The sequence below is a fragment of the Labrus bergylta genome, chromosome 4 (assembly GCF_963930695.1).
Source record: "Labrus bergylta chromosome 4, fLabBer1.1, whole genome shotgun sequence".
Classification (NCBI taxonomy): domain Eukaryota; kingdom Metazoa; phylum Chordata; class Actinopteri; order Labriformes; family Labridae; genus Labrus; species Labrus bergylta.
This window is the reverse complement of record NC_089198.1, coordinates 26,580,866-26,792,099: the sequence shown is the minus strand read 5'-3', so window position 1 is coordinate 26,792,099 and position 211,234 is coordinate 26,580,866. Positions and strand designations below refer to the sequence as shown.

The 211,234-nt window shown below is 39.7% G+C and overlaps 7 protein-coding genes, 14 long non-coding RNA genes and 4 other non-coding genes across 27 annotated transcripts in view; 1 reads left to right on the top strand and 24 right to left on the bottom strand.

Moving 5' to 3' along the window:
* Positions 1-12,528: 12,528 nt before the first annotated feature.
* LOC136179084 (uncharacterized) lies at positions 12,529-16,936 on the bottom strand. The gene is made up of 2 exons (XR_010666363.1): positions 16,711-16,936; positions 12,529-16,052 (listed from the first exon to the last, which is right to left on the bottom strand). It is a non-coding gene; the product is annotated as an uncharacterized lncRNA (long non-coding RNA).
* Positions 16,937-18,497: 1,561 nt separating this feature from the next.
* LOC136179082 (uncharacterized) lies at positions 18,498-20,233 on the bottom strand. The gene is made up of 2 exons (XR_010666361.1): positions 19,699-20,233; positions 18,498-19,040 (listed from the first exon to the last, which is right to left on the bottom strand). It is a non-coding gene; the product is annotated as an uncharacterized lncRNA (long non-coding RNA).
* Positions 20,234-21,478: 1,245 nt separating this feature from the next.
* On the bottom strand, positions 21,479-22,905 carry LOC136179083 (uncharacterized). The gene is made up of 2 exons (XR_010666362.1): positions 22,680-22,905; positions 21,479-22,021 (listed from the first exon to the last, which is right to left on the bottom strand). It is a non-coding gene; the product is annotated as an uncharacterized lncRNA (long non-coding RNA).
* Positions 22,906-24,468: 1,563 nt separating this feature from the next.
* Positions 24,469-25,895, bottom strand: LOC136178899 (uncharacterized). Its single transcript, XR_010666202.1, has 2 exons — positions 25,670-25,895; positions 24,469-25,011 (listed from the first exon to the last, which is right to left on the bottom strand). It is a non-coding gene; the product is annotated as an uncharacterized lncRNA (long non-coding RNA).
* Positions 25,896-27,458: 1,563 nt separating this feature from the next.
* Positions 27,459-29,193, bottom strand: LOC136179080 (uncharacterized). The gene is made up of 2 exons (XR_010666359.1): positions 28,659-29,193; positions 27,459-28,001 (listed from the first exon to the last, which is right to left on the bottom strand). It is a non-coding gene; the product is annotated as an uncharacterized lncRNA (long non-coding RNA).
* Positions 29,194-30,438: 1,245 nt separating this feature from the next.
* LOC136179081 (uncharacterized) lies at positions 30,439-31,865 on the bottom strand. Its single transcript, XR_010666360.1, has 2 exons — positions 31,640-31,865; positions 30,439-30,981 (listed from the first exon to the last, which is right to left on the bottom strand). It is a non-coding gene; the product is annotated as an uncharacterized lncRNA (long non-coding RNA).
* A 1,565-nt stretch (positions 31,866-33,430) lies between these two features.
* LOC136178898 (uncharacterized) lies at positions 33,431-34,684 on the bottom strand. Its single transcript, XR_010666201.1, has 2 exons — positions 34,632-34,684; positions 33,431-33,973 (listed from the first exon to the last, which is right to left on the bottom strand). It is a non-coding gene; the product is annotated as an uncharacterized lncRNA (long non-coding RNA).
* A 1,722-nt stretch (positions 34,685-36,406) lies between these two features.
* Positions 36,407-40,814, bottom strand: LOC136179079 (uncharacterized). Its single transcript, XR_010666358.1, has 2 exons — positions 37,607-40,814; positions 36,407-36,949 (listed from the first exon to the last, which is right to left on the bottom strand). It is a non-coding gene; the product is annotated as an uncharacterized lncRNA (long non-coding RNA).
* Positions 40,815-42,361: 1,547 nt separating this feature from the next.
* LOC136179078 (uncharacterized) lies at positions 42,362-44,697 on the bottom strand. The gene is made up of 2 exons (XR_010666357.1): positions 43,576-44,697; positions 42,362-42,915 (listed from the first exon to the last, which is right to left on the bottom strand). It is a non-coding gene; the product is annotated as an uncharacterized lncRNA (long non-coding RNA).
* A 1,173-nt stretch (positions 44,698-45,870) lies between these two features.
* On the bottom strand, positions 45,871-47,272 carry LOC136178897 (uncharacterized). Its single transcript, XR_010666200.1, has 2 exons — positions 47,086-47,272; positions 45,871-46,424 (listed from the first exon to the last, which is right to left on the bottom strand). It is a non-coding gene; the product is annotated as an uncharacterized lncRNA (long non-coding RNA).
* A 1,599-nt stretch (positions 47,273-48,871) lies between these two features.
* On the bottom strand, positions 48,872-50,270 carry LOC136178896 (uncharacterized). Its single transcript, XR_010666199.1, has 2 exons — positions 50,084-50,270; positions 48,872-49,422 (listed from the first exon to the last, which is right to left on the bottom strand). It is a non-coding gene; the product is annotated as an uncharacterized lncRNA (long non-coding RNA).
* Positions 50,271-51,866: 1,596 nt separating this feature from the next.
* On the bottom strand, positions 51,867-53,319 carry LOC136178895 (uncharacterized). Its single transcript, XR_010666198.1, has 2 exons — positions 53,082-53,319; positions 51,867-52,420 (listed from the first exon to the last, which is right to left on the bottom strand). It is a non-coding gene; the product is annotated as an uncharacterized lncRNA (long non-coding RNA).
* A 1,541-nt stretch (positions 53,320-54,860) lies between these two features.
* Positions 54,861-56,313, bottom strand: LOC136178894 (uncharacterized). Its single transcript, XR_010666197.1, has 2 exons — positions 56,076-56,313; positions 54,861-55,414 (listed from the first exon to the last, which is right to left on the bottom strand). It is a non-coding gene; the product is annotated as an uncharacterized lncRNA (long non-coding RNA).
* A 2,236-nt stretch (positions 56,314-58,549) lies between these two features.
* rabggtb (Rab geranylgeranyltransferase subunit beta) lies at positions 58,550-65,439 on the bottom strand. Its single transcript, XM_020656274.3, has 9 exons — positions 65,378-65,439; positions 65,038-65,145; positions 63,699-63,896; positions 62,926-63,031; positions 62,335-62,387; positions 62,132-62,242; positions 61,550-61,675; positions 60,975-61,124; positions 58,550-60,178 (listed from the first exon to the last, which is right to left on the bottom strand). Exons 1-9 carry the CDS (start codon positions 65,381-65,383, stop codon positions 60,038-60,040), a joined length of 999 nt encoding a protein of 332 aa, XP_020511930.1. The 5' UTR covers positions 65,384-65,439; the 3' UTR covers positions 58,550-60,037.
* A 1,077-nt stretch (positions 65,440-66,516) lies between these two features.
* acadm (acyl-CoA dehydrogenase medium chain) lies at positions 66,517-76,494 on the bottom strand. Its single transcript, XM_020656270.2, has 12 exons — positions 76,353-76,494; positions 75,424-75,535; positions 74,742-74,839; positions 73,791-73,860; positions 71,912-72,012; positions 71,588-71,668; positions 71,280-71,410; positions 70,264-70,372; positions 69,532-69,672; positions 69,345-69,440; positions 67,960-68,208; positions 66,517-67,864 (listed from the first exon to the last, which is right to left on the bottom strand). The coding sequence occupies exons 1-12, from the start codon at positions 76,365-76,367 to the stop codon at positions 67,793-67,795; spliced, it is 1,275 nt and encodes a 424-aa protein (XP_020511926.1). The 5' UTR covers positions 76,368-76,494; the 3' UTR covers positions 66,517-67,792.
* Positions 76,495-80,817: 4,323 nt separating this feature from the next.
* rps8a (ribosomal protein S8a) lies at positions 80,818-84,958 on the bottom strand. The gene is made up of 6 exons (XM_020656272.3): positions 84,907-84,958; positions 83,648-83,754; positions 83,306-83,405; positions 82,932-83,107; positions 82,363-82,492; positions 80,818-80,976 (listed from the first exon to the last, which is right to left on the bottom strand). The coding sequence occupies exons 1-6, from the start codon at positions 84,908-84,910 to the stop codon at positions 80,867-80,869; spliced, it is 627 nt and encodes a 208-aa protein (XP_020511928.1). The 5' UTR covers positions 84,911-84,958; the 3' UTR covers positions 80,818-80,866.
* LOC114921518 (small nucleolar RNA SNORD38) lies at positions 81,276-81,344 on the bottom strand. The gene has a single exon (XR_003809811.1). It is a non-coding gene; the product is annotated as a small nucleolar RNA SNORD38 (small nucleolar RNA).
* On the bottom strand, positions 82,617-82,685 carry LOC114921517 (small nucleolar RNA SNORD38). The gene has a single exon (XR_003809810.1). It is a non-coding gene; the product is annotated as a small nucleolar RNA SNORD38 (small nucleolar RNA).
* On the bottom strand, positions 83,490-83,600 carry LOC114921519 (small nucleolar RNA SNORD46). The gene has a single exon (XR_003809812.2). It is a non-coding gene; the product is annotated as a small nucleolar RNA SNORD46 (small nucleolar RNA).
* On the bottom strand, positions 83,839-83,914 carry LOC114921516 (small nucleolar RNA SNORD55/SNORD39). The gene has a single exon (XR_003809809.1). It is a non-coding gene; the product is annotated as a small nucleolar RNA SNORD55/SNORD39 (small nucleolar RNA).
* Positions 84,959-86,077: 1,119 nt separating the features above from the next.
* hectd3 (HECT domain containing 3) lies at positions 86,078-92,948 on the bottom strand. Of its 2 annotated transcripts, none has more exons than XM_020656275.3 (20): positions 92,813-92,948; positions 92,031-92,479; positions 91,695-91,948; positions 91,449-91,584; positions 91,091-91,212; positions 90,653-90,766; positions 90,188-90,270; positions 89,871-90,036; positions 89,702-89,783; positions 89,118-89,300; positions 88,495-88,547; positions 88,229-88,397; positions 88,018-88,131; positions 87,823-87,912; positions 87,366-87,572; positions 87,141-87,270; positions 86,925-86,999; positions 86,748-86,829; positions 86,546-86,617; positions 86,078-86,296 (listed from the first exon to the last, which is right to left on the bottom strand). In XM_020656275.3, the coding sequence occupies exons 2-20, from the start codon at positions 92,382-92,384 to the stop codon at positions 86,212-86,214; spliced, it is 2,571 nt and encodes an 856-aa protein (XP_020511931.2). In that variant the 5' UTR covers positions 92,385-92,479; positions 92,813-92,948; the 3' UTR covers positions 86,078-86,211. The 2 variants fall into 2 exon arrangements, with proteins under 2 accessions (XP_020511931.2, XP_065810326.1); XM_065954254.1 differs by having other exon boundaries at positions 89,871-90,046; positions 90,189-90,270.
* A 1,582-nt stretch (positions 92,949-94,530) lies between these two features.
* best4 (bestrophin 4) lies at positions 94,531-98,228 on the bottom strand. The gene is made up of 10 exons (XM_020656271.3): positions 98,133-98,228; positions 97,850-98,031; positions 97,672-97,772; positions 97,363-97,596; positions 96,477-96,631; positions 96,245-96,322; positions 95,994-96,146; positions 95,822-95,902; positions 95,133-95,287; positions 94,531-95,014 (listed from the first exon to the last, which is right to left on the bottom strand). Exons 2-10 carry the CDS (start codon positions 97,999-98,001, stop codon positions 94,738-94,740), a joined length of 1,386 nt encoding a protein of 461 aa, XP_020511927.2. The 5' UTR covers positions 98,002-98,031; positions 98,133-98,228; the 3' UTR covers positions 94,531-94,737.
* A 2,564-nt stretch (positions 98,229-100,792) lies between these two features.
* On the bottom strand, positions 100,793-111,750 carry si:ch211-106k21.5 (leucine-rich repeat-containing protein 26). 2 transcript variants are annotated; one of them, XM_020656269.3, is made up of 3 exons: positions 111,573-111,747; positions 106,496-106,632; positions 100,793-106,413 (listed from the first exon to the last, which is right to left on the bottom strand). In XM_020656269.3, the coding sequence occupies exon 3, from the start codon at positions 106,409-106,411 to the stop codon at positions 105,188-105,190; it is 1,224 nt and encodes a 407-aa protein (XP_020511925.1). In that variant the 5' UTR covers positions 106,412-106,413; positions 106,496-106,632; positions 111,573-111,747; the 3' UTR covers positions 100,793-105,187. The 2 variants fall into 2 exon arrangements, with proteins under 2 accessions (XP_020511925.1, XP_020511924.1); XM_020656268.3 differs by lacking the exon at positions 106,496-106,632 and having other exon boundaries at positions 111,573-111,750.
* A 1,404-nt stretch (positions 111,751-113,154) lies between these two features.
* On the bottom strand, positions 113,155-165,587 carry LOC110000894 (zinc finger protein GLIS1). The gene is made up of 9 exons (XM_020656265.3): positions 165,460-165,587; positions 145,789-146,914; positions 139,999-140,160; positions 135,412-135,525; positions 122,578-122,704; positions 120,761-120,917; positions 115,579-115,733; positions 115,398-115,493; positions 113,155-114,809 (listed from the first exon to the last, which is right to left on the bottom strand). Exons 2-9 carry the CDS (start codon positions 146,698-146,700, stop codon positions 114,667-114,669), a joined length of 1,866 nt encoding a protein of 621 aa, XP_020511921.1. The 5' UTR covers positions 146,701-146,914; positions 165,460-165,587; the 3' UTR covers positions 113,155-114,666.
* Positions 165,588-180,962: 15,375 nt separating this feature from the next.
* LOC136179077 (uncharacterized) overlaps positions 180,963-211,234 on the top strand; it is a 54,904-nt gene continuing 24,632 nt past the window's right edge. Inside the window, exon 1 of the long non-coding RNA XR_010666356.1 lies at positions 180,963-181,200. This is a non-coding gene — a long non-coding RNA (uncharacterized lncRNA). The remainder of the gene's footprint in view (positions 181,201-211,234) is intronic.

Here is a 211,234-nt window from a genome sequence, read left to right as displayed (position 1 = left end):
GCTCAGGGTCACAGCAGGACTACAGAGGCTGCCACAGCATGACCTGGATAAGAAGTGGGTCATGTTGCTGCCCATCAAACATTGAAAAAAACAAACACATTCACACTGCTGCTGAATTTCCCAGTCCATGCTTTCTACATGTCTCTAGACTGTGAGAGGAAACCAGAGCACATAGAGGAAACATGAGCCAGCACAGTGAGAGCATGCAAACGCCACACAGGAAGAAGTCAGCTGGTTGGATCAGCTGTTTTTGTAGGCCTTATTTCCTGTCCAGAGGAAGTGATGTTTTACTCATGACAACTTAAGTTATTTCCCTATCATTGTTCTGGGCTCATCTTTTGAGGAGGAGAAGAGTCTAGCTAGAGACTTCACCCCTAAAGTCCAGTTCATTTGACTAGTGTGACGGCTCCGTGCCATGCTCAAGCACGGTACACTTCCTTGGCCGTGACACACTTCGGAGAGGTGTGCTTCGGCACGGTACAGTTCATGAAAGCACAAGGATGCGGGTACACAACGTTGACAGCATTTATTATGAAGAAAGTTTTCTGTTTGTATCTAATTAAAATGACTCAAAGCAAGGACACAATCGTGTTCTCCGATGCGTGGACATGGACTCCGCCGCGCGTCTCTTTTATTTTTTAAGTTTATTTATGGCTGTATCAGATTAAAATAAGCCATAAAGTCAGTAAAGTAGCTGTCATGTTCTCTGTGTTGTTCTCCGATGTGCAGACGCAGACTCAACTGCACGTCCCTTTTTGTCTTTTTCTGGAGTCAGTGTGTTTGTAAACGCGTTACATTAAAACATAAAGCATGCAGGTAACTGTGCTTAGGCCCGGTTTGACTTGCAGCAGTGTGACCGCAGGCCGTGAAGGCCAGCGGGGGAGTGGGGAAGAGGGGGGGGCAATTGTGCTTCAGTGTGGCACGGTACGGATTGCCAGTGTGACCGCGACCTTAAGGTGCACTCACACTAGCCAAGTTGTCCCGTACTGTGCTTGAGCAAGCCCCCCCCTCCCCATTCCCTCGCTGGCCTGCACTCACACTGCTCCAGGACTAACCGGGACTGAGCACGGTTACCTCTCGTACATATATGGTCGTAATACAACACATGCATGCCTTTACGTAATTATGAAGCCTCCTTAGTTTACAAGACAGGAGGAAAGACGAGCTGACAGGTCCGCGTCTGTACATCAGAGAATAACACAGAAACCATAACAGCTACTTTATTGACTTTGTGGCTTATTTTGAGTAATTTTAGTCAGGTACAGCCATAAAACTCTCAGTAATGAAGGCTGTCAGCGTGGCACCCTGGGTATTTTAGTAGCTAAGACTATGCCTGTGATTATTGGTTATCAGTTATATGATTACATTGGTGTCCCCCTATTATTTTTCTGGTTAAATGTAATATATTTAGATGAGTTGTGCAACTTAAAATAGGACAGATCCACCTGCTTAGGCTTGCCATATTTGATCAGGTTCTTGGCTACACCTATCTTATTACATGTATTATTTTATGTTGCTTTCAGTATGTTTTTGTATATATTAAGTGTAAAAGACAAGGGGAGAAATGGCAATCTCAGAGTAAATCTCTTTTTCCTCCTCTTCTCTGAATAATGCAAGTATTGCTTAATATTAGTGAGAGTCCAGCAGTGTGATTCAGACAAACAGGAAATATATACTATTACATCATAACTGAACCAGCAACCTCAAGAGTCATGAGAAGTTCAGATATTGTTCAAGAAACCATGTGTTGACTCAATATTGAGAATGAAACAGTACATTTTTGTAATTAATTATATATATATATATATAAATATGAAAGATTACATTGGATGGGCGATTTAACCAGTAAGGTTTGTGTAATACCTGTCTCATGGATCGAGAAAACTAAGAGGAGGACCCAGATGCAGAATTAACAAAAAATATTTAATTAAACAAAAAGGCAAACAAAAACTCACTTCAAAAATCCAATCAGGAGAAAACAAGGAGCCACGGGTAAACTGACATACAACAACCGCCACCGAAAAACACATACAATGAACTGACACAGAAAGGAAGAAACACAGAGACTAAATAGACACAGGGGTAATCAAACACAGGTGAGACTAATGACACAGGTGAAGACAATGAGGGCAATCACAATGCAGGGAAACACTGAGGACAACTACAAAATAAATACATGAAACACTGAAGACACACAGAACTCAAGAATGAACAAAACACACTAGAACATACAGAAACACTAGACACTGAAAAACAAAACTAAAAAAGACCAAATCATGACAACCTGGGGATTGCCCAGAAACAATAAGATTGGTAAACAATGTTAATTTGGTAACAAACCTTTAAAAATGTCTTATTCTACATCAATTACACACCCGTAATCTAAAACATATCGTACATTAATCGCAAAGCTCTGTCAGTTCTTCTCAAGTTGAGTATATTCTCATTATGTTCTATTTAACGTAAAATACTCAAACAAATTGCTATATGGAGATCACAGTGGTTTGGATGGTTGTTGTTTTAAACTCACATTAAATTTTTTCAACACACCCAGTCTGATATTTTTTTAAAGCAAATTGAGTCAACTTATTGCAGATAGAACTTCTCGTTGGATCATTTGGCTTATCCATTTTGTGAAATCTGTTTGTGTTAAGGTTTGTTCAACCTTGGTACCTGATTTTCATTGCCTATTCATGTTTAATGTAAAATAAAATAAAATCTGTTTTTTTTTTTTTTAATGGAAGACTACTTTAGTCGACCCTGATCTCTTGACTTTACATGTTCTCAACAGTTCGACTTTATGAAAGCAGAGAGGAGGGGTGTGGGTGAAAGAAAGGTTCAAATCATGCTAGAATTTTCTTAACAGCATTAACCTTGAAAAGGTTTGAATTCATTGTATAACCCAATCTAAAGACACAAAGAACATAAACTAAAGGTTGTAGCGCCTGCAGAGTCAGAATCCCCTTTCTACACACCTCCATTATCCTCTGTCATCCACCCACAGTCATCTCACACTCCAATGAAAAACAGCCACAGTGCCCGCGAAGTCTGAATCCGTCCTCCAGGAAGGGCATTTGTATAGGTGCAAGTCACCGGTGATCGGGCGGAGAGTCATTGAAAGACAGTCAGTGAAGGAGAAGTGTTACCTCGGCATAGTCCGTGTTATATCTGTTTTGTGTGACATCTTCGTCGCTGGAGGTCCAATGCTGTCAGGCCAGATTCCCTGTCGGATTTGTGTGTTCCTCTGTTTGGATCAGCTGTTCGTAGGTATCAGGAGATGTCGGTTCAGATGGATCAAAGACCGACTTTAACCTACTACTGACTGACTTAAAAACTTCGGTACCGTGAGTACCTGGAGTTTTTGTTTTGTAGTTTGAACATAGAACTGAAATGGACTGAACTGTGGGTTGTGGGTACACCGGAGCAGAGTTTTGGCGGAAGGGAGTGAACTTTACTTACAAACAGAGGCTGTGAAACGCGCACACACATTGCGCACATTCATTTTGTTTGCAGAGTGGTTGATAAAAATAGTGAAAATATATTTTATTGAAACTGTCTTGCTGTTTTGTTTGATTGTTTTGTGGCTCTTGCTTATGTCATATTTTGTGCAGGTTGACTATTTATTGTTTGCATTTCATTTTTATTTGTCAGACTTGACTCTGACTGGCACTCCAAATTTAAACTTTGTCAAACCCGCTACAAGGTCTCAACTAACAAAAACCACATAACCTTTACCATTTTTAAGATTTGTTTAGAAAGTAACTATGTGTATCTCTACACTTAAAAACTGCTGAAAGAAAGTGATACAAATCTGAAGAGCATCCTGTCTGTTTCCTCCAACACGACATTCAGATGCTGCCTGTTTTACATTGCTGTCTTTAGGGCTGTAATTAAGTTCAGTTGCCCTCTTCCTTCCTGTTAGATGACATGACAAGTTCAAGGATGTCAGTCTTGTTTGCAAATGAAATCATCCAACAAGAATTTTTACATTATTTTTAGCAGAAAAAATGTGATGTGCACTGTTAGTAATTACTGAGACAGAAAAGACCGTGTGTCCTGGTACAAATAGCTGCTGCTGGAAAGAAGAACTAACACGCACTAGCAGATAACCACAGGCTGTTGGTACACATCACATCTTTTGATTAGCTGTCTGCACATTGATTCAACTTCTCGCCTGGTCTTCTCACCAAATCAATAGTTCTATCGAGGTTATCACCAAATCTCCCTCTCTCTGCCTCTCCTCTTTTAAAGCTTCCAAACAGAGCATGACAAAAGTAATCCTCAAACTCTTAATCACGGATTAAATCCTCATGAGTGCTCACCCCGCTCAAAAAGAGAAAGTCAAGGGCATCTGCAGTCTGTGCATCTGAAATTACCTCTGGATGATTAAGAGACTGTGGATGATAGCGCGTCATTCTTTTCAGATGTGATAAGCAGCTTTCAGGGCTCGAGAGAGCTGAGGGACGTAACGCAGAGTGGGTCTAAGAGGTCTGAGGTGACTGTTGACAGTAGATCTACTGACAGACAGCAAAGTTTAGCCTTCATCCAGATGCACGTGGACACTGAAGTTTACTTACAAGACTCATCTGACAGGAAAGCTGTGGCCCACATTCAAGATACTAGTCAGATTGAATATAAACAATTTACTTAATTTATCATTGTTCTGATTTTGAAATTAGTTTACAAAATGTACCTTTACAATGTCAGGCTGTTTTTGCAGTTGAAGTTGAACTTTTCATGAATAGATAAAACATTCACAGATTGGACTCACTTTGTATTTCACACTCCTTCTAAACATTTGCTTTGGATCCCTTACTTGATTTAAATGTTTGAAATGAAAGATAAAAAGCTCAAACCATGATGCATCAACATCCCCAATGCTTTCATTTTGCTAAAAGTCCACTGTCTGAAGAGTGAGCACTGTTCAACCTAGTGTGAAGCTGAGCTTTGATTTCAGTTTCAGAATACCTGGGTTCATTTCCTTGATGAGAGCTGTCTTCGTGGGTCTGGTTCCCAGGCTTTAGTACTGTGAGGGCAGTAAGAGGACGCCTGAGTGATGATGCTCTCAACTGCCTCGTGAAACCGTCCTCCTTTGCTGACAGACACAATAAAGAGACCAGTGGAGATTCCCAGCTGAGTGTGGATGAGACTGGTCTGCACTGTGGACAAAGAGATGTAGAGAGAGGGAAGAGAGGATGAGAAACTGTCCCCTAAACTGTTAGTGATAATGTTACTACATCAAACTACTACACTGTACACGCTTAGCTGCATTTCACCAAAAGAAAAGCATCACAAGCTTTGTCATCTTCAGTTTAAAAATTACATAATGTAATCCTCATCCTCATGTAATCTTTGTTTTAACAGGAATATTCCAATTGGGATACAAAAGAAATCTCTTTTGCAAGAGAATCCTAGCAGCAAAAACCCAGACCAATAACAAAAGATTTTGTATCAGGAAAAAAATCAAGACATCTGCATACACGGGTCAAATGATCCTTCGTCTAAGCTAATAAAATGCAGGTGAACCTGTAGCTCAGACCATGATGAGAGAGACAGAGCAAACAGACAGATCAAGTTCGTGGAACAACATGCATGATGTGCCCATGACATCAGAGGTTCTAGCTTTTCAGGAGTCATCACAGATTATCAATAAGAAGGCTGTTTCTGTAGTATTGCCTCATGAAGACAAATGTACTGATGTCTCATCCTTCTACCGTATAAGGGAGACAATCCTACTTTCTCATACGGGAAGCAATGTGGCTCATGGCTGTATCCAATACTTTTAGTCATCATGAGGTGTCATGCATTTAAAGAATATCACTATAGGTGTACTAAGAGCCTAGTGGCTAGGTCACGCCCCATGTACGGAGGCTTTAGCTCTCCAATCGGGCACCCCAGGTCAGAGATTTTGACAGTTTGAGAGAAGTCCTCAATCTATATGTTCCATTTTCTGTGCAATAACCATTCTAGTCCTATCTAAATAAGCAAAAAGTGCTTTGTGTTCATAGTTTTTCCAATGAGTATTATTGCTAATATTAATATATCTTCATTTCTCTTTCCTTTACCCTGACTCTTTAGCAGCTGTTACAAGAACATTTCCTCCACTGAGGATCATTAAGGTTTATCTTATCTTCTAGTTGCTTTCTCTATCAGCTCTACTCTCACTGTGACCTGAATAAAGTTTAACTCAAGCGCACAAGTCAAGCATTTCAGACTACAAATCTGTACAGGGGATGAACTCACTCATCAGACTGCCTCCAGCTACAGAAACAGCGGATAAGCTCCAGTCCCCTATTCCTCTCTACTTCCAAGAGGCCTCACTGGGATGACTTTCCTCCAATGATATGATCCTGGAAAGACTTACAAATTTACATCAACTGATAAAAATGGTAAGTAGATGTTTTGAAAATGTAACCAAATGATAAAAAGAGGAGATGAACAGTTTACACGGCAAAGGCAGTTGCAAGTTAAGTAAGTCCTAGCTACAGTTAAACTAATACAGTAATATGACAATCCCCCTCTAACGTCAATGTTCAGTTTTTCTTAAACTTGTTTTGGATTGTGTTGACTTAATTAAACCTGACCTTATCTGTTACGGCTAATAGAAACATTAGATTTAAATTACAGCTTTTTGTCTTCTAGCATCTCTTTCACACTAATTTATCTGGTTGTCGTTTCTTTCTTTTTTGCTTGATTTCACATTATCTCAATCAGTTTAGCCAAAATATAAATTATCATGGCTATACGAGCTTACCTGGATAATGACTATGATCATTCAACTATTACTTCAAAAAAGTATTGACTATGAATGGCAATCCTTCTAGCTGAAAGTAAATGGTAAGTGGACTAGAGGTATATTGTGCATTTCTAGATTACTCAAAGCACGGATACACCTGCATGTCAGGGCTACCCACTCATACACAAATCAATAAATCAAAACAATCAAAACATATTTGTATAGCATATTTTACATTTGTAAAAGAATGTGCAATATATTAATCATAAAACAAACACTTCTGCCTTGTGTAGAAGGTGAATAGGTGAATAGAAGCTCAATAAAGTATCATGGCAATGGCAATCCTTCTGGTTGTAGAAAAAGCTGGTTGTAAAGATGATAGGTGGGACGTTACTTATATAGCGCTGTTCTAGTCTTCTCATGTCACACCCATTCATGCACATACACACGGGCAATGCCGGGTTAGGTGCCTTGCCCAAGACTTAAAATGTGAAAACGCGATAAAATAGATAAATATTTAGAAGTCGTTGCTAAATATTTAGTTTATATTCTATATATTTTTGCCAACTATTTAGCTTTTATTATAAATATTTACAATCTTAGCTAAATATATAGGATCAAAGCTAAATATTTAGAATGTAAACTAAATGTTTAGGACATGTATTTTTACCATTTATATATAACATTTAGATAAAACATTCAACATTTAGATATTATATTTAACATTTATATTTGCCAATGAAATTATCTTACATTTTTATTCACAAAAGTAAATATGACAAAGTTCACAAATATTTCTCTAAGTGTGAATAAAAAGTGACGTTTTAGGGCTAAATGTGGAGAAATGTTGTTGTTATTTGTAGTGTACCTGAGGGAGGGGATTTAGGTGGGCCGGTCCTTTTTAGGGTGGGGGGATTAACATCTTGCTGCCATTTATGCAACCGATAATTATATGTACCGGTACATAAAATGCATGAAATCATTGCTTTGCTGTGATTCATACATTTTAATGACTATGCTCTATGGTTTTAGTAATACATTTCGTTATTTTACAACACTTCCCATTTCCTTATTTGAGCATTTGTTCCGGTTTAATTCGAATGTAAGATAGACTGGTGACATGTTCTTTCCTTGCTCAAATTACTCTGTCTCAAAGTGAAAGTGACTAGTGCACACATCAGTATAACTTTTACATGAGATTAGCTTTGCTTGATCTGTATTGTAAAGTAATAAGGTGTAATTTTTCATTTAAACTTACATTCAACTAAAGAAAGTGCTAAATGTGTGTTATTAAATCTTGGACTATCCCATTAATTACTATATCACAACCAGTGCCTCAGCAGATCCCCCCTGTTCAGTTTGCTTGGTGGGCAGTTTAGAGTCTTGTTTGGTTTGTTTTAAAACCTCAGAAAGACTTTTTCTAGTGATTTGACTGTCCTTAATGACATCAGCCTGGCATCTGGCACCACTGTTAGGGATCTAGGAGTTCTATTTGATCAAGATATGACCTTTAGCTCTCGCATCAAATTTCAAGAACAGCCTATTTTCACCTTCGTAATATATCCAAGATCAGGAATATCCTGTCGCAAAATGATGCAGAAAAACTAGTTCATGCATTTGTTACCTCCAGATTGGATTATTGTAATTCTCTTTTGTCAGGGTGCTCTGGTAAGTCTCTAAAGACTCTTCAACTAGTCCAGAACGCTGCAGCTCATGTACTGACTAGAACTAGGAAAAGGGACCACATCACTCCTGTGTTGGCTTCTCTGCACTGGCTCCCTATACAGTCTAGAACAGAATTCAAGATCCTTCTTCTCACTTACAAAGCTCTAAATGGCCAGGCACCATCTTATCTTAAGGAGCTACTAGTGCTGTACTGCCCCTCGAGAACATTACGGTTCCAGAATGCAGGCCTACTAGTGGTACCTACAGTCTCTGAGTGTACTATGGGAGGTAAAGCCTTCAGTTATCGGGCTCCTCTCCTCTGGAATCGCCTTCCAGCCGGGGTCCGGGAGGCAGACACAGTCTGTATTTTTAAGAATAGACTTAAAACTTTCCTTTTTGATAAATCTTATAGTTGGTGCTGGTGCAGACCAGCTCTTAGTTATGCTGCTATAGGCTTAGACTACCGGGGGAACTGGCACCTTGAGCTCCTCTCTCTCTGTGCATATACAGTACATCATATTACTGCATCATGTATCTATCTGTAAATCTCAGTCACTAACCACCTACTTTCCTGGGAGCTCTAGAGCTCTCTTAGGCTCCTCAAGATCGTTGGTTGACGGCCTGCCAGAACGAAGATTTCTGCCTTTTAATAAGGCAGTTTTTTTCTTACCACTGTAACTTTTGCTGCTTTGCTAAAAGTGCTCATGATGGATAGGCCGGATCTTTGTAACATAACAATGAGTAAGGTCTTTTTACCTGCTTTTTGTAATGTTAACAGACAAAGAGTAAGGTATTTTACCTGCTTTTTGTAAAGTGTCTTGAGATAACACTTGTTATGAGTTGACGCTATACAAATAAAAATTGATTGATTGATTGATTTAGCTGTGGTATCTTCTTTTATTCTTTGAACATCTGTATTTAGCCTTGAATGTGTGACAAATGTGTCAGAGGACAGCAGAACTTTGACCAAAGTATTCACACTAACAACAACTGAATGTGAACAGAAATTGCAGTAAGATGATGGATAGAAACAAACAAACTCATGACAAAAATCTAAGTCCATGGAAGGAGTATAACTCTCCAATGCTGTTTGTGGGAAAATATTAAGGAACATGTCACACTATAACCACAACAAGGTTAAGAGTTTAACACAGTACAATTGTGTAGACATTTTTAAAGCCTCTGATCGATTTTTAAATTCGCTTACAAGACTGCAGCAGTTTAATTAAACATTTATTAAGTGATTGTCTGCTGTGGTTTCAGCAGCATTTGGTTGCAGCCCCTGTGGCCTGCACTAATCCTCTGTATTTTGTGCTAAGAGATAACAAGAGGGTGACAGGACTGAGAGGAGGAGAGGGAGGAGAAACGGGCTGCGGCTTTCCCTGCAAACAAACAAGACTAAGTGCTGAAAGCTTTGATCCATCCTTCTGTCTTTTTGCTTTTTTTTCTCTCTCTCCAGTTTCATCACTCCCTGCCTCTGTCTCTCATCCAAACTTCTTTATTTCTCTCCCAAACCTTGTGTCTTTCTCCTCTTCTCTCTCCCTCGCTAATGAGAGCCGATGGGGTTTCTCAGTAGCCGAACATCCAGCATGCTTGTCTCTGCCCAGACTCCAGAGGCCCACAGCTTACTGCTCCCACATCGACTAAATAAATACACAAATAAATAGTAAACTCAAAGGGCTGCCATTGTATTTTCTGCAGGTCCACGCTGCACTGAGAGTATCACATGATAAAAAATGCATTCTGCAGGAAAAGGGCTACAGCTGGAGGGATGACACGGTCCCCACTCCCTGGGAACTTATTGGCCCCCTGTTGCCTGAGCTAACAAGTTTGGTGATAGGAAGTTGGCCTGTTGGTATCATGGATAGATTCTTGCAGGTTCAGGCTGAATATAACCTCAACCGGCGCCTCTGTATGGAGTGATAAATATTTCTTGATGGAAAATCCATTATATGACTACAAGACGACAAAAAAAACAAGAGCCAACAGATTCAAACAAGCCACGAAGAGACCCAAAACAAGACATAGAGATGCCAAATGACCATAATGATACACTGAAAGGAAGCAGATCTATTGATGAAGAGAAACAGACATGTAAATGACAACAGCAATCCAAAACCACCAAAAAGAGACACTACTGACAGTTTAAAACAAAGCAGAGGGAAATAACTGAAAAGCACAAAAAGAACACAGACGCAAAATGACCACACAGAGAATGATCAAAGAAATTTGAAAACGCATGAAAGGCCTACTAAATCAATACAAAATGATGTGAAAAACAACAGAGAGGAAAAAGATCCAAAAAGAATACGTGAGAGACAAAATTACTCAAAATAAAGAAGAGACAACAAAAGGAGATGTATTAAACAATCACAACTTTTCTTTTTGTAAAGCGTCTTGAGATAACACGTGTTATGAATTGGAGCTATGATTAATTTATTGATTGATAATGACATGCAAAACAACTACAGAATGAAAGAGATAAAATTCCCTTAAAGGCATGCAATAAACACTAAAGATGTGAAAAATGCATAAAAAACATGGAATAATGACAGCGGGGGGACACAACAAGAGACACAAATATACAAAAATGTATGCAAAGTAACTACTCAAAAGAAAAAGATTCATCCCAAGTAACCCTTCCCTCCGAAATGTCTCGTCCTGGATTTAAATATCTAAATTATACACGGCCCACATAATCATGCTGCAGCAATTAGTGCAAGGGGGTACTAATGTTCCAGTGTTATTCTTATCAGTTAATCATTATTCTGACATCATATATATATAAGCTATTGTTCCATCTTTAATGTAAATTTCTCTTCACTCGGTGTTGTAGGGAAAGTCCTTCTCATTATGACATGGAAGGTGGAGCGAATCAGCCGCCTCTAGCTACTCAGGTGAAGTGCATCAATCTCTAAGCTGCCCCTTTATTACAATCTGCCACTTCCACAAAATCTCATATGAGATGAGATGTGGCATTTATGGCATGCTAGAGTTATTAATGCAGCCTCCTTTGCATGGACTACAACAGATGTGATGCGGGACTTAAAATGCATGGTCCAAAGTGTTAAATGTCAGTATGTTACATTTTGAGCGTCACTGTATTGTTATTTTTTCAAGAGAAAGTCATTTCAGACACTTGCGATTCCATTTGAGCTTTCATTGAAATCACAATGAGCTCTTCATGAGGACAGTTCTTTAAACTGTATGTTTGCTGACATAGGATGCGTGAAGTCAGCAGCAACAAAAAAATGATTTTGAATGGTAAGGTCTCCATCTACTGGTATTCCTTTGAACAGCAACAGAGACACATTTAGTCAAGTCCAGTTTATTTATATAGTACGTTTGAAACCGCTTCACCAAGTGCTTTACAGAAAATGAATGAAAACACCAACAAAGAAAGACATTTAAGATGAGGGAAAACAATAATAAAAAACCTGTGTACATATATATATATAAATAGAGAGAGAGAGAGATGTATGTTTGCTGAGATAGGATGCATGAAGTCAGCAGCAACAAAAATGTGATTTTGAATGGTAAGGTCTCCATCTACTGGTATTCCTTTGAACAGCAACAAAGGAATTCTTCTGATTTGAGTGATCTCACATGAAGTAGTGCCAACTTAATCGGTGTATCTGGGATGGAAGAGGTGTTTGGGGGGTTAGAGTCGTCAGGGGAGGTGGGGGTGTGAAGAGAGGTGCTGGGGGGGGGGGGGGCAGACACTAGCTGCAGTGGCCTGCTGGTCAAAGCTGTTAAAAAAAACAGGTTGAGCTGGTTTGCTCTCACAGGGTCCCCATCTTCTGTGTTGTTACCTTTCTTCTTGCAGCCTGTTTTGGTCTTTTTATCTTGTAGCATGTCTTTCACATTGGCTCTTTATTCATCTGGTGCTGATTCTGTTTTTGCTCATTCATATTATCTCCATCAGTTTAGCCAAATTAGAAATGATCTTGTGTCACCTTACCTGGATACTGACTATGACCATTCCACTGGAGCCTCCTATGGTACAGTAAATGGGGTGAAATGTGGTCTTTAAAAAGAGTAAAGAATTGATGAATATGGACACGTTTGCTTTGGCCTGTCGGGGTGAGAGACAGTAGGCCTAGTCAAAAAGATGTAAAACAATGATGTGCTGGTGCGACACACATTTATTGATAGTCACATTGCATCACATTAAACCCCACTTGAAAAGAAATGAAAGAATAAAGCTGTCCCAAAACAAAACGTCTATGCTAAAAGAGAGGAATACAAGTCAGATAAAACATGGGAGAGTTAAAAGTGCAGCACTTAAAACGTATGAGCCTAAAAGTCAGTTCCAACAAACTAAAAGAGTGAGGGAATTGTCCCGATCGCCTGCTGCTTCCCTCGCAGAGTCTCCTCTAGTGGCTCGACACGTACACACGCTGCAGGACGGGCACTGCCGAAACAAGAAAATACCGGCAGTATTGTGCCTACACACACAGCAACGCCGTACTCCTAAAAGCAGAGTGTTACTACTGTCCCAAAGGGATAGGCTACTTACGCGGCTTGCGGAGCTCCTCACTCTGCCGCTGCGTGTATTGCGCGTCGTAACACTCTCTCTTCGGTGTCGACTGGCTGGCTCTCTGTCTCGGCGTCTCTGTGTTCACCCTCCCCTTGGCCGCTGATTGGACATCGCGGCTCTGCTCTTGCTCCTCATTGAGCAGAAAAAGTGTCAATGAAATAAAAGAAAGCTGCACATGAGCAGCTAATCTGTCATCACTCACACGCACCAAGGCACAAAGTGAACTCATTGTAAAAACATGCACATCGGGCAATCGATAAGAAAATCCTAAATATCACAACATGAATTAAAGGCAAAATATATATTAAAAAAAAAAGAAACATGCGGAAAAGATTGTCAATATATGAATGATAAAAGCAAAAACAAATAAAAAATCACGCAGTGCCGAGTGAGGTGTCTTGCTGAGGGACACTACGGCTGTCGATCTCTCAACCTTGATGTTGAGAGTCGAGCGCCCTACCTACCCAGCCACGGCCGCCCCGGCGAAATTGACAACGTCGACAATAAATTTATCTTTTCAATTTGTACTATTTGACAAAAACGCCAAGAATTACAGTCAACGTTGCCACAAAAAACATTTGTATACTAAAACAAACACTTGAGCTGTGAACAAATGCAAATAACCTCAGCATTCATTGAAAATAACTCCTTTTCAGTTTCTACGGAAACAGCCATAGGCTACATGAAGCTAGCCTGCTAGCAGTTAGCCTACATTCTAGGAAGCCTTTGTCCACACAGCTAACAGCAAAACAGAAGTAGCTCACTTAAAAGTGAAAAAGCTTACTTACAATATTAATGCAGCTAGTCCAGACAGTCCTGTTCATCGTCCTCATTAACTCCCATAAAAAAAAAAAGTTTTTAAAAAAGGTGTCCCGATCGTCCAATAGGCCTTAGTCCTGACATGAGACCTCCACCAATCAAACGCAGGAAAACATCAAAGTTCAACCATCATCTTGAAATAAGATATAAAGAGATATAAAGATATAAAGAGAAACTCATTTCAGACACTTGCGATTCCATTTGAGCTTCATTGAAATCACAATGAGCTCTTCATGAGGACAGTTCTTTAAACTGTATGTTTGCTGACATAGGATGCGTGAAGTCAGCAGCAACAAAAAAATGATTTTGAATGGTAAGGTCTCCATCTACTAGTATTCCTTTGAACAGCAACAGAGACACATTTAGTCAAGTCCAGTTTATTTATATAGTACGTTTGAAACCGCTTCACCAAGTGCTTTACAGAAAATGAATGAAAACACCAACAAAGAAAGACATTTAAGATGAGGGAAAACAATAATAAAAACCTGTGTACATATATATATATAAATAGAGAGAGAGAGAGAGAAATGTATGTTTGCTGAGATAGGATGCATGAAGTCAGCAGCAACAAAAATGTGATTTTGAATGGTAAGGTCTCCATCTACTGGTATTCCTTTGAACAGCAACAAAGGAATTCTTCTGATTTGAGTGATCTCACATGAAGTAGTGCCAACTTAATCGGTGTATCTGGGATGGAAGAGGTGTTTGGGGGGTTAGAGTCGTCAGGGGAGGTGGGGGTGTGAAGAGAGGTGCTGGGGGGGGGCAGACACTAGCTGCAGTGGCCTGCTGGTCAAAGCTGTTAAAAAAACAGGTTGAGCTGGTTTGCTCTCACAGGGTCCCCATCTTCTGTGTTGTTACCTTTCTTCTTGCAGCCTGTGATGGTTTTCACGCCCTCCCAGACCTCTCTCGTGTTGTTGTTCCGCAGCTTCTTCTCCACCTTCCTTCTGTACTCCTCCTTTGCCTCTCTGAGCCGGACCTTGAGTTCCCCCTGCACGCGCTTCAGCTCTGCCTGCTCTCCTTCCTTGAATGCCCTCGACATTAATCCAGGGCTCGTTGTTCGGGAAGCAGCGCACAGTTTTTGTGGGAACTACAACATCCATACAGAAGTTCATGTAGTCAGTTGTGCAGTGTGTGAGACCCCCTCAATGTCCTCACCGTGTGGCTCTTGCAGGGTGCTCCAGTCAGTCCACTCAAAACACTCTCTTAGTGTCTCCACTGCCTCAGGAGACCACTTTGTGAAGGTGCCTCTGAATCTGTGGCTTGTACTTTGGGTTAAGAAGGAGCAGGTTGTGATCAGACTTCCCTAGTGGTGGTCGAGGGACGGCAGTGTAAGCTTCCAAGTCCTAGTTAAACTAATACAGCCTAACATGACAATCCCCCTCCAACTCCTTGTAGGCTGCAATGGTCACTTTTTCTTACACTTGTTTAGGGAGAGAAACGCTATAGCTGTAAAATACAGCTTTTTATCTTGTAGCATGTCTTTCACATTGGCTCTTTATTCATCTGGTGCTGATTCTGTTTTTGCTCATTCATATTATCTCCATCAGTTTAGCCAAATTAGAAATGATCTTGTGTCACCTTACCTGGATACTGACTATGACCATTCCACTGGAGCCTCCTATGGTACAGTAAATGGGGTGAAATGTGGTCTTTAAAAAGAGTAAAGAATTGATGAATATGGACACGTTTGCTTTGGCCTGTCGGGGTGAGAGACAGTAGGCCTAGTCAAAAAGATGTAAAACAATGATGTGCTGGTGCGACACACATTTATTGATAGTCACATTGCATCACATTAAACCCCACTTGAAAAGAAATGAAAGAATAAAGCTGTCCCAAAACAAAACGTCTATGCTAAAAGAGAGGAATACAAGTCAGATAAAACATGGGAGAGTTAAAAGTGCAGCACTTAAAACGTATGAGCCTAAAAGTCAGTTCCAACAAACTAAAAGAGTGAGGGAATTGTCCCGATCGCCTGCTGCTTCCCTCGCAGAGTCTCCTCTAGTGGCTCGACACGTACACACGCTGCAGGACGGGCACTGCCGAAACAAGAAAATACCGGCAGTATTGTGCCTACACACACAGCAACGCCGTACTCCTAAAAGCAGAGTGTTACTACTGTCCCAAAGGGATAGGCTACTTACGCGGCTTGCGGAGCTCCTCACTCTGCCGCTGCGTGTATTGCGCGTCGTAACACTCTCTCTTCGGTGTCGACTGGCTGGCTCTCTGTCTCGGCGTCTCTGTGTTCACCCTCCCCTTGGCCGCTGATTGGACATCGCGGCTCTGCTCTTGCTCCTCATTGAGCAGAAAAAGTGTCAATGAAATAAAAGAAAGCTGCACATGAGCAGCTAATCTGTCATCACTCACACGCACCAAGGCACAAAGTGAACTCATTGTAAAAACATGCACATCGGGCAATCGATAAGAAAATCCTAAATATCACAACATGAATTAAAGGCAAAATATATATTAAAAAAAAAAGAAACATGCGGAAAAGATTGTCAATATATGAATGATAAAAGCAAAAACAAATAAAAAATCACGCAGTGCCGAGTGAGGTGTCTTGCTGAGGGACACTACGGCTGTCGAGCTCTCAACCTTGATGTTGAGAGTCGAGCGCCCTACCTACCCAGCCACGGCCGCCCCGGCGAAATTGACAACGTCGACAATAAATTTATCTTTTCAATTTGTACTATTTGACAAAAACGCCAAGAATTACAGTCAACGTTGCCACAAAAAACATTTGTATACTAAAACAAACACTTGAGCTGTGAACAAATGCAAATAACCTCAGCATTCATTGAAAATAACTCCTTTTCAGTTTCTACGGAAACAGCCATAGGCTACATGAAGCTAGCCTGCTAGCAGTTAGCCTACATTCTAGGAAGCCTTTGTCCACACAGCTAACAGCAAAACAGAAGTAGCTCACTTAAAAGTGAAAAAGCTTACTTACAATATTAATGCAGCTAGTCCAGACAGTCCTGTTCATCGTCCTCATTAACTCCCATAAAAAAAAAAAGTTTTTAAAAAAGGTGTCCCGATCGTCCAATAGGCCTTAGTCCTGACATGAGACCTCCACCAATCAAACGCAGGAAAACATCAAAGTTCAACCATCATCTTGAAATAAGATATAAAGAGATATAAAGATATAAAGAGAAACTCATTTCAGACACTTGCGATTCCATTTGAGCTTTCATTGAAATCACAATGAGCTCTTCATGAGGACAGTTCTTTAAACTGTATGTTTGCTGAGATAGGATGCGTGAAGTCAGCAGCAACAAAAAAATGATTTTGAATGGTAAGGTCTCCATCTACTAGTATTCCTTTGAACAGCAACAGAGACACATTTAGTCATGTCCAGTTTATTTATATAGTACGTTTGAAACCGCTTCACCAAGTGCTTTACAGAAAATGAATGAAAACACCAACAAAGAAAGACATTTAAGATGAGGGAAAACAATAATAAAAAACCTGTGTACATATATATATATAAATAGAGAGAGAGAGAGAGAGAGAAATGTATGTTTGCTGAGATAGGATGCATGAAGTCAGCAGCAACAAAAATGTGATTTTGAATGGTAAGGTCTCCATCTACTGGTATTCCTTTGAACAGCAACAAAGGAATTCTTCTGATTTGAGTGATCTCACATGAAGTAGTGCCAACTTAATCGGTGTATCTGGGATGGAAGAGGTGTTTGGGGGGTTAGAGTCGTCAGGGGAGGTGGGGGTGTGAAGAGAGGTGCTGGGGGGGGGGCAGACACTAGCTGCAGTGGCCTGCTGGTCAAAGCTGTTAAAAAAACAGGTTGAGCTGGTTTGCTCTCACAGGGTCCCCATCTTCTGTGTTGTTACCTTTCTTCTTGCAGCCTGTGATGGTTTTCACGCCCTCCCAGACCTCTCTCGTGTTGTTGTTCCGCAGCTTCTTCTCCACCTTCCTTCTGTACTCCTCCTTTGCCTCTCTGAGCCGGACCTTGAGTTCCCCCTGCACGCGCTTCAGCTCTGCCTGCTCTCCTTCCTTGAATGCCCTCGACATTAATCCAGGGCTCGTTGTTCGGGAAGCAGCGCACAGTTTTTGTGGGAACTACAACATCCATACAGAAGTTCATGTAGTCAGTTGTGCAGTGTGTGAGACCCCCTCAATGTCCTCACCGTGTGGCTCTTGCAGGGTGCTCCAGTCAGTCCACTCAAAACACTCTCTTAGTGTCTCCACTGCCTCAGGAGACCACTTTGTGAAGGTGCCTCTGAATCTGTGGCTTGTACTTTGGGTTAAGAAGGAGCAGGTTGTGATCAGACTTCCCTAGTGGTGGTCGAGGGACGGCAGTGTAAGCTTCCAAGTCCTAGTTAAACTAATACAGCCTAACATGACAATCCCCCTCCAACTCCTTGTAGGCTGCAATGGTCACTTTTTCTTACACTTGTTTAGGGAGAGAAACGCTATAGCTGTAAAATACAGCTTTTTATCTTGTAGCATGTCTTTCACATTGGCTCTTTATTCATCTGGTGCTGATTCTGTTTTTGCTCATTCATATTATCTCCATCAGTTTAGCCAAATTAGAAATGATCTTGTGTCACCTTACCTGGATACTGACTATGACCATTCCACTGGAGCCTCCTATGGTACAGTAAATGGGGTGAAATGTGGTCTTTAAAAAGAGTAAAGAATTGATGAATATGGACACGTTTGCTTTGGCCTGTCGGGGTGAGAGACAGTAGGCCTAGTCAAAAAGATGTAAAACAATGATGTGCTGGTGCGACACACATTTATTGATAGTCACATTGCATCACATTAAACCCCACTTGAAAAGAAATGAAAGAATAAAGCTGTCCCAAAACAAAACGTCTATGCTAAAAGAGAGGAATACAAGTCAGATAAAACATGGGAGAGTTAAAAGTGCAGCACTTAAAACGTATGAGCCTAAAAGTCAGTTCCAACAAACTAAAAGAGTGAGGGAATTGTCCCGATCGCCTGCTGCTTCCCTCGCAGAGTCTCCTCTAGTGGCTCGACACGTACACACGCTGCAGGACGGGCACTGCCGAAACAAGAAAATACCGGCAGTATTGTGCCTACACACACAGCAACGCCGTACTCCTAAAAGCAGAGTGTTACTACTGTCCCAAAGGGATAGGCTACTTACGCGGCTTGCGGAGCTCCTCACTCTGCCGCTGCGTGTATTGCGCGTCGTAACACTCTCTCTTCGGTGTCGACTGGCTGGCTCTCTGTCTCGGCGTCTCTGTGTTCACCCTCCCCTTGGCCGCTGATTGGACATCGCGGCTCTGCTCTTGCTCCTCATTGAGCAGAAAAAGTGTCAATGAAATAAAAGAAAGCTGCACATGAGCAGCTAATCTGTCATCACTCACACGCACCAAGGCACAAAGTGAACTCATTGTAAAAACATGCACATCGGGCAATCGATAAGAAAATCCTAAATATCACAACATGAATTAAAGGCAAAATATATATTAAAAAAAAAAGAAACATGCGGAAAAGATTGTCAATATATGAATGATAAAAGCAAAAACAAATAAAAAATCACGCAGTGCCGAGTGAGGTGTCTTGCTGAGGGACACTACGGCTGTCGATCTCTCAACCTTGATGTTGAGAGTCGAGCGCCCTACCTACCCAGCCACGGCCGCCCCGGCGAAATTGACAACGTCGACAATAAATTTATCTTTTCAATTTGTACTATTTGACAAAAACGCCAAGAATTACAGTCAACGTTGCCACAAAAAACATTTGTATACTAAAACAAACACTTGAGCTGTGAACAAATGCAAATAACCTCAGCATTCATTGAAAATAACTCCTTTTCAGTTTCTACGGAAACAGCCATAGGCTACATGAAGCTAGCCTGCTAGCAGTTAGCCTACATTCTAGGAAGCCTTTGTCCACACAGCTAACAGCAAAACAGAAGTAGCTCACTTAAAAGTGAAAAAGCTTACTTACAATATTAATGCAGCTAGTCCAGACAGTCCTGTTCATCGTCCTCATTAACTCCCATAAAAAAAAAAAGTTTTTAAAAAAGGTGTCCCGATCGTCCAATAGGCCTTAGTCCTGACATGAGACCTCCACCAATCAAACGCAGGAAAACATCAAAGTTCAACCATCATCTTGAAATAAGATATAAAGAGATATAAAGATATAAAGAGAAACTCATTTCAGACACTTGCGATTCCATTTGAGCTTCATTGAAATCACAATGAGCTCTTCATGAGGACAGTTCTTTAAACTGTATGTTTGCTGACATAGGATGCGTGAAGTCAGCAGCAACAAAAAAATGATTTTGAATGGTAAGGTCTCCATCTACTAGTATTCCTTTGAACAGCAACAGAGACACATTTAGTCAAGTCCAGTTTATTTATATAGTACGTTTGAAACCGCTTCACCAAGTGCTTTACAGAAAATGAATGAAAACACCAACAAAGAAAGACATTTAAGATGAGGGAAAACAATAATAAAAACCTGTGTACATATATATATATAAATAGAGAGAGAGAGAGAGAAATGTATGTTTGCTGAGATAGGATGCATGAAGTCAGCAGCAACAAAAATGTGATTTTGAATGGTAAGGTCTCCATCTACTGGTATTCCTTTGAACAGCAACAAAGGAATTCTTCTGATTTGAGTGATCTCACATGAAGTAGTGCCAACTTAATCGGTGTATCTGGGATGGAAGAGGTGTTTGGGGGGTTAGAGTCGTCAGGGGAGGTGGGGGTGTGAAGAGAGGTGCTGGGGGGGGGCAGACACTAGCTGCAGTGGCCTGCTGGTCAAAGCTGTTAAAAAAACAGGTTGAGCTGGTTTGCTCTCACAGGGTCCCCATCTTCTGTGTTGTTACCTTTCTTCTTGCAGCCTGTGATGGTTTTCACGCCCTCCCAGACCTCTCTCGTGTTGTTGTTCCGCAGCTTCTTCTCCACCTTCCTTCTGTACTCCTCCTTTGCCTCTCTGAGCCGGACCTTGAGTTCCCCCTGCACGCGCTTCAGCTCTGCCTGCTCTCCTTCCTTGAATGCCCTCGACATTAATCCAGGGCTCGTTGTTCGGGAAGCAGCGCACAGTTTTTGTGGGAACTACAACATCCATACAGAAGTTCATGTAGTCAGTTGTGCAGTGTGTGAGACCCCCTCAATGTCCTCACCGTGTGGCTCTTGCAGGGTGCTCCAGTCAGTCCACTCAAAACACTCTCTTAGTGTCTCCACTGCCTCAGGAGACCACTTTGTGAAGGTGCCTCTGAATCTGTGGCTTGTACTTTGGGTTAAGAAGGAGCAGGTTGTGATCAGACTTCCCTAGTGGTGGTCGAGGGACGGCAGTGTAAGCTTCCAAGTCCTAGTTAAACTAATACAGCCTAACATGACAATCCCCCTCCAACTCCTTGTAGGCTGCAATGGTCACTTTTTCTTACACTTGTTTAGGGAGAGAAACGCTATAGCTGTAAAATACAGCTTTTTATCTTGTAGCATGTCTTTCACATTGGCTCTTTATTCATCTGGTGCTGATTCTGTTTTTGCTCATTCATATTATCTCCATCAGTTTAGCCAAATTAGAAATGATCTTGTGTCACCTTACCTGGATACTGACTATGACCATTCCACTGGAGCCTCCTATGGTACAGTAAATGGGGTGAAATGTGGTCTTTAAAAAGAGTAAAGAATTGATGAATATGGACACGTTTGCTTTGGCCTGTCGGGGTGAGAGACAGTAGGCCTAGTCAAAAAGATGTAAAACAATGATGTGCTGGTGCGACACACATTTATTGATAGTCACATTGCATCACATTAAACCCCACTTGAAAAGAAATGAAAGAATAAAGCTGTCCCAAAACAAAACGTCTATGCTAAAAGAGAGGAATACAAGTCAGATAAAACATGGGAGAGTTAAAAGTGCAGCACTTAAAACGTATGAGCCGAAAAGTCAGTTCCAACAAACTAAAAGAGTGAGGGAATTGTCCCGATCGCCTGCTGCTTCCCTCGCAGAGTCTCCTCTAGTGGCTCGACACGTACACACGCTGCAGGACGGGCACTGCCGAAACAAGAAAATACCGGCAGTATTGTGCCTACACACACAGCAACGCCGTACTCCTAAAAGCAGAGTGTTACTACTGTCCCAAAGGGATAGGCTACTTACGCGGCTTGCGGAGCTCCTCACTCTGCCGCTGCGTGTATTGCGCGTCGTAACACTCTCTCTTCGGTGTCGACTGGCTGGCTCTCTGTCTCGGCGTCTCTGTGTTCACCCTCCCCTTGGCCGCTGATTGGACATCGCGGCTCTGCTCTTGCTCCTCATTGAGCAGAAAAAGTGTCAATGAAATAAAAGAAAGCTGCACATGAGCAGCTAATCTGTCATCACTCACACGCACCAAGGCACAAAGTGAACTCATTGTAAAAACATGCACATCGGGCAATCGATAAGAAAATCCTAAATATCACAACATGAATTAAAGGCAAAATATATATTAAAAAAAAAAGAAACATGCGGAAAAGATTGTCAATATATGAATGATAAAAGCAAAAACAAATAAAAAATCACGCAGTGCCGAGTGAGGTGTCTTGCTGAGGGACACTACGGCTGTCGAGCTCTCAACCTTGATGTTGAGAGTCGAGCGCCCTACCTACCCAGCCACGGCCGCCCCGGCGAAATTGACAACGTCGACAATAAATTTATCTTTTCAATTTGTACTATTTGACAAAAACGCCAAGAATTACAGTCAACGTTGCCACAAAAAACATTTGTATACTAAAACAAACACTTGAGCTGTGAACAAATGCAAATAACCTCAGCATTCATTGAAAATAACTCCTTTTCAGTTTCTACGGAAACAGCCATAGGCTACATGAAGCTAGCCTGCTAGCAGTTAGCCTACATTCTAGGAAGCCTTTGTCCACACAGCTAACAGCAAAACAGAAGTAGCTCACTTAAAAGTGAAAAAGCTTACTTACAATATTAATGCAGCTAGTCCAGACAGTCCTGTTCATCGTCCTCATTAACTCCCATAAAAAAAAAAAGTTTTTAAAAAAGGTGTCCCGATCGTCCAATAGGCCTTAGTCCTGACATGAGACCTCCACCAATCAAACGCAGGAAAACATCAAAGTTCAACCATCATCTTGAAATAAGATATAAAGAGATATAAAGATATAAAGAGAAACTCATTTCAGACACTTGCGATTCCATTTGAGCTTTCATTGAAATCACAATGAGCTCTTCATGAGGACAGTTCTTTAAACTGTATGTTTGCTGAGATAGGATGCGTGAAGTCAGCAGCAACAAAAAAATGATTTTGAATGGTAAGGTCTCCATCTACTAGTATTCCTTTGAACAGCAACAGAGACACATTTAGTCATGTCCAGTTTATTTATATAGTACGTTTGAAACCGCTTCACCAAGTGCTTTACAGAAAATGAATGAAAACACCAACAAAGAAAGACATTTAAGATGAGGGAAAACAATAATAAAAAACCTGTGTACATATATATATATAAATAGAGAGAGAGAGAGAGAGAGAGAAATGTATGTTTGCTGAGATAGGATGCATGAAGTCAGCAGCAACAAAAATGTGATTTTGAATGGTAAGGTCTCCATCTACTGGTATTCCTTTGAACAGCAACAAAGGAATTCTTCTGATTTGAGTGATCTCACATGAAGTAGTGCCAACTTAATCGGTGTATCTGGGATGGAAGAGGTGTTTGGGGGGTTAGAGTCGTCAGGGGAGGTGGGGGTGTGAAGAGAGGTGCTGGGGGGGGGGCAGACACTAGCTGCAGTGGCCTGCTGGTCAAAGCTGTTAAAAAAACAGGTTGAGCTGGTTTGCTCTCACAGGGTCCCCATCTTCTGTGTTGTTACCTTTCTTCTTGCAGCCTGTGATGGTTTTCACGCCCTCCCAGACCTCTCTCGTGTTGTTGTTCCGCAGCTTCTTCTCCACCTTCCTTCTGTACTCCTCCTTTGCCTCTCTGAGCCGGACCTTGAGTTCCCCCTGCACGCGCTTCAGCTCTGCCTGCTCTCCTTCCTTGAATGCCCTCGACATTAATCCAGGGCTCGTTGTTCGGGAAGCAGCGCACAGTTTTTGTGGGAACTACAACATCCATACAGAAGTTCATGTAGTCAGTTGTGCAGTGTGTGAGACCCCCTCAATGTCCTCACCGTGTGGCTCTTGCAGGGTGCTCCAGTCAGTCCACTCAAAACACTCTCTTAGTGTCTCCACTGCCTCAGGAGACCACTTTGTGAAGGTGCCTCTGAATCTGTGGCTTGTACTTTGGGTTAAGAAGGAGCAGGTTGTGATCAGACTTCCCTAGTGGTGGTCGAGGGACGGCAGTGTAAGCTTCCAAGTCCTAGTTAAACTAATACAGCCTAACATGACAATCCCCCTCCAACTCCTTGTAGGCTGCAATGGTCACTTTTTCTTACACTTGTTTAGGGAGAGAAACGCTATAGCTGTAAAATACAGCTTTTTATCTTGTAGCATGTCTTTCACATTGGCTCTTTATTCATCTGGTGCTGATTCTGTTTTTGCTCATTCATATTATCTCCATCAGTTTAGCCAAATTAGAAATGATCTTGTGTCACCTTACCTGGATACTGACTATGACCATTCCACTGGAGCCTCCTATGGTACAGTAAATGGGGTGAAATGTGGTCTTTAAAAAGAGTAAAGAATTGATGAATATGGACACGTTTGCTTTGGCCTGTCGGGGTGAGAGACAGTAGGCCTAGTCAAAAAGATGTAAAACAATGATGTGCTGGTGCGACACACATTTATTGATAGTCACATTGCATCACATTAAACCCCACTTGAAAAGAAATGAAAGAATAAAGCTGTCCCAAAACAAAACGTCTATGCTAAAAGAGAGGAATACAAGTCAGATAAAACATGGGAGAGTTAAAAGTGCAGCACTTAAAACGTATGAGCCGAAAAGTCAGTTCCAACAAACTAAAAGAGTGAGGGAATTGTCCCGATCGCCTGCTGCTTCCCTCGCAGAGTCTCCTCTAGTGGCTCGACACGTACACACGCTGCAGGACGGGCACTGCCGAAACAAGAAAATACCGGCAGTATTGTGCCTACACACACAGCAACGCCGTACTCCTAAAAGCAGAGTGTTACTACTGTCCCAAAGGGATAGGCTACTTACGCGGCTTGCGGAGCTCCTCACTCTGCCGCTGCGTGTATTGCGCGTCGTAACACTCTCTCTTCGGTGTCGACTGGCTGGCTCTCTGTCTCGGCGTCTCTGTGTTCACCCTCCCCTTGGCCGCTGATTGGACATCGCGGCTCTGCTCTTGCTCCTCATTGAGCAGAAAAAGTGTCAATGAAATAAAAGAAAGCTGCACATGAGCAGCTAATCTGTCATCACTCACACGCACCAAGGCACAAAGTGAACTCATTGTAAAAACATGCACATCGGGCAATCGATAAGAAAATCCTAAATATCACAACATGAATTAAAGGCAAAATATATATTAAAAAAAAAAGAAACATGCGGAAAAGATTGTCAATATATGAATGATAAAAGCAAAAACAAATAAAAAATCACGCAGTGCCGAGTGAGGTGTCTTGCTGAGGGACACTACGGCTGTCGAGCTCTCAACCTTGATGTTGAGAGTCGAGCGCCCTACCTACCCAGCCACGGCCGCCCCGGCGAAATTGACAACGTCGACAATAAATTTATCTTTTCAATTTGTACTATTTGACAAAAACGCCAAGAATTACAGTCAACGTTGCCACAAAAAACATTTGTATACTAAAACAAACACTTGAGCTGTGAACAAATGCAAATAACCTCAGCATTCATTGAAAATAACTCCTTTTCAGTTTCTACGGAAACAGCCATAGGCTACATGAAGCTAGCCTGCTAGCAGTTAGCCTACATTCTAGGAAGCCTTTGTCCACACAGCTAACAGCAAAACAGAAGTAGCTCACTTAAAAGTGAAAAAGCTTACTTACAATATTAATGCAGCTAGTCCAGACAGTCCTGTTCATCGTCCTCATTAACTCCCATAAAAAAAAAAAGTTTTTAAAAAAGGTGTCCCGATCGTCCAATAGGCCTTAGTCCTGACATGAGACCTCCACCAATCAAACGCAGGAAAACATCAAAGTTCAACCATCATCTTGAAATAAGATATAAAGAGATATAAAGATATAAAGAGAAACTCATTTCAGACACTTGCGATTCCATTTGAGCTTTCATTGAAATCACAATGAGCTCTTCATGAGGACAGTTCTTTAAACTGTATGTTTGCTGAGATAGGATGCGTGAAGTCAGCAGCAACAAAAAAATGATTTTGAATGGTAAGGTCTCCATCTACTAGTATTCCTTTGAACAGCAACAGAGACACATTTAGTCATGTCCAGTTTATTTATATAGTACGTTTGAAACCGCTTCACCAAGTGCTTTACAGAAAATGAATGAAAACACCAACAAAGAAAGACATTTAAGATGAGGGAAAACAATAATAAAAAACCTGTGTACATATATATATATAAATAGAGAGAGAGAGAGAGAGAGAGAAATGTATGTTTGCTGAGATAGGATGCATGAAGTCAGCAGCAACAAAAATGTGATTTTGAATGGTAAGGTCTCCATCTACTGGTATTCCTTTGAACAGCAACAAAGGAATTCTTCTGATTTGAGTGATCTCACATGAAGTAGTGCCAACTTAATCGGTGTATCTGGGATGGAAGAGGTGTTTGGGGGGTTAGAGTCGTCAGGGGAGGTGGGGGTGTGAAGAGAGGTGCTGGGGGGGGGGCAGACACTAGCTGCAGTGGCCTGCTGGTCAAAGCTGTTAAAAAAACAGGTTGAGCTGGTTTGCTCTCACAGGGTCCCCATCTTCTGTGTTGTTACCTTTCTTCTTGCAGCCTGTGATGGTTTTCACGCCCTCCCAGACCTCTCTCGTGTTGTTGTTCCGCAGCTTCTTCTCCACCTTCCTTCTGTACTCCTCCTTTGCCTCTCTGAGCCGGACCTTGAGTTCCCCCTGCACGCGCTTCAGCTCTGCCTGCTCTCCTTCCTTGAATGCCCTCGACATTAATCCAGGGCTCGTTGTTCGGGAAGCAGCGCACAGTTTTTGTGGGAACTACAACATCCATACAGAAGTTCATGTAGTCAGTTGTGCAGTGTGTGAGACCCCCTCAATGTCCTCACCGTGTGGCTCTTGCAGGGTGCTCCAGTCAGTCCACTCAAAACACTCTCTTAGTGTCTCCACTGCCTCAGGAGACCACTTTGTGAAGGTGCCTCTGAATCTGTGGCTTGTACTTTGGGTTAAGAAGGAGCAGGTTGTGATCAGACTTCCCTAGTGGTGGTCGAGGGACGGCAGTGTAAGCTTCCAAGTCCTAGTTAAACTAATACAGCCTAACATGACAATCCCCCTCCAACTCCTTGTAGGCTGCAATGGTCACTTTTTCTTACACTTGTTTAGGGAGAGAAACGCTATAGCTGTAAAATACAGCTTTTTATCTTGTAGCATGTCTTTCACATTGGCTCTTTATTCATCTGGTGCTGATTCTGTTTTTGCTCATTCATATTATCTCCATCAGTTTAGCCAAATTAGAAATGATCTTGTGTCACCTTACCTGGATACTGACTATGACCATTCCACTGGAGCCTCCTATGGTACAGTAAATGGGGTGAAATGTGGTCTTTAAAAAGAGTAAAGAATTGATGAATATGGACACGTTTGCTTTGGCCTGTCGGGGTGAGAGACAGTAGGCCTAGTCAAAAAGATGTAAAACAATGATGTGCTGGTGCGACACACATTTATTGATAGTCACATTGCATCACATTAAACCCCACTTGAAAAGAAATGAAAGAATAAAGCTGTCCCAAAACAAAACGTCTATGCTAAAAGAGAGGAATACAAGTCAGATAAAACATGGGAGAGTTAAAAGTGCAGCACTTAAAACGTATGAGCCTAAAAGTCAGTTCCAACAAACTAAAAGAGTGAGGGAATTGTCCCGATCGCCTGCTGCTTCCCTCGCAGAGTCTCCTCTAGTGGCTCGACACGTACACACGCTGCAGGACGGGCACTGCCGAAACAAGAAAATACCGGCAGTATTGTGCCTACACACACAGCAACGCCGTACTCCTAAAAGCAGAGTGTTACTACTGTCCCAAAGGGATAGGCTACTTACGCGGCTTGCGGAGCTCCTCACTCTGCCGCTGCGTGTATTGCGCGTCGTAACACTCTCTCTTCGGTGTCGACTGGCTGGCTCTCTGTCTCGGCGTCTCTGTGTTCACCCTCCCCTTGGCCGCTGATTGGACATCGCGGCTCTGCTCTTGCTCCTCATTGAGCAGAAAAAGTGTCAATGAAATAAAAGAAAGCTGCACATGAGCAGCTAATCTGTCATCACTCACACGCACCAAGGCACAAAGTGAACTCATTGTAAAAACATGCACATCGGGCAATCGATAAGAAAATCCTAAATATCACAACATGAATTAAAGGCAAAATATATATTAAAAAAAAAGAAACATGCGGAAAAGATTGTCAATATATGAATGATAAAAGCAAAAACAAATAAAAAATCACGCAGTGCCGAGTGAGGTGTCTTGCTGAGGGACACTACGGCTGTCGATCTCTCAACCTTGATGTTGAGAGTCGAGCGCCCTACCTACCCAGCCACGGCCGCCCCGGCGAAATTGACAACGTCGACAATAAATTTATCTTTTCAATTTGTACTATTTGACAAAAACGCCAAGAATTACAGTCAACGTTGCCACAAAAAACATTTGTATACTAAAACAAACACTTGAGCTGTGAACAAATGCAAATAACCTCAGCATTCATTGAAAATAACTCCTTTTCAGTTTCTACGGAAACAGCCATAGGCTACATGAAGCTAGCCTGCTAGCAGTTAGCCTACATTCTAGGAAGCCTTTGTCCACACAGCTAACAGCAAAACAGAAGTAGCTCACTTAAAAGTGAAAAAGCTTACTTACAATATTAATGCAGCTAGTCCAGACAGTCCTGTTCATCGTCCTCATTAACTCCCATAAAAAAAAAAAGTTTTTAAAAAAGGTGTCCCGATCGTCCAATAGGCCTTAGTCCTGACATGAGACCTCCACCAATCAAACGCAGGAAAACATCAAAGTTCAACCATCATCTTGAAATAAGATATAAAGAGATATAAAGATATAAAGAGAAACTCATTTCAGACACTTGCGATTCCATTTGAGCTTCATTGAAATCACAATGAGCTCTTCATGAGGACAGTTCTTTAAACTGTATGTTTGCTGACATAGGATGCGTGAAGTCAGCAGCAACAAAAAAATGATTTTGAATGGTAAGGTCTCCATCTACTAGTATTCCTTTGAACAGCAACAGAGACACATTTAGTCAAGTCCAGTTTATTTATATAGTACGTTTGAAACCGCTTCACCAAGTGCTTTACAGAAAATGAATGAAAACACCAACAAAGAAAGACATTTAAGATGAGGGAAAACAATAATAAAAACCTGTGTACATATATATATATAAATAGAGAGAGAGAGAGAGAAATGTATGTTTGCTGAGATAGGATGCATGAAGTCAGCAGCAACAAAAATGTGATTTTGAATGGTAAGGTCTCCATCTACTGGTATTCCTTTGAACAGCAACAAAGGAATTCTTCTGATTTGAGTGATCTCACATGAAGTAGTGCCAACTTAATCGGTGTATCTGGGATGGAAGAGGTGTTTGGGGGGTTAGAGTCGTCAGGGGAGGTGGGGGTGTGAAGAGAGGTGCTGGGGGGGGGCAGACACTAGCTGCAGTGGCCTGCTGGTCAAAGCTGTTAAAAAAACAGGTTGAGCTGGTTTGCTCTCACAGGGTCCCCATCTTCTGTGTTGTTACCTTTCTTCTTGCAGCCTGTGATGGTTTTCACGCCCTCCCAGACCTCTCTCGTGTTGTTGTTCCGCAGCTTCTTCTCCACCTTCCTTCTGTACTCCTCCTTTGCCTCTCTGAGCCGGACCTTGAGTTCCCCCTGCACGCGCTTCAGCTCTGCCTGCTCTCCTTCCTTGAATGCCCTCGACATTAATCCAGGGCTCGTTGTTCGGGAAGCAGCGCACAGTTTTTGTGGGAACTACAACATCCATACAGAAGTTCATGTAGTCAGTTGTGCAGTGTGTGAGACCCCCTCAATGTCCTCACCGTGTGGCTCTTGCAGGGTGCTCCAGTCAGTCCACTCAAAACACTCTCTTAGTGTCTCCACTGCCTCAGGAGACCACTTTGTGAAGGTGCCTCTGAATCTGTGGCTTGTACTTTGGGTTAAGAAGGAGCAGGTTGTGATCAGACTTCCCTAGTGGTGGTCGAGGGACGGCAGTGTAAGCTTCCAAGTCCTAGTTAAACTAATACAGCCTAACATGACAATCCCCCTCCAACTCCTTGTAGGCTGCAATGGTCACTTTTTCTTACACTTGTTTAGGGAGAGAAACGCTATAGCTGTAAAATACAGCTTTTTATCTTGTAGCATGTCTTTCACATTGGCTCTTTATTCATCTGGTGCTGATTCTGTTTTTGCTCATTCATATTATCTCCATCAGTTTAGCCAAATTAGAAATGATCTTGTGTCACCTTACCTGGATACTGACTATGACCATTCCACTGGAGCCTCCTATGGTACAGTAAATGGGGTGAAATGTGGTCTTTAAAAAGAGTAAAGAATTGATGAATATGGACACGTTTGCTTTGGCCTGTCGGGGTGAGAGACAGTAGGCCTAGTCAAAAAGATGTAAAACAATGATGTGCTGGTGCGACACACATTTATTGATAGTCACATTGCATCACATTAAACCCCACTTGAAAAGAAATGAAAGAATAAAGCTGTCCCAAAACAAAACGTCTATGCTAAAAGAGAGGAATACAAGTCAGATAAAACATGGGAGAGTTAAAAGTGCAGCACTTAAAACGTATGAGCCGAAAAGTCAGTTCCAACAAACTAAAAGAGTGAGGGAATTGTCCCGATCGCCTGCTGCTTCCCTCGCAGAGTCTCCTCTAGTGGCTCGACACGTACACACGCTGCAGGACGGGCACTGCCGAAACAAGAAAATACCGGCAGTATTGTGCCTACACACACAGCAACGCCGTACTCCTAAAAGCAGAGTGTTACTACTGTCCCAAAGGGATAGGCTACTTACGCGGCTTGCGGAGCTCCTCACTCTGCCGCTGCGTGTATTGCGCGTCGTAACACTCTCTCTTCGGTGTCGACTGGCTGGCTCTCTGTCTCGGCGTCTCTGTGTTCACCCTCCCCTTGGCCGCTGATTGGACATCGCGGCTCTGCTCTTGCTCCTCATTGAGCAGAAAAAGTGTCAATGAAATAAAAGAAAGCTGCACATGAGCAGCTAATCTGTCATCACTCACACGCACCAAGGCACAAAGTGAACTCATTGTAAAAACATGCACATCGGGCAATCGATAAGAAAATCCTAAATATCACAACATGAATTAAAGGCAAAATATATATTAAAAAAAAAAGAAACATGCGGAAAAGATTGTCAATATATGAATGATAAAAGCAAAAACAAATAAAAAATCACGCAGTGCCGAGTGAGGTGTCTTGCTGAGGGACACTACGGCTGTCGAGCTCTCAACCTTGATGTTGAGAGTCGAGCGCCCTACCTACCCAGCCACGGCCGCCCCGGCGAAATTGACAACGTCGACAATAAATTTATCTTTTCAATTTGTACTATTTGACAAAAACGCCAAGAATTACAGTCAACGTTGCCACAAAAAACATTTGTATACTAAAACAAACACTTGAGCTGTGAACAAATGCAAATAACCTCAGCATTCATTGAAAATAACTCCTTTTCAGTTTCTACGGAAACAGCCATAGGCTACATGAAGCTAGCCTGCTAGCAGTTAGCCTACATTCTAGGAAGCCTTTGTCCACACAGCTAACAGCAAAACAGAAGTAGCTCACTTAAAAGTGAAAAAGCTTACTTACAATATTAATGCAGCTAGTCCAGACAGTCCTGTTCATCGTCCTCATTAACTCCCATAAAAAAAAAAAGTTTTTAAAAAAGGTGTCCCGATCGTCCAATAGGCCTTAGTCCTGACATGAGACCTCCACCAATCAAACGCAGGAAAACATCAAAGTTCAACCATCATCTTGAAATAAGATATAAAGAGATATAAAGATATAAAGAGAAACTCATTTCAGACACTTGCGATTCCATTTGAGCTTTCATTGAAATCACAATGAGCTCTTCATGAGGACAGTTCTTTAAACTGTATGTTTGCTGAGATAGGATGCGTGAAGTCAGCAGCAACAAAAAAATGATTTTGAATGGTAAGGTCTCCATCTACTGGTATTCCTTTGAACAGCAACAGAGACACATTTAGTCATGTCCAGTTTATTTATATAGTACGTTTGAAACCGCTTCACCAAGTGCTTTACAGAAAATGAATGAAAACACCAACAAAGAAAGACATTTAAGATGAGGGAAAACAATAATAAAAAACCTGTGTACATATATATATATAAATAGAGAGAGAGAGAGAGAGAGAGAGAAATGTATGTTTGCTGAGATAGGATGCATGAAGTCAGCAGCAACAAAAATGTGATTTTGAATGGTAAGGTCTCCATCTACTGGTATTCCTTTGAACAGCAACAAAGGAATTCTTCTGATTTGAGTGATCTCACATGAAGTAGTGCCAACTTAATCGGTGTATCTGGGATGGAAGAGGTGTTTGGGGGGTTAGAGTCGTCAGGGGAGGTGGGGGTGTGAAGAGAGGTGCTGGGGGGGGGGCAGACACTAGCTGCAGTGGCCTGCTGGTCAAAGCTGTTAAAAAAACAGGTTGAGCTGGTTTGCTCTCACAGGGTCCCCATCTTCTGTGTTGTTACCTTTCTTCTTGCAGCCTGTGATGGTTTTCACGCCCTCCCAGACCTCTCTCGTGTTGTTGTTCCGCAGCTTCTTCTCCACCTTCCTTCTGTACTCCTCCTTTGCCTCTCTGAGCCGGACCTTGAGTTCCCCCTGCACGCGCTTCAGCTCTGCCTGCTCTCCTTCCTTGAATGCCCTCGACATTAATCCAGGGCTCGTTGTTCGGGAAGCAGCGCACAGTTTTTGTGGGAACTACAACATCCATACAGAAGTTCATGTAGTCAGTTGTGCAGTGTGTGAGACCCCCTCAATGTCCTCACCGTGTGGCTCTTGCAGGGTGCTCCAGTCAGTCCACTCAAAACACTCTCTTAGTGTCTCCACTGCCTCAGGAGACCACTTTGTGAAGGTGCCTCTGAATCTGTGGCTTGTACTTTGGGTTAAGAAGGAGCAGGTTGTGATCAGACTTCCCTAGTGGTGGTCGAGGGACGGCAGTGTAAGCTTCCAAGTCCTAGTTAAACTAATACAGCCTAACATGACAATCCCCCTCCAACTCCTTGTAGGCTGCAATGGTCACTTTTTCTTACACTTGTTTAGGGAGAGAAACGCTATAGCTGTAAAATACAGCTTTTTATCTTGTAGCATGTCTTTCACATTGGCTCTTTATTCATCTGGTGCTGATTCTGTTTTTGCTCATTCATATTATCTCCATCAGTTTAGCCAAATTAGAAATGATCTTGTGTCACCTTACCTGGATACTGACTATGACCATTCCACTGGAGCCTCCTATGGTACAGTAAATGGGGTGAAATGTGGTCTTTAAAAAGAGTAAAGAATTGATGAATATGGACACGTTTGCTTTGGCCTGTCGGGGTGAGAGACAGTAGGCCTAGTCAAAAAGATGTAAAACAATGATGTGCTGGTGCGACACACATTTATTGATAGTCACATTGCATCACATTAAACCCCACTTGAAAAGAAATGAAAGAATAAAGCTGTCCCAAAACAAAACGTCTATGCTAAAAGAGAGGAATACAAGTCAGATAAAACATGGGAGAGTTAAAAGTGCAGCACTTAAAACGTATGAGCCGAAAAGTCAGTTCCAACAAACTAAAAGAGTGAGGGAATTGTCCCGATCGCCTGCTGCTTCCCTCGCAGAGTCTCCTCTAGTGGCTCGACACGTACACACGCTGCAGGACGGGCACTGCCGAAACAAGAAAATACCGGCAGTATTGTGCCTACACACACAGCAACGCCGTACTCCTAAAAGCAGAGTGTTACTACTGTCCCAAAGGGATAGGCTACTTACGCGGCTTGCGGAGCTCCTCACTCTGCCGCTGCGTGTATTGCGCGTCGTAACACTCTCTCTTCGGTGTCGACTGGCTGGCTCTCTGTCTCGGCGTCTCTGTGTTCACCCTCCCCTTGGCCGCTGATTGGACATCGCGGCTCTGCTCTTGCTCCTCATTGAGCAGAAAAAGTGTCAATGAAATAAAAGAAAGCTGCACATGAGCAGCTAATCTGTCATCACTCACACGCACCAAGGCACAAAGTGAACTCATTGTAAAAACATGCACATCGGGCAATCGATAAGAAAATCCTAAATATCACAACATGAATTAAAGGCAAAATATATATTAAAAAAAAAAGAAACATGCGGAAAAGATTGTCAATATATGAATGATAAAAGCAAAAACAAATAAAAAATCACGCAGTGCCGAGTGAGGTGTCTTGCTGAGGGACACTACGGCTGTCGATCTCTCAACCTTGATGTTGAGGGTCGAGCGCCCTACCTACCCAGCCACGGCCGCCCCGGCGAAATTGACAACGTCGACAATAAATTTATCTTTTCAATTTGTACTATTTGACAAAAACGCCAAGAATTACAGTCAACGTTGCCACAAAAAACATTTGTATACTAAAACAAACACTTGAGCTGTGAACAAATGCAAATAACCTCAGCATTCATTGAAAATAACTCCTTTTCAGTTTCTACGGAAACAGCCATAGGCTACATGAAGCTAGCCTGCTAGCAGTTAGCCTACATTCTAGGAAGCCTTTGTCCACACAGCTAACAGCAAAACAGAAGTAGCTCACTTAAAAGTGAAAAAGCTTACTTACAATATTAATGCAGCTAGTCCAGACAGTCCTGTTCATCGTCCTCATTAACTCCCATAAAAAAAAAAGTTTTTAAAAAAGGTGTCCCGATCGTCCAATAGGCCTTAGTCCTGACATGAGACCTCCACCAATCAAACGCAGGAACACATCAAAGTTCAACCATCATCTTGAAATAAGATATAAAGAGATATAAAGATATAAAGAGAAACTCATTTCAGACACTTGCGATTCCATTTGAGCTTCATTGAAATCACAATGAGCTCTTCATGAGGACAGTTCTTTAAACTGTATGTTTGCTGACATAGGATGCGTGAAGTCAGCAGCAACAAAAAAATGATTTTGAATGGTAAGGTCTCCATCTACTAGTATTCCTTTGAACAGCAACAGAGACACATTTAGTCAAGTCCAGTTTATTTATATAGTACGTTTGAAACCGCTTCACCAAGTGCTTTACAGAAAATGAATGAAAACACCAACAAAGAAAGACATTTAAGATGAGGGAAAACAATAATAAAAACCTGTGTACATATATATATATAAATAGAGAGAGAGAGAGATGTATGTTTGCTGAGATAGGATGCATGAAGTCAGCAGCAACAAAAATGTGATTTTGAATGGTAAGGTCTCCATCTACTGGTATTCCTTTGAACAGCAACAAAGGAATTCTTCTGATTTGAGTGATCTCACATGAAGTAGTGCCAACTTAATCGGTGTATCTGGGATGGAAGAGGTGTTTGGGGGGTTAGAGTCGTCAGGGGAGGTGGGGGTGTGAAGAGAGGTGCTGGGGGGGGGCAGACACTAGCTGCAGTGGCCTGCTGGTCAAAGCTGTTAAAAAAACAGGTTGAGCTGGTTTGCTCTCACAGGGTCCCCATCTTCTGTGTTGTTACCTTTCTTCTTGCAGCCTGTGATGGTTTTCACGCCCTCCCAGACCTCTCTCGTGTTGTTGTTCCGCAGCTTCTTCTCCACCTTCCTTCTGTACTCCTCCTTTGCCTCTCTGAGCCGGACCTTGAGTTCCCCCTGCACGCGCTTCAGCTCTGCCTGCTCTCCTTCCTTGAATGCCCTCGACATTAATCCAGGGCTCGTTGTTCGGGAAGCAGCGCACAGTTTTTGTGGGAACTACAACATCCATACAGAAGTTCATGTAGTCAGTTGTGCAGTGTGTGAGACCCCCTCAATGTCCTCACCGTGTGGCTCTTGCAGGGTGCTCCAGTCAGTCCACTCAAAACACTCTCTTAGTGTCTCCACTGCCTCAGGAGACCACTTTGTGAAGGTGCCTCTGAATCTGTGGCTTGTACTTTGGGTTAAGAAGGAGCAGGTTGTGATCAGACTTCCCTAGTGGTGGTCGAGGGACGGCAGTGTAAGCTTCCAAGTCCTAGTTAAACTAATACAGCCTAACATGACAATCCCCCTCCAACTCCTTGTAGGCTGCAATGGTCACTTTTTCTTACACTTGTTTAGGGAGAGAAACGCTATAGCTGTAAAATACAGCTTTTTATCTTGTAGCATGTCTTTCACATTGGCTCTTTATTCATCTGGTGCTGATTCTGTTTTTGCTCATTCATATTATCTCCATCAGTTTAGCCAAATTAGAAATGATCTTGTGTCACCTTACCTGGATACTGACTATGACCATTCCACTGGAGCCTCCTATGGTACAGTAAATGGGGTGAAATGTGGTCTTTAAAAAGAGTAAAGAATTGATGAATATGGACACGTTTGCTTTGGCCTGTCGGGGTGAGAGACAGTAGGCCTAGTCAAAAAGATGTAAAACAATGATGTGCTGGTGCGACACACATTTATTGATAGTCACATTGCATCACATTAAACCCCACTTGAAAAGAAATGAAAGAATAAAGCTGTCCCAAAACAAAACGTCTATGCTAAAAGAGAGGAATACAAGTCAGATAAAACATGGGAGAGTTAAAAGTGCAGCACTTAAAACGTATGAGCCTAAAAGTCAGTTCCAACAAACTAAAAGAGTGAGGGAATTGTCCCGATCGCCTGCTGCTTCCCTCGCAGAGTCTCCTCTAGTGGCTCGACACGTACACACGCTGCAGGACGGGCACTGCCGAAACAAGAAAATACCGGCAGTATTGTGCCTACACACACAGCAACGCCGTACTCCTAAAAGCAGAGTGTTACTACTGTCCCAAAGGGATAGGCTACTTACGCGGCTTGCGGAGCTCCTCACTCTGCCGCTGCGTGTATTGCGCGTCGTAACACTCTCTCTTCGGTGTCGACTGGCTGGCTCTCTGTCTCGGCGTCTCTGTGTTCACCCTCCCCTTGGCCGCTGATTGGACATCGCGGCTCTGCTCTTGCTCCTCATTGAGCAGAAAAAGTGTCAATGAAATAAAAGAAAGCTGCACATGAGCAGCTAATCTGTCATCACTCACACGCACCAAGGCACAAAGTGAACTCATTGTAAAAACATGCACATCGGGCAATCGATAAGAAAATCCTAAATATCACAACATGAATTAAAGGCAAAATATATATAAAAAAAAAAGAAACATGCGGAAAAGATTGTCAATATATGAATGATAAAAGCAAAAACAAATAAAAAATCACGCAGTGCCGAGTGAGGTGTCTTGCTGAGGGACACTACGGCTGTCGATCTCTCAACCTTGATGTTGAGAGTCGAGCGCCCTACCTACCCAGCCACGGCCGCCCCGGCGAAATTGACAACGTCGACAATAAATTTATCTTTTCAATTTGTACTATTTGACAAAAACGCCAAGAATTACAGTCAACGTTGCCACAAAAAGCATTTGTATACTAAAACAAACACTTGAGCTGTGAACAAATGCAAATAACCTCAGCATTCATTGAAAATAACTCCTTTTCAGTTTCTACGGAAACAGCCATAGGCTACATGAAGCTAGCCTGCTAGCAGTTAGCCTACATTCTAGGAAGCCTTTGTCCACACAGCTAACAGCAAAACAGAAGTAGCTCACTTAAAAGTGAAAAAGCTTACTTACAATATTAATGCAGCTAGTCCAGACAGTCCTGTTCATCGTCCTCATTAACTCCCATAAAAAAAAAAAGTTTTTAAAAAAGGTGTCCCGATCGTCCAATAGGCCTTAGTCCTGACATGAGACCTCCACCAATCAAACGCAGGAAAACATCAAAGTTCAACCATCATCTTGAAATAAGATATAAAGAGATATAAAGATATAAAGAGAAACTCATTTCAGACACTTGCGATTCCATTTGAGCTTCATTGAAATCACAATGAGCTCTTCATGAGGACAGTTCTTTAAACTGTATGTTTGCTGACATAGGATGCGTGAAGTCAGCAGCAACAAAAAAATGATTTTGAATGGTAAGGTCTCCATCTACTAGTATTCCTTTGAACAGCAACAGAGACACATTTAGTCAAGTCCAGTTTATTTATATAGTACGTTTGAAACCGCTTCACCAAGTGCTTTACAGAAAATGAATGAAAACACCAACAAAGAAAGACATTTAAGATGAGGGAAAACAATAATAAAAACCTGTGTACATATATATATATAAATAGAGAGAGAGAGAGAGAAATGTATGTTTGCTGAGATAGGATGCATGAAGTCAGCAGCAACAAAAATGTGATTTTGAATGGTAAGGTCTCCATCTACTGGTATTCCTTTGAACAGCAACAAAGGAATTCTTCTGATTTGAGTGATCTCACATGAAGTAGTGCCAACTTAATCGGTGTATCTGGGATGGAAGAGGTGTTTGGGGGGTTAGAGTCGTCAGGGGAGGTGGGGGTGTGAAGAGAGGTGCTGGGGGGGGGCAGACACTAGCTGCAGTGGCCTGCTGGTCAAAGCTGTTAAAAAAACAGGTTGAGCTGGTTTGCTCTCACAGGGTCCCCATCTTCTGTGTTGTTACCTTTCTTCTTGCAGCCTGTGATGGTTTTCACGCCCTCCCAGACCTCTCTCGTGTTGTTGTTCCGCAGCTTCTTCTCCACCTTCCTTCTGTACTCCTCCTTTGCCTCTCTGAGCCGGACCTTGAGTTCCCCCTGCACGCGCTTCAGCTCTGCCTGCTCTCCTTCCTTGAATGCCCTCGACATTAATCCAGGGCTCGTTGTTCGGGAAGCAGCGCACAGTTTTTGTGGGAACTACAACATCCATACAGAAGTTCATGTAGTCAGTTGTGCAGTGTGTGAGACCCCCTCAATGTCCTCACCGTGTGGCTCTTGCAGGGTGCTCCAGTCAGTCCACTCAAAACACTCTCTTAGTGTCTCCACTGCCTCAGGAGACCACTTTGTGAAGGTGCCTCTGAATCTGTGGCTTGTACTTTGGGTTAAGAAGGAGCAGGTTGTGATCAGACTTCCCTAGTGGTGGTCGAGGGACGGCAGTGTAAGCTTCCAAGTCCTAGTTAAACTAATACAGCCTAACATGACAATCCCCCTCCAACTCCTTGTAGGCTGCAATGGTCACTTTTTCTTACACTTGTTTAGGGAGAGAAACGCTATAGCTGTAAAATACAGCTTTTTATCTTGTAGCATGTCTTTCACATTGGCTCTTTATTCATCTGGTGCTGATTCTGTTTTTGCTCATTCATATTATCTCCATCAGTTTAGCCAAATTAGAAATGATCTTGTGTCACCTTACCTGGATACTGACTATGACCATTCCACTGGAGCCTCCTATGGTACAGTAAATGGGGTGAAATGTGGTCTTTAAAAAGAGTAAAGAATTGATGAATATGGACACGTTTGCTTTGGCCTGTCGGGGTGAGAGACAGTAGGCCTAGTCAAAAAGATGTAAAACAATGATGTGCTGGTGCGACACACATTTATTGATAGTCACATTGCATCACATTAAACCCCACTTGAAAAGAAATGAAAGAATAAAGCTGTCCCAAAACAAAACGTCTATGCTAAAAGAGAGGAATACAAGTCAGATAAAACATGGGAGAGTTAAAAGTGCAGCACTTAAAACGTATGAGCCTAAAAGTCAGTTCCAACAAACTAAAAGAGTGAGGGAATTGTCCCGATCGCCTGCTGCTTCCCTCGCAGAGTCTCCTCTAGTGGCTCGACACGTACACACGCTGCAGGACGGGCACTGCCGAAACAAGAAAATACCGGCAGTATTGTGCCTACACACACAGCAACGCCGTACTCCTAAAAGCAGAGTGTTACTACTGTCCCAAAGGGATAGGCTACTTACGCGGCTTGCGGAGCTCCTCACTCTGCCGCTGCGTGTATTGCGCGTCGTAACACTCTCTCTTCGGTGTCGACTGGCTGGCTCTCTGTCTCGGCGTCTCTGTGTTCACCCTCCCCTTGGCCGCTGATTGGACATCGCGGCTCTGCTCTTGCTCCTCATTGAGCAGAAAAAGTGTCAATGAAATAAAAGAAAGCTGCACATGAGCAGCTAATCTGTCATCACTCACACGCACCAAGGCACAAAGTGAACTCATTGTAAAAACATGCACATCGGGCAATCGATAAGAAAATCCTAAATATCACAACATGAATTAAAGGCAAAATATATATAAAAAAAAAAGAAACATGCGGAAAAGATTGTCAATATATGAATGATAAAAGCAAAAACAAATAAAAAATCACGCAGTGCCGAGTGAGGTGTCTTGCTGAGGGACACTACGGCTGTCGATCTCTCAACCTTGATGTTGAGAGTCGAGCGCCCTACCTACCCAGCCACGGCCGCCCCGGCGAAATTGACAACGTCGACAATAAATTTATCTTTTCAATTTGTACTATTTGACAAAAACGCCAAGAATTACAGTCAACGTTGCCACAAAAAACATTTGTATACTAAAACAAACACTTGAGCTGTGAACAAATGCAAATAACCTCAGCATTCATTGAAAATAACTCCTTTTCAGTTTCTACGGAAACAGCCATAGGCTACATGAAGCTAGCCTGCTAGCAGTTAGCCTACATTCTAGGAAGCCTTTGTCCACACAGCTAACAGCAAAACAGAAGTAGCTCACTTAAAAGTGAAAAAGCTTACTTACAATATTAATGCAGCTAGTCCAGACAGTCCTGTTCATCGTCCTCATTAACTCCCATAAAAAAAAAAAAGTTTTTAAAAAAGGTGTCCCGATCGTCCAATAGGCCTTAGTCCTGACATGAGACCTCCACCAATCAAACGCAGGAAAACATCAAAGTTCAACCATCATCTTGAAATAAGATATAAAGAGATATAAAGATATAAAGAGAAACTCATTTCAGACACTTGCGATTCCATTTGAGCTTCATTGAAATCACAATGAGCTCTTCATGAGGACAGTTCTTTAAACTGTATGTTTGCTGAGATAGGATGCGTGAAGTCAGCAGCAACAAAAAAATGATTTTGAATGGTAAGGTCTCCATCTACTAGTATTCCTTTGAACAGCAACAGAGACACATTTAGTCAAGTCCAGTTTATTTATATAGTACGTTTGAAACCGCTTCACCAAGTGCTTTACAGAAAATGAATGAAAACACCAACAAAGAAAGACATTTAAGATGAGGGAAAACAATAATAAAAACCTGTGTACATATATATATATAAATAGAGAGAGAGAGAGATGTATGTTTGCTGAGATAGGATGCATGAAGTCAGCAGCAACAAAAATGTGATTTTGAATGGTAAGGTCTCCATCTACTGGTATTCCTTTGAACAGCAACAAAGGAATTCTTCTGATTTGAGTGATCTCACATGAAGTAGTGCCAACTTAATCGGTGTATCTGGGATGGAAGAGGTGTTTGGGGGGTTAGAGTCGTCAGGGGAGGTGGGGGTGTGAAGAGAGGTGCTGGGGGGGGGGCAGACACTAGCTGCAGTGGCCTGCTGGTCAAAGCTGTTAAAAAAACAGGTTGAGCTGGTTTGCTCTCACAGGGTCCCCATCTTCTGTGTTGTTACCTTTCTTCTTGCAGCCTGTGATGGTTTTCACGCCCTCCCAGACCTCTCTCGTGTTGTTGTTCCGCAGCTTCTTCTCCACCTTCCTTCTGTACTCCTCCTTTGCCTCTCTGAGCCGGACCTTGAGTTCCCCCTGCACGCGCTTCAGCTCTGCCTGCTCTCCTTCCTTGAATGCCCTCGACATTAATCCAGGGCTCGTTGTTCGGGAAGCAGCGCACAGTTTTTGTGGGAACTACAACATCCATACAGAAGTTCATGTAGTCAGTTGTGCAGTGTGTGAGACCCCCTCAATGTCCTCACCGTGTGGCTCTTGCAGGGTGCTCCAGTCAGTCCACTCAAAACACTCTCTTAGTGTCTCCACTGCCTCAGGAGACCACTTTGTGAAGGTGCCTCTGAATCTGTGGCTTGTACTTTGGGTTAAGAAGGAGCAGGTTGTGATCAGACTTCCCTAGTGGTGGTCGAGGGACGGCAGTGTAAGCTTCCAAGTCCTAGTTAAACTAATACAGCCTAACATGACAATCCCCCTCCAACTCCTTGTAGGCTGCAATGGTCACTTTTTCTTACACTTGTTTAGGGAGAGAAACGCTATAGCTGTAAAATACAGCTTTTTATCTTGTAGCATGTCTTTCACATTGGCTCTTTATTCATCTGGTGCTGATTCTGTTTTTGCTCATTCATATTATCTCCATCAGTTTAGCCAAATTAGAAATGATCTTGTGTCACCTTACCTGGATACTGACTATGACCATTCCACTGGAGCCTCCTATGGTACAGTAAATGGGGTGAAATGTGGTCTTTAAAAAGAGTAAAGAATTGATGAATATGGACACGTTTGCTTTGGCCTGTCGGGGTGAGAGACAGTAGGCCTAGTCAAAAAGATGTAAAACAATGATGTGCTGGTGCGACACACATTTATTGATAGTTACATTGCATCACATTAAACCCCACTTGAAAAGAAATGAAAGAATAAAGCTGTCCCAAAACAAAACGTCTATGCTAAAAGAGAGGAATACAAGTCAGATAAAACATGGGAGAGTTAAAAGTGCAGCACTTAAAACGTATGAGCCTAAAAGTCACTCAGTCAGTTCCAACAAACTAAAAGAGTGAGGGAATTGTCCCGATCGCCTGCTGCTTCCCTCGCAGAGTCTCCTCTAGTGGCTCGACACGTACACACGCTGCAGGACGGGCACTGCCGAAACAAGAAAATACCGGCAGTATTGTGCCTACACACACAGCAACGCCGTACTCCTAAAAGCAGAGTGTTACTACTGTCCCAAAGGGATAGGCTACTTACGCGGCTTGCGGAGCTCCTCACTCTGCCGCTGCGTGTATTGCGCGTCGTAACACTCTCTCTTCGGTGTCGACTGGCTGGCTCTCTGTCTCGGCGTCTCTGTGTTCACCCTCCCCTTGGCCGCTGATTGGACATCGCGGCTCTGCTCTTGCTCCTCATTGAGCAGAAAAAGTGTCAATGAAATAAAAGAAAGCTGCACATGAGCAGCTAATCTGTCATCACTCACACGCACCAAGGCACAAAGTGAACTCATTGTAAAAACATGCACATCGGCAATCGATAAGAAAATCCTAAATATCACAACATGAATTAAAGGCAAAATATATTAAAAAAAAAAAAAAAGAAACATGCGGAAAAGATTGTCAATATATGAATGATAAAAGCAAAAACAAATAAAAAATCACGCAGTGCCGAGTGAGGTGTCTTGCTGAGGGACACTACGGCTGTCGATCTCTCAACCTTGATGTTGAGAGTCGAGCGCCCTACCTACCCAGCCACGGCCGCCCCGGCGAAATTGGCAACATCGACAATAAATTTATCTTTTCAATTTGTACTATTTGACAAAAACGCCAAGAATTACAGTCAACGTTGCCACAAAAAGCATTTGTAAACTAAAACAAACACTTGAGCTGTGAACAAATGCAAATAACCTCAGCATTCATTGAAAATAACTCCTTTTCAGTTTCTACGGAAACAGCCATAGGCTACATGAAGCTAGCCTGCTAGCAGTTAGCCTACATTCTAGGAAGCCTTTGTCCACACAGCTAACAGCAAAACAGAAGTAGCTCACTTAAAAGTGAAAAAGCTTACTTACAATATTAATGCAGCTAGTCCAGACAGTCCTGTTCATCGTCCTCATTAACTCCCATAAAAAAAAAAAAAAGTTTTTAAAAAAGGTGTCCCGATCGTCCAATAGGCCTTAGTCCTGACATGAGACCTCCACCAATCAAACGCAGGAACACATCCAAGTTCAACCATCATCTTGAAATAAAAGTAACAAAAAAAAAGAGTCCATAAAAGGCATGCAATAAACACTAAAGATGTGAAAAATGAATGAATAAAACGTGTAATAATGACAGTAAAGAGGGGGAGGGGGGCACATCATGATAAAAAATGTGCAGGAGACACAAAATGAACCCATAGATGCCAAACCAGCACAAAGACAGAATATGAACTTCAAAGTGACACAAAGCCGCTTCATTATGTTAGCCTGTGGAAAATGTATGTGCCTACTGGAAGTGACTGTTAGTGTTGCATACTAAGATGGTAATTAGCCTACAGAAAGTGATGTTTTGTAACACAAAAGGACCTTGACACTTGGTGAAACTGTCTTCACGGATGGAATTGTCCGTACCAGGTGTTTCCATTTTATCTGAGCATAGCCACATTGGGTGCGTCATCACTTGGTAACTATTAGTGTATAGAGTAGGCTACAGAGAGGGACGGTCCTTCTCTGAGATTTGCTGTCACTCGCACTCTGCAGCTCTGATCCTTCTACTTGCAAGGGAATAGTAAAGGACAAAATGTGACTGAATGACTCAAAGATCTCTTGTTCAAACTCTCTTTTTGATACTAAACAAAAAGTGATGCAAAACGACTACTCAAGACAAAAAGATTCATCCTAACTAACCTTTCCCTCCGAAGTTTCTGAACCTTGTTGTGAATATTCAAGCGAAAATCATGCTGCAGCAACTAGTTCATGGGGATAATAATAATGTTCCAGTGTTATTCTTATCAGTTAATCATTATTCTGACATCATATATATATATAAGCTATTGTTCCATGTGTAATGTAAATTTCTCTTCACTCGGTGTTGTAGGGAAAGTCCTTCTCATTATGACATGGAAGGTGGAGCGAATCAGCCGCCTCTAGCTACTCAGGTGAAGTGCATCAATCTCTAAGCTGCCCCTTTATTACAATCTGCCACTTCCACAAAATCTCATATGAGATGAGATGTGGCATTTATGGCATGCTAGAGTTATTAATGCAGCCTCCTTTGCATGGACTACAACAGATGTGATGCGGGACTTAAAATGCATGGTCCAAAGTGTTAAATGTCAGTATGTTACATTTTGAGCGTCACTGTATTGTTATTTTTTTCAAGAGAAAGTCATTTCAGACACTTGCGATTCCATTTGAGCTTTCATTGAAATCACAATGAGCTCTTCATGAGGACAGTTCTTTAAACTGTATGTTTGCTGACATAGGATGCGTGAAGTCAGCAGCAACAAAAAAATGATTTTGAATGGTAAGGTCTCCATCTACTGGTATTCCTTTGAACAGCAACAGAGACACATTTAGTCAAGTCCAGTTTATTTATATAGTACGTTTGAAACCGCTTCACCAAGTGCTTTACAGAAAATGAATGAAAACACCAACAAAGAAAGACATTTAAGATGAGGGAAAACAATAATAAAAAACCTGTGTACATATATATATATAAATAGAGAGAGAGAGAGATGTATGTTTGCTGAGATAGGATGCATGAAGTCAGCAGCAACAAAAATGTGATTTTGAATGGTAAGGTCTCCATCTACTGGTATTCCTTTGAACAGCAACAAAGGAATTCTTCTGATTTGAGTGATCTCACATGAAGTAGTGCCAACTTAATCGGTGTATCTGGGATGGAAGAGGTGTTTGGGGGGTTAGAGTCGTCAGGGGAGGTGGGGGTGTGAAGAGAGGTGCTGGGGGGGGGGGGGGCAGACACTAGCTGCAGTGGCCTGCTGGTCAAAGCTGTTAAAAAAAACAGGTTGAGCTGGTTTGCTCTCACAGGGTCCCCATCTTCTGTGTTGTTACCTTTCTTCTTGCAGCCTGTTTTGGTCTTTTTATCTTGTAGCATGTCTTTCACATTGGCTCTTTATTCATCTGGTGCTGATTCTGTTTTTGCTCATTCATATTATCTCCATCAGTTTAGCCAAATTAGAAATGATCTTGTGTCACCTTACCTGGATACTGACTATGACCATTCCACTGGAGCCTCCTATGGTACAGTAAATGGGGTGAAATGTGGTCTTTAAAAAGAGTAAAGAATTGATGAATATGGACACGTTTGCTTTGGCCTGTCGGGGTGAGAGACAGTAGGCCTAGTCAAAAAGATGTAAAACAATGATGTGCTGGTGCGACACACATTTATTGATAGTTACATTGCATCACATTAAACCCCACTTGAAAAGAAATGAAAGAATAAAGCTGTCCCAAAACAAAACGTCTATGCTAAAAGAGAGGAATACAAGTCAGATAAAACATGGGAGAGTTAAAAGTGCAGCACTTAAAACGTATGAGCCTAAAAGTCACTCAGTCAGTTCCAACAAACTAAAAGAGTGAGGGAATTGTCCCGATCGCCTGCTGCTTCCCTCGCAGAGTCTCCTCTAGTGGCTCGACACGTACACACGCTGCAGGACGGGCACTGCCGAAACAAGAAAATACCGGCAGTATTGTGCCTACACACACAGCAACGCCGTACTCCTAAAAGCAGAGTGTTACTACTGTCCCAAAGGGATAGGCTACTTACGCGGCTTGCGGAGCTCCTCACTCTGCCGCTGCGTGTATTGCGCGTCGTAACACTCTCTCTTCGGTGTCGACTGGCTGGCTCTCTGTCTCGGCGTCTCTGTGTTCACCCTCCCCTTGGCCGCTGATTGGACATCGCGGCTCTGCTCTTGCTCCTCATTGAGCAGAAAAAGTGTCAATGAAATAAAAGAAAGCTGCACATGAGCAGCTAATCTGTCATCACTCACACGCACCAAGGCACAAAGTGAACTCATTGTAAAAACATGCACATCGGCAATCGATAAGAAAATCCTAAATATCACAACATGAATTAAAGGCAAAATATATTAAAAAAAAAAAAAAAAGAAACATGCGGAAAAGATTGTCAATATATGAATGATAAAAGCAAAAACAAATAAAAAATCACGCAGTGCCGAGTGAGGTGTCTTGCTGAGGGACACTACGGCTGTCGATCTCTCAACCTTGATGTTGAGAGTCGAGCGCCCTACCTACCCAGCCACGGCCGCCCCGGCGAAATTGGCAACGTCGACAATAAATTTATCTTTTCAATTTGTACTATTTGACAAAAACGCCAAGAATTACAGTCAACGTTGCCACAAAAAGCATTTGTAAACTAAAACAAACACTTGAGCTGTGAACAAATGCAAATAACCTCAGCATTCATTGAAAATAACTCCTTTTCAGTTTCTACGGAAACAGCCATAGGCTACATGAAGCTAGCCTGCTAGCAGTTAGCCTACATTCTAGGAAGCCTTTGTCCACACAGCTAACAGCAAAACAGAAGTAGCTCACTTAAAAGTGAAAAAGCTTACTTACAATATTAATGCAGCTAGTCCAGACAGTCCTGTTCATCGTCCTCATTAACTCCCATAAAAAAAAAAAAGTTTTTAAAAAAGGTGTCCCGATCGTCCAATAGGCCTTAGTCCTGACATGAGACCTCCACCAATCAAACGCAGGAAAACATCCAAGTTCAACCATCATCTTGAAATAAGATATAAAGAGATATAAAGATATAAAGAGAAACTCATTTCAGACACTTGCGATTCCATTTGAGCTTCATTGAAATCACAATGAGCTCTTCATGAGGACAGTTCTTTAAACTGTATGTTTGCTGACATAGGATGCGTGAAGTCAGCAGCAACAAAAAAATGATTTTGAATGGTAAGGTCTCCATCTACTGGTATTCCTTTGAACAGCAACAGAGACACATTTAGTCAAGTCCAGTTTATTTATATAGTACGTTTGAAACCGCTTCACCAAGTGCTTTACAGAAAATGAATGAAAACACCAACAAAGAAAGACATTTAAGATGAGGGAAAACAATAATAAAAAACCTGTGTACATATATATATATAAATAGAGAGAGAGAGAGAGAGAGAAATGTATGTTTGCTGAGATAGGATGCATGAAGTCAGCAGCAACAAAAATGTGATTTTGAATGGTAAGGTCTCCATCTACTGGTATTCCTTTGAACAGCAACAAAGGAATTCTTCTGATTTGAGTGATCTCACATGAAGTAGTGCCAACTTAATCGGTGTATCTGGGATGGAAGAGGTGTTTGGGGGGTTAGAGTCGTCAGGGGAGGTGGGGGTGTGAAGAGAGGTGCTGGGGGGGGGCAGACACTAGCTGCAGTGGCCTGCTGGTCAAAGCTGTTAAAAAAACAGGTTGAGCTGGTTTGCTCTCACAGGGTCCCCATCTTCTGTGTTGTTACCTTTCTTCTTGCAGCCTGTGATGGTTTTCACGCCCTCCCAGACCTCTCTCGTGTTGTTGTTCTGCAGCTTCTTCTCCACCTTCCTTCTGTACTCCTCCTTTGCCTCTCTGAGCCGGACCTTGAGTTCCCCCTGCACGCGCTTCAGCTCTGCCTGCTCTCCTTCCTTGAATGCCCTCGACATTAATCCAGGGCTCGTTGTTCGGGAAGCAGCGCACAGTTTTTGTGGGAACTACAACATCCATACAGAAGTTCATGTAGTCAGTTGTGCAGTGTGTGAGACCCCCTCAATGTCCTCACCGTGTGGCTCTTGCAGGGTGCTCCAGTCAGTCCACTCAAAACACTCTCTTAGTGTCTCCACTGCCTCAGGAGACCACTTTGTGAAGGTGCCTCTGAATCTGTGGCTTGTACTTTGGGTTAAGAAGGAGCAGGTTGTGATCAGACTTCCCTAGTGGTGGTCGAGGGACGGCAGTGTAAGCTTCCAAGTCCTAGTTAAACTAATACAGCCTAACATGACAATCCCCCTCCAACTCCTTGTAGGCTGCAATGGTCACTTTTTCTTACACTTGTTTAGGGAGAGAAACGCTATAGCTGTAAAATACAGCTTTTTATCTTGTAGCATGTCTTTCACATTGGCTCTTTATTCATCTGGTGCTGATTCTGTTTTTGCTCATTCATATTATCTCCATCAGTTTAGCCAAATTAGAAATGATCTTGTGTCACCTTACCTGGATACTGACTATGACCATTCCACTGGAGCCTCCTATGGTACAGTAAATGGGGTGAAATGTGGTCTTTAAAAAGAGTAAAGAATTGATGAATATGGACACGTTTGCTTTGGCCTGTCGGGGTGAGAGACAGTAGGCCTAGTCAAAAAGATGTAAAACAATGATGTGCTGGTGCGACACACATTTATTGATAGTCACATTGCATCACATTAAACCCCACTTGAAAAGAAATGAAAGAATAAAGCTGTCCCAAAACAAAACGTCTATGCTAAAAGAGAGGAATACAAGTCAGATAAAACATGGGAGAGTTAAAAGTGCAGCACTTAAAACGTATGAGCCTAAAAGTCACTCAGTCAGTTCCAACAAACTAAAAGAGTGAGGGAATTGTCCCGATCGCCTGCTGCTTCCCTCGCAGAGTCTCCTCTAGTGGCTCGACACGTACACACGCTGCAGGACGGGCACTGCCGAAACAAGAAAATACCGGCAGTATTGTGCCTACACACACAGCAACGCCGTACTCCTAAAAGCAGAGTGTTACTACTGTCCCAAAGGGATAGGCTACTTACGCGGCTTGCGGAGCTCCTCACTCTGCCGCTGCGTGTATTGCGCGTCGTAACACTCTCTCTTCGGTGTCGACTGGCTGGCTCTCTGTCTCGGCGTCTCTGTGTTCACCCTCCCCTTGGCCGCTGATTGGACATCGCGGCTCTGCTCTTGCTCCTCATTGAGCAGAAAAAGTGTCAATGAAATAAAAGAAAGCTGCACATGAGCAGCTAATCTGTCATCACTCACACGCACCAAGGCACAAAGTGAACTCATTGTAAAAACATGCACATCGGCAATCGATAAGAAAATCCTAAATATCACAACATGAATTAAAGGCAAAATATATTAAAAAAAAAAAAAAAAGAAACATGCGGAAAAGATTGTCAATATATGAATGATAAAAGCAAAAACAAATAAAAAATCACGCAGTGCCGAGTGAGGTGTCTTGCTGAGGGACACTACGGCTGTCGATCTCTCAACCTTGATGTTGAGAGTCGAGCGCCCTACCTACCCAGCCACGGCCGCCCCGGCGAAATTGGCAACGTCGACAATAAATTTATCTTTTCAATTTGTACTATTTGACAAAAACGCCAAGAATTACAGTCAACGTTGCCACAAAAAGCATTTGTAAACTAAAACAAACACTTGAGCTGTGAACAAATGCAAATAACCTCAGCATTCATTGAAAATAACTCCTTTTCAGTTTCTACGGAAACAGCCATAGGCTACATGAAGCTAGCCTGCTAGCAGTTAGCCTACATTCTAGGAAGCCTTTGTCCACACAGCTAACAGCAAAACAGAAGTAGCTCACTTAAAAGTGAAAAAGCTTACTTACAATATTAATGCAGCTAGTCCAGACAGTCCTGTTCATCGTCCTCATTAACTCCCATAAAAAAAAAAAAGTTTTTAAAAAAGGTGTCCCGATCGTCCAATAGGCCTTAGTCCTGACATGAGACCTCCACCAATCAAACGCAGGAAAACATCCAAGTTCAACCATCATCTTGAAATAAGATATAAAGAGATATAAAGATATAAAGAGAAACTCATTTCAGACACTTGCGATTCCATTTGAGCTTCATTGAAATCACAATGAGCTCTTCATGAGGACAGTTCTTTAAACTGTATGTTTGCTGACATAGGATGCGTGAAGTCAGCAGCAACAAAAAAATGATTTTGAATGGTAAGGTCTCCATCTACTGGTATTCCTTTGAACAGCAACAGAGACACATTTAGTCAAGTCCAGTTTATTTATATAGTACGTTTGAAACCGCTTCACCAAGTGCTTTACAGAAAATGAATGAAAACACCAACAAAGAAAGACATTTAAGATGAGGGAAAACAATAATAAAAAACCTGTGTACATATATATATATAAATATAGAGAGAGAGAGAGAGAGAAATGTATGTTTGCTGAGATAGGATGCATGAAGTCAGCAGCAACAAAAATGTGATTTTGAATGGTAAGGTCTCCATCTACTGGTATTCCTTTGAACAGCAACAAAGGAATTCTTCTGATTTGAGTGATCTCACATGAAGTAGTGCCAACTTAATCGGTGTATCTGGGATGGAAGAGGTGTTTGGGGGGTTAGAGTCGTCAGGGGAGGTGGGGGTGTGAAGAGAGGTGCTGGGGGGGGGCAGACACTAGCTGCAGTGGCCTGCTGGTCAAAGCTGTTAAAAAAACAGGTTGAGCTGGTTTGCTCTCACAGGGTCCCCATCTTCTGTGTTGTTACCTTTCTTCTTGCAGCCTGTGATGGTTTTCACGCCCTCCCAGACCTCTCTCGTGTTGTTGTTCTGCAGCTTCTTCTCCACCTTCCTTCTGTACTCCTCCTTTGCCTCTCTGAGCCGGACCTTGAGTTCCCCCTGCACGCGCTTCAGCTCTGCCTGCTCTCCTTCCTTGAATGCCCTCGACATTAATCCAGGGCTCGTTGTTCGGGAAGCAGCGCACAGTTTTTGTGGGAACTACAACATCCATACAGAAGTTCATGTAGTCAGTTGTGCAGTGTGTGAGACCCCCTCAATGTCCTCACCGTGTGGCTCTTGCAGGGTGCTCCAGTCAGTCCACTCAAAACACTCTCTTAGTGTCTCCACTGCCTCAGGAGACCACTTTGTGAAGGTGCCTCTGAATCTGTGGCTTGTACTTTGGGTTAAGAAGGAGCAGGTTGTGATCAGACTTCCCTAGTGGTGGTCGAGGGACGGCAGTGTAAGCTTCCAAGTCCTAGTTAAACTAATACAGCCTAACATGACAATCCCCCTCCAACTCCTTGTAGGCTGCAATGGTCACTTTTTCTTACACTTGTTTAGGGAGAGAAACGCTATAGCTGTAAAATACAGCTTTTTATCTTGTAGCATGTCTTTCACATTGGCTCTTTATTCATCTGGTGCTGATTCTGTTTTTGCTCATTCATATTATCTCCATCAGTTTAGCCAAATTAGAAATGATCTTGTGTCACCTTACCTGGATACTGACTATGACCATTCCACTGGAGCCTCCTATGGTACAGTAAATGGGGTGAAATGTGGTCTTTAAAAAGAGTAAAGAATTGATGAATATGGACACGTTTGCTTTGGCCTGTCGGGGTGAGAGACAGTAGGCCTAGTCAAAAAGATGTAAAACAATGATGTGCTGGTGCGACACACATTTATTGATAGTTACATTGCATCACATTAAACCCCACTTGAAAAGAAATGAAAGAATAAAGCTGTCCCAAAACAAAACGTCTATGCTAAAAGAGAGGAATACAAGTCAGATAAAACATGGGAGAGTTAAAAGTGCAGCACTTAAAACGTATGAGCCTAAAAGTCACTCAGTCAGTTCCAACAAACTAAAAGAGTGAGGGAATTGTCCCGATCGCCTGCTGCTTCCCTCGCAGAGTCTCCTCTAGTGGCTCGACACGTACACACGCTGCAGGACGGGCACTGCCGAAACAAGAAAATACCGGCAGTATTGTGCCTACACACACAGCAACGCCGTACTCCTAAAAGCAGAGTGTTACTACTGTCCCAAAGGGATAGGCTACTTACGCGGCTTGCGGAGCTCCTCACTCTGCCGCTGCGTGTATTGCGCGTCGTAACACTCTCTCTTCGGTGTCGACTGGCTGGCTCTCTGTCTCGGCGTCTCTGTGTTCACCCTCCCCTTGGCCGCTGATTGGACATCGCGGCTCTGCTCTTGCTCCTCATTGAGCAGAAAAAGTGTCAATGAAATAAAAGAAAGCTGCACATGAGCAGCTAATCTGTCATCACTCACACGCACCAAGGCACAAAGTGAACTCATTGTAAAAACATGCACATCGGCAATCGATAAGAAAATCCTAAATATCACAACATGAATTAAAGGCAAAATATATTAAAAAAAAAAAAAAAAGAAACATGCGGAAAAGATTGTCAATATATGAATGATAAAAGCAAAAACAAATAAAAAATCACGCAGTGCCGAGTGAGGTGTCTTGCTGAGGGACACTACGGCTGTCGATCTCTCAACCTTGATGTTGAGGGTCGAGCGCCCTACCTACCCAGCCACGGCCGCCCCGGCGAAATTGGCAACGTCGACAATAAATTTATCTTTTCAATTTGTACTATTTGACAAAAACGCCAAGAATTACAGTCAACGTTGCCACAAAAAACATTTGTATACTAAAACAAACACTTGAGCTGTGAACAAATGCAAATAACCTCAGCATTCATTGAAAATAACTCCTTTTCAGTTTCTACGGAAACAGCCATAGGCTACATGAAGCTAGCCTGCTAGCAGTTAGCCTACATTCTAGGAAGCCTTTGTCCACACAGCTAACAGCAAAACAGAAGTAGCTCACTTAAAAGTGAAAAAGCTTACTTACAATATTAATGCAGCTAGTCCAGACAGTCCTGTTCATCGTCCTCATTAACTCCCATAAAAAAAAAAAAAGTTTTTAAAAAAGGTGTCCCGATCGTCCAATAGGCCTTAGTCCTGACATGAGACCTCCACCAATCAAACGCAGGAAAACATCAAAGTTCAACCATCATCTTGAAATAAGATATAAAGAGATATAAAGATATAAAGAGAAACTCATTTCAGACACTTGCGATTCCATTTGAGCTTCATTGAAATCACAATGAGCTCTTCATGAGGACAGTTCTTTAAACTGTATGTTTGCTGACATAGGATGCGTGAAGTCAGCAGCAACAAAAAAATGATTTTGAATGGTCTCCATCTACTAGTATTCCTTTGAACAGCAACAGAGACACATTTAGTCAAGTCCAGTTTATTTATATAGTACGTTTGAAACCGCTTCACCAAGTGCTTTACAGAAAATGAATGAAAACACCAACAAAGAAAGACATTTAAGATGAGGGAAAACAATAATAAAAAACCTGTGTACATATATATATATAAATATAGAGAGAGAGAGAGAGAGAAATGTATGTTTGCTGAGATAGGATGCATGAAGTCAGCAGCAACAAAAATGTGATTTTGAATGGTAAGGTCTCCATCTACTGGTATTCCTTTGAACAGCAACAAAGGAATTCTTCTGATTTGAGTGATCTCACATGAAGTAGTGCCAACTTAATCGGTGTATCTGGGATGGAAGAGGTGTTTGGGGGGTTAGAGTCGTCAGGGGAGGTGGGGGTGTGAAGAGAGGTGCTGGGGGGGGGCAGACACTAGCTGCAGTGGCCTGCTGGTCAAAGCTGTTAAAAAAACAGGTTGAGCTGGTTTGCTCTCACAGGGTCCCCATCTTCTGTGTTGTTACCTTTCTTCTTGCAGCCTGTGATGGTTTTCACGCCCTCCCAGACCTCTCTCGTGTTGTTGTTCTGCAGCTTCTTCTCCACCTTCCTTCTGTACTCCTCCTTTGCCTCTCTGAGCCGGACCTTGAGTTCCCCCTGCACGCGCTTCAGCTCTGCCTGCTCTCCTTCCTTGAATGCCCTCGACATTAATCCAGGGCTCGTTGTTCGGGAAGCAGCGCACAGTTTTTGTGGGAACTACAACATCCATACAGAAGTTCATGTAGTCAGTTGTGCAGTGTGTGAGACCCCCTCAATGTCCTCACCGTGTGGCTCTTGCAGGGTGCTCCAGTCAGTCCACTCAAAACACTCTCTTAGTGTCTCCACTGCCTCAGGAGACCACTTTGTGAAGGTGCCTCTGAATCTGTGGCTTGTACTTTGGGTTAAGAAGGAGCAGGTTGTGATCAGACTTCCCTAGTGGTGGTCGAGGGACGGCAGTGTAAGCTTCCAAGTCCTAGTTAAACTAATACAGCCTAACATGACAATCCCCCTCCAACTCCTTGTAGGCTGCAATGGTCACTTTTTCTTACACTTGTTTAGGGAGAGAAACGCTATAGCTGTAAAATACAGCTTTTTATCTTGTAGCATGTCTTTCACATTGGCTCTTTATTCATCTGGTGCTGATTCTGTTTTTGCTCATTCATATTATCTCCATCAGTTTAGCCAAATTAGAAATGATCTTGTGTCACCTTACCTGGATACTGACTATGACCATTCCACTGGAGCCTCCTATGGTACAGTAAATGGGGTGAAATGTGGTCTTTAAAAAGAGTAAAGAATTGATGAATATGGACACGTTTGCTTTGGCCTGTCGGGGTGAGAGACAGTAGGCCTAGTCAAAAAGATGTAAAACAATGATGTGCTGGTGCGACACACATTTATTGATAGTTACATTGCATCACATTAAACCCCACTTGAAAAGAAATGAAAGAATAAAGCTGTCCCAAAACAAAACGTCTATGCTAAAAGAGAGGAATACAAGTCAGATAAAACATGGGAGAGTTAAAAGTGCAGCACTTAAAACGTATGAGCCTAAAAGTCACTCAGTCAGTTCCAACAAACTAAAAGAGTGAGGGAATTGTCCCGATCGCCTGCTGCTTCCCTCGCAGAGTCTCCTCTAGTGGCTCGACACGTACACACGCTGCAGGACGGGCACTGCCGAAACAAGAAAATACCGGCAGTATTGTGCCTACACACACAGCAACGCCGTACTCCTAAAAGCAGAGTGTTACTACTGTCCCAAAGGGATAGGCTACTTACGCGGCTTGCGGAGCTCCTCACTCTGCCGCTGCGTGTATTGCGCGTCGTAACACTCTCTCTTCGGTGTCGACTGGCTGGCTCTCTGTCTCGGCGTCTCTGTGTTCACCCTCCCCTTGGCCGCTGATTGGACATCGCGGCTCTGCTCTTGCTCCTCATTGAGCAGAAAAAGTGTCAATGAAATAAAAGAAAGCTGCACATGAGCAGCTAATCTGTCATCACTCACACGCACCAAGGCACAAAGTGAACTCATTGTAAAAACATGCACATCGGCAATCGATAAGAAAATCCTAAATATCACAACATGAATTAAAGGCAAAATATATTAAAAAAAAAAAAAAAAGAAACATGCGGAAAAGATTGTCAATATATGAATGATAAAAGCAAAAACAAATAAAAAATCACGCAGTGCCGAGTGAGGTGTCTTGCTGAGGGACACTACGGCTGTCGATCTCTCAACCTTGATGTTGAGGGTCGAGCGCCCTACCTACCCAGCCACGGCCGCCCCGGCGAAATTGGCAACGTCGACAATAAATTTATCTTTTCAATTTGTACTATTTGACAAAAACGCCAAGAATTACAGTCAACGTTGCCACAAAAAACATTTGTATACTAAAACAAACACTTGAGCTGTGAACAAATGCAAATAACCTCAGCATTCATTGAAAATAACTCCTTTTCAGTTTCTACGGAAACAGCCATAGGCTACATGAAGCTAGCCTGCTAGCAGTTAGCCTACATTCTAGGAAGCCTTTGTCCACACAGCTAACAGCAAAACAGAAGTAGCTCACTTAAAAGTGAAAAAGCTTACTTACAATATTAATGCAGCTAGTCCAGACAGTCCTGTTCATCGTCCTCATTAACTCCCATAAAAAAAAAAAAAGTTTTTAAAAAAGGTGTCCCGATCGTCCAATAGGCCTTAGTCCTGACATGAGACCTCCACCAATCAAACGCAGGAAAACATCAAAGTTCAACCATCATCTTGAAATAAGATATAAAGAGATATAAAGATATAAAGAGAAACTCATTTCAGACACTTGCGATTCCATTTGAGCTTCATTGAAATCACAATGAGCTCTTCATGAGGACAGTTCTTTAAACTGTATGTTTGCTGACATAGGATGCGTGAAGTCAGCAGCAACAAAAAAATGATTTTGAATGGTCTCCATCTACTAGTATTCCTTTGAACAGCAACAGAGACACATTTAGTCAAGTCCAGTTTATTTATATAGTACGTTTGAAACCGCTTCACCAAGTGCTTTACAGAAAATGAATGAAAACACCAACAAAGAAAGACATTTAAGATGAGGGAAAACAATAATAAAAAACCTGTGTACATATATATATATAAATAGAGAGAGAGAGAGAGAGATGTATGTTTTTCTGAGATAGGATGCATGAAGTCAGCAGCAACAAAAATGTGATTTTGAATGGTAAGGTCTCCATCTACTGGTATTCCTTTGAACAGCAACAAAGGAATTCTTCTGATTTGAGTGATCTCACATGAAGTAGTGCCAACTTAATCGGTGTATCTGGGATGGAAGAGGTGTTTGGGGGGTTAGAGTCGTCAGAGGAGGTGGGGGTGTGAAGAGAGGTGCTGCGGGGGGGGCAGACACTAGCTGCAGTGGCCTGCTGGTCAAAGCTGTTAAAAAAACAGGTTGAGGGTCCCCATCTTCTGTGTTGTTACCTTTCTTCTTGCAGCCTGTGATGGTTTTCACGCCCTCCCAGACCTCTCTCGTGTTGTTGTTCTGCAGCTTCTTCTCCACCTTCCTTCTGTACTCCTCCTTTGCCTCTCTGAGCCGGACCTTGAGTTCCCCCTGCACGCGCTTCAGCTCTGCCTGCTCTCCTTCCTTGAATGCCCTCGACATTAATCCAGGGCTCGTTGTTCGGGAAGCAGCGCACAGTTTTTGTGGGAACTACAACATCCATACAGAAGTTCATGTAGTCAGTTGTGCAGTGTGTGAGACCCCCTCAATGTCCTCACCGTGTGGCTCTTGCAGGGTGCTCCAGTCAGTCCACTCAAAACACTCTCTTAGTGTCTCCACTGCCTCAGGAGACCACTTTGTGAAGGTGCCTCTGAATCTGTGGCTTGTACTTTGGGTTAAGAAGGAGCAGGTTGTGATCAGACTTCCCTAGTGGTGGTCGAGGGACGGCAGTGTAAGCTTCCAAGTCCTAGTTAAACTAATACAGCCTAACATGACAATCCCCCTCCAACTCCTTGTAGGCTGCAATGGTCACTTTTTCTTACACTTGTTTAGGGAGAGAAACGCTATAGCTGTAAAATACAGCTTTTTATCTTGTAGCATGTCTTTCACATTGGCTCTTTATTCATCTGGTGCTGATTCTGTTTTTGCTCATTCATATTATCTCCATCAGTTTAGCCAAATTAGAAATGATCTTGTGTCACCTTACCTGGATACTGACTATGACCATTCCACTGGAGCCTCCTATGGTACAGTAAATGGGGTGAAATGTGGTCTTTAAAAAGAGTAAAGAATTGATGAATATGGACACGTTTGCTTTGGCCTGTCGGGGTGAGAGACAGTAGGTTTGAAACCGCTTCACCAAGTGCTTTACAGAAAATGAATGAAAACACCAACAAAGAAAGACATTTAAGATGAGGGAAAACAATAATAAAAAACCTGTGTACATATATATATATATATATATAAATAGAGAGAGAGAGAGAGATGTATGTTTGCTGAGATAGGATGCATGAAGTCAGCAGCAACAAAAATGTGATTTTGAATGGTAAGGTCTCCATCTACTGGTATTCCTTTGAACAGCAACAAAGACTCGTTTCATTTATATATAGATATATAATTGAGATAAGATATACTCTTATGATTTCCTATACGGGTAAGCAATTGTCTTAAATTAATAAACTTGTAAATTGTCTTTATCTGACTTCCATTCTGTGTGTGTGAAGAACTCAGCTATTAAAAACAACAGATTCCCAACTCAGTGTTTTCTTTCCATGTTGCAGACAGATCATCAGCCAAAGAAGTTTGTAATCAGTGTTATTAGTTATTAGCATTGTATTAATGTCCATGAGCCCCAGTGACATGTTTATTTTCTCTGATTTTGTAAAAAAAAAAATCTTGTCCTGTTAACAGATCAGTCCAAGATACATTAAAACCAATAAGTTCAGCTTGAATTTCTCAGGCTGGTTTTAATTTTTGCGATAATGCCTTTGACAAAAAAGAACAATACTTCTAAAGAAATCCTGACAGCTTGATTGTTTACGTTCCTTTCTCTTATTGCTGATTTAGAGTGAATACTGAATTGATTGACAGTAGAAGAGAAACATTTATTGCCAGGCAAAAAAACAAATAAGTTACATTTTTATACACCAACAGGTTTGCAACATTGGGTATCTTTCTGGAATAGAGCTGCTCCCAAAACACAAAGACAAGACCTTTTAATGTTACAAGTTGACCAACTTAAAGCAGCTTGAGCTCTTTGATCACAATACAGGCTTTGAGCTAGAAGTGATGACTGCCTTCATTTGACATTAAAAAAGGTGAATTAATGAATTTCTCAGTTATCTACCGCTGAACCTTTGTACAAATTGAGAGCTCATAGATTCAACATGTGATTTATAAATTCCTCTTCGGCAACAATGTGAGCACTGAAAAGTCAGCTAAGGAAAGATAAAAGTTGAATTCAGCAGTTAGTTCTGACAGAAAAAAAAAGACTTTACAAAACTGGTCGGACATTTAAGACTGGAAAGGTTTCATTATTTGACACTCAGTAGAGGGGCAGACCAAACCCCTCTGCCCACAGCTACATCACAACACTGGACTGACTAACATGGATACGTTAGTGGAGCTGAGATTGTGCATAAGGAGTAAAATATTCATCGCACCAGACGGAAATGCTGCTATGTGTTCCTGTGTGTCTCTGCATTTCATGCAAGAAACATTGCATCCTTTGTCTGCTCCTACCTCTAATTCAGGCCCCAACAAATAGTTTCTTTGTACTTCAAACTGACTTCATTACCTGTGTGAAGTATTCAAGCTTGATTTAAAATAAGTTCTGCACTGCATCTCCATTTGTGAGGCCTGTTAGAATCCAGTTCTAACAACTTGTCTCGTGTAACGTCTACTTTTACCGTCAAAATATGAAAGTACTTTTGATTTAAAACGACAAAGAGATGGTGTCTTATAGCCATATGACTGTCAAACCCTCAAGTGTCTTAGGCCGGAAAATGTGATCATGCATGTGTGTCATTGTTCTTCTGTTGAGTTAAACAGAATATTCCTTTCCCTGTCACTAAGGGAATGAAGAGACAATCTGTTCCTCTGTCTCCATCTCTGGCTTATAATTCATAACAGTGATAACCTCCTTTCCTAGTTGAAAACTAAAAGGTAATAAGTGAGAGAAAGATAAACCTCAGTTAAATAATTAACACAATATTTTTCTGCACAGTTGCATTTTTTCCCAAAAGTTGAGAGAAGTTGTTTAATGATTTCTAAGCTTTTGCAATGATGAAACATCTCTTCCTTCTAAACTATTGTTTTCTAGTAAAACCAACAAGGACGCCTTTGTGACAAAGGGCTCGGTTGAAGGTTTAAACAAGAGGAGGCTCAGAGGAATCAGAACAATGGGACTCTAAGTTTCCTTAATGAACGGAGAGCAATATGTCTGTCAGCTAACACTAACACATGTGTGGTGGTCCTCTCTCTGCTCCCAACATCCAGCTTTAGTAGTGAACTATATGTGTGGCTGACGAAAAGCAGTGTTGTGCCAGTGACTGCGTGGGGTTGTCACAGGGCTAGCTAAGGAGGTCAGGCTGCAGGTTGACCCTCTGCAGGACGTCCTCAGGCATGCACAGAACAGGATTCACCGGCTTTATCTGTTCGTCTCCAAGAAGAGAGAGACCTGCTACTCCAAACAGAGTGTGGAAAGGATCAACCTGCAGAGAAGAAGGGAGCAGCGGGGTAAAACACAAATTCCAACTTGGGTTGTAATCAAGCGCTGTAACTACACTGAAGTCGGTGGAAACAGCACGTTGAAAGGGCTGACAGTGGGAATGCTCCAAATAGGCTCGGCTTATTTCTCTGAGCTCAGCTTGTATTTGGATATGGAAAAAAAATCACCCCTCTGTAGAATTTTAAGCGATTGAGAAATTAGCTGTTGACTGAATTTTTTTTAAAAATTTTAACCAGGCTATAAACATGTTTATTTCTGCTGTAAAAATTGCATTTTAATATGGGCTTGATATGCATTCCTTTGATCTTGCGGACAGCTCCAAGTGGACAATGGAGGAACTGCAGTCCGGCATTGGATTCATTTTTCAACATCAGAGGTTGTTGCTTTGTTCTGTCTCACTCCTTCATAATCTCTGACGTTCATGTAAAACTAGGAAATAGTAAACCAGAAATATCATTTGCATATTTAATGCATAACCTTTATTTTTTTAGGTACATGTTTGAAACTATGAATTAATAAATAAATAAATTAGAAAATGGTCAAATCCACTCTCAACTTCTACTTCTTAATCTTTTCCTACTTAGCTTCTGCAAGGCTGTCTCAACCTGATACCTTCAACTGGATGATATGAGGAGAGAGACAGTTGATAGGATCAGTGAGATGCTGTTAAAATTACATAAGATAAATCAGGAAGCTGGATTTGCAGAAAAAAAAACAGTTAATAAAGGTTTCCTCTTTGATTTTATGCGTGCTGCAATTATCTGTGTTTGACAGCTCACCATGTCTCCTGGTCTGTCAGCAAAACCTCCTGTCTCCTCATCCTGACAGGCCAGAATAAACATCCGCAGCTTTGCCTTGTCGATCCAGTGGATCCTGCCGATGATTTTCAGCGACGCCAAAACCCACCACGAGTAGCAAACATCTGGAAGCTGAGAGAGACAGAGGCAAACAAAGCATAGTTGATATTGTGACAAAGTCATGGATTTCACTGGACAAGTTAGTCAATGATTGTTGTCATTTTGAGGTACCGATCAGAACCAGAACACTTGATTTATCACTGGGGGGAAACTCAGGCAGTGCTCTTATACAGTATAATATAGGAAATAGTGAATAGAAATTTGAATAAAATAAGAAATATGTATTAGAAATGAAGAGTAATGTACAGTGGAAATATTGCACAGAGTATTGCAGATTAATACAAAGTGCTCAGCAGCAAACAGCAGACAGACACAGTTAGCAAAGAGCCAGTCAAAACTGTTTTCAGAACTTTATATTGTTCAAGTAGATTTGCTGCAGTTCAAACTTTAAGCAGCTGAAATAAGTGTCATTGTTTCACTTCTGTGAAAGCACAAACCTTCTCTGGTCGTCCATTGAGGCCTCCAGACGGCAGCTGCCTCTCACAGAGCCACCAGCCCAGCAGGTCAGCGTTCACCTGGTGCAGCTGACCAGTGAGCGACAGGAAACCGGTGCAACAGTAAATCTGACAGAGAGAAGGGAGAAAACCATGCAATTGGAGAAAAAGGATTCTTACAGGTGCCTCTGCTTAGGAGGAGTGTAAATGTGATAACCTGCACCTTGAGGAGAGAGAATCTGTCAGTGTAGGGGATCGACAGTTATGTGTCAGTTATGAGTCAGATTCCATCCTTACACCGCCTTATAGCTTTGACGTGGAACACTTAACACCTGAATTCTTTCATTTGATATTCAATTTAAGGACAAAATATTGTTATGAAAAATGAGTGTAATAATAATAACAAACTTTATTTGTATAGCACCTTTTATACAAGTACTGCAGCTCAAGGTGCTCTACATCAGAAGACATAAAATGGGCATCACATGATAAAATAGCATGAAATAAATAAAATAGTATGAAATAATAATAGTAAGACAAAATACAACAGGGATTGTCATTTTATAAGTATGTTAGTGCACTCACCTGACCAGCATGAGACTCTGAACCCGGTCTGCAGCCAAAACCTCCATCAAAATTCATACAGGACAAGACGAACTCTACAGCTTTGTCAACATTTATTGTGTCCATCTTGCCCTTTGGAGGGAATGAAGACAAAGTCATCATCAAATGATAGAGTGTAGACTATGAATGTGACTGTATGAGTAGAGACACAATAATAAACATACCAGTAATGCAAGTGTAGCGACAGCACAGAAGGAAAATCTTGTATCTATTTCTCCTGTCAGGACAAACAACATTTTTTTTTATAACAAGACATTGTTGCAGGGTGAGTAGAATGCAGCTTTTATTTCTGATATCCCCATCACACTTGGTATCAGCTGACTTTTCAAACTGAACTATTGAAATAATTATTGGAAAGAAAAATAATTGATGTGTGAATATTTCTACATGTATCATCCAACACACATTCCAAAAATCACTATTTTCTGCACAGCCTGTGCAAAAGTATTAACATTTGCTTACAGCAGTTTAAAGAAAAGTATTTACATGTAAACCTTTGATTTCAAATGAAAACTATTTTTTGCTAAATTCAAGTGTATCAGTCCTTTCTTTTTTAAATACCATACCTGGGCTTGAAGAGCTGCTCTAAATTTCTAATCACCAGATGTCACTGCATGCTTGCATGTTTCAAGACTCTAATCTTTTTTGTATGAATGAACATATGCAGAAATTAAGTCACAATAACTCAGTCTTCACTCGCCTAAACGTACAGCCATCAATCTAAATAAATCTAGTCTTAAGTCAATACTGCTCACCCCATTTGTCCCCTGCAAATGAACCGTCTTCCTGCTGTAGTCCTTTAATGTATTCCACCACTTTGTCCACATCGATCTCATCCACACTGTCGTACAAGCACAGAATCTGAGGACGAGAATTCAAAAGCCCAGATAAGCCTAAATGTATGAGCTAAAGAGTGATCGAGCTCACCCAAAAAGGCACTTATTTAGAAGTTCCACTATCAGTTTAATGACAACATCTTTAAATCATAAAGGCCCTTTAAGAGAATTAAATACTGAAAAAAAGGCTACTTAATAAAAATGATCAACCACACAGGTGTTAAGGGACAAAATAGTCAAAACAGATTTGATCAAATTTTGAAATAAATCCAATAAGCCCAACATTTATTCTATATTTATATTTGACTTTCTGGCTCACGTTATAACAACGTTAGAACGTTATATAGATTGTAATATACTTTCCATTTTAAATAAAATAGCATTTAATCAATCTTAAATCACAGAAAGTATTTGTAACAATTCAACAACAATTTCAACATTTCACAGCCCAGACGATGAAGAGAAAACAGAATGAAGTTTGTCAAGTCCTGCTGACTGTTTAATGGACTTGAGTTTTCCATAGCACCTAATTAGACCTAAGTCTACTCAAAAAATGTTTTCCACTCCATGTAACATTCACCCATACACACCCCAATCACACAATGATGGCAGAGCCTGCTATGTAATGAAGGCCCTGACACACCAAGCAGTGTCCTACAGTATTAACTAATGCCCCAGGTCTAAGGAGTCACCTGAACGGCGCTGAGGGTGTAAAGCAGGTGGGGGTCGTGTCCGATGCTAGCACTGACGCCTCCACATTCATGCTGACAGGCTTTGATGAAGTCTATGATCTCCTGCCGGTTCATCCGGGGCAGCTGCGCCATCAGGTCCATCACTGTCAGACCCCAGTAGATGCCGCTCATCCTCAGGTACTCGGACAGCGTATATTCCTGAACAAAAACACAATCAGGACGTTTTCTAAAAGGAGAGCAGGACATGCTAAATCTACAGTTCGTGGATGGTTTTTACTACCAGTTTCTTTTCTATAAAGAATTAAAAAGTTTGTGAAGGATGCATAAAGGTGTACATAAAGGCTTTGCGTAATCTTTCTTATTGGTGGACAAATGATATGCAAAATCTACTCAAACTCAAGAAAATAATTGAGACTAGTGTGTGGCAGTAAAATATTATTAATGGGAAAAAAAACAAAAATTGAATAAATTGTGTTTTTTTTTTTCCTTAGGTGTACTCGGGGTGAAAGGGCAGCGTTTCCATCTCGCTTTAGGGATTTGAAACCTTTCAGCTACATGAACTCCAGTGAGGTTAGATACTGATGTTGGGGGATAATGCATTCTTACATCAGCTTTTCTTACTCATCAAAGCTGTTAAATAGGATTTAAGTCAAGCTGCTCAACACAATACTGGTCGAACCAAACCACGGACATGAGTATGAGTCAGTCTCAATATTCAGAAATGCACACAGACGGATTCACAAATGTATTTCAACGCACAAATACATTTCATTCTATATAAATGTGAAACAAATCCACAAATTAAAAAATAAGACAAATGTATTTCTGATTCACACTCAAATATTTGTAGTTTTGTATACATGTAATAGAAATCCAGAAATATATAAACGGTTCAGTCTGCTTTTAAAATAATAAGATAAGATAAGATAAGATAAGATATACTTTATTCATCCCAGCAGGGAAATGTAGGTGTTCCAGCAGCCAGCATACATACAAAACACACAACACAACACATATATACATACAAACACACAACACAACACATATATACATACAAACACACAACACAACACATATATACATACAAACACACAACACAACACATATATACATACAAACACACAACACAACACATATATACATACAAACACACAACACAACACATATATACATACATATCCCACCCATACAAAAAAAACATGAGCCGACAATACAGTTTGATACATGAATATATGCAACTCAGGCTAAAGTTTAAAAGTTTAAATTTTACAAACTGTTTGTCATTTGTGAACCTCATTGCAATCACAGAGACATAAGAATATTGTTTGTCTTTACTCACATAGTCGTCCTTTTTGGAGCCGTAGGCAGCGATGTAGTCTGCATGTTTGTCCAGCAGCAGTGAGTTGGGAGCGTCTGGTTTTACGATGACATCTTTCACTTGGGTGCCCTGTCATTAAACACATCAAATTATCACATTGTGCTGACAGTGAGCTACATGCTAACACCGGTGACAGCTACAGTTCAGCCATTCTTTTATCTTCTTTAACAGATTAGAGGTCAAAGTTAAGCTACATTTGGACACAGCAGGGACAGGCGGATATTTGCAATCACTTCGGCTTTAATGTTATCTTAAAATACATTGACTAACTGTAAAATAAAAAAAACAAGACTCCAGTTACCATCATGAGTACTTTCGCATGATAATTCCTTTTTCCTTCTTCTTCTTCTTTGTAAGATTCTTCTGAGCGCATACCGCCCCCTTCTGCTCCGGGGTGGGAAATAGTTTACTGAACCTTCAGCCATATAAAGCTGAAGAAAGTTTTTAGGAAAATAAAATAAAATAAACTTATGTTATGCTGCTTGATTATAATTCTAAGATATTTCTCTTCATTTGTATTTTCTGCTACTTCTACTGAACTCTTTACTCTAATGAGGATGGCTTCAACGTCCTCTTCCCCTTTCCATCTTCTGACTCTGCAACCTGCAAGTCATAACTGAGACTTTTACAATCAATGGAAAATCAAACCTGCCCTGTTTATGATATTTAGACAAAAGGGCTGAGGAGTACAAATAAAACAGAGATGCTTTTCCAACAACTCTTGAATCAGAAAAGAAAAAAACATTTTTGGTAAATTACCTCAACCCACCACTGCCCACCAATATAAGTGGGCCTTCTTTTACGCAAGTTCTGTATTCTGTTCCAGAACAAGTTCGGAGTACTTGTTGTTCTTTCCCCATATATTTTACTTTTCTATATTTTACTACTATATTTGTCTGAGGGCTTTTTTAGCTATACTTATCCACTAAAAGTGTTTCTTGGGAGGCGGCCTTTACCAATGGAAAGTCATGAACTGTTAATAACCATACAGTTTGGGTGGGATTGCAATCTATCATTATTGTATATTCAATAAAATATTCAGAGTAATTCCAAAATCAAATAGTTAAAAGGCGGTACATGCTCCTAAATATCTCACCCATACCCATGCAGTCCCTTAAAAATAATGAGTTAAAATATCTTAATCTAATCTTAATCTGGGGAATTGGTGGGATACTGAACAATATTCTTCCATTGGGTCCTGTTCCCCTCCTTCTGCTACAACTCCTATGGCCATCACAAACACATTAAAGACTCTTGTAGGGTTTTCTTTCACAAGTCAACAGGGGTAAAATAAAAGAGTTACAGATGGAGGTAAGCTTCCCTAATGGCAAGCTAATCAAATCTGCAACATGAGCATTTCAGCAGACAATTGTCAACAGAATCAAAAAATCCTTCATATCCTCAAAATGCACAAAAAAAAAAACCCAATCAGTTCTAGCATGAATTGAACCTTTTATTTTATATGGCTGGAATACATAAAAGCAGAAGTTTCTTTCTGTTACTGTGACAGCTTGAACATATTGGCCTACATATTACATCCAAAGTCCAGTCAAGTGGTTGAGAGGTGAAGTGTAACGCTTGCACCTCTCTATGTTGGATGGTGACAGTAACGTCTTAGGACCTAATTGCAAACCAGGCAGAAAACAATCTTCAGACAACATGCAATTTTACACTTATGAAACATACCGTTCCACACACGTTCCCTTTTTTTCCCCCCAAACATAGTCCAGAGATAAATGTTTTAGTCTCATGTAATAATTAAAACTGCATTCATGGTTTGATGTAGGAACTCAGTTACATTTTTCAAAGCATGTGTGGTAAGTCCTTAATGACAGCCAACAAAGTGTGATTTACGCCATGTTAGAGACAGATATGACAGTCTAAACGATATGTGCAGAAAAAAAAAAACGAACAACAATCCTTGCTAACTTTGAGTTTACTGAAATCAGATTGAAGACCAAAACACATTCTCAAACATTTAATATCATCAACTCACTTCATTACAAACCAATTTATTGTGAGATACAGTTTGATTTATCATGGACAACTGACAAGTAGTGTACCAGGTTGATGCTTAATAAATACACTATATATTTCATTGACATTAAACACTATACCCAGAGTGCTATCATAAGCTCAGGAGACCAGTCTGACTGCTATGTGCAACAAGCAGCAGCTGGAAGCAAGCAGATCATGGTCAATTTATTTAGTCAGAAAACACAAGGCCTCAGTTGAGCTTCATTAAACAGGTTTTCAAATTCTGTTGACTGGTGGACTGCCGTCTACAAAATCTGGGTCTGATTTAAAAAGAAAGGCAGGATGAATTGATGTTAAGGCAAGCAATATTGAACAACTTTGTACTGCGTTAAAAGACCTTTGTGTAGGATTCAGAGGCATCTACTCCCCCTTTCCAATTATGTAGATGAGCTCCGTAACCGTAGAAACATGGAGGGCTATGTAAGAGGACATACTCTATGTAGCTAAAAGAAGCTCATTTGAAGACATACAAAAAAAAAATAACATTTATTATGTTAAGTTGATTATAAACTGATGAAAACACATGTTTGAATATTTCACACCGATTTCTGTTCAAAGATACCCCTGAATCTTACAAACAAGTCCTTTAAGTTCTCAGATCTATTTCCATGGACACCCCTATGTGTACAAAAGTTACAACAAAGTACATTTCAATGAGGACAAGTCAGGTGAGCAGAGTTCATTTCTTGTGTCTTCCAAAGTGTTCTCGGGCGATGATGAGTCTTTGGATTTGAGCTGTGCCCTCGTAGATCTATGAAGGGGGAATGAGAAAGTACACATTAGAACATGAACGTATCCCAAAAACCTTTACAGAACAGAGATTGAGTGCACAATATCATCCCCCACCTGGTAGATCTTGGCGTCTCTCATCAGTTTCTCTACCGGATAGTCGCTGTTGAAGCCGTTGCCACCAAACACCTGGACGGCGTCAGTGGCCACCTGGTTGGCGATATCTCCAGCGAATGCCTTGGCGATGGAGGCGTAGTAGGTGTTTCTGCGGCCCTGATCCACTTCCCAGGCAGACCTCTGGTATGCCATCCTGGCCAGCTCCACCTTCATGGCCATCTCAGCCAGGAGGAAGGACACAGCCTGATGCTGTAGAACAGGAAGAGACAGAGGAACCTAATGAGTTGGGCCATATTTTGTACTTTTTACACTGTACAGCTGGCGTGTCACCCGATTATAAGCCAATTGCCCTTTAAAGAAAGCATCCCACAGTAAACTCTGTAATTCAGAGAAATAAAAAAGGACAGTTGATCAGTTTATAAAGATCAGGTAAATGGACTTCAGTTCATATACTGCTTTTCTAGCCCTTGAGCAAGGCACTGAACGTTGCAGAATGTAGCCGCCCAAATGCATGTCCAGAGGTCCTATTTGTGCACGAGTCGTGTGTGATGACACCGCATTGCCCACCTAACCATTCACTCACTAAATCCAGAAGCGGCTATGTAATGTGACCATCAGAAGTAACTAATCCCATTCATACGCTGCTGAAGAAGCACGGGGAGCAATTCTGGGTTAAGAGTCTTGCCCAAGGACACATTAGACATGTTGCTGCAGGAGCTGGGGATCGAACCCTCCCAACCTTCCGGTTGAGAGATGACCAACTCCACCAATTGAGCCACAGCTGTCGAGCAAAGATAGTTGCAACTTGCATTTTCAATGCACCGGTCTACAACAATCTTTCCCTTGCCAGTTTACACTAAAGAGACTTGGCGTGACATGGTCTGTTTTCTATACTTTTCATGGTTGAAGCTTTGACCACAGAGCTGAAGGTCTGCCTGCTTGAAAGAGCGAGTCAGAGTTGTGCATACACACACAGAGCAGAGGCCAGAGGGGCAGCTTCAAGCCTGCTCTAACGCAGACTTTTGGTGAATCTTTGTTTTTACTCTGTGTGTGCTAGAATGTAGAGTTTGAATGGCGTGTTGTTGGTTTACTCTTGTGCTGTGAAAGTTTGTGTGTAAACAATCAAGTTGATTAACAACAGGGTGTGCCGAGGTGAACGCTTGTTTGTGCTCTGGGATATAACTAACTATAACCAGAAATACCAGAACTTGACAAGATGAGTTGCAAGCAGGGAAACCAGAACACATCAAGTGCAGCGCACACTCATCTGGTCACATGCCTGGAAAGTTTGCAAACCGTTTTGTCTCTTCAACAAAACTTTGGCATATAGTCTTGAGAGAAAATAAAATTTGAAGTAGATAAAATGTTTTGCAGTGAAATCATACCTCAGCAATAACCTTTCCAAATGTCTTTCTCTCCAGGGAATAGTTGGTAGCTTCATCAAGTGCCCTCTGTGCCAGGCCCGTTGCTCCTGCTGCCACCTGCATTTCATTATAGCAACACATATTATGATAAACAAGTTCACATGTTTCTTTGTAACAGAATTTCTGTGTTATCAGTTTGAAGACTTACGGGTGGCCTCGTGCTGTCGAAGGCTCCCATCGCAATTTTGAAGCCTGATCCCTCTGCGATCAGGACGTTCTCCTTCGGTATCCTCACATCCTCAAAGGTAATGCCTCTGGTATCGGAGCACCTCTGGCCCATGTTCAGCTCCTACAAGCACAAACAATCACAAGGACATGATGGCATTAGGGCAGGTTTCTTTCCCTGAGTCATATGCCTTCTTTGTAAGATTTGAAATGTATAGAAACATCCAAACGGTAACAGATTTTACAGCTTTAAATTATTACCAGTTTAGATAAAACACAAAAAGCCTTTTTCCATAAAACTTTTCCATGGAGCTTAAAGATCCCAGATTATACTCAAATACACCTTTCGTGATGCCAGTCTGGGAAACCTAGTTGCTTTGCAGCCCCCCCCAAAAAAAAAAAAAAACTCATTCATCTTATATTGGCATCTGTAAATCCCCTTATTTCAGCCTCTGTCTGTAACAGTTTGTTTCAGCTGCTGTCCCTTTAAAACTCCCTTCCCATTGTGTCCAATTTATTATGTTTACCTCATGGGCTGAAACTATCCAACCACTTGATTTCCCTTTTAATTGAAATTTGATTTATTTGTCTTTTGACAGTTACACTTCATGATGTTTATAGGGAGCATGGGCTTTATAAAGAAAAAAAATGCTCTACTCAGGCTGAGGGAATATTTTGAACCACAAAAACAAAACCACATCAACTTTCAACACACCTTCCTTCCGACCATTACTCCCGGGGTGTCAGCGTCCAGAATGAATCCTGTAAAGGCTTTACCAGCAGGACACTTGGGATCCGGGTTAGTGCGGGCCAGGAGGAAGTACCTGGACATGTGAAAGACAGATAAAAGGTCAATCAGTACAAGATAGAGACCCAACTATTAATTATCAGTTTCCATTTTATTTGGCGTGTATAGTAAGAACTAATCGGTCGTATTCTCTCCTATAAAAACGTAAGTCTCTAGCTTAACACAAATAAAAGAAAGTATTAGATGTTGGAATAAAAACGGACAGACAGATTCTGGACTACTAACAAGACATGTAAACAAATGTCCATGTTTTTTGGGGGATTTTTATGCCTCTAGCTAGAGACAGGATAGGGGATAGAGTCAAAAACCTGGGAAAGAGAGAGGACTGACTGGGGGGAAAGGAGGTCAGATTCATACAATCTGCTTTAAGGACAATGGCCTCCATACAGGGGTCATGTGCACTAACCACTAAGCTACAGGTGCCCATTAAATACCCATATTTTTAGTACATTACATTTGAAATGCAGTATTACTGTCCTGTTTCAGTCACTGCATTTTGTCACAACTGACCAGTGATACAAAATGGGAGTAACTACATGTTAGGTTTAAAAAATAAATAAAAAGTAAGTTTGAATTAAAAGAGTAACATTAAGGAAAGCTTGAGCAGATCAGAAAACATGGTAAATGACCCTTATCAAACAAGTGGAATTAGAAATAAAGGCCTCCCTCAGATAAACAGTTAGTCTGCTTCAAACAAAAGACTGAGCCTATTTGATGGAGACACTATAATGTAGCTTATAAGATGATACATTAAATCATTTATTCCATCAACTATTTCTAATGTTCAGATTGTGTTCAAACTAAGGTGTTGTATCCGATGTTTAAGGAGTTGTTGAGCCAACTCTACAATGACTCCACAACAACCTGCAGCCTCCACACAAGTGTGTATAATATCATTGTACACATTAATAGTGAGTACATACCAGTTAGCTTTCCCTCCGTTAGTGATCCACATCTTCTGACCATTTACAACATACTCATCCCCCACTTTCACCGCTTTGGTCTTGATGCCGGCCACGTCAGAGCCTGCGCCGGGCTCTGTGACACAGTACGCCTGCCGAAAGAAGAAGTACACAGAGTGTTGTGATAGAAGCTGGAGCATCTTTGATTCTTTTTGCTGTGATAGTATCCAGCAGTAAAGTAATACTATGAACCATCAGGGCTAATAATCATTTACATTTCAGCAAACGTGTATGTATGTACAATTTCATTTAAAAAAGGAAACACTTACACACATGAGCGGCTCATCAACCAGCCTTCCCAGGTATTTCTTCTTCTGTGCGTCATTGCCTGCTAAAATGATGGGCATGGCCTTTGGGAGAAAAAGATAACGTGTTTATAACTAAGCTACAACCACTGCTATTAATCAGTGTTAGAACTCAGGCTGATGTGATGTTGACATCAGGTAATGTCCTGTATGAGGTACAGCCCAGTTACAACAAAATAGCATTTATAGCCTTACAGGTTCACTGAAGAGCTGTATTTTCTGCTTTTCTAGTCATACATATAATAGGATTTAAAAGATGCAACATGTTTCTTGACATGTGGGACTTACCCCCAGAGAATTTGCTTCGATAGCAGTCTGTACTCCTGTGCAGCCATAAGCCAACTCTTCTGTGATGAGGCAGTTTTCAAAGCTTGACAGGCCCATTCCACCTAAATACAAGAAGGGACAAACATTGAAAATACACTGCTCAAGAAAAAATAAAGGGAACACTAAAATAACACATGCTAGATCTGAATGAATGACATATTCTTATTAAATACTTTGTTCTTTACATAGTTGAATGTGCTGACAACAAAAATTATCAATGGAAATCAAATTAATTAACCCATGGAGGTCTGGATTTGGAGTCACACTCAAAATTAAAGTGGAAAAACACACTACAGGCTGATCCAACTTTGATTTAATGTCCTTAAAACAAGTCAAAATGAGGCTCAGTAGTGTGTGTGGTCTCCACATGCCTGTATAACCTCCCTACAACACCTGGGCATGCTCCTGATGAGGTGGCAGATGGTCTCCTGAGGGATCTCCTCCCAGACCTGGACTAAAGCATCCGCCAACTCCTGGACAGTCTGTGGTGCAACGTGGCGTTGGTGGATGGAGCGAGACATGATGTCCCAGATGTGCTCAATTGGATTCAGGTCTGGGGAATAGGCGGGCCAGTCCATAGCATCAATGCCTTCGTCTTGCAGGAACTGCTGACACACTCCAGCCACGAGGTCTAGCATTGTCTTGCATTGGGAGGAACCCAGGGCCAACCGCACCAGCATGTGTTCTCACAAGGGGTCTGAGGATCTCATCTCTGTACCTAATGGCAGTCACGCTACCTCTGGCGAGCACATAGAGGACTGTGCGGCCCCCCAAAGAAATGCCACCCCACACCATTACTGACCCACTGCCAAACCGGTCATGCTGGAGGATGTTGCAGGCAGCAGAACATTCTCCACAGCGTCTCCAGACTCTGTCACAGGTGCTCAGTGTGAACCTGCTTTCATCTGTGAAGAGCACAGGGTGCCAGTGATGAATTTGCCAATCTTTGTGTTCTCTGGCAATTGCCAAACATCCTGCACGGTGTTGGGCTGTAAGCACAACCCCCACCTGTGGACGTCGGGCCCTCATACCACCCTCATGGAGTCTGTTTCTGACCGTTTGAGCAGACACATTTGTGGCCTGCTGGAGGTCATTTTGCAGGGCTCTGGCAGTGCTCCTCCTGTTCCTCCTTGCACAAAGGCAGAGGTAGCAGTCCTGCTGCTGGGTTGTTGCCCTCCTACGGCCTCCTCCACGTCTCCTGATGTACTGGCCTGTCTCCTGGTAGCACCTCCACGCTCTGGACACTACGCTGACAGACACAGCAAACCTTCTTGCCACAGCTCGCATTCATTTGCCATCCTGGATGAGCTGCACTACCTGAGCCACTTGTGTGGATTGTAGACTCCGTCTCATGCTACCACTAGAGTGAAAGCACCGCCAGCATTCAAAAGTGACCAAAACATCAGCCAGAAAGCATAGGAACTGAGAAGTGGTCACCACCTGCAGAACCACTCCTTTATTGGGGGTGTCTTGCTAATTGCTAATAATGTAATTTCCACCTGTTGTCTATTCCATTTGCACAACAGCATGTGAAATTGATTGTCAGTGTTGCTTTGTAAGTGGACAGTTTGATTTCACAGAAGTGTGATTGACTTGGAGTTACATTGTGTTGTTTAAGTGTTCCCTTTACTTTTTTGAGCAGTGTATATTCACATTTAGAAGAAATGATTATTTCACATAAGATTTTTAGAGATTAATATTAAGCCTAGCTATTGTTTTTTTCATCATCTACAAGCCTGTGGGACAAGAGGTTAGCATGTCTTCCCACAATGGGGAAACTCAGGAGAGAAACTCTGATCATGGTGGATAACTCAAAAATTAAAAAGACAGAATTACGCACCGTACTCTTGTGGAATGTGACCATTCATCAGCCCGAGCTCCCATGCCTTCGTGATTAGAGGGACAGGATACTGCAAAATGATGGGAAGATTAACTGACTGTTATTCAAACTTTTTTTAAATAAAAAAAATGTTTGCTTAAAAAAAAGAAAAGACATTGAACACTAACATGTTCCAGCAGCAGAGAGTAAACAGATAAACACAAAAAAAAAACTCTATATGACGTAAATGAAATAAGATTTAAAAAAGGTGACATTGATGCACATTACGAGAGCCTTTGAAAAAAGTTAATAATAATACATTTTATTTATAAGAGCATGTCAAAAACACTTTTAACAATTGTTAAAAAGTAAAGAACAGCAGAGTAAGGACAGACTAACAGACATTGCAACATTACACAAATCATAAAGATAACAATAAAAGGTCAAACTACAGAAAATACATCACAATCATACATTAAAAGCTTGTTTAAAGAGGGGGGTTTGGTAAGTGATTTGAAAGTAGGAGGAAAGTAAAATATTTGGTTAATATAATATTAATGGTTCAAATATTTGTGCTAAAGATGTCCAGAGGTGTTATGCTGACAGCCATGATGTGTAAGCTCTATGGAGTATTCACACATGTGCTGAAGCACACCTTATTGCTCTGGGGAGGGATAAGTCTTAAAACTACAAAGTAAAAGGTTTCTAGTTTTTTGGATGACCCAATCTGCTTTGGTTCTAGTTGTTTTCACAAGTTCTTTATTTAAAAAGGTTTATTTTTTTTATTTCTTAATTCTTTGAAAAATTGAGACTAGGCAAGGGGGGGGGGGGGTGAAGCATGTGCAGGCACGGTAGCAAACACATTTCCTAGCGCGATTACTTTTCATAGCGCCTATATGATTTGACTGTTAAATCCAGCTTTATTTCACCTTTGATTTACACTTCCTGTTACTAATCTCTAGGCATTCTCACCTCACCACTTCTGTCATAAGCAGGCGCAGCAGGAACAATCTCCTCACGTGCAAACTTCCTCGCCAGCTGCTGGAACTCCTTTTGCTGCTCTGACATCTCTGTAGTTTAAAAAAAAAAAAGAAGAAAAAAAAAAAAAAGAGACAAAGCGATGAGTAACTTAAACACACTTTATATAGTCGTAACTTTTTTACATTGAATACTGTTTGTGTATTAAAAGAATTATTTGGAGCGGTTATAATTTCTTCCACTCGATCAAGTGTGAAGAAATTGTTTCCCAACTAAAGTTGGATGTAAATGATGAAGAACAAAACACACAGACCTGCTTCTGTGTTCAGCCCACAGTTTTATTAGGCTTCAGCAGTCAAATCAAGTTGGTATTTTCTTTCTATTTTTGTCAAATATCCTCAAAGGAAAGATTATTCCATAATGCAGGTATGGTTTTACCCTACAAAAGATTAAAGTTGCAATATAAAAGGCACTTGATTGGCAGCACCTTTTTTCCCCCCTTTGTTAATAATCACACTTTCAGTAGGAGGACATCTCTTACACCTAGTTAAGTTCAGAACATTACAATGAGGTAGAAGTCTTATTAGGTGCTGGGCTTGTGTTGATGTTATGAGGCAGATATAACAGAATGAACAGATCTTTTCAAAATAAAGTAAAGTGTTTACATCCTACTCACCAAATGAGAAGCCTTGGGATGCTGCATGGCCGCCGTGAGGGGCTGCAACACTGGCTGCAGCAGCATTGGAGCTCTGAAGCCGGATTCCAGAGCGCACACTGGCTCTGAGCACCTGAGCAGGTAGCGGGAAGATCAGCACAAACATTCAAAATAGGCCCAACAGAACATGGTAAAACCTTTTTAACCAAAGTTAAAAAAAAAAAAAAAAGGTTATGCTGGCTCTACTGCCACAGATACAGGTTCTAACAAGCTGCGAGGTGATTACACACACACCTGTCCTTGCATTGACTTTTAACTACACACAATCACGCAATTACTACACCCACTTTATAAAACATGAGACAGCTTCACAAAAGCAAGCAAAGGTTCAGTGGACTATTAAACCACATCTGTGTCACACAAGAGCCCTGCCATAACATCCAGACCATCAACAATAACACAAAGCTCTCCAATATCATCTTGTTCAATCCAATAACACCAACACAAACAATTACCTTAATGCAAACCCATCAACCTGAATAACATGCTCATGTAAAACGTAACACTGCAGGTTATGGTTGGTCTCATGACACAACAGTCTTGACTGCAGCTTTTACAATATTATTATGTTTAATAGGCTGCACATGTTTAATTTCAAGTTAGGGGTGAAATGTGTAAAACGACCTGCTTAGCTAGTTGTTTTTCAGGGAGACAGCACACACACACACACACGAGTAAAACACAAGATATTGCACACTTTCCGTCTTGAGGTGTTAAAATGTGCAGGTATCGTTGAACTTGCGTCAGCTACCGTTAGCCGCTGACGCAGCTACCAAAGCTTTCACACTCGATCAGACGGCCAACACAATCTGCCACGAACCATACAAATCACCTTAAACTACAGAGATACGCCGGTGAATAACGTTTTAATGTCCAATAAATGCGCTTACCTTGTTGAACAGCATTGTTTTCTTTCTTACAGCAGTGCGAACACAGACTTCACCGCAATCTTTGTCCCAGATCTTAATATACGCCTCTTCAGCCAATCACAGCTGCGGGATTTGATCACGTGTCACGTCTCGGGGTCCGGAAAATGACTTTTCCCCTAGTTTGTTACCCAATGTAACCTTTGTTTCATAATAGAGTTTTTACCTTACAGTCTCTGGTTTTTACACTCAAAACTTCCACCAATAAGAGACAAGTAGTGTACGACAGGTAAACTTCTGTTCATCTGTTAATGCCCAGTAGTTTGATAACAGACTATAACTAACTTTAACTATATTAAAAATACAAACATGGAATACATTCAGATGAGTAAAGGTAGAAATGCAAACAGAAATGCACTATACTCATTAATGCAACAACAATATTGGTCAAACACGGTTTTGTAGTAAAAAATATTACAATAACTTATTATATGGAAAAAATGATCACAATGTCATGATACAGCTCATCACCAGCAGGTGGCGTTACATACATTCAGTTTGTAGAACTACAGATCTGTGATGATGCTGTTGAAACAGAGCTGAACTCATGTGTAAGAGATGTATGCTGTTGGCATTTTACTCTTCTCCATTTCTATTCTTTATAAGAAAGGAAGAAAGACATTATTATGAAGCATTCTCAGAATACTACACAAATATATACCATGATTCAGACTCTGATAACATAGAAGGCAAAACACAGATATTCCTTTTAAAAACTACAACTGCCAACTTTGTCAAATGAAGAAGCCACTGACATGACACGGCCAATTTCATGTCAAGAAATATCCGACACTATAAAAAAAACTAAAAAATAATAAATCCTCTGGCACAGACGGGTTCCCAGGGGAATTTTTTTTATAAATGTCTCATAAATGAAGTCACGCCAGTATTATTTAAAGTCTTTAATTTTGCTCTAGCATCAGGTAACCCACCAACAACGTGGTCAAAAGCCTTCATTTCTGTCTTACATAAGGAGGGGAAGGACCCAACTTTATGTGCAAACTATAGGCCTGTTAGCTTACTATGTAAAAGATATTGACAGATATTTTAGAATGCAGAAAAAACATAAAGAAAATAATCAAACTGGACCAAACAGGGTTTATTCCTGAGAGGCAAAGTGCTAACAATATTAGGCGAACACTGAATGTTATAACATATACTAAGAATAACAGACAGAATACCATGTTACTCAGTCTAGACGCCCAAAAAGCTTTCAACCGGGTGAAGTGGAGTTTTTTATACAAAACTCTGGCAGAGTTTGGGTTTAACACAACATTTATAGATTGGGTAAAAATAGTTTACAATAACCCTAAGTCAAGAATCAGAGTAAATGGATGCTGCTCAGACTTCTTTTTCCTTAAAAGAGGGGTCAGGCAGGGAGATTGTCTTAGTCCATTACTGTTTGCTGTTAGTGTTGAACCCCTGGCAGAGTCAATAAGAATGAACAAATACATTACAGACAAAGACAAATTAAAGATGAGGGGGGTTTGGAACACAAAATATTGTTATTTGCAGACGACATATTAACCTGTATAAGTGAACCTTCCTCATCTATTCGAGCTCTATCAAATAACTTGGCTGAATATGGAGAAATATCAGGATATTTAATTAATGAGTCTAAATCCGTAGCTATGATGCTCTCAGGCAAATATTCAGCAGAACTAGAGAAGAAGGTGCATTTCAAATGGTCTAACAATGGGTTTAGATACTTAGGTATCATCACTGCCCCTATCATATCACAGCTTTTTGAAGCAAACTATGGAAAATTGATTGGAGAAATCAAAAGGGATATAGCTAGATGGGAAATCCTGCCTCTGATAGGGAGAATAGAAACAGTGAGAATGAATATCTTACCAAGATTATTATTTTTGTTCCAGTCGCTGCCTATAAGAGTTCCCAATTACATATTTAAAACACTAGACAAGATCATATGAAAATTTATTTGGCAAAATAAAAAAGCTAGAATTAAGTATACTGTTCTTCTTTGCTCGAAGGAGAAAGGAGATTTAAATTTACCAAACTTAAAAAAGTATCACTGGGCAGCACAGCTCAGGGATAATATTATGTGGATAACTAATGACACAGATTCTATTTGGGTAGGAATGGAACAGAACTCATGTCCAAGGTTACCTTTAGCTGCTCTTTCCTTTGTGTCAGAAAAGTCTCAGAGGGGAGTTAAGATTATTAATGAATGCACTAGAGAAACGTTGAAAATATGGTTGATTGTATGAAAGAAATTAGGACTGTCAAACTCCACTTGTAGAGCGACTAAAATAGCATTAAATCCAGATTTTGTACCCTCCACTATGGATACAGGATACAACAAATGGGCAAACAAAGGTTTGGTTTATATAGCACGAGTGTATAAAGGACAAAACATGAAGTCTTTTGAACAACTTAGAAAGGAGTTTAGTCTACCTGCATATAAATTTCTACAATTAAGGAGTTATCTTCAGAACCATAAGGAATGGGATAAAATTAGCAGGGCACCCTCTGAAATAGAGGAAGTATTTATGTCACTTACAGAAAAAGATACAAAGAAAGGTGTTATTTCAAAAATGTATAAAGCATTACAACATGAATCTGAAGATAACAACATGAGGGTTAAAGAAAAATGGGAACTAGAAACAAATATTATAATAAGAGATGAACAATAGGAGGAATCATTCAAAGAGGGACATAAATTAACAAACAGTCCAATGTGGAGGGAGTTCGACTGGAAAGTCAAAATGCGATACTTTAACACTCCATCCATCACCTCAAAATACAGCAGAACTTCTGAGTTGTGCTGAAGGGGATGTGGACTAGTGGGGGATTTTAGAACATTTTTTGGGACTGCCCAAAAGTTGTAGACTTTTGGAAAAATGTACAAAAAGAAATAAATCAGATTCTGGGTATCAATCTAATCTTTGATCCTTCACTCTTTATTTTCGGTATAGCGCCTGATATCAACATGGACAGAGACTTGATTTCCTTGCTTTGAATTTTACTGTGGCTGTGGCTCAGTTGGTAGAGTTGCTGCCTCTCAACTGGAAGGTCAAGGGTTTGATCCCCAGCTGGGCAACATGTCCAATGTGTCCTTGGGCAAGACACTTAACCCAGAATTGCTCCCACTGCTTCAGTGGTGGTGTATGAATGGCATTAGTTACTTCTGATGGATGATACTACATAGTACACACTACCATCAGTGTGTGAAAGGGTGTGAATGGGTAGGTGTGACATGGTGTAAAAGTGCTTTGAGTAGTCAGAAGACTAGAAAAGCACTATATAAGCTCAAGTCCATTTATTAATAGCAAAGAAAACAATAACTGCATCCTGGCTGAAACCACAGCCTCCCAACATAAATCAGTGGAGACAAAGATTGAGAAATGTTTTCATCATGGAAAAAATCACAACCAGATTACAGCTGAAAACAAATAGATTTGATGTAAAATGGGCCCCAGTGATGCAGGTAATGCCTGAGCTCTAGTCACCTCTTAATATTTTTATTTTAAATGTTATTTTATTTATTTATTTTACTTACTTTTACTTAGTCGTTAGTCAATCAAGGAAAAAGGATTGAAAAACAATGTGAAGGCTGCCATATGTGTAATTATATTAAGTTTGTAAGTTTATGTCTATCTAATGTAGGTATGAAGGAAAGGGTGTGTATATAATAAATGTATGGATATGGATGTGTTGAGTTGTTTGGTAAAATGACACGTTCAGATTTCATGAGAAAATGGACAAGTGTAACTGAAAAGCATCTCCTGAAGTTGTGTTTTATCTGTGTACTAATTAAAAAAGATATTAAAAAGAAAGCCAATATTATTCAACCTACAAGATGTATATCAAGGGATCGAAAAGGGTAACTGTTAATGAAGCCATTTATAAAACAAGTAAGAAATTGGCAAAGATCCCTACATTTAGTAATGAAGTGCTGCTTTAAATTCTACCTTTTAGGTGTTCTTTCCTGTCTTCCAAGTAGAGGGAGAAAATCATACACTAGACTAAACAATCTTATTTTATATTGTCGGAAACCTCTATTATTTGTTAAATTCAGATTTATTTGAAGTCATTGTATAGTGAACAAGGCTGTTGAGTTTATGTATGAGAATGGCAGGTTTATTGATCTAAAGTTGAACTACTTTCCTCAGTTCAATATTATTTGACCATCACGTCCTACTGCTTTCAACAAAAAGAAAACACTGATTGGAAGTTGCTCTTGAATTGGGACAAAGATATCTTATCAAGTAGCTAAACAGCTTTTTCCACTTCCAAATGTTTTTGAGTTTATCCTACTTTATAAAATGACCCTTTATCTTAAGGTATAGGGTCAATTGCTCTGATGTAGTGCGTTTCATTCACTATCAGTGGTCATTTAAACCAAGTGACGAGGACTCTACATTCAGTTCATATCAAACTGACAAAAAGTAAAGCAGACAGCATACAGTTTTGGGACGATCGGGATTTTATTGACGTATCAAACCGCTGTACATCTATTTGCCTTTCTTGGCCTTGATCTTCCTCAAGTAGAACTCGAGCTCCTTTCCCTCCAGGACGTAGCCGTCGGCTCTGCCACACTGGCCGGGTCTGGAGGCGATGCAAGCTGAGAGGGGAAGAGGACAGAAGTCAGTGAAAAATATAGATAAAATATAAAACTGTCTAAGAACCTCCTGAAATAGCCGAGGTTTAATCACTCATTTCCAGATAGATTCTCTCAAGTCTTTAAGACGTGTCATGTTTGTGCAACGATGAATGAACATTAAATGTCTCAGACATCCTCATCAAAAGAGATAGGTGATGTCGCTTTAAACTTCTAGACATCAAGTCCAAAAAAAAATGACTAATTTATGTTTGGATTGTTTGAGTTGACACTTTAGTAGACATCAGTGTGGGTACCAGGTCTTTCTCAGAGTCACGATTATCATCACTTTCATTCAGTAGCAGAACTGGACAAAGTTATCTTCATTGAAAGATGTACACCACACTACAATATGAATTAGTGACATGAAAATAAAAGCTTTTTCACTGGAGTAAATTAACATGTACCTAAAGCAGGATTTGCTATTTGAATGTATAAGAGCATAAAAACCTATTTGTGAGAATCTACAGATAAATGCATTAAGAAAATAAATATTGGTACCCCCCTTAAAATGTACTCTTCTTTCAAGAGAATACATAAACAAGTAGAAATGTCTAATAAATTGGGAGTGACTCAAACTCCTAACTATCCCAAAGGAATATATTTATTTATTACATCTAAAATGTCATTATTTTTTCAAATATTAATCTCACAAAAAACCATTCAATTGTGGTATAAGAAATCTTACTGGAGCTCGTCTGTATTCGTTGTTAATGAATGAGCAGACTTTCTCTAAAATGTATTCTGATTACATTACAGGTTTGCACCAATTTGTTTTTCTTCTGTTTAATATTCACTTGAGCTCTCTGGCTCATAAACTGGAGTGTGAGATCAATACTAAAATATAGAAGCTACACAGGTTTAGTTGCAATGTGGAATCCAAGCAAACAATGGCCTGCTGCAGAAATACTGCAGTGTGATCTTTCGTAGTTATTCCGATATACACGCCCTATAACAGCATGTTTAAATTAGTCACAGCTGAGGTTTTGAACTTCTGTGGTTCAATGCCTTAAATGTTTTCATTAATAAAATCAGAACTTAATATTTTAAAACCTAACCTGGCCAAGTTCAAACTCACAGCTGACTTTCAGGTACCAGCCAAGCAGTGGCCAAGTACATCTACCTCTATTAATGCATTTATTTTATTGGACAATGGAATTAATATGAAATCGAGGAGTCGGGAATGACGTGCAAAAAAGCCACAGGTCGGACCAGAACCTGGAGTGCCTTCTTGGAGGATTGTCCTCCGTACAGGGGAGACGCCCTAACAACTAGGCCAAATGCACGCCTCTGACCATGTCATTGAAGAGCTGCACATCAAACTTCAAGCCTTTACATGTTTAGACTCACCTAGCAGTTTTCCCTGCTGGAACTGCTCCTCTAAGAGGGTGCTGATCTTGGCAGTCTTTTTACGCTCATCGTACTTCTTCTGAGTCCTCTTTGACCTCTTCTTGTTCAGGACTTCTTCCTCCTCAGGAGTCTACAGAGAGAGGAGAGAATGTTATTCTTCAGAGATACTGAACACTTCAGTTCACAAAAAAAGAAAAAGTTAATTTGTATTTCAAAGTAACTGTGAAGTCAACATCAGTGTGGGTAACAAGGTCTTTCTCAGAGTCACGATTATCATCACTTTCATTCAGTAGCAGAACTGGACAAAGTTATCTTCACTGAAAGACATACACCACACCAATCCTCAAGGCCATCAATTTAGAATATAAATATCCTTGAGAGGATTCTCAAACTTGGTTCAGTTTGCTCGGATCCTGACTTAATTTTAACGTTTAAGCCTTTTGGCAGCAACTATCCTAGCACCAGAGTATATAAACAGATTGCAAAATGAACTTCGTGTGCTTCGGTGATACCGATCACATCTCAAGAAAATAAAGCTTAGAGGGAAATACAATTGCCCCACAACGTACCAGCTTGGCTCCCTTCTTGCGTCCCAGAGGAGTGGCGTAGTGAGCCTCGTACCACTGCCTGTAAGGAAGGCTGTCTACGAGGACTATGCAGTTCTTCACCAGGGTCTTGGTTCTGACCAGCTCGTTGTTGGAGGCATTGTAGACCACATCAATGATCCTGGTCTTGCGGGTGCAGCCTGTGCACAGAATGTAAAGTGTCATTAGTTAAAGAAAATTGAATTTCATTCAACCAGTAACATTGTTTTTATGAATCTGGAAAAGTATGCTGTGTATCAGTACATGTATTAAGTCTGTCACCACTTGCATTCACAGGCAAAAGGACAAATTAACCCCAATGCACTGCTCATTTAAGAGAGTTAAAAAATAAAACTCACACTCAGAGCCCCATGAGAAGTTACCAACATCCAGCCTCAGAGCACGGTACTTCTTGTTCCCACCGCGGACCCTCACTGTGTGGATGCGGCGAGGTCCAATCTAATGAAAGGAGTTACATTTTAGTTCTAATATTAGGCATGTTTAAGGTTCAGGTTAATTAAGAGTAAATTAACATTTAGAAAAAGCGTGTCAGAGTAACTATGACAAGTCCTAACATTGGCAAGTCCCAAGCATTTGAACCAAAACAGTCCAAAAAAAAGACCTACCTAAGGTCGAGTTTTCATCACTCACGCTAAATCATAGGAAGTCCAGCTAGAGTCAGAAACCAATGTTTTATTTACCTTTGTGTTTGCGGGAGGACGTCCGAGCTCATACTTCCTCTTCTTGTGGTAGGGCTTGCGTTTACCGCCGGTCTTGCGGCGTTTATGCCAGTTATCCCGTGAGATACCTGAATGAATGAAGGAGCACAAACAAAAGGACTTAGAACATCACTTAACACACACAGATCATCACTGTGAAATGAGTTAATGCTTGAGTAATCAGTTCTCCAAGGTTGGTTTCCGCAATGTAATTTGGATTCCGCTATAAGAGTTTCATCATTTCACTCAAGCACAGTTAGATGTCTTCAGAGCCATGTGGTCTAAACTTTAACATAATCTCACCTAAACACTTCAGAGCCATGTGGTCTAAACTTTAACATAATCTCACCTAAACACTTCAGAGCCATGTGGTCTAAACTTTAACATAATCTCACCTAAACACTTCAGAGCCATGTGGTCTAAACTTTAACATAATCTCACCTAAACACTTCAGAGCCATGTGGTCTAAACTTTAACATAATCTCAAACACCATAAATGACTTGATTTACAACCAAATTCTCAAATATATTAAACGACTTAGTCAAATGCTGAGATGAGGAAAACTATTCTTGTTTAAACGCCAGTTTCAGAAAATAACCTCACAACTTGTGTAGTAGAATAAACTGAAATGGGCAGACTGGTCTGAAGCTTCATGTAATACCACAGAGGCCCAGCATGGAGCCAGCAGCATGCACCTCAGCGGGGCAGAAATCTGCAAATTAACTCGTTTTCACCCACTTTAAGCATGTTACAGTCTGTGTGTACAGCTACACACACACACAACCTAGTATTAAAATCACAGAATTTCCGTTTTAGTGCTCCAGTGCAGCAGCGTGCATCGACCACTACCACCTGACTGCTAATGCTAATGCTAACACAACCCAACTCTCCTGCAAACTCGATTAACTTCCACTAATCTTCTTTAACATAACGCAACATTAGGACGAAGCCACATATCACAAAGAACAAGGAAATCTGCTTGTTTTAAAGCACATTTCAGCTTTCAGCAGGTAACTCCATGAGCAATAAAGAGCAGCCATCTTGGGAGCACATCAGACATCTTTTTTTCCAAATTACTTCTTTAAAGATAAATAATCTAGCTGTAGACCGAAAAGTTAACCCTGCATACAATCAAGAAGCATTAAGCTACAATTTGTCAAACCATTTTTTGGAATATATCTTCTTTAAAACACCAGATGGACAAGGATTCTCCCTCCAACCCGAGCATGAAAACACGTACCCATTCTCAGGCGCCGGCTAGAAAGAGGAATCGCAAAGGCTCATGGGGAGGTTTGAACCCATTTGCTCTCGCGAGAATTCACTACTAGACAAACGGGACTTTGTTCAAGTAAGTCCCTGACAGTGAATTTGTTGTTAGGAAACCCACAATAATAAATTAATCGAATACTGTATATAATGTTCTTCTTCAATTGGCACTGGATGGTACATAACATGAATAAACCCCATTTAATAAATTAAAATATTTTAATGTACATCATCGTAACAGAAGATAATCAATATAAATCAATCATTATTTACCAATCGCCAGACAAAAGCAAAAACAAAATCAACTTCACTAATACAATTAGCTTTAACCGATTCAATTATGCTTTTTTAAGTTTTAAAGATAACTTTCGTTTCTGTATTTTTAGGCTTATGTGAACAAGGAAATATAAAATGTAAATTTTATTTGTGCTATATTTTATTTCATATTCCTCCTGTATTCTACTATTATTTTTGTTATAATTGTTTTTTTTAATTTATTTTTTTATCCTTGGTTTAAGCAAGTGCAACCGACTTTTTTCAAGATCTCTTCTTTAGGGTTTTCCAGCAGCAGTTCAAGTAAAAAAGGAAAAGAAAACAACACCTGTTAATACAGAAACAGTTACACATCCTTTCATAATTACACTCTTTCAATTGTAAGTGCTTCTTTTTGAAGTTCAGACCATAGTCTTTTAGAATCACCATATGATACCTAGTGGGACAACTTAGCTGTCATTTGAAATATTATTATTAAAAAATAATATATTAGGTGCAGCAGTAATATTTATTGACATTATTGAAATGCACATTCATTACATATTTGGATTAGCTATTTATTCAAAAGATATTGAAACATAAGGCAAACATTATCAGAAGAATTAAAACCTGTTTATCAATTACATTTCATGTAAATAGCTATTGAAAGGTAATTCAATTCACTTTGTTATCCGCTATTTCAAAGTCATTAAGCTCTTGGGTCATCTTTAGAATTATTTTATTATTTATTATCCAGTTTAATAATTAATGTAAACATTTCTCTTAATGGTGTAGCTTTAAATCTTTTCAGTAAGTCAATGCCACTGATTCGTTCAACACAGTCTCTAATATGAAGTTTCATAGCAGTATTTAATAAACAACAAACAACAATATCCTCTTTCCATATAGTTCTTTATTATATACAGCTAGGATTAATTGGCAGTTGTGCAGATATCGTGATAAACTTGGCAAGCTTTCTCCATTCAACAGTGATTTGCAGGGTTTGTTCTGTGAAGCAGCAGAGAAATCACTCTTCCCACGGGCTCATGTCTGTGTCAATGGCTACACAGTTGTACGCGGCATAACGAAGCTTCTCCTCACAAACCTTTGCACTGCAGAGGAGAAAAAAACAAGAAGAAATGAAGGGATTTAAGTTGATTCATGCAACATGTCACTAAGAAGAAAAATATACTTCATAGGAGTTAAAAAGATTATATTTTTTGGCTTTCACATCATGAAACCAAAATCAGATGTGTGTGGCTCTATAAACAGTACATTTACAAACAACTATATTTCACATGTAAACCATTATTATCACACAGTAACAGATTCTGCATATATACAACAGAACAGTAGCGTACCTTGGGTAGTTAGGTAAATAAAGAGTACTGGAACATGTGGAGGACTGTGGAAGTGCATCTGTCGTTTCAGAGCTAAATCAAGAAAAAGACATTTAAACCAAAAGACAAGAAGTGCTTTGTGAGTTTTGTGAATGAGGTATTTTTCTACATTTCAAAAGTACTTTTATTCTGTGATCATTTCCATTTTTAGGGACGCACTCACCCTTGTTTGTCAGGGAAGACATATATAGGAGCGGGAAGACGACTTCTACCAGTTACAAACCTCAGAAACCTGCTGCGATCCTCTGAAAACAAAATTCATCGTCTTTGTTAGTAACTTGGTGCTCTCTATTAAAATCAGAATTACGTAGATTGGATATGTTGTATTTAGTAGACTGACCATTGGTGAAGTTCGTCAGTGCCTCCCATAGGTATTGCACTCTCACATCACTTTGTTCAAGGTCCTCATAGCGTGCTGGTAGAAGACGAGAACGATATTAATGCCATTTAACGACAATCAAGCTCCTCTGACAGCTTTACCTCTCACCACTTAGCTTCTTAAAAGGCTACCTTCTTCATATTGGAAAAAATGGCAATACACAAGTGGGACACTCACTGAGTCGTTTCAGGGCTTCCACAGTGATCTCAGGATCTCCACACACTTTCTTCTCCACTTCCTGCCAGGTGAGAAGATCCAGCACCGCCTGAGGGACCACCTTCAGCAGCCCCGCCTGCATGGCTGCAATCTGTAGCACACCATCAGATAATCAGGCACCATAATAACCTGATATGTTTATACTAAAGAATGAAAAAGCTGGAGTGAAAGAAGTTCTAGTCTCACCTGCTGCCTGCTCTCCTCCAGCCGAGCCTTCTGCACCAGACGGACGAACTCGCTGCGGTCCTCGTAGCGGACGGCCACATTACTACCACCGGGGATAAGCTCCACCATCTGGCCATCGCTCAGCAGGGTGGTGTACACCAGCTCCTCGCCAAACCTGAAATCAAATGTCTCCTGGTCCATGTTCTCCATGGCCTCCAGCAGGTTTACCTAAAGACACATCCAAGTTTGACTTGAGAAATGAGGAGGTTAAGCAAATATTGGGGCTGACGTGCAGTAAATGACTCAACTATTTAAGCGCCAAACAGAGACATTTTAAAATACCAATAGTAAAAAAGAATGGCATTATTTTAAGAAAGATTGTGTAGATTCAAAGTGCTGTACATGTTTGCAATTCTCTGCAGTCAGAGGAGAGGTTAGATATAGTTTACTCTTGGTTTCATAATTTGAATATCCTCACCAGCACAGAGTCTACAGCATGGAAATCTTTACTCCAGCTGACTGCCTCTCCTGTCAGCTGCTTCCACACCAGCCCAGGCAGAGCCAAAACCTGCACAGCATAAAGTCAGAAATTCAGGTTTCTAAATCCACTTAATCTCACTCAATAGAAAGGTTAACATTAATCAAGAGCTGTTGGGAGGCAAGCATCCCTCACCAAGAAGTCTTTTCCTCTGAGAGCAGCTCCCATGAGCTGACCGATCCACTCGTACTTGTGGAACTCTTTACAGGACGGGTTAGGGACGTAATAATCTCTGGCCTCTAAGGAGCCCTGAGACACCGACATAAGACAGATGAAGATAAACAGATGAGAAAGATGAACAGCAGTCTACTTCTGACTGTGTGCAGGCAGTGCTTGGGGTGTTTACCTGGTTGGACGTACGACTGAAAAATGGCAGAGGCATGGGACACTCAGCTGAGCTGGGGCAGAGCTCCTCAGACATGTCTGCCAGGCTGTCCCGAAATCCCCCTCCCTGGTCAATGATTCCCTCTGCAATGAACTTACATTCCCACCACTGGTCATACCGAGCCGGCCACCTGAAGGAAAGATGGAGGATTTAAAGTTTAATGTCCATCATAATCACGTAACAACTATCCGGCATAAGAGCCTGAGACACAATCTAATATTACACACCTGTAATCCAAAGTCTTCTCGAATTTGTCAGATGGCTTAAGACCTTCATAAACCTGAAAGAGGAAAAATGTATTTTTTATAAAGAAACAGTAACAGCATCCAAAAGGCATCAGAGCCTGTTGGATGGACAAACAGATTGAATCTGACTCATGTCTGTCCAAAATGTAACTTTCTTGTCATATGGAAGTTTTTTTTTTTTGTGAATTTTGCGTGTTATATCAGAAATAGAATCATCAGGACTAGCAGTAGTACCAGAAGAAGAGATTTTTTTATTTCAGAATAATGCTTGTAGAATTATTGGATAATAGACCTTATACTCATTTTGCTTTTGTGTGTCTTACATGTAACACTTACATGATATCACAGAAATATTCATAGTTGTATTAATACCCTGAATCTGTACAGCAAATAATAATTTAAAATACAAAGACATGAAGTAAAATAGAAGTGCAGTATTTGTAGTAAAATAAACGTCTGGCGAAACACAAAATGTAAAACGAAGGTAGCCGCTAACTTGTACTCATACAGTAATATACTCGGTTTCTTTCAAGCACTGCTAGTAAATAAAAAATATTAAAATAGTGTCCCACTTCCATGTAAGAGCAGGAGTTTGGTTGTTGTACCTGATTTAAGACTGCATTCTTGCAGCTGGGGTCCAGAGACGGGTTGTCTCTGTGCTCCATGGCCAGACGTCGGTTGATGTAGAGTCGGGGCATGAAGTTGGGCTTACTGGTCTCAGAGTCCTTCAGGCACTGTGTGATGAGGGCTGAGCGGCGTTTGGACAGCAGGAGGAACTGCTTAATGCTCTACACGACACCAAAAGACAAGTCAAATACTGTGCACTCCAGAGCACTGAAACAATTCAATTTCACTCGGCTGTATACTGACCACTGAATATAGAGAGAATGGAAATGATTCTACTTTGACTTGAGGGTTTGGAAAAGAGCAGAATAAAGTTTTCTGAGGCTCTGATTTTAAACCAACAAGCACTTTTCCAAACACTGTATTTTAAAAAAAGCCCCTAACTGTTCAAAAATCTTGTAAGGGCGGGACATATTTAACATCAGTAAATAATTTGCCTTGTTTAGCCTTTTAGTGCTGTGCTTGATAGATATAGAACAATTCTTAGAAATATGATATATACATACACAAATACATGTTGACTTTTAACCGATATTCAATGCCACTATTGTATCCTTGGACTCACTTTGATCTGGTTGAAGGTGCCCAGACTGTAATCCCAGGCAGGTACCAAGTGAGGAAGCACAGAGTCCAGGAGACAGATGAACCTGCAGGTGAACAGTAGAGCTGATTGGTTTGGGAAATTGTAAAAGTTGAAGTAGTAGACTGTTAGAATGCAGTGAGATGAAACCCACCTCTGGATGACCAGCGCTCTGCGGTACAGGACGTCAGGCGTGTTTCCCTGTAGACGGGGGTACCGCACCAAGTTAGTGGACTGGAAAACATCAGCGTTCAGACCCAGGTCTCTCTCACAGGACGACTTGATCTTCAAACCTCGGATCCTGACGTCTATGCCCTCATCTTTAGAGCCAAAAAACGAGAAAAATAAAAAAGTTTTTAAAGTTCACTTTGAAAGATTTGGCAGCCAAAGAATTTACTTACATGTTAAAACCCACAAGAAATATCCACTTATATATGGAAAAATATGGAAACACATGCTAAAAAGCCTCACCCCTACATTCTTCGATCCGGACCTCAATCACAGACAGATGAGATGTCATATCCTCCAGCACACACACCTCTCCAATCAGGTTGCTGATAACAGGAAAAAAAAATTGTGTCACGTAAAATACTTCAATCTGTGGTATGTGGAGACTCAATAGAGACGATATGAGTGTTATATGATATGAGATATGAGAAGGGGATTGTAGTTGATAACAATATGAAGGGATATCTTGGATAAAAGGAACTTGAGTTAGGATCATATATTTTCTCTTATTGAAGAGAGTTTTAGTCACTCAGCCTTGATGAGCGGCTTCAAACATTAAACATTGAGAATGAACTGTTCCTGATGACAGCTTTAATACAACACCAGTTGTATGATCTCAAATTCTACAAACTGAAGCTTAACTGTGACACTCTGGGACTTTTTTTTTTTTTTATTGGAAAATGTTGACAAAAAATAAAAGAAGCCCACTCATCAATGGTGACATCACTGAGCTTCTTCAGGTTGTCTCCCTCTCCTCCAAACACAGTGACCCTCTTGGGCATGTAGTTGTCGTCTGTGGAGTCCACCGTCAATATCAGCTTACTGCAGAGCAAAGAGAAGCATTATAATAAAAGACCTATCTTCTATAAATGTTTAATCTTTTTACACAAGATACTTTGAATAACCAAAGTTGGATGATTGATTTTTCTTTTTCACGGTATGTAGTTCTAAGTTTTCTCGATCACAGAGAACCGACATCGTGATCAGCATCTAAGTTATATTTAAAATCCCAAACAGCTGAAACATGTTGCTGATGCCTGAAAATGATGAGGAAATAAAAGTATTGGTTTCCAATTGTATGTTCCAAAACATACAAAATGACATGTTTGTTTTTTTAATTCACATTGTCTCTCTGCAGCTCCTTACTTGACCACAGTGCCTCTCTTCATGTGCAGGCGGATCCAGTGCTGCCCCTGCATGCCGTCACTCTCCCAGTAAGTTTCAGTGTCGCCGTCAGTCAGACAGCTCGCCCCTCCACTGGGATCCTCCTATCAGCAAATATATACATAATTCAACCACTGACAAATGTAATTAGTTTAGATTTAGTTAAGTGTTAACTGAGAACTTTATTGCCTCCACTAAAAACAAACATTTATACTTACAAATCTGACTAGACAAAAACATGGAAACAGAAGCATATTTCAAATCGCTAATCACAAACAAAATCTTTTCACACCATGATGAAAAGTTAAAGCAAAGACCTACAACGAACCATGTGACTCACCGAACATGAAGAAACATCAATGCTTGTCACACATTGCTTGACACTCCCCAGGTTTTCATCCTCTTTCCCTATGTGGTCGTAGAAGTAGTGCACCAGGTCCTCGTCACATTCATATGTCCAGGTGGGAGGAACAAACCTCGAAGATTTAAGGGGCAGAAACTTCTTTTAATAACTTACTGCTGTCCAAAGCACAACTGCAAAGAGTTATCTGGCTCACTTTTATTGCGTCGATACAAGCACGCTCACCTCAGCTTCTGGACGGCGGCGTCATCGCACTCAGCCACTTTGGGTTTGGAGCCGATGTAAAGGGCGTTCTCCACGTTCACCACCTGCTCCCACCTGTTGCAGGGCTTGTGGTCGTAGCCGAAGAGCTGCTGTTGTCTGCTCACCGTCTCTGGAGACTCTACCGGCACCAGCCTGTCACCTCCCTCTGTGTGTTTGCACACCAGGATCCAGCCCTCCTGCAAGTCCAGACCCGGACGGTGCTCCTCCAGCTGATCCTGGAAAACAGACGTGATTCATTTCGGCAACATGACTTTTCCTGAACAAACAAGTCATGCAACAGGAGGAGAACCACCGTACCTTATTGATTTTGACCCACAGGCCCTGACTGTTACAATATTCCTCCCCTGTTGTCCGGATGCAAGTCCCTTTCTTTGGTTCAATATTGTACTTGCATAATTTCTTAACGTGTGGGGTCTGGTGCGGGCTTTCAAACACGGAGACGAGCGTTTTCCCGACAGTGGAGCCTCCTGTAGTGGCTCCGGAGGATGCGGATGATGAGGACGAGGAATCCTTGCAGATTTTGTAGCACACCTCTTTAGAGACGTAACAGAGGCACTCCGGCACCGACTCGCTTCTCTTGAAACACTCAATGCACCGGTTCAGGAAGCGGATCCGACCGAGCAGCAGGTGAGGGTTGTCGCCCACAGACATGATGATGATGATGATGATGATGATGATGATCGGGGTGAGTCAGCAGCTAAAGAGGGGCGTCAGACATTACAGGGTCTCCCTTTGTTTTCCTGGTCCTGTCAAAACAACACAAACAATGCAGAATATTCTTCATTGTCACATTATTCAACACAAACCCCCTGAATTAAATGTTATTCCAACTCACTCTCACAAGCTGCATGCCGATTTTAAAAGGTTAAAGAGTCCGCTTATCAAGGACCAAAGTTCACAGACTAAAGTATGGACAGGCTATAAACCACAAGTGAGCTAAAGTTAGCATGCTAACTAACCTGTTTATGTGAACAACAGAAACAGGTTTCAAGTTAATTATATTACCTAGTTAAAGACAGCAATGTTTTCTTTTTGTTATAAGACAGAGGGACACATACACACAGGTGGTGTTAACGTACCGTTTCTGCCAACAATTATTTTCAAACGTGAAATTCGCCTATCGGTGAGGATTTCTTTCCATTTCTGACAACGCGGAAGTGATAAAAAAAAAAAAATCACTTTTGACCCTTCCGAACATCCGTCGCATGTGCTTCAAAATAAAAGTCTTACAAATGGACGCCTTTGTTTATTTGACTTTATTATAGGCTACTGTACATGTTAAAAGCAAAGCAGCGCACTGTTTTAACATATTTACCAGTTGTTATGATTCTTGATGTTGAAAGTCTCCCTGAGCTGAACACTGAGGTTAAAGGGGCTAAATGAGGATTTATTGTCATATTATTATAAAACTGATTTTCTCTTGAGTGATCTATATTTACCAAAAGACGCTATCATATGTTCAAGTGTAAACTGTAATGATACATCTCATGGGAAATCCCTCTGTTCCTTGTATGATGGAATTATAGGAGCTATGCATGAGGCCAGTAGATCATACCTTACTTGCTCTAAGAAGGCATTCAACATCAAACCAGGCTGGAATAAACATGTGCCTATAGCCTACATCATGCAGCAGCAAAGGAGGCTTTCAAGGCTTGGAATCAGGCAGCTCGACCCAGACAGGGGCCTGTCCTGGATCACAAAAAGCTCACTAATGCTAGATTTAAATATGCTGTCCATTTTGTGTGTAAAAATGAGCAGCTAACGAGAGTAGACTCATTGCTGGCAAGGTTGAGAGCCTGGATAACTACCGGCCTATTGCTTTAGCCAGTGTGGTATCTAAGGACAGACAGTGTTAGGAAAAATCTCTTCAGAGCACATTGTACTCCTCTTTATACTGCCCCCCTGTGGGCCAGGTTTTAAAAAGGCAAGCTTACAAAAGCTTAAAGTTGCATATAATGACTCCCTGAGAATGCTGTTAAAAAACCTCAATGGACTAGTGCAAGTGAGTTATGTTGTAATGCAGGAGTTAACACTTGTGAGAAACTTAATGTACAAATGTATATGCCGATTGAAGGATTCTCAGCATTCCATCATTATGCTGTTGACCAATCCCAGTCATAGTTCTGTGCGATACCAGTCATCCTTGTGGCGACACTGGTACAGTTGTCTTTTATGATATTGGTGATGTTTTATCTGTCTGTGTTTTTACCCTGTGTTTTTATTTTGCTTGTTTTTTTATATGTTTTCTAATGGACTCCTGAGTCTGGCAATAAAGATGATGATGATGATGATAGGTTCTGTGTATCAGGGATCTCGTATTTAACCAGAAGAACATCGTTGTAATCCTAGAATACGATATAATAACAGTTTTACACTTGCTATAATCAGTTTTTCAGTGTCCTTTTTGGTATAAAGGAACTATGAGTCTACAAGTAAAATACCCTCCTGCAAGTGTTCAATGTTTCCTAAATGCTGTAGGCTACTTTCTTATTATACAAAGGCAGTAGATAACATGAAACAACACGTTATTTAGTTCAGTTCAGAGTACAACTGTTGAGTAAGTTATTTTTTACTTCAATATTTATTTCTGTTTGCACAAAAACGACAATAACTTCATTATTTGACAGGCAAAGTTGCGTAGTTAGCCTAGGCTACTTGCAGATATTTATTAAATGTATGATTATGAAGTGTTATTAAATTCAAAGGGGATATAGCCTAATTGTTGTTTCTGCACACCTTGTTTTTGAATAAACAAGTATGTTTCGAAGATAAAACTTTTTCAAATAGAAAAACTGAACTCATTACAACTACTTTTATTTGTATTGAAACAAAAAAACATGTAACAGAATAATCAGAAAACCTTTGAACACAATATGTATTTTCATCATTTTCATAGGTTTTGTTCCACCACATCCGTAGGTGAACCTGCGGAAGGATCATTACCGGTTGAGATCCCCGCACCCGAAGGCCGCGTGGCCCCTCGGTGCTGGCGGCGGATCGTCACTCAGAAAACTCTCCCTTTTAGCCTCAATGGCTTTTCTTGTTCTTTGTGTTTGTTGGCTTCAACGTTACTCTCAGTTGGAGCCTCATCATCGTCATATTCCTCATGTGTGTGAAATGAGACATCAATCAGAGATGGGAGGCTCCCACCTTGCAGGATTCCTCTGCCTCGCTGTAGAAGACTGTTGAGACCATCACCCAGAGAGCCGTTAAGAGATAAAAACTGTTTCTTTCCAGAAGTGTCTGAAGGCTGGTGAATCTCAAGATCCTCTGCACTCATCCTGCAAATATGGCAGACAATTTAAAATCAAGTCTCGGCAGTGGGTGGGATTCTACTGGACTGTTCTGAAGCAACAAAAGGCATTGAAACACTTAATGGGAATTCAGCTTATACTTTACCTCATGTCAAAGGTGGAACCTTTGAATGTGGGGTTGAGAGTCTCTGCTGCTGTTGACAGAGTGTAGGGGATGGAGAAATTACTCTGTGCCCAGTTCTTGTCTTTAATGATTGGAGCCAGGTTCTGGTACATCTCATCTACAGCCAGCATTGAAACCTACAGGACAGAGAAACAGAACTAAAAACTTCAATATGTATGAAAGGGGATTCTAGGCGCCCTTTCAGTGGAAAAAAGGTAATCAGTTGTACACCTGTTTTCAATGTAAAGACCCAATGACCCTTCTATGTTTGTTCCCCCTGCCCCTCATTGGTGGAACGAGCTGCCAAACTCCATTCCCTTTGCACCTTTAAGAAAAAGCTAAAGACCAAGCTCTTCCATGAGCACCTATGCTGCATGATTTTGATAATGATGATGATTTTGTTTGGTAATGAAGATGACAATATTTAGGATGGTTTTGATTCAGATTAGAACTCTGAAGAACAGCTGTCGATGTTGTGCTCTGCCTCTGTGCACTTCCTGTCAGTACCTGTGTGTCCGATCAGACTTAAGGCTGTTTGTTTGGATTAAGTGATGTTGTTGCTCCTCTCTAGATCCTTGCTTGTGTTGTACTTGCTCTCTGATCTACATCGTTTTTGATAAAAGCCTGAATTGAATTGTGGTTGTTTTTATGTGAAGCCTCGAGGCCACAACCTGAATGTTTCTGTCGATCAGCTGGTTGGTTTCAAAGTCATCATCGTCCTCGCCAAATGGATTGATGATCAGCTCCCCCACCTACAAACAGAAAAATTAACATTATTCCTTACTGAAAAATGTAAAACAGTTTTTTTTCTTCTATGAGAGATAGAAGAATATGTCCGCTTACTTTGAGCCAGCCAGTGTAGAAGAAGAACTGCAGCAGGGTGAAAACTGGTACATACAGGTCCAGCTTGTGATCCTTGTATCCCTTCTCAGGGTTCAGAAATTGGCGACCAATCACACAGAAGGCAAAAAAAGAGTAAACTGCTAACGTAACTACCTGCACAGACAGAAAAAACAAGGATGTGATCAAATTATATTTGTATTGAAATAGCCTTTACATTTTATTGATGATAGTTTATCTTGTTTTAATTGTACCTGAGTGTAGACCAGAGGGATGCTTATCCAGTCATAGTGGAACAAGAGGCTGCACTTGGCTCTGTATTTGTTCAGCTCCTATATAATATAAATGTATGAATATACCAGTTCTACAATATCTGCAAACACAGCACTTAACTGAACTTTCACATTTCTTATCTCAACATGATGTATGAAGTAATTGTAAAGTTGTTCTGTTTTAGCAAATGTTGGGGGGAAAGGACCCACTCACATCCATTAGCAGTCTCAGAGCGATGTCGTCCCTTACTCGACCCTCCTCTCTCGCTTTGGCTGCCAGGTTGGAGAACCAGGTCAGCGGAATCCAGTACTTGTTGAAATCCGAGTGAAGAGACTCGTACTTTTTCAGCTCGTGTGTCGTAATAAAGCCTGCACAGAAATGAGAGAGTCTGGTTTCACATTGATCTGAGAAGTTTTATTGTAAATTTATAGATAATAAAAAAAGGTAGACTATCTTTTAAAAGGCTCTTTATTAATGACAGCAAACCATTTTGTTAATAGCATTATTTTTTTTCTCTTGTTACTTTAAGTTTGATCATAAATTACAGTTTGTTCCAGCTTACGTTTGTGTCATTCAACCAAAAGATGTAAATCACTTATTATTATATTACATCCAAGCACCAGTAAAGCAGGTTATAAATAAACTCCTCTAACATCACTTAACTCAGTGTGTTACCAGTAGAGGAAGAAAAATTAAAATATTTTACAAATAAAAAAAGTAACATCTTAATATAGTGATAAATACTCAATAAATACTTCTGTTTTTCTCCTCTATTTATGTCTGGAAACTAAATATCAACAGGTGATCTAACTGAGTCTAATAACAACATTTAAAACTGTCTCTGATTTAAAAAGCATGTGGTAACTGTTTCATCTTTTTGCTTGATAACTCAAATTTCTACAATATTCCCTTCAATAGCTTTTCATATGATAACTTATTTCTAAAACACATCCAGAGACAATGCAATTAAAAGAGCCTTATTTAAGTTTAAATTGTGTGAAGTAAAATACAAATCCTCAAGTTCATATTATCAAGTAAAGTGTGTTTTTAGTATAATTCATTGAAAAATGTGTTTTAGTCTCTTCCCTGATGTTCTTACCAGCCTCCACTAAGTGCTCCAAAGTTGGGAAACGCTTGTGAACTCTTGTGCTGATGGAGCGCAGAATAAGAACTGAGGATAAATTAGCATATCTCATGAGAGTTCTTCTCAGCAGACGGCCATTCTCGTCTGCCCCGTGGACGTTTCCCGACACCACCATCATCAGGTTATCAGGCAGCGGGAAGCTGGTGTACTGACCCCACCAGCGGTTAAAGGCCAGGGTCACATAGAAACCTGGGGCAAAAAAAATGAATGATATAACTTCAGATTTGATGTGTGTACAACATAAACCAGTTCAATCTGACTTACCCAGTACAAATAGAACTGGGATGAAGTTGGTGTTGGTGAATTGATCACAGTAAAGGACAACACGCTCAAACAGGTCCTGCTGCCTCGCTGTAAGGAAGAACCTGTGAGGGAAATCAAACTTGTGACCTTTCATTGTCCAGCAACCAGCAGAATCAAAAGTTACAATAAATGGATGTACCTGTATAACATGCTGAAAAACAGATACACTCCACAGAACACCAGCAGCTCTTTGTACAGCAGCTTGTAGATACTTCCCTTCCACCTGAACAGAAGCTTAGAGAAGCCTCCAAATTTGGCATCAGCCACTTCAAAACTGTAAGAAACTGTCATCTCTTGGTCTGTTCTGATCCGAGACAAATCCTGTAAATGAAAAAAAATAAATGTTGTAATCTGAAGAAACTTCTCAATCATTGTATATACATTTAAATATCACCATTCCCTTATCTAAAGATGAGTCTTACCTGTGAACGCAGGTGTATCACCTAATCCTCTCTGCTGTCCTGAGAAAGAAACGCTCTTCCTCTGGTCCTGAATTTAAACCTCTCGGTTGTGCTGTCATAAATTAACATTTTGAATTTATAACCTGGGAACTTGGAGTCCATGAGACGTATACACCAAAAGTGATGCAGTGACAGAAACTGTCAATAAAGTGAGCAGTAATTTTTCCGGAAATGACAACAGTTATAAACTTCAGTTGTCTTTTTATTCAACATTGCTTGTAATATTTAACACTCACGCTAATAATATATTGTTGTTGATTACTGAAAATACTTCAACTCTTAAGTAACTCTAGTGTTGACAAAAAGTAGATTACGTAGTAGACCTGGTTAGATAAAGTTTAAATAGTAATAATTTCAAAAACAGTTACTTGATTTGTATCTGTTCATAGATCTTACGTGCTCTGTGAATAACTAAGTTAACCCTGCTGCGTGTTGACATGTTGGAATGTTTATTCTTCTTCTTATGAATTTCTGCAGATTTATAATTTGATCAGAAAATGTGTTTAAATATCAGAAAATGCTAAAATTGCTAAAATATAATGATAAGTCTGACCTAAGTATCAGATAATATAAGCTAATAGTAATTAAACTAAAGAAAATAAGTAATTACATTACATTACATTTATCTATCATAAACAAACCAACCTTTACATACAGCTAGATACACATAAAGGCAAATTAAAAGGTTTGTAAGTTTAGGCATTTTGTTAAGTTTTTAAGTTTTTAACATAAGTTTTTGATTAAAATATAATCAACCAATCTTTATTTGTGTCGCGTCAATTACAAAAAGTTTCTCAAAAGACATAACAAAAGGAGCAGGTCTAGATGGTAGTCTTTGTCATAAAGTGAACTACATTTCTGTTGATTAAATAATTGATTATTAACTTCATTATTATTACATACATGTCCAAGTTAACGTCATTAAGCAGAAAATCACAAGATGCCTTCTATGTATCCTGAAATGCAATTTCTACAAATAGAATGAATGCAACCCATAAATATGAAAAATAAATACACTGTCTTCAGAGGCCATAATAAAACATTTACTGGTTTTTAGACAGGCGTAAAGTCTAAGAACCACATTGAACTTAATATATTTATATACCGATCCAGCAGCTATTATCTTTGGAGAAAAGTCAATCTAGCTGACAGTGTTTCAAATCATTTATTTGAAGTTATTGTGATTTATTCCTGATACTTAATCTTATGACACCCTTTGGAGCTTTTATAAATCTATATATTTATCTAATTTGTTCTAAGCTTGTTTTGAAATGTCTACAAAGAAATGAACACCTTCATATTAAAGGTTTCTAAAAATCCACATGATTTCTATTAACATGACTCTGTGAGATGCAAAATAAATCAAAGAACTTTGGACCTGTTATCAGAATGAAACTAATGCTAACTTTAAGTTACATAACACACAAAGATTGATTGCACAGAACAGGCTTTTCTCTGTAATTTACTGCTCTGTCCATCAGCAGCAAACATCTTTACAGTGTGATGCAGACAGCCCATCCGATAGGTCCATCCCTCCTGTCTCTCTGCCCTTTTCATTGGCTGCTGTACTCTCTCTGCTGTTTGCTTTTCACATCGTTACAGCTGCTCATTGTAAATCAGAGTGTCTTGTCCAGCCGTGTTTAATCCTCTGACTGTGTTTGCTCTCCTCTGACCGGATGTTTATGAGGCCATCAATTCTCCATCACAGCCTGGACAAGTGATCAACTTTAACTTCCCTTTTCTTTGTCTGAATTATTACAACTCCCTCAGCTGCAGCCAAAGGATGAGATAGACTTTCTATGTACTTTGGTAGTATTACAAACAAAATTTGCTTTTGGTGTGTACACAGCTTTAGTGTTATAAATTGATAAATTGATTCATCACAATAGTTTTCACAGTGTGTTAGTTTCCATTCCTGTCACTAGGTGGCACTCTTGTAATACATTGGGTCTGCAGCCACAGCCCTGAGGCCTCGCTTTCTGTATTTAGCTCTTGAACTAAGACATCCAAATTATCTTTTATTGACACAAAATAATAAAATAACTTTTGATATATGTAATACCTTGTATAGGTCCATTAGTAATATTTAGAAAGGACAGATGTGTGGTATTGCTGCACACTTAAACTTCTTTTCTGTTGTTTATGCTTGTATTTTTCATTTTATTTCATTTCAGCTCTTTGGTTCAATCATTTGTTTTTAATTTCATAAGAAATTAGTTAAGTTAGTATATCGTCCAATGTAAATCTAGTTAATCTGTGTTTAGATTAGATTAACATCCCAGTCATTTCCTGGCTCCATAGCTACTGGAGCCACTGGTCGGGGCTAAGACCTCTGAGAACAGGACAGAGAGAGCAGGCTCAGAGCTGATCGTTTGAGTAACCCAATGCGGTAATTACAACTTCCCACGGTGAGTGAAATTAGAGCTCAAAAGAAAAGAGGGATTTCAGGTGGCTGAGGCCACACTGGGTCATTGTCGGGGCAGAAAGAGCTGAAGGGGGCTGCAAAAAAACCTTGAATGAAAAGATCTAGAGCAAGTTGTCCAAAAATACAGAGAGCTAATGACATAGTTTAAGTTTTGTTTGTCATCAAATCATCATTGAACACAATCTTGAGGCAGACATATCAATCAAACACATTTATTGTTGTTCAACAATTATCATATTTTTGTATAAAAAACAATTGAATAGTGCACCTGTCTGTATAAACATGTTGAAATCAGTGCTTTGAGAGGTACAACACTTTATACCCATTTTGTTTCACAAAGAAGTAATATTTATGCTAATACCTAGGGTGAATTCGCCTAATGTTGGACAATTTTTGCATTTAAGACTTCTAGGATGTATTGCAACATGAAGCTATACATTAAATCCACACCCAGTACCACTCTGAAATCCCCTGGATGTCCCCTAATCAAACCCAAAGAGAAAATCCAGTTAGCACACTCATTAAAGAAATAGTATACACATCAGTAGTCTTTGTGTGTCGTGCCAAATTGTCTCGGACAATCTGCATTTCCTAATGTGGGACAGTGCTGTTCTAAATGTGGGACACTGAAAAGTCTATGTTAAAAGGCCTAAATCACCTTATTTCAAGTATGAAAACCTCTCAAGTCTGTCACACTCAAGTCTAAAATGTGCAATCCAGTGTTCTGTAATTTTACCACTTACAATGATATTGGTGTTACAAAACACTAAAAAAGGACAATAATAGTTTTGATGCATTTAGTAGAAAGACAATAGGCTATTATATCACCATATCTGACATACAGAGAAAGCAGAATGTAATGAACATTTTATGCATTAATTTATTTAAAGAATTGCAATGTTACTATGTTAAAATGTTAAAATATTTTCTATTCCATACGTTTGTCCTGAATAAAATAAATTCTTAGCCAACTAACACCAATACTATTTTGTTGACTAGTTGATTAATTGATCGACAAGTCTTCAAAACTGGGTTTTTCCACATAGAAATATGCAACATAACCAATTTAATCATATCTTCACCAGAGATGTACTAAGGTTTCTTAAAAATATGTCATTCAGCAGGGAAAAACGACCAATAAGTCAACAAATAGCTCCACTAAACAGGAAACGCATACAATCATAATAAGCATATTTGAATGCAAAAAACTGTCCCACATTAGGCAAGTCATACTGTCCCACTTTAGGAAACATGTTTCCTAAAGTGGGACAAAGGGAATTTTAATTGAAAATAACAATTATAGAATTTATTTAAAACAAAATATAATATTTTTTGATGAACAAGCATATCATAAAAACATCCAGATAATAAAAAGTAGGATTGTTTTATTTATAAGAAATGTATATCCTTAACATTAAGTTTGTCTAAACAGTATGTCCCTGACCTTTGGGTGGTCTTTATGCTGTGTACTTCATATTTGAAGCTTGTATCATTCTAATCTCTGATTGGACATTTGAGAAGTCATGTTATTTTGATCACATGATATCACAACTTGTGTTAACCCTTAGTTTTATTGACTTTCATTTGTTGTAGGAAGACCTACACCCACCTGAGCTTAGGTGTCCCACATTAGGCAGTGTCCCACATTTGGCTAATTCACCCTACTATGTTACAGCAGTAGTCTGAACTTTTGGTCTGAAATGTATAAAACTCATTGGATGATTATTCTATTTTTAACCATTGACACAACCAGTTACAACTTTTTAAATTTGAATAGTTCCTAATTTCTAAAATTTGTTTCACAGCCGTTTTCATACTATATATCAACTTTTAATCAATGTAAAATTAATGTTGAAGTAAAGAGGAAGAATGTATTATGCCCGCTTAAAAAGCCTTAGCTCAACCCATTTTGGAGTCAAGTATTTTTTTTCCAAATGTATTTGATGCTAAAGAAGGAGAAATATTTTGTATCTAAAGATTTTGTAGGATGGTTTCTTTTTTCTTTGGCCTTTTTTAAACCAAAAACACAAACAAAAGTAAAACTGCTTTAAAGGCGTTCTTCTGGCATTAGCATTTTCTGCTAACTAGCTTAAACAGCTAGAGTAGAATTTCTCCCTCAAAAGTGTATCGACAACTTCATACATTAGTGTGTGGGGTTACAGCTAAGCTTGTTAGCAGTTCTTATGGCTTATGTTTCTGGAAAACATTAGGCTACTAATAAAAGCCTCTGTATTGGTTTAAGTAAAATATAGGCTACACTATAGATATCAACATGTAGGCCTAATGTACGTATAAGCTAACATAACATAGCATACTTTTTTAGCTGTATGTTATAGCTAGCTAACAATTCATCTTAATTAAAAAATATATTTTTCAATGTTGAAAAGCCAGCCTGAGAAAGTGTTTTCAGCTAACTTAGCCTGCACAGCTCATGAAATCTGCCAGTAATTTAAGCATATGTGACTGAGTAGAAACAAGAAGCTTGCTTTAGTTGCCTCTTCTTTGCCATATAAAAAATATAAATGTTACTGTTTTCATTGTAAACTGCTCATGTGGTGAGCAAAACAGGGAATCTCAGTTGTAACAACAACAATTAAACATCAGAGCCTATATAATGTAGCTAGAGATACACAAATGAAGCAAACATGCTTTTAATAATACAATGTGAGTGCAGGAGTTGTACAAAATACAACTTGTTGTATTTGTTTGTGGCCTCAGGGTTTTTTTTGTTTGTATTGTGGCCTCAGGGTTTTTTTTTTTGCATTTGGAAAGTAGTGAACTTTACAAGATAAATGAATAAAGCTTTGATGGAAAGTATGTGAAACTCTTGTCTGGAAACAACACCTCAGTTATTTAAACTCACAGGAAGGTCCCCACCCTCAAAGCTGCACCCTCTCTCACTGAACACAAACAACTTAACATTCAGAGCCAGCAAGAGGGAGATGTTAAGTCTCTTTTCATTGTCTTAGATAATGATCAAGTGTCTACAACTTGCATCTCCTCTATGGCCTTTAGTGCATTGTCCTTTCTGTCTGCTGAACAAGCAGAGATTTTCTTTATCTGACATCTGCATTCACCAGCATTAGTCTGACCACGCTGGTATTTTCAAACCTATGCACAATTAAGCATGTGATGTAGTGCACTAACAAGCATATGTCCTTAACCCTTGTTTAACAATGACATCATTTGATACTTCTCATCTTGGTTTTACTATCCACATTTCATGTTGAATTAACAACAAGCATGGCAATGGGATTAGTCATTGTTTCAGCACTTACATTTCTGGATGTGCAGCATAAGGTGAGTTTGATCCAGAGCATCCTGTTTTTAGCATAATAAGTAACACGTCAAACTGGAATGCATTTAACAATTGCACTTGGGTGAGGTAAACGAGCAGATACAAAAGCTTGCTTGACCTAAAACAGGTAGTCATTAAAATGTGTGGTTCATGGTTATGGACGTGAAAACATTGTTGAGAGTACATTTGCACTGAGTGCAGCATAAATAGAAAAAAATGCCCTTTTTGCATTTGTCTTTAAAATAGCTTTTCCAGAGAGAGAAAAAGAAGTGCCTCCCTTTCAAGCCGTCACTGCGTTCCTCAGGTCCCACAGGAAAAGCTCCGTATTAAATCACTTCCTCTTACATTGTGATACTACAGTGGTTGGACCATGCTATCCTTGTATCAGTAGATAACACATACACACAAACACACCACTAACACACACACTTAAACACACAGTGTCTCCCTTTGGTCCATTTAAGGGAATCATTTGATATTTGGGGAAACATGCTTTTAAGGTTCTTACTGAGAATAAGATAACAAGATAAGTACACCGCTTTTGTGAGTTAAGGATAAAGTTGGAGCCAAGAGATAGTAAACTTATCCTAGCATAAGGGTTAGTGCAGGGATAATGTGCAAGTCTGGTCATATTCAAAGTTGAATACCTGCCTTATACAGTAAAAGGCCAATGTGATTTAGCTAGCTGCTGCTGCGGTGCTAACCTATAAGGAAAAGGGAGTTCAATAGAGGACAACATCCTAGCTAATTAGCTTGTTCAACTTCTTTATCTCTACTGTCAGAATAGGCTCCAAGAGATGGTTTACAGGCAGTTTATGAGACAAGACTTGATTTTACAAATTCATTTCAAACACATGATGTCCCACCTGCTGAGTTAGCCTGATGCTACCTTAGGAGTAAGCTATGTAGCTCAGCTGAATGCCCCCCCTTTTTGATGAGTGAAATGAATCGACAGATGGTGAATGACTCAAAATGTCAGGCGGAAGTAAACAAGACATTTAAAAAAAGGTTAGACAACTGTTGTCACTGACAAGTGTTACAGTTAGCAGTTATCTCACAAGCTTTAAATATTCAGGCCTCGCTCAGGCCAGTGAGAAATGCATGGATGAAAATACAAAGTCTTTTACTACTTATTAACAAATAACAACTGACTCCGTCAGAAAAATGGTTGTGTTCATGTAAAACCTGTTCATCCCCTTGTGGTGGATTCAAACGAACAAAATTGGTCCATATGTTCTTATCTAATTCTCATCCAAAAAACAAAACAAAAAAACGAATTCCCTTAAGATGGTGTCATGAGAGACTGACGTTCTCATACTCCCCGTGATCCGAGTCCTCCAGTTCAATGCCCGGCACCAGGCTGTAGTATTCAGTTGACTGAGTCATGTAAGCCTTCTCTCTGTCTGCTGAGTCTTTCATCACCTCCGTCACACTGACTGTGTCCAGCTCTGTCTTACTGACCCCATCAGGCTCCTGTGGACCCTGCTTCCCCTCTGTGGAGGAACAACATGAGCGTTCTTTGTGAAGAGACTCCACTGAGCCTAGTTTAATCACCACCTCTTCGTAAATGTCCCTGGTGCTTCCCAAGAGGGTGGATGCCGGGCGTAGCAGCAGCTGGTTCTTCAGGATCCCCTCATTTCTGCAGAGTCCATCTTTACTCTGCACTGTAACCACAGGTTGTTGCTTTTTGTGATGCTTTTGGCCATTGCTACTTGAACTGGAAGCTCTCTTTTTGGAGTTGCTTATAGGTGTCGCTTTTTTCTTCCTCTTCCTCCCACAGCACCAGCAAAGAATCAGAGCGGAGAGGATGAGAAGAGGGAGCACGATGAAGAGCGCGGTGAGACCAGCTGGCCGGCACACGTCAGCTAGTTTTACAGACAAGACAGTCATGCCAGCAAGATGTCTCGGAGACACGCAGGTCAAGTTCCCCACTAGATCTTCAAACTTAGTGGTCCTGTTAACCTTCCTGCCTTCCTCCAAGCCTTCGAGTAACAGGCAGGAGCAGTCCCAGGGGTTCCCATCCAGAACAAGTGTCTGCAGGCTGGGCTTCTGCAGCATGGAGCCTGGGAGGTGGTGGAGCTGGTTTCCTTGCAGATACAGCTTCTGGAGATTCTCTGAGTTCTGGAGAAAACCTTCAGGAAGCTGCCGAATCAAGTTCCCACTCAGATCCAGCTTCGTCAGGTATGGCTGATTGGCAAGAAACTCCCTTGGTAAGTCTTTTAGTTTATTATGACCTAAGTATACCTTCTGCAAAGATGAGGTATCCCTGCCAGTAGTATTAACAGAACTGATATTACAGGAGGAGAGATCCAGTGTCTGTATGTTTGTATCATTTGTAAACACAGTCCAGTGCACGTGGCTGAAAGTGGAGCCAGAGAAGTTCAAGCAACAGACGTCAGCGGGAACCTCAGAGGGAAACTGGGACAAAATGGTGGCTGCTGGACACACACATCCACCCACAAGTCCCATCCTCAACAGCAACATGGAAATCAGAAGGGGGACCCACTGGCTAACCATCTCTGAAACAGAAAAACACAAATATAAAGCTTCATCATATTACTACAATGGTTTTCTCACTTCTTCCTCAAGAGCCTTACCCACCTGCTAACTGAGCGTATCCCTCACAGATGTTAATGTGCTCGTAAACCTAACAACTTCTCAAAGGACTCAGGTTGCTGTGAGGATTGTGAGAGTTGGCATGGTAACAGGTCAGTAGGGATCAGGAGTTCAGTGTTTGGCTGTTGGAGAGGAAACAGATGCTAGTAAGACTTTCATCTAAAGGCTAACAGACAGATGGGAGGTATAAACAAACACTATTCAAAGATAAAGCTAAGGCCTTTTTCACAAGTCTACATTGTATCCTCCCAATAAATGTGATGTACAGACGTCAATATAATAAAAAACCTGCTAATTGGAAAAAGTCATTGAAAAAAAATTAACATTATGCTAACTGTATTTTGAAAAGGGACTAAAAGATTCAATCATACCCCTGATAATCTCAATAACCTGATTTCAATCTTTCTTTTCTGGTTAAAAAGTAAATAAAATATTTATTTCAGAATTAAAAAGTAGGATGCTTCACTATTATTAATTTATATATATATATATATATATATATATAACAGCTCAGTACACTTTAACAAAGTATTTGCACTGCAGTTCCTATAACACTTATCAAGCCAGTTGTACAAATGTGATAAACAATGCTGTTGTACATTAACAAAACAATCCTGAAGCCCATTCTGTCATATTCATGCCAAAGTGCATTTTATAAGTAGGGGTTCAGAGATTTCTCCAATATTCTTTTAAAAAACCAGTATACAGTATCTCCACTTATGTCGCTTCAAGGGGTTGGGTATAGTTCCTAGTTGGCATAAGAGTGGGCCTGTCTTATCATCATGCTTATTTCTCCAAATATTGCCTTCCAAAATGATTGAATTTTTCCCAACACTCCCAAAGACAATGTATTGGAGCTCCAGTAATTGCATTGCATTTGGGACAAATATATTTTTGCCTCAATGTACATAAACATTGAGGCAAAAATATAGCATTTTATCATATTATAAAGCTAATTTGGCTAAGTCTATTGCACAAATGTCACAACAAGCACAATTTGTCCCTTTCAGTATTTTTATGTTTTTATATGTGGTGCCAGATTTAGCAACCAAGATGCTTTAACATGATACAACACAACAAACAGCAGACAGCATAAACACACAAGTGAATATAGAATAAATGATCCTGACAAGGTTTAACAAGGTCCATAAAAATAATGTGCAGCTATGAAATTTCCCTGTAATTTTTAGTTGTAGAAATTACCCCTCTATGACTAAGTCTAGTTGGGAGTTCGTGACACGACAAAATTTGGAGAATCCTCCTCTTTATGACTTAAAAGAAGTAATTGCTGGTCCATACCTTAAACTCCTGTATACTTTGTGTTGCTGCTCGAAAATCAAAGCATGTGTGGTCGACAAAAACGAGGGATGTGTTTAAACAATAACAAAGTCTGACATGTGAAACAGGCAGGAAGAGACAGGGCAAGAGGGATAGGGAGCGTGTTTGGCTATGAAGTCAGACTTCCTCACCCACCACAATAGAGCTCAAAGCTGCTCTTATAGGAGGGGCAATGTGCTTACTTCCCAACAACCACAGTTCATCACCAGTGGAGGGTTTAAACTGGACCAGTGTTACTAACTGGAGCTCAAATGTTATAATCCAAAAGTCCCAATAAAACAATAAAACCTCCCTTCACCCTCTCATTAAAACAGGGCACTTTCTAACCACAGCTGAAGCAACAGCGTACCGAGTCCAGCAGAGATGGGCAGCAAAATATCATATTCTTGAACAAAGTTTGACAAGACGTCGTCAAAACCAAAGAGCTAAAAAACATTGTTCCTTATTCTAAAAAGTTTTTTTTTTTCATAACCATATGCAAAAACTGGATATCTTTAGTTTTTAGACTTTTGATACAGATGAAATAAAGCAACAAAATAGCTGTATTTGTATCTGGACCTAAAAAAGAATCAATGGAGACATTAAAAATAGAAGAAATCAATATAGGAAAAAAATATTATGTGCAACATAAACAACATAGAAGTACCTGAGTGTGGTTAAGTCGCTGTAGGACATTAAATGGGACTGAAAAAATAGAAAATGTCTAATTGTGTTTCTTCTGCTAAATTTCCATATCGTTCTTTTTTTTTGGTATGAAAAAGTGACTAAACCATATCTTGTTGTTGTAAAATGAACCTGTGTTTAGTTGACAACCTCAACTACAGCCTTCTGTTCTTTAATGTCTTGAGCTTAGCTTTACTTGAAATGTTAAATATGAATCTGCTAACAGCTAGGCTGCACTATTTCTGTACTTTTGGCTACATGCTAACATGAGCATGCTAACGAAACGATGACACTAAGATGCTGTTTTTCTTTTTTTGGTAAGCCTAGTTAATAAAAATCTCAAGTTTTAAGCTTTTTCTTTTAATGTTACATTATAGATTAACCCGCTAGCAGCTCTGTCAGGCTTGCTGATAACATTTGCATGCTAACTAGACAAGTTTTAAAAAAAAAATGTCCATGAGTGAGTTGTAAAGGGTGAAAGTTTGAGGTCTCCACTGAGGGATGAAACAGAGAGTTTCAGCTTTCATGCTAGTAAAAGGTAACCAAGGGTAACTGCTCTTAAACCAGCTATTACTTTTTCTTTTTTTTGCCTAAAGGGGGCAGCAGAGACAAGTTACAAACACAACAATGACATATTGTCAACTTTTCTGTTGATATCACTCATAATAATTCCAACAAGATTAAATGAAGCTCTAGCGTAAGTTCAGTAAGGAAGACTCTATAACTGTCTTTTCTCATTCATCTTTTTTTTATTGCACGCTTACTCTCGTTTCCGCTGTCATTCTTGATCTGTCATCTTCTGGGGGCTGTCATTGGTTAATCAGCTGTCTCGTCAGCGGTACTCATCTAACCAATGGCATGGTGTTCCGCCCTTATTTTCAACCTATCATCGTACTGCTCCCCTTTTAAATATGGTTATTTCTCTCCCTTAGTCCCTTCATGCTGATGTTTCGTGCACCCCTCCACCTCCCCAACACCGCCATCTCGCAGAATCATCATCCATCATTTCTTATCCCATCTGGTCTCATCAAGTCATCAGCTTCACCACCACCAGTGTCTGGACTCCATGGGGGGGATCTATTCTGACGTTGCTAAGAATTGTCATTCTACACATCGCCCACCCCATAGAGTCCAAGCGCCAAAATTATTTCTGTCAAGGAACATTTCTCTCCTGAATGAACTATAATAGGCCAACTCTGCTATTGACTTTATTGTATCTTTATTGCCTCTAACCACTGTCTCAAGGTAGGTGTCAGACAAGATAAAGCATGCTGAAAAAAAGGCATTTTTTACATTTTACACAGGAAATACTCACAATTATTGATATATTTGACCATTAAAAAAGCTGGATAAAATTACTTTTCAGCAAACACTACCCATATGCATGGGAAGGATAGGATCAGCAAAGAAATAAGATGTAACTGCTGATTCTGATTCTGATTCTAACGCCTGGCATAAGCCAAAATCGACACAGATGTGAAGTTTCTCAAAGGACCTTTAATTTTAAGAGCTTTTTTTTCAATGTAAAACAGCTTTGACCTGCATGAGATGTAGCTTGCATCATGAATTTGCACGAGGAGTCTCAACAACAGCCACAACATAATGCTTAATTCGACATTATTGACGAATATAACATTAAATATATTTTCCAGATAAGGAGGTGCAGCTAACTTCTGTTAAAGTGGTCTCATATTCTATCACATGAATTAACCCTTTGTAATGCTCTCCGTTTATTTGTAGTACATAGCCCCTTTCCTTTGATTATTTGCATGCTGCAGTAAAAAAGCTTTTGTTCTAACTGATCACTATCAACAGGACATCAATTCAAAGCTCCATCAATCTGAAGAGGAAAAGGGAAATTGCATGGTCGCATGAAGGTTATAATTTGCTTAAATTTGGATGCAGTAGTCCAAATTCTTCACACTGTTGTAGGGGCAAAGTTTGGATGAGGTAAGTCTGCTTATTCCACACAGTCACCAGTTAAGATAAAATGATGCCTGAGAAGGCAAATTCCCATCTCAGTCTGATAAAAGAAGGAGTCTAAAGGTTAGAGAAGACTGATTGTTAGGTTAAAGAACCTCACATCCGGAGGTCTGCACTCTTAATATTGACCCAGAAGTTGATCTTTGGATCTTAAGGTGACACAAAACACAAGAGACACTGGCTGACTTTCACAGGGAATGAAATGTGTGAGTGAAGGCCCTTTAACCAAACAGGAGGATTTTTCCTGGACCCTCTCCTCTCTGGGTGTGAGTGGCCATTGAGAGGAGGGAGGTTTAAATCTGGGGATGGTGGATGATCTCACTCGCTAACAATGTGAGCAGCTACATCCTCTCTGGCAGCGAAGCTTCCTCTGAAATAAGGGTCTCCATTCTCCCTATCATAAAATATTCCTACATTAAACAGAGACTGCAGCTGAAGTTACTCAGAGGGGGAATCTTACAGGGACAAGAATTCAAGGATCTTGATGATTTAAAGGCAGATTCTCTTAATTTTGATAGTTTAAATTTGAAAGAATTTTACTTTGTACTGCATAGTTCAGGTGTGTAGAGGTCTTTTTTTTAAAGAATAGTAAATCATCTTAAAAGAACTTAATCTTACAGTTGACTGATTTTCTGTGAATTTGAGGTTCTAATTGTCATCGAAATGGTCAAAGGCAGATTCATTTTTAAAGTTTTTATCTCTAAAAATTGCTAATTCAAGGTAGAAATAATAAAAAAAAAAACAAGACTCAGTTTGCTATTGTTTTCTGTGTAGAAACATTACTTATTACTACAAATGTATTGTTCATTTATTGATAATTCATTACAAAAAAAAATCCATACATTCCATAACTGTACTTTTGGGGTTCTATGTGGGGTCTTAGGCTCATTACCTTAAGATACAGTGTCTGTCTAATGATGAGCAAAAACACCATAAGAGTATCACTTCAAGTAAAAGCATAACTGCACGACACTATTAAGATAATCAAGACTATTTAAATGTGCCCTAATGACACCTTCTTGTGAGTGAGATGAAGGATACCCAGATGTAAATAATCTGTAAAAATGTGTTTACTTACCTCTGTGTTTCATGTCAGCTACAGCCCTGTGTGTCTACTAGAAAGCTCTTCAGACCTGCTGAGGATCCAAACATCAGCAGCAGCGTCTTTCTCTCCTCTCTGCATCCCATCAAGTGTCCCGCGTGAACACACCTCTCCTCCTCCTCCTCCTCCTCCTCCTCCTGCGGGTCAGAGGGTGTGTCTACCTCCGAGCGGAATGTGGAAAAACTTCCTTCTGCCAGTAAGCGCGTGTGTGTGTGTGTGTGTGTGTGTGTGTGTGTGTGTGTGTGTGTGTGTGTGTGTTAATTAAGTTTATCCATACAGATTGTTGAGTTTAAATAGGCTACGTTCACCTGCGACTTCAGGTCACGGATTGACCCTCACTAACTTTAGTGCAATGCCGCAGCGCCCTCTGGTGGCTGATTCATGGACCTGCGTGCTTTTCAATGCACTGTTCTTCAAACAGTGATGTTTTGCTTTGGTATTTCAATGTCATGCTCCTGCTTGGCTTACTTTTTAGTTAAAAAAAACAAGTTATCAAATTCTGATTTTGTTCCAGTTAACTAGAGTTAAATAGAGTGCACTATTATGATTTGAAATTCTGTTGCTTCTTTGGCTTAATGAAAAAAAAACTTGTCAAAGACAGAAATGTATGGAGCCCCTGAAGTCCTAAAAAGTAAAACACAAAATCTTGTGTGCACATGTTAAATATATTTTCGGTAAAAATAGGCATAATAGTATAATTAGGTATAATATCTTGTTTTTTCCCCTCCTTTTTGGGACTTCAGGGGCTCCGTAGAAATGAGATCTCTTTCTCTAAGCTACTGACAGGAGGCCTTTTCAGAGATATTCAGGCTACATAAATGAAAGTCCATCCCCATTTGAAAAAAAAGAGTGATTCTGCACAAATGTCAAAGCCCCAGTTATTGCGTTTGGTTGGTACTCTATTCTACTCAAGAGGAGAAAAATGCACATGTTGCTTTTTACTGCATAGCAGAACTATGATTATGAAGTTAGGAAGTTGTTGCATTTGAATTTTGACCTTAATCTGATTTGCTCAGTATGGCCCTTATAAGGTAGGTAGCAAAATCATATTAAGATCATAATTCATGTACAACAACTTCCTAACTTCCTTATTAGGAGGATATTAAGGACAATCTCTTAAATTAATGGCCTATTAGCTATAGACTATGGTCACTTAGAATAAGGTACTAATAAGCATTAAATGATGACTAATAGGCAGCCAGAATGCTGCTAATTATCGTGCTAATGAGCAACTAGTTATTGGTGAATATTGTGACCTTAATTTCAAGTGTTACCAAGATTTTATATTTTTTAATGGGATATAAAATATAAAATACAATCTTTAATTAACCGTTCTTAGAGGGTTAAAATATGATCTTTTAACTTTGAAATCAAACGAGAAACAATTTAACATCAGAAGAAGTCAACACTCTGTGCTTTTTCACCCGGATTAATGTACTGCTTTTTCATTTAGGGATACAATGAACAAAAAGGCATCGGTCAATCTATTCCTGCATATTTTAGAATGATTTAGATTTATCCAGGAAGCCGGAGGCCCTGAAAACAAGCAACACAAACATACACAAACAGATTTTTTTATTCAGATATAAAAAAGACAGGTATACTTTCATACAGTCTATATACACTGTTAAAAAAACATTTATAAGAAATCTCTGGATTGCTACAAAAATCAGTGTAAACATTTTCTGGTTGGTCATTTTCTTAAAGTCTCTGTGACGAGACAGAAAAGAGTGCACAGAACGTATTGTAAACAATGCACACCTCCCTCTCACTGAATATAACACTGATAAAAAAACTATACAAAAACACTGATAGACACATATAGAAAAATGTAAAGGCATTGTGATGAAATGACAAAAGACAGTATTAAAAAATGAGATTATGCTACTGTCACTGTTTGATTACACATATTGAAACATATTTGTTGGCAGAAAAGGTACATACTACATGTTTTAGTTCAGTCTTATGTGTCAGTTTGTTTGTCCCAAGAGTATTACAATAGCACACACTGCATACCCAAGTGTACTGTACCGTTCAATACAGTCCTTCAGACACTTGGTGGCAGCACTGCTACAGTTTACTTGACGTTCCACCTTCCTGCAGCTGCACACGACCAAAGGAGTCATGAACAAGCTGTTGGTGATTTTTCAAAGGCACTTTGGTTAGAAGGTCAGTTTCCTGCTGATAAACACACAACTTTGACATAAACCTTTGACAATACAAACTTATTTAAAATTAATACCATGCAGGAGCTGAGTCCAGATGATCCAGACTAAGGCACTCGTCTTAAGTCATCAGGTTTAAGCGTCCTTGCACTGGTTATTCATTTATTTTTTAATTTAAAATGTCCCACTTTTTAACTACAATGCACAAAATCATGAGGCACATCAGTGAAGTCATTTGCTTTTTTTGAAACAACAATGTCTTCCTTGATTACTTGGACTTCTTTATACAATATTCTAACCATAATAACATAATTATTCAGAACGTTTCCCTTTGTAACACCTTAAAATGAAGTTGCTTGCCAAAGAAAATGAAAAAAAAAGTTAGAGACGATTGAAACAAAAATGATCATAATTTCTGTTCACCAAAATATTTCTTCTTTAAAAAAAAAATAAATTACTTGTAGGCCCCCGTAGGGAAATACCACATTTGAGTTTGTCATTCTGACGAATATAGATTTTTAAATCTTAAGGGGACTTGAGGCTTAGAGTTGAGCACACTGGAGCAAGAGAAAAAGCTTCTTGACTTTTCAATAGATCAAACATTGAAAAAAGTTCATCGCTCATTCTATCCAGGTCATAAATGCTGGTCATCTCTGAATAAAATAAATCACTGCTATTAACAATAATACACTGACCAGAAGTCTTCTTTGACCGTCCATGTTCACAGCTAAGCCTTTGGCCAATTTTGCACCTCGTTCTGTAAGGACTCCCTTTTTTTAAGTTTTTTTTAAAAATTCTGACAACTTCAGCCCAGGATAAAAAGTATAGTGTGATAGTCTGCAGCCACAACATACACATGCTGCCTTTTGGTCTTCAGAGTAATTCTAATGCACTTCTTTGGTTTTTCAGGAGTCCAGGTAGATGGAGTAGATCTGGTTGAGGCAGCGGTCGACACCTCCTGTCTGAAAGAGGAAGCTGTCATCTGAGCAGGGAGACATGAAGTAACCGCCCCCGGCCTGGCCCTGCAGGTCCTGCAACAAGTCAAACCCTGAAGACAGGAAACATAGAATTTATATATATATACCTCAGTTAAAGAGCCAAAAGTAATATCCACCTTGTTACATCAAACATTGAACTTTTTTACTGTTCTTTTTTAGCTGTTTTCATTTCCTTGGTTAAGTTTATATCGTAACCTTTGATCTACCAGAAGGGCTTTACATTTTTTCAAAATAAAAGCTGGGTTGAATTCAAACAACACGTAAAGAACCCTCAGCTTAAGACAATACACAAATTCAAAATAAAAGCCCAACTATTTTTATTTTTAATGCAAAATAAAGGAATTTCAAACATGCAGTTAAAAATGTGATTAACTTTTGAAATTTGAGAGTAATCGTGATCAATATTTGAAATCCTTTGACAGCCCTAACGTATATTCGACAGCACTCTTCTTTTCATGCAACACAAAAACAAGTTTCATTCAGAAGACATTTAGCTATTGTTGTAATCATTGTAAATCAGGTTTGTACCATACATGAACACAACAAGCTTCTTTTAATATTTGCTTTGCAGTAGTGGATGGAAAAGCAAATACATTGCAATGATCTCTTACAGATACAGTATGAAGGTCATGTCTTACCTATAGAGTGAGAGGAGGAGTTTGTGAAGTAACTGGTGGGTTCAAAGCCTCCGTCACTGGCTGGTTGAACCACCTTTCCCTCTCCATACACACATCCTTGGAGAACCACAGAGTGAACAATGGATTTCAAGGACAAAACCAAAGTAAGAAGTAAATGCCGTGCTTGTAACAGTAAACTTACTTGTGTTGTCAGAACATTGCTGCTGTGAGAGTACTTGTTGGTGGCTATAGATTTTGTCATAGATTTTGTCGTAGCCCTGCAGCTGGACGTTTGCTTGGTCTGACGTGGAGCTCACCGGGCTGACATCAGACATGAACAACGATGCTGGTCTGTTCCTGTTGACGACATACAGTCAATTATTCAGTACCCCAAAACTGACACTGACACTGAACCCCAAATTGCTCCCACTGCTGCGTGGTGTGTCTAAATACTTGTCTGGAAATTCACATTTTCTATTTTTCGATCATGCTACATACACACGTCAGGAATACACACACAGATGAACAAACAGGATCCTACAGACGAGCATTAACGGATGACAGAGTGAGGGGCTGCACATGAACGATTGCCTGAACAATTAGGGGTTAAGTGCCTTGCTCAAAGGGCATCTCGACTGTGCTCAGGAAGTGAACCGGCACTTTCAAGCTACCAGACAAATCTTTATACTTTGGTCCGTCCTGGGACTTGATCAGGCAACCAATCACTTCCCATCCCCAAAGAATAGGCTACTGCCACCCCCCACATTTACCTTTTACCTTATAGCTTCTAAAGGTGAAACAGACACTAAGATTGAACAAGAGAAGATGTTCTGTTAGCATGCTCGGCTAACTAGCTTAGTAATTACCTTTTCGTGTGTCACTTTTCACACCAGCTCTTCATATTGTGGCTTAACGAGTCACTTTTAAAATGAAGCAGTTCACAATAGCATAGCAACAGCATATTGTTTCCTTGCATTATCAGAGTTGCTGCTCTTTTTTCCGTTATGTATTATTAATCTTTGAAAGATCTTTCTGTTCACCATCTGCTGTTTATCTTTTTTCTTTAACCCCTTAATAACTTCTATCTGAATTAATTTGTTGACCATTTGTTGCATTTTGTTTTTGGATTTGTTGAAATTTTTAGACTACTCGCTGTTTGGCTGAACTATTTTATGTTTATTCTGTTAACCTCCCAAGTTCCTGCCTTTGCTTAGTCTTTCAAATCACCTTTTAAACATCTTTATATAAGTTATTATTATTATTATTTATTTATAAAGGTTGGTGAAAGACAATGAAAGCTCCATGAGGATTCATATGTGACTAGTCGCATTATTATAAAAATACCTGTGTTATTATTACTTGCATTTAATCGTTTAACACTGTTTCCAATCTACTGTAGGTATTTAATCGAGCTGTCACTGAAGTATTTTGCAGTCATTCATGCTGATAACTGTCTGACATTGTTGCAGCAGCTGTGTTATCACACACAAACTACTTAAACCCGTGCACAAACAGAGCAGTTTAAACATGGAAGTGTTTCTGTCTCATGGGGGTAATGTAGGCGGGCTTTATGTGGAGCTGTAACCATCGTTACGCTGAAAGAATGTGCTGACTGTGCAAACAGACTGACTCAATGTGGAAACGAATGAGTCAGTGGAGCCAAGTCGACAAGAAGAAAGAAAGGCAGCTGAATATCTCTCCAAGGATATGCAGCTGAAATCCCCCCAATACAGTATTTAACCCCCCTCGTCCTCCATCAAAGAGCTTGCTCTCAGCATTTCATGCGCCCTGAGAACTCTCCTGGATGATGTACCGGAGAATATTGGTCCCCCGAGAGCCAAATGGCCTTGGTTTCTGCTGGACGGGTTTTACTGGGCTTCATAAACAAGCCAGGCCTTGTCACAGACACTGATGGCTGCCGGCCCGAGCGCCTTCTATATTTGCATCTGACAGCTATAAAAAAAGGAAATGTTTGGAGATTTCTTTACATATCTATCATTTATCATCCCCAGGTCTCTTTATTACCCATTTCCCATGTCAAATGCTATTATATTTAATTTAACAGTCTCTGCTTTCAGAGGAGAAATACAATAAAAGCCAAAATTAATCAAAAGGACTTTTTTGAAACCCAAACTGATATAACTTACAGATGGCTGTGGCTTCCCAAGGTAATAAAATCCAGGCTTTGTATAAGATTATGTAAACATGGTAGGCTTTGATATAGTACGACTGTTGAAATGAATGTGCCGCGATGACTGCGAGCCCCAAGAATTCAGCAGTTCTCTGGATTCCCCCTCATTGGCCCCAGAATCATCAGAGCTGACCTTAACTATAAACAACCGCGTCTGTTCCACGGCTTACATTCTTGCGACAGTGCAACAACATAGCTGAGATGTTTGAGTCGATCTGTCGTTTTGTGGGCCCGGTATGCCCAAAAGTTCCCTGATGCATGAGCTTAACAGAGGGCCCGCGCATGAGGGAGAGGCTGTCAGCACCACCTCAGGAAACTGTTCCTCTGATCATATTTTATCGTCTAAACCCCTCCATCGCTCACTGATTTTTTTCTCGTACTTAATACTAGCTTACCACAGCCAGCTGCCCTTCTCGTATCTGGAATGAAAAGAATCCTGCACGCAGAATATGAGCTCTCTTATTTATATGCATATTATACATCATGGAACCTTGCTTTAAATCCATGGCTGCTTTTTAATAGCAGCAAACTCTGACTGGATCAGAGGAGGGGATGAGTGGGTTTTCCAAAGGTGCCAGCCTGCGCACACTAAACTGATCTGCTTTCAGTTTTGGCAGAGGAAAGACGCCAGAGTACTTCTGTGATAAAGATCACAGGGGATCATGTTAAATGTATGTAACACATATGGAGATTTAATGTGATCTAAGCACTACCAATCAACTACTTAAAGAAACTTAAGTACACTTATTGCATGTTAGGGATACAGTAAAAACAAAAATGTGTGGCCATGCCAAACATTTCAGTTAAACTGGCTCTTTGGATCCGGTGTCACTGGGAGCTTCTGAAAAGTAAACTTCATTTCTTCTCTTTCCTTCAAATTGAATAAAGTGTTTCTGTGTGAGAGTCATCATAGTTTCTGAGAGACAGGCGGCTCCAAAAGCCAATCCATCTTCCCAACACCCCTCTACCGCAAAATACACAAACACTGCACATCACAAATACTCGCTGATGGACATGCCTGAGCGCGGGCCTCTGAATCCCTCAAGTATTAAATAATTAAAAGACGTTGAAATGGCTCGTCTCGGCCAGAGTAAACACCCGCCTGGCTATGAGGTCAGAGCTTGATGCCTGCTCTGCTGTGGAGCAAAGATAATTGACTTTCACGTGTTTAACGTCTCGCTAAGTCGTTTGGGGGAAAAACAAGTGCTCGTCTGGTATTGGCTTTGGCTGGCCGTCTGTACTGCGGGCACCCGTGGGATTCTATGACATCCTCAGTCGCTATAAAGAGACGTCAATGGACGGATTGTGCAGAACTTTATGGAAGCTCAGGCTGAAAACTCGGAGGAGATGGAGGCTTTGAAATGCTGCAAACTGTAAAAGTGACTCATTATTTACCTAAATAAGAACCTTATAATGGTTAGTTTTGCATTGTTATCATCTTTGAAATGTCAAAAAAAGTCCAGATGCATTAGTCCTTGAGATATTTTATTAAATTTATAACACTTTACTAATCCGGGAAATTAAAACTTTTCACTCTGACTTTGTGACACATGCTAAACACACAGGCCGGAAAGTGCAAACATGTTGTTTAGACATGCACTAATGACGAGACGTCAGAGTGAGAGAGAGTGAGAGGAATCAATTATTATTATTTTTTCTTCATGAGCAGTTTACGGCAAAAAACTCATCTCAAACCAAGATATACTACTGACTATCCACCAACTTCCAAAAATGATAAAGGAATGTTTGACAACTTACCCATAAAGTGTTATATTGAATAACAGAATGTACATTTTCAATATAAGGTCACAATGCCACTTATACACCTTAGCAAAAAAAGTCATGAGCACAAAGTTAACTTACTGGAAATGTGTCCACTGCATGAATACCATAGGATGAGGCTTAAAGCTTTAAAAGTCAGGCGATATCTGCTTTTCCAGTCAGTGGACCCTGTGCTGAGAAAAAACCTTCAAACTTAAACCTATAAGTTTGAGGTTGAACCCATCTTAACATCTCTGCCAAAATCCAAAGCCCATTTGAAAATAAATTGTGGAAACGCTGGACAATGTCATGTGAAACTATGTACAGTATACACAATGTGAAGATTCTATATCATGTATTAAACCACAGAAATGTTATGTTGGCCCTTATCAGCTCTCTTTTACTGGACAGACGGCCTTTGTTGTTTCTTTTGTGCCAATAAAATCTGGTTTACGGGCAGTTCTTTAGTGACCAATGATTTGAGGCAATATTATCCAAAGACTGCAGGCCTAGAGGCTGTCAGCTGTATCTTTTTAGTCTCACATCTACTTTTACACTGGGCTAGACAACATTTGTCTCAGTTTACAGAACACTAAGTTCTGTGGCCACCAAGTCCCCAATCACTGCAACCACGAAGCCAAAACTCCATCACTGGTGATAATGTCTCTGGTCCATTCCAGCAAGCATAAGCTGCCAATTCTTATGCGTGTGCTTTCCAGACAAGAGGAGCAACAAAGGTTCTAGCAGTTTAAAAAATACTAATAATACAAAATCCATCAAATGAAGAATGATTTTTGAGTGAATGACCAATAGATCAGTTTTCGCCAAGAGGAGCAGAAATCTGTGGTCAGTTCTTGCTATTTTTATCTTTCGTAGAAAACTTCTCTGGATGAAAACTGCCAAATACAAACAAATTCTCATTCAGGTCCATTGTATTGTGTTGGCAGGAAAAGCCCAAGCAGCAGATAACTCAAAACTCTGCCAAACACACAAGTGGTAAGTGGGAAAATATGTTTTTGTACTGGATGAAATGACCATTTAGGTTTGCCTGTGGGCACATTGTTAAGTAAAATACCCTGACTTCCAAGAAATAAAGGCAAAGCCATTTTTAAATGATTGTTGAACAGCGTTATCCCTTTTTTTTTTATTGTGAACTTACTCCATGAAACAAGAGCAATTCCCTGAAGCAGAGTGAAAAAGGGGAAAAAGCTGTACCAACTGCTGTGTTGCCCATGAACACGGCACTTAACAACTCACAGTCCGTTTTATAAATCTGTTTGAAGGAGTGAACGTGTTCAACTGCAGGATTGCTCAAGAAGCCCATGTGTTTACAGTAATGTTTCCCTGCATGGATAAATAAAAAGCCTAATTGACTTTTTGGATGCAACACGTTTAACTTCATTGATCTGCTTACATTACATCGTACACTCACCCTTCTCTGATGCTCCCCGGGCTTGCAAGTGAAGACATCGGACTGTTGGCGTCAAAGTTTCCCTCTAGGCCTTGATACCTGGAGCAAGTGTCTGCTGATGGAGGAAGAAACTCTGAATTTCCCCTGTTGTGGACGATGCTGCTGTTTGAGTACACACCTGAAAGAGAGACAAAGATTTATGAAAGTTTAACATCATTAAAATAAAATCTTTTGAGTATCCAACATCACATGTCAGTTTGAAAGGTTGCTCCTTAGTGAAGGTTTAACAAGCTTCAGTGACCGAGACAATCTTTTAACAGTGAATCACTTTATCTTTAAGTCAATAAAATATCTTAAGAAAGTACAATTTTAATTTCTCAAACATCCGGTGACATCTTAAAAGTCTAAATAAAATGATAAAACCACACATGATGATTGGCAAAAAACAAAACAAAAAAAGCAAACTTCTTAAAAATAGGGGGTAAATCTGGAGTTTTTAATAAACTTCTAACATGTTATGTGTGAATTATTTGTTGATTCAACTGCTACATTAATAGAGTAATCTTTTCAGCCTTTCAAATTCAAACTTCTATAAAAACATAAGGCCAAACACAAAGCTACAGTTTGTGACTACTTGTCTGTCATTTAGCTTAAGTTGTTAGCCACCAATGTTAGCTAGCTAGGGCTTCACCTAACCTACAAACCCTTAAATCTAAAGAGTCACAGCTTGTTTTATAAGAAGAGATTAACTTATACAAATCTCGTGTCATGTACTTCTCCGCTGATCCATCAATAAATTGGGCTAATTATACACATGTTATAGCACAACAGTAAACTAAAGCGTTGCTGATTAATCGTTAGCTATGCAGCGAACTATGCTAGCAGAAGACAGAAGCTATAGCCAGCTATTTAACAAATGTCTATAATATTTGGAAATATCAAGTGTTTTAAACATACTAAGCATATACCAGGGCAAAGAACAACTATAAGAGTGGTGGTTTGAAAAATAAAGAAAGGAAAATTGTATCCTATCTTCAAAAAGAAGCTAATGGATGTTGACACCTACAGGAAGTTCAGTGTTTGATAATGACATATTTTTTAGTTTGCGTTAATTTAAAGCAGAAACAAAAATACCTGCTTCAAATCAGCAGGACTTTCAACACATGGCTTTGACTTTAGGTTTCAGGGCAGCTGACGATGATAGCATGTGTCACCATAATGCATCATACATACAGAAATGTACATACACAGGTTTATATACTTAGCAGTCGGAAATTTGTCTTCAGGCTAAAATGTTTGGCCATTTTTTGATAAGGAGAAAGTTCTCTTGGGACATTTTCAAAATGAAACACTGACATACTTGTTTCACCCTGAATAAACATAGTGCAGTGTGCCGTTTGAGGTTTCTCCCTCAAAGTCTTCTGGGTAAAACTGCAAGTAGTCTGAAGTAATAGATGTGGACAGCTCTCCTGGACACTCTCCCCTCTCCTTTGCCAACTGAGCCTCAGTGTACCTGACAGCTTCTTGATCTCAGTTCAGCCATTGAAAGGGAAAGAAAAAGAGTTTGGCTGGAAAACCGGTTTGGAGAAGTTGAAGGACGAGGGGAGAGAGGGCCAACATGCCCGCAGTCAGTGCCCGGTAATTGGACAAGGTAAACACTGGCATGATGAGCTATCATCGAAGGAATGGGAAGGGAGGGAGAGGAAAAGGAGCAAATGAGGCCATGGGTGCAAATGAAAGAGACAGTTTAACAGCCCAGGTGTTTCAGCAATTTTCTTTGTTTTGAGCAACTGACGGCAGGTTTCCTTTGCTTTTGCTACTGTTTCATTGGTGCATACCTGTGAAGTCATCTAGACTGGGTAGTGGTGAGCTGCTTCCTTGGTGAGAAGAGGCGGAGCTGTGGAGATGCTGCCTCGCCAGGCAATCACTCAAAATGTCAGATTCTAGCAATGTGTGCACCTGAACCTGTAAAACACACACATTAAACATGTTCATACAGATGACAACAGCATTTTGTGGTATATTTGGTGTCATGTTTTCATGTTGATGAGCATGAGAAGATGCCTGCCCATGTGTAGGGATGAGAGTGATTATGTTAAATCTTCAGCTTAGTTGTCTAACAATTGGGTTTTTGCTCTTGGGCAATACAACTCCCATGGAGCTAAACACTGAAAGGATTCACTTGTCTTTTGAGGACATACAGTAGATCAATTGAAACCAGTGAGTTTTCTGCGGGCACTTTTCTACTGTTCATTTTTTCAGAGAATTGAAGCTTGAACCAGATGCCTGGTTCTTGTTTCGTGTTGCGATCCAGCTTTTCAAAGTACAAAATCCAGAAATCTTGTTAGGCAATTGTATTCCAAAATGTTCTAACAAAGTTAAGGCAAGACAATTTACTTTATTATCCAGCATTAACAGAGCTTCCCTGAGGACTATCCAAAACAGTTTATGGACATCTCCGGGACCAAGAGGAATCCAGTGAAGGACACCCAGGAACCACAAAAGACGAATGAATAATCAGGGAAAAATGTTTGCCCGAACCAGTGTTTATGAAGATGCAAACTTCAATAGCTGTGACAAATCCGCCTTCAGACATGTATAACCGTGAGGAGTTTATGATGTGCATGTTTAATATTTCAAAGTCCTTCTTAGCCCCACAGGGTTTGCTGCAGCGCAGGGCGTGTTAGCCATGTCACAACTTACAAGCACACGTGGTTCCGTTTAAAGCAAACAAGCCATGGGAATACACACAAAGCCCCGTGTCACTCATGGTCCATAGAAAACAAACAAGGCCCAGATAACAGTGAACAATAGGCTCCCTATTCCGACTTCCAGGGAGTGTGTGTAATACAGTGTTTTGTTGTATTTCATCCTACTGAATCATAAACATGCTCACTCTCTCCTCCTGTGATTATTCATGTCTTTCTCTCGAAAAACAAGCAGAAACAGGGTACTAAAAAACAACCGTAGACCTATCAGAAAACCCTTTTCTTTGGAAAATGCAACAGCTATTCACTTTGTCCTTTTATCTAACAATAGATGAAGAAATCTCTGTTGTTTCTGTTTTGTTTATTAGAGTAGCATTTTTTTTTATAGACAGGACAGTAGATAGAGTAAGAAATCAGGGAGAGAGGGAAACGACACGCGGCAAAGGAGCCACAGCTCAGATTCGAACTCTGGCGGCCTGCTTGAAGGACCACGCCTCCACGCCTCTATGTATGTATGTATGTATGTATGTATGTATGTATGTATGTATGTATGTATGTATGTATATGCTCAGTTGGTAGAGTCGTCGCCTTTCAACCAGTAGGTCGAGGGTTCGATCCCCAGCTGAGCAACACGTCCGATGTGTCCTTGGGCAAGACACTTAACCCTGCATTACTCCCGCTGCTTCGGTGGCGGTGTATGAATGGATTAGTGTTGTACTTACTCTCTGATGTATGTCGCTTTGGATAAAAGTGTCTGCTAAGTGAATTGTAACATTTGTATGTATGAATATGTATGAATGTATGTATGAATATGTAGGCGTATGTATGAACATATGTATGAACATTTGTATGTATGTATGAATGTATGTATGAACATATGTATGTATGAATATATGTATGTATGTATGTATGAATATACATATGTATGTATGAATATATGTATGTATGAACATATGTATGTATGAACATATGTATGTATGAATGTTTGTATGTATGTATGTATGAATATAAATATGTATGTATGAACATATGTATGTATGAACATATGTATGTATGAATATATGTATGTATGTATGAACATATGTATGTATGTAGGCTCTGTGTTGGGGCTAAATGGCCATATGAATTATTTACAGTTAAAAAATAGAGCCAAACATTAATGAATTTAGAATTATTTGTTTATATTATTTTTTATTCTGGTTTATTTTGGTTTTAGCTTTTGTTAATTGATTTGTGTTAGGGTTATGGTTAGGGTGACTTTCTCCCTCTTTGGGGCGGAGCCGCGGCGTATCAGCAGTGTAATTTAAGTTGATATTAAAGACACTTGGGGTGAGAGTGGGGAAGCGGAACAGTTTTTTGACTGCAAAGGGCCACGTGATATAGCGATCTGATTTGTTTATTTTATTTTGTGGAGTTTAGTTTTTGCTGAAAAGTTTTCTATTAATAGAAATGTAGCTTATAAATTGACTTTGGATCCGCGGCTGCCTTTTGTTTTGATTTGATAGCGTGTTAAACCCGCTCAGCAATGGCTTACCTAATTGATTTTGTTTGAAGCCATCACATTAAGTCAAAAAACTCCGCTACGATCAAAAAAAACACACACTGTGAAGAGGACAAGACGCCGGAGAGGAAACACTGGTCTGGTCGTGAGTAAACAAATAAATGATGAATGGATCGGCGTTCAACGCTTTGTAGGCATGACATATCGGAAATGTTGGATGAGAATTAAAATACAAGAGACGATATGAACAGACTGAAGAAGAGTGCAAATTAACGTGTTTATGGATGTGAGCTGTGTTTAAAGAGTTGACGGACGGCGCTGATCTAAATGCAATGCAATGGCATGCTCCATAAGCAAGGGAGCGTCACGAAATGACGTTCCGCAAAAAATAAATACACAAAACTGTCATAATAATAACGAGTGATAAATAAAATAAAACATGGAAATCCCCAAGACCTGTTAAAAGCTCTCAAAGCATCCCGTAAAGGAAAATAATGAGCGTGCACAAGGATATGGGGCGCCGATTGTAAAGTTGCGCATGCTACAAATAGCAACAACATTTCTCCACATTTAGCCCTAAAAAAATCACTTTTTATTCACATTTAGAGAAATATTTGTGGACTTTGTCATATTTACTTTTGTGAATAAAAATGTAAGCTAATTTCATTGGCAAATATAAATGTTAAATATTATATCTAAATGTTGAATGTTTTATCTAAATGTTATATATAAATGGTAAAAATACATGTCCTGATTCTAAATATTTAGCTACGTTTCTAAACATTTAGCTTACATTCTAAATATTTAGCTTTGATCCTATATATTTAGCTAAGATTGTAAATATTTATAATCAAAGCTAAATATATAGGCTATAAACTAAATATTTAGCAACAACTCTAAATATTTAGCTAAGACTCTAAATATTTAGCAACGACTTCTAAATATTTAGCTAATATGCAAATTCACTCTACCGCCCACCGGAAGCACCAAAATAAAAGTTCAAGGAAGCAATCCAAGCCATTAGAAAATAAATGTACCAAGTGCTGTGATGGCGCTGTGGAAGATCCTGTGGCTGACACTGAAGAAGTAGTGCTTTGAAAACCCTAAATTGCGGCCAAAACGGCTCTTCCAATATTCTCCGCTAATTCGTTCGACATTTTCAAAATTCTGCCAGTCTCCTGTAGGAAACAATGGTTGGATCGCTTCCTCAAACTTTTATTTTGGTGCTTTCGGTGGGCAGTAGAGTGAATTTGCATATTAGCTAAATATTTTGAAATCAAAGCTAAATATTTAGAAATCGTTGCTAAATATTTAGTGTCTTAGCTAAATATTTAGAAGTCGTTGCTAAATATTTAGAGTCTTAGCTAAATATTTAGAAATCTTAGCTACATTTTTAGAAATCGTTGCTAAATAGTTAGAGTCTTAGCTAAATATTTAGAGTCTTAGCTAAATATTTAGAAATCATAGCTAAATATTTAGATGTCGTTGCTAAATAGTTAGAGTCTTAGCTAAATATTTAGAAATCATAGCTAAATATTTAGAAGTCGTTGCTAAATAGTTAGAGTCTTAGCTAAATATTTAGGGTCTTAGCTAAATATTTAGAAATCATTGCTAAATATTTAGAGTCTTAGCTAAATATTTAGAAATCGTAGCTAAATATTTAGAAATCGTAGCTAAATATTTAGAAATCGTAGCTAAATATTTAGAAATCATAGCTAAATATTTAGAAGTCGTTGCTAAATATTTAGAGTCCTAGCTAAATATTTAGAAGTCTTAGCTAAATATTTAGAGTCTTAGCTAAATATTTAGAAATCGTTGCTAAATATTTAGATTCTTAGCTAAGTATTTAGCAACGACTTCTAAATACTTAGCTAAGAATCTAAATATTTAGCAACGATTTCTAAATATTTAGCTAAGACTCTAAATATTTAGCTAAGACTTCTAAATATTTAGCTAGGACTCTAAATATTTAGCAACGACTTCTAAATATTTAGCTATGATTTCTAAATATTTAGCTACGATTTCTAAATATTTAGCTACGATTTCTAAATATTTAGCTACGATTTCTAAATATTTAGCTAAGACTCTAAATATTTAGCAATGATTTCTAAATATTTAGCTAAGACCCTAAATATTTAGCTAAGACTCTAACTATTTAGCAACGACTTCTAAATATTTAGCTATGATTTCTAAATATTTAGCTAAGACTCTAACTATTTAGCAACGACATCTAAATATTTAGCTATGATTTCTAAATATTTAGCTAAGACTCTAAATATTTAGCTAAGACTCTAACTATTTAGCAACGATTTCTAAAAATGTAGCTAAGATTTCTAAATATTTAGCTAAGACTCTAAATATTTAGCAACGACTTCTAAATATTTAGCTAAGACACTAAATATTTAGCAACGATTTCTAAATATTTAGCTTTGATTTCAAAATATTTAGCTAATATGCAAATTCACTCTACTGCCCACCGAAAGCACCAAAATAAAAGTTTGAGGAAGCGATCCAACCATTGTTTCCTACAGGAGACTGGCAGAATTTTGAAAATGTCGAACGAATTAGCGGAGAATATTGGAAGAGCCGTTTTGGCCGCAATTTAGGGTTTTCAAAGCACTACTTCTTCAGTGTCAGCCACAGGATCTTCCACAGCGCCATCACAGCACTTGGTACATTTATTTTCTAATGGCTTGGATTGCTTCCTTGAACTTTTATTTTGGTGCTTCCGGTGGGCGGTAGAGTGAATTTGCATATTAGCTAAATATTTAGAAGTCGTTGCTAAATAGTTAGAGTCTTAGCTAAATATTTAGAGTCTTAGCTAGATATTTAGAAGTCTTAGCTAAATAGTTAGAGTCTTAGCTAAATATTTAGAAATCGTAGCTAAATATTTAGAAATCGTAGCTAAATATTTAGAAATCGTAGCTAAATATTTAGAAATCATAGCTAAATATTTAGAAGTCGTTGCTAAATATTTAGAGTCCTAGCTAAATATTTAGAAGTCTTAGCTAAATATTTAGAGTCTTAGCTAAATATTTAGAAATCGTTGCTAAATATTTAGATTCTTAGCTAAGTATTTAGAAGTCGTTGCTAAATATTTAGAGTCTTAGCTAAATATTTAGAAATCGTTGCTAAATATTTAGAGTCTTAGCTAAATATTTAGAAATCGTAGCTAAATATTTAGAGTCTTAGCTAAATATTTAGAAATCGTTGCTAAATATTTAGAAATCTTAGCTAAATATTTAGAAATCGTAGCTAAATATTTAGAAATCGTAGCTAAATATTTAGAAATCTTAGCTAAATATTTAGAAGTCGTTGCTAAATATTTAGAGTCTTAGCTAAATATTTAGAAGTCTTAGCTAAATAGTTAGAGTCTTAGCTGAATATTTAGAGTCTTAGCTAGATATTTAGAAGTCTTAGCTAAATAGTTAGAGTCTTAGCTAAATATTTAGAAGTCATTGCTAAATATTTAGAGTCTTAGCTAAATATTTAGAAGTCTTAGCTAAATAGTTAGAGTCTTAGCTAAATATTTAGAGTCTTAGCTAGATATTTAGAAGTCTTAGCTAAATAGTTAGAGTCTTAGCTAAATATTTAGAAATCATAGCTAAATATTTAGAAGTCATTGCTAAATTTTTAGAGTCTTAGCTAAATATTTAGAAGTCTTAGCTAAATAGTTAGAGTCTTAGCTAAATATTTAGAGTCTTAGCTAAATATTTAGAAATCGTTGCTAAATATTTAGAGTCTTAGCTAAATATTTAGAAATCGTTGCTAAATATTTAGAGTCTTAGCTAAATATTTAGAAGTCGTTGCTAAATATTTAGTTTGTATTCTATATATTTAGCTTTGATTATGAATATTTACAATCTTAGCTAAATATATAGGATCAAAGCTAAATATTTATAATGTAAACTAAATGTTTAGAAACGTAGCTAAATATTTAGAATAAGGACATGTATCTTTAACATTTACTGTATATATAACATTTAGATATAATATTTAACATTTATATTTGCCAATGAAATTATCCTACATTTTTATTCACAAAAGTAAATATAACAAAGTTCACAAATATTTCTCTAAATGTGAAAAAAGGCTAAATGTGGAGAAATGTTGTTGTTATTTGTAGTGTGCGCAACTTTACAGTCGGCGCCCCATACAAGGAAAATGAACAAAATAAAAGCTTTGCTGCATGATGGTGGATGTATTGAGGATGTCAATAAAAGTTTTAAAACTTTTCATGAAACTGTGGATAATTTCAATGATGTGCACAGTGCATAACTCTGTGCAAATGCTGTTATCAGAGGAGGAGAAAGAGGAGGATCATGAAGACTGGTTTGAACTAGGACGATAAACTTTAAATATTGTGTGAAAGAGGTTGAAATATGGAAAAAGGAATAAATTGCACAGTTGAGGATTGAACCTCAGGACAGCATCTCTAATGTGTAAGAAAACCAACAGGATCAATGGCTTCTTCCTCAGCATCATTGGCATGTAGGAAGGCAGCTGCTGAAAATGCTGCCCTACTGACCAAAACTGCTGCATTAAAGGACAAACATGCACTGTTACTGCAGCTTTGCTACTATATTAACAACAGACTTTCAAGGCAGTGCTTCACACCCAGGTATGGGACAGCACTACACATTCAAACAGCAGCCAGCAGGTGGCAGTCCTGCTTCTCAATGCACTTTCTGTAAAGACAAGCATGTACTAACAGATTGTGTACAATTTTAAGTCCTTCCACACAAGAAAAAGGTTGATTTCCTAAAAACAAATGGTCACTGCTTTGGATGTTTAATAAAATGACATATAAGCAAAAACTGCAAATGAAGGCTGCCATGTCAAAAGTGTAACAGGAATCACCCAACAATTTTACACATAGAAGGCATAGGAACGACATATCAAGAACCCAAACCCAATGCTAGCCCTACCAAAACAAAGGAAACATCCGTCAGCAGTTCTCTTGTTTCAGCTGATGAAGTAACTGGTAGGGACTGTGCATTAGCCATTGTGCCAGTCAGAGTAAAGGTTGATAAAGGAAATAAATTCATCTCAACTTATGCATTCCTTGATCCTGGCAGCTCTGCATCATTCACATCATAAAGTGTTTGGATGGGTGGTAAACGGGCCACTTTATTCTTGTTCTGCTGTGGAATCTGGACCCAATCGAATATCAGTTGGTCAACTAAAGGATCTCCTGATAAGACAATATAATCAGGACTTCCCTGAAAAGGCATGTGAAGAGAAAAATAAAATGTCAGATGAGGACAGAAGATACATGAAGATAGCATCAACCTCAGTAGTACAAAAAGATGGACACTATCACCTACCTTTGCCTTTTCTGCAACAAAGAGACTGTAATGCCTGACAACTATGAAATGGCAGAACAGCGCACCTTAAATCTTCTTAGGAGATTCAAAAGGGATGAAGGTTATGCTATGGAGTACAAAAGTTTCATGGATGATGTGTTAAAGACAGGATATGCAGAGAAAGTGCCAACTGAACAGCTAGATCGGCGAGACGGACAGGTATGGTACATACCTCATCACAGTGTTTACCATCGTCAGAAAGGAAAACTAAGAGTTGTGTTTGACTGTGCTTCATCCTACAAAGGCACATCTTTGAACAAAGAACTCCTCCAAGGTCCTGACCTGGCAAATACTGTCATTGGAGTTCTACTCAGGTTTCACCAGGAACAAATAGCTTTCATGGCAGATATTGAGGCAATATTCTATCAGGTGAAGGTTAATGACAACCATAGGGACTTCCTCAGGTTTCTGTGGTGGCCTGGTGGAGACACCAACAAACCCTTGGAAGCCTATAGAATGAAGGTTCGCCTCTTTGGTGCTGTTTCTTCGCCTAGCATTGCCAATTTTGCTCTAAAACAAGCAACAGAAGACAACAGCTACAAGTACGAAAAGGAGGTAACTGAATCAATCCAACACAATTTCTACGTTGACGACTGCCTCAAATCAGTGGCCACAGTAGATCAAGCCATCAGGCTTATCAGAGACCTCAAAAAAGCTCACTCTCAGGGAGGCTTCTCATTGACCAAATGGGTCTGTAATAGCCACCAAGTTCTGAGGAGTATTCCTGAACATCAGAGAGCAAAGAATCTCAAGGAACTAAACTTGGACAGAGAGAAACTGTCTTGAAAGGGCTCTTGGGATCCAATGGAATACTGAATGTGATTCTTTCACCTTCAAAATGGCCATCAAGAACAAAGCCCTCAGGAGAAGGGGTATTCTTTCCATGGTTAGCTCAGTCTATGATCTGTTGGGATTCCTTGCCCCTTTCATTCTTAAGGCCAGGCAAATACTCCAAGAACTCTGCAAATTAAAATGTGGATGGGATGAATCATCCCAGGAAAACTGGCTAAGCAATGGCAGATCTGGGTTGTAGGTTTGGATCAGCTCAGCAAGTGGACAGGTGTATAAAACCTGGCAATTTTGGCCCAATCAGGACTACAGAACTCCATCACTTCTATGATGCGAGCGAATTGGGTTATGGAACTGTGAGTTACCTCAGGTTTACAAATGTTGCTGGACAAGTACATGTCGTATTCATTATAGGGAAATCCAGGGTCACTCCTCCCAAACAGATTACGATCCCCAGGTTGGAGCTGACAGCAGCGACACTTGCTGTAAAGGTGGACAGGATGTTGAAAAGAGAACTAGAACGTGTAGAAATCAAAGACTCTATATTCTGGATAGACAGCACCTCTGTGCTAGGATATATTCATAATCATACAAAGAGATTCCACACTTTCGTTGCCAACAGACTTTCAGTGATCCGTCGCCTATCTCAAGAAAAACAATGGAGACATGTGGGCTCTAAAGACAACCCAGCAGACGTGGCATCACGTGGGCTGCATGCATGAACCCTTCCTAAAGTCAAGATGGCTCAAGGGTCCCAAGTATCTGAAACTGCAAGAAACAGCTTGGCCAGAGACCCCTAAGGAATTGGGACAAATTCCTCCTGATGATCCAGAGATAAAAAAAAAACAACAAGGCATCTGTTAATAGTCTAAGCACGGTGGAGAAAAATCCAACCAGCAAGTTGATTGAGTATTACTCATCATGGAACAGACTACATAAAGTTGTTGCTTGGATCTTAAAGTTAAGAGAACTTCTTTTATTAAATCGAAGAAAAAAATCTGCACAAACTGACCTAAACTCCAGCTGGACATCTGCAAAAACCCTGAAAGACAAAATGAACCTGTTAAAGATAATCTGTGAAGTACAACATCTGTCTGTAGGAGACATGAAAAATGCTGAAAGGTCAATTATTCTGATGATTCAATGAGCAAAGATGCTTTTTCTCACAGGAACTCACACTCTTAGAAAACAGAAGGAAAGTGAAAATGAGTAGCGCAATCTGTAAACTGGATCCAATGGTGGATGAAGGCATGCTGAGAGTTGGAGGGAGAATAGGCAAGTTAGCAATGCCTATAGACTTAAAGAATCCAATTATACTACCCAAAAACTCTCACATATCCAAACTACTACAAATATCCATCTGCAGACTGGGCATTCAGGGAGAAGCCACATGCTCTCCAGACTACAGCAAAGATTCTGGTTGCCTCATGATAACTCATCTGCAAGACGGATCATTAAGAACTGTGTCCTCTGCCGACGCATGCAAGCGAAGGTTGGCGAGCAGAAAATGGCTGATCTTCCGGAGGACAGAGTGTCTCCAGATCTACCACCCTTTACACATGTGGGTATTGATTATTTTGGACCTATAGAGGTGAAGCGGGGCCGGTCAAATGTTAAACGCTGGGTGTTATCTTTATTTGCCTGGTGAGTCGAGCTGTACACTTAGAAGTGGCAAACTCATTGGACACTGACTCCTGCATTAATGCTCTGCGCAGATTCATGTGTTGCAGAGGAACAGTGACAAGCATCCGCACAGACAATGGGACACATTTCGTGGGGGCACAGAAGGAGCTTAAAGACACTCTGAAAAAAAGTGATCATCACAAAGTGATAAATGCATTACTGAAGGATGGAGTAAAATGGATATTCAACCCACCATTTGAAGCCCATCACGGTGGAGTGTGGGAAAGGCTAATCAGACCTGTGATTCTTTACTCTGTCTTAAAGGAACAAATACTGGATGATGAAACTTTACAAACAGCACTATGTGAGGTCGAAGCAATAATGAACGATAGGCCGATAACAACAGTGTCAAGTGATCCAAACGACCTTGAACACCTTACACCAAACCACCTCCTTCAACTCAAAACGAAACCAATCATGCTGCCTGGACTCTTTCAGAAGGAAGACCTGTACTCCCGGAGAAGATGGAGACAGGTACAGTACCTAGCAGATCTATTGCGGCGGAGATGGATTAGAGAATATCTTCCAATCTTACAACAGGGAAACAAGTGGCTCCACCCCAAAAGGAGCCTTTGCCTGAACGACCTTGTCATCATAGTGGACAACACAGCACCAAGGAGCTCTTGGCTCCTGGGCTGTGTTGTAAAGACATTCCAGGGGTCCAAAGGGCTCGTCCGGAGCGTCTTGGTGAAAGCCAAGAGCAGCATCTTACAGAGACCTGTTGACAAGCTCTGCCTGCTCTTGGAGGCAGTTAATTAATTACAAAGGTGCTGGTAACCTCTTGCCCCCCGAGAAATGTATACAAACATAAACACACACACCCTGACTCTCGAGCTCAAGCCCCCTTACATATATACATAAATGCTTCTTGCATATCTTAATATCCTAAAGTTGAAGGATCACATGAACCATTATGAACTATTATGGACTATAGAATGTTTGAATGTATGTTGATAATGTATGCAAAGTATTTCTAATTCATGTCTTTTGGCCCAATTGAATGTATGATAGGTAATTGTAGACAATTAGGGGCCCCTAATTGTAAACAATTAGGGGCCAGTATGTTGGGGCCAAATGGCCATATGAATTATTTACAGTTAAAATGTTTATATCATTGTTTATTCTGGCTTATTTTGGTTTTAGCTTTTGTTAATTGATTTGGGGGTATTTGTGCTTAATTTCTCCCTCTTTGGGGCGGAGCCGAGGCTTATCGGCAGTGTGGTGAGGACACCTGGGGTGAGAGTGGGGAAGCAGAACAGTCTTTTGACTGCAAAGGGCCGCTTAGGATATACGTGATATAGCGATCTGATTTGTTTATTTTATTTTGTGAAGTTTAGTTTTTGCTGAAAAGTTTTCTATTAATAAATGTAACTTATAAGTTGACTTTGGATCCGCGGCTGCCTTTTGTTTTTATTTGATAGAGTGTTAAACCCTTTTCTAGCAAATGCCACCCAAGTAGAGAACATCTCAGGACCACGCTACAAAGACTACATACCAGGATGTTTTAAACTTTTGAGTGGGTGTCTGTATAAGGACATTGACATGACCTGATGTAATCGACGATGTTTGTTCTAATTTAACCTTCAATTTGTATTGTTATGTGATTTATTTATATCTTTGGAAAGCTGAATCTCCTGCTGCACAACACATTTACCTTTCTAGGTACCAAGAAAGGAACCGTGAATCTTGAAGAGTAACTTTTTAATCTGTTTGATAGCTAGCCTTCAAAGTTTATACCCCAAACACATGTGGTGAACATGTGCAGATGAAATGTCTGAGTGAACATTAAAAATGTTGTGAAATTTGCTGTGACAACATAAGATTATCAAATATAATCTGTCTTTCTATGTGTGTGAATAACTCTTCTTGGCATATTTAAGGAACTGTACATCTGATCCATCATTTATCAGATCTTTGACCTTAAGTTTGGACAGTGTTTTGCCTAAAGGAGTAAAGTGTAAATCTGATGAGGGGTTCACAAAACTGCCAGAGGCAGCCATATTGTTATTTTCTCAGCACCTTCTGGAGACAGTTGGTCTGCTCCAAACAGACCAAGTTAAACTTAACTCTGAGAGGGGGAATAAACTTCTCACAATCACTAATAAACTTTCAATTAACATTTCAAGAAAACTGTGTTCCTCAAGAGAGTGTTACAAAATGTGTTTATGTACCAAAAATATCAGCTGGGAAATTGTAAATTAAAGCGGATTTAGTATTATATCTATAAGAAAAAAAAGTCAAACAAGGACATTGATGATAGATTTTAGGTTGGAAGTTGTTCTTGTCATGGCAGAAAACCGTCTCAAACTGTATTTCGTACATACTAAAATACTCAAAACAAGATTATTATCTACTCTTTAACCGTTGGATGAAAACTGAAGTGATTTGTGTAATGGATACCATTCCCAAACATAATCAATTTCAACAGGATCATTCTGTCCCTGTCCAATAAAATGACCCAAAAAGTAAAAGTAATACTGGTTGTTAAAAAGAGAGAAGACAATCTTTGCAGAGACACAGGGAGGTTTTAGAGATGTTTGTTTCTAATGCTGCAGATCAGAGTAGTAATCATATTCTGCCCTCAGCTAAGTTCCTAATATGTAAAAACATAGCTGCTGGTTTTACCTTGACCTCTCGCTCTTGAAGGCCTTTGGCTGAGTGAGCTTTGACGTGCTTTCGTAACGAGCTGGGATCAGTGTAGCGTTTGGTGCATCCCGGGATCTGACAGGCGTACGGCTTCTGTGAATGAACAGTAACGAGAAGAGATCATGTTTCAGCAAAAAGACATGTGACGCACAACATGAAAAACATGAACCTCTCTCTTTGTGTTCACTCCATAGATACTATTATCAAGGTCATTTATATACCATTTTACAACACAATGTTGCAAAGTGAAGTGCACATTCCTTTAATGCTAAAACCTTCAATAAAGTACAAAAACACAAGTGAAAACATGTATAAACATCCATTGATACATGATATGTCTATACACAACCGCAATATAACAATTCTGTCCTGTATTTCTTCTTTTCAAGGTCATTTCTGAATATCAGGCCTTTATTGATATAGCAGTGGATAGAGTATGAAACTGGGATGAGAGAGCGTGTGAAATGACATGCGGGAAAAGAGGCGCAGGTTTGAGCCGAACCCGTTTCATCTGTTAACATGGAGGAGGTGGGTTCAATGACCTGTACTGCGGCCAGTCAGTAGTGGGAACTCTAAATGTTTGACTTCACTTTTTGTTTGGAGCTGAAATGTTGTCCATCTTTTTATACAGTCTATGCTCTATATACCTACTCTGTACACTGACACATGTTAAGGTCAAAACACTCACCCCACAATACTTTGTGGTTTATTCCGTCACACTGGATATGATGTCAAACCCAAAATATGTGTTTACAAATATAAGCACAAGTTCAGTTGAGTCACATCCAGAGTGTTTGCATGTGTGATGCTGAACACAGTAGTGCTGTGTATTATACACCCAAACATTTAGGATAAATGCTGCAGATGTAGTTTACTTAGTGTGACATCTGTGCTCACAGAGAAAGGAAGCACATGTACATTGTGTCAACATTTTACATAATCTACTCTTGAGACGAGAGTAAAGTATATTTACCTATCATCTGCAGGCTTATAGAGGAAGAGAGAGAGAGAGATAGAGAAAGAGAGGAGAGTTAAGAGGAACAGCTCAGTGCACAGACATTCTCCAGTTAAGTGTAAATACATATATATAAAACAAAAACATGCATTCCATATTTAAATGAAAATTAAATGACAAAAATTCCTCTGCTTTTTCAGATTTCCTTTATTGCTTAAGTGTGATTTTATTTGAAAAGTAAAGACATTATGAAAAACCTCTTGGAACATGCGTTTGGGAAAATCCTTAAGGTCTTATATGCAAATTCAAATGAGTAAAGAGAAAGTGGTGAATTCAGGGATCAGCTGTTGAAAAGAAGTGAAACCATGATACGCTGATTGTTGTCAATAATAATTAAAAAGTGAGAGACAAGTGACATGTTGTAAAGCAGTAAGTCTGACATCTTGTCTGTGACACTTAACAACAAAAAGATAATTTATTCATAGAAGTGATTTCCAACTTTTTTTATATGCTCATTTGTCTTTTTTTGTAATTACCTACAGATGTGAATATATTTCAAATTTGAGCTCTTTAGCTACTCTTTCAAAGATGTGACATCGAAGAGAGTAACCTCCTGCAGGGTCTTACGTCACATGCAAAAGTTGGGCAATGTCTTCGTCTTATGAAATATTCCCCGAGAGGTGATCTGCATGCTCTAAAGGGAAAAGTCTGAATGAAACTTTAACCTTGACGATCCCTGTGTGCACATCTCAGTGCTGTCAGCTGCTAAAAATTAAGACATAAATTAATGATTAATGGCACGTCAGTCGGCATGTTCTGTGTATGTCAAAATTATACAAATATTGAAAGTGATAAATGGACAGGGATTAAACAAAGCCTTCCTGTTCAATGTTGCAATTCAAGATGTTACGAGTGTGAAGCTTAAACTCAAAACAGCAGATTAAAATGTTCTCTTTAGCTGCTTCATCGCTAAAGTCAGAAGAGAACATTTAAATCTGCTGTTTTCTTTAGTCACATACACGCATACAGCATTGGTTAATTAGTTTTCAACAACTGCTTAGTTATTCTAAGTAGTAAGCATGTAATGTAAAGGTAAATAACCTGCAGGAAATGGTGTGCAGTAATTGTTTATACTCATTAAAAAGCTCCAAACATGCCACATGTTGAAGTACTGTGAGCTGCAAATGGTAGTTTAGACATTCCAGCATTAGAATTCATTTGGGGAACAAATCCTTCATAACAATATTATTCATAACATTAGTAACACAATACAAGTTATTTAGTCAAACCTAAACAGCTTGAACAGACACCAGTCTTTTCCTGGCTGGATGTTATGCTATATTCAGCAATTATTTACATTTACTTCTCCACTGGACCTCAGCAATGGCGCCAAAAGTGTCCGATTCTTGATTTGTGACGCATCTGCAAAGCCGCTATTAGCCAGCGTGAAACCACAAAAAGGAGAAAATAACTCTCTCCTCTCGTTGTAATAACACTGGAGTGCATCTTAAAGCTCCATCTCACCCGTGTAATGAGAGATCTGATTTGCTGGATTAGCGCTAAGTCCCTCGTAGCTTGTCAGCAGGAGTAAAAATAACTGTGGTTTTTGTAGAATAAATCCGCAGCAGGTATGCAGTTTCACAATCCTACAGAAAGCTCAGACTGTATATCAGAGAGCTTGCAGAAAGAGGGGGGAAAGAGTGGAGCAGTGGCACTTTAAATTAAAGTGATTTGATGTGTGTTGAGTGCATTGCGTATTCCCGCTCATCACAAAGCAAATAGATTTATCATCGGGGTATCTACGTTTTTAAAGCCTGCAGGAGAATATGGTTTTATACCCTAACAGACATAAAACATATCTTGGCTTCATCTATGTGCTCAAGTGATAGATGTTTATCATTTAGACATAGAAGAGATGAGGTAAATGTTCCTAATGCCTTTATGCAGACAGGGCCCTTAATGGGAAAAAAGCACCACCTCCCTTTGGCATGGCACTCCTTCAACATGTTAAGACCCACAGTGCACTTTTTAAAAAAGAATCAAAATGGACTAAACATGAATAAATGATACTGTGTTTCTAATCTCCATCCTTGTAAATAATTTACCCATAATGGACCAGATCATTTTGGTTTTGTTACTATAGCTTCCAGCTGGTAGTCTCAAACACAGATGAGGAGCAAGCTAAAAAGTCTGTCTTTACATGACTTTCTTCACAACTCAACATACCCAAGATTTATAATTTCCTAGCATGAAGGTTTAGAAGTCACTTTTCAACACCTGTGCTTCTGAAATACTTACAAAGACCCATTTATGGACTTTAAGGTTTAAGATAGTTGTTCCTCCTTGAATAAAAGCCGCAATCCCACAGTGTCAAAATACCATATTACATGTAAAAGTACAGCATTTAAATTACTACCTATGCCTAGGTGTTGATAGATTTATAAGTTTTTCTTGTACATCAAGAACATTTATTAGCTGCTCACATGGCCATTAAAAACAAGTTTGAGTGTAAGTAATTGAGGACAATCCGTTTAGCAAATTATCTTAAATGTAATGAAAAAATAAGCACAATAAAATGAAAATACTATGTACTGCATACTACATTCAACAGCAGTATGTAGTAAGACTTCCGGTTGGTTGTTATTTTGCAGTATGCCAGCCTCGACTATGCTGGTTTCAGGTCTTGGAATGCCATTACAGTATAGCATCCACTGACGGTCTGAAAAAAGTGATTCATTTTGATTTTCATGATTTTGAGAATTAAAAAAAGATATTTGGTGGTATCTGTGTGTGGTTTGGTCTGATTGTGATTATTTCCCCTGGTATTATGGTCGTTGCTGTCAGTCACTTCCATCTCTGACACGGCGCTTTGAATTGTGGGAAACAGTACGCGAGAGTGGTCTGATGCTTACAGTAACTTTTTTGACTATTTTACTTATCTTTGGCATACTGTGGATCCTGCATTTGTTCTTATACTCTCATGCTGCATACTGCATTTTGGCCAAATGGACTAGGCGGTTTCGAGAACAGCCCAAGAGTGTGTGTGTGTGTGTGTGTGTGTGTGTGTGTGTGTGTGTGTGTGTGTATATATATATATATATATATATATATATATATATATATATATATATATATATATATATATATATATATATATATACATACATACATGCTCCCCACAGATGGTCTTAATCAAGGCCAAATCAGCCAGAAACACACCTGACTCTGCACTGAGTTGATTCCTTCAACAACCTCAGTGAGAAGCAGAGAGAATGATCTCACACACGTCTACATCAGTTTCATCATCTAGACTACTTCATTTTAAATTCTGCTTCCTGTTAAGCAAGGGCAAAAGCATACAATGACAAGAAATTGGGTTGAGTCTCAGTTTAATTCATTTAGGCATGCATGCTGTATATACACCAATAACTAGTTTTTGCATTTGGAATAAACCATATTTACTTATTAAGTGAAATTCACCATTGAGTTAGAAAGCTACCCTCCACTCCACACTATAGGTTAGCAGCATACACTCCACACTAGGTCAGCATAGATGTAAATATAATATGGAATAAGACATGTGTAGTGTGGATGGCTGTATGTGCACTGACCGTGTCCAGATGTGTGCGCTGGTGTTTGGCTCGGTCACTGGAGTTACTGAAGGCTTTCAGGCAGCCGGGGTGCTGGCAGATGTACGGTTTCTCTCCTGTGTGGCTCCTCAGGTGTATCTTCAGGTTCTCCAGACGTGAGAATGCTTTGGGGCAGCCCTCAAACTGATGGGGAAAATATATAATAACAACAACATAAGGGTGATGAATATGTACGTTAAGTTTGATTACTTTATTGTCCTTTACTTTTCTATCTTCCTTTATGTTCATTTTAAATGTGTTGTTAATGTAGGACTGTTCTTTCTATCTGGACTGTCACTATCTAGAATATAAGTGTGTGTGTGGGTTTGTGTGTGTGAGGGGGGACCTGAGAATTATTAACTCAGTAGTTGCCGTTAGCTCTATGAAGTATTTTAGGGTTTTTCAGCTCATTATTTTGTTTTCCTAACACACAATTTTTCTTTTCTGGTCACTGGTGAACATAGTGAAGCATTTAGAAGCTAAGAAGACAGATGTTTCAGATTCTTCACCAGATGGTAAAGATCAATACAGAGTTAAAAGTGAGTGCTACTCAAAATGAATGATCCTGTTGTTCCATAACTCCTGGAGAGTAAATAAGCATCTGGTTGCTTACACGCTCACCATTTCTACTTAAATGGTGACGATACGTCAGTATTGTGTTAACAGCTTGTATCTGCTGTCCCCAATTGCCCCTAAAAAAGTGGCTTTCTATAGAAAGGTCTGTCATGGACAAGAATATGACTATCATTAAGACATGTTTGACAGCTCTTTACTTTAAGCACCCCATGTTTTTGGTGTAAGTTTGAGTATGCACAATATTCAGCCTACTACTGTTTAGTTCAGAAAGGAGTAAATGCTTGGTTTCTTGCTAAAATGAGGTAGAGAAGCTTTATTTGTAGTTTGTCCCATGGGTGGGTTTCACAGCTGATGATAGCAATGGGCTAGCGTACCGCTACAGCTTGACGTAGTGGTAGTTGGTTTTACTTTGTTGGCATGTGCTCATTTGTTGATATCAGACAGGTTTTCATCTAAATGTATCACAAATTTTAACCAAAAATTGAGAAAATGTGAATTTAAATAAATGACTGTTATGCAACTACTCAAGCATCAAGATAAAATGTAGAGGACATTTATACTCCAATGAGCTGAAAAAGAGGTCGTTTGGGACACAGAAACAACTTTTAGCCTTCATGGTCGAGTCAACACATTTTATAAACCACCAGTCAGTGGGGATTACTTGCTTGAACTTTGATTTCATTTTCTATTTTTTTTATGGTGACACATGTTGATCTTCTGAGCAGACCCCTTGGCATTAATATGAAACTGAAGAGTCTGCCACAGCAGTTTAGCCGGAGCAGATAATGTGAAGATGTAAGGCTGGTTTATACTTTGGTGAGGTGAATAGCAGCTTTCAGGACTTAAGCCTCTGTACATGGGGCACACACACTAACTGCTAGGCTACTAATCATTTCATTGGACCTTTAATGGCACAGTTAGTATATGGGTGAGTATTAAAATATATATCAACATAAATTTTAATAACCAAAAGAAATAAAACCATCAATACTTTTATCTTGTAATACAAATCACATTTAAATCCTCTCCTAATCTTTAATGTGTTGGCCTGTACCTAACACATAATAGATAATAGATATTGCTGTAGATCTGTGATCCAACAGAACTCGCCGCTGTAGAGGTAATTCATCACATTTATATTTATATTGAATCATAAACTTCAGGTAATAGCTGATTTCCATATAGCAAAACCACCTACACTTGCTCTCACACACACACACACACACACACACACACACACACACACACACACACACACACACACACACACACACACACACACACACACACACACACACACACACACACACACACACACACACACACACACACACACACACACACACACACACACGCTGTGGTAGGTTCAAGCAAATATCAGAGTGAGCAGGAAATACAGCGCAGGCTGAACACAAAGCTTTACAGAAACTACCTCTTTTTAGTTTTGGGTTTTTGGTCAGTAGATAGAGTCTGAAATCTGGGTGAGAGAAAGTGGGAAAGGAGCCACAGGTCAAATTTCAACCTGGCCCCCTGCCTGGAGGATTACAGCCTCTGTACATGGGGCGCGCAAACTAACTACCAGGCCACTAGCGCCCTGAAACTTCTATTTCAATATCAGATCTTACAGACTTTCTGTTAAGTGTTTTTGTGTTTAAACAGAAATATTTTTCAAGGTTTGATTTCAATCCTGCTGGAGTCCCGACGAGATGATCACAAGAAAAGATATTAAACATTTTTACAACTTCAAATCTTTCTTAATTCACTTTTTGTGGTGAATAAAATCTCAGATTTAGAGTGTTTTGAGGATCAAAGTGAAAATTATCCAATTTGTCCACCAGTCACTTATAAGGAAACAAGGCTAATCTTCAAACACTGAGTCATTAAGACCCAAGATGAAGGCATTGGTGTTTTTTTTAAAGGATAGCATGACGTTTAACATTAGGATAACATTAATGCCTCGTATTTAGATTTGAAAGTAGTGCAGATTGGTTTCTGAAACGGATGTTTTGCAAATCTTCAAATGAGAAACATGAGAACAGTGTGTTTGATCCAAACTAATCCAAAGGAAAATATGGAAACATTTCAGGCTTTTATTAGGTTGTGCTAATGAGTCAGTAAATGTCAGTCACCTCATTTAGTTTAAAAAGTTCATACATAAAAAAACACTACATCATTCTCACTAATTAAGCCAAGGTTTAAAATCGCCCTGAATAAACACAAAACAAACAAGAAAAAATGAAAAGCAGTGACTGATAAATCCAGCCCTCAAACTCTTTTTAATACACATCTCTGAGTGTTGGCACGCACAGATTATAGATTAAGTCTCTCCATGTTGTGGGAAACAAAATAAAACAACAGGTTTAACAATGTGCAGCTTTATATGAACTCAGTAGTGAGGACAAACAGTTTGAGTTGTTTCAAAGGAAGAAAGACTTAATTCCCCTCTAATCTGTCTTTTCGGATTAGCCCATGGCTACTGTAGTTAAAATATTATTCAACAATCAAACAAATGTAACCCTACCCTCACCAATAAATATGGCTCCTAAATAGAAACAGATTTAGAGAAGTCTCTGACAGAGGAAGCCTTTGAGAACAGATTAATTTCAGCTTGGTAACTTTATGTTCTTTGTTTCCTCACCAAGACAGTTTACAGAACAGTCTTTATTAATCCAGGAGAGTAATGTTTCCCTTTGAGATTAAAAAGGATTAAAGTTTATTCTGCACTTCAAATGCGTCAGTAAAGCCACTTGTCATGTTTCCAATTCTAATCTTTTGATTCTTGATGGGTTGATGGTCCATTTATAGAGGAGAATTAGATTGTGCCTTTGCTGTATTGTTTGCTCCTCTCCACAGGGACTACAGAGGGACATTAGTAATAAATCAAATGTGGTGCATGCAAGACCACTTTCCTACTTTTGAGCTCAAACAGATTCTTTTATTACACTAAAATCAATCAAATTAGATGTGTTCAGTACTTTCGGGAGGACGCTGGCGATTATTTATGGCATCCTCAACAAACCCCATGAATACCTCAACACCAACAATGACAGGTGACATTAACTCCTGCAATTAATGTACAGGAGAAAAGTATGTGATTTATGTTTTCTCCACCTGACATAAAACCAGAAAAAGAAAATAAAAAAAACATTTGGTTTTAAAAGCATTACAGACAAACAGTTTAACACTCCAATCAAACCTTGTCGTCTAGTACACCATATTTTTTACCTGCTCAACTCATGACACTTAACTCACAACTTGATAGGATAGGACGGGATAGGATGGGATGGGATGGGATGGCTTATCACATTCACAAATTCTCACCATGTTCACACACTGATGTCAGAGGGTACTATGTAAAGTCAGTATTAACTAATGAGTTAACTTGACTCATTGAAAAGCTATGCTATCAGGAGTGATTTGGATTGACCAATGACACTATGACTTGGGAATTGTAAGAGCTGGGATCGGACCACCAACCTTCGATTATAAGACGATCAACTCTAACATGGAACCACAGCCACCCTTTTAACCTTATTCATGTCATAAAGGCAGGGAAATCTGTCATGGGCCCTGTAATGTCCTTAATTAAAATATCGATATTTGGCACCAGTGATTCTATTATTTAATCACATGAGTCAGGAACAACGATAAAGTGCTTCAAAGAAGCTCAGCAGGACACAATGTGACTTTGTTGTGATAAAATGGGATATCACGTCACTAGATGTTTAATATTTTAACATGCAACATAAAGCTCCCATCATCTTAACCAACTAGACCTATTTTAACCTCTTGTATAAACCTCAAAACCAGCAGAGGCTTTTTTGTACCCAATCTTACACAAACCTTTAGTTGAGAGTTTTAAAATTGTCAAACTTTTTTATTCTAATACTTCTGGCAAACTTTGACAAAATAAGCTGTCCTGTCAAATGTAGCATCAGTTAGAAAATGCATTCATGTGTTGCTCTAAATCGCAGCCATCCTGAAAATAGTCCCCAACAAAAGGGCTCTTTACCTCTGTTTGCTAAATCAACAGTGCCCAAATGTTAAAGCTAATTACAGAATCTTTTTACAAACATGACATTTTTGACCCTCTTTCAATAATGTGCAGCTTCAGGAGCGATTGACTTGAAAGACAGACATAGTGGAGTAAATACCAAGAGAAAATAAGACGCTGTTGGTTCTGGTCTTTTAATGGGATTTGTTGACAGAAAGGAAAATATACAACATCCAAAGATTTATCCTTAAATGTATCTAGAAGTCATTTCAGCATCATAAATTATGAATGATTGCTCTACCACTGGGATTTCAAAATGCTTTGGGAACATGTGTTTATAACCTGAACAACACCTGTCTGATCTGAGGCTCGACATTACGAGCTGGTAAATACAGCTGAATTCATTAACCAACACTGACTGCATTCATGAGAAATACAGTTTCCATTGCAGCACCAGAATGACTTAATTTACATGTTTTGGCCTGAGCACATTATGAAAAATGAAATGACGTGACTCACATAGTTCAAGTGTGTCTAATGACGATGTTTTTGCGAAGATGTTGATTTAATTTTATTAATCTGTTTGAGAGCAACTCGCCACAGACATATATTTACAAGCTGGCAGCAGATTAGGTCATTTTAATGAACTAATTCAATTAAATAGGAAGCGTGTCTTTGAGTGCAAATTTCTGAATTATTAATCGGAGTCTCGAGTTGCTGACAGCAGCCTAGTCGCTGGGGAATGACACAGAGAGAGTTAGTCACTGTCAGGGATGTGGATTTGGAAACAAACTGAAAGTCACCAAGGGATGAACGTGTTCAAACAGCGTAAGAGGTGTTTCAAAAAAATCAGTCGGACTTCATCTTTTGTTGTATTCTGGTGTTTTGAGTGTTAGTGTAAATTTCCTTTGTACAACTTGTTGGTTTGAAAGGAAAGACAGTGAATTTATATATGAATTTGAAAAAGGAAAAAAAAAGTGATGCCAAAGGGTTGTGCTGGCCAGGTGATACTGTATGTTAAACACACTTAAAGCTACATTGAGAAGTTTTTTAGCAGGTTATTAAACTTAGTTAGGTTAGACAATGATGTGCTGCGTCCCTATGCAAAGTATCGCAGTAGCAAAGTTATGTTAGTCTTCTTCGGTTCTGTTCTAATAAAATATGTTATCTTTGATTGACGAGACAAAGGCAGAGAGACTCACCATGCATTTGTTGGGTTTTTCTCCGGAGTGGACCCTCATGTGGATGAGCAGCTTGTAGCGAGCGTTGAAGGGTTTGTGTTGTCGCACGCAGCCAGCCCAGAAGCAGGAGAACTCTTCCCCTTTTCGCTGATCGATGTGCACCTTCTCGATGTGCCTCACCAGCTCCTCCTGGCTGCCGTAAGTAGCACTACAGTCGATCCAGTGACACATCTGCTCCTGTTGGTCCGCTGCGGGTTCCTGTCTTACAGGTCTGTTGTGTCCTGGGTAATGCAGCGGCGTGCTGTCCTGACTGTCGTGGCCTTGGAGGGGCTGGCCTGCTTGGAACAGCTCCCCCTGCTGATGGTTCATTTGAAACGGTTCCCTCTTACATGGTGAGAAATCATCTGCAGGCTCTTGTTTGATGGCGTGATACTCGTCCTGTAACTTTTGTTGTTGATGAGGAGTCTTGTTGCCTCTGGGTGCATCAGAGAGAGGCAAAGATGATGGGAAAAATAAAGAGGAAGAGGAGGAGGAAGAGGATAGAGAGGATGGTGGAGATCCAAAAGGAGGAGATGTGGCACAGCTTGTGAGCATGTAGGACAGAGGGAGGGATGGCTGGGGGTAACAGCTGAGTCTCTGGCTGTCGTTTTTAGGTTCTTTATGTGCTGTGGTAGCTAAGTCCTCCATAGTCTTATCTATGTGGGGTCCTGCTGTTTTACAGCTGAGCAGGGAGGTGAGGTCCCTACCCAGCGAAGACAGGGACATGGAAGTCCTAGGGAGATAACACATCCCCAGGCCACCTGAGTGTATCGAGGACTGACAGAAGCCACCAGAAGACAGCGGCGCCTGAAGCTCCTCAGCATCCTCAAACACACTTCCAAAACCAGGAAGGGTCAGCTGGACGTCTGGAGGCCCAAGGTCAGGGGGCCACATCCTGGGCCCTGCTTGCTGGCAACCACCAAGAGATCCTTTTAATAGAATTCTTGATGTGATAATTTCAGGGATCCATTGGATGTAGCACCATTAACAGCATCTTTCAGTTCACAAATGGGATATGTTTTCAGCAGCTGGCATCTTCTCTTTTGTATCCCGGGGATTTGTAGTCTTCTGTCATTTGTTCCACACTAAGTCAGTCATCGCTCATGCACTGTGGGAGACAGAAACCAAACCCAAATGAGTCACCTAAAAACAAAAAATGATAAAACAAAACACTTTCTGCAAAAGATCAAAAAACAGCTTTTATAACCAGCGGCGAATAAAGAGCCAGAATCATTGTAAATGCACGGATACAAAAGCTAGTTTGAACTACTTTATATAAATGTTCATAGTTTATTCCAGTGTTTCACAACTTAGTGTGACTCCCTCTCCTTAGGGTCACAAGAAACATATGGGTCTCTTCAGATGATTATTAGGAGAGGCTTAAAAAATAAAATGTAGTACTACACCAATCTGCATCCACCCCGCACCTCACCCGCTTAGCATTCCTCCCCCTAATCAAAATCTGGTGCATGCATTACCCATGATGCAACTAAACCGCCCATCGATCATTCAGAGACTTAGGTGTGTTGTGGTCGTAGCAGCTAACATAGGATTGAGATGCTAGCTTCAAGCAAAAATGGAGCGAGTTAGAGTTCTAGTGAGCTCACTTCTTAATCACTCCACACTTCTAAGACTTCTTTTTCAAGCTTGTAGTCTGACAGAGCGTGACTCAGATGACATCACCTGAGGCAGTTGATCACAATTTAAACAGCTATCCTTTGAGCCACAAAAGCATTTACATAACTTTGCACATATTAGTATAATTACTCCCCTACACATGTTGACAGTGACACATTTGAATGTAAAAAGTAGTGGGAGTTCTGTTTAAGTGTAGCACCAGAGTAAACTTACCACACAATGTGTCCCACCACTGTCGTCAACTGGTTTAAACTGAACCCTCTCTGGATTGATTTACGGCTATTTTGCGAAACTCTAGTATGACTCAGCTGCTGTGACAATTTGCCATGCTGCGTGAAGAGTTGAAACACACAACTCCAAATGTGTCACACTCAGTTAAATGTTTTCCCTTATTTCCAGTCATCCCCAACACTGTGTTCAATCATCAAGAACGAACTAAGCAAGATGACCAGCAGAGAAGGTCCCAGATGAAGTCAAACCAAAACAGTGTGTCCGACCCCCTTGTCAGCAGGCTTCAATCACACAACTCTTTGAGTGCGAAGCTGCTGCATTTGTTTATTTTGTTTCCTTTGAGCTGCTGTAACATTGCTGCAGGCATTACGGCCACCCCTGCAGCAAACAGCCAGGCGTTGTGTGGCAACTGATTGCCTGGAACCTTGTCCAGATGCCTGTTCACAGAGAAAGAGTAATGGAGCATATCTCTCCAGCGGCCCTGTGATGCAGGACAGGGTGGCTGGAAAGTGGCCGGTCAAATATAAACTACTCCTGTCACACACATACACACACACACACACACACACACACACACACACACACACACACACACACACACACACACACACACACACACACACACACACACACACACACACACACACACACACACACACACACACGGTAGCTGTACTGAGAAAAAGTCCTTGAGTTTTTATAGTGGCAGACTTGATTTCCTCTGTTCTCTGCCCTCTGCCAGATATTGATGATCTAATTTACAACAGGATTCTCGTCCCGTGTAATTAGACACAGGAAAGGTTCAATGAAATTTTTATGTGGATTTATTTTTTATTTTTTTAATGAGACATGGCTATGACGATGAGTAAGTTCACTTCCGTAGTTATATTAGCTGATGAAGGAGTCACTAAGTGTAGGTTCATGCCCGTAGTTTCCTGGTATAGTCTGGTTTATAGTTTTACGATTCTTCCCGTAAATTGCTGGAGTTCCCCCCCTAACCCCCACCAAAGTCATGTAGCAGAGCATTCATGGGAACTGTGGTTGAATCTTAATTAGAGAGGTTGGGATGTGTGTCTGTGTTGACAAGTTCACCAGTAATAATGATACTTGTGTAGCAGAAGTGGTTTGGTATAGTTGAAATATGATAATTGCAGCTTAGTACCTGTTGGATGTGAGAGCTAAAACCTTTATCAGAGTTTTGAGACTGTGGCCACAGTTGCAAACTAAATATTAGATTCACAAGAACACATAAAAAAACAACTACTTCTGATCAATGATCCACAACTGGTTCAATTTTAGCATCACACCAGGGCTCATAAACATCCAGCAGAGTAAAACCCAGCAGCAAATATAGCAAAAAGGGGGGATGTTTTTCAGCACTGTCTTCTCACAAACCACCCTGGTCATCTTCCAGAAAGAAGAGTCAGACAGTAAAACTAAGAAAAGTGTCCCACAAAGCCTCAACCGAGCATGCAAACTGTATAAAATAGCAGGCGCATCTCATGTGGTGTCTTTTAAAGACTCACTTGCTGAGGCTAGCTAAACACAGCTGTGGCATTTCAGGACAAGCAAATGTGTACTTGTCTCAACAATAAGCACTCTGCTTCTTGAATTACAAACTTTTTGTGCGCTTTTTGGTTCAGCTGAAACATGAGGGGGGAAAAAAAAGGATCCTCATTGAAACAGAAAATGTGAACACACAGACAACCTTCAGTTTTCTAATCCAACCTTCCTGAATAATCCTTGATGGTGTTACAGAGGCGTCAGGGAGGATCATCTTAAACATGTGGGCTCAAACAAAAATCGCACTGAATCACAGCTGAAATTCATCACAGGCTAACATCAGAGTCTCTCACATGTATCTTTGTCAAATTAAACGTTACAGAGGAAGATGTTGCTCTTTTTATCTTTTCCTGATGAAGTGCACACTAGTGGTACAAATCAAATTGAAATATAAAAATAAAGTGGAAAAACTTCAATATGAGTTGAAGTCCTACATTCTAACACATTTTCACTGGTTTATATAATTCAAGAGTTGAGTGCATTCTGCAATCATCTCCCTAAAATCAGATGTTTATGTATTTTATTTATTTGTAATAAATGTTTCTACAATGTTTTGTGTTGTATGTATCAATATTTCTTATCAATAAGGTAGTCCGCAGGGAATCAGGGACAGTGTACAGTTTATGCCTTATAGGTCACACACTCTCTTTACTGAATGAACATTATGAAGGTAAATTAGTCTTTGTATGAAAGCATGTACAATAGATTTTCAGCATGAAGTAAACGCTAACATTAATAAGACCAATCAGACATATGGATATATGACCTTGTGTATGCAGGTTCATCTAAAAACTGATTTGCAGTGCTGAAATACTTTTATTACATTTTTTATAAAAATCATATGAGGGTTTTACGAGTTTAGAAATGAGAACAAGCGTTGTAATGCCAAGTTTTTAGATTTTTAAATACATGGGGCACATTTTTGAGGGGTAGGAATACCCTCAGGTGCAGTATATCGGAGGTTAGTACAATATGTTTGCAACAGAACAAAATCTCATAAATGTGTGCCTGGCTGTCCTTGAAAGAAAACATGTGGATTACCAAACTAGATTCACAAGTGTCACTTTTGTTTTTAAAGGTGACATGAGAACTGTGTATCCCGATGACAGGGAAAGTTGGCTGCAGGGGGAAAGTTTACACTTCACTTCATAATTTGTGCCTCAGGGCCTCCACTGTTGAAAAATAGGTTAATCCTGTGAAACCAATTTTGAGAGCTGTGACTAAGCCAACAAATCACATTTTACTCTCCTCTGGTTATGCACCTTTTTTTTCATCCACAGGAAACTGAATTAGTAACACATACTTTTCTTCTCTGCCGCCTCCTTTACATTAGAACAGGCACACATTTAGATAAACACCTTTGGACATGTTCAGAAAAACAAGAGTTTGCTGTAGTGAAGCACTATGCAGGGGGACATTAGAAGAGATACATTTTTAGAGACAACTAAGTGTCACTTTTTCAAGCTGCCTGGCCAATATTTCTCAAATACGTCAGGAAAATAATCGGCAACCCTTGCAGACACCACACAACTTTCTACAAATGGCTCAAAATCTTTAATGTCAGACACAAGACGCATCTATCCATACATTTAGTCACTATACTAATTATATTAGATTCCTCTTTATTGTCAATGCACACGGACAAATACATTAAGTTAACATCTCCCTCAGCCTTTGCAAAACACTAATAAATCTGTTCGCAAAATCCAGGATAATTTAAGTCCAGCTTCAACAGATGTCTTGAAAATATGTTTTGCATACCGTCTTTGTTGCAACATCTATATCATCAATATTTCAGTTCTATACCTATGTGTCCAAACCTTTATTTTTTCGTGTTCATAGTATGCAAAATCTACCAAATCATGCTCCATATAATGTCAAAATGACTAAGAAATGAAATTGGCGATGATAAATTATGGATTGCAAACACAATATGTCAATACAGATACATTTTAGGATGTTGGCCTTTAAATTACAAGAAATCACACCGCAGAAACAACATAGAAATAAGAATCTTTTTTTCTACTAAATGTTAATGCCTGAAAGTTTTTACAGGTTTGTGGTTTTTTCAACTGTTTATCTCTTCTTTGTTGTTATCCATTTTTCCAGAAATTTAAAATTGTGCTACAATCTTCATCGGTCTTGATAACTCAAAGAGGAAACAGAGGTAACCTGTAGAAAAGGCTCAGCTCAGGCCTCGCTTTAAATAACAGTCCTGAGATTTAAATCCAGCTACCCACAAGTTATACAGAAGTGACAGTAATCATATTGTAACATAGAGCCCCTTTAAACATTTAACAGCTTAAATTAAATTAAGTTATTATTGTCTTTGTATGACATCATACAATAAGATTAAGTTCGCTATAGCTGTGGTTTTGGACATTTTACACAAACAACCTTTTCTGTGTCAGTTTTTAGGAAATCAGTGCACACTTTCATCATTTCACAGCTTACATATAACACACTCATCTTCAATAAATATTTGAGAAAAGGACAGATCCAAAGCAGAGGTTTTTAAGTCTTTCCACAGTTAGGATCAAACACATTGCTGAGTTACTGTTTGAACACATATCTGCCTGCTGTGGGACTAACAGCTGGTATTTTCTGTTCATACTCTGGGAGTTCAATCTAGGTCTGAGTCTTCAAGGACACGCAGAAGAGTTTGTCCGCTTGAAAACATCATGTACTTTGCGATGATGGATATGCACAACAACTCTACAAAATCTCCTGTTTTTGTTCTGCCTTTCGACCACTGTAAAAATATCGATGTGAGCGTTCAAACAGCTTGAACTGAGAAACTTAAACAAGAGGATCATGTGGTGGAGCCTTCTGAAACTTGTATTTATACTGAGTGAAGAGGCCCAACCTGAAGCTGCTGACCCGACACTAAAAGCTATACACACTTCTTACACTCAAAAAACCTCACAGACGACAAAGGAGATTCATGTGAATAAAGTAAAACAGGCTGAAGAAAGCCTGAAGCTGTTATCAGAAGTATACAAAGAAATGAAATATTCATACTCTGTGTTGACTGTATATTTTTAAAGATATAAATTGTTCGTTGCTATCCCGGCTTGCAATATGTGATACAACAAATTAAAATACAGGCAGCTGAGTTCATACGGCAATCATCACTGTCCTAACCCTAACCCTAACCTAATTGTGCTGACCTAAATGAAATATGATAATTTTATTCACAAGTGAGGGTAAAATGGATTGTGAGATTGACAGACTGGTCGGTGCAGCATCGGCAGTAATGCAGCCGTTGTACCAGTCTGTCTGGGTGAAGAGAAAGCTGAGCCGAAAGGCAAAACTTTACCAGTCAAATCTTCCAGCTTCTAACCCTCTCCTGTGGTCATGAGCTTTGATAGCGACTGAAGGTAAAGGATCGCAGATTCAAGCGTCTGAAATAAGTGTCCTCCGAAGGGTGTCTGGGCTCAGATTTAGAGATAGGGTAAGGAGCTCAGACATCTGGAGGGTGCTCGCAGTACAGCCGCTGCTCTTCTGCATCAAAAGCATCCAGTTGAGATGGTTCGGGCATCTGATTATGCCTCCTGGTCGACTTCCTTTAGAGATCTTCTGGGCATGTCCCAACTGGGAGGAGACCCCAGGGTAGACCCACAGCTCTCTGGAGAGACTGTATTCATCTCATCTGGCCGGGGATAGCCTTGAAATCTCCCAGGGGGAGCAACAAAATGTTGCTAGAGAGAGGGACATCTGGGTCAACTTGCAAACCGGCACAGGATAAGAGGAGATAGATTGGGATTTTTGTATATCATGTCGTTTTCTCTTCATGTTTTTCTTACTCAGATCTAAATTCTAAACTTATTTGTAATGATTTTGAGGGCACGAAGTAAAGATACCAAAATATGCATAGTGTTCATTTTTGTGACTCGTCTGTTGATTTGAAGCGTACGCTCCCAGTTGCGGAAAGTTCAATGACTCTTGCGTAATAGTCTGTTATGTTCCCCCTCACAATTCCTCGATTACTCTACTGATATGATGTATACAGCTCTGCAGGCCACGCAATTCCCCACAGAGCTGTCAATCATGGCTTTTTAAACGTTTTTATAACATCAAATCACTTATCAGAACTACGTTTCTCAGAAAAATGAACACTTGAACATAAACGAGCATGATAAGACTTCACTTTTTAAGACAGAAACCATGTTTGAGAAAAACTTAACATCCTTTTCTATCTTCATAATTGACCCATGCCTCATCTGTTAACATATTGGAGGCAGAAGTTGTGACCTATCAAAGCCAATCATTTGGGGGAGCTCCAGATGTTTTGCCTTCACCTTTGGGGAGCTGTCATGTCACCCTGTTTTTTATAGTCTTTGTTTCAAATTAGATTTATGTCCACTCTGGCTCCAAATGATGTCACCAGCTAGTTTGTCAGTGTCACTGCCTCAGGGGGTATTTTGGCTGAGATGAGTCGCCCAATCTTTATATACAGTCAATGTTTGCAGTTACTGAAGCCATTAAATTGTTTAATATTTGCTTCATCAATTTCTCCACACCATTCCAAAGAAGCTGTCACATCTCACACGGTGTCAGCACTGCTGTAAAAATCTCCAGTTCTTTTTGGGGATAGATTTGAACATTTGCATCCTTCACATGAAACACTCCCAATTCCACAACACTGCAGGCTACTTTGTTGTGCTATTGTAGCCAGAAAAATGCTTTGGCACGGTTCACATTTTCTGAGTCAGTTTGGGTCGCAGTGAACTCAGTGGGAGCAGGTGAATAACACAGTCTCATGTTGCTCAAAATAAGAACTGTTATTGGATCAGAATTCATGCATGTCATGTTAGAAAGAGGCTTGAATTACTGTTAACTTTAGACACAATGATCCTCCAGAGGCTCTTCCTCTCTGGTGAGATTATTCGTGCTCCAAACTGTGCTGTGAGAAATCTGTACCATTGAGCAAACAGCAGAGTCTGGGTACCCATATTGGGTTCTTGACTTGTATTCTCTTGTGCTACTTTGTTCTTGTTCTCTGGTACATTTCAGGGGGTAACATTGTATTTTTTACTCTATAAGTAGCAGCATGCTATTGGAAAAAATTGCGATATCTTTTCTATCCAGGATTTGAAAAAATAAATACAGAAATGACAGAAAACCAAACCAGAAATGTAAAAAAAAAGCACACTATGCACTTTTCTACATTTTAATAATAAAATAAAAAGTATGCATATTAGCTATAACTCTATTTCTGTGCCTATCTGCTGCAATGTTACAATCTCTGTGTTGGCAACATGTCACTTCTGTCAAATAAATCCAAAAAGCAGTTTGCAATCTGTTATACTGCAAATATGTACGAGTTACTGGATGTTTGCATGGGTCCCTTGCTTATAATTTTTTTTTTTTTGCATTTATTTTCAGCTAAAACTATACTTTAGTATATTAAGCACACTTTTAGATAGTGAATAAGTCCTGAAACAAAGATGTAAACAAAAAAAAACCGTCAATATGAGCCACAATTAAAAGGGGGGAGAAAAAGTGAGTCCAGGAGTGGATACAATTCAGCAATTGGACTCAATGCCCATGTATACAGTCTAGTTCTCATCGCAGCGGATATGGGTTCGACTTAGGTGAATCGGCCATTTGCTGCATGTCATCCCCCACTCTCTTCTCCCTACATTATCTCTCTCTTCAGCAGTCCTAGCCAATGAAGGCAAACAGTTGTCTAAAATATATAAATTAAATAACTTAAGAGCAAGAAAGTTCACCTTGTGCATTTACTGCTTGTTACTTCATCTCCTTCAGCTGAGAGCATGCAGCCTGTAAGAGCACAGATACAGCTGCCTTGAATGGCTGTGGTGGTTGAGACTTTGGCCACTAATGTGGTCATTGTGGTAACATCTCAGATGCTATAGACATGGCTTCAGTTAATGTATTGTGACTACTGTTTACTGCGCCTATTGAAATCAGCCATGATAGCCATTGCTATGCCACCGAGAAACTGAATCACACAATGCTTCTATCAAATTAAGACCTAAGAAATGTGATCACATAGCTTGTGTTCTAGCATCATTACACTTCTTTATTTTAGGATACACTTTTCTGTTTTTGTCTTACACCTGAGGATTTATTACTTTTCTGTTTTATTTTGCTGCCTTTCTGAAGCCCTTTGTGACGTATGAAAAAATCCCTTCAAAAAATCTTAATTATTTTGTTTCATTATTATATTCTCATATAATGTTGGTGTAAATTCAATTTAGGAATACAGCCGCTAAACACACTGCACAGCAAGTAAAGCCAGGCTACATCACTGCACTTGTATTCAGCTTGTGCATTAACAGTAGTCATTGTCAGACGCTTTTTAAACTAATATATCACTACATGAACAAACAGCCAACACACAGCTATATGTCTACAGCCACAGCCAGCAAGAAAACAACGACAAAAGCTTTTTCCTCCCATAGCTATAATCATTTCAGCAGCTAAGGTGTGTCCGACCGGCCACTGCAGCATCCAGTTACATTATACACACCATCTGAAAAAACAAATCAACCTTTCCCTTATGATCAGAAATGTATTCCAAATAACATTTCACAGGGCCCCTTCATCGGTCCCGTCCAGAAGTATGAAACTACAGCCAAGTGAAGTGCAGGTTTTCTAAGCTTAGCATAGAGTTTTGAAACAGGGAAATGGCTCTTTCCATCTGTAACAAAATCAGCCTACCAGCATCTCTGAAGCTCTGTTTATAAAATATTACATATCTAAGTTATCTAAATATTCATTTTGCATGGGGTATGGGTTTGCATGACCATTTCTTGAACAAGCTAGCACAGTAACTCCCATAAATGTCTGCTGGTAGACACTCCTAAAGAAAAACTACAAATTTGTATTTTTACTCTTCCTTTATTGTGCAACTTTAGCAAAGATTATACAACGTGATGACCCCTAAACTTTGGTGCTAGTGGACAGATTTAGGACCTATTGAGAAAGTCAGGTGAGATTTTTCTCATTTGTCTCTAGTTTTAATGAAAAGCTAAAGCTAACTAGCTAATGGCTATCTTTGCTAATAGCCTGAATGATCTCAGATAACCTTTTGCAAGAATTTGTTTATTTCCAAACTTTTCACCTTATTGAGACTTAATACTCGTACATGTTTTTCTACACTGACATATGATCTACTCAAGCAAAGGGTGTGAAAAACATATCCCTTTTCACAGCTTCAAATTTTGATGGACTTTTCAGACTTTTTTTAGAGCTTCATTACTTTTCGAGATAAAAGATTGAATCCTTTAAAATGTGTGTTATTTTACAGTATTGAAGGAGAAACTTCTGTAATGGAGGTGAGTTTATAGCAAAGTCTCAGGGTTGACTGAATCTGTGGTGGAGGGACCCAATGTGATATCTCTCATGGGTCCCAGAAATCCTGGAGACACCCCTGTAGAAACATCATCACCCTTACCCAGTCACTGTGAATTTTTTTAAATATTTCCTACATGCGTTCACACACCAGCACACCCAAACTTCTCACAGAAATGTCACTATGGAGATGGCAGGAAAAGATCCAGATAAAGTCATGGTGAAAAATGTTGATGTTTGCCCTCACACATACAGCTCACCCAGATAATTTTCAGTTTTGTGCATGAATAAAAAGGGCTCATGAGCACCAGAAATTGGATTCCTTTTCAGTTATTTTCTCTGGTTATTATTAAAATAAGCCACCTCATTGTCCTGTCTCTACATCGTTTAGAGTGCGGTCACTAACAAATATTACGTTTCATTTAGAGACAACTACGGTTTTGTTTAATTACTTCTAAACTCTGGCCAAAATGAGGGCGTGGATCTCTTCCTCTCACTCCATCATGATTACCTACCGATCCCTCCATCCACTCCTCCTGGCAGACCCAAACATTTACAAGCAGGTGTGGATCTGTGAGAAACTTTGACTAAGCGCAGATGGCAGGAAATTCCAGTGAAATGACAGTTGCTCGGCCCAAACCACAAGACAGTGTGAGCAGAGCCCATGAAGCCGATACAGCAGGCTTCATGGGCTCTGCTCCTCTATGGACCCGATGTGCACTTTTTGGCCTGCTAGCGTCTTGTAACAGGAGCAGCTTCACAAGACGTCTGTTAAACCTCTTCTGCTATGGCCTGAGTCTGGTGTGGAGGGTACTGACTGACTCCAAAATGTCTTTCCAAACAGATTTTGGGTGGTATATCTGGTCAGTGAAACCTTGTTAAAACAGATTGTGTTTTACATCTAATGCTTTTTTATAGCCTCATGTTTTGTGAAACATTAGTATTCCTGCCAATGTATGGTTGAGCAACATCAAGCTACACTTTTCCAGCTCTTCATGCTGCACTCCTTCTTGCGATGGAAAGTTACTCTCTAAACAACTTGCAGACAAGACGGTGTTAATGAGGGCAATTAAGAATCTGAATACCCAGCGAGGTCCAACACAAACAAAAATGCATATTTTTCCTACATTGTTAACAACAATTGGGGCTGAAAAATGCTTTGACTGACATATCACATCAAAAAACAAGGCAGCTTCACGTGCCTGTCCCCCTGTGCAAGGTGGACATATAGTTTGTCTTACTACAACTAGCGCTGAAACACAGGGCTTCAGGTTAGCTTCAAGGCATTCAAGGCATCTAAAGAAAGGGAAATTTAGACTTCTAAGTGAGAAATGTAAGGTGAAAATCATACATAGGGATTACAGCTGTTTTGAATATTACCAGTTTTCATTCAGAATAGTTTAATACAGATCTGTATCATTGTTTGTTAGCTATTAGCTAAAGTTATCGTGTTAGCTTGTTTATTAAAGGGGCAGTACTGACTTCAGTTTAGGAGACAGCCACAGAGAGTGGACCAGCAGCAGGTCTTTTATTACAGTCTGCTCATGTTACTGAAAACGTCAGACCAGATAAAGTCATAAAAACTCTAGTAAAGGTAAGCTATGGTAGTTTACACTTACAGGAGATTTGTACAAACAAGAAGCTGCTGTTAAGATTGTAAAGCTCCTACATTAAACTGGGCTAACGCAGGGACAGGCTGAAATAATACTTCCTCCGGGACTAGCTGGGCTTCATAGGAATGGGTGTATTTGACGTCTTTTGAGACCTGTGAAGTCAAACATAATTGTATTTGTTTCAACTGACTATAGTTTAAAGATAGAATGAAAAGCTGGTGGTCATAAAAAAGTGATGAAAATGCAATATGGTTTTAAAATGGTCTCTATTTCTTACATAAATGCTGCTTATGGTGTTCATGATGTTAAAAGTGAACTTGGTAAGGGGGCAAAATGAGGTATAATCGTCTCCTCTTATGTACCAGCACGAGTGAGTGCAAAAGTAAGTTGAAAAAAATAAATAAAGAGGAGGATACAAAGAAAGCTATGACTGTTACAATCGTTTCTCCACAACCTGTATTTACTGCCAAAACATCACTTTTCTCTTTCAGTAGGTCCTCCTTTGTAACCCTAGCTTGTATATTTCTCTACTCAAACTTTGAAATGCAAATCTGTTTTCCTCTGGGAGTGTGTGAAACGAAGGGAGCCATTCGTGTGTCTCCTTCGTTGATTCTGTGAGGCGTCATTAATCTTGACGGATGCCTTTAGCTGCTATATTTGTTTGCTTTTTATGTGACTGTAAGGTGGCTCCCAGTAATAATATTTAAACTTATAGCAACAAACTCTCTCTACATTAAGTTGAGTCCTCTTTTAAGGGTCCAACACTAACTCATGCAAAAAGTAACATTTGCTGCTACTGTGACCTCATGCTTAGTAAGACATACACTAAAAAAATAAATAAAAAAAGTTCAGGACTGTTTCTCTCTGTTACTGTTTTAATTAACCAAAATGAATGTTGTAATATTTTGTATTGCTGTTATACTTATTTAATCAGTCTTCTCCTTTCCTGTGTTGCTTCTGCAACTCCAACCTCCCTCTGAAGACCTCATGGGAAATAAACTCATTAGCTCTATTGAATTATTCTTAAGAACAAAAAAAAAAACAGCATAATGGTTTAACTTTAAAAAAGGGGGACAAAACGAACTACATTTTTCACAATTTCATGACACACAGCTTTCTTTTAATAATATTAACAGTAGAGCCTGAACAATTAATCGGCTGATATCAAGTGACTATCGGTATCGGCTAATTTAATCGCAGATTTGCGTTGTTATCACTAGATTTATTCACCAGTCAAATATCATTAGTGTGAGAGCTGGCAGCTTTCTTTATTTTTATTTATTTATTTATTATTCCTCCGTTTTTTGGCTGGTATCTATGCCTATACTGATTGTGCTAGAAACATGGTTCAAACTGGAAATGGTAACGCTTGGTTAAGAGAAGTGTGCTATTACTTTTAATGATGCTACAATGTTCCAGTGATTTAATATTAATATTTTAAACTATTTGCACAGCGTGTTCCTTGGATGGTACTGATCATTTCCCGTGCTGCAACACTATGGTCAATTCAGAAGTTTGTCACTCTATATATTTCAAAATATGCATACTACTGTAACTCATCAAGCCTTTACCCAAATCATACCAAAGAGAGAAGATACTGGGTTCAATTCCCGAGATAACACATAAGCTTCTCACTAACCCGCAGACTCCAGTTCATGCGTGTTGTTAGGGCTTTTGCTTTTCTCAACACTAAAATGATTGACTGATTTTAGATGAACTTGAAATGTTAAATATTAAATGGAGCAGATATCTCAAAAACTAAAAGTGCTATAGTATTCAAACTTGGCCATGTGGTTACTTATAAAATGCTCAACATACTCATAAATGATCCTATAGCGCCACCATCTCGTCAGTCATCAAAAATGTTGTGTTCAAGGCTCATAACTCATTTGCTGCAAGTTATATTCAATTTGTAAATTCATTTTACTATATTTTTTTACATTTATGTTCAACATTTTGAAAACAAAAGTGTTTAAAGTCCAAGGTCTAGAAACAAAAGTTTTTCCAGTGTTTTGTCACTGCCCCATAGTGTGGCATTGTTTGGTGGTGTCTTGTCTTCTCTGAAGCCCGGTGGGTAAAACCGCTACCCAGATAATCTGATGATTATGGGTTCGATTCCTGAGAGTTCCAGACTACCTCACTTATTATGGAAACTTGTTCCTGTGGTGACAACAGTCACCAACAGTTGACCTACAGGTGGTCCTCCAGTACTTCAAAAGTGTTAGCTGCTGCTTGGAAGTGGAAAAAGCTGTCAAACAGACTGTGGTAGCGATGGCTGCCAAGGCCATGGCTGTAATCGTATAGTTGCCTCCGCTCCCAGCTCTGCCAGCTCTCACACTGAAATTTCTTAAGGAATTTCCCATTCTAGTTTCATTTGAGTTTCATGGTATAATACTAGCAGTTCTCTTTCACCAGCAGAGGGCGCTATATGGATTAAAACAAGCATTATCACCCTACAGAGTGTCGAGTGTAGACGCACGTACATACGCTGTTATTTTACAGTTGAGGAACCATCTTGTCTTCATTGTTAATCTTTTCCACTAGTGTGTGATCACTGCATTTAAAGGATCAATACAATTAATGTTTGCATCTATATCTATCTCTCCAGATCGAAGATTAGTCTAAGAAAGATATTGAGCGATATATCGGTATCAGATTTTATCTGACGCCCATCTAGCTTGTTAAACTAGCATAATCTAAACGGCAAAAATACAAAGCGGACAGATCAGCAATTTGGCTTTGGGATTTGGCTGAAGTGAAGTCTATAGTGTCGTGGCAAACAGCAACAACATACCTACCTGTAAGTCAAATCAACCCCTTGATATGCCTATTTATAAACTATCCTTGATATAAAAAACACCCAAGTGCAGTTTTTACCAATAAAGAATTGAGCTATAGAAATCAGAGCTGTTCTTTTCACCAAGCTGTAAATAAGATTATTCCTGCAATAAAAATAGACATTTTAATGTTGGACCTAATGGGGATTCATTGGCTTTTGGGGCCAGCCTCAAGAGGACACTTGAGAATCTTTCACACTTCAATATTGGCTTCATTTTCCAACAATGAAGATTGCAGTTTGACAAGATTGTAACCAATAAAGAAGTATTTTTTCCTGAGTTTAAACAGTGTTGGGAACATTAGGAATATCAGTTCACAACGCAACATAACTTACATCACATGTCTATATGTTTTATGTTTGAATCATAGTGAGTACTTTTGCTTTCCTTTAAACATTTGGCTACATCTACATTGCTTTTAAATGCTGGACAACAACTTTTTATGTTATGATTCTAGTACTGCTTAATTTGAAGAATGTAAATGATTATCCTCCCAAAAAATAAACAAATCATTCAGACTGATGAACGCTTCAGCCTGCAGCTAACTATAAAATCTAATCAAATCCAAAGGGCCTTGATACATACACAAATGTTTTTAATACATTTGTTTTCTTTCAAGTATTGTTAGAAAAGCCCCGAACAGGAATCTGGAGTTTATAAGCACCATGTAAAGATAAACTACCCCTCAATGTAATAATTGGTGCATTTATAAAACCACTTATTCACTGGACAAAGAAGAAATGCTCTCAGAACTAAGATGATTTTCCAAGTTAATATGATTTAAAAAGACACTGGCCTACAGTTAATACACCCCAGAAACTATGTTGAAACAGTTACCTCTGATACTTGCAGCGGGTCAGATTACCCAGCTGTGTCACCCTTGGGTGTTGCAAAAGAGCACGCACCTCTAGCCAGGAATAATATTTCTGAACCAAACCAAAATGAGCTCTGCTCGTAGGGCAATCACAGTTAATGTCCGTGAAAGGTATGTGGGGACCGGGCAGATGTTTAAAAAAAAAAAAAAAGACAAAAAAAAAACAAGTGACGAAATATTTCATCAGCATGCTATGAACACAGGCAGGGTTGTCATAAATGTGCAGGTCTAACTAGCATGAGATCGGATGTGACAAATTCAGACTGCGGGCTGTTTTTACAAAGACATGGCTACAAATATTTATGTAAGAGAAAGCAAATTTGTTGTTTTTTTTGCCGCACACTAATACGTCCCATATGATCAGAGTTTCTCAGTGACTTTGAACCTTTAATTAAACATTAGGTCATCTTGTTGTACGTAATGTAAACAGGAGTATTAAAGGGGTATTATAGTAAGCTGTGACTTTGAATGACCTCTATTGGCCACCAGAGGGATGAGCAATAATAAGATGTGTCTATCCAAATACTGCTTAATTGTTTAGAGCAATTTCCACAAGTTTCCATCAGCATCTTTAATGCCAATAAAGATGCAACCACAGCTAAAAAGAGACACAATGACTCACCTGCTTCCAAATTGACCTGCTTTAGAAACTTAAGATATGTGTCTGTTTACTGCCATTTGTGCCTTTCTGGTAGTCTGCCTGTAACAGGGAAGGCTTAATATTTTTGTGAGAAATTTGCATTCCTTCAAAGAGATATGAACCAAAAGGCAATCAGCTTACAGCTTAGATTTACACAAAAACTGGACACTTAAGGTAACACATGTCGGTTTTACATTGGGAGTCTGAAACCGTGCAGTAACAAGGCTCCGCTTTCACTCCGTCTTTGTATTTTTACATTGAATCCACAACATCATAATATTGGTGTCACAATGTGTTGATTTACTTTGTAGCACAACGTCAGCAGGAGATGCATACAGCGGGGGCTTCACATGCACACACACTCAGATGTGCATACACAAACACATGGCTGGTCAAAGCATAACAGGGCCATACGGTCCCAACTTCAACTGGCAAGGTAGCTTCAGTTGGGAAGCTTTGCTCTGTCCATATAGAACTTTGTACATGTTTCAAACTTTGCAAAGAAGACAAAAAACAAGAGGCACGTTATTTGCTAGTCCTGCTCAGTCTGAGCTCTGGCCTGTCGTAAACTTTTTAACACATTTGTTTCTCTTTACTAACTATACTCAACTGAGATGATGAAATAGAGAGAGGTGAGGACACACTGACTCTTCTTCAATCATAATGCAACAAACAGACATTTTTAGATTTCTTGTAGTGCACAAAATAAACATTCAAGATAAATTGAAGGTAGAATGCATTTTTTAGGGGGCAAAGCCAGGCTATTTCCCCCCCTATTTACAGTCTTTGTGCTAAGCTAACTGTCTGCTGGTTGTAGCTTTTAAAATACTTTATAAATGAGACAGTAGTCAAGTAATTCTCACAGCAAAAAGTAAAACTATTTGCAAATAATTACAGTTTTTTTTTCATTAAGCTTCTGAGCTTTGTCCGCTTTGTGTTGATTTCAGCGCCCCCTGTGGACAAGACAGTAGGCCTATCTATTTTTTCTCTTTCTATCTGAACTGTACTGAACTCAGTGAGAATCTTTTCCATGGAAAATGTAAAAGTAAAGTTTTTGAAGCATGACATTTATTCCTTTCCTCTGACACCTACACCACAACAGCTTTAGACATTAAATATAGTTTTATAGAAACAGTCACTCTCAATGCTGAAGGTCTTGTCTGCTTTTTCAGGCCATATAGAGGCATCAGTATTAATATCAGCGTGTTTCTCAACTAACCAAAAACTCAGCAAAATATGACAACACATTATCTTTCTATATAACTTTATCTTGCATTTCTTGTAGTACTGCAAATCCTAATCGACTTTAAAATATTTCTAAAGACATGAGATCACCCATTAAACTGCAGGTTCCAAACAAACACATTTTACCTAAGTGTGTGTGTGTAACTGTTCCTCTACTGAAAAAGCTTTTAATAATGTAAAGACTCGAGCTTTTTGAGTAGTTTTAATCTGCTATTTTCAAGGTCAGTTTTAACAAAATGTCCACTAACTCACCTGTTTGGGATCTGACCTCAACACGCAGCCACCTCTCTTTCTATCTTACAAACATACTGTAGGGAAACTGTCAAGCTGTAAAGACGAGCATCAAAATCTGAACATCTAAACTTTGCTTCTCCTAACCATGTAACCTCATTTTACCCAAATTATGCATACATCTGCTTGTCAAAACATATTGAATCCCTAAATGAAAGCCAAGTGATCTGTAAACTGTGTAAACTGTGTTTTTGGGTTCAAAATTTCACTTGTAGTCAAATATTTTGAAACCGTTGTTTACATTTTTATAAAACCCACTAAAACTGAAATGCTTTTGTTATTTTCTTCCCCTGGTGCAAATTCAAGGCGAATGTACACTGCCAGGCCAAACAAATGGTTCTGATGCGAAACAAATCTTGGCTCACTTTTTTGTCCATCTGAGCACTTGAGCAAACAATCCGAGCATCTGGTGAAATAATTGCTGACTCACTGGTGTTGATCAACAACCTGATCTGCCTCCCAAAGGCATATTAGTGTCATTTTGAGCTTTAGGAAACAGTACAGATCTTTTTATTACCTCACATATTTAAGATGCAATGAGGTTAAAAATGATCAAGTTTACTGTGATTCAGCACTTTCTGCACACACCTCTGAGCAAAGGGAACGCAGGCCGAGTCTTGTGCATATAAACCATGATTCCCCAACTCAGGCTCTGTGCCAGTGATACCATGAGACTAATGATTAAAACAAGCCTTCTCATCTGTTTGACTTCCAGAAAGCCAGATTTCCACCCCCTGCGCAGCACTTTTCATTCCAGCAACATTACATAAATCAGTGCACTGCAGAGGAGTGGAAAGGAAGAATCCCCTAAGTAATGAGAGGGGGAAAAAATATCACAAGGAACCATTTGGGTAAAAGTTTACTACAGTTTGGAGGATATCTAGGCTATTAATTGCCTTCCTCAAATACTTATTGCACAATCAAAACAAGTTCTTGTGTAATCCATGATATAGACGCAAAATCAGACCTGATTATAACATTAAGCACAAGTGACCAACCATGTTAAAATATTTTCCTCTAGCTAAGGAGAATTTCCCCAATTTATCATAAAGTACTGACAGTTCAGTGGTTGTAAAGCATTTCTGCACATCCTGAATCCACCAACAATGCTTCATAATTTATGTCTCGGCTGGATTTACTTTCAGCTGTTGACATCTGCACTTATATATATTTCTCAATTTTTCCACCATTCTCATTGTCAATAGAAAAATGATGTAGTTCTAGCTGAGTAAGCAAACTTTTAGATGATCTCAGAAAACAGAGCCTGCAAATTAAACGTTGCCTATTTTTACAAACTGAAACACAGCATAGCGTCTGCAAAGTCTGCATGACAACACGTTTCTACATTTCAAACACATTCAGAGTACAGGCACGTAATATTAAGTGTGATATTCTTACTTTCTTTTGCGTCCAGTCATGCTTCACTCAGCTTGTCGGTACGTCTGTGCCTCGCGCTGGCTGCACGCGGATTGTGCTTCCCCCTGTCATGAGCTCTCTCTAGCTGCGCGAGCTCACTCTCTGCTTTGCTTTGCTGCGCACGCGCACACGCACACGCACAAACACTCAGGCAGAAACTTTATACTCTTAATAAACACAAGATGTGACGAAGCTAATTACATTAACTCAATGTAAGTATTTTTACTACTCAGCGGTGTTTGTTTTTATCAATGCAAACCACGATATTTCACGCTGCATTTATATTTTCTGTCATGTTGCTACAAAGAGTTCACTGTAACCTTAAACCTACTTTTAGGTAAAACTATCATCTGTGACTTTACAGGGAGATTTTCTCACAATATTCCAACAAGGATTTTCCATACAAATCTCATTAATTTTTTTTTACTTTAGTAAGATTTTTTCATTTGTTTCTTGATGTCATATTTAGCCTTTATTTTTCAGCAGGTTGGTCCCGTTGAAATAAAGAACCTCCTTTCCCAGAGAAACCTGGCCAAGACAGTCAGCAGCACAAACACACAGTTACAGACAGAGACACAAAGGGAGACAAAGTACAATTTACAAAACACTAAAATTTTCATTGAAAGACAACCATCTGGGAGTCAAATCTGTGAGTCAGCGGTTGAAGCTGAAAGCATCGACATCTAGAATCTGCTCACAAGTCTTTCATTTTAGATCTACATCAGACATTTAAGGACACCAGCTCCTTGAGTTTCAAGTCAGTCTGCAACCAATTGAGGGTGCAGAATACCCAAAAGCCCTTTCTGTCCAAGCATTTGGGACAGAGAGAATAAAGAGGTCCTAAAACTCATCGATAGTGTGGGAGCAGACCAAGATTTTCCTCATATGTAAAGGTGTACAGTGTATGAGCCTATAGGGTGGGTTAATGATGTGTGAACAATTTATACAAGTTTGATAAACGTGCTGCTAAAAAAATAATTTCAAAATGATATATTACTGAACCTTTTATCATTGACAAAGTAACACTTTTTACTGTAAATAACAGGCTTACTTTTGCTCTGCATTTGGCCCTACCCTTGAACTTTTGTGCCATTTATAATCTCAAATTTAATGATTTCTTTCCTTTTGATTTATGACTTCCAAATGTAACAACTTCTAATTTCACGGCTTTTTGCAAAGAGGAAAACATAAAAGTCCCTTTACTCGCGACTACTCAACAGAGATTAAGATTATAACATGAAAAACCCCAAATATTTATAATTTATGACTCGTAACTGCTCAGCATTATTACATGATTCATTAAAGATGTTTCAAGACATTAAATATTTTGCTATGGACAGGCTTTGTTTTGACTTTTTTAAAAATAAAATTAAACAAATAATAAAATCTTAAATTACTTTTTTCTTCCTCGTCATAGAAAACCCCAGGATCTCAGAGTATGCTCAAGTTGTTTATTTTAAGAATTTAACAGCTGGACAAAATATGACTCTTACTTTACTCCTGTTTAGTTTGTTAGAGGTTTTCAGATCTCTATCATGAAAGTAATGCCATCGATCAGTGTTTGCTTCAAAACTTGATTAGTAACCCTTGAGTGACCCTGCTCATACATTCAGATTTCAGATCAGTAAACTCAGCAGACATATTTGAAAGCAGTGAAGATTGATTAGATTGTTACAGTAGATTTAAATGCTTTTGATATTTAGAGGTTCTGTAACAGCAAACTTTCTCACATAGCATTTTGATCTCTTGTTATCAGAGTCAGCTTCATTGTTCAAGCATGTAAATACAAGGACTCGGGCTGGTTTTAAGTTGCTCTCCATGTCTTCACAAACAGATCAATTTAAAGTGTGATAGAAAAGACTGATGGCTAAAAACAAATATATGTAAAAAACAATATACATATGATAATGAATGATAATATGATGTACATACCAGTGGGTCAAAAACAGGAAAAGCAACAACAAACAAATGTATATTTTTAATAAAAAAGATTGACGACATGACAGCACCCCAAAGGTGAAGCCAAACATTTTGGAGCTCCCCCTACTGACTGGTGACAGGATAGTTATATATATTGTCTATAAGCAAGTTAAAACACTTCTGTAAATCATAAAGTATCAAAAAAGATATTTACAGGAGGACTTCTCCGGAGATTCTCCTGAACTAGCTGTTCACATATGCTCCTCACAGCGGGGGACTTTCCCTGTCAGAAGGGAGGGGGATCGGGGGATTTCCCGAGGTAAGACGTGACGTAAAAAAACAACGCAGAAGTAGCAACAGAGTCGCTATAACAACGCTATAATGAGAATATTTGCCTTTATATCAATGCTATGTGTAATCCAATGGAATGACAACATCCACAAAAGAGAGGAGAACAACATACTGACGAACAGAAAACATAATGCAGCCGTTTAATTACGTGCACGGAGATCGAAGTGGTCGCGTGCAGACACTTTAGGCAGTCACTGTATGTAAACATCATTCTCTTTCCATTGGCTGAAATTGAAATCTCCGGAGTATATGCTGACGCGTTCAGACATCAGCTCACTCGTATTTTCTGCGGAAAAAATACTAGGGGTCTGGCCGGAGAAACTCCGGGAAAAGTCTGCGCGAAAAATGCGGCTGTTTGCGTTCACACATAGCCTAAAGTACCTTCGGGTAGACAAATCTCCGGAGTTTTTCAGGAGATTTCCAGATATGTGAAAAAGGTTTATGATGTTGATTCAGGTTCAATAGTTCAATGACTAGTCAAACTGGAGTCCTGATAGAGGCATTCAACCCTTACACCTTTATTGTGTTTAGAGTAAATTAACATATATAATGTGTTGTTTTTATAAGGATTAGCAGTGGTGTAGTTGTGCCTGAGCAGTGGGTATACACTTAATTTTTATCCAAAATGTGTTTTTTAAGGTGGCCCGTCCAGCAGAGGATAAAAGGCCTCTGTTATAAACAATGACATGTAACACTCCTCTTACATATTTAGTTAGTGCGCACTAGCCAATTAGAGACAGGGAGTAGGGAGGATCTTTCATTCACCATCCCCCCCAAAAGAATTGCAGCAAACTACTGAATATTGTCAATCAATCAACATTGTGTACCATAGGGGTTAGAAGTGGGTATACCCTAAGCAGACTTAAAAATAAGTGGGTATACAACATATACCTTGGTATACCCTGCACTACACCATTGCCCATCAGATCATCCTAAATAAATAAGAGAAAATAAAAATGCAAGCCCAACTCTACAGGTTAAATCAAATTCTATTGGGGACTCCACTGGGTGATGTCTCAAAAGGTATATCTCTAATTCTTATTATAATTTTGTTATCGAAATAAAGTATGATGATGTCATCTGTCCTCAGGTGTCTACCTGAAAGTTGTTACTTTTTCTAACAGCACCAAAGTAATCTAAGTAGCCCACAAATGTGTTGCTTAAGTTCTTATGATGTTTGGGTTGATTATATTGGTTGGGTTCTTTTTGGTATTGCAGTTTATCTAAGTTGTTATGTTGTTCTTTTTATTTTGGTGTTGTTTGGCTTGTTTTATATTTGGGCTCTTATGCTTTGTCCTTCTGTTTGTTTTGTAAACCTTTGCTTTCTAAAGGTGCTGAATTAAAGTTATCTATCTGTCAGTCTGTCCACCTACCTACCAACCTACCTGGCTACCAACTTCCTGTAGTTACCTACCTTCTTATCTAATGATCTAATGTTACTTGTGTAAATCTCAATTGGGAGAAAAGGTGTGCTTAAAAGTCTCCTTCAGCAAGAACCTCAAATTGATCCTAATATCGGCAGGAACCCTGCATGCATCTGCCAACACAAGATAATATAGTTTTTCAAAACTTCTTCTCCCTGCTGTTTTATTAACATTACAGCTGACAGCGCCTGTAAATAACCTCCTCATCACACTCCCGTCACACTCCTTCTGTCCTTGTTTGTACCGATCACATGAAAACGTTGACACACTGTACTGCAGCCTGTCAAACATCTGGCCCTCTGATCTGTGAAGATTGACATAAATACACAAAAGACACAAACAAGCAGAGGAACCTTTTATCTGTGTATCTGGTTACACAATGCAACTGCAAGTCCGAGTCGTATTTCTGATTCCCGAGATTCTGTACAGGGCTGTAAACAAGTCCTCTGGGATGGTGCTAAAAACCAAACCAGATGGGTGAAAACAATTCACAAAAGAACATATTCTCCATGTGAAATTGGGACATTGTTTGGGGTTTCATCTCCTATAACTGAATACAGAAAACAGCTGGTTTTGGTCTCTGTTGCTTGCCATCCTTTATGTTTATTCTTTGTATTTCTCCTCAGGTGCAATAAAATCATTCAGAAATATATAGGGGTCTTTTTCCACAGTTGTGTTTTTTGCCTTTTGGGCTGAACTTACCATAAAAGAAGAGGCACAGGTATTTCTAAAATCATTAATAGTGGCTCATTGATTAAATTAGTTTTATTCTGTTTTATTAAGTACACATGATTTCCACATTTTTCACTTCGATGCTTTAATGTTCATATTTTTGAATTAGGACTTTTTACAATAGAAATTGCAGACGTTTTGAGTTTATAATAACACTGTGGTTAGGTTTGAATCCAAAACAATCTGAGGAGCCGCAGTTGATCTAACCAGTCAGGAAATGTTCAGTGTTTTCTCAATTTTATAGTCAAGTACTGAACATTTGGCTTTTCGAGACTTCATAAAAAAATCTTTCATATGAAATAATCTGGGCAGGAAACTTGATGCTTTGCTGAAGATGTACAATTTGTGAGGATGTCTTTTTAATGGCTCTGTGGAAACTAACACAACTGTTGTTCATCACCTATGCACTAGATGTCCTCAGCGAGTTTCCCACCTCTTTGGATCATCTGACTTTCTTTGCCATCAGCCACCTGCGTGCACACCTATTGGTGGTTTTCTCCTTTTTTTCCTGTGTGTGGTAAATGTGTAAGGAGATTATTCTGATTGTCCTTTATCTTAGCAGCCGCACACAGTTTGTTTAATGTAAGATTAGAGCATATCAGAAACACTGGCATTGTATGAAGTTCAACCACACCTTTGCACACGTGTTTAAAAATTGTCTGATTAGGCCTGTGTGTCACTTGAAATGAACAGAGTGATTATTTATTACATGAAAATCAGACTCAGTGTCTTAATAGAGTTGTTTGTTATCCCACCATTACAGCTTTCACAGAAGGGAAAGGATCAAATCAGGGGAAATAAATGAACAAAACCAGTGTATAGAGGCTGAGAAAAACTTGAATGTCTGTTTAAATAGTTTTTATTCATCTTACGAGATGAGAAGAGCACCACATGTCCATACAGCAGTTTTGTAAATCATTCACTGGACTTTAAAATTCTTGTTTAGTAAAGGTGGAATTAATCAGGGTCTCTATTCTTTTATTTTCTACACAGCAGTGCCACCTTGTGGTCAGAAGTGGTAATTCACCATTGAAGCGCAATAATTTAGAGTGAGACTTAAATAAAATAACTTAAACACTGTCACAAAATAAAATGATCATGTAAAGGTTGTAGTTTTGATGAATACATTTGCTGTAATCTGCCTTTTTTTTAAACTACTTTTACCATGTAAATGACGTTTGTAGTTTATCTTAGTTGTTTCTTGGACTGGTGGTTTTGTGTCACATTAGCGCCCTCTGTTGGGGCCCTTTAGACTTGGCCTGTGCAACCTGTGTGTCACTGCTAATCTGCACTCCTGTCCCTCCTTGACTTCTAATAAAATCCACCTGATGCTTTGAAATGAGTTCGTTTTTTTCTTAGTAAAAGTGTTATTATCCATGTGTTATGGTTCAAAGTACTTCTGATATCAGTATCTAACCCTTGTGTGATGGTATTGATTTAAACTCGACCTGTGGTTATGCTTTGCCAGCTAAATCTTGGCTTCATCGTTATTCTGTCTTCTAGCTATTATGCTAATAAAAAATCTTTGTGGAAGTAATAGTATTAACTGTTTTCTTTGATCCAATGAGCCCATTGATTGGTTTTGTGTGAAATGTTTTACAAAGAGGAGGGCAGATGATGGAAAATTCTCAGAATGTTGATCAGAAATTCATTTTGAGGTAAAACGCTATAAAAAGAAATGCTGATGTTCTAAATCATATAGTCTGACCAAATGGAAAATCACTCTTCTTTTTTTTAGTAATTTCAAAGGTGTGTGTATGAATGTGTGTAAATGTGTGTGTGCGTGTGTGTGTGTGTGTGTGTGTGTGTGTGTGTGTGTGTGTGTGTGTGTGTGTGTGTGTATGTTTTACAACTTATTTCATAATTGCTGCTGACAAGAGATTATTTATGATGCATTATCAAATACAAATCAATACACAGCACTTGAAAAAGAATACAAATATAACATGTAAAAGAAACATGTACTTCAAGTAAAGGTATTTACTTTAAAACATATTTTCTCATGACCTCTGAGGTGTTACGCTGATAATAAAAGCCGTAGTAGACATTTACTGTGAACTATTCAACATTTTGCCATATTTAGAATATTTCACTACTTTCAAATATATCTATAGCTGCTGATTTGTTTTGTCTACTGCTACTTAGCAACAACATGTGACAGTTTCTAGAAATAAGGTAGTGGTTTTATTCTGCAATGATTTCCCCAATAACATTTGAGCATACCTGTTACATAACTGCAATGTCCAAACCTGAAGTGCTGTCGTCTTCATTGGTCTACTTACTGAACATCTACAACAAAACATGCAAACGTTTGAGATTAATGGGTGTTGCATGCAGCAAATGTGAGTCAGGGTCAGAAATCTCAAAAAGACGAAGCACACAAACCTGTAATGTCATACAATGTGGACAAAAGAGATGGATAACCTAATCATTTTATCATTTCTCATCGAGAATTATCAGTCATTTTTGAATGTTAACCTAATGGAGCATCCTCTTTGATTGAATCACTTATATTTGTGAGTCAAATCCCTGCAAAAGTGCAGACAAATGTAATAACAGTTGACGTCAGACCACACTTTCTGTCAAAGAAGTTTAACGCTTACAACATCCTTTACTTCACCAACATTACCCAAGTCCAGACCATTTTATTTATACAGCCACATATATATATAAAAAAAAGGTAAAAAATGTTAACAAGTTTTAGTAACACATTTTGAATGAACCATAAACCAAACAAAAATCAAAAACCCAACGTAAACATACACACACATACACATATACACACACATACACACATACACACATATCCACACACATCCACACACATACACACATACACACATATCCACACACATTTACACCTGGAGAAGTTTCTCTCAACAGCTTGCCAAGGACACAAAAGCATACAAATCATTACACATCATCCACCTGTGATTTTTAAATGTAGGCAGTCCATAATGGGAAAATGGTGACAAGAAAATCTAATGTTGCTTTGAAAGTATCCATCAATATTAACTACTCCAATCATACACATTCATACGCTGCTGACAAAGCAGCGGGAGCAACTTGGGGTTTAGTGTCTTGCCCAATGTGAAAACATTTATTTTAAGTTTGAATGTAAAGTCATCAGTGGAGTCAGACTGTCTGATATCAGCAGGCATGTTTAATAAGAGGCAGAGAGAATAAAGAAAGAACCTGCAGCAGCCCTCTGACTTCTGTTGAACTCTTGGGAAAGGAGCCCTGTGGGAGTGTAGGATGGAAAACAAGGTTGAAAGTGTTCAGCGGACCAACGAGTCCCTTACCATATATACTTATCTATGCTTTATTAAGGCTAATGGTCATGGCTTTCTTTCATCTTTACATTTATTTATAATTCTCTGACAATATTTCTCAAGCCTTGTTGCTGCTGCTCTTAGCTGTTGTGTCTATTTCTGTGTTGGACAACTGAGAGCAACTCAATGATTCAATGTGATTGAACACCTTTGCAAATGTGACATATTCTGGTGAGACAAAGGCAATAACAAGGGGCTGTCTATCAGTTTAGGACAGATAAGAGATCATCTTTAAGACTTATTTAATGCACAGATCACAAGATTAAAAACAACTAAATTACTGCCTGTCATTTTGGAGTTCTTGTTACTTGACCAAACTGGAGTTCATGTTGAGCAACTGATAATCAGCATTAGCTTTATCATCAGGTGTGATCTCAGGGCGCGGTCACACTGGCCATCTGTACCGTGCCCAAGCACGCTTCAACCCTAAAGTCCAGTTTGTTTGGCCAGTGTGACCCCTCCGTGCCGTACTCAGGCACGGTACACTTCCTTGTCTTTGGCACACTTAGGAGAGGTGTGCTTCGGCATGGTACAGTTCATGAATGAGCACAAGCACGCGGATACACAACGCTGACAGCCTTCATTATGGAGAAATCCAGAGTTTCATGGCTGTATCTGACTAAAATGACACAATATAAGCCACAAAGTAGCTGTCATATTCTCTGCCACGGAATCGGCCGCGCGTCTGAGCAGGCTTCATAATAACATAAAGCAAGCATGCGTTGAATTACGACGTTATTCCCAGCATGGGAATGGTGCAGCGGGGGGGCCAATCATGATTGAGTATGGCACGGTACAGATGGCCAGTGTGACCGTGCCCTCAGTATCTGTCCCCACAGTCTGACACTTTGATTTACACATTTGTGCTTGGTAGTTAATAACAAGGCATTATTTCATAAAACATGTAATTTCTGTGATTATTACAAAGGTAAGGCTTGAAAACCTTCCACCAGATGTCTCTCTGATGATGTAAAGTTGTGGTATCCTGTTGTTGCTTCCTCTTTAAATACACGCACGTGTAAAGCAGAAAGAATATAAAGACCTGCATGTGTTTCCAACTCTTCACTTTATCCATCATGGACAAAACTGTGCTGCTGATTGTGCTGAGTCTGCAGACTCTGCTGCTCATCTCAGCCTTCACTTCTACTGATGCAGCCGCTGTGGTGACAGATGATCAACAAAAACAAGTTCTGCAGCTGGTAAGAGGATCCACAGCCGGTCATTGAGTGTGGGGAGTTTCTTGTGGTTGTTTACTGATAGGGCTGTTTAAGTTAAAATTATAATTTAATAGAGATGTGAAACAAGCATTTTAGGTTATGTTTTAATTTGCATTTAAAATATTCGTATGAGTTTGGAAAATGAACAATAGTGGAGGTCGCTTTCTGCGTTCAATCATGATTTGTTTACTCTCTTTTTTAGAAGGAAATTGGAGAAAAGGAAGTCAAGCCGAAATTTCGGTTCTGGGGAGGATGTCTCAGAAGACCAGGAGGATGCAGCCCTTTCATAGCGGTAAGCCTGATTTCCCTTAAATTAAATGTTCAAATCTCAATGTGCTGATCACCGGAAAAAGAGAGAATGATTGTTGCATGTGAGCCTTTCACACATACGCTGCACTCCTGAAAATTCCCCGTAGTTTTCAGGGTGGGATGCATTTGTGAATATAAATATCAATATTTTTCACCCCAGCTTTATCCAGACTTTTCATGCCAGACCCCTAGTAAAAAATGTCAATGAGAAGTTGGGTTGAGCTGTGTACAACAGGTAATAATCAGGAAAAATCACTGAGCGAGGGGTTGGCTAAGGAATGATGTGTCTGTAATGCTACTGGTGCAAATCAGGTGGGATTTTCATGCATGTAATGAGGCATCTTTATACTCTTCTCTGCTTGCCAACATGTTCTCCTCCACTTGTTTGATGACACTGTGAATAGGTTTAAATACACGTAGCATTGATATAAAGGAATTAACTGTCATTATTGTGGCTGACTGTAATTGCTTCGTCCTCCATCCTGAATATGTTCAAAATATAGCACTGATCTCTGTGTCGTCCTTTTTATGTCATATCTTGCCTCTTGATACCCCCCCCCCAATGAAAATCTCAGGAGAATGTGAAAGGGGTTTTAGTTTCTTTTTTTAAATTCAGTGCATCTTACTCTCTCTTTCTCTGTTTAGAAACCCACTCCTAGTGCTCCAACTCCTAGTGCTCCCGACTTCAGACAGCTTCTTCAGAGGAGACACAGAGCTTAGACATGATGGAAGCAGACAACTTCACTCCTGTTTCCAACGAGCAGAAGTTTAAAAACAAGCTTTTAAGGATCTGCTGTGCTAATTTGAAGATTGGAAATATTACTTGGATTATGCTAACTGTGAAAATGTGTATTAAAATAAAAGCTTTGCAATCAGATGTTGTTTTGGGTCGCTTTCTTTCCAATTACAAACACTTGTTTATCCTTTTGTGTGTAGGTATTCTTGAATCTCTTTTATCCTATTTTAAGGTTTATATAAATCCACCAGGATTAAATTATAGCTGCTGCTAAGATATAACAAGATTCATAATATCACAAAGGTCATTGGTGTAAGATCTAAATTCAGAATTTAGACTTGGCCTGTGCAACCTGTGTGTCACTGCTAATCTGCACTCCTGTCCCTCCTTGACTTCTAATAAAATCCACCTGATGCTTTGGAATGAGTTCGTTTTTTTCTTAGTAAAAGTGTTATTATCCATGTGTTATGGTTCAAAGTACTTCTGATATCAGTATCTAACCCTTGTGTGATGGTATTGATTTAAACTCGACCCGTGGTTATGCTTTGCCAGCTAAATCTTGGCTTCATCGTTATTCTGTCTTCTAGCTATTATGCTAATAAGAAATCTTTGTGGAAGTAATAGTATTAACTGTTCTCTTTGATCCAATGAGCCCATTGATTGGTTTTGTGTGAAATGTTTTACAAAGAGGAGGGCAGATGATGGAAAATTCTCAGAATGTTGATCAGAAAATCATTTTGAGGTAAAACGCTATAAAAAGAAATGCTGATGTTCTCAATCATATAGTCTGACCAAATGGAAAATCACCCTTCTTTTTTTAGTAATTTAAAAAGTGTGTGTATGAATGTGTGTAAATGTGTGTGTGAATGTGTGTAAATGTGTGTGCGTGTGTGTGTGTGTGTGTGTGTATGTTTTACAACTTATTTCATAATTGCTGCTGACAAGAGATTATTTATGATGCATTATCAAATACAAATCAATACACAGCACTTGAAAAAGAATACAAATATAACATGTAAAAGAAACATGTACTTCAAGTAAAGGTATTTACTTTAAAACATATTTTCTCATGACCTCTGATGTGTTACGCTGATAATAAAAGCCGTAGTAGACATTTACTGTGAACTATTCAACATTTTGCCATATTTAGAATATTTCACTACTTTCAAATATATCTATAGCTGCTGATTTGTTTTGTCTACTGCTACTTAGCAACAACATGTGACAGTTTCTAGAAATAAGGTAGTGGTTTTATTCTGCAATGATTTCCCCAATAACATTTGAGCATACCTGTTACATAACTGCAATGTCCAAACCTGAAGTGCTGTCGTCTTCATTGGTCTACTTACTGAACATCTACAACAAAACATGCAAACGTTTGAGATTAATGGGTGTTGCATGCAGCAAATGTGAGTCAGGGTCAGAAATCTCCAAAAGACGAAGCACACAAACCTGTAATGTCATACAATGTGGACAAAAGAGATGGATAACCTAATCATTTTATCATTTCTCATCGAGAATTATCAGTCATTTTTGAATGTTAACCTAATGGAGCATCCTCTTTGATTGAATCACTTATATTTGTTAAAGAGTATAACATGCTACTGAGTGGAACATTTGACATATAAAGTTAAACCTCAAATTAAAAAACACAACAAAGACAAAACAGCTGAACATTTAAGAACGTAAACATTAGGAGAATTTCAAAGTTTTGCAAAGACGAAGAGGAAAATTTCAATGAAAGATGTAAATCTTAGCGGGAATGTGGAGGATGAGACAGAGAGGTTAGCTATCAGAAGGTAGAGAAGGTGTTGAAGAAGGATGTGTCAGGGTGTTTCATTTTTACTTACATCTTGTTGTTGTTGTGATATTTCTTTCTGCTTCCTCATTACTGATTGGTTATGAAATACGTCTGATGCCAACACCCGTACATGTGGTCAAATCCCTGCAAAAGTGCAGACAAATGTAATAACAGTTGACGTCAGACCACACTTACTGTCAAAGAAGAAGATAGAGCTTACAACATCCTTTACTTCACCGACATTACCCAAGTCCAGATCATTTTATTTATACAGCCACATATATATAAAAAAAAAGGTAAAAAATGTTAACAAGTTTTAGTAACACATTTTGAATGAACCATAAACCAAACAAAAATCAAAAACGCAGCGTAAACATACACACACATACACATATACACACACATACACACATACACACATATCCACACACATTTACACCTGGAGAAGTTTCTCTCAACAGCTTGCCAAGGACACAAAAGCATACAAATCATTACACATCATCCACCTGTGATTTTTAAATGTAGGCAGTCCATAATGGGAAAATGGTGACAAGAAAATCTAATGTTGCTTTGAAAGTGTCCATCAGTATTAACTACTCCAATCATACACATTCATACGCTGCTGACAAAGCAGCGGGAGCAACTTGGGGTTTAGTGTCTTGCCCAATGTGAAAACATTTATTTTAAGTTTGAATGTAAAGTCCTCAGTGGAGTCAGACTGTCTGATATCAGCAGGCATGTTTAATAAGAGGCAGAGAGAATAAAGAAAGAACCTGCAGCAGCCCTCTGACTTCTGTTGAACTCTTGGGAAAGGAGCCCTGTGGGAGTGTAGGATGGAAAACAAGGTTGAAAGTGTTCAGCGGACCAACGAGTCCCTTACCATATATACTTATCTATGCTTTATTAAGGCTAATGGTCATGGCTTTCTTTCGTCTTTACATTTATTTATAATTCTCTGACAATATTTCTCAAGCCTTGTTGCTGCTGCTCTTAGCTGTTGTGTCTATTTCTGTGTTGGACAACTGAGAGCAACTCAATGATTCAATGTGATTGAACACCTTTGCAAATGTGACATATTCTGGTGAGACAAAGGCAATAACAAGGGGCTGTCTATCAGTTTAGGACAGATAAGAGATCATCTTTAAGACTTATTTAATGCACAGATCACAAGATTAAAAACAACTAAATTACTGCCTGTCATTTTGGAGTTCTTGTTACTTGACCAAACTGGAGTTCATGTTGAGCAACTGATAATCAGCATTAGCTTTATCATCAGGTGTGATCTCAGTATCTGTCCCCACAGTCTGACACTTTGATTTACACATTTGTGCTTGGTAGTTAATAACAAGGCATTATTTCATAAAACATGTAATTTCTGAGATTATTACAAAGGTAAGGCTTGAAAACTTTCCACCAGATGTCTCTCTGATGATGTAAAGTTGTGGTATCCTGTTGTTGCTTCCTCTTTAAATACACGCACGTGTAAAGCAGAAAGAATATAAAGACCTGCATGTGTTTCCAGCGCTTCACTTTATCCATCATGGACAAAACTGTGCTGCTGATTGTGCTGAGTCTGCAGACTCTGCTGCTCATCTCAGCCTTCACTTCTACTGATGCAGCCGCTGTGGTGACAGATGATCAACAAAAACAAGTTCTGCAGCTGGTAAGAGGATCCACAGCCGGTCATTGAGTGTGGGAAGTTTCTTGTGGTTGTTTACTGATAGGGCTGTTTAAGTTAAAATTATAATTTAATAGAGATGTGAAACAAGCATTTTAGGTTATGTTTTAATTTGCATTTAAAATATTCGTATGAGTTTGGAAAATAAACAATAGTGGAGGTCGCTTTCTGCGTTCAATCATGATTTGTTTACTCTCTTTTTTAGAAGGAAATTGGAAAAAAGCAACTAAAGCCAAAATTTCGGTTCAGGGGAGGATGTTTCAGAAAAACAGGAGGATGCAGCGCTTTCAGAGTGGTAAGCCTGATTTCCCTTAAATTAAATGTTCAAATCTCAATGTGCTGATCACCGGAAAAAGAGAGAATGATTGTTGCATGTGAGCCTTTCACACATACGCTGCACTCCTGAAAATTCCCCGTAGTTTTCAGGGTGGGATGCATTTGTGAATATAAATTTCAATATTTTTCACCCCGGCTTTATCCAGACTTTTCATGCCAGACCCCTAGTAAAAAATGTCAATGAGAAGTTGGGTTGAGCTGTGTACAACAGGTAATAATCAGGAAAAATCACTGAGCGAGGGGTTGGCTAAGGAATGATGTGTCTGTAATGCTACTGGTGCAAATCAGGTGGGATTTTCATGCGTGTAATGAGGCATCTTTATACTCTTCTCTGCTTGCCAACATGTTCTCCTCCACTTGTTTGATGACACTGTGAATAGGTTTAAATACACGTAGCATTGATATAAAGGAATTAACTGTCATTATTGTGGCTGACTGTAATTGCTTCGTCCTCCATCCTGAATATGTTCAAAATATAGCACTGATCTCTGTGTTGTCCTTTTTATGTCATATCTTGCCTCTTGATACCCCCCCCCCCCCCCCCAACCTGTCCGACAATGAAAATCGCAGGAGAATGTGAAAGGGGTTTTAGTTTCTTTTTTTAAATTCAGTGCATCTAACTCTCTCTTTCTCTGTTTAGAAACCCACTCCTAGTGCTCCAACTCCTAGTGCTCCCGACTTCAGACAGCTTCTTCAGAGGAGACACAGAGCTTAGACATGATGGAAGCAGACAACTTCACTCCTGTTTCCAATGAGCAGAAATTTAAAAACAAGCTTTTATGGATCTGCTGTGCTAATTTGAAGATTGGAAGTATTACACATTACTGTATGTTGCATTCAATAAATGTTGGATTATGCTAAGTGTGAAAATGTGTATTAAAATAAAAGCTTTGCAATCAGATGTTGTTTTGGGTCGCTTTCTTTCCAATTACAAACACTTGTTTATCCTTTTGTGTGTAGGTATTCTTGACTCTCTTTTATCCTATTTTAAGGTTTATATAAATCCACCAGGATTAAATTATAGCTGCTGCTAAGATATAACAAGATTCATAATATCACAAAGGTCATTGGTGTAAGATCTAAATTCATATTCTACTCCTTGATAAAAAAAAAAAACTAAAAAACATACTGACTTGCACCTTCCTGTTTATCTCTTGTCTCGTCTCACAAACCTGCAGGGCTCTAAAATCATTCGATTCTCAAAATCAATTAAACCTGTTAGAGTCTCTCACCCCTCCTAAGTGTTCACATCCAAAGACATCACATTGAAGGAACTGGGGATGTTGACTCATAAGAAAGTGATCTCACATAGATTTTACTTCACTTTGTTTTCTGAGCTCCACAAGAAGTCGGGGTGTCTCAAAAGATAGAAGTCGAGGATACAAAACATTTCTCAAATCCTGTTCACAAATACGATGTAATAAGACCCTGATGCCTTTTGTCAAATATTCAATTCAATATTGTCTAACTGCAAAGTGCATGAAAACAAAATCACAACGTGATTCTATCAAGAGCAAGAAATGTAGTTATGTAATGTCTCAGTAAATCTCAGAGGAGGGACTGCAGCAGAGGAATTTATCAGTTTAACATACCAGATGTCAACATTGTTGGTTTAATTTGTCCATGATTGAACAAACATTCTCTATTTTTTCTTGTGCGTGCAGTATCTTGCATCTGCATCCACCCTTTTAATTGCCTTTCCTCCATGTGATTGTTGTGTATGGCTGTGAGAGTATAAAGAACCTGTGTGTTTCTTGGCTGTATCAAAGTCTTCAGGTCTTCAGTCATGAACAGAACTGTGCTGCTGGTCGTGTCCTGCTCATCTCAGACTTCACTTCTACTGATGCAGAAACACTGAGGACTGATGCTGAACAGAATCCTGATCCGGTAAGAAAGCCCTCTAAATGTGACAAGCTGCTGATATTTATAAAGTGAAGATCTTTTACAGTTTGGAGCCCTGTGGGAGTGTAAGGGCGCGGTCACACTGGCCATCCGTACCGTGCCCAAGCACGCTTCAACCCTAAAGTCCAGTTCGTTTGACTAGTGTGACCGCTCCGTATCGTGCTCAGGCTCGGTACACTTCCTTGTCTTTGGCACACTTCGGAGAGGTGTGCTTCAGCACGGTACACTTCATGCACGAGCACAAGCACGCGGGTAAACAACGCTGACAGCCTTCATTATGGAGAAATCCAGAGTTTCATGTCTGTATCTGACTAAAATGACACAATATAAGACACAAAGTAGCTGTCATGCTCTGTGTTGTTCTCCGATGTGCGGGCGTCCGCGCGCGCGAGTCCGTGCGTGAGTCCGCGCGGACGCCCGAACATCGGAGAACAATTCATTAATTTATTGCTGTGTCTGATTAAAATGGCTTAAAATAAAGCTGTAAAGTCAGAAAAGTAGCTGTCATGCGCTGTGTTTTTCTCTGATGTGCAGACGCGAACTCGACTGCGCGTCTCTTTTTCTCTCTCTCTCGTCCGCCTGTTTGTAAACTGAGCACGCTTCATAATAACATAAAGCGTGCATGTGTTGTATTACGACGTTATGTACAAGAGGTAATCGTGCTTAGGCACGGATAGTCCTGTGTAGTGTGACCGCGGGCTGCGCTGCGGGGAAGCAATCATGCTTGGCTACAGCACAGTATGGGTGGCCAGTCTGACCGCGCCCTAAGATGGAAAAAAAGGTTGAAAGTGTTCAGCGGACCAACAAGACCCTTACCATATATACTTATCTATGCTTTATTTAGGCTAATGGTCATGGCTTTCTTTCATCTTTACATTTATTTATTATTCTTCGACAATATTTCTCAAGCCTTGTTGCTGCTGCTCTTGGCTGTTGTGTCTATTTCTGTGTTGGACAACTGAGAGCAATTCAGTGATTCAATGTGATTGAATACCTTTGCAAATGTTACATATTCTGGTCAAACAAAGGCAATAACAAGGGGCTGTCTATCAGTTTAGAACAGATAAGTGATCATCTTTAAGCCGTAGTTGATCTAACCAGTCTGGAAATGTTCAGTGTTTTCTCAATTTTATAGTCAAGTACTGAACATTTGGCTTTTCGAGGCCTCCAAAAAATCTTTCATATGAAATAATCTGAGCAGGAAACTTGATGCTTTGCTGAAGATGTGCAATTTGTGAGGATGTCTTTTTAATGGCTCTGTGGAAACTAACACAACTGTTGTTCATCACCTATGCACTAGATGTCCTCAGCGAGTTTCCCACCTCTTTGGATCATCTGACTTTCTTTGCCATCAGCCACCTGCGTGCACACCTGTTGGTGGTTTTCTCCTTTTTTTCCTGTGTGTGGTAAATGTGTAAGGGGATTATTCTGCTGTGTCTGCTAGGTTTGGGTTAGAAAGTTCTCAAAATGTTCCTTTATCTTAGCAGCCGCACACAGTTTGTTTAATGTAAGATTAGAGCATATCAGAAACACTGGCATTGTATGAAGTTTAGACTTAGACTTAGACTTAGACTTTCTTTATTGTCATTCAAACTTGTACTTTTACAGTGCAGATAAGAACGAAATTTCGTTGCATTTGGCTCGTTGTAGTGCAGGATAAAAACAGCAGCATGTATTTACATATAAAAATAAGGTGCAGATATAAATAGATATAAAAAGTAAAAATATATGAATAAAAATACTATACAGATAAATATATTGCACGTTATATAGTGTTTTACAGTCCAGTGAGGTAGTCCTGTGTGGGGGTTTAGAGGGGGAATGGAGGGATTATTTTTTCCTGTTCAAAAGTCTTATGGCCTGTGGGAAGAAGCTGTTACAGAACCTGGAAGTTCTGCTTCGGAGACTGCGGAACCTCTTTCCAGAGTCCAGCAGCGAAAACAGTCCTTGGTGGGGGTGGGAGGTGTCTCTGCTGATTTTCTGAGCCCTGGTCAGACAGCGGATCTTTGCGATCTCCTGGATGGGAGGAAGTGGAGTCTTAATGATCTTTTCCGCCGTCCTCACCACTCTCTGCAGGGACTTCCAGTCGGAGCCCCGGCAGACTCCGGACCAAACAGATATGCAGTTTGTTATGATGCTCTCTATAGTGCCTCTGTAGAAGGTGGTGAGAATAGGAGGAGGGAGGTGTGCTCTCTTCATCCGACGCAGAAAGTGCATGCGCTGCTGCGCTTTTTTCACAAGAGCGCCGGTGTGAAGGGACCAGGTCAGAGTGTCTGTTATCTGCACCCCCAGGAACTTTGTGCTGCTAACTCTCTCCACTGCTGTGCCGTTGATGAGGAATGGTGTGTGGCTGGGCTGGCGCCTCCTGAAGTCGACGATGATCTCTTTGGTTTTATCGACGTTCAGGGTCAGGTTGTTGGTTCTGCACCAGTCAACCAGATGTTTCACCTCCTCTCTGTAGTCCATGTCGTTGTTGTCACGGATGAGGCCCACTACTGTTGTGTCGTCTGCAAACTTCACGATGTGGTTAGTAGTGGACCTGGCGCAGCAGTCATGGGTCATCAGGGTGAACAGCAGTGGACTCAGGACGCAGCCCTGAGGGGAGCCGGTGCTCAGGGAGATGACACTGGAGGTGTTGTTGCCCACCCGCACAGACTGGGGTCTGTTTGTGAGGAAAGTTCAACCACACCTTTGCACACGTGTTTAAAAATTGTCTGATTAGGCCTGTGTGTCACTTGAAATGAACAGAGTGATTATTTATTACATGAAAATCAGACTCAGTGTCTTAATAGAGTTGTTTGTTATCCCACCATTACAGCTTTCACAGAAGGGAAAGGATCAAATCAGGGGAAATAAATGAACAAAACCAGTGTATAGAGACTGAGAAAAACTTGAATGTCTGTTTAAATAGTTTTTATTCATCTTACGAGATGAGAAGAGCACCACATGTCCATACAGCAGTTTTGTAAATCATTCACTGGACTTTAAAATTCTTGTTTAGTAAAGGTGGAATTAATCAGGGTCTCTATTCTTTTATTTTCTACACAGCAGTGCCACCTTGTGGTCAGAAGTGGTAGTTCACCATTGAAGCGCAATAATTTAGTTTATTTTTAGAGTATAATATTTACAATTAATAGGAATAAAAATGTAATCATGTGTATGAATGGTACACAGATTTTGGAGGAGAGTGAGACTTAAATAAAATAACTTAAACACTGTCACAAAATAAAATGATCATGTAAAGGTTGTAGTTTTGATGAATACATTTGCTGTAATCTGCCTTTTTTTTAAACTACTTTTACCATGTAAATGACGTTTGTAGTTTATCTTAGTTGTTTCTTGGACTGGTGGTTTTGTGTAACATTAGCACCCTCTGTTGGGGCCCTTTAGACTTGGCCTGTGCAACCTGTGTGTCACTGCTAATCTGCACTCCTGTCCCTCTTTGACTTCTAATAAAATCCACCTGATGCTTTGAAATGAGTTCGTTTTTTTCTTAGTAAAAGTGTTATTTATCCATGTGTTATGGTTCAAAGTACTTCTGATATCAGTATCTAACCCTTGTGTGATGGTATTGATTTAAGCTCGACCTGTGGTTATGCTTTGCCACCTAAATCTTGGCTTCATCGTTATTCTGTCTTCTAGCTATTATGCTAATAAAAAATCTTTGTGGAAGTAACATAATAGTAATAACTGTTCTCTTTGATCCAATGAGCCCATTGATTGGTTTTGTGTGAAATGTTTTACAAAGAGGAGGGCAGATGATGGAAAATTCTCAGAATGTTGATCAAAAAAACCTTTTGAGGTAAAACATATAGTCTGACCAAATAGAAAATCACAATTCTTTTTTTTAGTAATTTCAAAGGTGTGTGTATGAATGTGTGTAAATGTGTGTGTGTGTTTGTGTGTGTGTATGTTTTACAACTTATTTCATAATTGCTGCTGACAAGAGATTATTTATGATGCATTATCAAATACAAATCAATACACAGCACTTGCAAAATAATACAAATACAACATGTAAAAGAAACATGTACTTCAAGTAAAGGTATTTACTTTAAAACATATTTTCTCATGACCTCTGAGGTGTTACGCTGATAATAAAAGCCGTAGTAGACATTTATCGTTAACTATTCAACATTTTGCCACATTTAGAATATTTCACTACTTTCAAATTTACCTATCGCTGCTGATTTGTTTTGTCTACTGCTACTTAGCAACAACATGTGACAGTTTCTAGAAATAAAGTAGTGGTTTTATTCTGCAATGATTTCCCCAATAACATTTGAGCATACCTGTTACATAACTGCAATGTCCAAACCTGAAGTGCTGTCGTCTTCATTGGTCTACTTACTTAACATCTACAACAAAACATGCAAACGTTTGAGATTAATGGGTGTTGCATGCAGCAAATGTGAGTCAGGGTCAGAAATCTCCAAAAGACGAAGCATACAAACCTGTAATGTCATACAATGTGGACAAAAGAGATAGATAACCTAATCATTTTATCATTTCTCATAGAGAATTATCAGTCATTTTTGAATGTTAACCTAATGGAGCATCCTCTTTGATTGAACCACTTATATTTGTTAAAGAGTATGTCTAGTCAAACCGGAGTTTGATCTGTTAGAAAATAAATGAATTAATAGATCAGATAAATAAATGAAGTTTGATTATTTCAAGGAAGGAAAAGACAAGATTTGAATCAAAACCAGAAGGGGAAGATTAAATTAGCAGCATAAACATTTAGATTAATTTAATAAATAGGTTATGTTATTGAAAGGCATTGTTTGCTAAAATTGGAAATAAACGGGTAGTAGAGAGTAGAGTTCAGTTGATAAATAAGTTTTAAAGAATCAGACCTAACCGGAAGGGATCAATCCTCACGGCATCGGAGTCATTAGAGCAAACGCACAGACAGCATGAGAAGGGAGGAGAGGCAGACCGACAGGTAGCTCGCGGAAACTAAAAACCAGCCCAAAGAACTGAAGTGTGCGAAATTGTCATCATCTACGACAAAACCAAGGAGGCAGCCGGTAAGGTGCTGTAAGAACTTTAAAAACACTGTTTGCTGGCGTTAAAAGGTTAAAACACAAAATAAGTTAAAGGGTGGGCCGAAGGCATTAATTTAATTTAGCGTGTATTCTGCTTGAATGATGGAGGTGCATGGTTTAAATTAAGCACATATTAACTTGCATTTGTTTGATTGTTTTATTTATTCTTTTCAATAGGTTTTTCACCTCAGCAGCTAAAGCTGACAGCTAAATTGAAAGCCTAAAAATAAAAGGAACTGAAAAGGGAATTGTTTAAAGATTTATTTTTTGGGGGCTTTTTGTGCCTTTAATGTAGAGATAGGACAGTGGATAGAGTCGGAAACCAAGGAGAGAGAGCGGGGAACGACATGCGGGAGGGGGGCCACAGGCCGGATGCGAGCCCAGGCCACCCGCTTGAGTTCCAACTCCTTGACAGTGTGGACGAGAGAATATGCAGAGACCTGCGCCTGTCAACATACAACAGTGCTGAAGACATATTTAGAGTACTTCAAAACAGGTATGGAAACAAGGCAACAATTGCCTTGGAAATAATTGAGGACCTGGAGAGGATCCCCCCTTCACACCAGCCAAGGAAGGTGATTGACTTAATTCAAGCTGTAGAAAAGGCCCTGAATGACCTCACCAAGCTTGAAAGCACTGGAGCCATCAAGAATCCCCTGGTGATCAGATCCATAGAGAGCAAACTGCCAGACAATATGAAGAGAGACTGGCTCACATTCATGGTCAATCCAAGAAACGGAGTCACACATGACAATCACTTCGACAGCCTTCTTACGTTCTTAAAGACTCAGGACGACATTCTAGAGAAACTAGACCAACTGGGTGTAAGTGGAAAGTCTGAAAAGAAGCCTACTTACCTGGAAAAGAAGTATGCCTCCACAAAGTCCACAAGGAAAGGAGGATGTGTTGTCTGTGGAGACGAAAGGCACAGTGAGAAGATCTTCTTTTGCAAGCGGTTCAAAGAACTAAAGCCTGGCGAGAAGCTAAATGCTGTTGAAAAGCTGGGAGCATGCAGAAGATGCCTCATATGTCATGCAGAGGATGAGGAATGTATGGACACTTACCTGTGCAGGAATAGAGACTGTAGGAGAGGAGGCTCCTCAGACCACCATTTCTTTCTTTGCCTGAAAGGAGGATTCAAAGGGAAAGAATCCGAGAAAGTGGGAAAACCCAGCACCAGAAGGCAAGCACTCACGAAGTAACAGGAGAAATTAATATCTGAGCTCACCCCAGGCATGGCAGAAAAATTCAGGAAAGCTTTCACCAACATGGCTGCAAAATCACACTGCACTGAAAAGGACCTACCTGGAGTGATGGACTCAAATACATGTGAGTTACCAGTTATTCTTATGCTTTTGGAAGTAACTGCCAATGCAGGACAGAAAATTGGAACTCTCATTGACTTGGCGTCAGATACAAACTACATCACTCACAGAGCTGCCAGAAGACTGAAGCTACGGAGTGAAAAGATCACGCTTGTTGTCCATGGAGTCGGAGGCATGGCCATGAAGGTAAAAACCAAAAGATACTCACTCAAGGTGAGAGTGAAGGCACCTAGAGGCACGGAGAGAGCTCATGAGCTTATCTGCTATGGCTTGGATGAAATTGCAAAAGTGCACAGAGTAATCAAACCACAACAGCTCAAGAAGTTCTTCCCTGACACCAACCTGGAAGACCTTCAAAGACCAGAGCACATTGAGCTTCTCATCAGCCACCGTGAAGGAAGACTCGCTCCACAAAGAGTAAAAGTAGTAGGAGATGTCATCCTTTGGGAAAGCCCTTTAGGAAAGACTGTTGGCGGAGCACATCCAGACCTCTGTGAAGTAGTGGACATGGCTCTGTACAATTCTGAGACTCACTTTGCACGTTCAATGAGAACCACAGCAGTGAAGTATCAAGAAATTGCTGAGATGCAAGAATTCAAAGCTGAAATCAAAGGCACAGTTGCTGGCAGAGAGTTCTTAGACTGGTGGAAATAGGACAGCATTGGAGCAGCCTGCGAACCCATGTGTGGAGGATGCCGGTGCGGCAACTGTCAACCGGGAGGCAAAGACATGACTCTGAGTGAGGAAAGAGAGCTGGAGATTATCAGGCAAGGCCTCACCTATGTGAAAGCGGATGCTCACAGTCAGGAGCCTCACTGGGACACAAAATATCCCCCAGGGTCCAAGTTCCCTGCCCAACAACAGGAATGCAGTGGAGGCCACCTTTCTGAGGACAGAGAGACAGCTCAAGAAAGAACCGGACTGGCGTGTGGCATATACAACTCAAGTCCATGAGATGGTGGAGAGGAAAGCAGCAAAGAAACTCACCAAGGAGACCATGTACGCTGACTGGAAAGGCCCAGTATGGTACGTCAGCCACTTGGTGGTGCCAAACCCACACTCCATTACAACACCTGTGCGACTGGTATGGAACAGCAGCCAGAAGTTTAAAGGGCTCAGCATGATTGACCTCCTTCTGAAAGGGCCTGATGTCCTCAATCCCATCCGAGCAGTGCTACTAAGGTTCAGAAGAGGAGTCCATGCTGCCCTTGGCGACATCAAGAAAATGTACAATTCTGTGTGGCTTAAAGGCCTGGAGATGCACCTCCACAGATTTCTCTGGAGAGACAGTGAAGATGGAGAAATTGAGGAATACGCCATCACCAGAGTCAACATTGGCGATCAACCAGCAGGGTGCATCGCACAACTGGCCATGAGAGAGACAACAAAGCTGCCCATGTTCACTCACCTGGAGGAGGAGCGTAGGATCCTTGAAGAGGATCCCTATGTAGATGACATCCTGGCATCCCACAATGACCTGGAAAAGCTAGACGAAACCACCAAAACAGTTGAAGAAATCCTGAAGGCAGGTGGATTCTCCCTCAAGCCTTGGGTCTGGTCAGGCCAAAGTGGGAGGCAGAAGGATGCATCAGAACATCCAGGATCATCAGATCAGGTCTTCATTCTTCCCAACCAAATGAGAGAAGGAGACAACAAAGCCCTTGGAGTTGGCTACCTGGTCGAATCAGACAAACTGTACCTTATGACTCCTTCTCCTTGGAGAAGAGGTGAGAGAAAAAGCTCCAAACCCGCTGACTAGGAGACAACTGCTTAGCCAAGTAGCTAGCTTGTATGACCCAATAGACCTCGCAACACCTGCCAAACAGAAGGGAGCCATTCTAGTCAGAAAAGCTTTTCAAGAAGCTGGAGGCAAAACTCTGACCCGAGATACATGGGACAAACCTCTGTCTGAGAGACTGAGAGAAGAAGCGATCCACCTGTTTGAGGAATACACACGCCTCAACCAAATAACCTTCCACAGAAGCCTCACACCAGTCAAAAGGATTGGAGGACCCTGGGGAATAACATTCCCCAGAAGACCTCAAAGGGGACTCTGTGTGGCAAAATGGACCAGAGTTTCTGAAACGGCCTGTGGAAGAGTGGCCGACAAAGTCAGCCAAAGCCGTCATTGCGTATGCCAAAAAAGGTATAAACGAGCTCCAAAGGAAATGTTTCACTGCAGCACAGGTGAAAATGTTTCCAACCTCTGCTCCAGCCAAGACTGACCAAAGCAAGGACCTGCAAAGCAGCCCTCGTGGAGAAGAACGCCAAATCCAAGTCCGGAGACCACCTGCTGGTTCTGCAGTGAGAAAAATCCTTGACAGCAGCAAGTTCAGCAGTTTAACCAAGCTGACCAGAGTCATTGCCTGGGTGTGGAGAGCTGCCACAAAATGAAGAAAAGTGCTGGCCAGAACCAGCCAAAGGGGCAGGGAATTCCTTCAGCCCAAAAGATCAGGTCCAGAGCCAAAGAAGCTGCACTTTCCGTCAGGGAGTGTGAAGATGCGCTCAGGGATCTCTTCCTTGCGGCTCAAGAGGAGGTAACCTTTCCAGACATCACACTCAACAGACTTGCTGTGGTCAGGGATGAAAACACTGGACTTTTGCTCTGTGGAGGAAGGTTTCAAATATTTAATGAAGAAAAAACTGCAGTACCAATCTTGCCTTGCACATCATGGATATCCACCCTTCTAGCTCAAGAAACCCACAATGCAAATCATGAAGAGATCGCAGGCACACTCCTCCGGATGAGAAGGAAAGCCTGGGTGGTAAGGGGCCGGAAACTAGCTCAAAAGATTGTTGACAACTGTGTGACATGCAGAAAAGCCAAGGCCAGAAGATGCCAGCAGATGCCAGCAGATCATAAGTGACCTTCCATCTAAGCGAATAACACCAGCCAATCCATTTGAGTACACAACAGTGGACTTATTTGGACCTTACGAAGTGAAGGATGAGGTGAGAAAGAAGGTGAAGCTCCAAGTGTGGGGAATTGTCTTCTGCTGCATGGCATCCAGAGCTATGCACACAGATCTTGTCAGTGACCAGTCAGCTGAAGGCTTCCTGTTGGCCTACCAACGATTCACAGCACTGAGAGGGCATCCAAGGAAACTGTGGTCGGATCCTGGAAAGAACTTTATTGAAGCCAGACCTGCCCTCAAAGAGCTCTACATGTTTCTGGACCAACTAGAAAAGTCAAAGCTTGAAAATGAAGCCTCCAAACACGGCACAGGATGGAGCTGGAAAATTCATCCAGCAGACTCGCCTCACAGAAACGGAGCCGCTGAAGCTGCTGTCCGCACCGTGAAGCTGGCTTTGCACAATCTTGGAGGTAATGGAGTCTTCACATGGGGTGATGAAAGCCAATGAAAGACCTATTGGTGCCAGGACTCAGAGCCGGGAGGACTGTGTAGAATACGTCATGGAAATGGAACAACTGAATCCAGTACATTACGCAACTGGTGTGGGAGGTGTTGTGTCAAATCCCAGAGAGCACATACAAGAGCACATTCACACTCTGATGCACTCCAAACCTGCAGAGGGCGACCACATGCAAAATAAGTTGGTGGAACCCAAACTCTTGGAAAGTGCTCCTAGAGGGACCATATTCACCTGCGCACCCACTGGAAAAGCATGGCATGAAATGTTTGGAGGTAGCTCAGTTAGCCCTCTCACCTGCCCTTGGAAACAGGGCACGACCACAGCTCCTGATCAATCAGAAGATGCAACTGGTAGGAAAAAACAACTTTGAATGTGGATGATGTGTTGAGGGCATGCTTCTCCATGACTGTTTGGTTGAATCAATAAGTAAAATGCAGTTTAAGTTGGACAATTTTGGTTATGCTAATTTAAGCTTATGTATTTTGTTGAAACTTTATGTGAACTTAATGATTAAGTATGTATATTGTTACTTTAATCATTACATTGGTTTGAGATCCTAGGTTAATTTGAATGACTTTGTTTGTTTGAGAATCAAGTAACGGTAACATTTATTCTTTAGGAAAACTTTGAGAGAAAATGTTTATTGGAATTTATTTGAGACTAATGAAGGTTATCAACCTATTCCAGTCCCTCATATTCCATCATTCTGTTTACGTCCATTGAAACCATCAAACCCAAAACCATCTTCAAGAAAATAAAAATCAAAGAATAAGAAGAATTGAGTTGTCCTTTGCATCCTTCAACAGTTGATCAAGCAGTTTTTCAAGTTTGGGCAGAGTTGTGGTCACAAAAACACACAGAACTTGACAATGGGGATGATGAGCTGCCTACAGCGCTTCAGGTGGCTGAGGCTGAATGTGATCGTGTTGCTGCTGTGGAGCCAAATGCTAACTGTGAAGCATTTGAGTACATGCTAAATCACCTGCAAGGTCTTATGAAATCTGCAAAAGAAGTTCATGGTCGTTGGAAGCGATGGATCCCAGCAGAAGATCAAAAGGGAGTTCAGAGCCACGTTAAAGGACTGGAGCTTTACATCCCAAAGTTAATCTCCAGGAAAGCAGACTTTATGCAGGAACGGTTCAAAAAGGAGGAACCAAGACCTGATCGACCTTGGAGACACCGGGGCAATTAAAAATCCTCTAGTGACAAAGTCGATTGAAAGCAAGCTTCTGGAGTCTCTAAAGAAAGAATGGCTTATCTATGCAGCCGACAAGAAGAATGCTGTAGTACTGGAAAATCGTTTCGACAGTCTTTTGGTTTTTCTCAAAGCACAGGAGTCCATATATGAGCAGCTCGAGCAACTAAGGGAGGAGGAGCCTCATAAAAGAGACACAAGAGCTGAGCCAAGATATGCCAGGACAAAGTCAACCAAGTCAATGGAGGACCAAGCAGGTTGTGTTGTCTGTGGGGATAGTAAACACAAAAAGAAACTGTACTTTTGCAGGCAATTCAAAACTCTGAAGCTGGCTGAAAAAAAGGCTGCAGTGAAGAGGTTGGCATGCAGAAAGTGTCTCGAAGTCCATGAGTACAGTTCAGACTGCAAACCAGGCTTTTTGTGTAAAGACCAAGACTGCAGAGATGAACATGCCTTGGAGCATAATTTCTATCTGTGCCCAAATGCGGAGGGAAAAAGGAGCTTGGCAGGTCAGAAAAAGACTCAGTTCGGTCCAGTGGAGGATAAAGGTCGAAGGAAGAAATCAGAGGAGCAAGAGTATTTCCTCAAAAAACTTCCTCCAGAGTTAGCATCCGGCTTCAGATACCAATTACATTACTCACAAAGCAGCAAGTCAACTGAACCTCAGAAGCGAGGAAATCACTCTTGTTATCCATGGAGTAGGGGGAATGACGGTTCAGGTTGAGACAAAGAGATATCTTCTCCTGGTCCACTAAACATCACTGATATAATCACCAGAGGTGCAAGTCCGGAGAGCCTGGATGAAGACGGGGATGAAAAGAGCCAAAGTTTCTGAGTTTTTCAGTAAATGAGTGGCCGATAAAAGCGACCAAAGAGATAGCCCTGACTGCAAGAGAGAGCATCAACAAGTTGCAGAAAAAGGCATTTGTTGCTGTACAAGAGCCAAACCCAAGCAAAAATGGTTTACGAAGGACACCGGTAGGGTCAGGCATTAAAAGGCTTGTAGATGTGAGATGGTTCAGTGTCTTAACCCGGTTTGTTAAGACAGTTGGATCTGGAGGGCAGCTAAAAGGTTCTATACACAAAGTCAATCCATGAACAGCTCAAAGTGGGAGGCAATTCCTTTAGCAAGGGTTATCTCTGTGAGGGAGCGAGAAGATGCTCTAAGAGACATATTTCTTGTAGCACAAGAAGGTGCAACCTTCCCAACCACTGCTACAGACAGGCTGGTGGTCTACAAGGATGGCGACACTGGGTTGTTGGTATGCGGCGGGCGAGTGCAAGTCTTCAAAGATGACAAAATTGCTGTCCCACTCTTACCCTATAATGCTTGGGTGTCCACTCTGCTTGCCCGTGAGGCCCACGATGACAGTCACGACGGCGTGGCTGGTACCTTGCTCAGGATGAGAAGGAAAGCTTGGATAATCAGGGGAAGGAAAATAGCCCAAAAAGTTGTTGATGGTTGCGTCAGCTGCAGGAAGGCAAAGGCAGTGAAATGCCAACAAGTAATGGGTGACTTAACACCAGAGCAAACTGAACCTGCTGCACCATTCCAGTATACTACAGTCGACCTCTTTGGACCCTACCAAGGAAGGAAAAGATAAGATTTGAATCAAAACCAGAGGGGGAAGATTAAATTAGCAGCATAAACATTTAGATTAATTTAATAAATAGGTTATGTTATTGAAAGGTATTGTTTGCTAAAATTGGAAATAAACGGGTAGTAGAGAGTAGAGTTCAGTTGATAAATAAGTTTTAAAGAATCAGACCTAACCGGAAGGGATCAATCCTCACGGCACCGGAGTCATTAGAGCAAACGCACAGACAGCATGAGAAGGGAGGAGAGGCAGACCGACAGGTAGCTCGCGGAAACTAAAAGAAAACTGGCCCAAAGAATTAAAGTGTGCGAAATTGATCATCTACGACAAAACCAAGGAGGCAGCCGGTAAGGTGCTGTAAGAACTTTAAAAAGACTGTTTGCTGGCGTGAAAAGTGCCGCAGCGGTGCCGGCTCGGGCACAATGGAGAAAGATGAAAATATGTTTCAAATACAAAATAAATGTTAAAATACAGAAATATTAAAATGTGTTTCAAATACAAAATAAGTTAAAGGGTGGGCCGAAGGCATTAATTTAATTTAGCGTGTATTCTGCTTGAATGATGGAGGTGCATGGTTTAAATTAAGCACATATTAACTTGCATTTGTTTGGTTGTTTTATTTATTCTTTTCAATAGGTTTTTCACCTAAGTAGCTAAAGCTGACAGCTTGACACATGATCAATCCAAGATGGCAGCACATCTTTACCTGTCAGTGCGTCTTTGTGTCATTTTGTGTATCTGACTGAGTGATAACCCGTTTCATCTCTGTAAAGTCTTGTAAAATATCGGTAAACTTTAATTCTGTCCACCACGCTGTGTCTACTGGGACTATCGGCTGTGTGAAATGTGGTTTATATAACCTACCAACTCAACCGTTCTGGAGGACCTGGATCGCCCCTTGTGCTTGAAGCCTGACCACCTCTCGGAGACGGAATGCCGACACGCCGAGTGATTCTGATGGGCCTAAACCTCTCATGATAAAAGAAAAGTGCTTCTTTCATGGTTTTCATGGTGCTTAAAATTAGGTTCCACCTGCTTTTAAAAACCGACTGGTCCTGATTTTACTGTATCTGTCCACAGCATTGCTTTGCCGAGGTTGATTTCCTGTTTATGTGAGACGTCACACAACCCAACGACGTCATCTGACTCGGGAGAAGAAAAAACAAACTTTCGGAGCGGATTATTACTGAACTGACCTGGATTTCTAAAATTCTACTTCAGCCAATGAACTTGGTTTTGATTGACAACCATATCTCCGTTGCTCTTACGAGTTTATGCCGTTTTCATACGGGAATGAAATGAAAAATGCTGTTGCTCTTTACTGTACTGAGTTTGTTAATTTTGTGCGGCACAGGAAGGACCGACAACTCCCGTGCAGTGCTCATAAACTCTAATGCAACATACGGGGAACGTGTGCATCTGGCTGTGCGCTGGTTAAATTGTTACCCCTACACCCTTTTTTTTCATCTGACACTGTGGTCTTGTCCCGTCTTATCAATATAATGGCTTTGCAAGACAATTTTACCATTTCCATAAACTGTGCTTGTGATTTTGTATTGGAGGACTCTGAGAAAGATACCTCCTCCAAATCACTTAAACAGAGGTGTCTTATTGTTCTGTTGCTGCTGATTTCAGGGAATGTGCAACCCAATCCAGGTCCAGATTCTGCTATAAATTTTAACACTCCTGCCGACTTTAAATCAAGGTCTGGTCTTGGTTTCCTCCATCTGAATGTGTGCAGTTTAATAGCTAAAATGGACATGATTCGTATCTGGGCGAACTCAACAGATGCTGATGTAATTGTTCTATCTGAAACTTGGTTGAGTAAATCCGTTCTGAACAAGGATATTAGTATCGATGGTTATAATATATTTAGGACTGACCGGGGGGAGGGGGAGGGGGTATTGCAATTCATATAAAAAGTAAGTTTCATGCAAATGTGCTTCTCTCCAAGTCAGAGAGTAAGCAGTTTGAATTGTTGGCTCTTGATCTTGAGATATCGAAATCTCTCCATATAACTGTTGTTGGTTGCTATAGGACACCTTCAGCTGTCAGCAGTGCACTATCCACCCTGATGCAGCTTTTAACAGAATTGAAGTTCAATGAAATTGTCATTATTGGAGATTTTAACTGGAACTGGTTAAAACCAGTATCTGATGATTCTAAAGCTTACTGTGACTCGCTAAACCTCTTTCAAATTGTCGATAGCCCCACTAGACCCAATCTTAAATGTCCGGAAAAATCATCTCTAATAGATCTTATTCTAACAAACACTCCTCATAAATACACAACCGCTTCTGTTTTTGCAAATGACATTAGTGACCATTGTGTTAATGCCTCAGTGAGAAATACAAAAATCCCAAAACCAAGCCACGCATCATTATAAAGCGTGACATGAAACATTTTAATGAACAAGGGTTTTTTCATGACTTGTTTAATTTTGACTGGCAGAAAATGCATCATATTCCTGATGTTGAAAGTGCATGGAAATTCTTTTATGATGGTTTCACAAAAATTGTGGACAAGCATGCTCCCCTCAGAAAGTATAGAGTTAATGGCCAAAATAACGTATGGTTCACTCCAGAGTTATCTAACTCACTTCACGAGCGAAATATAGCATGGGCAAAAGCCAGGAGATCAGATCTGGATTCGGACTGGCTGCTTTACAGGCAGATGTGCAATGCTCTCACAGTTGCAATTAGGAAAGCCAAAGCTGATCATTTCCTCACAGAAACCTCAAGCAACCTAAACAATCCCTTGAAATTCTGGAAGACAATTAAATCCCTGGCTGGAAATAAAAATGGAATTGAGCTTCCTCCATGCATTGTTAAGGACTCACTTAAAGTCACTGATAAGTCCAAAATGCTTAGTGTCTTTAATTGACATTTTATAGCCTCTGGGTCCTTATTTGACTCTTTTAGCAATAGGCATATAAATTCCCCTACTGTTTTTTCTGACTGTCATGTTACAGGTAGTCAATCCTTCAGTTTTCAAGTCATTACAGTCTCAGAAATGCTCAAAGCCCTCAAACTGCTCGACACAAAAAAATCTGCAGGTCCTGACAACTTAGAACCTTACTTTTTAAAGCTGGCAGCTGATTTTATCGCACCACCTTTGACACATCTTTTTAATCTCTTCCTGGACACAAATGAAATTCCTCTTATATGGAAATCTGCACTTGTTCTTCCCTTGTTGAAAGGGGGGGACCCTACAGTTTTAAATAATTATAGACCCATCTCTAAATTGTCGGTCCTGGTTAAGGTTCTGGAGTCCATTGTGAGTGAACAACTGAAATATTTCCTACGATCAAACAATATCTTATCTGACTTTCAGTCAGGTTTTAGGAAAAAACACAGCACAACTACAGCGGCCTTAAAAGTGGTCAATGATTTTATAGAATTTTTAGACAACAAACACCACTGTGCAGCGCTTTTTATTGATTTATCAAAGGCTTTTGATACTGTGGATCAAGCAACACTAAAGCAAAGACTTAGTAGTGTAGGACTATCAGACAAAGCGGTCTGCTGGTTTGACAGCTAACTTTCTGGAAGATCTCAGTGCGTGCAGGCAGAAGGCATCACTTCTAGCTCCCTTGAAGTATCCAAAGTCGTGCCCCAGGGATCAGTCCTGGGACCACTACTCTTCATTTCATCCAAATCAAAGCCACTGAACCTTCCTGCTATCACCACCTCGCAGGGCTTTGAAATTGAGTCTGTAGCTCAATACAGATATCTGGGATTTGTGATTGATGATTTTCTCTCTTTTAAGCCTCACATTCAACAATTGGTAAAAAACTCAAGTTAAAATTCGGATTTTATCCTGAAATGAAAAGTCTTGCTTTTCATTTAAGGCCAAAAAAACACTTGTTGCTGCCACTTTTATGTCAGTGCTAGACTATGGCGATGCTCTTTACATGCACGCATCCTCGCAAAGCCTACATGCGTTGGATACTGTCTACCATGGGGCACTGAGGTTTATCACCAATCTAAAAGCCCTTACTCACCACTGCTCCTTGTATGCTCGGGTTGGTTGGACTGCCTTGTCTGCACGTAGACTAAATCACTGGCATATTTTTTTATTTATAAGGGTATTCTCGGTCTGCTTCCATCCTACCTACAGAGCTACATACTTCAAAAAAGTAATGGAAGTTACCATCTTCACTCGCAGGATTTACACCTTCTAACCATCCCTAAAGCCCGTATCGAATTAGGAAAAAGGGGATTCAAGTATGCTGCTCCCTCTTCTTGGAATCGGTTGCAGGATACTTTAAATCTTCGGGAGCTGGTTTCCTTGAATGTTTTTAAAGGTCATCTTAAAGATCTGGAGGCAAAAATATCTGACTGTAGATGTTTTAGCTAACTCGTATTGTCCTTTTTTGATCGCTTTGTTGCTCATGACTTATGACAGATTCTGATGAACTGGTTCTTTTTGTGATTCCTGTATTTATATTCATTGTTGTTAAGTGTTTTATGTCTGAAACCCTATAATTGTGCTGCTGCCTGTCTTGGCCAGGACGCTCTTGTAAAAGAGATTTTTAATCTCAATGAGACTTTTTCCTGGTTAAATAAAAATAAAAAATAAAAATTGAAAGCCTAAAAATCAAAGGAACTGAAAAAGGAATTGTTTGAGTTTAGTCCAGTCCTTTTTGTGTAGAAGATCATTCCTCTCAAGTTGGGAAGTAGAAGAAACTTGACAGAGTATAACATGCTACTGAGTGGAACATTTGACATATAAAGTTAAACCTCAAATTTAAAAACACAACAAAGACAAAACAGCTGAACCTTTAAGAACGTAAACATTAGGAGAATTTCAAAGGTTTGCAAAGACGAAGAGGAAAATTTCAATGAAAGATGTAAATCTTAGCGGGAATGTGGAGGATGAGACAGAGAGGTTAGCTAACAGAAGGTAGAGAAGGTGTTGAAGAAGGATGTGTCAGGGTGTTTCATTTTTACTTACATCTTGTTGTTGTTGTGATATTTCTTTCTGCTTCCTCATTACTGATTGGTTATGAAATAACTCTGATGCCACACTTTCTGTCAAAGAAGATTAGAGCTTACAACATCCTTTACTTCACCGACATTACCCAAGTCCAGACCATTTTATTTATACAGTCACATATAAAAAAAACAAGGTCAAAAATGTTAAAAAGTTTTAGTAACACATTTTTGATGAACCATAAACTAAACAAAAATCAAAAACCCAACGTAAACATATACACACATCCACACATACACACATATCCACACACATACACACACCTGGAGAAGTTTCTCTCAACAGCTTGCCAAGGACACAAAAGCATACAAATCATGACACATCATCCACCTGTGATTTTTAAATGTAGGCAGTCCATAATGGGAAAATGGTGACAAAAAAATCTGATGTTGCTTTGAAAGTGTCCATCAATATTAACTACTCCAATCATACACATTCATACGCTGCTGACAAAGCATCATCATTATCATTACACAGCGGACCAACGAGTCCCTTACCATATATACTTATCTATGCTTTATTAAGGCTAATGGTCATGGCTTTCTTTCATCTTTACATTTATTCATTCTTCTCCGACAATATTTCTCAAGCCTTGTTGCTGCTGCTCTTAGCTGTTGTGTCTATTTGTGTGTTGGACAACTGAGAGCAACTCAATGATTCAATGTGATTGAACACCTATTCAATCACATATTCTGGTCAGACAAAGGCAATAACAAGGGGCTGTCTTATCAGTTTAGGACAGATAAGAGATCATCTTTAAGACTTATTTAATGCACAGATCACAAGATTAAAAACAACTAAATTACTGCCTGTCATTTTGGAGTTCTTGTTACTTGACCAAACTGGAGTTTATGTTGAGCAACTGATAATCAGCATTAGCTTTATCATCAGGTGTGATCTCAGTATCTGTCCCCACTAGGGATGCAACAATACAGTCAGTTCAATACGTACCTCGGTTTTTTGGTCACGGTTCACGGTTCTGTTCGGTTCTGACGGGCCGGGCCGTTAAAATGTTTCCAGTGTTAAGTGTTTTAGGCAAATTTTACAGAACAGCAAGGGATTTCGAAAGAGAGCTACTTTTTTTCATTTTAAAACTATTTATTTTAATTTGAAGCAAAAACAAATTCAGGTGCTCTCTTTTCAGCCTATTGCAAAGGTCAGATTAGATTTGAACATGAAGTAAACTACAATTGAATGTCAAGAAAAAAGTGCATTGGTGGCATACTGTCATATTTCTCTTTTAGTTACGATTATCGCTCCTCTCTTATTCTTGTAATGTTCAGTATTGTAAATATTTTGAGTATTAACAGCAGCTCAAACGATTGAAGAACACTTCAAAAGACATCAAACCTCACACTGAAGGTTCAGACGTGTTTTATGACCAGTTTAGAGTTTTTAATAAGAGCAGTGAGGGTGATGCGCAGACACACAGAGGAGCACTCAGTTGATGTTGAAAGACATCAGTTAGTTAACAGACAGCAGCCTGCCATGTAGTTCACACACTTCACTGGTTAACACGTAAACCGTAGAGCAGATGATCAATTTCACTTTTTGTTTCTTGTCCGTCCACGTATATGCGTAATGGCACGTTCCCCGACTCTCACTCACCCGTATAGTTCTCTCTCCTTCTCACGTTCGCGGACCCACAGTTTTCTTTTAATGCATGTTTTTGACATAATGAGGGAGAGAGGCTTTTGAAAAAAGGGCGTTTGCGGCCGTTAATATACCTGGACAGTGGGAAACACTGCGCAATGCATGTTTTCCAGGCGCGCACGCTCGCTCCACACTATCAGAAACCGGTCTGTAGTGTAACGCTACTTGAGCAATGACTGCAGCCTGTATGATCTATAGACTGTCCTTGTACCGGCCCTGGCGGTCCTTCAGGCAGCACCGGGAATTGTCCCGGTTCTCCCGATTAGCCACTCCGGGCCTGTCTGCTCCTCACTGCTTGTCATGCTAAAAGTAATGTTGTTGTCAGCGTCGCCAAACTTTAGCGCGTGGTGATTGGCTATTTACTCACTTTGTAGACATGGTTTCATCATCCCTGCGCGCTGACTCACAGGCACACACAGACAGAGCCAATTTAGAGAGAAATACAACGTGCAGAAACTAGTTAAACGCCAAACCGTTGAAACCGCAATTCACAAGTCAGTATTGAACCGTGGATGCCGTACCGAACGGTTCAATATTTTATTGAGAGTTGTTGCATGCCTAGTCCCCACAGTCTGACACATTGATTTACACATTTGTGCTTGGTAGTTAACAACAAGGCATTATTTCATAAAACATGTCATTTCTGAGATTATTACAAAGGTAAGGCTTGAAAACCTTCCACCAGATGTTTCTCTGATGATGTAAAGTTGTGGTATCCTGTTGTTGCTTCCTCTTTAAATACACGCACGTGTAAAGCAGAAAGAATATAAAGACTTGCATGTGTTTCCAACTCTTCACTTTATCCATCATGGACAAAACTGTGCTGCTGATTGTGCTGAGTCTGCAGACTCTGCTGCTCATCTCAGCCTTCACTTCTACTGATGCAGCCGCTGTGGTGACAGATGATCAACAAAAACAAGTTCTGCAGCTGGTAAGAGGATCCACAGCCGGTCATTGAGTGTGGGAAGTTTCTTGTGGTTGTTTACTGATAGGGCTGTTTAAGTTAAAATGATAATTTAATAGAGATATGAAACAAGCATTTTAGGTTATGTTTTAATTTGTATTTAAAATATTTGTATGAGTTTGGAAAATAAACAATAGGGGAGGTCGTTTTCTGTGTTCAATTTTGTGAACACAGAAAAAATCTATTTATAGTTGATTTATGTTTTGTATGGGAATCATTTGACGAAGACAGTATTGTAGGAAGTTGATCCGCACTTCAGACACATTTTTTTCCACAATGTAATTTCCCCAAATAAAATCATTTTTAAACCAATTAAACCAGAAGAAATTTCATTACAAATTAAGAATGTATTGTTACAGCATGTAACGAGAGATTCTGAATGTTTTTTTTTTTTTTTTTTTTGAAGATGGAGGGAAGAGTACAACGCAACAGCAGAAAATACAGACCCTCATCTAACTGTAGCTGGAGACCAGGAGGGTGTTCACCTGCATGGCGTCTGAGTAAGAGATCATTCCACATGCCAATTCAAAGATACCTAACATCATGTAGAGACATTATATACATTAAAACAATGACTTAATAAAGATGTGAAACAAGCATTTTAGGTTATGTTTTAATTTGCATTTAAAATATTCGTATGAGTTTGGAAAATAAACAATAGTGGAGGTCGCTTTCTGCGTTCAATCATGATTTGTTTACTCTCTTTTTTAGAAGGAAATCGGAGAAAAGCAAGTAAAGCCAAAATTTCGGTTCTGGGGAGGATGTCTCAGAAGACCAGGAGGATGCAGCCCTTTCAGAGTGGTAAGCCTGATTTCCCTTAAATTAAATGTTCAAATCTCAATGTGCTGATCACCGGAAAAAGAGAGAATGATTGTTGCATGTGAGCCTTTCACACATACGCTGCACTCCTGAAAATTCCCCGTAGTTTTCAGGGTGGGATGCATTTGTGAATATAAATATCAATATTTTTCACCCCGGCTTTATCCAGACTTTTCATGCCAGACCCCTAGTAAAAAATGTCAATGAGAAGTTGGGTTGCGCTGTGTACAACAGGTAATAATCAGGAAAAATCACTGAGCGAGGGGTTGGCTAAGGAATGATGTGTCTGTAATGCTACTGGTGCAAATCAGGTGGGATTTTCATGCATGTAATGAGGCATCTTTATACTCTTTTCTGCTTGCCAACATGTTCTCCTCCACTTGTTTGATGACACTGTGAATAGGTTTAAATACACGTAGCATTGATATAAAGGAATTAACTGTCATTATTGTGGCTGACTGTAATTGCTTCGTCCTCCATCCTGAATATGTTCAAAATATAACACTGATCTCTGTGTCGTCCTTTTTATGTCATATCTTGCCTCTTGATACCCCCCCCCAATGAAAATCTCAGGAGAATGTGAAAGGGGTTTTAGTTTCTTTTTTTAAATTCAGTGCATCTTACTCTCTCTTTCTCTGTTTAGAAACCCACTCCTAGTGCTCCAACTCCTAGTGCTCCCGACTTCAGACAGCTTCTTCTGAAGAAAGACAGAGCTTAGACATGATGGAAGCAGACAACTTCACTCCTGTTTCCAATGAGCAGAAGTTTAAAAACAAGCTTTTATGGATCTGCTGTGCTAATTTGAAGATTGGAAATATTACACATTACTGTATGTTGCATTCAATAAATGTTGGATTATGCTAACTGTGAAAATGTGTATTAAAATAAAAGCTTTGCAATCAGATGTTGTTTTGGGTCGCTTTCTTTTCAATTACAAACACTTGTTTATCCTTTTGTGTGTAGGTATTCTTGACTCTCTTTTATCCTATTTTAAGGTTTATATAAATCCACCAGGATTAAATTATAGCTGCTGCTAAGATATAACAAGATTCATAATATCACAAAGGTCATTGGTGTAAGATCTAAATTCAGAATTTAGACTTGGCCTGTGCAACCTGTGTGTCACTGCTAATTTGCACTCCTGTCCCTCCTTGACTTCTAATAAAATCCACCTGATGCTTTGAAATGAGTTCATTTTTTTCTTAGTAAAAGTGTTATTTATCCATGTGTTATGGTTCAAAGTACTTCTGATATCAGTATCTAACCCTTGTGTGATGGTATTGATTTAAACTCGACCTGTGGTTATGCTTTGCCAGCTAAATCTTGGCTTCATCGTTATTCTGTCTTCTAGCTATTATGCTAATAAAAAATCTTTGTGGAAGTAATAGTATTAACTGTTCTCTTTGATCCAATGAGCCCATTGATTGGTTTTGTGTGAAATGTTTTACAAAGAGGAGGGCAGATGATGGAAAATTCTCAGAATGTTGATCAGAAAATCATTTTGAGGTACAAAGAAATGCTGATGTTTTAAATCATATAGTCTGGCGTGTGTGTGTGTGTGTGTGTGTGTGTGTGTGTGTGTGTGTGTGTGTGTGTGTGTGTGTGTGTGTGTGTGTGTGTGTGTGTGTGTGTGTGTGTGTGTGTGTGTGTGTGTGTGTGTGTGTGTGTGTGTGTGTGTGTGTGTGTGTGTGTGTGTGTGTGTGTGTGTGTGTGTGTGTGTGTGTGTGTGTGTGTGTGTGTGTGTGTGTGTGTGTGTGTGTGTGTGTGTGTGTGTGTGTGTGTGTGTGTGTGTGTGTGTGTGTGTGTGTGTGTGTGTGTGTGTGTGTGTGTGTGTGTGTGTGTGTGTGTGTGTGTGTGTGTGTGTGTGTGTGTGTGTGTGTGTGTGTGTGTGTGTGAGAATTTATTTCATAATTGCTGCTGACAAGAGATTATTTATGATGCATTATCAAATACAAATCAATACACAGCACTTGAAAAAGAATACAAATATAACATGTAAAAGAAACATGTACCTCAAGTAAAGGTATTTACTTTAAAACATATTTTCTCATGACCTCTGATGTGTTACGCTGATAATGACAGCCGTAGTAGACATTTACTGTGAACTATTCAACATTTTGCCACATTTAGAATATTTCCCTACTTTCAAATATATCTATAGCTGCTGATTTGTTTTGTCTACTGCTGCTTAGCAACAACATGTGACAGTTTCTAGAAATAAAGTAGTGGTTTTATTCTGCAATGATTTCCCCAATAACATTTGAGCATACCTGTTACATAACTGCAATGTCCAAACCTGAAGTGCTGTCGTCTTCATTGGTCTACTTACTGAACATCTACAACAAAACATGCAAACGTTTATGATTAATGGGTGTTGCATGCAGTTTTGTTTGTTTAGTTTGATAACGTGACTTTGGCAAGCCGTTCAGGAAATTAATATATTGAATGAAGTCTGAATATATGGAATGAAACTTTGAATATATTGAATGAAGTCTGAATATATTGAATGAAACTCTGAATATATTGAATGAAGTCTGAATATAGTGAATGAAACTTTGAATATATGGAATGAAGTCTGAATATATGGAATTAAACTTTGAATATATGGAATGAAGTCTGAATACATTGAATGAAACTTTGAATATATGGAATGAAGTCTGAATATATGGAATTGAAGCTGATTTCAATTCTCCAAATCAACCAGTTCATTGTTGTCATCAAAAAGACACCCTGTTGAATATGCTGGTTTTGCAAAATGACATCAGCTGAAATATACCAATAATGTCTTGAACATCAAAACTTTTTTGAAAAGTTGTTGAGCATACTCAAAATGATATGAATAATATGGACTGTAGAATGCGTCACCTCGAAGATCATAGTTCAATTATTGGAACACTTTTACTGCTTATGAGTAGTAATGTTCAGCAATCATTGCTGAGCGCACTTTGTGCATCCATCTTTAGGGATTTTAGTCTATTGAGTTGTTAGCTGAAATAACACTACAGACTTTCATTCAGTATAGTCAAAGTTCCATTCCATATATTCAAAGTTCCATTCCATATAGTCAAAGTTCCATTCCATATATTCAAAGTTCCATTCCATATAGTCAAAGTTCCATTCAATATATTCCAAGTTCCATTCCATATATTCAAAGTTCCATTCCATATAGTCAAAGTTCCATTCCATATATTCAAAGTTCCATTCCATATATTCAAAGTTCCATTCCATATATTCAAAGTTCCATTCCATATAGTCAAAGTTCCATTCAATATATTCCAAGTTCCATTCCATATATTCAAAGTTCCATTCCATATATTCAAAGTTCCATTCCATATATTCAAAGTTCCATTCCATATAGTCAAAGTTCCATTCCATATAGTCAAAGTTCCATTCCATATATTCAAAGTTCCATTCCATATATTCAAAGTTCCATTCAATATATTCAAAGTTCCATTCAATATAGTCAGACTTCATTCCATATATTCAAAGTTTCAGTCAATATATTCAAAGTTCCATTCCATATATTCAAAGTTCCATTCCATATAGTCAAAGTTCCATTCCATATATTCAAAGTTCCATTCCATATATTCAAAGTTCCATTCCATATAGTCAAAGTTCCATTCAATATATTCCAAGTTCCATTCCATATATTCAAAGTTCCATTCCATATATTCAAAGTTCCATTCCATATAGTCAAAGTTCCATTCAATATATTCCAAGTTCCATTCCATATATTCAAAGTTCCATTCCATATATTCAAAGTTCCATTCAATATATTCAGACTTCATTCCATATATTCAAAGTTTCAGTCAATATATTCAAAGTTCCATTCAATATATTCAAAGTTTCATTCAATATATTAATTTCCTGAACGGCTTGCCATACATGCCTGTTTATGTTTAATGATTTGATTGTTTGTTATTCTCTACTGCGAGATAAATTTAATTGATTAAGAGGATGTTTATAAACTGTCGCGGAAGCATATGGTGAGGACAGGCTTTTTGAATTGATTGATTGGGCATATCCTCACGAGTGGGTATGTTAGAATAAGGTGAGGGGTTTGTTAAAAAGACATGAGTTTGCACGGGTGTAAATTGATATATTAAAGTAAAGAAAGATGAAAATGTGTTTAAAATACAAAATATGTTAAAATACAGAAATATTAAAATGTGTTTAATACAAAATAAATGTCAAGATGCAGAGAGATTAAAATGTGTTTAAAACACAAAATAAGTTAAAGGGTGGGACGAAGGCATTCATTTAATTTAACGTGTATTCTGCTTGAATGATGGAGGTGCATGGTTTAAATTAAGCACATATTAACTTGCATTTGTTTGGTTGTTTTATTTATTCTTTTCAATAGGGTTTTCACCTTAGCAGCTAAAGCTGACAGCTAAATTGAAAGCCTAAAAATAAAAGGAACTGAAAAAGGAATTGTTTGAGTGTAGTCAAGTCCTTTTTGTGTAGAAGATCATTTTTCTCAAGTTGGGAAGCAGAAGAAACTTGACAGAGTATAACATGCTACTGAGTGGAACATTTGACATATAAAGTTAAACCTCAAATTAAAAAACACAACAAAGACAAAACAGCTGAACCTTTAAGAACGTAAACATTAGGAGAATTTCAAAGGTTTGCAAAGACGAAGAGGAAAATTTCAATGAAAGATGTAAATCTTAGCGGGAATGTGGAGGATGAGACAGAGAGGTTAGCTAACAGAAGGTAGAGAAGGTGTTGAAGAAGGATGTGTCAGGGTGTTTTATTTTTACTTACATCTTGTTGTTGTGATATTTCTTTCTGCTTCCTCATTACTGATTGGTTATGAAATAACTCTGATGCCACACTTTCTGTCAAAGAAGATTAGAGCTTACAACATCCTTTACTTCACCGACATTACCCAAATCCAGACCATTTTATTTATACAGCCACATATAAAAAAAAAAGGTAAAAAATGTTAACAAGTTCTAGTAACACATTTTTGATGAACCAAAAACCAGTATTAACTACTCCAATCATACACATTCATACACTGCTGACAAAGCAGCGGGAGCAACTTGGGGTTTAGTGTCTTGCCCAATGTGAAAACATTTATTTTAAGTTTGAATGTAAAGTCCTCAGTGGAGTCAGACTGTCTGATATCAGCAGGCATGTTTAATAAGAGGCAGAGAGAATAAAGAAAGAACCTGCAGCAGCCCTCTGACTTCTGTTGAACTCTTGGGAAAGGAGCCCTGTGGGAGTGTAGGATGAAGTGTTCAGCGGACCAACGAGTCCCTTACCATATATACTTATCTATGCTTTATTAAGGCTAATGGTTATGGCTTTCTTTCATCTTTACATTTATTTATTATTCTTCGACAATATTTCTCAAGCCTTGTTGCTGCTGCTCTTAGCTGTTGTGTCTATTTGTGTGTTGGACAACTGAGAGCAACTCAATGATTCAATGTGATTGAACACCTATTCAATCACATATTCTGGTCAGACAAAGGCAATAACAAGGGGCTGTCTATCAGTTTAGGACAGATAAGAGATCATCTTTAAGACTTATTTAATGCACAGATCACAAGATTAAAAACAACTAAATTACTGCCTGTCATTTTGGAGTTCTTGTTACTTGACCAAACTGGAGTTTATGTTGAGCAACTGATAATCAGCATTAGCTTTATCATCAGGTGTGATCTCAGTATCTGTCCCCACTAGGGATGCAACAATACAGTCAGTTCAATACGTACCTCGGTTTTTTGGTCACGGTTCACGGTTCTGTTCGGTTCTGACGGGCCGGGCCGTTAAAATGTTTCCAGTGTTAAGTGTTTTAGGCAAATTTTACAGAACAGCAAGGGATTTCGAAAGAGAGCTACTTTTTTTCATTTTAAAACTATTTATTTTAATTTGAAGCAAAAACAAATTCAGGTGCTCTCTTTTCAGCCTATTGCAAAGGTCAGATTAGATTTGAACATGAAGTAAACTACAATTGAATGTCAAGAAAAAAGTGCATTGGTGGCATACTGTCATATTTCTCTTTTAGTTACGATTATCGCTCCTCTCTTATTCTTGTAATGTTCAGTATTGTAAATATTTTGAGTATTAACAGCAGCTCAAACGATTGAAGAACACTTCAAAAGACATCAAACCTCACACTGAAGGTTCAGACGTGTTTTATGACCAGTTTAGAGTTTTTAATAAGAGCAGTGAGGGTGATGCGCAGACACACAGAGGAGCACTCAGTTGATGTTGAAAGACATCAGTTAGTTAACAGACAGCAGCCTGCCATGTAGTTCACACACTTCACTGGTTAACACGTAAACCGTAGAGCAGATGATCAATTTCACTTTTTGTTTCTTGTCCGTCCACGTATATGCGTAATGGCATGTTCCCCGATTCTCACTCACCCGTATAGTTCTCTCTCCTTCTCACGTTCGCGGACCCACAGTTTTCTTTTAATGCATGTTTTTGACATAATGAGGGAGAGAGGCTTTTGAAAAAAGGGCGTTTGCGGCCGTTAATATACCTGGACAGTGGGAAACACTGCGCAATGCATGTTTTCCAGGCGCGCACGCTCGCTCCACACTATCAGAAACCGGTCTGTAGTGTAACGCTACTTGAGCAATGACTGCAGCCTGTATGATCTATAGACTGTCCTTGTACCGGCCCTGGCGGTCCTTCAGGCAGCACCGGGAATTGTCCCGGTTCTCCCGATTAGCCACTCCGGGCCTGTCTGCTCCTCACTGCTTGTCATGCTAAAAGTAATGTTGTTGTCAGCGTCGCCAAACTTTAGCGCGTGGTGATTGGCTATTAACTCACTTTGTAGACATGGTTTCATCATCCCTGCGCGCTGACTCACAGGCACACACAGACAGAGCCAATTTAGAGAGAAATACAACGTGCAGAAACTAGTTAAACGCCAAACCGTTGAAACCGCAATTCACAAGTCAGTATTGAACCGTGGATGCCGTACCGAACGGTTCAATATTTTATTGAGAGTTGTTGCATGCCTAGTCCCCACAGTCTGACACATTGATTTACACATTTGTGCTTGGTAGTTAACAACAAGGCATTATTTCATAAAACATGTCATTTCTGAGATTATTACAAAGGTAAGGCTTGAAAACCTTCCACCAGATGTCTCTCTGATGATGTAAAGTTGTGGTATCCTGTTGTTGCTTCCTCTTTAAATACACGCACGTGTAAAGCAGAAAGAATATAAAGACCTGCATGTGTTTCCAACTCTTCACTTTATCCATCATGGACAAAACTGTGCTGCTGATTGTGCTGAGTCTGCAGACTCTGCTGCTCATCTCAGCCTTCACTTCTACTGATGCAGCCGCTGTGGTGACAGATGATCAACAAAAACAAGTTCTGCAGCTGGTAAGAGGATCCACAGCCGGTCATTGAGTGTGGGAAGTTTCTTGTGGTTGTTTACTGATAGGGCTGTTTAAGTTAAAATGATAATTTAATAGAGATGTGAAACAAGCATTTTAGGTTATGTTTTAATTTGTATTTAAAATATTTGTATGAGTTTGGAAAATAAACAATAGGGGAGGTCGTTTTCTGTGTTCAATTTTGTGAACACAGAAAAAATCTATTTATAGTTGATTTATGTTTTGTATGGGAATAATTTGACGAAGACAGTATTGTAGGAAGTTGATCCGCACTTCAGACACATTTTTTTCCACAATGTAATTTCCCCAAATAAAATCATTTTTAAACCAATTAAACCAGAAGAAATTTCATTACAAATTAAGAATGTATTGTTACAGCATGCAACGAGAGATTCTGAATGTTTTTTTTGTTTTTTTTTGAAGATGGAGGGAAGAGTACAACGCAACAGCAGAAAATACAGACCCTCATCTAACTGTAGCTGGAGACCAGGAGGGTGTTCACCTGCATGGCGTCTGAGTAAGAGATCATTCCACATGCCAATTCAAAGATACCTAGCATCATGTAGAGACATTATATACATTAAAACAATGACTTAATAAAGATGTGAAACAAGCATTTTAGGTTATGTTTTAATTTGCATTTAAAATATTCGTATGAGTTTGGAAAATAAACAATAGTGGAGGTCGCTTTCTGCGTTCAATCATGATTTGTTTACTCTCTTTTTTAGAAGGAAATCGGAGAAAAGCAAGTAAAGCCAAAATTTCGGTTCTGGGGAGGATGTCTCAGAAGACCAGGAGGATGCAGCCCTTTCAGAGTGGTAAGCCTGATTTCCCTTAAATTAAATGTTCAAATCTCAATGTGCTGATCACCGGAAAAAGAGAGAATGATTGTTGCATGTGAGCCTTTCACACATACGCTGCACTCCTGAAAATTCCCCGTAGTTTTCAGGGTGGGATGCATTTGTGAATATAAATATCAATATTTTTCACCCCGGCTTTATCCAGACTTTTCATGCCAGACCCCTAGTAAAAAATGTCAATGAGAAGTTGGGTTGCGCTGTGTACAACAGGTAATAATCAGGAAAAATCACTGAGCGAGGGGTTGGCTAAGGAATGATGTGTCTGTAATGCTACTGGTGCAAATCAGGTGGGATTTTCATGCATGTAATGAGGCATCTTTATACTCTTTTCTGCTTGCCAACATGTTCTCCTCCACTTGTTTGATGACACTGTGAATAGGTTTAAATACACGTAGCATTGATATAAAGGAATTAACTGTCATTATTGTGGCTGACTGTAATTGCTTCGTCCTCCATCCTGAATATGTTCAAAATATAACACTGATCTCTGTGTCGTCCTTTTTATGTCATATCTTGCCTCTTGATACCCCCCCCCAATGAAAATCTCAGGAGAATGTGAAAGGGGTTTTAGTTTCTTTTTTTAAATTCAGTGCATCTTACTCTCTCTTTCTCTGTTTAGAAACCCACTCCTAGTGCTCCAACTCCTAGTGCTCCCGACTTCAGACAGCTTCTTCTGAAGAAAGACAGAGCTTAGACATGATGGAAGCAGACAACTTCACTCCTGTTTCCAATGAGCAGAAGTTTAAAAACAAGCTTTTATGGATCTGCTGTGCTAATTTGAAGATTGGAAATATTACACATTACTGTATGT

What these genes read in the sequence shown, in the direction of transcription:
- rabggtb (XM_020656274.3), bottom strand. An exon ending in TCGCTACACTTGCATTACTG is followed by an intron (nt 62,243 to 62,334) that starts GTATGTTTATTA and finishes TTCCCTCCAAAG; the next exon opens with GGCAAGATGGACACAATAAA. An exon ending in TCAATGGACGACCAGAGAAG is followed by an intron (nt 61,125 to 61,549) that starts GTTTGTGCTTTC and finishes TGTCTCTCTCAG; the next exon opens with CTTCCAGATGTTTGCTACTC.
- acadm (XM_020656270.2), bottom strand. An exon ending in TCGAAGCAAATTCTCTGGGG is followed by an intron (nt 71,669 to 71,911) that starts GTAAGTCCCACA and finishes TTTCTCCCAAAG; the next exon opens with GCCATGCCCATCATTTTAGC. An exon ending in GAGTAATGGTCGGAAGGAAG is followed by an intron (nt 69,673 to 70,263) that starts GTGTGTTGAAAG and finishes TTGTGCTTGTAG; the next exon opens with GAGCTGAACATGGGCCAGAG.
- rps8a (XM_020656272.3), bottom strand. An exon ending in GTCCTCCCGCAAACACAAAG is followed by an intron (nt 83,406 to 83,647) that starts GTAAATAAAACA and finishes TCCTTTCATTAG; the next exon opens with ATTGGACCTCGCCGCATCCA. An exon ending in CTTCTCATGGGGCTCTGAGT is followed by an intron (nt 83,108 to 83,305) that starts GTGAGTTTTATT and finishes TTCTGTGCACAG; the next exon opens with GCTGCACCCGCAAGACCAGG.
- hectd3 (XM_065954254.1), bottom strand. Translation starts at nt 92,384, where the DNA reads ATGTCTGTGGGCGACAACCCTCACCTGCTGCTCGGTCGGATCCGCTTC. An exon ending in GCCGCCGTCCAGAAGCTGAG is followed by an intron (nt 91,585 to 91,694) that starts GTGAGCGTGCTT and finishes TAAATCTTCGAG; the next exon opens with GTTTGTTCCTCCCACCTGGA. An exon ending in GTCTTCCCTGACAAACAAGG is followed by an intron (nt 86,618 to 86,747) that starts GTGAGTGCGTCC and finishes TTCTTGATTTAG; the next exon opens with CTCTGAAACGACAGATGCAC.
- best4 (XM_020656271.3), bottom strand. Translation starts at nt 98,001, where the DNA reads ATGACAGTTTCTTACAGTTTTGAAGTGGCTGATGCCAAATTTGGAGGC. An exon ending in CCCAGTTCTATTTGTACTGG is followed by an intron (nt 97,597 to 97,671) that starts GTAAGTCAGATT and finishes TTTTTGCCCCAG; the next exon opens with GTTTCTATGTGACCCTGGCC. An exon ending in TCTACACTGGCTGGCTCAAA is followed by an intron (nt 95,903 to 95,993) that starts GTAAGCGGACAT and finishes TTCTGTTTGTAG; the next exon opens with GTGGGGGAGCTGATCATCAA.
- LOC110000894 (XM_020656265.3), bottom strand. Translation starts at nt 146,700, where the DNA reads ATGTGGCCCCCTGACCTTGGGCCTCCAGACGTCCAGCTGACCCTTCCT. An exon ending in AGCGCACACATCTGGACACG is followed by an intron (nt 135,526 to 139,998) that starts GTCAGTGCACAT and finishes GTTCATTCACAG; the next exon opens with AAGCCGTACGCCTGTCAGAT. An exon ending in CCGGGGAGCATCAGAGAAGG is followed by an intron (nt 115,734 to 120,760) that starts GTGAGTGTACGA and finishes TGTCGTCAACAG; the next exon opens with GAACAGACCAGCATCGTTGT.